The 235,000-nt window shown below is 41.9% G+C and overlaps 9 protein-coding genes, 3 long non-coding RNA genes, 5 other non-coding genes and 1 gene segment (V, D, J or C); 6 read left to right on the top strand and 12 right to left on the bottom strand.

Moving 5' to 3' along the window:
* LOC117442474 (uncharacterized) overlaps nucleotides 1-1,273 on the bottom strand; it is a 1,918-nt gene extending 645 nt beyond the window's left edge. Inside the window, exons 1-4 of the long non-coding RNA XR_004551523.2 lie at nucleotides 1,072-1,273; nucleotides 587-672; nucleotides 211-254; nucleotides 1-76 (exon numbers count right to left, since the gene is read on the bottom strand). The exon at nucleotides 1-76 is cut by the window's left edge and continues 2 nt beyond it. This is a non-coding gene — a long non-coding RNA (uncharacterized lncRNA). The remainder of the gene's footprint in view (nucleotides 77-210; nucleotides 255-586; nucleotides 673-1,071) is intronic.
* A 30,437-nt stretch (nucleotides 1,274-31,710) lies between these two features.
* On the bottom strand, nucleotides 31,711-35,869 carry LOC117442466 (zinc finger and SCAN domain-containing protein 31-like). Its single transcript, XM_034078471.2, has 2 exons — nucleotides 35,585-35,869; nucleotides 31,711-35,466 (listed from the first exon to the last, which is right to left on the bottom strand). The coding sequence occupies exons 1-2, from the start codon at nucleotides 35,754-35,756 to the stop codon at nucleotides 34,769-34,771; spliced, it is 870 nt and encodes a 289-aa protein (XP_033934362.1). The 5' UTR covers nucleotides 35,757-35,869; the 3' UTR covers nucleotides 31,711-34,768.
* Nucleotides 35,870-43,035: 7,166 nt separating this feature from the next.
* On the bottom strand, nucleotides 43,036-44,635 carry LOC139433422 (uncharacterized). Of its 2 annotated transcripts, none has more exons than XR_011642895.1 (4): nucleotides 44,310-44,635; nucleotides 43,588-43,666; nucleotides 43,429-43,540; nucleotides 43,036-43,140 (listed from the first exon to the last, which is right to left on the bottom strand). It is a non-coding gene; the product is annotated as an uncharacterized lncRNA (long non-coding RNA). The 2 variants fall into 2 exon arrangements; XR_011642896.1 differs by having other exon boundaries at nucleotides 43,429-43,537.
* Nucleotides 44,636-47,547: 2,912 nt separating this feature from the next.
* Nucleotides 47,548-54,693, bottom strand: LOC117442467 (zinc finger protein with KRAB and SCAN domains 1-like). Of its 2 annotated transcripts, XM_071202431.1 has the most exons (4): nucleotides 54,408-54,693; nucleotides 54,023-54,289; nucleotides 48,122-48,277; nucleotides 47,548-47,893 (listed from the first exon to the last, which is right to left on the bottom strand). In XM_071202431.1, the coding sequence occupies exons 1-4, from the start codon at nucleotides 54,586-54,588 to the stop codon at nucleotides 47,715-47,717; spliced, it is 783 nt and encodes a 260-aa protein (XP_071058532.1). In that variant the 5' UTR covers nucleotides 54,589-54,693; the 3' UTR covers nucleotides 47,548-47,714. The 2 variants fall into 2 exon arrangements, with proteins under 2 accessions (XP_071058532.1, XP_071058531.1); XM_071202430.1 differs by lacking the exons at nucleotides 47,548-47,893; nucleotides 48,122-48,277 and having other exon boundaries at nucleotides 51,991-54,289.
* A 3,581-nt stretch (nucleotides 54,694-58,274) lies between these two features.
* LOC139432840 (uncharacterized) lies at nucleotides 58,275-62,289 on the bottom strand. Its single transcript, XM_034078472.2, has 2 exons — nucleotides 61,291-62,289; nucleotides 58,275-61,172 (listed from the first exon to the last, which is right to left on the bottom strand). Exons 1-2 carry the CDS (start codon nucleotides 61,481-61,483, stop codon nucleotides 60,037-60,039), a joined length of 1,329 nt encoding a protein of 442 aa, XP_033934363.1. The 5' UTR covers nucleotides 61,484-62,289; the 3' UTR covers nucleotides 58,275-60,036.
* A 2,163-nt stretch (nucleotides 62,290-64,452) lies between these two features.
* On the bottom strand, nucleotides 64,453-75,586 carry LOC117442468 (gastrula zinc finger protein XlCGF57.1-like). Its single transcript, XM_034078474.1, has 2 exons — nucleotides 75,308-75,586; nucleotides 64,453-66,237 (listed from the first exon to the last, which is right to left on the bottom strand). The coding sequence occupies exons 1-2, from the start codon at nucleotides 75,477-75,479 to the stop codon at nucleotides 65,084-65,086; spliced, it is 1,326 nt and encodes a 441-aa protein (XP_033934365.1). The 5' UTR covers nucleotides 75,480-75,586; the 3' UTR covers nucleotides 64,453-65,083.
* A 10,579-nt stretch (nucleotides 75,587-86,165) lies between these two features.
* On the top strand, nucleotides 86,166-93,246 carry scoca (short coiled-coil protein a). 3 transcript variants are annotated; one of them, XM_034078476.2, is made up of 4 exons: nucleotides 86,166-86,242; nucleotides 90,726-90,797; nucleotides 90,907-90,987; nucleotides 91,803-93,246. In XM_034078476.2, exons 2-4 carry the CDS (start codon nucleotides 90,779-90,781, stop codon nucleotides 91,943-91,945), a joined length of 243 nt encoding a protein of 80 aa, XP_033934367.1. In that variant the 5' UTR covers nucleotides 86,166-86,242; nucleotides 90,726-90,778; the 3' UTR covers nucleotides 91,946-93,246. The 3 variants fall into 3 exon arrangements, with proteins under 3 accessions (XP_033934367.1, XP_033934366.1, XP_033934368.1); XM_034078475.2 differs by lacking the exon at nucleotides 86,166-86,242 and adding an exon at nucleotides 89,376-89,467; XM_034078477.2 differs by lacking the exon at nucleotides 86,166-86,242 and adding an exon at nucleotides 89,379-89,463.
* A 259-nt stretch (nucleotides 93,247-93,505) lies between these two features.
* On the bottom strand, nucleotides 93,506-132,526 carry clgn (calmegin). Its single transcript, XM_034078480.2, has 15 exons — nucleotides 132,310-132,526; nucleotides 129,899-130,186; nucleotides 129,725-129,798; nucleotides 129,498-129,556; nucleotides 128,192-128,333; nucleotides 127,986-128,067; nucleotides 126,999-127,191; nucleotides 126,700-126,889; nucleotides 125,516-125,629; nucleotides 125,268-125,424; nucleotides 110,393-110,608; nucleotides 98,302-98,418; nucleotides 97,301-97,439; nucleotides 96,876-97,063; nucleotides 93,506-94,708 (listed from the first exon to the last, which is right to left on the bottom strand). The coding sequence occupies exons 2-15, from the start codon at nucleotides 130,184-130,186 to the stop codon at nucleotides 94,637-94,639; spliced, it is 2,031 nt and encodes a 676-aa protein (XP_033934371.1). The 5' UTR covers nucleotides 132,310-132,526; the 3' UTR covers nucleotides 93,506-94,636.
* Nucleotides 132,527-133,247: 721 nt separating this feature from the next.
* Nucleotides 133,248-139,213, top strand: exosc9 (exosome component 9). Its single transcript, XM_034078481.1, has 12 exons — nucleotides 133,248-133,397; nucleotides 134,016-134,110; nucleotides 134,310-134,429; nucleotides 134,627-134,729; nucleotides 134,905-135,042; nucleotides 135,697-135,779; nucleotides 136,361-136,493; nucleotides 136,612-136,700; nucleotides 136,783-136,929; nucleotides 137,018-137,175; nucleotides 138,279-138,357; nucleotides 138,761-139,213. Exons 1-12 carry the CDS (start codon nucleotides 133,332-133,334, stop codon nucleotides 138,822-138,824), a joined length of 1,275 nt encoding a protein of 424 aa, XP_033934372.1. The 5' UTR covers nucleotides 133,248-133,331; the 3' UTR covers nucleotides 138,825-139,213.
* Nucleotides 139,214-144,415: 5,202 nt separating this feature from the next.
* On the top strand, nucleotides 144,416-144,697 carry LOC139433423 (uncharacterized). The gene is made up of 2 exons (XR_011642897.1): nucleotides 144,416-144,477; nucleotides 144,559-144,697. It is a non-coding gene; the product is annotated as an uncharacterized lncRNA (long non-coding RNA).
* A 2,561-nt stretch (nucleotides 144,698-147,258) lies between these two features.
* trnay-gua (transfer RNA tyrosine (anticodon GUA)) lies at nucleotides 147,259-147,346 on the bottom strand. Its single transcript is given in 2 exon segments — nucleotides 147,259-147,294; nucleotides 147,310-147,346. It is a non-coding gene; the product is annotated as a tRNA-Tyr (tRNA).
* A 2,842-nt stretch (nucleotides 147,347-150,188) lies between these two features.
* Nucleotides 150,189-197,580, bottom strand: LOC117442470 (E3 ubiquitin-protein ligase DTX4-like). Of its 2 annotated transcripts, none has more exons than XM_034078478.2 (12): nucleotides 197,240-197,580; nucleotides 195,948-196,174; nucleotides 174,006-174,220; nucleotides 172,378-173,243; nucleotides 154,062-154,123; nucleotides 153,795-153,956; nucleotides 153,567-153,628; nucleotides 152,130-152,296; nucleotides 151,896-152,049; nucleotides 151,720-151,809; nucleotides 150,991-151,089; nucleotides 150,189-150,875 (listed from the first exon to the last, which is right to left on the bottom strand). In XM_034078478.2, the coding sequence occupies exons 1-12, from the start codon at nucleotides 197,269-197,271 to the stop codon at nucleotides 150,744-150,746; spliced, it is 2,268 nt and encodes a 755-aa protein (XP_033934369.1). In that variant the 5' UTR covers nucleotides 197,272-197,580; the 3' UTR covers nucleotides 150,189-150,743. The 2 variants fall into 2 exon arrangements, with proteins under 2 accessions (XP_033934369.1, XP_033934370.1); XM_034078479.2 differs by lacking the exon at nucleotides 197,240-197,580 and adding an exon at nucleotides 196,456-196,948.
* trnay-gua (transfer RNA tyrosine (anticodon GUA)) lies at nucleotides 155,093-155,179 on the bottom strand. Its single transcript is given in 2 exon segments — nucleotides 155,093-155,128; nucleotides 155,143-155,179. It is a non-coding gene; the product is annotated as a tRNA-Tyr (tRNA).
* On the bottom strand, nucleotides 156,676-156,762 carry trnay-gua (transfer RNA tyrosine (anticodon GUA)). The gene is given in 2 exon segments: nucleotides 156,676-156,711; nucleotides 156,726-156,762. It is a non-coding gene; the product is annotated as a tRNA-Tyr (tRNA).
* A 460-nt stretch (nucleotides 197,581-198,040) lies between the features above and the next one.
* LOC139433421 (Ig kappa chain V-II region MOPC 167-like) lies at nucleotides 198,041-209,475 on the bottom strand. The segment is given in 5 exon segments: nucleotides 198,041-198,722; nucleotides 205,221-205,373; nucleotides 205,638-205,832; nucleotides 207,209-207,365; nucleotides 209,398-209,475. Coding segments are annotated over 4 exon segments (450 nt in total).
* On the top strand, nucleotides 198,221-198,293 carry trnat-ugu (transfer RNA threonine (anticodon UGU)). The gene has a single exon. It is a non-coding gene; the product is annotated as a tRNA-Thr (tRNA).
* Nucleotides 198,806-198,878, top strand: trnak-uuu (transfer RNA lysine (anticodon UUU)). The gene has a single exon. It is a non-coding gene; the product is annotated as a tRNA-Lys (tRNA).
* Nucleotides 209,476-209,520: 45 nt separating the features above from the next.
* Nucleotides 209,521-227,333, top strand: LOC117442473 (ribosomal protein S6 kinase beta-2-like). Its single transcript, XM_034078482.2, has 16 exons — nucleotides 209,521-209,706; nucleotides 211,131-211,185; nucleotides 211,997-212,034; nucleotides 212,133-212,247; nucleotides 213,052-213,120; nucleotides 213,250-213,397; nucleotides 213,541-213,598; nucleotides 213,731-213,831; nucleotides 214,375-214,465; nucleotides 214,910-215,000; nucleotides 217,440-217,547; nucleotides 218,095-218,157; nucleotides 218,901-218,978; nucleotides 219,141-219,248; nucleotides 219,898-220,010; nucleotides 224,391-227,333. The coding sequence occupies exons 2-16, from the start codon at nucleotides 211,132-211,134 to the stop codon at nucleotides 224,566-224,568; spliced, it is 1,413 nt and encodes a 470-aa protein (XP_033934373.1). The 5' UTR covers nucleotides 209,521-209,706; nucleotide 211,131; the 3' UTR covers nucleotides 224,569-227,333.
* Nucleotides 227,334-235,000: the final 7,667 nt, after the last annotated feature.

Here is a 235,000-nt window from a genome sequence, read left to right as displayed (position 1 = left end):
GTGATTCCATTGTCAAGGCAGGCCAGCGTTCCAGGGTCTCTCCAACAGGTAGCTCATCATTGATTATCTCATTGCGCTGCAGGGCAAAGGTAGTCTGCATTAACTTTGCAATCAAGGGATGGTTTTTATCTCTCATCTTAACACACACACTAGCATGCACCCCCCGTGCCTCCCCCACGCGCGTTATAGTTTCTCCACTGCAAGGCTTACCAGGTTGAAGACGCCCTTTATCTGCCAGTTGCTTCAGTTTCAGCCTAAAGAGAAAAACAAATTGAAGGTTAGCTGGGTTGCAAAGTTTTCACAAAATGATCAGAGAACAAAAAAGAAAAAAAACTCCCGCCATTTGCGGTTCGAATTTTCCAGAGAACTTTTGCAACACAAACGTTCCACTTTGAGATATAACTTAAAGCAATATAAAATACTGTCTTACAGGTTTAAATCATTTTTCAAGTGAGGCAGATATTAAATCTAGGCTAGCTAACAAGAGCTCAAATCAAACTAACACACCATGCGACACAAAGTGCATTAGATGCAGAAATGAATAACAAATCATTTAAATACTGTGCAAAGGCAAGAGGTAACTTACCAGAGTAGCGCGGTCAAATTCCGGCAGTGAGACTCGAGAGCACGGTGGACAAACTTCTGGAAGTTTGAGTGATTTCATCCGAGGAGCTATAATGGCGGACTCAAATGAACAGCAGTGAGACACGTCGGGGGGCGGAGCACATACGTGATGAAGTTAGAGAGATTCAGTAAAACATTTGAGTAAAATCCCCAATATGACCCAAAGTGGAATAATACTGTATGCACATTATTACAAATCAGTTCATAATCATCAGAAAATTTGCGGTGAAATAACTTTTATAAATCTTTGGGTTAAAACAACCCATATTCTTCAAGAAGCTTGTACTTCTTGGTCTTACAGTGCAGTTAGAAGAGAGTTACCTGCCAGACGTCCACGTAATAAAACAAATATTTAACATTAACACAAACTTTATGTTTACCACAAATATCCTTTTTGATTAAGAAATGAGGTTCCATTCCCAAATTAAACACAATGAACCAACCTACCGAGCAGACTTTCAGTGCGGACGGATTCCTGTAATGGCGGCCACCACAGATATTTTTTACCGGGCAAAAGCACCCACAATGCAATGCGCAACCAGTGTTGCCAGATTCTGTGAGGGACACAAGGTCAAGGAAAAAAAAGCCCAAAAGAAGTGAAGTGGGCCACATGAGCACTTTAAACCTATACAGCAACTATTAGAAAATAGCAGATCACAACGTGCCTCAACGCGATGCATTGTGAGCATGGACTGTTTATATAAATATATAAATATGGTTGTGAGCTTGTAGATCTGCTATTTTCAAATAAAATCTTGGGGGAAACTTATAATAAGCAGACCTGGCAACACTGTTTTCAACGGAAAAAGTAATGTAAAAGTCGATTACAGTACTTAAACAGTAAAATGTTACACCACATTGGCCGTAATTTTACAGATTTTTCTTAGAGTGTATTTCATGGGTAACAGAGCCATGTGCACCATGTATTTAAAGTAATGTTAGCCAGCTTTCAGACACTAATTCGTGGGTAATAAAGGCCTGTACATCTCCCTGTTTGAAAGGGCCATATCTCCCTTAAATTCACAGCAAAGTTACCCATCTTTCACACACTATTTCATGGGTAATAAAGCCATGTGCACACTGTATTTAAAGGGCTGCAGGAACACTTTACCCGCCTTGTAAACACCTTCTCCTGGGTAAAACAATCCATTTATTTCCGCCTGCTTTCCATCAGCACCCGCCAGTCATTTCAAACGGTTTCAAATCGTTTTTTCACTTTTAAAAACAGCTTTCTGCCCTGTAAATGATTTCTAATCATTATTACCGTCATGGAGGAGCTGCAGGGACACTTTACCCGCCTTTTAAACACATTTTCCTGGGTAAACAATCAATTTATTTCCGCCTGCTTTCCATCAGCACCCGCCAGTCATTTCAAACGGTTTCAAATCGTTTTTTCACTTTTAAAAACAGCTTTCTGCCCTGTAAATGATTTCTAATCATTATTACCGTCATGGAGGAGCTGCAGGGACACTTTACCCGCCTTTTAAACACCTTTTCCTGGGTAAACAATCAATTTATTTCCGCCTGCTTTCCATCAGCACCCGCCAGTCATTTCAAACGGTTTCAAATCGTTTTTTTTCACTTTTAAAAAGAGCTTTCTGCCCTGGCAATTATATCTAATCATTATTACCGTCATGGAGGAGCTGCAGGAACACTTTACCCGCCTTCTAAACACTTATTCCTGGCTAAAACAATCAATGTATTTCCGCCAGGGTCACAGCCTGCTGCTGCTGCTGCGGCGGCTGCTGCTGCTGCTGCTGCTGCTGCTGCTGCTCTCCCTCCCTAAATTCACATCAAACTCACCCAGCTTTCACACACTATTTCATGGGTAATAAAGCCATGTGCACACTGTATTTAAAGTAATGTTAGCCAGCTTTCAGACACTAATTCCTGGGGAAGAAAGTCACCCTGGACGGGTCATCAAATGTGATTGAAATGGACAGATTCCTGTACATTTCAATCACTTTTAATGGGAGTCGTGAGGTGTGGATGAAATGGCCATATCTTCCTTAAATTCACATCAAACTCACCCAGCTTTCACACACGATTTCATGGGTAATAAAGCCATGTGCACACTGTATTTAAAGTAATGTTAGCCAGCTTTCAGACACTAATTCCTGGGGAAGAAAGTCACCCTGGACGGGTCATCAAATGTGATTGAAATGGACAGATTCCTGTACATTTCAATCACTTTTAATGGGAGTCGTGAGGTGTGGATGAAATGGCCATATCTTCCTTAAATTCACATCAAAGTCACCCAGCTTTCACACACTATTTCATGGGTAATAAAGCCATGTGCACACTGTATTTAAAGTAATGTTAGCCAGCTTTCAGACACTAATTCCTGGGGAAGAAAGTCACCCTGGACGGGTCATCAAATGTGATTGAAATGGACAGATTCCTGTACATTTCAATCACTTTTAATGGGAGTCGTGAGGTGTGGATGAAATGGCCATATCTTCCTTAAATTCACATCAAACTCACCCAGCTTTCACACACTATTTCATGGGTAATAAAGCCATGTGCACACTGTATTTAAAGTAATGTTAGCCAGCTTTCAGACACTAATTCCTGGGGAAGAAAGTCACCCTGGACGGGTCATCAAATGTGATTGAAATGGACAGATTCCTGTACATTTCAATCACTTTTAATGGGAGTCGTGAGGTGTGGATGAAATGGCCATATCTTCCTTAAATTCACATCAAACTCACCCAGCTTTCACACACTATTTCATGGGTAATAAAGCCATGTGCACACTGTATTTAAAGTAATGTTAGCCAGCTTTCAGACACTAATTCCTGGGGAAGAAAGTCACCCTGGACGGGTCATCAAATGTGATTGAAATGGACAGATTCCTGTACATTTCAATCACTTTTAATGGGAGTCGTGAGGTGTGGATGAAATGGCCATATCTTCCTTAAATTCACATCAAACTCACCCAGCTTTCACACACTATTTCATGGGTAATAAAGCCATGTGCACACTGTATTTAAAGTAATGTTAGCCAGCTTTCAGACACTAATTCCTGGGGAAGAAAGTCACCCTGGACGGGTCATCAAATGTGATTGAAATGGACAGATTCCTGTACATTTCAATCACTTTTAATGGGAGTCGTGAGGTGTGGATGAAATGGCCATATCTTCCTTAAATTCACATCAAACTCACCCAGCTTTCACACACTATTTCATGGGTAATAAAGCCATGTGCACACTGTATTTAAAGTAATGTTAGCCAGCTTTCAGACACTAATTCCTGGGGAAGAAAGTCACCCTGGACGGGTCATCAAATGTGATTGAAATGGACAGATTCCTGTACATTTCAATCACTTTTAATGGGAGTCGGTGTGGATGGCCTGTTGAATCCGATTTTGAGCACTCTTTTCCCCGCATAAACTAGTTTAAATCACCGTTAAACACTTATTCTGTTGATGTCTATATAACCGACTTCCCGCTATGCATTAAGTCGGTTATATGGACCCTGTACACTAGGCATACCGCGGCCGGTAGTAAATGTCCAACCATTGTACCCTCTGGTCCCTAGGGTATGTAAGGTTATCAGAAAAAAAAAAAAACTTGTTTAACTGAACAAGTGTTGCATACGCCAAAGTGTGTCTAAAAGTATCTTAGTAACACAAGAAAAGAGAAAAAAGCATTGATGTTAACAAAAACTGGATTGTTCCACTGAAATAATAAATAAATAATTTCAAAAAAAGTGCATTTAAAAAGAAAATGTATTCAGATCAAGTATTTTGTTAGACTATTGAGTCCAAGATGGTTACATTTAACCCCTAACCCATTTGTATTATATGTTTGTTTTCCTAATAAAGACAGAGTCACCTGAATTAATTTTGTCTCCAGACCTTTTTATTTTTTACATTTTGTAACAATCTTTAAACATTTGTAGAGAACAAACACTGTGGTTAAAATGAGTGTCTTTATGACGTCTCTCACACCGTTGGTATTTTTCACAAAATTCATTTTTAAACACATCATCTTGATACAGAGATAACACATTTTCGTAAGACAACCCCAACGCTCTTTTACATAGGTAGAAAACACAAAATGCTTTTCTTTGAGGGGTCCTTAGTTTTAAATGATCTGGTGAGGAGGGTGTGACTTGTTATGTTGAGTGGGAGGCGGAGTCCTCTGCAAAAGTGAGAGTCTTTTTCACCAGTATAATGTCCATCGATGTCTGACTCTGTTTAAAAAGTTCTTTAAGCTTTGTAGCTTTTCCATCAATAATTTTCAGCCAAGCAGTCAGAGGCACCCGCAAGGATGTCTGAAAAACCCTGCATGTAGAGTTGAAATACTCCAAAACAAAATCATCAGAGGGGTCCTTCCCCAGCGTCACCAAACGGCTTGCGCGGTAATACCATCGCCCCGATGGTCCGCTTTTAGTTTCCCAAACGGTACTTGTCAGGACTCTTCTCACTTCTGGCAGCGGGGGAATATCTCCTTCTTCTTCCTCCACATTGAGGGGCAGCGGTGAAAACTCTTCTTTGATCTCGCATGCATGCTGTCTGCGTTTCTTTGCTTTTCTTTGCCAATATCTTGTACGCCGATGGTTCCACTATGGTTTCTTGATGCACGACTTCTTCCGATACAGTGGTTGCGTGGAGATCTCTGGAAGACACCAGAGTTAACACAGCCCAGTCTGTTGAGGTCAGTGTCGCTTTAACACTACGGGGTCCATACGTTTCTCCATTCTTCAGATTGTAGAAAAGCAGTTCATTCGCCATATAGTTGAATACATAACCCCAAACATCGCCATTTTTCAGAGTCCATTCTTCATGAAGTTCTTCGGCTGGAGACGTCTGAACCCGGCACAGATACTGCATCCGTTTCTTGACTGGCGCTCCGGACGGATGGCGGTAAGTTGTCACAGGCGTCTCGCTGATTAAACCCATATCGAGGCGTCTCTTGGCCATTTTTCTTTTTTTTTTAAAGGTGACTTGGCGAGTGAAATTGACTGGCTTGTTATTTAGTTTGAGCGCATTTCTTTTTTTCATCTATTTCCACCCCCTTACTTTTAAATGATCTGGTGAGGAGGGCGGGGCTTGTTATGTTGCGTGGGAGGCGGAGTCATGCTGAGTGAAGGGTGGGATGATGACGATGAGGAGGAGGAGGAAGAGCTAGGATTGGGAGGATTAAGACGCATTTCTAAGATTCCTAGTTCAAGAGATTTAAGAATGATTGACAGCATACCTTTGACAGATCACCCATTAAAAGAAAGAAAAAGACCCCTCCCAAAGTTCCAATAAGGACGAGTTCGATTCCTTCGGACAAAAGATTTAGATTGAGCGTATTTCCTCACAGAGCCCCTCCTCCATCACACATGAACGAGCACACATGACCAAGAGAGGGCACGAGATCTTCGGCTGTATGCGTCTGAACCCCGCACAGATGCTGCATTCGTTTCTTGACTGGCGCTCCAGACGGATGGCAGTAAGTTGTCACAGGCTGATTAAACCCAATTCGAGGCATCTCTTGGCCATTTTTCTTTTTTAAAAAGGTGACTTGGTAAGTGGAAATGATTGTCTTTTTATTTAGTTTGAGCATATTTCTATCTTCATCTAATTCCACCCCCACTATTTGTTGGCGTCATAGCCACAGGAAGGGGTGGAGAAAAGGGGGAGAGGCCTGGGCTGGGAGGGGGCGGGTAGACAGTCTCACGCATAACTTCAAAGAGACACCTAGATTAACATCAAAGGCTTATAACACACCACTGTGAAATCACACCTGCCTGTTATAAGACCTCACATCAAAGGGCAAACATCAAAGGCTAATTAGATTATACAACTCTGAGGGGACAGGGGCCAGACAGCATAACTTCAATGAGACTGCCTTAATCAACACCTAGATTAACATCAGAGGCTTATATCAAGCCTACCTGCTATAACACCTCACATCAAAGGACTAGATTACAAAGGGGTGTGAGGGGGCAGGGGCCAGGCAACATAACTTCAAAGAGACTGCCTTCATCAACACATCAAAGAATTAGACAACAAAGGCACTACACGGGGGGGCTTTTCACACCTACCTGTGATAACACCCATCAAAGGATCTCGAACAATGGGAGGCGGGACTTTGCATACTTGGGGGCGTGTCCACCTGTCACTTTTCATGCATACTAATGTGATTGAAACAGCATGATTTCTACTACTCTGGTCAAAGGCAAGAGGTCATTAATTTTGTTTTTAAGAGTAACAATTTTATCGTTAAAAAAGCACATAAAATCATTACTACTGAGTGCTATGGGAATAGAAGGCTCAATCGAGCTATGGCTCTCTGTCAGCCTGGCTACAGTGCTGAAAAGAAATCTTGCCTTATTCTTATCCTCATCTACACTGAACAAAAATATAAATGCAACACTTTTGTTTTTGCTCCCATTTTTCATGAGATGAACTCAAAGATCTAAAACATTTTCTATATACACAAAATAACAATTTCTCTCAAATATTGTTCACAAATCTGAACAAATCTGTGATAGTGAGCCCTTCTCCTTTGCCGAGATAATCCATCCCACCTCACAGGTGTGGCATATCAAGATGCTGAGTAGGCAGCATGATTATTGCACAGGTGTGCCTTAAGCTGGCCACAATAAAAGGCCACTCTGAAACGTGCAGTTTTGCTTTATTGGGGGGTCTGGGGGGGTCCGAAAACCAGTCAGTATCTGGTGTGACCACCATTTGCCTCACGCAGCGCAACATATCTCCTTCGCATAGAGTTGATCAGGTTGTTGATTGTGGCCTGTGGAATGTTGGTCCACTCCTCTTCAATGGCTGTGCGAAGTTGCTGGATATTGGCAGGAACTGGAACACGCTGTCGTATACGCCGATCCAGAGCATCCCAAACATGCTCAATGGGTGACATGTCCGGTGAGTATGCTGGCCATGCAAGAACTGGGATGTTTTCAGCCTCCAGGAATTGTGTACAGATCCTTGCAACATGGGGCTGTGCATTATCATGCTGCAACATGAGGTGATGGTCGTGGATGAATGGCACAACAATGGGCCTCAGGATCTCGTCACGGTATCTCTGTGCATTCACAATGCCATCAATAAAATGCACCTGTGTTCGTCGTCCATAACATACGCCTGCCCATACCATAACCCCACCACCACCATGGGCCACTCGATTCACAACATTGATATCAGAAAACCGCTCACCCACATGACGCCACACACACTGTCTGCCATCTGCCCTGAACAGTGAAAACCGGGATTCATCCGTGAAGAGAACACCTCTCCAACGTGCCGGACGCCATCGAATGTGAGCATTTGCCCAATCAAGACGAACCGGAGTCAGGTCGAGACCCAGATGAGGACGACGAGCATGCAGATGAGCTTCCCTGAGACGGTATCTGACAGTTTGTGCAGAAATTCTTTGGTTATGCAAACCGATTGTTGCAGCAGCTGTCCGAGTGGCTGGTCTCAGACGATCTTGGAGGTGAACATGCTGGATGTGGAGGTCCTGGGCTGGTGTGGTTACACGTGGTCTGCGGTTGTGAGGCCGGTTGGATGTACTGCCAAATTCTCTGAAACGCCTTTGGAGACGGCTTATGGTAGAGAAATGAACATTCAATTCACGGGCAACAGCTCTGGCGGACATTCCTGCTGTCAGCATGCCAATTGCACACTCCCTCAAAACTTGCGACATCTGTGGCATTGTGCTGTGTGATAAAACTGAACATTTTAGAGTGGCCTTTTATTGTGGCCAGCTTAAGGCACACCTGTGCAATAATCATGCTGTCTAATCAGCATCTTGATATGCCACACCTGTGAGGTGGGATGGATTATCTTGGCAAAGGAGAAGTGCTCACTATCACACATTTTTTTAGATTTGTGAACAATATTTGAGAGAAATGGTTATTTTGTGTATATAGAAAATGTTTTAGATCTTTGAGTTCATCTCATGAAAAATGGGAGCAAAAACAAAAGTGTTGCATTTATATTTTTGTTCAGTGTATTAATGAAGAGTAGTAGGCTGCTCTCGCTTTACGCAGTGCTTTCTTATATTCATTGAGAGTAATATGCCAAATTAAACGAGATTCTTTAAGTTTAGTGGAACGCCATATCCTTTCAAGTTGTCTCGACTTTTGCTTTATTTTGCGGGTTTCGGCATTATGCCATGGAGCTAATCTATGTTGTTTTATTTTCTTCTTTTTCAAAGGAGCAACAGAGTCTAATTGTATTCGCAGCGCATCTGTAGCACTATCAACAACACGATCAATTTGGGGTGGTGTACATTTTGTATAAGTTTCCTCCCTTACATGCAGACATGCTATCGAGTTAAGTATTGGTGGAATCTCTTCCTTAAATGTGGCTATAGCACTAACAGATAGGTTTCTGCTGCAGGAGCTTTTGACTAATGCTTTGTAGTCACAGTACTTCAAAAGTTACTAAGTGTTTCCGCTCCCTCTCCCAGGAGTTGCCCTTGCTGTGCTATTTTGTACTTCTGCTGACCGTGGCATTGTGCCAAGCTATCATTATCATTTTGAGTTTCCAGCTTTAGCTGTGTTTCCTTGTTTAATTAGTTAGCAGTAGCGTGGCTCAGTTTAACCGTGTCCTGGCGTGCAGCCACTTGGTTGACGCCGGAATAAACCGGGATTAGCCGTGCTGTCTTGTTTGCTATTTTGCTTACATTTTTTTCTTGCTGACGGCAGCGTTTCCGCTCCCTCTCCCAGGAGTTGCCCTTGCTGTGCTATTTTGTACTGTTTCTGACCGCGGCGTTGTGCCGAGCTATTATTAGCATTATTGAGTTTCCAGTTTAGCTGTGTTTCCTCGGTTAACTAGTTAGCAGTAGCGTGGCTCAGCCTAGCTGTGTCCAGTCACACAGCCACTTGGCTGACGCTGGATTAAACTGGGATTATCTATGCTGTTTTTCCTTTAGAGGCCCGTTTCTGGTCTTAGCCTGTGTTTACGTTTAACTTCGTTATTATCCCAACCAGTGAAGGCAGTGTTTTCGCCTGATTGTTAGCAGCAACCGCCCGGCTAAACTGTCCTGTTGAGCTTCTTTATATTATTTTTATTCAGCTAGGTGAAGGCAGTGCTCTCGCTCCCACTCCCTTTGCTGGTAACGTGGGTGTAGTACATTTACATCCCTTGTCGTGTTCGGCAAGTAGGAGCATTGATCTACTCTTCCCATTCAGCAGGTAGCTGGTGAAGGCTGTGTCCTCGCACCCGCTCCCGGTTGCCCTGCATCTGGCCACCTACATAATGGCTCATTCCTGTAGCGCCTGTATAGCTCCTCTTGAGCCTGAGGATGGCCATGACCGCTGCCCCTCTTACCTTGGCATCGAGCATTTGAGGGAGGGTCTCACGCAGAATGCCTGCATGAAGTGTAGCTGTATGCCTTGGGCGCTCAGAGTAGCTAGAGTTGCAGATGTGGAGCGTTTGGCAGCAGCCAACGGACACCTCTCCTCGTCACATCTTCCTCCAGAGCAGTTTAGCCGTTGCCGGCGACGCGAGGGAACGATGGCTATGGGGTCAACCCCCAATAGGAGGTCTAGAAACAGGCTGTCCTCTAAGTTGGATCAGTTAGCTGCCGACATGAGCAAGATGAAGACGCTCCTCTTGGCCTTTCAGCCAGGGACCGGTATTGGGGCTACTAGCTTGCCGCCCGCCCCTCCTTCGGTTGCCGCACCTCCACATGACGATGTCATGTCACTAGCGGCTTCGGCTAACCTCTTCAACAAAGAGTCCTGGATGACCGCCAGAGAATCCTGTCACTCAGAATTATTGTGTGCTCGCGAGAAGATTCTGGGAACCGATCCGCTAATGACGCCAGCTTATGTAGCCGGTGTCACGTGGGTCACAGGCGACTTTGTTGTTATTAGGTACTCGAACTGCGCATGCGTGCGATGGACATATCCAGTGCTAAAGCACCGCCTCTGGCAGTCATCCGGGACTCATTGAACCCTAGTTACAGCCGTAACTATCATTTTAATTCCCACTTCATTTATTTGCCACTCTTTTTTCCTTTCTATGATACTCACATCTATATTAGCCTCTGGGAAAAGCCATGGGGGAACACTGCTAAATGGGCTTGCTTTGGCAAACTTTATGGTCTCCACTCCATATGCCCTCGTTCTCTCCTTACTTGTCCAGCCAAACCGAGAAGGGTCCAGCTGCAGCCGCAGCCAGACGGTGGAGGTTGAACCTGTAGGAAGTTGTAGGAAGTTGTACTTCCAAATATGGTCAGAAGAGAGCGCACCTAACACGTGAGACGCTGACGCAAGGATATTTAATGAGAGATGGAGGTTTACAGAGAACAGACAACAGACAATATGGCGCACCGAGTACAGGTAATTAATGTCTTGTGGATTTAGATATAATTACATTATATGAAGAGTAGTAGTACATATATTTCATTCTCGGTTGTTTGTCGATTTGGCTGTTTTGCGCAGTGTAATTGTGTTCATTTTGCTAATTTGTATTTTAAATATTCAATTTAAAGGAATGGAATACATAAATAATATATATATGTGTACGCTAACTGAGCGAGCATGTCCAGTTAGCATACATGCTAACTGAACGAGCATGTCAAGCTAAGAGCTAAGATATATCTTAGCTTGACAGATGGAACAATGCATGATTTTGTATGTATGTATTAGTTGCTTGCTATACTGTAGACATATGTATAATTAATTATATTATTATTTTAAGTGTTGTTTAAAGTAAACTTATATAAAGTTATTGGGTTGAGCCAAGTAACCCAGGTCGATGCAATCAGGTAATTAGGACAGAGCCTCTGTTTTTAGATGGGGTTTGTGGCCATGCTGTAGGCCTGACATTTAAAATAAATAATCAAACCTTATCTGTTAAGATTAATGTTTTATTTAAAGGTGGGGTAGGTAAGTTTGAGAAACCGGCTCGAGATACACTTTTTGTTATATTGTATGGTGTGGAGGAAACTTCTGTTTAGCAATGCTTTGGGAATCACCGAATCATGAAGGAGACACAGGACGAGCAGGAGTTCTGATGTCAAACACTGATATTTATTAAGAGTAGAATAACGGCCGGAGAGATCACAAAGTGTTATCACACTTGCATGTGGGGCAACCAAGCAATCTCTGAAGACATAAGATAAAATACATGGTCTGTATATCCATAAGGAGGGGCCTAAAAACCCGTCCTATCCTTAAACATTACCAGACATTGGAACAGAGAGCCGATTGTATTGGAAACTCTCATGGGCCAAACTTCCCCCACAGGAAGGCAGAGCGCCTCTTGACCTGTGCAAAAGCACAATAATAAACACATGAAATACAAAAATATAATAGCAGAATACATGTTTCAAAAATAAGACCTTTTATCATTTATCACTCAGTTAATCTCATTCATCAAACACAAATTCAAAATCAGCTTTCATCTCAAAGATTTACTTCAAGGCAATTACTTATTAAAACACAATTAGAATTTAGGATTATAAGAAATCCAATTGAGGTATAAAATCAGAATCATGAGAGATCCAGCTAAAATTCCCAGTTAAGGTATAAATTCACAGTGATGAATCGATCAATCTGTAATCTGTAAAGTTACAGTGTCCTCAATCTTTAACATTACTTTACGTTTACTTCAGTACGCTTATTGAAGAGTAGTAGTACATATATTTCATTCAAATACATTTGTTCAAAATCTGAAAAGGAAGAATCAGACATTTATTGTATTACAACCTGAAAAGGAAAAGTTAGACAAATATTCAAAGACTTTTGTAAAACCTGGAAAGGAAGGTTTAAATATTTAAAACTTGAAACATCATTGTAGGTCTTTCTGTGCATGGATAATACATTGAAGAGTAGTGTTGTTAAACCTGATTGCTGGACAATTAAAGATATTAACATCATCTGTTATAATATTAGAAGTACCTTATTGTTCAATACCTTATAATCTGAAAATATCAATTAATTTATTTTGTGTAGTGTGAAAGTGTAATCTGATCTGAAAAAAATATATTTATCACCACTATTTAACACATGTGTGTTCATCGGAAATATAAGAACTATCATTAATTGTACATCTGTAAACATCTGGTCATTCAATTCAAATGTTATCTTTGTACAAGAGCTGGAAAAACATGTCCTCCTGACTCGTTCTCCTCCTCTCTTTATGACACAGAATGTCTGGTGTTTAAAGGCATCCTGATACTGTAGATTAGCACTGAGGTGCTGATTGGCTCAAAACTCTTCTTCATCAGAGCGCCATATATCAACCCCCCAATTGCTCTGCTTTTGTGGCTCATTCAGTGAGCACTTTATGATCTCCCAGTGAAACAGAGGCTCATATGCCTGTATTCCTTCTGCTATCTGCTTGAGAGCAGAGCCTATTCCAAGTGGCACATCCAGATGCCCCTCCAAGAAACATGGAACCTTGTATTATAGAAACCTCTGAAACCATCGCTCGTCCTGCAGAGTTGTCTGTTTGGGCCCCCCCGAGCAGAAAGATGAAAAAGCATCCCATCCCATCAGAAAGTTGAAAATTAGAATCCTCTCATCTCGAAAGACCTCGTGCCTCCTTGCCCGTGGCTGGGGGTGCTCTCTGCAGCCGGAGAGTGTGATCCTCTCTCTCTGACCCTTGGCCTTCAGAGCTGTCCTAGTTATTGGGTTAACACTTGATAGAGATGTTTTCCTGAGTGCAGACAACTCAAAGTAATGGATTAGCACATTATCATTTAATTACAAAAAGAGGATAGGCCCCTCAGAATTATTTGGGAGCCTTCCTGACACATGCACATGCATAAATGTAAGGTTTGTGTTAGTCATTTAACATGCAAGAATCATATACGCATCAGTCCAAAGCAGAGAAATGTTATTTTAAGTTAAATGTGATCTAGTCCCTGTGGATATAACCCTTTCTCAATGATTCTAAATGTTATATTAATTCACCATTTACCGTTTGATAAAAGATTAGTTTATCAGAAGTACATTTCTTCTTCCATAAAACATAGGTTTGAGAAATGAATGTTCCAATATGAAATCAATTACTCAATATAATTGACTCTCCCCTCCCTTTTCTTACATATGTCACATAATGTAATAACAACGTAGTAGGAGTCTATTTAAAACATGGTATTGTCTATAAGCTATTAATCGAGAAAACTCAGTATCAGTATGCAACTTGCAAATATCTCTTCTCTCTTTCCTATCCCTCTCTTCCCTCTTCTCTCTATTCTCTCTTCCACATCCCTCTCTCTTCCTTATCTCTCTCTCATCCTCATCTCCCATCTCTTTCACATCTCTCTCTATTCTCTCTTACTTCAGTTAGATATGAAATAAAACATACGAGTCCATGTAAGCATGGTAGAGGTCATAATCCATCACTCGAGAAGACTCAGTATCACCTGTGCGCAGCTAACAAAAAACAATTGTGAGAAACATATATTATGCAGGAAATGCACACCGTTGTTGAAAAAACAAAGCATAGCCGATTTGGGAGGAAAAGCTTCAACCCCCTTAACATCTGAGTTACCACTGAAAGCATAGCATGAAAGATAGTGGGCGTCTGAGGGTGTCATTACTGAGAAATGTCAAACACATTCAAAACCTTACATTTGAAAACAGGTTTGCATTCCTCCACTTAAGGTGACGTTATCATTGGAAACAATAACAACGAACTATTTTGATATAGAATCTATAAATTGAATCGTTAGAGCAGAACAGAATGGTTGTATTGTTGCCTGAGTTCCGTGCAGCCTCTAGTTTCACCAAGTGGAAACATGGTCCATATAATGTGAATACATGCAGAAGTAGACAGTAAGAGGCCCCTGACATTAGGCCTATACCAAAAATAGTAGGGGCTTTTCACTCTGCATAGCAGTATGAATAGCCTTAAAAAAAAAGAAAAAAACCCACTCTGCAGTAACGAGAGTCATATTTCTGACCCTTATGCCCTAAGTGAAGCCGTTAGTCTCATCTGACTGACCCAAGGGTAGGTGCTGGTGTGACAGTTCCAAGTGTTCAGAGCAGACGTCAAGCTTTCAGTTCATGGCTCGGTGGGGGGTGGAAGCAGACCCATGTGAGACAGTATCAACGGCTTGTAAAGTTCAGTTTGAGGAATGTCCTTCTCTCTGGGAGCAGGAAATGGTGTCCATTCTCGGACCAGACCATTAATGTCATGTAGAGCAGCCATAGCATCTCTGTGACTGCACTCAGCCGGACTGTAGTAGGGCAGAACTGGGTGACTTTTAGTGAAGCCGTCCGAGGCCATAGACCAAATGGAACCACGTACCAACAAAAGGTACACAGGGTCATCAATGTCTCTCTTTACCATTGGCTTAATCATAAAACAAATTAGTGGGAAAAATGTGGAACACTAATCCATCATGTGAAATGTTGAGTTAATTTAAATAATTACTTATGGGTTGAAATCAAATTATCATTAACATTAGAACTAAAGTCAGTTAAAATTGGACTTGCACGGATCAGAATCTAATCAATACACCATTTTCCCAGCTCTGTAATGAAAAGAAGAAGATGTTTCTACAATAATGTGGAGGGAGAGTCCTCTCCAGTCAGACTGAGGCTGATAACTACAGCTCAGTGAGGTAAAGGACTCTTGAGTGTTTAGATAGTTCACTTTAGTCTAAGTTATCTCAGTGGGTCTCAAACGTTTTGATCACAATTTATGTAAACACATATTTCCAAGGCACTCCTTTATAATTATTGGGATAAAACAGGTTTGAAATCATTCCAATGTATACTATAGGACAGTAAACCAGACATATCGTTTTAAACTGGAGAGATAAAAAAATATGCATAAATAAAATAGTAAAATAAGATATGAATGAACAACAAACATAAAATACGTTACATGTATTTGTTATTGGCTATGGGTTATTGGTTATGCTCACATACTTATTTAATTATTCAAATGTAAACCGATCTTTTTCATATGGGTGTTGATGTACCCCCTAGATCTAGTCTCTAGTAATTCTGCTTAAAGTGCACCAGATTGAAGCATTTTGAACATTTCTTCCTGGTATGCCTGAGAAGGCAGATATGCTTGTTTTTCTCAACAAGAACTTAATCATTTTTTTTACCCTGCCCCTCAAATAATCGGAATTGAGAACCGTTAAGAACCGGAATCGAAAAGTAGAATCGGAATCGTGGAAATTCAAACGATACCCAACCCTAGGTATGGGCAGGGTTGCCAAATTTGGGTACCTGGCTGGAGTGAGATTTTGATATCATGGGTTTAATTACACACATGCGCACGAAGTGACTGCTATCGTGTCAGTCGCGGGACCTTAGCATATATTTAGGATATATATACAATATATACAAATACACAATATTGGACACAGACTATAAAGGGCACACAGTTTCATTCACTAATGAAAGTCATACACATGTTTGTTTCCACTGTTTTATTGTGTGCCTGTTGCGATAAGCAATTAATTGACTTATCGGCTCCCGAGTATTTGTGTTGGGTAATCTATGGTAGGGCTAACCCATACAGTGGTGGGGCTCAAATCAGTATTTGAAATGTAATTACATACACGCTATATCGCCCCCTTGACAGTGAAACGCCACGCGTGAGGTTTAGATTATTTCCCTGTCTCAATCCAAATTGAACTGTATGAAATAAAAAGGCACATTTGTCTTATAGTAAACAAAAAGGGCGACCTGGAGCCAATCCTGCAATTTCCCCACAGGTAAAAGAGTTGACATGCTGAAAACCCAACCCCTTTAGGGGGGTCTGGGGGGATTCTCCACCAGGAGATTTTTTTGAAATACTAACATAAAATACACATTCTCTCTTGAGATGAAAAAATACATCTATTACTACACGACATATTTAAATGAAGCTGAACCTGCTGCTCCTCACAGAGGGAAGAGGCTGTGTGAATTACTTTACATTGTGGATAAGGGTGGATAGCCCCCATTGTTCTGTGTGTCAAAATGAAAGACAGCCCACACACCTATCAATCATCAAACCGTGGGGTCTTATTTCATTATGGGGGGGGGGGGGGTCTGGAACCCGGAGTAATCTGCAGCCGCGAGCTGTTATGTGCCAACATGGCCCGCATGGTGTTCTTCTTTTTTTTTTATATTATAATGAATGCTCGAGTCTTCCTGCCCGTCGGCTCTGCTTTTGGATGTATAATAAGGCTCTGCTTTTCCGCTAAGATTGTATATCTTCAGCAGCTACATTACCTACGGATACGTTCGTTAATAGTAACTGTGTGGTCCGGAGTGACTGTGGCACAGACTGGACCGCTGGTGAACAGCTGTTAGAACGGGGTGTTCAGAGCAGAGCTCCCTGTCGGAGCGGCAGAGCGTGAAGTGAACTGAAAAATGTTTCTTTAGTACTCAGATCTTGTTCTTTAGTAAAAGTAGAAGTACCAGAGTGTAGGAATACTATGTTACAGTAAAAGTACTGCATTCAAAATGTTACTCAAGTAAAAGTATAAAAGTATTCTCATCAAAATATAGTGGAAATAGCGAAAGTAAAGGTAGTCGTTGTGCAGATTGGTCCATTTCAGAATAATATATATGATGTGTTTTATAATGATTGATCATAAGGGTGTTCTCAAAGCTGGTAATAAGGAGTGTATATGCACTTTTTTTTTTTTTTTTTGGTACCTTGAGACATTTCCCTCAGGGCTAGATACAATCTGAATGCAAGTGCAAGATGCTTCTCTTCAGGAGAGAATTTTTTTTTCTCCGTTCCTGATCAAGTCATGGACAACACAAATGTTCTATCACCCTGGTTCCTTATCTCCACACCTGCTCCTAAATCATTTTTGGTTAGATGAACTTCCCCAGCTTTCTCCATATCTCGCATTGTTAGTTTCTGAGAATGGGTCACAACATACTCTTTTGGTTTTTATTTTTATTTTTTTTATTGATATTCTTTGTTCTGGTGTTAAGATAAAAAAAAAAATTGAATCTCCCTCTTTTCTTAACAACTGGAGCTATGTCTATTTTAGATCTGACTTGGTCAAGAGTTGATTTGTTCTGGTGAGAGGAACACTATTTCCCTTAGGCTGGGGTGGGGGTGGGTAGCCTGCTCTGGGAGAGTTCCTTACAATCTCCAGATCTTCCTCTTTGTGCTGAGGCCATAAAACTTTTAATGGGTCGCTCCGTGGTCTGCTCAGATTTTCTTCCCCTCCAGAGGTCACACCTGTCTCTGACCCCGTGTGCTGCGTTTTTCTGCAGCACCTTAGGAGCAGAGAAAGGGGGAGATTTTGTCCAAAAGTGTAAGCTCCTTCATGAGCAAAATAGCACCACATTTAACTCTCCCTGACTTGTCTTTAAAGCGTTCTTTAAAGCCTGAATTGAGTCTTCTGTTGTGTAACGGAAAATCCCATTTCCAAAAAAATCAAGAGCAAATAGTTTAGTTGATTTTGGTAAAGTATTTGAGCTTTAGCTTCGCAAAAAAAACGTCCTCATTTGAGTTTTGAAGATATTGTTGGGATTTGATATATGCTGATAGTTCCCACATAGGTTTTTTTTTCTTAAAGGTACATGCAAAACAACCGGTATTTGTGGGTCATCTGATCACCACCTTGCCTTCTGACAGTTTAATAGTCCTTATCATATTATCACTCTGTGCTTGCATTCGGCCTATTCTTTTTTTTTTGCCAGAGCTACTGCTGTTCCTCCTGCATGTTTTAGCTTCCTATTAGCAGGGTTCACTAACATGGTTTGTTGATCCAGTTTAAGATTTTCCAGATTTGACATTGTTATTTCCAACATTCCTTTTCCCTGAAATCATGTATACTGATCTCTGTCTGTTCGGATTTGGAAACCTCATGATTTATTGTGTGGGCCTGTGAAGGAGAGGCCCAGAGAAAACAACATCTATCTTTGAACTGAAATTACTTATCTTAAAGAGATTGCAACATTATACTCCTTTAAAAATTGCTCAATTTATTTAAAGACATTTATTATGTACACAATAAAAACTCAACACATATATTCATCCTGGCTTAACCAGTGACCTTTACTTATGGGCATAGATATGTCTCATAATTATTTGTGTGAACATAAAAATAATTTGTGTGTAAATATGTGATTTGTAAATGTAAAACAACATCCACAAATGCATTTAAAAGATTTGCAAACTCACAAATACATTTGCAAGTGTAAAACGGATCTGCAAATACGCTAAATATGTTCACAAATAAAAAAAAGATCTGTGAATATCTCTTTAACATTTACAACTTTCGATCAGGCATTTCTGAATCCATTTTGTATTTGTGGACCAAAAATGCGCTTGCGGATCTCAAATCTCTGTTCACGGATCTCAAATCTCTGTTCGCGGATCGTCTTTTTACACACACGGAATTTTGAGACATATTTTCCGCCGGTCTCGGCTAAAATCTACTCGTGTCACTCGGTTATTTTCGGAAACCACGTGATGGCCCGCTGATGACTACATTTCCGCATGATTTCAAAGTAAGAGCATGATGGTTTGTTTAATGCTCTGTTTTTGTATTATAATGAAGAGCGGAACGTTAGATGCATTCTTCATCACCATCACCCTCATCATCATGTTATAGTGATACAGTTAGTTTGTGTTATTGGTTCAATACAGCATATCGAGCACCGTCGTTGATGTTGAAGTGCAGGCTATACGCCACTTCCGGGTCCCGGGGGGAGCAGCTGGCAGCGAAGCAGCCCAGATAAAACTCTTTCTTCATTGTTTGTTGTGTATTCAGTCAAACGGGTCAAAGTTACAAAGCACTTCACATCTTATTAATCGGCCTAATTTTACCTTACCAGTGCAGTAATAAAGTAATCTGTAGAAAAGCACCGTATTTAGGTCAGCCTTCATAGTAAGGCTACATTACATGTGTTATAATATTCATCGTGTCCTTTTTACTGTATATGCATATATTCCTGTCTATTCCTTTCATTTGTATTTAATGTTATTGTGTTTATACTTGTTTCCACACATTTCACAATTTGGGTGGATGAATGAAGTATCTATATATGATATCCATCTATCTATCTATATCTGTCTGTCTATCAATCTGTCTATCTGTCTGCCTATACCTACCTACGTACCTACCTACCAACTAGTTGTTTTGGTTGGAAAGGTTTTGTCATTGTATTGCTCTTTACCAGCACCTGCAGTACAGGACTTTACATTGTAAATATTATATCAATCCATTGGTTTCTAGCATATATCATTTGCAAGTGTTTAAAACAAATGTGGGATACTGATTTCATAAAAAGAAAGACATTCATGATTGTCATATTTTATTATGTAGGATACAGGACTGGAATTATTCTTACTTTTTACTCCACTTCATTTATGCAACAACTTTATTTCATTTTATGATTAGATTGTTTTGCTTGTATCATCCTTTGCAAATACATAGTCACAATGCTGGAAACAGGGCTGTTTCTCTGAGAGACGTAGATAACCACTTATGAGAATATAATGCATTGGTGTATATTAAACTAGCCAACAGTTTAAAAAGCACTACAAAAGTGTTGTCAATATTAACCATAAACATTTACATTAGTGAAATGACACATCAATCAATGTTTATTTTTATTTTATTTTTCACATACACAGCCTTCATAGTAAGGCTACATTAAATGTTATAATATTCATCGTGTCCTTTCCACTGATATATTCCTGTCTATTGCTTTCATTTGTATTTAATGTTATTGTGTTTATACTTGTTTCCACACATTTCACAATTTGGGATGAATGAAGTATCTATATAACCCCTTGCCCTTATTCCTCCGAGCTTAGCACTTTCTACTTTTGTTGTTATTTTGTTTTACTTGCTCGTAAGCGCTTTGAGCACCAGGAAAAGCGCTTTATAAATGTAATGTATTATTATTATTATATATGATATCCATCTATCTATATATCCATATATCTATCTATCTATCTATCTATCCATATATCTATCTATCTATCGATCTATCTATCTGTACCTGCAGAGTACAGGACTTAAATATTGTACATATTATATCAATCCTATAATATTTGTTTCTAACATTTAAAGTGCTTAAAACAAATGTGGGATATTCATTTGAGAAAAGTAATTGACAAAGAAATTAACGATTGTCATATTTTATTATGTAGGATACAGAACTGGACTGTAGTCAAGCAAACTTACTTAATAACACATTCCACATACTTGTTCTTTGCGTCAGTGTTTCAATGTTATATTTTATAACCATATAAATTATTAAAACAATTAAAATACATGCCCTACCGTTGATTGTGCACACTTTTGCCTGAAATTAATCTCCCACTGCCAGGCCCACGCACAGTCAATATAAGTAATTATATTAATGCATAGGAATGTAGTGATACTTCTTTATTCTTCTTTTGTATACAATTATAACGGTACATAACAGCGGAAGAAAAGTATACATATTTTTAAAAACGGTTTTGTTTTTTGTGACAGAGATTACAGATCCCCTACATTGACTGGGAGGCCAGTGGTCATCTGCGTGAGGAACACTCGGGAATAGTTGTTCCTGTCACCCGGAGTCCTCTGAGTGATCAACAGATGGAACACCTTAATGCTAATATTGACCCAATGTTACCATCAGATTCATTTGGAAAGGACATCTACTTGAACACATTACAGTTGGTTCTCTTTACGACTGGAAATTAAGAGCAATGGATCCATGGACTACTAGCAGACAAAGTATTCAGATACTTGACTGAAGTAAAAGTCTTGCCTTTATAGTCTTACTTAAGTAAAGGTATGTAAGTACTAGCCAAATGGACTTACATTTGAAGTACTCATTATGCTTTAAAAGGTTCTCTGTATGTGTTAACACTTTTGATTATATAGCTGCATTAATGTGTATGTGATGTGAAAAATAAAATTAAAATAAACATTGATTGATGTGTCATTTCACTAATGTAAATGTTTATCGTTAATATTGACAAAACTTTTGTAGTGCTTTTTATACTGTTGGCTAGTTTAATATACACCAATGCATTATATTCTCATAAGTGATTATCTACGTTTCTCAGAGAAACAGCCCTGTTTCCAGCATTGTGACTTTGTATTTGCAAAGGATGATACAAGCAAAACAATCTAATCATAAAATGAAATAAAGTTGTTGCATAAATGAAGTGGAGTAAAAAGTAAGAATAATTCCAGTCCTGTATCCTACATAATAAAATATGACAATCATGAATGTCTTTCTTTTTATGAAATCAGTATCCCACATTTGCTTTAAACACTTGCAAATGATATATGCTAGAAACCAATGGATTGATATAATATTTACAATGTAAAGTCCTGTACTGCAGGTGCTGGTAAAGAGCAATACAATGACAAAACCTTTCCAACCAAAACAACTAGTTGGTAGGTAGGTACGTAGGTAGGTATAGGCAGACAGATAGACAGACAGATATAGATAGATGGATATCATATATAGATAGATACTTCATTCATACCAAATTGTGAAATGTGTGGAAACAAGTATAAACACAATAACATTAAATACAAATGAAAGCAATAGACAGGAATATATCAGTGGAAAGGACACGATGAATATTATAACATGTAATGTAGCCTTACTATGAAGGCTGACCTAAATACGGTGCTTTTCTACAGATCACTTTATTACTGCACTGGTAAAGTAAAATTAGGCCGATTAATAAGATGTGAAGTGCTTTGTAACTTTGACCCGCTTGACTGAATACACAACAAACAATGAAGAAAGAGTTTTATCTGGGCTGCTTCGCTGCCAGCTGCTCCCCCGGGACCCGGAAGTGGCGTATGGCCTGCACTTCAACATCAACGAAAGTGCTCGAGATATGCTATATTGAACCAATAACACAAACTAACTGTATCACTATAACATGATGATGAGGGTGATGGTGATGAAGAATGCATCTAACGTTCCGCTGTTCATTATAATACAAAAACAGAGGATTAAACAAACCATCATGCTCTTACTTTGAAATCATGCGGAAATGTAGTCATCAGCGGGCCATCACGTGGTTTCCGAAAATAACCGAGTGACACGAGTAGATTTTAGCCGAGACCGGCGGAAAATATGTCTTAAAATTCCGTGTGTGTAAAAAGACGATCCGCGAACAGAGATTTGAGATCCGCAAGCGCATTTTTGGTCCACAAATACAAAATGGATTCAGAAATGCCTGATCGAAAGTTGTAAATGTTAAAGAGATATTCACAGATCTTTTTTTATTTGTGAACATATTTAGCGTATTTGCAGATCCGTTTTACACTTGCAAATGTATTTGTGAGTTTGCAAATCTTTTAAATGCATTTTTGAATGTTGTTTTACATTTACAAATCACATATTTACACACAAATTATTTTTATGTTCACACAAATAATTATGAGACATATCTATGCCCATATTTACTCTATTGTTCATAAGCTCAGTAGTTTAACAACTACCGGAATTGTAGTAATGTCTGTAGACCAATTGTACTAGAAATAATTTGAAACAGTTTAATAAAGAATGTTAAACTATATTTAAAACTGTAATTGAACTTCAACTTATATCAATTATCCTATTCCAGTGGCCAGTTGGAATAGACAATCAACAAAGTTTCCATTTTGCAGCAACAGCGCAAAAGGTTTCAACCACAATTAGTATTATGTTTGAGTCTAGTTCTGTCTTATCTGCTTTGTTTCGGAATGTGTTCAATACATTACTGTGTTTTATTCATTATTACCATACGATACATAGATTAAGAATAAATGAAACAAATAATACAACATTGACCTATTTGAGCAGACAGATTTTTTTTGCAACCCTGATTTCCTCAGGCCGGTATTTATGACCCGCAGTTATGCCTCTGAGGTTCCCAGGTGTAAGACAGACGCAGGACACAAAAACACTCTTTTGCTATTTATTTTCCTTTTGCAGCACATTTATATTACAATGTATCATTTTTGCTTTACATCCCTACATCATCCATTTTTTCTCAAGTCATTTACTTTTGGTGAGATAACTAAAGTTTAGTTCATTTTACCCTGGCTGTGGACTGATTCATTATTAGTTGTTACAAAGCATACACAAGACGGCGGGTAGACAAACCAATATGGAAACAATTAGACAAACAAACATGAACTCGCAACAAACACCAGCGTGACAGAAAGCTCCTCCAACTTAATTTAATCCGAATTAGAGAGATCTCAGTGGGGGTAGGGAAATATCTGTTTAATATGAGTTTCTTCTTACTCATATATACTTGTACAAGTGCTAAGAACGGAATCTGTTGAAGAGCAATAACGAATTTATTCTCAAATCAACAACCACTATGCTAATTTAGTGGTGCTCTGCTCGTCCCGTCCAGAGAGCAGAGTCTTTTATTTATCCAGTACCCTGTCTTCCAACAACAGCCAAATTCAACAACTCATCAGTTATGAAACACAGCGCTATGTCACATTCTCGCGTACCACCCTTCCCATTTATGATCGTTTTGTTTAGTTCCAAATCGACAAATGGTGTGAGGTGTGTGGCACTCTGTGCTTCTCTTCCTCTTCGCCTGCGGCTCCCTGCAGGGGGGGGGGGGGTGAAATCACACACACACTCCCTGCAGCAGCTGCAGGCGGATCCGAGGCGATGCCTGCTGTTAATTTAACCAGTTGACCGCTCAGACCTCCAGAATTCGGCGATTTGTTTCAATACAAATCTTTACATTGCTTTTAAACAGAAGCTCCACTTTACTGATGCCCTTCTTTAAAGTCTCTCCGAACCCAAATTTGGTCACACCCCCAGATGTAAAGAGTAGAGAAACCAAAAAAATATGCAGCCGCTCAGTTTCACAGGTAATTTTATGATACCGTCAATCACAGATTCTGGTAAGGCAATGTCCAAATATAGATTTGAAATTACACTTACCAGTTCTGAAGATCTGTTGGTATCCTGTCGTGACGCCAATTTGTGGAGGAAACTTCTGTTTAGCAATGCTTTGGGAGTCACCGACTCATGAAGGAGACACAGGACGAGCAGGAGTTCTGATGTCAAACACTGATATTTATTAAGAGTAGAATAACGGCCGGAGAGATCACAAAGTGTTATCACACTTGCATGTGGGGCAACCAAGCAATCTCTGAAGACATAAGATAAAATACATGGTCTGTATATCCATAAGGAGGGGCCTAAAAACCCGCCCTATCCTTAAAGGGATAGTGGAAATTGAACCCCAAATAGTTTCGTTTTAACTTATATACAAGCATAATTACGTACCAAAACAATCACACCCGATTAAAAAAATATAATAATTGCCTTACGCATGTTAGAAGCACTTTATTGCAGCTTCCCCGAACTTTTTTAGAAACGAAATGATCGATTCAGCCAAACCGGAAGTGAGGAAAACTCAGGAAGACGAAACAATAACAAACCATGGCGTCTATGCAGAATGAACGTGGAAGGGCAAATATACCAGACAAAGAAGAAGGATTGTACGAGGTATCCAGTGATGATAGCGAGTCAGAAACATCCTCTCGGCTTTCCTGCGAAAATGTAGTTTTAGGAACTGAATCTGAATCCGGTTCAGTAAGCGACGATGGTGAGAATATTGAGCCAGACGATGGACCATTACGTCCTTATTTGTTCGAGCCCGAGGTGATGGAGTTAGTTCACGGCATGGGCAATGGCGAGGATGACCAGGACCAGGCGCCAGATGATGCACCTCTACGCACAAATAATCTTGACTGGTAGGTCCCTAAGCATAGCTCACACTAGGCGCTATATTATATATTGCAAAAGTTGGCATGCATGCACTGTAGGCCTATGGCTATGCCCGAGGATGACTGCATGTAGGGTACATTTCATAACATACCAGGGTTAGGTTCACATAAATTATCTTGTCACATTTATTATTGTATATGTAACAGCCTTATGGGCATTAATTACATGAATACATTTAAATGAATTGTATACTAGCATGATATACAGCTAGAGCCAATCGGTCTTTTGACGTAGTATGGTCCTAATCCTAGGCTAGCCAGGCTGCCTGTCAAGTGTAGGCTGTACTCACAGTACTGTTAGTCTATCATGTCTATATGATGACTGTAGTGTACACATTCTACACTGTGTACCGGATTATCGGATGACGAGGCCTCCGGTCGCCTAATCGACAGGCAATAAATGGCGTTGTACACAATGGTACAGGCTAATGATGCATTAAATCAGCCAGAAAACATAATAAAATACTCGTGCCTCGTCCAATGTTTGTGCCCGTCTTCCTTTGTTTTCGTCATCACCCGAAGATTCCCGAAGTATTTCGTTTCATTGAGAGGGCGTGGTCGGGAGCAGTAAAATTGAAAATAAAATGAAACTAGGCGCATGAAATAAAAAAAAAATGGTTTATTATGCTTATTTTTAATAAAAATACATAAGTTAAACCCAACATTTGCGGATTTCCACTATCCCTTTAAACATTACCAGACATTGGAACAGAGAGCCGATTGTATTGGAAACTCTCATGGGCCAAACTTCCCCCACAGGAAGGCAGAGCGCCTCTTGACCTGTGCCCTCCTCAAGTTACAGGCAAGAGCATAGCGAACGAAAAACATATCTTTGAAATAACAAATTCTCAGAAAAGCTGAGAATCACTAGACACAAACAGATCGGATTAAAATATTCTCTGACACATGGAATGCTCTTAACATCCCGATAGCAATGAATATCTTAAGTGCTTTGACAAAAAATCCATAACAAAATGTCATCTGTGGAAGCTTCTGTGCACAAACTTATCTCGTGCCCTCATTGGTCATGTGCACGTTCATGTGTGTTGGAGGAGGGGCTCTGTAAGGAAGTGGCAGATTTTTTCCGGTTGTGTATTTTCAAATTCTAGCGCACTCGAGCTGGTTTCTCCAAAATTACCTACCCCACCTTTAAAAGGTTTTTATTTGTTTAAGGAGGGACCCCAGAGCCAAGAGCAGGCCGAGCAGACCGCCTTCTCCCGCCACAGGCAGGATCAAACTCTCGGTCCGGCAGCTTCCCCGGTGATGGGCTCCGTGTAACAAGTCCCCTCAGTCTGTGGGCGAGCCGCGCCGTGCCCAGGTACTCCCCATTCTGCCCTATCTGCACCACTGTGATGCTGCTGTCATCGCTCGCCTCTCCTCCGGTGGTGCCCTCGGCTCCCTCCGCTGCCACACTGCCCAGCACACTGGACATCACTATCCCGTCGGGGGATTATTTTGGGGGTCGCGGGCTGAAAAGTCTCATATACTTAATCCTAGACATAGCACATGGTATATATTGTACGACTTTGTAATTTTTGAATGTTAATATAGCCTATACTGTGCCTTTCACGCAGACAATAAAAATGAATTTTGAAATAACAAATAGGTTTATGTTTCAAGTTTATTTGCATTAAAAACGTGTGTTTAAAACTCTTCTGTTCAAAGTTGATATTTTGTTTCTTAAAAGAATAAATCTTTAAAAACATGCAGTTTGCCATTTTTAAAGTTTGATGGAAGAAATTAAAATATAGGTTACTGATATGGAGCTTTAGGCCTGCAATGCTTTAAAACAAATGTTTAGTTGTTTCAGTTTTGAAGAGTGAATATGGATGTTAAATTCACAAATTAGTATGAATAATCTTAAACAAGAACAGGATCTTGAGCCATGATGCCTGTTTTTAAATTACAGAAACATTCAGAATGCATGACGATTCCTTCAAAAAGGTTTTGTAATAGACCCCTAGTAGTAATAATAAATGTGAATGATTGAGCTCATTAGTGGCCTGACTGGCCCTCCTAATTTGGTCTAAAAAAAAGTCAATGATGATCATTGTGAAGGGGTGTCCAGCCCATATCAATAATATACCAAACTACAGGCTAATGTGAGATTTAGAAATTAGTTTTAAAAATCATGTTTTCATGTTATAGTAGGCCTACCTTACATGAACCTGTTTGAAACCTTAATGACCCCATGATGTGATTATTTATATCTTAAAACCTTTAACAACTACATTTAGATGTTCATAAATATCTACATTTCTGTATAAATACATGTGTAGCAGTTAGACATAGATAATTAATAGATGATCTCATTATTACATATATTTTATATGTACTAAAAAATAAAGTTTACTAAACCCCCTTTTTGTTTTAATGTATTAATTAGACAATGATTTGTGCTTAAAGTCCTATACTGTTGTGTCTCAAACGGATAGACTAGGTTATTCATTAATTTGCCAAATAGTTGCTACAATAACATTTGCAATTTGTTTTTAATCTGCCATGTACGGTATCACTAGGCTTGTTTGAGATGAGCTGCTCGCCTCGAAAGTAGACGAGAATAGCCGATTGCAGCCGGGGGGGGTCTCAAAAAGCTCGTCTGAAGTCGGACAGCTCGGAGTCGGCTTGACTCGGTTTGCAATGGCGGAAATTGCGTTGGCGTTCTTCGTTGCAGATGAAGTGGATGCAATAGAAATCCCACAATTATTATATCACTACAAATGAATGACTCAAGTGTCTGTTCAGTTGAAAACAAATACAAGGGGGGTTGAATCCTACATGTAAAAGACAGAACTACTTCCGTCAGTGGTCTTGACCAGTTTGCATTTATAAAGAATGCACAAATGTATTTAATCGTTAATGTCAGATATGTACTAAGTAAATACATTTGCTCCTGCTCAAGATTAGATTCAACTTTATTGTTATTGCACAGATTACAGGTACTGAGACAACGAAATGCAGTTAGTAGCTTCTAACCAGGTGCAACAAGCAGTGAAGTGAAAAGTAATGTACACAATCTACAGAATAAAATATAGAATGAATTGAATGATGAATAAACAGTGAGGGGTATGAATACACTAGATATACACAGCAGCCTGTGAGCAGTATGAACAGTGTGTATGAATATGCTAAGATATGTAAAGCATGAAAACGGTAAGCAGTGCAAGTATAGTATAAAATATATAGATATTAATGTCACGATGACAAACATTGTGGAACAATGATGAAAAATGTGAACGGAAGTGGCGACGTAAAACTGACACAAAACAACAACAAACTTTTGCGGAGCCAATTGGAGAGTTTCATCACCAGCACGGGGTAAAACCCACCAAGAGCCGCTTTCACACCAAGTACTTTGCCGTACTTAGTGCCCAGCTCTTAGTGCCAGCACTTAGTACCCCCATGGAACTAAGTACAGATCACGTTCACACCGGAAAAAGTTCCCTGGGGGAAGATTACGTAAATGAAGCGAAATTGGTACTTTTTTCTCCCCAGGATAGTACCACCTCTCTAGCAGGGACTGAAAATGGGGGTAAAAGTTCTCGGAACTAAGTACTCTTTTTGGTGTGAACGCAACATTCCAGGCACTAACGGAACAAAACGGGAAAAGTACGGGTAAAAGTACTCCTGTGTGAACGCGCCTAATGAGCGCTCAGCTCGATATACCAGCGAGTCGTTTCCCATCAAGCATTTCGCTTCTGCAGCTCGTGGAGAGAAACTGCTCCGCCTCGCTCTCAAGGCTGCCGGCATCTTTGTCCCGCGAGACTTCAACGTCTCATGTAGTCGAGCCTCCAGAGCAAGTCGGACAAAATGACTAACCATCATGCAACGCACTAGCAAGACGGCGATCGCAATTGCGCAGGTCTGCGTCGGTCTCGCTCATCTCAAACAAGCCTAATGTCTCTCAGCCACCGTAGTGTCGTGTCAGGTGGGCGTGTCGTGTAGGGGGCGTGTCGTGTACCGTCTTGCTGCTGCGGTTGCAGCTGGATACTGTTGGCCAAACCAAGCCCCCAGGAAGTGCGCCGGACTCTGTGCCCAACATTCGTTGTGTCGAAACGGCAGTACTGCAACTCCCGTATCAGTCCGTGACGTCACCCGGCCCAAAACAACTTTTTCCCATTGACTAACATGGGGAAAGAGATGTCTGTAAATCGGTGGATAATTTTTTTGTAACTAAATAAACTACCCAGTATTAACTATTTTATAGCCCTTCTTAGAATCATGAGGTCCTTAAAGTTGTAAAATGCACTAAAAGCCGAATCTAGATTTATTTTCTCTCTCCATCCATTCTAGTTGTAACATCCCGTCATGTCTGCTAAATTGTTCATGTCATGTTAATCAGGTTCATGTTATTGTTTCACGTTTAGTTCATAGCCCAGGTTATATTTATGTTTAGTCAAGTCTTTTTGTTCACCTGTCTAGTCCTGTCATTGCACTTCCTGTTTTATTTTGTACTTACCTCTGGTCTCATTTCAGGTCCCTTTACTTCCTCCCTTTGTGTGTTTTCCCGCCATCGTCAGTGTCTGCCCCGCCCCTGATTGTTTCCGCCTGTTCCCCCTTACCTCATGTATAAATAGTCCTGTCTCCCTTTGTCCTGTGCCAGTTCGTCTTGTGCCTTGTGCCATTTAGAGAGCCAGCTTGTCTCGCCCAGAGATTATTGTATTTTGTGACCATAGTCAAGTTTATTTAGTTTGTAATTTGCTTTGCTATGTTTTGCCTCTTAGGAGTGATGTTTTGTTTGAACTTTATACTTTTACAAAGTAAAGACTATTTTTGAACAAACTTTCTTTTGAGTCGTGCGTTTGAGTCCAAGTGTCTGTAAGGTCCTTAACACTAGTGAGCCGAGAGTGGGAGCTCGGGGGGCGGGCTTAAGGGGTGCATGCTCTGTGAGCGCACATACGGGTTATTCTGCTCTGGCAGCCAGGCATGACAGGTAATCTGTGACGTTTCGCTCTCTCAAAAATTGGGCCATTTTGAGACCCCGCCTCCCACGCTGTATCCAGTTATTATAGAGGCGAAGTCCCGCCCATCTACTTCCGACCCATGGGACCTTATTTCGGAAAAATTATGTATTGAAGTCAATGAGGAGAGAAAACGTATATTTTGATCCCGTTTGAATTGTGCCATGAATTACACATATGATGTTTGTCTTTTCAACTTCATGCAATCTGCACAAATGGTTGACAATGAACATTAAAAAGATCAGGCCGTTCAGGGAGAATCGAAGGAAGGCAGGCAGCTTTTCATGACATTCTTCTGGACGTGTTTCATTGTGGTGATAGTAAGGGTAGTCAATCCCTTTTTTGGCAAGACAGTAGTGACGGCCATGTTGGTGACGTGTGTTGTTGTGCGAGACCAGAGATGTAGTTCATTGAGCAGTTTCACACAAAAAAAGTCTTACTTCACAGTTTTACGGCAAAACATTTTTAAATTGACAAACATCATAATGTGTAATTCGTGGCACAATTCAAAAAAGAAAGATAACTTTTCTCTCGCCATTGACTTAATAATAATAATTCCAAATACATTTTCCCAAATGAGGTCCCATGGAGGTCCACCGGAAAAGGAGGGACTTCGCCTCTCTATTATACATCCATGGGCAAAACCCACACCCCATATATTCCGGTGCATGTTTTCTTCTTCTACTTCTTATTTAATTGGCATTTGTGAGCAACAACTTATTGATTTACCGCCCCCTACTGAGCTGAAGATGCAGGGTTGCTCACCCTGCCTTCGTGTCCACTTGTATTAATGGACATTAATCCACATTTGTGTGTAGGCTTGGTGAGTAACAGATTAAAATGCTACGTAATTACCAGTGGTGTAAAGTAACTAAGTACATTTACACAAGTACTAGAAAAAGCGTTAAAAAAAACTACTTTGACTTAAGTTGAGTATTTTCAAAGTTTGCTACTTTATACTTTTACTCCACTACATTTTGTAGGCGAATGTTGTACTTTCTACTCACTACATTTATTTAGAGTTAGTTACTAGTTGCTTCGAAGATTTAGATAATACAAAATATAAATGTACTAATACATTATTATAGGTTAAGCTTGCCAGCGTGTGTGTATAAAATAATTCAAATAAACCCCACCTTTTCCAAGTGAAAGTTATGAACAAATAAATATATTAATAATGATTATACATTCATTTAAATTATATGGTGCTTATTTGTGCCATTCTGAATGATGAGTACTTTTCCTTCTAAGTACATGTTGATGCTTATACTCGTGTACAATTTTGAATGCAGGACTTTTACAAGTAAATGAGTAATTTCACACTGTGGTATTGTTTCCTTTACTGTAGTAAAGTATCTGAGTAATCCCTACACCCCTGCTAATAACATCATCAAATGTAAAAATATAAACTGTATTCTCATACAGTTGTAGAAAATAAGACGTAATCACATTCCTCGTTCATTTTTTATTTTTTCATACATATGCTTAATAAAAGGCAGGCTTCTCTTAAAGACAAAAAACAATGAGCAGAAGATACCTTTTTTGTTTTCCAGATATCTTTGTTTATTCTTTTCTAAAGTGTAGGATTTCTGTCGTCTTACATACACTTAAAGGTGGGGTAGGTCATTTTGGAGAAACCAGCTCGAGTGCGCTTGAATTTGAAAATACACAGCCGTAAAACATCTGTTACTTCCTTACAGAGCCCCTCCTCCAACACACACGAACGTGCACATGACCAATGAGGGCACCAGATAAGTTTGTGCACAGATGGAAGGCTGACAGGCAGGTAGGCCATCCAGTTATTTTAGGCGGGCCGGCTAAAATGATTGGTCGTGCTTTTTACAGTACTACGGCTTCCAGAGATGACATTTTTTATGGATTTTTTGTCAAAGCACTTAAGATATTCATTGCTATCGAGATGTTAAGAGCATCTGTGTATCTCGAGCCGGTTTCTCAAACTTACCTACCCCACCTTTAAGTTTACTCCATCTTATTGATATTATTTTGTTCTTGTATTTATTGGCATTGCATTTAATAAAGACAATACAAAACAAAAGTAATGGACAGTTATCAGGTCCCATTAGTTGTATTTTGTGATACTGGCATTAGGTTACTTGAATGGTTTAAATAAAAGCCAATTTGTAATTGTAATGGAAGACCTTTTTAAAGTAGTACTCCTAACCCTGCAAGTGACCATTATGTTGAAAAGATTTACCAAGATTTAAATGTAAGTGGCCTGTCTCCTGTGCGGGTTCTCAGGTGTCTCTCAAGTAAGGAATTATAGTTACAATCTTTTCCCCATGTGTTATATTTTTAAGATCTTCAATCATGCTATTTTTAGGCATATATTATGGGTCTCAGATATATAAAACAAATGTAAAAAACATGTCTATGAAGTGTTTTGCACAAAATACCAAACAGATCATGCATTTTAGACATCCCTCATATCCCTCTGTTTCAGCCCCGTTAGAGAAGTGCTGATTCTGGGTCAGTAGCTACTGGCCCCGCCCCCTTTAGAGCACGCAGGCAAGCTGTGAGCTGCAAAGAGATGAGTGGCTGCACTGCTCAGATACAGTTAAATGCTGCCGTCATTAAATGCCATATCATGTTCCAAACCACATCAAGGATTATTTCTGAAACAGTATGGAGCTCAAATGCTTTTTTTCTTGCGGGTGAGTTCCTTTTTTTATTTCCTGCTTTTTTACACATACTCTCTACAGTACACGTTAGCTCTGAGTGTTAGCGATGCTTGCTAATGTAAACAAAGATCATATTACTTATAAAACACGTCACGCATTGTTTCTGACGGCGACGTTTCTGATAGTGCCGTGGGTGTAAAGCCAGCCCACATTTCCGATATTACGTCATATCGGATGCAAATCTAGATCAGCTCCGTTGTACCCCTGTTTTGAGATATTTGGGTACGGAGGAAAAGAGAGGGTTTTGTTTTCTGACACTTTGTGAGTTCCCTTACACACCGAGGACACATATTGATGTATAAATTACATCAAAAAGTGTATTTTGCATGATAGGAGACCTTTAAAGGCTGTTAACCTGTGTGAGTATGACAGTGCAACTCTGACAAATGGGTGTTGTTTGCAGTGTTATATTGAATTTTGTGACGTTGATTCTGTTGTTTTGGCTCTAGTTGACTGTAGCCCTTTCTCAATTGTCACATTTCTGCCCCCTCGCCTCCTCAGTCCTCCGGTAGTGACCTGTAAATCGATTTCAACGCGCCATGACGAAGGACATCTAATTTCTCTAAATGCACATCGAGGATCGAGCATCAAGGAGGCCCTCTGGAGGGGCTATGACCGAGGATACACTGATGTATCCTCTGCGGATGTATTTAAAAGAGGCGTGATGCACGGCTGGACTGATCTCAACCAATGACATCTCTGCAAACTGTCTCTCCCCTGGATATAAGGCTACTTTTTTTGTTTTATTAACTGCTTCAATTGTGACGCGATGTTTACAGTGAGAACAGCTGCTGAGGTCACTGCAGAAGGCAGAGCAGTGTGTCTTGGATCTGCATGTCTGCATGTGGGTCGGTTTTGGCGCAGTGGTTAGCGCGTTGGTCATCAGATCAAGAGGCGTTGGTGAACTCCAGTTCGAATCCCTCCTCGGCCGCCACTGCGTCAGGCCGTTGTGTCCTTGGGCAAGACACTTTACCCGCATTTGCTCCTGTGGGTAATGTCCGCAGTAATGACTCTTATGGCGCGTTTCCACTGCAGCGGGTAGCTCGCTTTAAGCGTGCCAAGCCGCGCGGGGCCCGTTTTTGGTTGCGTTTCCAATCGACCCTTTAAAATGCGTGTTTTCTAAATGGAGCTTGGCTAAGCTAACGTTATATATGCTCCGACCGTCCACACTCACAACAACGGCCTACAGACATAAATAAACCAGCGACTGTATTCGCCATGACACAGGCAGTCTGTGGTTTGTACTTGTTTCACTTTTGTCTAGTTTCTGAACAGATATGAGGAGCTGTGAGCTCTGACGTCTAACGGCTGTGTTGTTTTTCTGGGGCGCTCATTGAAGATGACGTCACGGCTCCGCCTACACTGCGTTACTATAGTAACTGCCCCAGTTCCTAAACTGTAATGGAAGCGCAGCATTAAAGTGAGCCTAATAAGGCCTAACCAAACCGAACGAGGCCTGCAGTGGAAACGCGCCATTACATGTCTAATATGTGTAATGTGTACTTGTAAAGCGCTTTGAGCGCTTTGAGCACTTGTAAAAGCGCTCTAATAAAAAAATGTAATGCATTATTATTATTATGTCTATTTGATCCTGAGTCTTGCTCGCCTTCTTTCTGATCTTGGCTCTCAGCTACATGACTGGTGCACAGCTCCTCCTGCTCCTCTTCAATCAGTGGAGGCTCTGTGCAGCAGGGATTCAACTTTCCCCCTGTGTGTGTTTCTGTGTGGCTTCCCAAGTTACTACTGAATATGACATTTTTACCAGAGATGATGCAAGAATGCGGATCCTCCCCTGTGCGGCTTCTCATGTGGACTCTCAATTATACATCATATCGGACACGTTTCCCACATCTTTTGCAAGAAAACGTCTTCCACCCATGTGGAATTTCATAATATGCCTTTTAAATGTTGATGTTCGACAGAATCGTTTCCCACACGTTTGGCACAGAAATGGCTTCTCCCCCGTGTGAATTCTAATATGCTGTTTCAAGTGACTTTTATGTCTGAAAGCTCTCCCACATGTATTGCAAGGAAATGGCCTGTCACCCGTGTGAAATCTGAGGTGCGTCTTCAGTGACGAGTTATTTTGAAAGTCTTTTCCACATGAGTCACAATTGAAAGGCTGTTTACCTGTGTGCATCTCTGACAAATTAATGTTGTTTCCTTCATAACTGGTATTTCTGTGATATTCATTCTGTGGTCTTGGCTCTGCATGTCCAGTTGATCCTGAGTCTTGCTCGCCTCCTTCCTGATCTTGGCTCTCAGCTACATGAAAGTTGTGAGAGAGGAGCTGGTGCTCACTTGCCTCCTCAGTAGCAGTCAACATGAAGGCATCAGTGTCCTGCTCCAGTCCAAGCTGCTCTCCCTCCGGACTGGTGCACAGCTCCTCCTGCTCCTCTTTAATCTGTGGAGGCTCTGGGTCCTCTTGGTCCAGACTGGAGTTCCTCTCCTGAATACAGAGCTGCTGCTCCTCAGAGAGAACCTGCTCCTCACAGACAGGATGCTGTGGGAGCTCTGGAGGGACAGAGAACAAATAAAATAGGATAATGCTGTACACATAACGGAACTTGAGGACATGCAACGTTGACAATTCCTTTGTTTTCTGCTATTGAAGTGAGTAAGTGTTACACACCTATTCTTTGTATTTGTATATCCGGTTTCAAAACGACATCCAGCAGTCTGCGCTGCCGTCTGATCTCCTCCTCATATTCGACGATGGTTTTCTGAAAAACTCTGAATATTTCTTCAGCAGCAGCAGAGAGTCGCTCGTTAACAAACTCTCTCAAAAACTCAACCGAAGACATTGTTGCCTAAATATAGTGTATTTCCCACAAAACTACTATAACATCGTATCTTAGTTCACTCATTAATCGATAGCGCCGAACCAACTGTAACAGAGCGTGGTTTGTTTACTTCCGGTGCGTGTTTTCTTCTTCTACTTATTTTTGATTGTCATTTGTGAGCAACGAGTTAGTGATGTACTGCCCCGTACTGGGCTGGAGAAGCATAAGTCTATTTCCAGTAAAACATCATTTGAAAAAAGAAAGGAAATGGGTTGCTCACCCTCGCCTTAAAAAATCAAACTAACAAAACGTACACGGACCTTTTTTTAATTAGGTTTTCTCGTTTTCCGTCTTTTGATTCAGACAATAAAAACGGAAAAAGGCTGGTATTTTCGTTTTTTGTCTTTTGGTTCAGACGAAAAATCAAACTAACAAAACGTACACGGACCGTGTACGTTACACGGACCGTGTACGTTTTGTCAGTTAGATTTTTAGTTCTAATTTAAACAAAAAAAAGCAGAAACGGGTCGTTTTTTTGTTTTTCAATTTTGCTCCAAAACGGAAATTCAGCTCGTTTTTTCAAACAAGTATACCACTCAATGTTTCGTTTCCATAAGTGGGTGTGTCTCCAGCGCCTCCTTGCTTCTGATTGGCTAGTGTGCCCTATGCTTGCGCTGTACTCTTCAAAATAAAGGTTCTACGTATTTGCCTTTAGACTGTGTTACAAATATAATAATAATAATAATAATAGATATAATTTGTTAGCTCAAAGACGCTTTACAGATATAGCGAAGATAAAATAAAATAAAGGAACAACAAATAAATATATAGTTAAAGTTAAAGTCAAATAATACAAAAACAATCACACATTAAAAGCCAGATTGAAGAGGTGAGTTTTTGTACGTTTTTTGAAGGTGGTCAGTGCAGTCTCTGATGGGTTGTGGGAGTGAGTTCCAGAGGGAGGGGGCAGCGACGGAGAAGGCTCTGTCCCCCCAGGTCCGGTGATTGATGTGGGTGGGGATGGATAGGAGGTTGGCTTCTGATGAGCGGAGGCAGCGGGAAGGGGTGTGGTGGTGCAGCAGGTCTGTGAGGTAGGGGGGGGGGGGCTGATTGTTGAGGGCTTTGTGAGTAATCAGGAGGACTTTGAAGTTGATTATTTGACGGCCAGTGGAGGTTCTGGAGGACGGGAGTGATGTGGTCTCGGGAGCGGGTGTGGGTGAGGAGGCGGGCAGCAGAGTTCTGGATATGTTGGAGTTTATTGAGGAGGTTGGATGGTATGCCGTAGAGGATGCTATTGCAGTAGTCGAGTCGTGATGTGATGAATGCATGAATCAGGTTTTCAGCAGCAGAGGAGGAGAGTGATGGGCGGAGAAGGGCAATGTTTTTGAGGTGGAAAAAGGCGGTCCTGGTGATGTGATTGATGTGGTGGTTGAATTTGAGCTGACTGTCAAAGATGACTCCGAGGTTGCGGATGTGAGGGGGGGAGATAGAGTGTGGCTGTCAATGGTGAAGTTGAAATTCTGGATGTCTTTGATACGGGATGGGGGGCCGATGATGATGATGTCTGATTTGGCACTGTTCAGTTGGAGATAGTTTGTTTGCATCCATGCTTTTATTTCTGAGAGACAGTTGGTGAGAGTGGAGTGTGTTATGGGGGTGATGGTTTTTGTTGAGATATAAAGTTGGATGTCATCGGCGTAGCAGTGAAATTGAAGGTTGTGGTGACGAATTATTTTGCCAAGGGGGAGCATGTAGAGGATGAAGAGGAGGGGGCCAAGCACCGAACCCTGGGGGACGCCTTGGGACAGAGGAGCAGTGGAGGAGGTGCAGTTGTTGATGTTGATAAACCGATGTCTGTCGGTGAGGTAGGATTTCAGCCAGGAGAGTGCAGTGTCAGTGATGTTGAGTGATGATTCGAGGAGGGACAGCAGGATGGTGTGGTTGATGGTGTCGAATGCTGCGGTGAGGATGCTCAGGTTGCCGGAGTCAGAGGAGAGGAGGAGGTTGTTTGTGATTTTCAGAAGTATATATAAATATACATATATTATTATGTTCATACATGCAGCAAGTACAGAAGACAGTCTGTCCGAATGTCTGTCTTTCTATGCATATGTCTGTCTGTCTCGATGTCTTTCTATCTCAATGTCTGTCTGTCTTTCTGTAACTATATTTTAGAGTTTAAAGCGTAGCCACTTTTACTCCACTACATGTATTTAAAATAGGGCTGTCAAGTTAACGCTTTAATAACGCGTTGTTAACGCAAACAAATGTAACGTCACTAATTATTTTAACGCGATTAACGCATGTGTATTTTTTGTCCTCGGCCGCCCCGTAGTTTCAGAGCGCATCGAGTTTAAAATACCATCTACAAGCTGATGCTGACAGCCCCGCTCCTGCCGTCCGCTTGTGGCCGACCACACTTCCACGTTCACCGGCAGGCACCGACTGGCTATTGGGAGGACCGGGAGGGTGTGTGTATGTGTGGCGCGAGAGAGACCTTACGTGTATTGTTGTTGTTAGCATCTGGTGCTAGCTAGCAGCGCTAACGGATATAAGGAGCTGTTTAAATGAAAACAGAGGAGCGACATTTCGCCGACAACTGTGCCGAGCACTTCACTTTATGCAGGTAGCCAGACAGTGCGACATTCATTGTACGAAAAGTCAGCACACTCAGCACGGATAGTGCGCACAACATGATTGCAGCGTCCAGGCAGCTCCCGTTCGAGCATACCTTGGCCCTTTCTCATTTCTCTAACTCCCCTCCTCGACTCCTATCCTCGAGACTTAGTCCCACCCACAGGAGATGCGAACGGAGGAGTCGAGGAGGGGAGCCGAGGAGAGACGAGGGGAAGCAGCAGGCGGTTAGAGAAATGAGAACTCCTCTCCTCTGAGCGGTCATTTTAAAGAGACGTCCATTAATGATGACAGGAGGCACAGCAGCCTTCTGTCTGATGGACAGATGTGTTCATGAAGACTTATATATTTACTTTTAATTCATTCACAGTGCAGTACAATGACAGGCTACAGATGCGGACACACCAGGCCCATTTCCAGAACAAAATTACTCAGGGTGCATCTGAGATTAGAGAGGGTGCAGTTGTAAAGTGCTATTGGAGTGGACCTAACCTCCTCTAGGGGGGTCCGGGGGCATGCTCCCCCGGGAAGATTTTCTTTTAAATATTGAAGTTAAAAGCATCAATCTGGTGCACGTTGAGAGCAAAATTAAGAGATCTATGGATCTATGTGCTCTTTGCTTGATTCATGCCTTCCCAGTCCCTTATCACGTAGCCTAAGAGCATAGCGGCAGTTGTTGTAGCCAGTTGTGGTGAAGGCATCTGACTTACTTGAACCGAAATGTCTACATGCATAGCAGAAGATGGCATCTTTTTCACATGAATATTCCAGCCAATCTCTGTTTTGAGACCATGAGCTGCAAAATGAGCGCCTTACCCCACTGTACAGGCGAGTTGGGTACTTTTTTAAAAACCTGGGCAGGCTCTGTTTTGCCGAGGTCCTCTGGCACTTGCAGGCCGCTGAGGGGTGGTGGTGTTTGGGGCAACAAAGAGAGCTGCGGCTGCTCCGCCTCCGTGGGCGAGGCGGGCAAAGCCGGCGAGTCGGGCGTTATTGTCCACGACAGTGGCCGCGGGTAACGTAATGTCCCCATGATCTGAACTGTTATTACCTGCAGTAGATGCAGTGTTACTGCTGGCGATAAGGGCTGGTTGTTTTAACCATTTTCTGATGTCCATCATTGAATGCTTGAATTAAAGCTAGGCAAAATGAAATGCTTGCTGATACAATGGGCACTTGTAAATGTCTATAACTATGTATCCTGTAAATATAATGTATAATGTCCTTTATTGTTTTATGTTTCATGTGGAATCTATATGCTGCAGGTCTCCCTTGAAAAAGAGATCTATGATCTCAATGGGACCAATCTGGATAAATAAAGGTTTGAAATGAAATGAAATGAATGCTGTGTAAGCACCTTGCAGATGACGAACGCACTTGACATAATAACGTTACTTACCGTTTAAATTGACCAAATAAATGCAGCAGACAATGTTATTTAACCACAATTACAATTTATTTTATTTCAACTATATTCTTATTATTATTATTACTACTATTATTATTATTTATGTAATATTTTTATTTATTTATGTAATGTTCTTTTTTCACTTTTCATTTTTCAAATGAGGGTGCATAACGACTCAACTGAGGGTGCAATGCACCCTTATGCACCCCCGTAGAACCGGGCCTGGGCCACACACACACACATATATTTATATAAATATATACCAATTCAGAATCAAACAGAGCACTCTCATAATAACGTAACACTATCAGAGACTGGATATATCCCCCCTCTCCCCTCTCTGGTCGCTACATTGAGGAAAATAAATTACGGGCCAAACGTTTTATTTACAAGTATTAAAAGTAAGCAGAGGACACCAAACCAACTGAAACCTGTCTGTCCGCTGCATCTACGCAGTACGCACTGTACAACACACAGGGGCGCCGTAAGGGGGTGAAAAGTTAGGACGATTCTAAGGGCCCGTGACTGACAGGGCCCCAAAAAATGTTAGAACATTAAGAAGAAATGTTTAAGTAACCTTTCATCAATCCTCAATAATTAACATTAATAGAACGTTAAAGAGCTTACGAAATGAAGGACAATACTGTTCTTATTACGATAATATATATACTATTATTAATGGGAAATCATGTCATTCATGACAATATGCCCGCAGTATTTATAAATCGGGGTTTATTACAACTTTCCATGCTCACTTCCGATGTTACACGACCGCTCCGAACAAAACAGCTTTCGCCGGTTAGTGACGTCAAGCACGTCACGAGTAGAACACCTGATGAATAATACACTACCTCTGTGGCTGATGTCGGACTCTGGAGACAGAATCGAGTGACAGACAAGACTCATTTGGCGGAGATCCGATGCGGCAACAGAACACAGACTGGTATACATTTGACTTTAATTCATAGAGATTCTCAATAAATAGTAAATCAATAATAATACATCGTAATGTAGCAGGCAAACTTGGCTCAGGCAACAGAACAGAGACTGGTATATACATTTGACTAAAATTCATAGAGATTCTCAAAAAATAGTAAATAAATAATAATGACTCTGCTGAAATAACCAGTTTAGATACATGTAGCTGGTCAGGCTGTTGTAAATTGACCAGCCAGTATATATATTAGGCTGGAATGGTTGGCTGGAGAGGGGTTTTGGACACTTCAGCTGGCCAGGATGGCTGGTTTATCCATCTATCACCAGCTTATGTTTAATAATAGTGTTAAATATACCCTGCTGGGAGCTTACCAGGATTCCAGGTGACCAGCATACATTAAATACTGGTATGATTATTTAAACAAGAGAACATAAATATATTACAAAGATTCATTGTGTCATGTATTCTGGTATCTACAAAATAAAGACATTGTAGTGTTCATAACAGCATTTTAATATAATAAAGAGCTAGTTAATATAATAAAATACACAGTAACAATACAATAATTATACAAATAACAACCAACCTACACATCAAAATAAATATATTATCTAAAACCGGTGCATTTGATTTAAAATAAAAGTAATACATAGAATTCAATATTTAAATGGTAACAAAAACCGTAACACTATGTATGATAAGAACAAGGCAACAAAGAAAGTGTTTGTTGTTTTTCCTTGTTCATGTCTATAATGTTTCCCGTGGTGTAGCGTGCAGCCTTTCCCAATCTGGCCTGCACTTCTGTCTGTTGAAGCCACTTCTTGAAGCAAACTGAAAAGAAATGTACAGATATAAGTACACTGTAAAAAGAAAACTTAATATTTACGTTAACATTTGGGCTGCTGTGGTTGCCAGAACCGTTAAAGTATAATACATTACAAATTACAGTTGGTTGGCACATAGAGTCTAGACGTTACAGTCAACAATTGCTTATGGTGAATTACAATGGCAAAAACAAATAGAGCTAGTGTACACGGTGCAGCTGTATTATCTGGGAAATAGAAGAATCGGATCAGGATTCGGTATTGGCAGACAATCAATATCAAATGAATCGGATCATTATTAGCATCTGATCACCTTTGTCGACTTGCAGCCTAAATACAAAGATAACTCCACTCCTCTCCTACCACTCTTACCTCTAATAAGCCTTGGTAGAACTAGTGTCCGAGTCATAGGGTCCAGAGGCCTGTACTACGAAGCCGGTTCAACCTAACCTGGATATGTTTGAGTTAGCCGGTTGGCCTAATCCAAAACATACGCGCTCTCGCTAAACGGTACTACGACGCGGGTTATCAAGTGGATCGCTCAAGCCAGCCGTGTCCTATCGAGTTAGGTGCGCGTTCACATGAGAGGGGTGGTATCTGGAGCATTCGACCAATCACAAACATGGAGAAGCGTACTGACAGCGCAGCGTCATACTTCCTGAATGAAAAGTGCACTTTAATATTAGTCAAAAATGAAGAAGTTAAACTTTAAACATCCATGACTTAAACACTTGACCAGGATCAAAGCCACAGAGCTGCACCTGCAAGGTGAATACAGCTGGGAACAGAACACGTGTTTGAATGCGTACATTAACAGGTTTATGATATCACTGCCCCGTCTAAAACACGATCTGACTTCAATTACATTTGACTCGAGTGTTTCCTCAACTTAATGTGTTGCTTAAAATAATGCTTCTGCATCCAGTATGTGACACTGTGAGTGTTGCACGGCCAGATACGGCTCAGCTGACTCAGATCAGGAGATATGTGATACATTATGAAGTGATATGCCGCGGACAGTACTTAATGTACTCTGATCCGGTTACTTATGTTGTGGCCGATATTTAAGTAAGCTTTCTTAACGCTAATGTTATAATAGTCAGATGGCTCTGAAGATGGGAGGTGATATTCTATTAATGTTCACGTTCACACAGTCGGTGATTTTTGCCGGCCGTCTTTCCTGCAACGGCAGCTTTTCTGTGTTTCCTTTCTCCTGTGATATGACTTGATCGCTTTAAACTCCGCACACTGAGCTCTGATTGGTCAGCAGGCGGTGCTTTCACTGAGTTGAGCTCTTAGCCTGCAACCTAACCTGCTCCGGGGCAGTTTAGCCGCACATCATAAGTTACCATGGAGATCTAGCCCGCTAAAAAGAGAACCAGCTTCGTAGGACCGGAAAGCCGGAGTTTTCCCTGAAGTTAGCCGCGAAGAGAACATCCTGCTTCGTAGTACAGGCCTCAGGACTGACTGAAGACATGTGGAACAGAGAACAGGCATGGTTCCATGTACAGGAAACTGGAACTTTGAACAGGTGTTTTCATCTTTTCTGCCTGAAGATTCACAAGTTCTTGATCAGGTGTTTGATGTGGGCTGGCATGATCCTTTCTGCAGCGATAAATAAAGAAAACAAAGACATTTTTTTTAATAATGGTAATGATGGTAACAACAATAATATTAGTATAATTATGTATATAGCACTTACACAATTGCAAAGTGATTCTCACAACAAAAATCAAGAACAAAACAATATCAACAATAAAAAAACAAATTATTACAGGAATGTTGAGACAAATAAATGTTTTTTCAGTCTTTACAATGCACTGTCGGAAATGACCTTCCAAAGGCTAAATTCAAACTCAATACCATAAATAACTGGGTACCAAAGTGCTTTACCTGATAGAACACGCTCCACACGGAGCAGCAACCATCCGGCTCGGCCTTTTGCTGCATATCATCTCCTCCCTCTATCTCTCTCTCTCTGGTGTTAGGTTCCAGTAGATCTCTACTATCCAATAAAACAGAAATTCCCCAAAAAATTGATTAGAATCTCACCTTTTTCCTGGATGTCAGGAAGGCCATGGAGTCGTTCCCTTCAAGTCCGCAACCAGTCATAGGAGTTCAAATGCAAAGCCTGAATGATGACAAGAGCGAGAGACATACATTTTACAATTATATTTTTAATTCATACCAGAGCAGTGTGTACAGGCCCTGTACGACATGCAAAGAACAGATCAAACCCCCTGACAGACTCACACACTTTGGTGATGTCCTCATCTGATAATGTTTCATTTTTTAGCAGCAAAGTAACATTACTCAAAGTATATGTCAGACCCAACTCATCTATTCGTCTGTATAGTTGAGTAGAAAAAAACTGTCCCTACAATTTCAGGTAGATTAACACACATTTGTAAGAAAAGTTTACAATGAAGCACAAAATCCCTCTTTGTATTAAGCGAGCTGCCACAGAAAGTGCAGCTTAACATGCTAACATTTGGTGAGCTACAGTAAAGCTAACTTCATGCTCAACACAAAACCTTTAACGTGCATTACATTGACGATTTTAAACACAACTTAACTTTCTCTACTTGTAAGATACGTTTAGTTAACTTACCCTTAAATAACTACATCACGTTTTTCAGTGGAAACACAAACTGCAGAAAACGTTAGCTGCTAACTGTTGTTAGCTAAGACAGCTAGCTCTTAAGGGAAGTAACATAGCCTCATGGCAAACGTAAGGTTGAGTTAACGTAACGTTGTAAGAAAGCAAAACGAACCTTCGAGAAAGCGTTTACTCTCTCTCCTTAGCGGGCATTGTTGATTGTTCGAAACACGATCTCTCGATGTGCTGCCCCACACATCGTCGGTTTCATCGACCCCGGGTTACCTGGTCTAGCAAACGTCCGCCTCGTACGACGCACTTGTTTTGTCCATATACGCAACATTTGATCATTTTTTGGCCACAAAAACATCCCATAACCAGAAGTTGAGACGGCCCCACATCCCCATACAACATATCGCTTGCCAATTATTCTTGGCGTCTTATTGCTGTGCATCCTTTGTCGTAATATTTGGCCCTTCAATGCATTCAAACGGGACTGAGCTCAGCTGTGTTCCACTCATGACGTCACCGCCCGAAATGGCCGAAGTTGATGTTTCCGGCGCAACGAACGATTGTTACTAACTGACAACTTTTGTATGCTGTTATAATCGTGATTTATTAAAAATAGATCAATAATAAAAAAAATCATATGGCACATTCCACAATACAAATGCAACCTCTATCATATACTAAGCCCACTAACAGGTGCTAAAAGCATTTCGTAAGCTCTTTAAATTGATAATCTACTCAATAAACTTACGATTCATTTCACTTTTTTTCTTCCAAAAGTTAATTATCCAAAGCATCGAACACCCCCCTCTATTTAAATATAATGGTTTGGTCCTGCCTCCAAACGCTGTGCGTGGCCCTTTCTGGCAGCAGAGAGTGAGAGCATGTGAGGAGGTAGTACTTACGTGTGTACAATGTCTCAACGACTAACAAAGTCAGGCTTTCAAAAAGAAAATAAAGGAGAGAAAGACAAGAGAGAGGGACTAAAGGGCAACAGTATGTCACCCAGTTTTTCAAAAGAAAAGGTGGGTGTGGTCTATGGTAGTAGTAGTGGAAATTAGTCTGTTAGCTAAGCATAGTCCATTGTAAATAATAATTGTAATGTTTTGCTGACATTAAGTACTGTTACTATCTTCACAGAAAATGCAGAGGTTTTTCATTTCACTGCTCTTTTAGCTGACATTTAATAAATGCAGGTACATTTTTAGCAGATATTCATACTAAATCAGTTGTCCCTCCCCCTGGTGCCAGGACCAACAGGCCCATCTTTAGGCTCAGCAGCCCTGACCCCCCATTAGGCGTTGCAGTCTTGCCATGCTGTCCATTGAAAGCCAGTTGGCTAGAAAGCTGGACTTCAAGGACTTGATCAGTGACTTTGCCTGTAAGAAGGCTAGGCGCTGGGCTCTTGGTGAGTAAGGCTGAGCCAGGGCTCGTAATAACTGTCAAAGGGCAAGGCTATGGTAATGTTCCATTCAAAAATGTTATTAAAAAGGCATGTACACCATAAAAGATGACTATTGAGGTATATTGTCAGGAATGTTAGTGTTATATCAAATAGTGAATTCTACTGCAGCAGAATGTTGCACGTCTGCACAGTGTTATATTTTCACAGCTCAGTGTCAGTAAATATTGTGCAGTTAGTATTGGACTACAAGATAGATGCAAGCCTGTACAGGTAGAGTTATTTAAAGCATAAACGAGTCAGATGGGTTCTGGAGGTGTGGTTACAGCATTGTGCTTGGTTGGCGTGGCCTGTGCCTGGTGGTGGGGCCCAATGTGATATCTTTTCATGGGGCCCAAAATCCCTGGCGGCGCCCCTGACAACACACACACCTACACACTGTACCACACACACCTACAGCTCCTAAAGCATATAATCAGGCTACAGCCGTTGTGTATTTTATTATGTGAAGCACTAAATGGTTTTAGAAAAATATGGACTCTTTGTTTGTAGATATAACTACAGCAAATACAGAGAGTAATGTAGGCCTGTTATTACTGAGTGATATATATTTTACACACTGCTCTCCTTTCTGCACGGACCTCACAGCTGTTCTCACTGTAAACATCATGTTGCGATGAGAGCAGTTAATAAAATAATACCCAGGGGATGCATGCAGAGCTGTCATTGGCTGAGATAAGTCCGGCCGTGCGTCACGACTCTTTGAAACATCTCTGTTCCCGGAAATGCATCCACGAAGGAGCCGTGGAGGACCCATCAGTGTATCCTCGGTTATAGCTCCTCCAGAGAGCCTCCTCGACGCTCGATCCTCGGTCCTCGAAGTGCATTTAGAGAAATGAGATGTCCTTCAACATGGCGCGCTGAAATTCATTTCCGGGTCACTACCGGAGGACCAAGGAGTCGAGGAGGGGGATTTGATGAAATGAGAAAGGGTCCTTGAGTTGCACATAGCTCCAACGATCCATCACACACACACACACACACACACACACACACACACACACACACACACACACACACACACACACACACACACACACACACACACACACACACACACACACACACACACACACACACACACACACACACACACCACACACACACACACACACACACTTTGTATTGTATTATTGTATGAGAGAGGTTCCAGATTGAATTGAGGCGAATATTTGTAATGTTCAGAGTTTGTTGTGTTTAATATTCATGAGAATATTTGTCATTGTTCAAATGATAATAAACATTTGCATAAAGCATATTTGTCCACTCATATGTTGATCAGAGTATTAAAAACTTGAAAAATATTCCTCTAAGGTGCATTTAGAACCGATAAAAAATGTGCGATTAATTTGCGAATTAATCGCGATTAACTATGGACAATCATGCGATTAATCGCGATTAAATATTTTAATCGACTGACAGCCCTAATTTAAAACCTTTAGTTACTTTACAGATTTGGATTAATTATGTGAATTGTAATCAACACTTAAATCAGACTTTAGTTCCACCTGGAGTAAATTCACAAGCTACCCTGCAGTATACAAAGTCCTTCAAACTAGCTGCACCTTTACCAGCTTTGAGAACACTTTAATTATAAATCATTATAAAACATATCATATATATTATTCTGAAATGGACCAATCTGCACAATGACTACTTTTACTTTAAGTATATTTTGATGCCAATACATGTCTACTTTTACTTGAGTAACATTTTGAACGCAGGACTTTTACTTTTAACAGAGTATTCCCTACACTCTGGTACTTCTACTTTTACTCAAGTACAAGATCTGATTACTTCGACAACCTCTGATTAATGGTTGATTTCCAAATGTTCTGTTGGTGCGTGGATGATAAAATAATAGCGTTTGATTGTTTTGCCTTACGTTTGCAGCTATTTGCCTGTGTTTAGAAACATAAGTAAACATATCATGGACACACAATTCAAACAATTTTCCATTTATTAAACATTGCAGATGAACAATTAACAAGTCATACAGCTAAAGAAAACTACAACAATTATTTTCTGTATGATATCATGGAACATGGAATTTGAACACACACCACTCAACAATAGACTTAACAATAAACGACTGAACTGCTGTCCACTTTAGGGTAGGGCCCTTAAAGCATCCAGTGCTGCAGACAGTCCAGCAACCTGGGTATACACTGGCTCCTGATCCCTGCACTTAAGGCATTGGGGAGATGTTATCCTCCACTCCTCCACACAGAGCCTGCATCCCACGATGCTTCGGCAGCAGGAGGAAAACATGGGTCCAGTCATTGTGTCTTTACAAAGAAAAAAGACATGCTGATAGTTACTGATTGATGTCATGGACTGTATTTCTGAAGCATGCACTCAAACTGAGAAAGATACTGTTATACTGTTATACTGTTCAGAAATAGATTTGAATAGATTAACTTAGAATAATATGAAAATCCGGCACCTATACGTTTTAATTTTTAAATACTGTTTGTTACACTGAGCATTATTCAAAGACAGGATGAAAACAATACCTCTGCAGATCAAACGGCTAAATGCCTGTTTGACTTCTGGCCTTGGTACTACCAAGTCCTGGCTGGCTGCCACTATGTCAGAAATCTTCCTGGTGACTTCTTCCAGGCCTTGGGATGCATCCAGCAGTTCCTCCACCTTGTTGCTCAGTCTGTGGACTTCAGATAGTTTAAGTATTAGCAGTCATTTAAGATCTTTTCTTCATTTTATTAGAGATAAAAGAAAGTTATGTATTCCACATCCATTCATAAGCATTTAAATAGCTATATACATGATAGTTAACCATATAGTAACAGTTGATATGTTAGCATCGATGAGTGGCAGTTGGAGACGGTGTGTTTAGTATGTAACTACACACGTTTTTATCCATCTCTTCACTAATGCTGCTTGATATGCTACATCCTACAACTTCCGGTTCCGGAAGCTACTACCCCCGATATTTGTCCGTGGGGGAACAATACATCAGTGGACTAAAGTTCCGGTTTAATTTGTATATTGATTATTCTCACAATACAAACAAATGTAACGAGCCCTGAAATATGGGTTTTCTTTGAGACGTAGGAGCTGAGTTGAGGCTTAACAATGATGTGACAGAAATACTCACTAATAACTTTGGACATAATTGTGTAAATAATAATGAGATAACTATTCTGGGGTTTTTTGGTTTCAATTAGAACTAAAAAACAAAACGGTTAAAACGTACCTTGGTCCTATTCAGTTTTTGTTTTGTGTTTACAAAGTCAGACTGGACCAACATATGGAAGAAAAATGATGACTGGTTACCTGGCCTCAAAAGGAATCCGAGCATCAGAGGGGCGTGTTAGTCGTGTCCTCAGATAAACTAACCAGCCATATCATGCAGATCGGTATCGTGTAGGTATTATTAAAAAACATCTAGATTTTCCTGTATTGTACATTGCTGTGAACATATTGTGAGAACAATAACATTGTGTTTAATTCCTCAGAGATTAAGGAATTTAAATCCAGTGCCATACAGTGCAGAGTAGACTACATGGGTCACAAATTACACATTGACCAAAACGAGAAACTGGTGATGTATTCTTTCACACACAGTGACGTCACGAGCTACCCACAATGCAACGTGCGCCATATATGTATATATAAATACGCCATTTTCCTGGAGGTGCTAATATCCTGGAGGTGCCAATATAAACAGCTAGCTAAAGTAGCCAGGCAGAGCGCACTAGGTTTTTTTTCTGAATTAACGACCGAAGAAATCGCTGCATGTCTTCGGATTACATCTCTGGACTTGAGCGGTGTGCTCCAGGTCGTTACCAGCGTAAACTAGAGCTGTGTGGGTTGTCGGATTGCCCTTACAGACTGCCTGCAGATGTATGGAAAAACGAACCTTGAAAGTGGCCTTCGTCGATTTTGGCTGCATCTACGTCTAATTTCTGGAAACACCAGGTGAATACCCCACTTGTCACAATAATATTATCATGCCATTGCATATATGTGGTATTTTAGAGTTGACTAGATATTGATTAAGGCAATAGACTATGATATTCTGCTTGCACCTCGCGTGAAATGGCGCATACCGGAAGTACGGTGTCGCACTCGGCCCAATACCCGTATGTGTGTGTGAAAGAATGGGGTGACCCCATAGACTGTATATATAAATGGACGTAGTGTCCGTGACGTCACCCATAGGATTCTGCAGAGTTGCCGTGAAGCCCTTAGTAGGCGGAGTCGGCCACTAACGGCTCGACTGTGACGTCAGAGTCTAATCCCGCCTGCTCCAAATAAGGGCAAAGAGGCGGAGCCGAGGCGGGACCTGCTGCCTCCGAACTAGAAGTAAACGGAGCTAGCTCAGGCTAAGAAGCTAAGCCAACATGAAATACATGCATACCAAGTTACTGCTAACAGTGTAGCTCCCCTATATAAACGTTACATTCATAATCAAATGAGACAATCTGCAAGAGAATTAGCTATATTTTGTTATTCTTAATGCTTGTCATTCACACATTGAGAAAAGACGGACTCCACCGCCCGGACCTAACGGAGCCACAGTGGGCTAGCTCCGGGACGCCGGCTGGAGCTAGCCCCCTGCGGCTCCGTTAGCGCCGGCGGCCACCACTGAGATAATTGGGTCCCCTATTAACATTTGCTCCCGTTTAGCATTATGGGCGTCATAGCCATAGACTATAAAAGTCTTACTTTGCTGAATCATAAACTAAAATGTATATGTATGTATAAAGGGTTACGTCCTGAGCTGGCTAATAAGTAACAAGCTAAGCTACCAAGCACACAAACACCTGCGAACGGGGTTAACATGTATAATATTATCATTTTAGACTTCTTGGAAGTTCTGTTAGTACATTCAAGCACGACATTTTAATTGTCTGGTATTTGTAACAATATTCCCTAAAAGGCACAATCACCACGAACACGGCTAAAGCTAAAGGGTCAAGTACAGTACTATGACTAACTAACGTTGTAGCCTCTCTGGTTGTAGCCTAGCAGAGTGGACAAGTTGCTGTTAGCGGACAGTGAGGCATGTACTTGTCCATCAACGTGACCACGCCCTAATGTATGCAAACACTTTAAGACCTAATATAAATAAAAGGGTCGTGTTAGAAAACAATTCACTCACAGATTCATAATCATAAAGGTGGAATCTAACTATATCGATAATAATATTTATTGCATCCATGGGTAGAAACATATTTTTTTCTGCTGTAAATTTGAGTATTTTAACATGGGGGTCTATGGAAATTGCTGCTTTCTGCAGCCAGTCCCTAGCGGCCCATGTATGAACTGCAGTGTGTGGCACTTCCATCTTGGCTTCCCGGCTGTTCCCCAGAGTTTGCCACTTGGGTGACCCACGTCCTTAGCCGCGTTCACACTGCGGTACTTTTCCCACAAAGGTTCATGTGAACTTAGTTCATGATCGCGTTCACACCAAAAAGAGCCGGTACTAAAAGTAGTTAATGCGAACCTTTTTACCCCCTCGAAAGTCCCTGCTAGAAAGCGATCTGTACTTAGTTCATGCGAACTAAAGAGTTTGCATGAACTAAGTTCGCATGAACCTTTGTGGGAAAAGTACCGCAGTGTGAACGCGGCTTTAGTTCATGCGAACTCTTTAGTTCGCATGAACTAAGTACAGATCACGTTCACACCAGAAAAAGTCCCTGAGGGAGGATTAGGCAAATGAAGCCGCTGACGTCACTTCTTCTTCTTCTGCTTTGGGTTTACTGGCAGGCCGCAAACCACTTCACGGCGTATACTGCCACCCAAAGTCCCCGACCGGAAGTCCCCGGAGTTGGGGAAGGCTTGCTGGGAGTCCCAGAAAGACGAACAAACAAAGACGAACAAAAGACGCCCTTTTTTACTCATGAAATGATCCGTGCATGCTTACATATCTCTCTCTCTCACACACACACACACACACACACACACACACACACACACACACACACACACACACACACACACACACACACACACACACACACACACACACACACACACAATATAACTGGCAAAAATGTAAGAATTTCATGCATCGGCCTACAGTGGGAAAGTGGTTGAATCTGGTGTCGTAGACATTTCAAATATCACTAATTTTCTTCTACATGAAATGCTGACATTACAAAATGCATGGTTTTATACTGCAATGGCAGTGAGATAAAAAAATGTGGTTTGAATGGAAGTCAATTAGGCATTTTTGGCCACGAAGGTGTCCAGAGGTAGTATCTACATTACGTAAAAAATAATAATTCAATCAAATCAACTTTGTTGCTAATCTTTGACATATCCAAGACTCTAATAATCACCAACGTTTTGAGCACGTTAGAAGTTGTTGAAGAGATTCATGAAAAAAACAGGACGACAAAATATTGATGCATGGATTTAATAGCAGTTTTTTGGGCATGTACATTTTTGCCACTAAAGTGTCTAGAGGGTGCAAAATGCATCACGAGAGTATATAAAACATGTAAGAGCAAACAACAATGGATTTAAAAAGAAGACTTCTTGCCAAATGCCATGCCAAAAGCTGTAACACGCTGAAATGATCACTAAATAAAAATTTAAAAAAGTCAGGAAAAATGTACGAAAATGCCTGAGGAGGGCATAAGGGTTAATAGAGACAATCCAAAACAAAATGAATGGACTGTTATCAGGCCACATTAGTTGCATTTTGTGAGACTTGCATTAGGTTACTTGAAAGGTTTAAAAGGTCATTTCTGTTCATGATGACTTATATATTTACTTTTAATTCATTCACAGTTTGGTATAATGAGACAATACCAGGCTACAGATGCGGGGACACACACACACATATATGTATATATTTACAATTTCAGAATCAAACAAGTATGAGCACTCTCATAATAACGTAACACTATCCGAGACTGGATATATCCCACCCCCTCCACCACCCCTCTGGTCGCTAAAATAAATTACGGGGGGAATGTTTTATTTATGTACAAGTATTAAAAGTAAGCAGAGGACACCAAACCAACTGAGACCTGTCTGTCCGCTGCATCTACGCACACACTGTACCACACACACCTACACACTGTACCACACCCACCTACAGCTCCTAAAGCATATAATCAGGCTACAGCGGTTGTGTATTTTATTATGTGAAGCACTAAATGGTTTTAGAAAAATATTGACTCTTTGTTTGTAGATATCTAGTAAACTACAGCAAATAAAGAGAGTAGGCCTGTTATACTGAGTGATGTATATTATACACACTGCTCTGCTTTCTGCACGGACCTCACAGCTGTTCTCTCTGGAAACATCGCGTCGCGACGAAAGCAGTTAATAAAATAATATCCAGGGGCTGCATGCAGAGCTGTCATTGGCTGAGATAAGTCCGGCTGTGCGTCACGACTCTTTTAAACATCTCTGTTGCCGGAAATGCATCCACGGAAGAACCGTGGAGGACCGTGGAGGACCCATCCTCGATTATAGCTCCTCTAGAGAGCCTCCTCGACGCTCGATCCTCCAAGTGCATTTAGAGAAATTAGATGTCCTTCAACATGGCGCGCTGAAATTCATTTACGGGTCACTACTGGAGGACCGAGGAGTTGAGTCTTGCTCGCCTCCTTCCTGATCTTGGCTCTCAGCTACATGAGAGTTGTGAGAGAGGAGCTGGTGCTCACTCTCTCCCACAGTAGCAGTCAACATGAAGGCATCAGTGTCCTGCTCCAGTCCAAGCTGCTCTCCCTCCGGACTGGTGCACAGCTCCTCCTGCTCCTCTTCAATCTGTGGAGGCTCTGTGCTGCAGGGATTCAACTTTTCCCCTGTGTGTGTTCCTGTGTGGCTTCCCAAGTTACTACTGAATATGGTATTTTTACCGGACACGTTTCCCACATGTTTTGCAAGAACATGGCTTCCCCTCATGTGGAATTTCAGATGATTTTTCAAAGCTGATGATCGACAGAAACCTTGTCCACACATTTGACACGAAAATGGCTTCTCCCCTGTGTGAATTCTCACGTGCTCTTTCAAGTGACTATTTTTTTTGAAAGCTTTCCCACACATTTGGCACGCATATGGCTTCTCACCTGTGTGGATTCTAGTATGCGCTATCAAGTTACTATTTTGTCTGAACGTTTTCCCACACATTTGGCATGAATATGGCCTCTCACCTGTGTGGATTCTTGTATGAATGATTAATTCTGATTTATTAGCAAATATTTTCTCACAAGTGTTGCAAGAAAGTGTTTTTTTAATTGTGTGGATTTTCAGATGTTTGTCCAGTGATGATTTTTCCTGGAAATACATTCCACATGTATCACATTTTAAAGACTGTTGAGTATCACTGTGCATCTCTGACAAGTTCTTGTCGTTTACATCTTTACTTTGACTTTTGCCTTTGTGATGTGGTTTTGGCTCTGCATGTCCAGTTGATCCTGAGTCTTGCTCACCTCCTTCCTGATCTTGGCTCTCAGCTACTACATGAGAGTTGTGGAGCTGGTGCTCACTTGCCTCCTCGGTAGCAGTCAACATGTAGGCATCAGTGTCCTGCTCCAGTCCAAGCTGCTCTCCCTCCGGACTGGTGCACAGCTCCTCCTGCTCCTCTTTAATTTGTGGAGGCTCTGGGTCCTCTTGGTCCAGACTGGAGTTCCTCTCCTGAATACAGAGCTGCTGCTCAGAGAGAACCTGCTCCTCACAGACAGGATGCTGTGGGAGCTCTGGAGGGACAGAGAACAAATAAAATAGGATAATGCTGTACACATAATGGAACTTAAGTAAAAGCAATGTTGCGAATGTCTATGTTTTCTGTTAATGCAGTTAGTACGTGTTACCTACCTATCCTGTGTATATTTATTTCCGGTTTCAAAACGACATCCAGCAGTCTGCGCTGCCGTCTGATCTCCTCCTCGTAATTTACGATCGTTTTCTGAAAAACTCCAAATATTTCTTCAGCAGCAGCAGAGAGTCGCTCGTTAACAAACTCTCTCAAAAATTCAACTGAAGACATTGTGGCCATAATAGAAGTGATTGTTTCACCACATGAAAAGAATACAACATTAGTTGACTAATCGATAGCGCTGAGCTAATGATAAAAGCGTTTATTGTTTACTTCCGCTGCATGTTCTTCTTCTTCTACTTCTTATTGAATTGGCATTTGTGAGCAACGATTTAGTGGTTTACCGCCCCCTACTGGGCTGGAGTGTACAGAAGTCAGGATTAATAATACAAATAGAAAAAATAAGTGTCCACTTGTATTCATGGACATGAATCCAAACTAGAGAATGCAATTCCTGAAGAAATTGCTAGTGGGAATGCTTTATGCTGAAAAGCTGACGCTAAACTGCTATACTGAAATGTAATGTGTAAGAAGAAAGTGAAGAATTTAGATTGAACACTGGGGGCTTGAATATGTGAAGAGAGAAGAAAATATAGTAAAAAGGCTTGGAAAAGCAGAATATTTGAACTGCAAACTTTTGAACTAACTTGATTGTGAATGATCTGTCGCCATGCCAACGGCATTTGATGACATCCCATAATACCCTTCGATCGTTGCATCGTTACCAAACCTGTGAAGTTTTGGGCCATTTAGAGTATTTTCACTGGAGTTATGAAAAAAACGTGTTTCATGGAGAGCATTGTGTTGCCATGGCAACGGCATTTGAAGAAATCTCAAAACTGTCCGGTAGATGTCTTCACGGCATGGACTGTTAGCACACATGTGAAGTTTGAGCACTTTTTTAACCTTTTCATAGGAGTTATAGCGACATCGTCTTTTATTTCCATGGAAACGGCATATGATGAAACCCCATAATTGACGTAGAGCTGTTGAGGGCAGGACCATTAACCATTATCTGATGTCTGCTGCTCTGAGCATGTCAGTTGGAGTGACATCATCGTGTTCCATGACACAGGTGTTTATATTTGAGCTAACGACGTCCAGAGATCAAATGTTTCCATGGTGATCAAATAAATGTGGCAAAGGCTCAAATTTGTTGAACAACACATTTGTAACAGGTTTTTTAATTGACAAAAAATAATAACTGGATGCTTAAAGCCGACCCGTGTCCTTCTTGCCAGTCCTCGCGGGAATAGCACCGGCCGGCCTCCGACGGGAGGCTGCCACCCTCGCCCTGGCCAGGAAGGCACAAAAGTATGACTGGCACATCCTGCACAACACCACAATAACACCAGCACCTCCAAGCAGACTCAAGTCCCGCCACCCCTACAACAAAGCAGCTCAAGAGATGCTCAACTCCACCTCTGAGGACATCTCCAGAGATGCATGGTTGGCAGCAGCTTGGAAGCAGGAGTGGGAGTCAGCCGGGCCCTCCCGAATCCACCGTTACATCTGGGACCCAGGAGATGGCGCCATTGGAAGAGACGACCTACCGCGCCGGCAGTGGACCACTCTGAACCGTCTACGAACTGGGGTCGGTCGCTTTAAAACATCGTTGAAGACGTGGGGCTTGGCGGACAGTGCAGCATGCGAGTGCGGTGACCCTGAGCAGACCGCTGTCCATATAATCACCATCTGCCCCTTATATAGACCACCCTCGGAAGCCAGCCTCTTCGACCTATAGGACCAGAGATGCGGGCATGGCTACACGACACCGAGTTGGACCTCTAACGTTACACGAAAGAAGAATAAAGAATTTTGTGCGTAGCATAACAACTAGTTGGAATGCTGTATCAGCATTCCCACTAAATGAGTGTGTAGGCTTGGTGAGTAACAGATTCAAATGTAACGTAATTACCAGTGGTGTAAAGTAACTAAGTACATTTACACAAGTTGAAAAAGTAAAAAAACGAGGAATTTGTAATTAAGTTGAGTGTTGGAGCTATATATCTCTTTATATTATTTAATAGTTTAACATTTATTTTCTTGCTGTTTTATAGTGTTTATTGTAAATGTATTCTTAGTTAGTCTCATAAATGAAAGTAGTTTCTATGCTTTTATTTTGAAGGCATGTTTTGGGCACTGGGTGATTAGAGCACCTGGTGTAATTGTATATATTTGAGACAGGTGGAGGTGGGAGCCAGAGCACTAGTAGGCAAACGTTTTTTTTTTTACCAGGGTGTTTCAAGCTACACAAGGGAAAGCCATAGGAAAGGCTTAAGGAACGAGATATAGGAAACCTGTTCATTGTATTTTGTTATAGGAATAAAATGCACAACGGAGAATCTTGTCTGGACCTGGATCATTGCCCTGCGTAAGATCCGCTAACTAGTGCCTCAGCGGCTGTTAAGTTAACTATCTGTTTTAGTTCTATATGATTTTGGCCGCTACATTGAGTATTTTCAAAGTTTGCTACTTTTACTGCACTACATTTTGTAGACAAATGTTGTACTTTCTACTCACTACATTTAATTACAGATGTAGTTAGTTACTTCGCAGATTTAAATTAAAATGCAAAATAAGAATTCACCAATACATTTCTATATGTTAAGCTAGTGGGTGTGTATAAAATAATTATAATAAAAGACACCTTTACCAAGGTCAAGTTATGAACACATTAATACATACATTATTATACAATCATTTAAATGTGGTGACTGTGTGCCTTTCTGAATGAGTAGGCTACTTATCCTTCTGGTACCTAAAGTATATTTTGATGCCAATACTTTTGTGCTTTTAAGTAAGTACAATTTTTGAATGCAGGACTTTTACAATTAACTGAGCAATTTGACACTGTCTTATTGTTACCTATACTGTTGTAAAGTATCTGAGTAATCCCTCCAACCCTGGTAATAACATCATCAAATGTAAAAATATAAACTGTATTCTCATACAGTTGCAGAAATAAGACGTAATCACATTCCTCGTTCATTTTTTATTTTTGTATACATATGCTTAATATAAGGCAGGTTTCTATGGGCTCAGAACAGTCTCATAATACACACATGCACACAGAAGGATTCACACTTGTATTTCATGATCCGCAAAAGGATTCACACTTGTATTTCCGGATCCACACTTGTGTTTTTCAATGCACACACAAATGTGTTCCGTTTCATATACATGTAAATAAAATTCAATTACAGAAAAAAGTCTTACATATGTATTTTTGATCCACACATTTGTTTTCCGTTTAAATCCCCTGAACCTGCAAACACAAACCGCTTTCTGTGCACGGATCGCTATGCATTCGTGTGTGTGTTTTTTTAGACTCCCCTCAGCCGATTCGTACTTGTAATTTTTTCTATCTATAGCCAATCAGATGTCTCCTCAATTCTAAGCCAATCACATGAGTGCGCCCCCACGAGGGTGGATTTCTTGCGTTCATGACGTAGCGCTTCATGTACGCATTTTGCGCAGTCCGGAGCTGACAGGTCCATGGAGCCTGCCTGCAGGCGCTAATATCAGGACACCTCCACTCTCAGTACAGCGCCACTTTCCGAACAGGAAATGCACGTAAATACAAGCCTTTATATTATTAAGGCACCGCGCCACTTTCCGAACCATTGATGAATGCTTGTGTACACAAAAACGGCAGGCAAAACCGTTTTAAATGTGTGTTTCCTGTGTGGCGAATACAGCTGCTTTATTTATGTCTGGATGAAGTTGTGAGTGTGGAGGGAGCAGCTACAGGTTAGCTAAGCCCAGTGCTTCTCAAAGTGTGGTCCGTGGACCACTGGTGGTCCGTGAGCGCCCCCTAGTGGTCCGTGAGTATATCGGTAAAATTTCACATTTGAAATAAATAAATACATTTCAGTTTTCCGCACTCTCGCAGGAATATCTCCGCAATGGAGCGAGGCTAAGTTTAACTTTCGATTGCATGATATAGCCCAGCACAACATATTCGTCACACATGTTGCCACTTGTTTGTACCATTTTCAGACGATTTGTAATCTGTTCTAGAAAAACGATGTGTCTTTTGATATTTGTGGAGTCAGGTGGTCCACGAGTGTTTTTTTATTGGTTAAGTGGTCCTTGGTATGAAAAAGTTTGAGAAACACTGGCTTAACCTAATCGATCAGTGCACTACGAACCCAGTGCTAGACAGTGAACTGTCAACGGGGGGAGCCCCGCCGGTCATTATCGGCTCTTAATAGTTTGATCGGTGCTCTCTAGACTCTATAAAGGCCGATCAGGAGAGCTGGATCTGATCGATATGGACATAAACGCGAGTGAAGTGTAACCGGACGCGAGAGAGAGATCAGATCAGCTGCTGAGTCTGATGGAGACACGCAGCTCTGCATAATCACCTGATGCTCCGCCCTCTGTTTAGCGAGCTGACCGGACAGTGCAAGCGCTACGTCATGAACGCAAGAAATCATACCCTCGTGGGGGCGTGCTCATGTGATTGGCTTAGAATGAAGGAGACATCTGATTGGCTATAGATAGAAAAAATTACAAGTACGAATCGGGTGAGCGTCAGGGGAGTCTCAAAAAACCCACACACGAATGCACAGCGATCCGTGCACAGAAAGCTGTTTGTGTTTGCAGGTTCAGAGGTTTTAAACGGAAAACAAATATGTGAGGATCAAAAATACATATGTAAAACTTTTTTCTGTAATTGAATTTTATTTACATCAGTGTTTCTCAAACATTTTCATACCAAGGACCACTTAACCAATAAAAAAACACTCGTGGACCACCTGACTCCACAAATATAAAAAAACACATCGTTTTTCTAGAACAGATTACAAATCGTCTGAAAATGGTACAAACAAGTGGCAACATGTGTGACGAAGATGTTGTGTTGGGATATATCATGCAATCGAAAGTGAAACTGAACCTCAATCCATTGCGGAGATATTCCCGCGAGAGTGCGGAAAACTGAAATGTATTTATTTATTTCAAATGTGAAATTTTACCGATATACTCACGGACCTCTAGGGGGCACTCACGGACCACCAGTGGTCCGCGGACCACACTTTGAGAAGCACTGATTTACATGTATATGAAACGGAACACATTTGTGTGTGCATTGAAAAACACAAGTGTGGATCCGGAAATACAAGTGTGAATCCTTCTGTGTGCATGTGTGTATTATGAGACTGTTCTGAGCCCATAGGTTTCTCTTAAAGACAAAACAATGAGCAGAAGATACCTATTTTGTTTTCCACATATCTTTGTTTATTCTTTTCTAAAGTATAGCATTTCTGTCGTCTTACATAAACTTAAGTTTACTCTTATCGATATTATTTTGTTCTTGTATCTATTGACATTGCATTTAATAAAGACAATACAAAACAAAAGTAATGGACAGTTATCAGGTCCCATTAGTTGTATTTTGTGAGACTGGCATTAGGTTACTTGAATGGTTTAAAAGGCCATTTGTAATTGTAATGGAAGACCTTTTTAAAGTAGTGCTCCTAACCCTGCAAGTAACCATTATGTTGAAAAGATTTACCAAGCATTAAATGTAAGTGGCCTGTCTCCTGTGCGGGTTCTCAGGTGTCTCTCAAGTAATGAATTGTAGTTACAATATTTTCTACATTTGTTATATGTTAAAGGCTTTTAACCCGAGTCAGTATAACCATGCAACTCTGACAAATGTGTGTTGTTTACATTATTATATTGAATTTTGTGATATTCATTCTGTGGTCTTGGCTCTGCATGTCCAGTTGATCCTGAGTCTTGCTCGCCTCCTTCCTGATCTTGGCTCTCAGCTACATGAGAGTTGTGAGAGAGGAGCTGGTGCTCACTCTCTCCCACAGTAGCAGTCAACATGAAGGCATCAGTGTCCTGCTCCAGTCCAAGCTGCTCTCCCTCCGGACTGGTGCACAGCTCCTCCTGCTCCTCTTCAATCTGTGGAGGCTCTGTGCTGCAGGGATTCAACTTTTCCCCTGTGTGTGTTCCTGTGTGGCTTCCCAAGTTACTACTGAATATGGTATTTTTACCGGACACATTTCCCACATGTTTTGCAAGAACATGGCTTCCCCTCATGTGGAATTTCAGATGATTTTTCAAAGCTGATGATCGACAGAAACCTTGCCCACACGTCTGACACGAAAATGGCTTCTCCCCTGTGTGAATTCTCACGTGCTCTTTCAAGTGACTATTTTTTTTGAAAGCTTTCCCACACATTTGGCACAAATATGGCCTCTCACCTGTGTGGATTCTTGTATGAATGATTAATTCTGATTTATTAGCAAATATTTTCTCACAAGTGTTGCAAGAAAGTGTTTTTTTTATTGTGTGGATTTTCAGATGTTTGTCCAGTGATGATTTTTCCTGGAAATACATTCCATATGTATCACATTTTAAAGACTGTTGAGTATCACTGTGCATCTCTGACAAGTTCATGTTGTTTACATCTTTACTTTGACTTTTGCCTTTGTGATGTGGTTTTGGCTCTGCATGTCCAGTTGATCCTGAGTCTTGCTCACCTCCTTCCTGATCTTGGCTCTCAGCTACATGAGAGTTGTGGAGCTGGTGCTCACTTTCCTCCTTGGTAGCAGTCAACATGAAGGCATCAGTGTCCTGCTCCAGTCCAAGCTGCTCTCCCTCCGGACTGGTGCACAGCTCCTCCTGCTCCTCTTTAATCTGTGGAGGCTCTGGGTCCTCTTGGTCCAGACTGGAGTTCCTCTCCTGAATACAGAGCTGCTGCTCAGAGAGAACCTGCTCCTCACAGATAGGATGCTGTGGGAGCTCTGGAGGGACAGAGAACAAATAAAATAGGATAATGCTGTACACATAATGGAACTTAAGTAAAAGCAACGTTGCGAATGTCTATGTTTTCTATTAATGCAGTTAGTACGTGTTACCTACCTATCCTGTATATATTTATTTCCGGTTTCAAAACGACATCCAGCAGTCTGCGCTGCCGTCTGATCTCCTCCTCGTAATTTACGATCGTTTTCTGAAAAACTCCAAATATTTCTTCAGCAGCAGCAGAGAGTCGCTCGTTAACAAACCCTCTCAAAAAGTCAACTGAAGACATTGTGGCCATAATAGAAGTCATTGTTTCACCACATGAAAATAATACAACATTAGTTGACTAATCGATAGCGCTGAGCTAACGGTAAAAGCGTTTATTGTTTACTTCCGCTGCATGTTTTCTTCTTCTACTTCTTATTTAATTGGCATTTGTGAGCAACGATTTAGTGGTTTACCGCCCCCTATTGGGCTGGAGTGTACAGAAGTCTACTGTCAGGATTAATAATAAAAAAGAAAATAAGTGGGTTGCTCACCCTCGCCTTCGTGTCCACTTGTATTAATGGACATGAATCCAAATGAGTGTGTATGCTTGGTGAGTAATAGATTAAAATGTAACGTAATTACCAGTGGTGTAAAGTAACTAAGTACATTTACACAAGTACTTAAAAAAGAGTAAAACGAAGAACTTGTTTAAGTTGGGTATTTTCAAAGTTTGCTACTTTATACTTTTACTCCACTACATTTTGCAGGCACATGTTGTACTTTCTACTAACTACATTTATTTACAGATTTAGATTTAAAATACCACCAATTGTTGACAGTTCTGCCGTTCAAGTGTCCATGTCAGACCCAGTGGCGAGCCGTGACTTTTATACCTAGGCCCTCTGACCCCCCTTCCCTCGAAAAAAAGAAGAGATATTACGTCACAGCCATAGACTGTATAAACACACACACGTGAGAGGTTTCTCAATACTCAAATTTCCCCTCCTCGATTCCTATCCTCGACTCCCCTCCTCGAGACTTAAGAGGCTTCTCAATACTCAAATTTCCCCTCCTCGACTCCTCGGTCCTCCGGTAGTGACCCGGAAATGAATTTCAGCGCGCCATTTTGAAGGACGTCTCATTTCTCTAAATGCACACCGAGGACCGAGGATCGAGCGTCGAGGAGGCTCTCTGGAGGAGCTATAACCGAGGATACACTGATGGTTCCTCCACGGCTCCTCCGCGGATGCATTTCCGGGAACGGTGGAGGCGTGACGCACGGCCGGACTTATCTCAGCCAATGACAGCTCTGCATGCATCCCCTGGATATTATTTTAGAAACTGCTCTCATCGCAACGCGATGTTTCCAGAGAGAACAGCTGTGAGGCCCGTGCAGAAAGCAGAGCAGTGTGTAAAATATATATCACTCAGTATAACAGGCCTACTCTCTTTATTTGCTTTAGTTTAGTAGATATCTACAAACAAAGAGTCGATATTTTTCTAAAACCATTTAGTGCTTCACATAATAAAATACACAACCGCTGTAGCCTGATTATATGCTTTAGGAGCTGTAGGTGGGTGTGGTACAGTGTGTAGGTGTGTGTGGTACAGTGTGTAAGTGTGTGTGTGGTAGGCTACAGTGTGTAGGTGCGTGTTGTACAGTGTGTCGGTGCGTGTTGTACAGTGTGTCGGTGTGTGTTGTACAGTGCGCAGATGCGGCGGACAGACAGGTCTCAGTTGGTTTGGTGTCCTCTGCTTACTTTTAATACTTGCAAATACAACTTTTGGCCCGTAATTTCAATTCCCCATTTCAGCGACCAGAGAGAGAGGGGGGGGGGATATATCCAGTCTCTGATTGTGTTACGTTATTATGAGAGTGCTCTCATACTTTAAATTGCATATATCTATATAAATATATTTGTGTGTGTGTTCCCGCATCTGTAGCCTGTTATTGTCTCATTATACCGCACTCTCAATGAATTAAAATAAAATATGTGGGGGAACAATGTTCAGCTGATCTAACAGAGATTATAAAATATGACAAAACACTCGACAGCTGATGCAGCTGTTGCCACGTAATAATGAACGGACGTCGCTTTAATATTACCGCTCAGAGGAGAGGAGTTCTCATTTCTTTAAACGTCTGCTGCTTCCCCTCCTCTCTCCTCGGTTCCCCTCCTCGGTCCTCCGCTCGCATCTCCTGTGGGCGGGACTAAGTCTCGAGGAGGGGAGTCGAGGAGGGGACATTTAAGAATTGAGAAGTCTCTTTAGTCCCGCCCACAGAAGATGCGAGCGGAGGACCGAGGAGGGGAACCGAGGAGAGAGGAGGGGAAGCAGGAGACGTTTAAAGAAATGAGGCCCAAGCCCTGGGTTTGGGCTCTTTTAGACGGCTTTAGGACATTTGACTTGTGAACCTGTTGCTTTTGTATTTTATTGTGTCTTGTAATCCTCTATTTTTGTTAAAACCTTAATAAAACCGGTTTGTACTTTGTACATTTCGACCCAACTCCTGGTCTCTCTCGTGGTCTCTGAAGGTATCTGCTTGTGCTTAGAGTGAGGAAAGAACACCCTTCCTTGGAAAAGGATGACATTAGTTGATCATTTGGATTTGAAATTGTTTAGAGGGGAATAGAAACTCTGCTAAGGTTAAACTGTAGTTTCATATTGGCAACTGTGGTTGATGTTGAAATATGACATATGCTCTGCTGATGTGGTAATATCACTGCTGTGATATTAATGTTTGACTCTGGCTGCTTGATTTTACATTTGCATTATTTTAAGTGGTATAAGGGAATCAACATTGGGGGGGATTGTGGGACCTGAAGCTGCTCTAATTACCAGGGGGTCTCCCAACGACACAGGGTTTCCCCTCCAGGGGCAGTTTAGATACTGCTCTGGGGTTCTACCAGCCCACCAACACCTACTACACTATACACTCCGTTTTGCTATCCTAGCGGTCGGACATCCGTGGCTGGAGTGCCTAAAATAGGGATACGACGGGCAGTTTGGTGTTAGAGGCCACGCTGTAAATGCCCCCCTAAGAAGATTACGTTGACCTTGCGTGTAGATTCTGGGGGTTTAGTCCTAAAAAGATTGGACGGCCGTTCACCGGAGCCTTAGCAGAGTTCGGTATCGGCCTAGATATTAACTTTGGTTGTATCGAAGTTAGATTCCTTATGTTAATGTGACTTATGCATACATTGTCAGCCATACAACTCTATTGATGCACATATCACCCTTTAAACACGTTTAATAAAAAAAGTGTGCTAAAGAAACTCTCACAACTCAATATACCGTGAACCGTTTACTTTATTTGATCATGTGACCACAGTAATCAACAAATCATTCAAAGTTTGACCTTTGGGTTCAATATAGTGTTGGAAGTTCAATATACATTATATACAAGCATGTTAGCAAGTTATGGCATAAGATAACTGTTAGTGCCACCGCCGGAGCCTCACAGTGAGGAAACTGTGGAGTGCATAATTGCGCCGCATTTGCGCATAAGATGAATTGCGCCGTATTTGCGCATAAGATGAGGCCCCCTCCGCAAGATGAGGCCCCATGCAGTCTGCGTGTAGGGAGGGGCGGCCCTGCGGGAGAGCATGAATTGACAGTGGTTACATATCCTTCGAAATATGCCAAACTTGTGTGCAGGCGCCATTGGGGTGCTCCAGTATGTTCACAAGTAGAACTACATCCACGGGTATAACCTCAGTTGCTTCATTGCTGAGGCAGTGTATATGAATAGTGTCAAACTCATTTCAGTTAATCGGCCACACACAGCCCAGCTTGATCTTAAGTGGACCTGACCAGAAGATTACCCTTAAAAAAACACCTCAAAATGTTTTGCTTATTTTCAGTTTAAAGAACATCAAGTACACTACATTCTTAACATTTTCACAATGAATAACCAATCCATTTACAGGTTTTCCCGACTGGCTTCCTCCTGATTCTCTTGAGTCTCTGGAGCCTCTGTGCTGACGTCATACAGCTCTTCCTCCGTGTGCGTTTTCATATGTCTTGTCAGGTTACAGCTAGATCTAAAATCTTTTTGACAGAAGCAGCAAGAAAACTGCTTATCCCCTTTGTGGGTTCTCATGTGGCTCCTCAAGTTACTTTTAGAACTGAAATCTTTGCCGCAGAAGCTGCAAGGATACGGCTTCTCCCCTGTGTGGATTCTCATGTGGTCTGTCAAGTTACTTCTAAGCCTGAAAGCTCTCCCACAGAAGCTGCATGTGTGCGGCTTCTCTCCTGTGTGGATTCTCATGTGTTCTGTCAAGTGACCGTAATAGCGGAAACTTTTGCCACATGTTTGGCAAGAATATGGCGTCTCACCTGTGTGGGTTCTAATATGAATTTTCAATACTGATTTCTGAGTGAATATCTTCCCGCATGTGTTGCAGGGAAATTCGTTCCGCTCACCTGAGTGGATTCTGATATGGTTTTTCAATTCTGATGGTCGACAGAATTGTTTCCCACATGTTTGGCAAGAGTATGGCTTCTCCCCTGTGTGGGTTCTGATGTGGTTTACCAGGTGACTATTACTTTGATAAGCTTTCCCACATTGGTTGCATGAAAATGGCTTCTCACCTGTGTGGATTAACAGGTGTCTCTCCAGCGAGGATCTAAATTTAAAATCTCTTCCACATGTGACGCATATTAAAAGCTGTTTACCTGTGTGAGTATCACTGTGCATCTCTGACAAGTTAGTGTTGTTTACATCGTTACTGGGACTTTTGCTTTCAAAATGTTGATTCTGTGGTCTTGGCTCTGCACTTCTAGTTGATCCTGAGGCTTGCTCGCCTCCTACCTGATCTTGGCTCTCAGCTACATGAGAGTTTTGAGAGAGGAGCTGGTGCTCACTCTCCTCATCAGATGCAGTCAGGATAAAGGCATCGATCTCCTGCTTCACTATGCATCTAAACGGCTCTCCCTCCTGACTGGTGTACAGCTCCTCCTGCTCCTCTTTAATCTTTAAAGGCTCCTGCTCATCAAAGAATTCCTCCTCATCCTCTTCCTCCTCCTCGTCATCGTCCTCCTCCTCCTCCTTACAGACGTGTTGCTCTGGGAGATCTGAAGGGACAGAAAACCAGAGGAATAAATACTACTGCAGACATAAGGAGACTTTAGTAGGCTACATGTAACGTTGTAGGGGAGACTGGGGACAATTGAATCACTTTTTGCATGTCTCTTAGTTTATCAGAGACTATTCGACTAGACCAGTGCTTCTCAAAGTGTGGTCCGTGAGCGCCCCCTAGTGGTCCGTGAGTATATTGGTAACATTTCACATTTGAAATAAATAAATACATTTAAGTTCTCCGCACTCTCGCGGGAACATCTCCGCAATGGAGCGAGCGTAAGTTTCACTTTTGATTGCATGATATAGCCCAGCACAACACCTTCATCACACATGTTGCCACTTGTTTGTATCATTTTCAGGCGATTTATAATCTGTTCTATTATATTTGTGGAGTTAGGTAGTCCGCGAGTGTTTTTTTATTGGTTAAGTGGTCCTTGGTATGAAAAAGTTTGAGAAACACTGGACTAGACCAACACATTTTTTATATAATAAACTAGGGCTGTGTAATTAATCGTATTTTAATCGCGATTACGATTATGGCGTGCGACGATTATGAAAACAACATAATTGACAAAATACGATTATTTAGCTGGGTGCGCTTTCGCCCCTCCCTAAAAGCCCACTCGGCCACGTGAGAGTGACATGTGTTGTGAGTGTTCAGCGCGAGCGAAGATGTCAGAACAAGAGCAGCAACTCGTTAAAAAGAAGGGTACAACTATTTCCACTATTTGGAAGTACTTTGGCTTTCAGGAGTCCGACGTGGAGCAAAACAAAGTACAGTGCAGGATTTGTTACCAGGTTGTGTTGGCACCACACGCCAACACAACCAATCTCTTTAATCATCTGAAATACAACCACAAAGTGCAATACGACCAGGCAATAATACAACAAAAAGCAGATGCCCGCTCGACTTCATCCACCACATCATCACAGTCATCGATTCAGGACGTATTGTACAGAGCAACGGCCTAGGCGACGAGCTCGCAGAGACACAGAGATGTTACAGGTGCCATTACATTTCACATCGCTAAAGATATGTGCCCAGTTAGCACTGGTAGCAAACAGTCCAACTTGTCAACACATTGGACAAGCGTTACGTAATGCCGCCTCGGTATTATTTCAGCAGGTCTGCGCTGCCTGCGCTATATGACAAATGCCGTGAGGATGTTGAGAGAGATGTGGCTTCAGCTGACTACTTTGCGACCACAACGGACCTATGGTCTAGCCCAGGGGTGCCCAACCAGTCGATCGATCGCAGGGAGATTCCCAGTCGATCGCGAGATGTGTCTAAAAATAGAACAACAATATTCTGTTTTATCGTTAATGTCCTATAACATAATCTTCCTGTGCCAGAATAATGCACTTGAACGCATCAAAGCTTTGTGATTGGCCGGCGTCACCCCATGTGTCGGGGCGTGGCTGGTGGGCAGTGGGCACTAGTGCGCTGACGTTGTCCGTGTCAACAGGAGTGACAGTCCGCACACACACAAGACCGCAATTATGACAGAAGCAAAAAAGCCCAAAATATATAATTTTCACTTCGAGTGGGAGGATGATTATTTTTGTATCTATTCCAATTCAAAGTCCATCTGTCTCATCTGCAATGCGAGCGTGGCTTTATCGAAGCAGGGTAATTTAGGAGCGGCATTTCAAAACAGTGCACAAACGCTACGAGACGGAATTCCCTCCTAATTCTGCCCTACGCTCCCAAAAGGGGAGGGGCCTGAAAGGACAGCTAAATGCACAGCAGTCCATTTTCACCAGGCCCAACATCAAGAGCAAGGCTGCTACCATAGCATCTTATCGTGTCAGTCACGTTCTTGCGAAACACATGAAGTCTTTCAAAGACGGCGAAGTTGTGAAAGAAGCATTCCTGGAGGCTTCCGAGGCGCTTTTGGGGACAGTAAAAATAACAGAAGTATTTCAACAGGTTTTTGATATAATAAAAACTCAAGTTAGATACCGTTATTAATCAGCTGTAAGTTTTAGTTTGTTTGAACTTATTCATTATAATTATTGTACAAAATGGTATAAGAATGCAAACTTAAATTGATTATAGTTATTATTATCAATTCAGGTTAAGAAACTAGTGTTGCTTGCATCCTATTTTAAAGGCATTTCTTTTTATACTCTAATAAAATGCAACAAAAAAAGGGTTTGATTCTATTAATTTTGTCTTTTTTATTGCGCTTTGGCAGCAGATTCCTGTGTAGCTTCAGATCTGAGTTGTCTTATTAGTAAGCCTAATTTATACTTTTGTAGCAACACTATTTTTATATAATGGCAAAGAAAGGGTTCAGAGTCTTTTCTGTTTTTCCTGCGTCATATGTGGCAGCACTGCCACAAGTTCCTCTTCAGAGAGGGTCTTCAGTCCAGGTGGCAATATTGTCACCTGCCTGCGCTCATCTCTGAAACCAGACCATGTAAACAGGCTGGTGTTTCTTGCAAAAAATCTTTAAGAGATGACACGAGCAGCCCTACGAGCATTTGCCATGGTGACCAAACATCTTTTATTTGAACTTAAATTGTAGTTCAACATTTATTTCCTGTTACTTCTGGACCATGACGGTTGGCCAGCCTTCAACGTTTAACTGAGTGGTTGAATATGTTTTACCAAAATGTTGGCTATATGTTAAGGAGTTTTCAGTATGTTGTGACAGTGCACTGCAACATATTTGATTTAATTTATTTTGGTCTAATTTATTTTTATTTATCATATTAATATATGTTTAGTATGGTTTTGGAAGTGCGCTCCAACATATTTGTTGATCTTGTTTATTGGTAAAACATTATTTGTTTTAAAGTTCAATAATGAATAATCGTCAAAATAAATTGTGATATCAATTATTGACCCAAATAATCGTGATTATGATTTTTGCCATAATCGCACAGCCCTATAATAAACATACATATCATATACGATATGTCCTAATTACCCACATAATTTAAAGATGAATACATATGACAGATTGTTAACAATATACATTTCAAAGGTAAAAGGTTGAATATTGCAACACACATCACGGAAGGTCGCAAGTCGCAACATTTAAACAATACTCTTATTTCACTATTTAACTTTCCGTTTTTGTCACAATGAGCATAGTATTCTTAAAATATGTAATTTTTGTATTCATACAATAATAAGATAGTATTATTTATAGTCCAAAACGGCAACTGATATAAAACTGATTTTTGGCTCACTCTGCAAAATATGAACTGCGTCTTTTTGGGTGAACTATCCTCATTATTTACCTCAAAATCACTTTTGCATGTTCAAATAAGCAATATAACTTTGTATTTGGGTTAAACATCCTTTAAATCACCCCAAAATAACTTTAAAAAAATGCTGCTGGATGGTCTATCACAGGGGTGGGGAACCTTTTTCCTCTCAAGGGCCATTTCAATTTCTTCGAAATCCTCCGAGGGCCGTACAAATTATTGACCTCTGCTTAAAAATACTAAAATCACAGCTCATTCATTTCGCCTTTCTTTCATGCTGTGCAAAAAAAAAGCAACCTCTTAATCCAGATATCTTGCCATGACTCGCATATGCATTAGGGCGGTACGATTTTGGGAGAAAAAAAAAAAAATCTAATTGCGATTTTTCTGACAAATATTTTTGCGATATTTGTTTTTAACCCTTTAACTGCCAGACCAAGAAAAAATTATTTGTTTGCATTTTTTTTATCAAATGGGCCACAAATAACCACAATTATTTATTTGTTGACTGACCACACAGTTTTTATGGCCTTTTATGGTAAAAGGGCATTTTCAACAATCATCATATACAGTACAGTATGTGTATGCATCAAACTCAAATAAAACAAACTCTAGATTTCTTTGATTATTTGCGTGTGTTTAATTTATAAACACACACCTCGAGGGCCATACCAAATGGTCTCGCGGTCCATATACGGCCCGGAGGCTCCCCACCTCTATCACAACATGGCTCATTAACTATGGACAAAAACGTGTTGCAGTAGTCAGCCATGACATAAAACCATGTGCTAGTTACACACACATATTTGAACATATGTTTTTGGTTGCATTTCCACTAGGCGTAGTTCTGGCTAGCGCAGGCATGGGCAAACTAAGGGCCGCGGGCCATATCCGGCCAGTTGTGCTTTTGAATCCGGCCCGCCGAATATTGGTACAAAGTTGTCCAAATTATAGTAAAGACCGCATTATTTTTGTCTTTTTCCTGCAATACCCGGCATTTCAGTTGATCCCACAAGATGGCGCACTCTAGACACAATTTACCTTTGCTGGAGTCTGGTCCATTCTCTCAGCTGGCCCCACTCGGCAGCAATAACAGTTCATGGTGAGTACGGCGAATACAAGTTGTAACAAGCAGTAGCGCTGAGCAAAGTGCCGTATCCAGGATTTCCTAAATACCGAGGTCCAATCATGCTAGGGGGGTTCGGGGGTATACCCCCCGAGATTTTGGGGATTTTCGTGATCTAGTTAGGTGCTTTTTAAGTCCTGTGGGGGGTCACACATTGGATAATATATTAATTTCAAACCAAGTCAGTGGGCTGCAGCATACATTATTTTTGAAAGTGTAATACATAAGAATCAGTTGATTGTTACTATTAATGATCTGGACATGCAGAAGAGGCTAAAATAATCACAAAACATTGTCAACATTCATTTTCCATGTCTCTCTTCCATCTTCTTTAGTCTCTCTGTCTTCTTCCTGTTCATTACTCTCTCTGTCCTCCAGTCTTTCTCTTTGTTTAATCTCTCCCTCGTTGTTCACTTTTTGCTCCTCCTCACTTGTCGCTCCTGCCAGTGAATTAAAAGCAATTCAGCCATTTAGTTCATTTCACTTGTTTGTTTGCATTTTTTTTTTCTAAATCTGTTTTGTTTGATTCTCAAAAGAGAACAAAGATGTAAGCAAATTGTGTTTTATACAATTGTATGTTATTATGACATCATAACTGCAATAGATGTATGTTGTTTTAAAAATGATCCCTATTGTCTATATTATAAATGAAGACTATTGTTATATAGATAGATAGATGGGGATATTAAGCCTACATTCTTTTGCGTGACTGTATCTTAGTGATGCAAACACAGGTATGGTGAAAAAAGAGAGAAATATTCGAAGGAGAAAAAAAACAGCGTAATATACCATCTGACAAAGGCCTGTGCTATAATGCTTCAATTAACGAGCTATTCTTTATAATATACTCAGATCAATAGGAGACAGAGATGTTAAGTTAAAAATCAAGGGTTTTTATTATTATTTACAGCAGGGGTGGGGACCTTTTTCCTTTCAATTTTTACAACATCCTCCGAGGGACGTACACATTATTAAACTCAACCTCTGCTTAAAAAAAACTATAATCACAGCCCATTAATTTGGCCTTTCTTTCATGCTGTGCAAAGAAAAAGCAACCTCTTAATCCAGATATCTCATCATGCATGCACGTGCACGGTTGTGGCATGACCACCAAAACAGAAAGATATGGACACAAGATGTGTGCAAATGTATTTAGTATCCTATCCATGTGAACATGATTTAAGTGGGGGGGGACCTAACCTCCTCTAGGGGGGTCCGGGGGCATGCTCCCCTGGGAAGATTTTTTTTTTAAATTTATTTATATTGAAGTTAAAAGCATCAATCTGGTGCACTTTGAGAGCAAAATGAAGAGATCTATGGATACATCTCTCAACACCCATATGAAACAGAACTGTAAGCAGATTTTTCTTTTTGGATATTTTACAAATCACTCCCCTTTTAAACTCTATTCTTGTTATTTTTAACAATTTAATTTGTTACCGTCATATAGTATGTTATACCTGTTTTTCATTTAGTCTCTAATGTCTCAATAACTATAATGATCATATCAAGGTGTGCCTTAACCTCAGTGAGCTGAGGTTATGTGAGCCTCTCAGGAGAGTCTCTTCCACCTGAATGTAGAAAAGCTCTTTAAATTCGTTAGCATAGTTAGCTAACCAGATGCTAATGACAACAGATCGCCACTGTGCTTACAACTAAAGACACAGCCACGCAAACACTGCGGTATGTGTACGGCTCCTTATGGGTACTGCAATATTTGAAGAGCTGGAGCGGCATTCCGGTGCTCTCCATCAGCACTCTAGTCAACACTCCTTTCAGACTATACACATTACGCTCGTGTTGTGTTAAAGGAACCTGTCCTTGGCCAGGAAAAACAGGCACTCGCTTGTTTAATTTAACAGAGCACTTATATACTAATAAAGGACTATATATATATATACTAATAATATATACTATATATATACTAATATATACTAATAAAAGGACTGGCTTATTATTGGCCAGTTGAGTAGCACTTGAAATGTTTGGCTCTATGAAACCTGATGTACTTATATGATTCTGTTTTCTTCAAGGTTGTGTCTTCCTGGTCGAATGTACTTATTGTAAGTCGCTTTGGATAAAAGCGTCAGCAAAATGCAATGTAATGTTAATTATTTTTGCGATCTAGATTTCTTCTTTTTCGAAGTGAGAAGTTGTCCGTCAGTTGGACGGACTCCCCCCCACCCCACATTACACAAGTCACCCAAATCAGCGTTAAAAAAGCGGGAGGCGCCGAAAAGTGACTAATTTGCATCACTGGTACCTGCAGTTCCTCCCTGACTTCCATCACTTTCTCTCTCTCTCTTTGTCTCTGCCTGTCCTGTCTCTTCCTTACCAAAGCTGAGCTTCGACTGATGTAGTCTTTTCATTATAGCACAGTCAGTGTAAAAAGAAAACAATGTTATGTCTTCAATGTTTTACTAAAATTGAAATGAAAGAAAAGCATTACAACGTTTGTTAAAAGGTAATCCTTCTGACATGGGATGAATGTTATTAACTTATTATTAGCTCTCTAGCTAGTTTATTCACGCAATTTAAACAAAAGTATAGCCGATAGCTGCAATATAAGTTAGTGTGCATGTTGTCGGACGTCCACTGACTAACGTAGAGCGTTCACACAGGATCTGCAGGTCATATGATATCCTGATGAACAGAAACACAAGCATCCTGCTGGACTCAGATCTCTATACTTCATCACTCCTTCGCTGCTCCGATACAAGTCCGAGCTGCGGTGGTTTGTTGATACATATGGTCTTCTTCTGTTTATTTAATCGAGGCTACGTAGTTATGCAGCGCCCCCATCGTCAGTAAATGGAAGCACTACAAAGAACCCTGTTTAGTGCAGTTATTTCACAAGATTTGTTATATACACAGCTCGGAAAAAATGACCGATGTCCGGATCTCGGTGACCTCAATGGTGGATACGGCCCTGATAACAAGTAGTCAAGATAGTCTGATTAGCTAACATCACCTGTAGAATGCCAGAGAAACTTTCATAACAGCGTTGTGATGCCAAACAGCTTTCAGACTAAAACACATTCACTTATGGGGATGGGGGATATTTATCAGCTGCTTGTGACAGTCAGACAATGAAAACTTTACAGCGGCCGCTGCCGCGAGTTAACGGGAGAATAAACTCCGGTAGACGAGCAGCACTGCAGCAGGCAGTAATGCAGCTGAACCATATTAATAAACAATGCACCATGGCACTCTGGAGAAAGGTATATGATTGGAGAAGTAGTTCTTTAATTTAATCTGGCTTCGTATATATTAAAAACTACCCGACGCAGTACTCTATTGATGTTGTTGTGAGCGGTGTTGTGGAGAAAATCAGCGACGTAAAACGATGTGTGGGTCATAAGAAGGGGGGGGGGGGGAGTCTCCCTCCGCAGCCGGTTGGCGTAGTTTTGGCACAAGTCCGTTGTACAGATCGACGTTAACAGCAGCCCTGTCTGTGCACACGGAGACCGACTCTGTCGTCCGGTGATCTAACCGCCTTCTGGAAAAGCTTCACAAGTACGTCGGTACGCAAATGCGCTTTGTGACACAAGTGACGGTACGCATTTCAGATTACGCACATAACCTGCGTACCAGTTATGTGCGCCCCTGTACTACAGCAAAAGTATTCTCCGCCGGGACTTCCTGCAACAACACCACGCCGTTATCAAAGATGTTCTATTGAGAAGACGATCACTACGTGACAAAAGTTTTCAAAACCGTGGCTACTGAAATCAATCTTACTAACTGCTGTCTGTGCAATTTACTCCGCGCGAGTTGGCAGACTTTATTTTGCTTACTTTAACATCATTTTTCATGGTGGGGCTAAGCCATTTCTTGGTATGGGTGTAGCCTACCCCAGTCATACCCTGGCGCTGCCACTGGTAGCACGTATGGGGCGGGCCATTCTGCACATGCGTTAAATATTTTAACGCAATTAATTCAAAAAATGTATTACCGCCGTTAACGCGATAATTCTGACAGCACTGATATATATATATATATATCCTATATATATGCTAAGGTCCCGCTACTGACACGAAAGCAGTCATTTAGTGCGCATATGTGTAATTAAACCCATGATATCAAAATCTCACTCCAGCCAGGTACCCAAAGTTGGCAACCCTGCGTATACTTGAAATAGGGGCTCAGCAGCAGGTATACTCGACATTGAGAAACGGCCACTGAGTACATTTACTCCGTAAGTAAGTAAGAATTTCAATGTTTTGCTACTTAGTACTTCTACTCCACTACAATTCAGAGGTAAATAGTGTACTTTTACTCCACTGCATTTATTTTGTACCTTTAGTTACTTACTTTACAGATTTGGATTCAATGTGTGAAATATAATCAACATTTAAATAAGACTTTAGTTACACCTGGAGTAAATTCACAAACTACCCTGCATAAGGAGCACTTTAAGTATATTTTGATGCAAATACTATTGTACTTTTACACTAAATAAAAAGAAAATACTTTTACACCTGCAAAACCTATCTTTTCAATAATTGCAAAAGCACATGCACAATGTATCTGCTGAGCATCTACAGCATGAGGTCATCCGAGACTAGCATGTTTCTGATTGGATGAATAAGGCGAGTTGCAGCCATCCCCAGTCTCCCTGTCCACAGCCACAAGAACATTTTAGTACCTGATACATTATATATGAAAACACAGATTCATATATAATTCACATGTCTCTGTTTGATATTGATAATCACCTATCGTGTGTATCTTTATTTCCTGTGTCCGAACGACTTCCACCAGTCTGCTCTGACGATCGATCTCTTCTTTGTACTCGGCGATAGTTTTCTGAAAAACTCCAACTATTTCTTCAGCAGCAGCAGCTAGTCGCTGGTTGACATATGTCCTAAAACACTCAACTGAATACATCGTTGCCTAAATATAAGTTAACAATTATCCACGAAACCACTACAACGTCGTACCAGGCGTCGCGCCCTCGGAAATACCGCTCAGAGCTCAGCTAATGATGTTAGCATTGCTCCTTGTACTTCCGGTTTGATCGCGGGTGGCAACCATGCAACCATAGGGGCAACCAGCGTTTGGGGTGCGTTGCCGCCACCTACTGGACTGGAGTGTTACTTTCCTAATGTGACCAAACAATGCAAGAGGGCACATTTTCTAATTTATTGTAATGTAGTTATCTATTCTTGTCGATTGTCAGGAAAAACCAACACAAACACTCAAAAAACAAGCACTACATTATTTCTATAACTTTGGTTGATCTTAATAACACTTAACAGGCTGAATACTTTGTCTGATAATCTTACCAGATTCCCACAGGCATGCTGACTTTCATCAGCTAACCCTGAATCTAACACTCTTCTCTTGTCGTAAAATAAGATATACTTTACTGATCCCAAATTAAGATGTTCTTTCGTTACAGTAGCATAAAAAGCAAGGCATTGCACATATTTAGTATGAACAATTATAACATATAAACATTTCAAAAATAGCAATTAAACAGAACTAAAAAATATACAGGTTGACACTGAAAGTGAAGATACACATCTGTAAACTATCTAACAAATAGAAAACTATTGAAGGGCCAATTTACAGCTAACACAATACAAAAGTAGGATACTTTTTACATTAAAGGTGGGGTAGGTAAGTTTCAGAAACCCGCTCGAGATACACTTTTTGTTATATTCCATGGAATGCTCTTAACATCCGATAGCAATGAATATCTTAAGTGCTTTGACAAAAAATCCATAAAAAAATGTCATCTGTAGAAGCCGTAATACTAGGCTCGCCTCGAAAGTAGACGAGAGTAGCCGATCGCAGCCGGGGGAGGTGTCAAAAAGCTCGTCTTAAGTCGGACAGCTCGGACTCGGAGTCGGCTTGACTGGCTGGGTTTGCAATGGCGGAAATTCCATTTTACCCACTGTAGACAAAGGTGATCTCCATTGCTTTATATAGGTTTGTTAATTCAGTCATGATGATGAACCACACCAGTGACTGGGTTCCATCATTAGAAATGCTCCTCCCTCTTAATGTTTGCAAAACTGATAGGTGGACAGGCTACAAATGATCAGTCCCTTCAGATCCGCACACATAGCTTAATGAGCATGAATTGAACAGACCTGCTGCTGTGTTAATTCTTTAGCTGCCACTTTAAGCTTTATGATGTGTACAACATGGATGTAATTTGATTTAATCTTGCCATTTTAAATGATGTATTCAATAAATAAGGTTAAACCAAATCATTACATTACAATAGATTTTATTTTAATGATTTGGTTTAACTTAAAGAGAAACATTATTTTTATTGCACATATTAGAGGTACTGAGACAACGAAATGCAGTTTAGCTTCTAACCAGGTGCAACAAGCAGTGAAGTGGAAAGTAATGTACACAATCTACAGAATAACATATAGAATGAATTGAATGATGAATAAACAGTGGGGTATGAATACACTAGATATCAGCCTGTGAGCAGTATGAACAGTGTGTATGAATATGCTAAGATATATAAAGTATGAAAACGGTAAGCAGTATAGTATAAAATATATAGATATTAATTTCATGATGATAAACATTGTGGAACAATGATAAAAAATGGGAATGGATGTGGTGACGTAAAACTGACACAAAACAACAACAAACTTTTGCCAGCCAATTGGAGAGTTTCATCAGCAGCACGTGGTAAACACCACCAATAAGCGCTCAGCTCGAGATACCAGCGAGCCGTTTCCCATCAAGCATTTCGCTTCCGCAGCTCGTGGAGAGCAACTGCGCCAACTCGGCTCGCCTCGCTCTCAAGGCTGCGGGCGTCTTTGTCCCGCGAGATTTCAAAGTCTCATGTGGGTGAGCCTCCAGAGCAAGTCGGACAAAATGACTAACCATCATGCAACGCACTAGCAAGACGTTGATTGCAACTGCGCAGGTCTGCGCAGGTCTTGCTTGTCTCAAACAAGCCTACTGTAAAAAGTACAACCAATCCGTTTAGCCGGCCCAGCTAAACGGATTGGATGGCCTACCTGCCTGTCAGCCTTCCATCGGGGCACAAACTTATCTCGTGCCCTCATTGGTCATGTGCGCGTTCGTGTGTGTTGGAGGAGGGGCTCTATAAGGAAGTGGCAGATTTTCTCCGGTTGTGTATTTTCAAATTCTAGCGATCTCGAGCCGGTTTCTCAAACTTACCTACCCCACCTTTAAGTGTGCAAGGAATGGCATATTAAAATACATCAAAATGTAGAGTGAGAAGTTATAAGTCCAGTTAACAAAAGAGAAACTATGGAGCAGTGCGTTCTCTGCCCGCCAGAGGTGATTTATACTGTGTGATTTCTGTTGGCAGGAATGTTTCCCTGTATCTGTCCTTGTGTTGGAGAAGGAGCTCCGCTGTCTATCCAGCTACAGGTGGAGAGGATGGGTGGGGTATCCATGATCAACATCAGCCTGTTCCGTGTTCTCCACCACAGCTTCAAACGTGTCCTATTTGACCCCGATGACAGAGCCAGCTTTCTTAATGAGTTATTATCAGTCTGCTGGTGTCACCGGCTCTGATATCTGACATCTTGCTGCACACGTTGAAGGATCTCAGCTTCCTCAGAAAAATAGAGCCGGCTCATCCCCTTCTCGTAGCCTATAGCACGACGCTGAAGTTGGCTTCCGATTCAGAGCATCCGATTCGGCAGTTAAGGGGAACGTTAAGGCCCTGACACACAAACCCGATTTTGGGAGTCAGAGGCCGTCAGAGGCTGTCGGGCATTCGCGGCGCCGTAGTCAGGTTGGTGTGTCCCGCACCGTCGACCGTGACACGCCTTATTTGGACTGCCAGACCCGATGCATGGCCGATTCAACATGTTGAATCGGCCATGCATCGGGTCTGGCAGTCGGACCAAATAATCACTCTGATTGGCTGTTCAGCTAGCAAATCAGTGCATGAGAAGCGAAGCGGAAGTGAGGGACGTAAACAAACGATTTAAGAAGGCACACACAGACTGCTATTCATTTTCATCTCATCATGGCGATCTGGAATGATGCAAACGAAGACCTGCTCATCACCTTGATCCAGGAGAGGCCAGCTCTGTATGATATTACGGAGAAAAGATACTCTTCTTCTTCTCTGTCTTCCGGTTGTTGCCTCTTTTGAATGACGAATACACACTACCGCCGCCTGCTGGTAAGGAGAGTTATTGCCACTCACGCACTGAAGTCGGTGCGGTGTGTTCCCGTGCGACACATGGCCAAAACGCAGGAGAACACGGCCAGGCAACAGCCGACTTCAGCGTCGGCTAGTCCTCTGGTGACTGCTTGGTGTGTCAGGGCCTTTAAGGGACATTTAATTTACAGCGCTGAGCGAACAATCCTCCGTGATTGAACCTCTTAAATCGCTGCATAGCCGATTTATTTGGACTGGATTATCCCAGAGAGTCTAAAGAGTATTTATAACCCAGTTTGAGATTTGTGAAACCTTAATTCTATTTGTGAAAATACAAAAAAGGGAGATTTCAGTGCTTTTTTCGCATCCTGACCACATTAGACCAGGTCCTGATCTAAAACCACTATACCTAGACTCATCAAATCTGGACTGGATTATCCCAGATGGTCTAAAGATTCTTTATAACACAGTTTCAGACCCCCTTAGGTCACAGGCTCCTCCAACAGTGCTACGCAATAAAACAGATACACAGAAAAAATAGTGAAATAGTGCAATAAGAGTCTATATACAAGTGATTGGAATATGATATATTAGATAAATAATTTCTAAGTAGCAGCCAGATGAATGTTATTTCTAAGTTCAGGTGTTTAATAGTCTTCTGGCCTGTGGGATGAAGCTGTCTCTGTGTCTGGTGGTTTTAGTCCGAATGCTGTGGTACCGCCTGCCAGACTGCAGCAGACAGAACCGTTTGTGGCTGGGGTCCACTACATTTATTTTAGTTACTTTACAGATTTGGATTAATGATGTGAAATATAAACAACCCTTAAATCAGACTTTAGTTACACCTGAATGAAATTCAGTGAAGGTGATTGTCAAGTGCCAACAATCAGGAGAGATATTTGATAGTTGGTGCTTGAGAAGACTAAATATTTATCTGCAGATCCGTTTAAAGCATATTCATTACTCGTTATTCTCTAATAGTTCATTAAAGACTGTATATAATTGCTATTTTGCACATCCCTTTCAAGATTTCCTAAGGTTTATTGACATATCATATACACAACAGTGTAGTTATGCAATGAATGAACAACTTGGGTCACAGGTTCATCAACAGTGCATTACAAGACATCTATCAATGTGTGTATACTTCCACCATTACACTGTCGTATTCTGCACATTTCTTTAAATAAAGCCTTATTAGTTAGCACATCCTCCTATCAGGCACTACACTGTTTTACTCTAGATATCATTTGAGTATCTTCTTGATATTTTCTATTCTATATTTATATAATTGACCTTCTACTTTCCCACTATTTTGTATGTACTCTTAATATTTGAATGTTTTCATAAAATATAACACATTCAAAAGTGCGTTACAAAAATGAAAGACATTAAGAAAAAGGCATTTTAAACAGTCATTAAAAAGCAACACAATCTTCCTGCATTGCAATTACTCTAAACGTGTAATAACGTGCTTTAACCAGTAGTTGGTTTGGGTCAAGTTTACAGTGTTAACAAAATAAAATATACTGCTGTTTCCGGTTTAGTTTATGACGAATATTATTTTGTTATTGTTTTAATATTTGTAACATAAAGGGGTGGAAAAAACCCATAGCAACCAAAAAAAGATGGTCTTAACATGACCCAGTCGTCTAGTAGTTAATAAAAAACAATAATATCAAAACAAAATATTACTACTAACTTTATTGTGAAATTAAAACAGAACGGTAAAAGAATAGTTTCCGGTGTATTCTGATGCCCGATCTCTGTAGATAAATAAAGAACTAAGACAGATGTGTAATATTTAATGCAGCCAAACCATTTATTACAATGCATTCATGTGATGACTATCAAAGAGTAAAGCAAGCACTGCTGAATAAAGTATGATTTTCTCTTTTACGAAACGTTTTTTTTCATATGGAATGCAGTTGGAGGTCAACCAATCAAAGAACTTGAGGACTGATCACGGGGTTCATGGTGTAGTCCCAAACGATAGCTGAGGATTCTGGGTAGTGTAGTGTCTTCTGCCGTCCAAAAACTCCGAAAAAATATTTGTTTCTCCGAATTGAAGGGGGAAAATACAAAAGCATTGCACACAATTCAAACCAATCAATGTTGTGTAATTAAGGACAATTTGGTGTTTTTTAGTCGATGAGTAGTGCAGATATCACTGTAAAATCAATCGACAGTAAGGAGAATAGGCTACTTACTTCCGGGTGTAAAATTCTCCGTTCTCCAATGGGAATGGACGCTCGTAATACAAGACATGATCATTATCTTTTAAATAACGTTAACTAAAGGGAACAATCTATTTGACACAGCTGAAGCTCTGGCCTTCCTTAAAAACAAACTAATTTAATAAAATTAACAGTTGCATTACACACAATGCACGTTGTAGAAATGCGTGTGTGCACCACGACAAAGGAGCCTCATTCACTTTACATTGGGGTTGTTTGCGTGGTACCGACACGCAAATGTAACAAAGTTCGTGACTCCACCACGCATTGTGGTGTTAAGGAGTCGTGGTGGAGTCACGCATTCTGGTGAGATCAGGTTGCAAATGTTACATTTGTCTCAGTGGTCTTCACAGTGTGTACAGAATATCAGTATGACAATACGACACCCTCTGTCCTTAGACCCTCACATCGTACAAGGAAAAACTTCAGAAGAAAACCCAGTTTAAAGGGAAAAATGGGAGAAACCTCAGGGAGAGCAACAGAGGAGGGATCCCTCTCCCAGGATGGATAGACGTGCAATAGATGCCGTGTGTACATTGAAAAGATAATACATTTGCAACATAGGTAGTCCAAATGTTTGGAAATGCATGTGTGTATAATAGGAAGATGAATCCACGAGGATATCCATCCAGGACCGATGATCCAGGACCACAGCCACGACTCGCGATCCAAGGCTCGCGATCCAGGACACAGGACCGCAGGATCATCCATGACTCCGGATCCCGGCGTATATAGACACCAAAAAGAAAGACATTTGGGGAAGCTGGGTTAATCGGAACATGAGAGTACACAGGTATAGACAGAGAGAAGGAAGAAGTAAGATGTCCCCGACAAACTAAGCCTATATCAGCAAAACTAGGGGCTGAATCTAATCAGCCCTAACTATAAGCTTTATCAAAAAGGAAGGTCTTAAGCGCACTCTTAAAAACGGATAGGGTGTCTGCCGCCCGAACACAAACTGGAAGCTGATTCCACAAATGTGGAGCTTGATAAGAAAAGGCTCTGGCTCCCATTGTACTTTTAGAGATTCCAGGAACAACCAACAACCCTGCATTCTTGGAACGCAATGCCCTAGTAGGACAGTAGGGTATAATGAGTTATTTAAGGTAAGATGGCGCCTGCTCATTAAGGGCTTTGTAGGCGAGAAGAAGAATTTTAAATTCTATCCTGTGTTCTATAGGGAGCCAGTGTAAGGCAGCCAGAACAGGAGTAATGTGGTCCCTTTTCCTAACTCTGGTTAGTACACGAGCTGCAGCATTTTGAATCAGCTGAAGCGACTTGACTGACTTCTTGGTACTCCCTGATAATAAAGAGTTAGAATAATCCAGCCTAGAAGTAACAAATGCATGGACTAGTTTCTCTGCATCGTTTTGAGGCAAGATATGCCTGATTTTTGCAATGTTACGTAGATGGAAGTAGGCGGTCCTTGAAATTGATTTTATGTAGGCGTTAAAGGATAAATCCTGATCAAATATAACACCAAGATTCCTTACAGTCTCACTGGAGGCCAAATTAATGCCATCCATAGTTAGTATATCTTTAGATAATTTGTTTCGTAGATTCTTCGGGCCAAGTACAATAACTTCAGTTTTGGTCGTGTTTAACATCAAAAAGTTTAAGGTCATCCACGTTTTTAAGTCCTTAAGGCAGTCTTGAATTTTATTTAGATGATTAATTTCATCAGGCTTGATTGATAAATATAGTTGAGTATCATCTGCATAACAATGAAAGTTTACAGAATGATTCCTTATAATATTGCCTAACGGAAGCATATATAATGTGAACAAAATAGGTCCGAGCACTGAGCCCTGTGGCACTCCATGGCTAACTTTGGTTTGCGTGGAAGATTCATCGTTAACACGTACAAACTGAGAGCGTTCAGATAGATAGGACCTAAACCAGCCTAAAGCCGTTCCCTGTATGCCAACTAAGTGCTCTAGTCTTTGCAATAGGATATCATGGTCGATAGTATCAAATGCAGCACTGAGATCGAGCAAAACAAGAATCGCCACTGTGCTTACAACTAAAGACACAGCCACGCAAACACTGCGGCATGTGTACGGCTCCTTATGGGTATTGCAATATTTTAAGGGCTGGAGTGGCGTTCCGGTGCTCTCTGTCAGCACTCCTTTCAGACGAGACATATACCACGTGAAGACACGTTACGCTCGTGTTGTGTTCAAGGAACCTGTAATTGGCCAGGAAAAACAGGTACTCGCTTGTTTAATTATTTTTGCGGTCTAGATTTCTTCTTCTTTTTTGAAGTGAGAAGTTGTCCACGGACTCCCCCCCCCCCCCACCCCCACCCCCAAAACGAAAACTCTTCGGTTCTCCACGAATTACACAAGTCACCCATATCAGCGTTAAAAAAGCGGGAGGAGACGAAAAATCCCCTATTAATGTATTGATTATAGCTCCGGGTCCGTATAGGTCGGCGTCTGGGTCCGGACCCGGACCGCGGTCCGCCTGTTGCCGACCCCTGGTATAGGGCATACACACGGAGCCGTTGGACCCCCCAGAGCGTTGCGTATGCCATTCTATCCACCTTGGGACCCGTTATCGTTTCCGCAGTCGTTTAGTGCCGTATTCGGTCGTCCTCGTGTGGCCGAACGGTCTATATGACACTAAACAGTAACGCAAACGACCGTTTTTGTCCTCGTGTGGCCGGGGCCTAAGAGGTTCAAACACGGAGGATTGTTCGCTCAGCGCTGTAAATTAACTGTCCCTTAACTTTCCCCTTAACTGCCGAATCGGATGCTCTGAATCGGAAGCCAACTTCAGCGTCGTTTCTATAGCATCAATATTTCAACCCGATATCACGGCAAGACGTGAACATGTGATGATTTACCATGCTGGGAGACGTGAAGATGTCACGATTTCGTCCCTTCAAATGTGACAGTTACACGGTATTGTTAACCCATGTTAACCATTGGAGAAATAACCGGAAATGCCATGCAAATGCTACCCCGACGGTCGGTTGTTATTGTCAATATTAATATAATAATGATTTATTTTTTAATAGTCACACTCGATTACGCCAATTTTCTTGTTGCCCCAGCTGGTCGACACCTCTTTTAGCAGAAACAAAGGCTACATTAATGTATTAAATCGATGTTAATCCATGCGTGTGGATGTGGAATTAACGGACGTGACGTTGTGCGATTGAGTTGCCAGGCAACAGCTTCGGTTCATGTTAATTTACAAACTCTTCAACTACAACCGTCGTTATATTTAAAAACATGTTAGAAGGCCTTCACGAAATACTTTAATGCAAATTAAAATGTAAATGTGAAGGAATGTGTGTATAACAAAATACATCGGTGATAAATGAAACCGGAAACTGAGTAGGCAAGATCCTCAGCTCAATGATTGGATGGTTTAGCCGCAATGCATGCTGGGATTTGGGGTTTATGTGATGTGAAATCTGAAAATGTCTTTTTAAAAACAAAATAAAACTTTATTCCGAGTGTGCTTGCTTTTCTTTTTGAAAGTCATCACATAACAGCATTGTAATACACGGTTCGGCTGCATTAAATATTACATATCTGCCGTAGTTATCTATTTATAAAGCCCTGCTGAGAAGACTTCTAGACAAACAGGAAGAACTGCCGCCAAAACTGAAAACGTGACGTAGATCATAAATATATAAGCAATTAAACAACATCTTACATTTCTTTTCACACAATACGTCTCCTTGCAGTATCAACACTAATTTGGCTGACTTTTATATTTGATCCAATTGGTAGATAGGCTGTATTTACACCATAACGGTGCAGAGCTGATAGAAAGGGACACCTGGTGGTTAAAGCACGTTATTGAATTTCATTATTTTATTATTAGATATTAATAGGATCCCTATAAAGTATATTCATTACTCGTTATTCTCTACTAATAGTTAATTAAAGACTGCGTTGTCACAACAGACTGTATATAATGACTAGTTTCCACACCCCTTTCAAGATTTCAAGATTTTCTAAGCTAAGGTTTATTGACTTATTATACACAACTACGGTGTAGTTATGCAATGAATGAAAAACTTGGGTCGCAGGTTCCTCAACAGTGCATTACAAGACATCTATCAATATTGTGTGTATACCTCCACCATTAAACTGTCATTCTGCACATTTCTTATACTATCTACATACATCTTATAAGAGTATAATACATATGTATAATATCAGTTTAATAATAAACAAATAATAAACAAATAAGTGCTTAAACATAGTTAACATTGCAGGAAAGCAATATATTAGACGTTAAGTACTTCAGGCTTAATATGTATCTGTAGATACAAATGTCACTGTGTGTGCTGTGTGCTCTGCATGTGTGACCATTAAAGAGGGTTTCATCCCTCCATATTCTTCTTCTATACCCCCAAAGCTTTTTCTTATTCAAAAGAAGACCTTAACCTAAAGTACTCTTTAATGTTTGAATTAAGCCTTATTAGTTTGTCTGTTTTGCACATCCTCCTATTAATATCTAATAATAAATAATAAAATTCAATAACGTGCTTTAACTACCAGGTGTCCCTTTCTATCAGCTCTGCACCGTTATGGTGTAAATACAGCCTATCTACCAATTGGATCAAATATAAAAGTCAGCCGAATTAGTGTTGATACTGCAAGGAGACGTATTGTGTGAAAAGAAATGTAAGATGTTGTTTAATTGCTTATATATTTATGATCCACGTCACATTTTCAGTTTTGGCGGCAGTTCTTCCTGCTTGTCTAGAAGTCTTCTCAGCAGGGCTCTATACATAGAGAACTACGGCAGATATGTAATACTTAATGCAGCCGAACCATGTATTACAATGCTGTTATGTGATGACTTTCAAAGAGAAAAGCAAGCACACTCGGAATAAAGTTTTATTTTGTTTTTAAAAAACGTTTTCAGATTTCACATCACATAAACCCCAAATCCCAGCATGGGATGCACTAAACCATCCAATCATCGAGCTGAGGATCTTGCCTGTCAGTTTCCGGTTTCATTTATCACCGATGTATTTTGTTATACACACATTCCTTCACATTTACATTTTAATTTGCATTAATGTATTTCGTGAGGCCTTCCAACATGTTTTTAAATATAACTACGGTTGTAGTTGAAGAGTTTGTAAATTAACATGAACCGAAGCTGTTGCCTGGCAACTCAATCGCACAACGTCACGTCCGTTAATTCCACACCAGATCTACACGCATGGATTAACATCGATTTACTACATTAATGTAGCCTTTGTTTCTGCTAAAAGAGGTGTCAACCAGCTGGGGTAACAAGAAAATTGGCGTAATCAAGAGGTGACTATTAAAAAATAAATCATTATTATATTAATATTGACAATAACAACCGACCGTCGGGGTAGCATTTGCTTGGCATTTCCGGTTATTTCTCCAATGGTTAACATGGGTTAACAATACCGTGTAACTGTCACGTTTGAAGGGATGACATCGTGACATCTTCACGTCTCCCAGCATGGTAAATCGTCACCTGTTCACGTCTTGCCGTGATATCGGGTTGCAATATTTGCCTTCCAGTTCATTAAGTGCAGTGTTAATTTTGGCAGCTATTTTTGATTTAGTCTCTTTAGAGACGAAAATGGTTATTAGTTTTAGTCACATTTTAGTCCTTTTTATCCTTCATAGTTTTAGTCTAGTTTTAGTCGACGAAAACTCAAAACGTTTTAGTCAGTTTTAGTCGATGAAGAATCTTTACATTTCAGTCAACTTTTAGTCAAAATGTTTTCTCTCTTTAAAGTTATAAATAAAATATATATAATTTAGGGCTGTCAAACGATTACAATTTTTAATCAGATTAATCACAGTTTAAAAATTATTTAATTACCATTCGAACTATGTCCAAAATATGCCATTTCTTTATGTATATTGTTGTGGGAATGGAAAGATAAATGAAAGAAGGCGGATATATCCATTTAAAATACAGTATGTATGTTTATTATAAAAAATGTCTGTGTGTCAAAATGAAAGATAGCCCACACACCTATCAATCATCAAACCGTGGGGTCTTAATTCATTACGTGTTGATTTCTATCAACGGGGGAGTACTTCAGGAAAGTCGACAGGGGGGGCTAGTGGAGTACTTCGTGACCACAGAGTGTGAACGTTGTGATCAGCTGTTTTAGCGCAGTTCTCCAGTGAAGGGGGGGGGGTCTCCCTCCGCAGCCGGTTGGCATAGTTTTGGCACAATTCCGTTGTACAGACCGACGTTAACAGCAGCCCTGTCTGTGCACACTGCACACGGAGACCGACTCTGTCGTCCGGTGATCTAACCGCCTTCTGGAAAAGCTTCACAAGTACGTCGGTACGCAAATGCGCTTTGTGACACAAGTGCTGGTACGCATTTCAGATTACGCACATAACCTGCGTACCAGTTATGTGCACCCCTGTACTACAGCAAAAGTATTCTCCGTCGGGACTTCCTGCAACAACACCACGCCGTTATCTTGATTCTGATTGGCCAGAAGACATTATCAAAGATGTTCTTTTGAGAAGACGATCACTACGTGACAAAAGTTTTCAAAACCGTTTCTGGTCTTCGGTATTTCCAGCCAAGTGGCTACTGAAATCAATCTTACTAACTGCTGTCTGTGCAATTTACTCCGCGCGAGTTGGCGGACTTTATTTTGCTTACTTTAACATCATTTTTCATGGTGGGGCTAAGCCATTTCTTGGTATGGGTGTAGCCTACCCCAGCCATACCCTGGCACTGCCACTGGTGGGATGTATGGGGCAGGCCATTCTGCACATGCGTTAAATATTTTAATGCAATTAATTCAAAAAATTAATTACCGCCTTTAACGCGATAATTTTGACAGCATTAATATAATTATGTTATCATATTGTACTATACCTTCCGAGTAAATCGCCAGAAAAGCCGACACATCCTCATCTCCACCGCTCCCATGTTTTCTTTTGTGTTGCCATAAGTTAGTCTCTCTCCGTTTGTGCGCTGGGCTAATGCTAGTAATAATGCTAATGTGAGGGAAATAAAATGGCAGCCTCACAAAACCTTTTGGGAGTTTTACGGGGCGTGGTTTGTAATCCGCCCAGCCAATCAGAAATGGGAACCTTTTTCTCTCATGAAAGTACCTGCTCTCTAGCAGGGACTGAAAACGGGGTGAAAAGGTTCTCATTAACTAAATTCTAGTTCTGGATTTTTTTAGTGTGAATAGGCGCTTTTCCCACAAAGGTTCATCAGAACATAGTTCATGAGAACTCTTTAGTTCTCATTAACTAAGTACAGATTGCGTAATTTGCGTTCACACCGGAATAAATCCCTGGGGGAGGATTAGGCAAATTAAGCCGCTGACATCACTTTTTCTTCTTCTGCTTTGGGGTTTACTGGCAGGTCGCAAACAACTTCACGGTGTATACTGCCACCCGAAGTCCCCGGCCGGAAGTCCCCGGAGTTGGGGACTGGCTTCAGTAGAAGCTGCTGGGACTCCCACAAAATACAATAAGATAAATGTTGCAGAGAATGTTGCAAATGCACGTCTTTATACATGTAAATAGAACAAGATAAACAAAAACAGAATATAAAATAAAAGACTTTATAGTGGATATCTACTCTTCCTATAAGCGGACTATGCAGATGCATAGAGAATACAAATTAACCGTCTTTATTTGTAGACAGCCAAGCCCCCTCCTGTGTTCGGTGAAGCATTATATGCTTACAAATCTAATGTAGGATATACACACAACTAAACTGCAATGATAGCAAAGCTGTGGCTTGTGTTTTTGGGGTAATAAAGTCCAAATCATCGTTGGGCTGTCACCCAATGAGTGACATCTGAGGAAGATGAAAAATGTAAATTATACATTGTTGAGAAAATGCAGCATCTCTTGTATTTATTGACGTAGAGAAGCCTTATTGTTTACCTTTTTAATATCATTTTTTGTAAGTTTAAATTGCTTGGTTTTCGTGAAATTAGCCTGTTTTCTCCACAGATCATCTTAAAGGCTTTGGAATACCCCATTGTAGTTAAAAAACTATAAAAATTATGGCCCCCAAACAGCATCTTGCCTATAGGGCCCCAAAAAGCTAGAAACGGTCCTGAGTCCTTATTGTTTATAAATACATTTGTGAGCTGCAAACAGATGAAGCTATTGAGTTATGAAGGCATTTTAAATACCAATGTTATTATCATAGTATGACTTAATCCTTTCCAGAACACTACAATAAAATCAAACCCATTCGATTATTATTTACTACAGTCTGATAATGACTGCTCTGTCTGTGTGTGTGTGTGTGTGTGTGTGTGTGTGTGTGTGTGTGTGTGTGTGTGTGTGTGTGTGTGTGTGTGTGTGTGTGTGTGTGTGTGTGTGTGTGTGTGTGTGCGTGCGTGTGTGTGTGTATGCAGTAGTGCTCTCCCTGCTGGTCGGTGTGCTCACGCACAGTGACGTCGCCATCATTCTCATTAGCAATAGCATCCCCATCCTTCCCACAGAGCCGCTGGTCTGTTTACAGGTCACTCCGCTAAACGGAGAAGACATTTCTGTCTGTAGGTGAGTCCAAACCAATGACTGCATAATATAAAGGTCCGAACATCGGTACTTACTCTTTTCATTTGGGTAACAGAACATTTTTTTCGATGAAAGGCAGCCTTGTAATCTACATCTGAAGCTAAAGCCAGCAGTAGCTAGTCTGTATTGTTAACAGTTAGCAGCGCTCCGTATGATGACCAGTAATATTTATATATCAAATAGTCACTTCTAAATTTGAGCTTGTTTTTGTTGCCTACTGTGAGACACTCATCTTGCGTTTGTTGTTGAAGTGGTAGCCCCATTGCTAGTTAGCCTACATAGCTAATGTGTAAGCGTCCATTATCGGACACTCCTGGCGGGTTGCTTTACTTTCCCCCATTTTCAAAATGTTGCTCAGAGTCACATTGAGCCACCCCACAGTGGTATATTAGACTTTAAAATGTTTTCGGGCGATTATATGGAGCTGGCCTAATCTATGTCCGCCGACATCGCGCATGTTTGTCCAGACAAGCTAACTAAGCACTAGCAGTTCTCCGCAGAGATTGAGCAGCTATACCGCTCATTTGATGTTATTGGTTGCCGGTTCATTTACTATAAGATAGTTTGGACACAATTACCCAATGTCAAAGAATGTTTGGCTTCAAGCGGGCCTTACAGTGGTTCTTTTGCGGGTTATCAGTAGTCAGCATCACCACATCATCTCACACCCTGCCCCTGGGTGCGGTGTCAGCTCCGCCCAGCTGCCATCATCGTCCCCGGCAGAAAAACATGCCTGAGCCTCTCACACACAGTAAACATAGCATCGATCATAACAAGCAGCCTATAGCATCATTTTTATTTCTATTGCAGTTGCGACCAAATTGAAGGAAATAATCATTATTGCATCTATTTTCAAAAATGAATAATCACTATTAAAATGGTGGTTTGTGTGTGTGCTTTTCTTGTACAAACTTTAATACATTTAAAAGTTTCAATTTGTAGGCCGTAACATCTCTGCAGCACCACAATACTTAGTTGGAATAGTATTTGCCTTTTTAAAAAATAATATTACTCAGGTCAAAATTGTGATTCCGACAAATTCAGATAAAACACCCAGCCGTTTACGACATGGTTTAAGCATATTGAGTCCGGGAAACCCTGAATCTCCGGCACTTGGTTTTATTTATATGGATAGAGTAGTATATAATGGCATGCATCTCTTCCTGCTTTTGATATATTCACCATGCTATCTAATGATCTACCTTATGGAGCTCACAGTGTTCTTCTATCTCTTTTACAGTGGACAGTGGATCTGCAGCCCTGCATACTAAACAGGAGAACGAGCTTTTCATCATGAACTGCGATATAGATGGTACGTCGGCTTACATGCAACTTTGTAAAAAACTATACATGTCCCATCACGTTTTAATGATGAGACAATGCGTTTTAAGTTTATGTGGAAAGCATGTTTCTATTTGCAGGAGACATGGAGAACCAGGTGGAGATGGAGGAGAAGACGAGGTTAATTAATCAAGTTTTGGAACTTCAGCACACTCTCGAAGGTAACACACACACTTGGATATAGTACTGTGCACTTAACTGCACCTGTCCCTCAATCTCCTTTCCCCATTCACATGCATATGATTTTGATGGAGGATATATTTGACTTAAACTTAACCTCTTTTTAATGTGAATGGTATCCACAAATGTAGGCAGAATTTGTGGACACATTACATTAGTTTCAGGCCCAACTACACCAGAAGAGTCTGCTCACACATTCTTCTGTGTCTGATGTTTTTGTTACTCGCCATCAATGTTATATCTGCAAATTCATGTTATCCACACAGCAGAAATAAACAGAGAGAACACAGCTAGACATTTGTGGAAGAAAGGCGCTGGCAGTGCGCTGAACAGAGTCCCCTAACGGAGTTTCTTTTTTATTGTTTCTATGACAGCAATATCTTGACATCCGTGGTTGTATGACAGATAAGCATCACCCCATTTTAATTTTGTTAACAATGTTTTGGTCTTTGTTATGACGGTTTCCGTCTCACAGACACGGCCAAAAACAAGCTTTGCCTTAAAGGTCAGGGACATTTCTGGCGCTTTTCTAGATATTGGAAATATTTTCATCTCGAAGCAGCTGCCTTTGATGTTCATTGTAATGAATGGAGAAAAAAACGCTCAGGCTGCCTTGACATGACAAGCGGTAAAACGGCTCTGTGTAAGTGTAGCCTAATCTCATTTTGCAACTGTGCCCCGATACTGGATTTGTTAAATACTCGAATTTCAACGTATTAAAAGGAAGCATCGCATTTCCGAACTACTCGATACAGCCCTGGTTTTAGCTTCCATTTCTTCCTTTTTTTTGTACCAGACCTGTCAGCGCGGGTGGACGCAGTCAAGGAGGAGAACCTGAAGTTAAAGTCTGAGAACCAGGTGCTGGGTCAGTACATCGAGAACCTCATGTCTGCCTCCAGCGTGTTCCAGACCACCGACACCAAGAGCAAGCGGAAGTGAGGAAAAGAAAGGGACCCGCCATCCAGGCATGGAGAGGGATTTGTTTTTCTCAGCAGACCTGGGCGTTTCTTCTGTAATCGCTACTTTCCAGAGTGAATTGGATAATCATAAATATGAACTTTCCCTTCCTGCTGACAAATCTAACGTTAGTCTTGCCCAGGTCTGATTTGCAGCAGTTTCCTCTCCACACTACAGACAAGGTAGACATCACCCTTTAATCAGCAACACTAAAACAGAACGATGTAAATAAAGTGGTTGAGGGTCATTTGTACCTTGAGTCTCTTCTTAACGTTCTCTGTCGAAGTCGTATCTGTAAAATAATTCTTAGCTCTGCTTCACCTGCTTGGTTTTTCATAAATATTTCAAATACTGCTCCTCATTTCAACACTGGTTTATTTAAATTATTTATTTTTCAGCGCAAGTCCCGGATGCAAGCATGACTATTACTCTGTTAAAAAAAGCTGGCAAACTGGACAGTATTAGGGAGGATATAAGATGTAACTGGATCGCATGTAGGAGTTATTTTAAAATGCATCTAATGATGTCATTAAACCAATAATCCCTAAATAACGAAGTGTACAAATAACTTTTTGACAATGTGGATAGTAGATAACAATGCAAATAAAAATCAGAGAATCTAAAAGAGGTGTAAACAGTTTTTAGTTGCAAGTGTATGCAATATTTTAATCACGATACATGATTTCCATTCTGTACTTACAAGTATTTGTGACCCTTTGCAGTTTATCATGTCATGTGGTGTTGTAAATTGTAATGTAAGCGTGATAAAGGAAATTATCGGGTCATAAATGGTTTCATTTGTGTTCTTACTCTGTGGGAGGAGGGGACTAAATAGGCCAGATGACACAAGGAGGAGGAGACAGGCAGGAAGGGAGCAGTTGAGTGGCCTTGAGTGCTATTGATCCACTCAGCCTGGAATACACCGGCTGCTAGAGGAGGGGTATGACTGTAAAATGTGCTGATGTGCTCAGAGTACAGTAGAGGAGGGTGTGTCCTCAAACTCCTGCTAGCTCAGAGACAAAGGGGATGAGGGTGGAAGAAGTAATCTGAAGAATTGTTCCTCTTACGAAAAAAAGGCTAATATCTGGAAACCAGTTATCCATGTTCAAATGTGGAAGTCTTAACAATATAGGATGCTATAAACACTGTATATGCTTGTAATTTATTAAGGTTATTTTGATAACAGTTGTACAGTCTTTCATTTATTTGCTGGCATGTTTTTTCCCCACATAACCACCTTTGCCTTTTAGACATTTGTTTAATAAAAACCTAATATCACTCTTTTCTCTGGGTCTTTTTTCACCTGTACAGCTTTATATAGGAAATTAGGTGCTTTTTTGTATTTTGTGCTGCTAATGTTTACATGCAGAAACTCCCTCTGGAGGAAACCTTTTTTCTAGATTTGAGCCTTTGCAGACCATTTACATGCACACACCTATTCAACTCACAACAGGAAAGGGAAAACGCATAATAGGGCCTCTTTAAAATCGTCTTCAAAAATCAAGAGAAAATACATCTGAATTGATCAAATAAAATATGCCCTTTTTCATCATTTGTATTCAATATTTTTATTTCCAAGAGCAATGTACAATTTGCAAACAAATGTAAACGGGGATATCTGCCAGAATGTGGCAAGAACATGAACTACAAAAGCTCGAGACAATAATATAAAACAAAAATAAATTAGCATCAATGTTTCTCCCAGGCAACAATCTGGGGTGTGAACTGATATTCTGCGAAAGCACTGCTGTGTACTGACAGATTGAGACGTGTTTTCACAGGGTTAATATATCCAGCTGTTTGATGTAGAAGCAGTCTTATTGACAACTGATGGCCAAGGCATTCAGTGTTTTGTTTTTCTAATCAGGTAAAGCATTTCAAACAGGCCTAGGTTCAGAATAACCACACCAGTGGCGTATCATATTCAAGAAAACTGCCTTAAATCGCTGGAAACACTGCATTATTAAAACTGAATTCATACCAGCATAAAACATACAGATAGGACCAGCTGTGATAATCCTCCATTGATAAATTATAAAAGTAAATGATGCTCCTTACAAACTAGCTAAAATCTAAAACAGAACGTGGAGTTTTATTGAGGTTAACTTTTAAACCTAAACTGTGTCTCTCCCCCCTCCGGACTGTCAAAACCCGAACAATATCAAAACACGAAGGAACTTTATTCTCAAATTCAAGGAAATGAAAAATAACTAACTCGTGAGATGTAGCCCTGTGTAATGGAAGGAACAAGTGTAATGGAAGGAACAAGTGGAGTGGACAGCTTTTTTTGGGGGGGGGATTTTTTTAGGCTAGCAATGGCTTAGAGAAGAGAAGATGGAAAAAAGGAAAGCTCAGGAAAGAAGAGGAACAACATCTAGAACGAGCGGAATCTCCAAAGGATTCTTCTCATAGTTCGATAAGCAGGCAGGAGGGGGGAGTCGAAACAAGACAGGGGCGGATGCAGGATGTGGTTTGGGAGACATTGCCCTGTGAGCGGGCAGCTGGAGGGGGGGGGGGCTGCAGGCTACCAGGTGGTGTGGAGGAAACGCATGCTGCTCCACTCAGAGGAGGCGGAGCAGCAGCAGCAGCAGCAGCAGCAAAGACGGTCTTTCAACCTCCTCCACTTTGGGGGGGAGAAAGGAGATGGTGTAGACGTGGGGGGGGTTCACCTCTTCAGTCTTTCCGTACCCTCCTCTTCCTTACGGCTTGTTTGTGGCTCTCCTCAGTGACGTCTCCTCCCTCCTTCTGAAGCAGAGCACAATTGGTATTAAATTAAGAGAGAAATTAAAGGTGAATTTTATGCATGACATATAAGAACCCACTCTCGCTATTGCCACATGACCAATATGTTAATGAAAGTGGAGCGTTATCTGGACACGTCATCAGGGGATTTCAAACCTTTTTACATTATACTTCGCTGACGCATTCAATCCAGAGTGACTCAACAATAAGTGCCATCAGCCATGACAGTCTAGTTGCCAGCTCATAGAGTTCTATTGTGAACCGTTTATGTTGAGTACCCCAATGTTTTATGTTAGAAATGTACAGTACGGGTCCCCAGCACTTAGGCATTTCCGATTTGCTAATTTGCATATGTTGGGCAATTTGCACTATTAGCATGAGATGAATTGATTAGCAAATGCAAACAATAGCAAAAAAGAGTGATTTTGGGGGTTATGGAGGATGTGAAATCACTTTGACATTTTCAGGATAAAATAATTGGCTAACAGAAAGTGAATTGATTAATTTTGAGTTACATTTGAACGTTTTAGGGGACTCATAACTGCCATCACTCCAACATTTTCCAAATCGGCCAATCAATCTTTTTAGCTAGTGTCTGTATATGCTAATTGATGCAACTTATGCTAATTGGGAACATTGCTCAACATATCAAGTTAGCATCCGGCAGTTTCTATATGCTGGGGACCCGTACTGTACATTTCTAACAGAAGACTTTGGGGTACTCAACATCACAGGGTTCACACCTGTGGGTTTTTAGTTACTACATTATTTCTTTCTGTGTTTTAATGACCACAGGTGTAGTTCAAAGAGGTGTAGCTGTCAGCTGTCCTGATATCAATGGGGAGATCGTTCCACCATTTAGGCGCCAGGATGATGAACAGGCGTGTTTTAAATGAGGTAGAATGAAATGCATGTTCTTCCAATGAAAATGAAAACAAGAGGAGCCTGACTGTGCCCATTTCTCACTAGGACAAGGACACAGTGCCAGAGACAGAAAGTAGTCTAAACAGAATACTCCTGTACAGTGTGATGTCTGCTGGCTAACCTTGAGTGTGAGAACTTAAATCAATATATTAAAGTGTGGCATTTATGGGTCCATGAAGTGATTTGCATCCAACATTGTAGCAACTTTATAAAACACTGTATTCAGGGTCTTGCAGTGATGATTTTAAGCCCAAGTTAGTGTAGCAAGGGTTCCTTGACCAAAAGCATTATTTTCTATGCAGAATATCGCAGGAAAAAAGATCTGTGGCTAACACATGTTTATATATACTTACACATATTGTTCGGCTGGATCATTTCCACATATTAACAACACTTTGTGATTTCTTAAGCGTTAAAAACATTAGGCTTTAGAGGAACTACATCACGGTGGCACATCACCACTGCTTAGCAAAATGTGGCTAACCACAAACATGTTCAAAGACCAATGACTTCAGAAGAAGGAACTGGAAGTTTTGATATTAATATATTATTTTGAACAATGTCAAGGTTTTAGGTCTCATTCTGGTAAGAGCCATTTAGGCACATTATTTGATTTGAATTATGGTTTTGTGAGCAAATTGAATATTCTTTAATTTAAATGAGCTGAGTAACTATGAATTATTACTATACTGTTTTTGTAACGTGTTATCTTGCTTATGGACAGCTCTAGTTTATGTTTTGTTATTATTTATAGAAAGCAACCGTAGGAGCGTGCTCAGGTATAAATGACGCTGCCAGCATGACACAGCAGAAAGTCTAGAGAGGAAGTTGGAAAAAGTTTTTGACCGCACACATCCGTATGACTGAGGGATTTTGTTTATTTGTTTAAATACCGTGCAAAGGTTGCACGTTGGCAGTGTGCCGCCAGCTGATCCATTGAACCTCTCAATAAAGCACCTGAATGGAACGAGCAAGGTATCTGATTTCTTGAACATACGCGAGTCAATACTCAAATTCGCCTCTTAGACTAAGTGGCCTTTGAACATTAATTTTTTTTGGACAATTGGCCACTATATCTAGTGATATCAATTTTAACGAGGTGTTCCCATATGATATCTAGTAAAATGTAAATATCACGTCAGTATTGATACAGAAATGCCTTTAAAGCAACTTGTATTGTTCTGTCATGCAGGGGAAAGCCATGCGTCCTGCTCTGCAGGAAAGAATAACTCAGGATGACACCAACCTCCTTTTCTAATGTTCTCTCAGGAGCTTTGCTCTCCTCTTCTTCCTCCTCCTCCTCCTCTTCTTCTTCTTCTTCCTCCTCTTCATCATCATCATCTCCTAGATTGTCGCCTCCTGCATCGACTTCATCTTCATCCTCCTCCTCCTCCTCCTCCTCCTCCTCTTCCTCGTCCTCAGCCTCTTCGGTTGCTTTTGAGAGAGTAACAAGATGACAGTAAGAACACAGAAATACGACTGTAGAACAGGGCAGTAAAAGAAGGACGCTGTGTGACATCCTGTGTGTGACGAGGACGTCCTGTGTGTGACGAGTGACGTCCTGTGTGTGACGTCCTGTGTGTGACGTCCTGTGTGTGACTGACGTCCTGTGTGTGACGAGGACCTGTATGTGAAGTCCTGTGTGTGACGTCTTGTGTGTGACCCTCTAACCTGCAGCTCCTTCTGTTCCCTCGGCTGCTTTGTCTTCATCGGCAGCTGTATCCTCCTCTTCGTCCTCCTCCTCCTCTTCTTCCTCTATATCGGCTCGGGGAGGATCCACCTTCTTGTACACGTATTCGTCGTCTGATTTCTGTGACGCGAACAGGAGATGGTATCACAGTCGGGGTTAAGGTAAGTCTAATTCTATAGCACATTTCAGACAGAAAAGGCAATCCAACATGATTTCATAAGCATGAACACACAGGAACAAAATTATTAACAAAACAAGAAAATAAAAGATAGAAGGTAGTTAAAAAAAACATAAAATACAGTTGTTGCTGCAAGAAGGCTAACAAAATATTGTTAAAGATTGGCCCCATTATGCTTTTTGGGTTTTGCCTTTCCTGTAGGGTGTTCTATAGGTTGTTGTGCATGTCAATGGTCTGCAAAGGATAAAATCCCTGTGTTCCCTCCAGAGGGAGTTTCTCTTAAAGCATGTAAACATGTCACAGTAGAGGCGTAAAGTACAAATATGATACCTTAAAATGATCTTAAATTTGTCCTCTTTAAATATTCTCTGGAAAAGCATTGGTAAATAAAAAGGTTTTTGGCCTTGATTTAAAAAAACAAAAACCCCAAGGTTGGGACAGACCTCAGGTCTTCTGGAAGTTATTAAGGATCTGCAGAGCAAAAGAGCTAAAATCTGCTTCTACGTGTTTTGTTCTGACCGAGGGAACGAATAGTCCAAGAGCTCCGTTTAGCTTGTAACAAAGCAGCATGTCAGACATGTATTCCCAAACCATTGGGCGCTTTGTATCTGAACAATAGAATGTTGAAGTTATTTATTTGGGATGATGGAAGCCAGAGCAGAGCTCTGAGAAAGAGGGTGATGTGTTGTCCTATTTTTGTTGAAGACAGGTCTCGGGAGGCAGCGTTCTGTTGGATGGTGTGTTTGTGTGCAGGATCAGAAACATGCCCTTCATACATGTTCAGCACCAGGTTCCTCACTGTACCTTTGGCCAGCAGAAGAGCACAGCCAGTCCTATCGGCAGGCCGACAGTCAGGATGTAGATCACCCAGAGCCACGGCCGCTCCTCTGCTGCGATCGTCAGCTGAGCGAAGATCCCCGGCTGAAGGGCGAGGGAGGACAAGAGATCAGAGAGAAAGTAGTGAGCCTATGACAGAAACTGACAGGCCTGTGCTAAAGTATATGCACAGAGAAGGGCTGCACAATTAAAGACATTTTTCTCTCAACCTTGATTTTTGGTTCGTACAATTAAATGAACATGAGCAGCGAGAAAAACATATTATTTTTGCTGTGTTAACGTATATCTACACCCAATTTGTTAATGATTAGTTTGGTTTACAAGAGCACAACATACTCCAACTCTAGCATTTCACTCTCGAAGTACATCAGATTGGTTCATTAGTTTCTTCATCCTCCTCCTCCTCCTTCTGCTGTGTGCTTGGATCTTTTGTGCAACAACCCTGTGAAAATCCCTCAACCAATAGGAGGCCAGGTGAAGTGTCGTCTCCTTGCGGGCGCGTTCACTTTACTTATTAGAGCGTCCCGTAAGGGCGGTTACTCTTTGGTTTATAAACTCCCGCCCTCCACGGCTTTATTATTACATATACTTCACTTGTTCCATTTACAACGTTTGGGGGGAAAAAAGCACAGTTAATATATATATATATATATATATATATATATATATATATATATATATATATATATATATATATACAGTGGGGCAAAAAAGTATTTAGTCAGCCACCAATTGTGCAAGTTCTCTCACTTAAAAAGATGAGAGGCCTGTAATTTTCATCCCAGGTACACTTCAACTATAAGAGACAGAATGGGGGGAAAGACTCCAGGAAAACACATTGTAGGATTTTTAATGAATTAATTGGTAAATTCCTCGGTAAAAGAATGTTTTGGTCACCTACAAACAAACAAGATTTCTGGCTCTCACAGACCTGTAACTTCTTCTTTAAGAGCCTCCTCTGTCCTCCACTTGTTAACTGTATTAATGGCACCTGTTTGAACTCGTTATCAGTATAAAAGACACCTGTCCACAACCTCAAACAGTCACACTCCAAACTCCACTATGGCCAAGACCAAAGAGCTGTTAAAGGACACCAGAAACAAAATTGTAGACCTGCACCAGGTTGGGAAGACTGAATCTGCAATAGGTAAGCAGCTTGGTGTGAAGAAATCAACTGTGGGAGCAATTATTAGAAAATAAAAGACATGTAAGACCACTGATAATCTCCCTCGATCTGGGGCTCCACGCAAGATCTCACCCCGTGGGGTCAAAATGATCACAAGAACGGTGAGCAAAAATCCCAGAACCACACGGGGGGACCGAGTCCATGACCTGCAGAGAGCTGGGACCAAAGTAACAAAGGCTACCATCAGTAACACACTACGCCGCCAGGGACTCAAACCTGCAGTGCCAGACGTGTCCCCCTGCTTAAGCCAGTACATGTCGAGGCCCGTCTGAAGTTTGCTTGAGAGCATTTAGATGATCCAGAAGAGGATTGGGAGAATGTCATATGGTCAGATGAAACCAAAATAGAACTTCTTGGTAAAAACTCAACTAGACGTGTTTGGAGGAGAAAGAATGCTGAGTTGCATCCAAAGAACACGATACCTACTGTGAAACATGGGGGTGGAAACATCATGCTTTGGGGCTGTTTTTCTGCAAAGGGACCAGGACGACTGATCCGTGTAAAGGAAAGAATGAATGGGGCCATGTATCGTGATATTTTGAGTGACAACCTCCTTCCATCAGCAAGGGCATTGAAGATGAAACGTGGCTGGGTCTTTCAGCATGACAATGATCCCAAACACACCGCCCGGGCAACGAAGGAGTGGCTTCGTAAGAAGCATTTCAAGGTCCTGGAGTGGCCTAGCCAGTCTCCAGATCTCAACCCCATAGAAAATCTTTGGAGGGAGTTGTTGAAAGTCCGTGTTGCCCAGCAACAGCCCCAAAACATCACTGCTCTAGAGGAGATCTGCATGGAGGAATGGGCCAAAATACCAGCAACAGTGTGTGAAAACCTTGTGAAGACTTACAGAAAACGTTTGACCTCTGTCATTGCCAACAAAGGGTATATAACAAAGTATTGAGATGAACTTTTGTTATTGACCAAATACTTATTTTCCACCATAATTTGCAAATACATTCTTTAAAAATCAGACAATGTGGTTTTCTGGATTTTTTTTCTCATTCTGTCTCTCATAGTTGAGGTATACCTAGGATGAAAATTACAGGCCTCTCATCTTTTTAAGTGGGAGAATTTGCACAATTGGTGGATGACTAAATACTTTTTTGCCCCACTGTATATATAAAAGCCAAGATCAGGAATTTAAGGAAGAAATAATTAGTGATTTTTAAAGCCCCTCAATATGAATAAACTGACGAAGCATCTAAGTTAGTAGAGCCTATCAGAGAGGAGGAAATTAAGGAAACCATTACTAACCTTAAAAACAACAAATCACCGGGAGTAGATGGTTTGCAGGTTAATATTAAAGAGCCTTCATAAATGATCTTTCCCCTATATTATGTAGAGTATATAATTATGTATTAAACACAAGAGACCCCCCAAAATCGTGGTCAGAAGCTATCCTCACAGTCCTGCATAAAGAGGGAAAGGACCCCATACAGTGCACTAGTTATCGCCCCATAAGTCTTTTATGCGTTGATTACAAAATACTAACTTCAATCTTAGCAACCAGAGTACAATGGATTATTTTGCTTTATAAGGATCCTAAATCAATAATAAGAGTAAATGGGCATTGTTCAGATTTTTTTAAAGTAGAGAGGGGGGTGATGTAGGGCGACTCAATGTCACCTCTTCTTTTCACACTCAATATTGATCCCTTAGCGGAGGCTATACGCCAAAATAAACAGATTCAAGGAATAGCGGACGAGGGAGGGTCAATACATAACATTTCTTTATTTGCAGATGACATTTTACTCTTTATAAAACACCCCCAACTTCTATTCCAGCTCTTGTCTAAATATGGGGCAATTTCGGGATACAAAATTAATCCAATTAAATCAGAGGCAATGATGATAACAGGGAGTTGGCCCACACAATTACACAAGGATGTTTGTTACCGCTGGTCCAAGCAGGGGTTTAGATATCTAGGGATTATCTTTACTCACCACCCTATGCATTTATTTGAGGCTAACTATAATACATTAATAAAGCAAATAAAGAATTACATGATATGTTGGGAAATTCTCCCCCTCTCGTTATTCGGAAGGGTAGAGACTGTAAGAATGAAGCTACTTCCTCGATTACTCTTCCTATTTCAATCCCTCCCCGTGGGAATTCCAGCCTCCATTTTCAACATGTTAAATAGACCTATCTCTAAGTTTATTTGACAGAATAAGAGACCCAGAGTAAGACTCAAAACTCTTTTTCTACCAAAAGATAAGGGAGGCTTAGGCCTACCAAATTTAAAATATTATTATTGGGCTGCTGAGTTAATGGCAATAGTGGCCTGGATTAGAAAGGACGAGGAAACAGCATGGGCACAGATTGAGCAGAGTGCAACTAAGGGTGTTTTGTTATCAGTTTTGCCTTATATTGAGATAAAATCCGTCAATAAAGTTAAGATTGAGAACGAATGGATAAAGCATACCCTAAAGTTGTGGACGGCAGTTCATTTTTTTTTTGCCATGCCAATTTTAGGCAATATAGAGTTTCCTCCATATGTAAGGGATGGAGGATTTAAAAGATGGGCCGATAAAGGTCTTATCACAATTAACCAAATGTTTGATAGAACAGATGTCAAATCCTTCTCCTAACTTCAAGAACAATATGGGCTCCCGTCAGATGATTTGTATAGGTACTTCCAGATAAGACGCTATATTACAAGCCACAAGGAAAGAGAAGCAGTCAGAAAAAATCCAAACATTATAGAAAAATATTTTATTAGTATTGCAGAAAAATGCTTGAAACCTGTCTCACTTATTTAAGTGGCTTATGGCAGACGACTCCCAAAATACCTGGAATGTTAGAGATAAATGGGAATTAGAACTAAACATTATAATCAAGCAGGGTTTCCCACAGACTATAATTGGGCGGGCCGCCCAGGTATATTAACGGCCGCCCAAGTATATTTCGCGACCCATTTATTTATTTATTTTTTATTATTATTTTTATTCGTCCGTGACTACGACGCCATCTGCGATCGATTAACTTGTGGAAAATGATCCCTTGCTCTACGCCTCCTGTACCCAGTCCCGGACTGGCCATCGGGAGGACCGGGGGATTTCCCGATGGCCTGGCCTGTTAAGTGGCCTGCCTCACACAGGGTGACTGGCTGTTTACATGATACTAACAAAGAACTGCTAACAGAGCACTTATATACTAATAAACGACTGGCTTATCTACAGCCAGTTGAGTAGCACTTGAAATGTTTGGCTCTATGAAACCTGATGTACTTATATGACTCCGTTTCTTCAAGTTTGTGTCTTCCTGGTCGAATGGACTTATTGTGAGTCGCTTTGGATAAAAGCGTCAGCTAAATGTAATGTAATGTGGCCTGCCGACATGGCCACTGTCATACAGATCATAAATCAAAGCCCTTGGCTGAAGTCGAATAGTCCATTTAGCTTAGGAACCTTCCTAAAGGAGTGAAATGACCCGGAAGTCCCTCAGTGGCAGCCATGATAAGTGCCGTTCGAATTATCTAGAATGATGCGAATGATAGGAAAGGAGGTTTCAAACTTCCTTTATAACCTCCTTTAGCTTAGGAACCACTTGACCTCCCTAACCGACAGGAGAAGCGCAAATGCTGCCCCACAATGCCTTGCAGACGCAGCATTTGCCGTCACTCAACAGTCGGCCGTTCACGGAAACAACCGATTATGACCGAGAAATTATATCATGAAAGTTACGGTGCTTATTAAGCATTTTAAAAACGTAGGTGGCAACTTGCCAAAGTGCTTTGTTTTGAACGTTCATCAGTATTATAATCAAAAATAGAAATATGAACGTTAGTTTTTACTGAAATTATCAAATAAAGTCAACATTTCACAGTCTTTACTGAGCTGTGTGGGGTTTGTTCGACTTTTAAAAGATGTTTGAATGGTGATATACACAGTGATAGATGTTAAGGACTAACGTTCATAATAAATACATTTGTATTGATTTTAAGATCTTTTCATAGTTCATACAATCTTTGGGATCATTAGTATTAATGTGGACCGGAGGGAGAGGGTGACGAGCAGAAGTTTCACTTTCCTTTTTTATTTCAATTCCAACTTTGGTCATGAAGAATATGTTTCTCTGTTGTCCACGTGCATAAAGCAAAGCAGCAGCATCAGAGCACGGTGCAGAGTCACCAGATGAGTTTACAGTAGTCCCTCGTTCTTATTAAACATCCATGTTGTAGTCCGCTGTATAGAAAACTGTAGTTTCCATAGTTCCCCCACAGCAGCAGACGCACATTCAGGACGTCCGCTGGCGCATCATAAACACGTCGGATAGTGAAAGTGCAGTCGGATTCTCTAAAGTACCGCAGTCTCTTCTCCTAAATCCTTTTGAATTCTCCTGTCCACTATCCCTTAACGTTTCACTCAGAGGTCAAGGAATAGACGATAGGGTTAGAATTTAGGAGCTGATTTTTAAACTATCCGACTGCAGCCCTTGATTGGTCTCTGTGTGTCATTCAAGCTCGGGATAGCCTCAGCTCAGGTGAGGTAAAGGACTGAGTGTTTAGATTGTTAACTTAGTCTAAGTTCTCAGTGGGTCTCAAACGGTTTGGTCACCATTTATTAGTGGTGCACGATAATTATCGGTCCGATATTAGGAATTATGACGTCATCCTGATAAAAGTATTAATAGCCCCGATAATATACAATATATTTTTTGGGTAAAAAAAAAGAAGAAAATCCTGCGGTGTGGGTGGATTGGGATGAGGGGCGCTTGTTTTTTCCTCGGCTCCTCCCGTTTTGCCAGTACTGTTGTATTAGTGGTTTAGGAAGTGGGGAATTTTTCACAAATCCAGCACTCCCTAACTCATGCCTGGCTGTGACGTAAATGGTGTGCGGCCGTGAAGCCAGGACAGTAAACAAACATGTCGTCGGTAGTATGGGACTATTTCAAAGTTTCATAGTTAGATAGTTCGCTTGCTATTTGTATTAACAAATGCAATGCAGAAGTTCCACGAGGAGGGAAAAAGGCAACGAGCTATAATACTTCCAACCTGATTAGTCACCTGAAACATCGCCATGGCTACGATGGTGTGTTAAAAGCGTACGAAGACGCCTGCGCTGCTAAACTAGTGGCGAATCCAAAGCCAGCTGCAAAGGCACCGGGGCTTTTACCTATCGACGAGGCTTTTGAAAAAGGCAAGAAGTTTGCCAGAGACGACCCCAGGGTTAGTTTTGTTCATAGTAGTAATGCTCATGTCATTTGCTCACTACTAGTCTTTTTTTTACCACCAGGTGTGGAAAAACTACAGGTACATTTAATATATATATATATATATATATATATTAGTGCTGTCAAAATTATCGCGTTAACGGCGGTAATTAATTTTTTGAATTAATTGCGTTAAAATATTTAACGCATTTAACGCATGTGCAGAATGGCCCGCCCCATACGTGCCACCAGTGGCAGCGCCAGGGTATGGCTGTGGTAGGCTACACCCATACCAAGAAATGGCTTAGCCCCACCATGAAAAATGATGTTAAAGTAAGCAAAATAAAGTCTGCCAACTCGCGGAGTAAATTGCACAGACAGCAGTTAGTAAGATTGATTTCAGTAGCCACGGTTTTGAAAACTTTTGTCACGTAGTGATCGTCTTCTCAATAGAACATCTTTGATAACAGCGTGGTGTTGTTGCAGGAAGTCCCGACGCAGAATACTTTTGCTGTAGTACAGGGCAGAGCCATATAATAGTAATAATATGGTACAGGGGTGCACATAACTGGTACGCAGGTTATGTGCGTCATCTGAAATGCGTACCGTCACTTGTGTCACAAAGCGCATTTGCGTACCGACGTACTTGTGAAGCTTTTCCAGAAGGCGGTTAGATCACCGGACGACAGAGTCGGTCTCCGTGTGCACAGACAGGGCTGCTGTTAACGTCGGTCTGTACAACGGAACTGTGTCAAAACTACGCCAACCGGCTGCGGAGGGAGACTCCCCTCTTCACTGGAGAACTGCGCTAAAACAGCTGATCACAACGTTCACACTCTGTGGTCACGATTCACGAAGTACTCCACTAGCCCCCCCCTCTGTCGACTTTCCTGAAGTACTCCCCCGTTGATAGAAATCAACACGTAATGAATTAAGACCCCACGGTTTGATGATTGATAGGTGTGTGGGTTGTCTTTCATTTTGACATGCAGAAAAATGTTATAATAAACATACATACTGTATGTTAAATGGATATATCCGCCTGCTTTCATTTATCTTTCCATTCCCAACAATATACATAAATAAATGGCATATTTTGGACATAGTTCGAATGGTGATTAATCATGATTAATTAATTTTTAAGCTGTGATTAATCTGATTAAAATTTGTAATCGTTTGACAGCCCTAATATATATATATATATATATATATTATTATTATCGGTATCGGTCTTGAGAAGCAGGAAGTTATCAGTATCGGTTTCAAAAAACCAATATCGTGCATCCTTACCATTTATGTAAACACATATTTCCATTTGAGAGGGTAGTGATTAGTAAAATATGCATGAATAAAAAAATAAAAAGTTAACTAGGTGAAAAAAGGTAAGATACACTTTTAAAACTTGTTGAGCTAAAACTGGTCTTTGCCGCTGCCTCAAAGAGAAGCAGGGGGAGAGGAGGGGGAGAGGAGAGGCTGATTCAGGAGCACGGACACACTCACAACTATAAATGAACCAAAAATAAATAAACAAGTTTCAGTGTTTTTTCATATTGGAAATGGTATGTTATTGGTTATGGCCATGATTTTATGATTATTGAAATGTATACAGTTCTGTTTCATATAGGTGTTTCCATAGATCTAGTCTCTTTATTTCCCCCTCAAAGTGCACCAGATTGATGTATTTCACTCCAAACCCCCCCCCCCACTTAAAATCACATTGATAGGTTCCTAAATACATTTACCATTTTTTTTAAAAATAGTAACCCATGTCCATATGTTTATTTGTGGGTAGTAGATGCACAGGGCAATCTATTATTATTATTATTATTATTATTATCACCTGTTCGCTCTGCCATCGCGTAAAGGGTCTGCTAACAAGCGACCAACAGAAAGGTTAATGTTGTTGCACGTCACCCCGCTATACCTACAGACACTTAAGATTCAGACCAGAGGTACATATTACAGATAGTGTTATTAATTGCCAAAAGATTATAACTGAACTGGAAAAAAGCAAAACCTCCGACAATCATTCAGTGGATGCACAGACTTAAACAAATCTACACAATGGAAAAAAATGACGGCGAGCCTGCAGATAAAAATGGACTGTTTTACCCAAAGATGGAACTGGAAAAAACTGGAAAACTGGAAAAGATATCTGATGTATCGCTGCTGGTTGAAGAGGGTTGTGAATACTATGGAAAATGTCCCTGTGTAACTGATCCTGCTGTGCCAAAGATGTCAGTCCCTGTGTAAAATGCTTTCATTAGTATTCATGTGATTTTACTTTATTTATTTCCCAGTTTGTATTTATTTATGTTATTTACTTAATTATTTCAATTTGTACTGGATTTGCTTTATTTAATTCCTTACTATACTTTGCTTTATCATGTAACCATCTGTCATTTGAATGAAAATGACCTATGTCAGGATGTGTCTCGTCTTGTTTTGTTAAAATGAAAATAAACAGTTAAAAAAAAAAATTGTATCTTTCCCTATTCCTAAACAATGAAATAAGAAAAAAAGAAACACATTTTGTTGTCTAGCAACAGTGTTCACGTAACATACAACACTTGAAAGCCAATTATTATCATAGATTTGCCCAGGGGCCGACTGGGACTAAAATTCAGCCCTATGGTGCTGGCCGTCAGCGAACCGAGCCGGCCGTCAGCGAACCGAGCCGTCCTTCAGCGAACCGAGCCGGCCGTCAGCGAACCGAGCCGGCCGTCAGCGAACCGAGCCGGCCGTCAGCGAACCGAGCCGGCCGTCAACGGCCCTTGACGACCGGCCGTTCTGTGATTCTCCAGATGGCCAGTCCGCCCCTGGATGTGCCGCAAATATGACTACCAAATGAGTTTGAAGGAAGTAACATTAACGTTAATAGTACCATTAAAATAAAAAAATGTACTTGGGGTCCTTGACTTTGCTCCATGTTGGACAGCGATCCTCCAGACCAGGGGTGCCCAACCAGTCGATCGCCAGATGTGTCAAAAAATAGAACAACAATATTCAGTTTTATCGTTAATGTCCTATAACATAATCTTCCCGTGCCAGAATAATGCACTTGAACGCACCAAAGCTTTGTGATTGGCCGGCGTGACCATGTGTGGGGGCGTGGCTGGTGGGCAGTGCACTAGTTCGCTAACATTGTCCGTGTCAACAGGAGTGACAGTCCGCACACACAAAACCTCAATTATGGCAGAAGCAAAAAAGCCCAAAATATATAATTGTCACTCCGAGTGGGAGGATGATCATTTTTGTATCTATTCCAATTCAAAGTCCATCTGTCTCATCTGCAATGCGAGCGTGGCTTTATCGAAGAAGGGTCATTTAGGAGCGGCATTTCAAAACAGTGCACAAACGCTACGAGACGGAATTCCCTCCTAATTCTGCCCCACGCTCCCAAAAGGGGAGGGGCCTGAAAGGACAGCTAAATGCACAGCAGTCCATTTTCACCAGGCCCAACATCAAGAGCAAGGCTGCTACCATAGCATCTTATCGTGTCAGTCACGTTCTTGCGAAACACATGAAGTCTTTCAAAGACGGCGAAGTTGTGAAAGAAGCATTCCTGGAGGCTGCCGGCGCGCTTTTGGGGACAGTAAAAACAGTAGCATTTCAACAGGTTTTTGATATAATAAAAACTCAAGTTAGATACCGTTATTAATCAGCTGTAAGTTTTAATTTGTTTGAACTTATTCATTATAATTATTGTACAAAATGGTATAAGAATGCAAACTTAAATTGATTATAGTCTATTATCAATTCAGGTTAAGAAACTAGTGTTGCTTGCATCCTATTTTAAAAAAGGCATTTCTTTTTATACTCGACTAAAATGCAACAAAAAAGGGGTTTGATTCTATTAATTTTGTCTTTTTTATTGCGCTTTGGCAGCAGATTCCTGTGTAGCTTCAGATCTGAGTTGTCTTGTTAGTAAGCCTAATTTATACTTTTGTAGCAACACTATTTTTATATAATGGCAAAGAAAGGGTTCAGAGTCTTTTCTTTTTTCCCTGTGTCATATGTGGCAGCACTGTTCAATGTTTCTTGAAAACATTACCCACTGTAGTATGTGACGTGTGAATAAACTCCAACTCTGTATCAACAACACTGTTGTGTAACTTCAGTTAAATACTTGTATGTGTGTAGATTAGAAAGAGGTAAGATAAAGGATCTGCAGTATTTTATGGAGTATTAAAGGTCAGTTTTATACAAGTAGTGTGTATTTACCTGGTAGTAGGCTGTCAGTAATGGCTACGCCTCTCTATTTGGACTGGTAGATCTCGGCAGACTGGCAACTTTAAAAGTAGCTCTCGGTTCAAAAAAGGTTGGGCACCCCTGCTCCAGACTGTTTTTCTGCTCCAGCACACAGCCTCCTGTCGGTGTGCTACGGCTACTATTAACGTAGCTATTATAGTAAGGTGCTGGTATATATAAAAATAATCGGCTGTCAGTCGATTAAAATAGTTAATCGCGATTAATCACACATTTTGTATCTGTTCTAAATGTACCTTTGAGGAATATTTTTCAAGTTTTTAATACTCTTATCAACATATGAGTGGACAAATATGCTTTATGCAAATGTTTATCATCATTTGAACAATGACAAATTCTCATGAATATTAAACACAACAATCTCTGAACATTACAAATATTCGCCTCAATTCAACCTGGAACCTAATACTGTGTGTGTGTGTGTGTGTGTGTGTGTGTGTTGGATCGTTGGAGCTATGTGCAACTCAAGGCATATGCTCGAACGGGAGCTGCCTGGACGCTGCGATCATGTTGCGCGCACTATCCGTGTTGAGTGTGCTGACTTTTCGTACAATGTCCCACTGTCTGGCTACCTGCATAAAGTCAAGTGCTCGGCGCAGTTGTCGGCGAAATGTCACTCCTGTTTTCATTGAAACAGCTCCTTATATCCATTAGCGCAGCTAGCTAGCACCAGATTCTAACAACAACAATACACGTTAGGTCTCTCCCGGTGGCCAGTCAGGGCCTGCCGGTGAGCGTGGAAGTGTGGTCTGCAGCAAGCGGGCAGCAGGAGCGGGACTGTCAGCATCAGCTTGTAGATGGTATTTTAAACTCGATGCGCTCTGAAACTACGGGGTGGCCGAGGACAAAAAATGCACATTGCGTTAAAATAATTAGTGGCGTTAATTTTTTTTTGTTATTAAACGCGTTAACTTGACAGCCCTAATATATATCTATATAAGTATATGTAATAAAGCCGTGGAGGGTGGGAGTTTATAAACCACAGAGTAACCGCCCTTACGGGACGCTCTAATAAGTAAAGCGAGCGCACCAGCAAGGATACCTGGCCTCCTATTGGTTGAGGGATTTTGACAGGATTGTTGCACAAAAAATCCAAGCGCACAGCATAAATCTGAGAGCAGACATTTGACGAGCGCACAGAAACAGCCTTAGTGCGAGGAGAAGGTTTTAAGCTGGAACACAGGAAATCTGTGCAAGCAGCAATATATCTGAGTGCAAGCGTACAGTTTGAGCAGAAGCAGAGCAAATCTAAGCGCAAGCAGGCACTATTTGAGTGCGAGGACAGGGTTTGAGGGAAAGAAATACAAAATCTGAACGTGAAATCAATAAATTATGCTCTTAAATTTAAAGACCACGCTCTTGAATAAAGATAGAGAATAACCCCCATAAAAGTGACAATGTAAACGTTTGATCAGCTGTTCCTGTCTCCCTTTTAAGCATCACACTGACCTCGTTGGCGCTGGCCACCAGCTTCTTCAGCCCCCAGCTGTCCGAGGCCCAGCGGTCGGCCACTTCCTTGTGAGAGGTGATGATGAAGTTGTCGAAGTAGATATCTGAGGTCATGGACCACAGCTCCAGGCCCACGGCTTTGAAAGGCGTCATCCTGAACGGCTGCAGGTCCTCGAAATAGTCCGGGTTATCGATCTTACGCGGCTTCCAGACTCCCTTGAGAGAAGACAAAGGAGGCAGAGGAAACAGTTAGTATGGTTTCAGCTGCAGTTGAACATCCAGCATCTCCAACAGGAAGGGTTTATAGGTGTGGCATTACAGGGAGCAGGGGTGGGAGATTTGATGAGTAAAAAGCCAGGGTTTTTATAGGCCCATTTTATTTAGCTAATTAAGATCTGACAGCAGGGAGACGGCTGAAGAGACAGCATATTTTACATCTAAATGTGTGAATTAAAAGGGTTATTACAAACAAACCAGAGTATGTGTGGTGTTCAAACCGTGAAAACCCTAACCAAGACTCTTTTTAAGGGTTTGTTTTTGTTTCTCATGTTTTACCATAAGTTTAATATGCAGTTAAGGCTTAGTCCTAGTTTTTTGAAAGGGAACAACTTCAATTTAATTTAGAATAGGGCTTCAAAGCGAATCGTGATATGGACATTCAAATCGGAGAAAGCTAAATATCAAATCATTGAAAATATCTGAAAACATTTTTTGGACTGCAAAAAAACGATGCAGTCCTTGGTTCAACCTAGATTTAGCTGAACTGCTTCACCTCAAGAACTCCACCTGGCGCAGGGCTCGTCACTCAAAATCCCACGACGATTGGCTATCATTCAGGAAAATTAGAAATAAGTCTATACAGGCCATCCGGAAAGCCAAGGTTGATTACTTCCATAATCAATTTAACCTCTGTGGATCCAATCCAAGGACATTCTGGAAAACAGTGAAAGAGGTGGGGAATAAACCCCCATCCTCTCATCTGCCTAACGGCTCGTCCACACGGCGGTGTGCGTTGAAGCTTCAATGCTTCTTCCCATTCACTTTTGAAGGTGCCGAACTGCATTGTGGTTCCGTCGCTTCGCTTTGCTCGCTTCAAAAGTTGAGAGAAGTTAAACTTTTGAAGCTTCGACGTAAGCGTCAGCCAATCAAATCATATGCCAGTACAAGCTCTAGCCAATCAAACCGCGTGATTGTGTGTCCGGGGCGGGAGATTCACGTGATTGGTTGTTGGTCGAGTTTCAGACACGCCCGCTGGCAAGCTTCAACGCACGCTGCCGTGTGGACGCTGTGTATCTCCCTCGTTAATGAGGATACAGTAGTCACCGGTAATAAGCGCATAGCAGACCACTTTAACCAGCACTTTGTTAAATGTGGGAACCTATTTGACTCTATAGCGCCTCCTAAGCCCCCCACCAACACTCTGCCACCCAGCCCCTCCAGCGCAGCCCCATGTCACAGCTTCTGCCTGCAGGAAGTTAGTGAGAACGATGTGCTGGAGGTCCTTAGTAAGCTTGACCCCAAGAAACCTGCAGGTCTTGATGGGCTAGACCCCTTCTTTTTTAAAGTTGCTATGTAACTGTAACCTGAGAACCACTGAAGCTACAACAGTGCAACTTTTAAAGGAAACCCCCCCCATTTAAGAAACAGTTCTTGTTGAGAAAAAGCAGCATATCTGCCTTCTCAGGCATACCGGGAAGAAATGTTTGAACATTTTAAAGTAAAATGCTTCAATCTGGTGCACTTTAAGCAGAATTACTAGAGACTAGATCTAGGGGGTACAACTCTAAAGACCCATATGAAAAAGATCGGTTTACATTTTAATTAGGGCTCCCAGGTTAACGCGCTAACGCAAAAAAAAATTAACGCCACTAATTATTTTAACACGATTAACGCATTTGTATTTTGTAAAATACCATCTCCAAGCTGATGCTGACAGCCCCGCTGATGCTGACAGCCCCGCTCCTGCCGCCCGCTTGTGGCAGACAGACCACACTTCCACGCTCACCGACTGGCTATTGGGAGGACCGGGAGGGTGTGTGTGGCCTGAGCAAGCGAGAGAGACCTTACGTGCATTGTTCTTAGCATCTGGTGCTAACCACACACACACACACACACACACACACACACACACACACACACACACACACACGTAATGTTCAGAGGTTGTCGTTTAATATTCATGAGAATATTTGTCATTGTTCAAACGATAATAAACATTAGCATAAAGCATATTTGTCCTCTCATATGTTGATAAGAGTATTACAAACTTGAAAAATATTCCTCTAAGGTACATTTAGAACAGATCAAAATGTGCGATTAACTATGGACAATAATGCGATTAATTTAATAATTAATTGTTAAATAATTATGTGAGCATAACCAATAACCCATAGCCAATAACAAATACATGCAACGTATTTTATTTTTGTTGTTCATTCATATCTTATTTTACCATTTTATTTATGCATATTTTTTTATCTCTCCAGTTTACAACGATATGTCTGGTTTACTGTCCTATAGTATACATTGGAATGATTTCAAACCTGTTTTATCCCAATAATTAAAGGAGTGCCTTGGAAATATGTGTTTACATAAATTGTGATCAAAACGTTAGAGACCCACTGAGATAACTTAGACTAAAGTGAACTATCTAAACACTCAAGAGTCCTTTACCTCACTGAGCTGTAGTTATCAGCCTCAGTCTGACTGGAGAGGACTCTCCCTCCACATCATTGTAGAAACATCTTCTTCTAATATCCGTTAGAGCAGCTAGCACCAGATGCTAATAACAACAGCGCTGGTACAGGTGCACCATCCCTTTCTTCCTCGCTCACTCGCACTTTGGCTGTGAGCTGCGGGTGCCAGATAAGCCAACATCCCCCATTTTCATCACTTACAGCGCCCATCGTACAGGGCAAATGAAAAGTGTAACCGGGATGAAAAGGGTGTTACATTTACTTAATTATGAATGTTGTTACATCAAGGCCGAAAATTAGGATGAGCCCCAACGGTCAAAACATTTTTTTTCCCTCCCAGAACTGTCAGCGCAGCGCCTCCACAGATCTGGCGCCCGAGCCTAGGCGAACATCTATAACGCCAGTGCGACGGGCCGGCCCTGGTCTCAGGTTACGCTGTAGGAAGTGTAGGTACAACGCTACATTTCCGAGAGGGGTCTGCCTGCAGACCTCCACTCTCAGGACAGTTCCGGTGCAGACCTCCACTCTCAGGACACCTCCACTGTCAGTACAGGAAGTGCACGCTAAGAATTCCAAAAATAAAATCACCACTATCAGTACAGTGCCACTTTCCAAACAGGAAATGCACGCAAATACAAAATAAAATCGGATCGTGACACTTATTATGTATATACAGTGTTGGGAAAGTTCACTTTCTACATGAACTAGTTCAGTTCACACATTTTAAAATGAACTAGTTCAGTTCATAGTTCATAATTCAAAATGTTGAACTAAAGTTCATGGTTTCAAAAATGAACTAATTTATAGTTCATAGTTCTTTTTTTAATACGTTGCTGCGAGCTATTATTTGTCTCCTGTACGATGTTAATGGGCCATTTCAATGTTTACAATATCCTCAGAGGGCCGTACAAGTTATTGACCTCTGCTTAAAAAAACTAAAATCACAGCTCATTCATTTCATTCTGTGCAAAGAAAAAGCAACCTCTTCATCCAGATATCTCACCATGACTCGCGTATGCATGCACGTGCAGGGTGTGGCGTGACCACCAAAACAGAAAGATAATGTATGGACACAAGATGTGTGCAAATGTATTTAGTTTCCTATCCATGTGAACATGATTTAAGTGGGGGGGACCTAACCTCCTCTAGGGGGGGTCCAGGGGGCATGCTCCCCTGGGAAGATGTGTTGCACTTTGAGAGCAACATTAGGAGATCTATGGACACATCTCTCAACACCCAAACACAACTGTAAGCAGATTTTCTTTTAATTTATGGATATTTGACAAATCAATACCCTTTCAAACTGTATTCTTCTTTATTAATAACTGTCATATAGTATGTTATACCTGTTTACTTTATTCTCTTATTTTTTTTATAACTATAATGATCATATAAAGATGTGCCTTTACCTCACTGGTTGTAGACAAAGCTTCTTATATTCGTTAGCATAGCTAGCTAACCAGATGCTAATGATAACAACACAGTTATTGACTGTATGACAGATGAGCAGATCGCCACTGGGCTTTCAACTAAAGACACAGACACGTAGAAACTGCGGCATGTGTATGGACTTATCGGTACTGCAATTTCTGAAGTGTTGGAGTGACGTTCTGGTGCTCTCCGTCAGAACTGCAACCCTGTCAGTCGAGACATATACCACGTGATGACACGTTAGGCTCGTGTTGTGTTCAAGGACCCTGACCTTGGCCAGGAAAAACAGGCACTCGCTTGTTTAATTTTTTTGCGGTCTAGATTTCTTTAATTTTTTTATTTTTTGCGTGTGTTTATAAATTACCTCGAGGGCCGTACCAAATTGTCTCGCGGGCCGTATACGGCCGGAGGCCGGAGGTTCCCCACCCTTGCCGTAGAGTCTCACTCTGAGCGAGTGCTGCTGCAGCTGCTCTCGGCTTCGTCCATACTAATTCATTCAATGCTCGCCGGTTCCGCGGTTCCACATTGTTTGTTGTGAGGAGTCTGATATATTTAGTATATTTATATTTTAGTGCGACAGCCAGGGGTGACAGGCGCGTACGCATCACAGGCAGCTTGCTGTTGCCAGATTGGGTGGTTTTCCGCATTATTTTGAAGCCTGTTTACGGTGTGTTTTAACTGGGTTTTCGGCTGAAAGGCATATGAAATCTGGCACACTTTTGAACGCCGTTATAATAAAGTGCTGAGAATGAACGCACTTTTGAACGCCGTTATACAGCGCTGAGAATGAACGCGTTTTCAATTACGTTCATCTAGCGGAAATACAGTACGTTCAGTTCACGTTCGCCCAAAATATGAACGCGTTCATGAACGATCGTTCATTGAACGCGTTCAGGTACATCACTGTGTATATATCTATAGATATATACGGACACCTTGTATTGTAGTTACTATCAGTACAGCCGCAGCGCCACTTTCCGAACAGGAATTGCACGCAAATACAAAATAAAATAGTACTGACACTTATTATATAAATAAAGTATATATTGTGGTGACCACCTATTTAACCACTGGGTCATAATTCAAACCTGGAACTACAGTTGCGGTTATTGTTCCCACACGGACATGTTATGGGTTACCTATAAATAGGTGTGCCCTCTTGGCTCTGTCTCTTGTCGACCCGGGCTGCGACCCGACAACATGTCCTTTGCAGCTTGTGATTAAAGTTCCCTTTTTGTACCTTCGATGCACCGCCTCTGACTCCATATCTCTCGGCACTACACTGGTGACCCTGACAAGTCTCGAGAAGTTTCCGGGACAGACCCGAACACGGCAAAAGGAACTCATGTTTCTTTCTCGAAATGCCGGGGATTTTTGGAATCGTCCGTGGCTGCCACCGGCACGCGGACTGAGGCTCGGTGCGCGCCCCGCAGAAGAGCTGGGGACGTTGCTCGCCATTCCCGCATCAGCCTTCCATCCAACAGGGGGTCGATGCACGACCTGCTGGGTCGACCAGCAACTCGATTGCTACCTCGTGGGCTAGTTTCTTCGGGGCGTGCGGCTGCACGTCCTGGCTGCGCTAGCTGACGACGACTAGCGGCTAACCACGAGGGGCTAATAACGGCTAGCAGCTACCGACGACAGCTAACAGCTAACAACGGCTAACAGCTAACGACAACTAGCAGTGGCAGCTAACGGCCAACAACGACAGCTAACAGCTAACAACGGCTAACAGCTAACGACAGCTAACGACAGCTAACAGCGGCAGCTAACGGCTAGCAACTAACGACGTGTTGACATCTGACTGTTAACAATTTTTTTTCCGGTGCCGGAGAGGAGGTTCGACCAGCCGGTTGACCTCATGTGGACACTCATTTTTTTCACCACCTCGACGGCGGTTCCAGACGCCACTCACGGTATCATCGACGCCTGGGTGGTGCACTCCTGGACCCCCTCTCGCCTCGACAGTTCCGGACGTCGCCCATGCTCCATCGGCCCATGGGTGGCGCGCTCCGGGACCCTGTCTGGCCTCTCCTGCTTCCCGGTGATGCCTCAGCACCTGCTGAGGACTTCATGCCCGCCGCCATGGCACGTCTGCCTGCGGCCGGGTTGTGCTCCTTCCTCCCGGGGGGACTGCTCCTCTCTTCCGGGGATACCTCGACGCCTGCCGAGGACTTCATGCCCGCCGCCGTTGTGCGTCTGCCTGCGGCCGGGTTGCCCTCTCTGTCGCGGATACCTCGACGCCTGCCGAGGACTTCATGCCCGCCGCCGTTGTGCGTCTGCCTGCGGCCGGGTTGCCCTCTCTTCCGGGGATACCTCGACGCCTGCCGAGGACTTCATGCCCGCCGCCGTTGTGCGTCTGCCTGCGGCCGGGTTGCCCTCTCTGTCGGGGATACCTCGACGCCTGCCGAGGACTTCATGCCCGCCGCCGTTGTGCGTCTGCCTGCGGCCGGGTTGCCCTCTTTCCTGCTGGGTTCTCTGCAACACCTAGTGCGGCCCCCTTACAACGGCCCGCCCTCGGTGTGGGTGCCCTCGCCCTCGTTAGGGCCCCTGCCCTCTCCTGCGGCCCCCTTTCGTGGCCCGTTCCATGGCCCGGTCCTCACCTGCGGCCCCACCCTCCTCGGCCCTTGTGGTGCTTCCTCCACGGACGTGGGGATATTTTTTTTTTTGCCATGTTTGAATTCTGGGGGGGGCTTGTGTGGTGACCACCTGTTTAACCACTGGGTCATAATTCAAACCTGGAACTACAGTTGCGGTTATTGTTCCCACACGGACATGTTATGGGTTACCTATAAATAGGTGTGCCCTCTTGGCTCTGTCTCTTGTCGACCCGGGCTGCGACCCGACAACATGTCCTTTGCAGCTTGTGATTAAAGTTCCCTTTTTGTACCTCCGATGCACCGCCTCTGACTCCATATCTCTCGGCACTACACTGGTGACCCTGACAAGTCTCGAGAAGTTTCCGGGACAGACCCGAACACGGCAAAAGGAACTCATGTTTCTTTCTCGAAATGCCGGGGATTTTTGGAATCGTCCGTGGCTGCCACCGGCACGCGGACTGAGGCTCGGTGCGTGCCCCGCAGAAGAGCTGGGGACGTTGCTCGCCATTCCCGCATCAGCCTTCCATCCAACAGGGGGTCGATGCACGACCTGCTGGGTCGACCAGCAACTCGATTGCTACCTCGTGGGCTTGTTTCTTCGGGCGTGCGGCTGCACGTCCTGGCTGCGCTAGCTGACGACGACTAGCGGCTAACCACGAGGGGCTAATAACGGCTAGCAGCTACCGACGACAGCTAACAGCTAACAACTAACGACAACTAGCAGTGGCAGCTAACGGCTAACAACGACAGCTAACAGCTAACGACAGCTAACAGCGGCAGCTAACGGCTAGCAACTAACGACGTGTTGACATCTGACTGTTAACAATTTTTTTTCCGGTGCCGGAGAGGAGGTTCGACCAGCCGGTTGACCTCATGTGGACACTCATTTTTTTCACCACCTCGACGGCGGTTCCAGACGCCACTCACGGTATCATCGACGCCTGGGTGGTGCACTCCTGGACCCCCTCTCGCCTCGACAGTTCCGGACGTCGCCCATGCTCCATCGGCCCATGGGTGGCGCGCTCCGGGACCCTGTCTGGCCTCTCCTGCTTCCCGGTGATGCCTCAGCACCTGCTGAGGACTTCATGCCCGCCGCCGCGGCACGTCTGCCTGCGGCACGTCTGCCTGCGGCCGGGTTGTGCTCCTTCCTCCCGGGGGGACTGCTCCTCTCTTCCGGGGATACCTCGACGCCTGCCGAGGACTTCATGCCCGCCGCCGTTGTGCGTCTGCCTGCGGCCGGGTTGCCCTCTCTTCCGGGGATACCTCGACGCCTGCCGAGGACTTCATGCCCGCCGCCGTTGTGCGTCTGCCTGCGGCCGGGTTGCCCTCTCTTTCGGGGATACCTCGACGCCTGCCGAGGACTTCATGCCCGCCGCCGTTGTGCGTCTGCCTGCGGCCGGGTTGCCCTCTTTCCTGCTGGGTTCTCTGCAACACCTAGTGCGGCCCCCTTACGACGGCCCGCCCTCGGTGTGGGGATATATTTTTTTTTGCCATGTTTGAATTCTGGGGGGGCTTGTGTGGTGACCACCTATTTAACCACTGGGTCATAATTCAAACCTGGAACTACAGTTGCGGTTATTGTTCCCACACGGACATGTTATGGGTTACCTATAAATAGGTGTGCCCTCTTGGCTCTGTCTCTTGTCGACCCGGGCTGCGACCCGACAACATGTCCTTTGCAGCTTGTGATTAAAGTTCCCTTTTTGTACCTTCGATGCACCGCCTCTGACTCCATATCTCTCGGCACTACAATATAGATAAAATAGGGACACCTTGTATTGTTTACTCTCAGTACAGCACCACTTTCCGAACATGAAATGCACGCTAATACAACATAAAATAGCACTGACACTTATTATCTATATAGATATATCTATATATAAATACGACATCTTGTATTTTTGTTACACCCGCTAGACAACAGTGGAAGGTTCGAGAAACAACCGTGTTTGCCGGGTGCACCACGGCGGAGGTGGGGAGAACCTCCACCCCGCTGCGGGACCCGTGGGACCCCTGGACTGTGCGTCTTGGTCACGCTTCATATCGGCCGGCGCGGAGGCCCTCCGACAGTGGGTCGTGTTTGCCATTCGATCAGTGAGAGGAGAAAAATGCAACTGCAGAGGCTTCTGAGGCCTGCCGTCATCCAGACTCTGCACACACACACACAAATCATGAAGTGCACGTATGCAAAAACACCCTTTGACACAGTGACAGCACAGGATCTAAGCAACCGATATATGCCTGCTAGTGTTGATGAGATAAACAACTAGTCAAAATCCGTTAATACATGGATGAGTGTGTGTGTGTGGGGGGCTGGACACAGGCCGTGGGGGAACACCCGAGACCGGGCAATGTCCCCGGTAGAAACCGGGTGAAATAGCCAAAAAAATAATAAAACCGGGGAAAAGTGAAAAAAAGTGTCCGAAAATAGGCACTCGAGAGGAGGGCAGAGTCCCCTGTCAACTCCCGTTACATTCCTCCATGGTGTCATTTGAGCGAAAAACTTTTACGAGAACCAGGCTGGGGGGGTCAAAAGGGCTTGACCAAGGCCGACCCAAAATGCACGGTGGTCGGACTCATCACCTCCGCGATGAGTCTCCATTGTGATTTGAAAACTTCCATCAAACGAGTCCTTCGGTGGGCGGGAAAAAAACGCGTCAGAATCGTCACTTCCTGTACTGACAGTGGAGGTGTCCTGAGAGTGGAGGTCTGCACCGGAACTGTCCTGAGAGTGGAGGTCTGCAGGCAGGCTCCCATGACATTTCCCGCCCCGCCGCAGTCATACAGTAGGCTACGGAGAGCGGCGAGAAACATTTCCTCAGGCATCGAAAAGCGGAACCGAAATTCACATTTCTAAATGATGCCGTTGGAATCGGTTCCGAACCGGAACCGGAACCGGAACCGGTTCTCGGTACCCAAGCCTACCGGTGACTTTCTTTTATTTGAAGATTGTTTTTTGCCCGGCGCTTGACCGGTTACTGCTGGCATTAAAAACATTTTGGCGAATGGTGAGGTGGCGCGATAGTTTATAGTAGGGGTCTCCAACCTTTCTCCACCTGAGAGCTACTTTGAACAATTGAAAGAGCTACTTGCATCGCATCGCTTACATTTATTCCCATAGCACTCATCAGTTGAATTAAGCTACTTGTGTGAAATTGCAATACCTAAAGCTTATCTAAAATCTTAACATCAAGGTCCAAGAAAACGACAATTGCTCACATATTAATATGGACAACATAGTAAGTACATCACTGAAGATTCACATAAATGTCCAAGAGAAAAATACAATGTTTTCACTTCTTATTATGTCCCACGTAGTAATACATCACCTTAATCACCACCTTGCAAGCATCTTATGGCACGTGTGTAAAATAAATGCATTCACTCTTTTTTACAGTTAGTGAGATGACTGGCGCTGCATGGAGTCCACCATAGAGGTGTATGCTGGAGTGTACCCACTTAGGTTCACTATAATAGAGTCATTTACATGTTCATCAGTTGGTCTTGTTCTGTATTTAGATTTCATGCCAAAAAAGCTGCTTCACAAAGGGATGTAGAGCCAAATAAAGCAGACATTTTCAGTGCTGCTTGGTGAATGTTCTTATAGTTTTCTGGGTCTACAAGGCTCCAGAAATGTTGTGAGTTTTGCTGAGCCTTCAGTTGAACATTATTTTGGAGATTTATAACCTCCATCTCCACAGGATTGACACTGAACAGTGCAGCCATCTTTTCTTCTTCTTCGTGTTCACATTAAATTATAAACCATAATAAATCAATTGTATAGGTCTAGCCTCCCTATATCTGTGTGTGACATTTTTCCATCCTCAAAAACAAAAACTAATACAGCTGCAGTCTAGCTGCAGCTTCAAGCAACGGTCTTCTGTTAAAAAAAGGACACTGAATGTCCTGAATGTGGCATCACACACAGGACTTAAGTCTGAACAAAGCAGACAACAGGAGTAGGTATTATAAACAGCATTATAAAAAAAAAATAGTGCATGTGGGTGCACACTTATATTCTCTGTCTTACTGTTACATGAATCTATGAGATGAAGTTAGCTTCATCATCTCAATCAGTGATTAAGTGAATAATAAAGTTTCTATCAGATCACTATCAGCCTGTCACTCTTATTAGCAGTTATTTTTCAGGAGGGGGCGGGGTTTGGAGGAACGGAGAGGAGACGGTGATTGCTGAAGCTTTCCTCTTGCCTTCACACACGTATTTATCAACTGAAAATAGCAAGAGGACATTCATACTCTGCAATCCAAGACTTCATTAAATCCACCAAAAACCTGACATTACGATAACAAGTGTTTTTCAAAAACACAAATCCCTCCCTGTCAGTGGCGTAGCCAGGAATTATTGTGTGGGTGGGCCTGGAGAAATGTAGGTGGGCCAGGGGGAGACATATTAAGCGTGGGGTCTGAGCTGAAACTTCATTAATGATTTTTTAATGCACTAATAGATCATAAGCATAAATTAGCAGTGAAAACAAAAAACATAGGCACGGCGGCCTCAGAATGTGTGTAAAACTGACATCCACATAGGGATGGGTATCGTTAAGGCTTTAACGGTACTACTACTTTTATCGATAGCGCTTATGCTTATGCTCCAGGTTCAGTACCAACCACATCATAAAGTACGCGGACGATACAACAGTGGTTGGTCATCAGGGACAACAACGAACAGGCCTACAGGGAGGAGGTGAAACATCTGACAGACTGGTGTAACACCAACAACCTGATCCTGAATAATCGATAAAACAAAAGAGATTATTGTCGACTTCAGGAACAAAAAGCACTGTCACCCACAACTCCACATCAACGGCACAGCAGTGAAGACTACAGCCAGCACCAAGTTCCTGGGGCTGCATATCACAAGCAGTCTGACCTGGTCCACTCACACTACATCACTATTTAAGAAGGCACAGCAGCACCTACACTTCCTGCACAGCTCCCCCCTCCCATCCTCACCACGTTCTACAGAGGAACCATAGAGAGCGTGCTGACCAGCGGCATCTCCATCTGGTCGAGAGACTGCAACGCTAAAGACTGGAAGTCTCTGCAGAGAGTGGTCAGGACAGCAGAGAAGATCATCGGAGTTTCTCTCCCTCCCATCAGAGACACCGCTCAGAAACGCTGCCTGACAAAAGCCCAGAACATTTTTAAAGACCCCACTCATCTTCACCATGCTCTGTTCTCCCTGCTGCCCTCCGGCAAGAGGTTCCGCAGCATTAAGAGCAAAACAGCCAGATTCTGCAATAGCTTTTTCCCCCAAGCCATCAGACTGCTGAACAGCAAGTAGACCAGTAACATAAAGATTACATTACGCTGTGTAAAGGGCACATATTTGTTATATAGTATGTCTATTTTATTTATATGTATAGTAAGTCTTTATATTTTAAACGCACACTTTATCTTTAATTTTATCAGCACCACGTCACTATTATTTATTTATATGTACAATTTTAGCAAGTTTTTATATTGTCCTGTTCCTGCAGCCAGTACAACAACATTTAGTTTTAATAGTACACTCCGTGTCTTGTTGAAATGACAATAAAGTATGTCTGTCTTATCGATCCGGTCCTTTAACATTACTTTTATCGGTTATTTTGGAGAAAAAAAATAAGGTAAACTAACTAAACAAATTGTGAACAAAACTAACATTGCTTTTTATTTAAATTAAATACATAATATTTCACATCAAAAGAAACAACAATGTTTTAATAAATCGTATTAAATAATGTGATGACAGAACTGTAAACAGAATAGCTGAAACTTTAACAAAATAAATAACTCAGTTACCTCTAATCATAACCCATGTTTGTATAATGTAGTTAACTCGGTGTGTTGCTGCTAGCATACATAACACCTGACGTGGAAAAGTTACTCGTGGATGGAGCTACAGAGCTGCTAGAAAGACAGTCCAACCCGGTGCATTCCTCCGTCTGGATGTGGAGCACTTTTGCTAAATGTTTAGACACATTGCTCGTGTTACCGCCCTTACATGCTAAACTCTTATTCCACTTTTGGTAACGAGTATTGTCCCCATCGACACGGCTATAGTTTAACCAACCTCGGAGCGCGTTCTCTCCGCCATCTCCTCCGTGTGTGTGTGTTGCTGCATGTAGCAGCTGCGTGTGTGTGTAAACTGCCCAGAAATAATACTTACATTCACTCACGGAAAAAGTTACTTTTTACTATAAAAACTCACGGTAAAAAAATGCACTCCCTATTCCATTGTCATGAAGGTGGAATCTAACTATATCCAGAATACGTTTTATTGGATCCAGGCTAGAAACATGTTTATTTCTGCTGTAAAGTTGGGCATTTTAACATGGGGGTCTATGGGAATTGCTCCTTTTTGCACCCATCCCCTGTCGGCCACTAGATGAACTGCAGTTTGTGGCACTTCCTTTTGGGCTTCCCGGTTCTGCGCTATGAAGAGCTGATTGGCTGTGGGTGGGCCAGACGTGCATGTGGGTGGGCCCAGGCCCACCCGGGCCCACCCACAGCTACGCCGCTGCTCCCTGTGTGTCTCTGAGCCGCAGCGACGCGGACTGATTTAGAGCGGGTCATTCTGCCGTTGGTCCTGACTAGTGCTGTGTACCGGTACGCCGAACCGGTACTGGACTTGTAAAAAGTTTCGGTTCAAGTCCGGAACGTCGGGAACCGGTACTTGGACTCGCAAAAAACCTAGCACTTACGTATATTCTGGTGTCTGTTGTTATTTAAACATGCCCTGATAAACGTTATTCAGCGTCAATAAATGAGTGCTAATCCCAGTGTGCTCAGTGTACAACATCACATGTCATTTCACCTTCGATTCACGGTTTGAAAACGTAGCATTTCGCCACATGCTAATGCTAACCGGAAGTGAATAATTTTCAGAATAAAAGTATTAAGTTAAGTGTGAACTTCCGTTTTTTTCAGAATAAAACTGATTTAAATAGTGTATTTAATTCAAAAGTACGCCATATCAACATTGATTTGAATTTCTAACAGTATGTATGTACATTACTATGTATGTAGTATGTACTGTATCATGTACACATGTAGAGTTGTGGAAAATACATGGTGTACAGACAGTACAGTACACTCCGACTGTATAGTCACTACAGTGTATACTGTATAGTAGGTGTGTAACAGTGTGATGCGTATAGTCTACTCGATGACACTCTACCTTTCAGCAACGTTTTAGTGATTTAGGCTCAGTCAGCTCAGGGACGTTTGGTTACTTTAGTTTGGTAAATTAAATACATGTTTGAACTTTGTAGTAGTTCACTGTAGTTGCTGTCATAAGTGATTTGTAGACTAAGTGGCAAAAAGTGTTTTTTTTACATTTGTACTTTGTAGAGAAATGTAGACACAAGTTGGAAGGGAGCACAATAAACCTGACGAATTTGAGTTGATTATGAGTTTATTTTCAATTGATAATTAGCTCACAATAAGTTCACTTTAGTTACTCACACAACTTGACACAAGCCATGGGTTCAGGTCCGGACTTATAAGTCCGGACCTGAACGTGAGTCCAGGTACGCAGCACTAGTCCTGACTGGTGCTGCTGGATAAAGCAGACTGCTCCATGTGTGGTGTCGCTGTGCCTCTGTCACATCTGCTCCTTGATCTCTGCGTCACGGACCAATTTTATATTTGTGTGACAGAAACAATTCTAAAATAAAAACACTTTATTGTCCGGCCGCGGCCGAAAAATCAAGAAGCAACGTTACTACGCTATAATCGATAATTGAGCGGCGAGCTACTGAAAAGCTGCCCGTGTTGGAGACCCCTGGTCTATAGTGAAGGAGCGCGCTCCCGCTCACGGGAGCCTGCTCGCTCTGCGCTCCGCAGCAAACAGCTGTTTGCTTTTCACCCAACAATGACAACCGACTCACGAAACGCTATGTTGCAGCGTTAATAAACGAAACAATTTAACAAAATTGCTAGTCAAAATACCAATACCACAGGACCATTCTTTTTAAAAAAGCAATATTTTTAGTGGCCCGAGCGGGCAAGTGGAAAGTACGTTATATACTGGCCCGGGGTGTCTAAATAGTGCTTCCGGGCCAGCGGGCCATTTATAATGTCGAGCCCTGGGATAAACGATAGGAGCTGATTTTTGGACTATTCTACAGCAACCCTAGTTACCTGATAGTTGGGATTGTCCACCAGAGGGGCCTTCCACTTTCCTTTGTACTGAGGGTTGTTGATCGTGGGGCGCTTCCACTCCCCGCAGCCGGGGGCCGTCTCGCAGGCCGGGTTGGGAATCTGTGGTGCTTCCCACTGCCCGTCCATCTCCTCGTCCCTGCACACAGAGAGGAGAGCTCCATCATTCCCTCACTGGAACATCATTGAAGAACTTGTTATGGGTGTGTTTGGTGAATCAGTTCACTTACCAGTCATCTGGTTTTTCTGCGATAGGGTCGGGGACAAACTCTGGTTCGTCCTCCAGCCAGCCCTCTGGCATCAAGGCTTCAGGGTCCTCAATCTTAGCAGGAGCTTCTTCATCCCTGAGACACACACACAGCCATGTGTGTTACTAATGACTAGGTAATAATAATAAATTCAAATTTGTAAAGCACCTTTCATTGCCAACAGCAATCCCAAGGTGCTACAGGAGGCATAATAAAAACAAACAAAAGTTTAATCAAAAGCTTTTTTAAAAAGAAAGGTTTTTAGGCCTTTCTTGAAGGAGTCAGTGGTCTGTGGAAACCTCAGGTGGTCTGAATGTTAGGGTCCCTGAAGCCCTAACATTCAACCCTCTGAACCGTTGTTTTTTTTGCTCCTTCACATTTAAATCAGTTGTTATCATTGCAGTAAAACAGCACAATCTTTGCTAGAAATACAAGTGTGTAAAATAACACAGCTATGAAGCGATAAATAATTATTAAACTGAAAAAAAGCTGAAAAGTTTACTTTTTTTTTATAATACATTTTACAACAATTCTATATAAACAAGTGGTTTCCAAGTCCCCCGAAGTGATGCCAATTAAAAAATAAAACACATATGCTACTATTTACATTTTTACAACCTTAACTTAAAACCTCTTTTGTCATTCCTGTCTGCTCTGTGTAAACGGAGGAGCGCAGAATAACATATTTTTCACAAGATCTGGTTTATTTTGAAATTGAAATTGAGACATAAGGTAAGATAATTAAGATCGAAGCTGTGGTAGAGAGGAGGACACTTAAACTGTTATCATGGATAACCCCATCCCCCCCTCTCCACCTGCAGCTGGACAGACAGCGGAGCTCCTTCTCCAACAGACTGCTGCAGATCGGTACAGGAAATAATTCCTGCCTAAGGCAATAACCCTGAACAACAACTCACCTCTGGCGGACAGAACTCACAGCCTTTTAGTTTGTTTAGGTTCTCCCTTTCTATAATCATGAACAATCTCAAGGGAGAAAACTCCCTCCAGAGGGAACTCTTGGATTTCAGCCTTTGCAGACCATACACAAAAACCTATACAACACACTACAGGAAAGGGAAAACCATAATAGTGTCCCTTTAAATATAGCAAATTTGTAATCTGTACCATTTACTGCTGCAGTAGTAGTACTACAGGGTTGTACTAACCAGTCTTCTGGTTTGACGGCCTCAGGATCAGGCATCTTGGCCCTCTCGTCCCAGTCCTCGGGCTTGGAGTCAGATGGGTCATCGATCTCTTTGGTGGGGTTGACCGGAGGAATGACGTCGTGCAGCAGGCTGCCGCGGCTCACGCTGGACTGGTCGATTAATATCTCGTAACTGTTGTCTGGGTTCAGGACTGAAAACGGGAAGAAAATGCTAAATGAATGTGTGAGCAAAATGACACATTTTATAAAAGCACAGAGAGGTATATAGATATATATTCTCCTTTGGAACTGTCTCTGTACCCAAAGTATAGAGGTGAGTCTTCTTGTCAGTGTAGAACTTCTTGAGGTCCACGTCGGCCCTCTTGGCGTGCTTCTCCTCCGTGTCTTTGTTCAGAGGGTTGAGGTGGCGGAAGATGAAGTGCAGCTTGTAGTCCTCACCACACTTGTCGGGTCCAAACATGAGGCTGTAGGCGGTATGGTCTTGGAACTGCTCCTACGGTGCAGAATTAAAAGGGTAAATAGAGTTATTGTATTTAGTTCAAATCTGGACAGTCTTTACCAAGTTATATTACAAGACAGAGTAGGAATGCTGCTAAGGTTTTGGTTTCCGTTTCAACCAATACTAAGAAAGATAACTTAAGTCTTTATTAATACACTTTATTTATGCTGTTGTGTTTAATTGTTTAGTAAAAATATGACTTAACAGGCAAGGCAACAACCTTTAATTCCTGCGACAGAAATGGCACAGATTTCTTTAATCATCATCTGTGACATGGGTTTTTTTTTTTACAAGAAAAAGACGAGGCTTGCATTTAACATTTTTCGAGACTAAATATTCTAAACAGGGTTTTTTGTTCTTGTTCTTTTGCTCCGCTGCATATCAGGATTAATAATAATAAAAAGTTTGCTTAATATAATTATTAGAAAATACTTTTTTTGTACTTTGAAAATCAGAATACCTTAATTAGTCCCACAGAGGGGACATTTCCATTTATACCGCAAAGTAAAAAGGCAACATTTTAAATAAAAGGCATGCATAAAATATAATACAGTATTTAAAATAATAAATAAGTGTAGCTTGTAGGAGTAGTGTGATAACAAATAACAGTAGTGAAATTAAAAGTATATAAAGATGCTGCTCAAACTTAAGTCAACCACAATCTGACTATAACAAAAAAAACAGGATTAGATGACTAAATATGACAAAAACCAACAAGTACATTTTCAGCTGCAAAAAAACCTTAGGCGTTACGAATGGAGCAAGGTAGAAATAAAGCATGAACCAACCAGATTGAGATCACCGGTGTCAGAGAGCAGTTTGATGTATGCGCCACCACAGTCAATGCCATCCTGGAAATTCACCTCATACCTGGAAACAGAACACAACAAAGCAATTTAACTAATACTTGATTTTAGTCTTTCACTTATACATCCATCATGGAAAGGTCCTCTTGGTTAAAGAAACATTTTAGTGTTTGTCTTATTGAACTCACTGTACGACCAGAGTATCGTCCTGGAAGACAAAGGGTTTGTTCAGCATGGAGGAGATGGCGTGGTGTTTGGCCCGGGACTTGAGCACCAGACCTTTGTCTCCTGGAATCTTGTTCTCCTTCAGCTGCTCCACAGCCCACTTCCCTACAGCCGGAGAGGAGACAACTTTTTATTGCGTTGTTCATAGTGAGGTTCCAAAAGACTCTGCTTGAGAAAGCTATGTGTAGCTAACAGAATATAGCCGTCGTATGGCATCAATGGCATATCCAAGTGGTATCACAACAAATAGGGTTAGTCCCTAAAAATGTACTAACATGTGAAAAGTCCAATGGCCATGTTAGTTAAAAAAAAAAATAGGGCGATATTATTCAAAAGAAAAAAAATACGGATTTCACAAGATTATTATTCCTGGAGTGGAGGATTTATTAAAAAATATACTTTATAAATCGGATTTTCAAATAATAAATACTCCTAACTTTAGAAAATTGTCATCATATTGTCATAAGCATCCAGACTTTTAATACACATTATCGTGAATTTGGTCTATATAGAAACTACACCACAAGAAATGGATGATGGCTATCTCCATGTTCCATACTGTTAAACTCTGAAGATGTTTCTTGACAAAAATACACAGTTTTCAGAGTTTTTTTTCTTGTGAATTAAGTGATTTTCATCATATAATATTTCAGGGTTTTTTTCTCGAATGTATCACTTTGAATGGCTTTAAAATCTCAGTTGTTTATAGTCTCTGATAAATTACAATTTATAATCTCAAATACAGAGTTTTTTTGTTAAATACAACAGTGGCCCGCAGGTGCAAATGCGTGACAATGGCCCAATACTTTTCCATAAGGAGAAATGTTCTAAAAGTTAAAAAAATGGACAGTTGGCAAACTTTATAAACCCTGAATGCAACAAACACTCCGCTGTTTGCGTCACTTTCTAGTGTCCCCGTTTCTGTTGTGTTGTGAGCTTCTTGCAGCGGTTTTTTTATTTGCAGCATTTTGCGTAAGGGCTGTGCATGTTTCATGAAGCTGGTGATGTTTCTTCATCTGCATGCGTTTTTAGATTTGTTTTTGAAAGTGCAGTGCATTCTCCTAATGAAATAGCTTTGGACCATTGTTGCACATTTGCACCTGTAGAATACCATCACTAATTATTATTTTCCCAACCTACAATGGCCCAATAGTGGGTTATATTAACCCTAATACGTGTTAATATAGAAACAGAAAGTCGTGCCTCTTTAAAAACTCTCCTACGCACACATGTATATTTTTTAAAAAGGGCACACAAAAACCAACAAACCGTCATATTTGGCGATGTCATCCTCCGCATCCCCCTTAACGGTCTTTGACTGCTGCCATCTGTGGAGATCACGTCACAAAACGCTTAGCTTCCACACACACACAATGCTATCACTGATTGGGTACATTTATCCTGGTCGCTCACTACCGTTGGAGGCTCATGTGTCCTAGCAGCATTCATTAAACATTTACGCTGTATCTTTAGCAGGTATTGTGGACGGACTGTACCTGTCCAGGGATCCATCATCAAACGTCTCTGCAAAGTAGACTTCTCCAGTGGGAACAGGAGTCTTGTAAGTTACCTGTGGCACAATATTGTAAATTAGAAGTTGTTATACGGAGATCTTTAACATACTTTAATTTCCCATCTGACCTTTACTTAACCGATGACCCATTACTGACCTGGAAGGAGACATTAGCATCCACTCCAACCTTCCCACTGGCTGTTCCGTCTGTCTTATCAGCTTGATCTTCATCCATCACTGTCGCCTCATCGTCCTCCTCCATCTCCATCTCCTCTTCCTCGTCCTCTCCTTCCAGCAGAACATTCAATTCCTCATTGTCCAACCCCATATCTTCATCGATGTCCGTAACATCAAGCTCCAACTGCTTCTCCTGGGCTGCCGCAGCTGCCCCAGCAAGGGAGAATAGGAGCAGCAGGCCCCATATCCAACCCCTGTCCAGCTTCATCTGTAGGGGGAGGGTAGAGAGAGGGGGAGGTGAAAGCAGAAGGGTAAGTAGAGTGTGAGATAAGGCCGCCAGAGAGGAACACAGTGTGGTATGAGAGGATAAGGGAAAGGGAGGAGAAGAAGAGGCAGGTGTGAGATGTTATTTATGGAGAGTGACGGGGTGTGTGCATCAATGATATAAATAGCGAATGCATAAAAGGATAGAAGGAAAAACACAATGAGATTGAGGTCACATTAGTACACACTGGAGGCCTGTTTCCTCAGATTAGACTTGTCTTGTGTTGTGTTTTCTCTCCAACAACTCATGAAGATAGGTGTCCTAAGGGAAGCGATACAATTACACAACCAACCAATTTGAATTCATTGTCCATATTATTTCCCAAACATCAGTGTTTCCCATACATTGATTCATTTGTGGCGGGCCGCCACAATTAAATATCGTCCTCCACAAATACATCTCATAAAAAAAATTATATAATTGTTTGCGGTGCAAATAGAATCAAATTCTGTGGGGAACACTCAACATCTTTAATTCTCCTGATTTGTAAATATATTAGATAACAATATTCGTGTGTATCCCAATATGCCTTTAGAACTAACCTTGCTGAATACTAGTACAATTCATACATCCGTTACACCAAACAGCAGCTTCAATGACCTATTGATCCAGTCACACCTGCGCACTCTTCTTGTTCGCAGAGTCATTTAAACACATCAGTGTAGACAGCACAGCAGCGCGCCTCCCTTCATTCCTAAATTGCTTTATTTCCCATACTGCTGTTCTTCTATTTGCGATCATCAGAGCGCATGAAGATCAAAATGACAAACATATAGGAGGAGATGATGAACAGAAAACACAATTAAGAGCTATCTTTTCTTGAAAAGCAATAAAATGTTGCCGATTATTCGCATCTTATAAGGCAAACAACGCAACAGAGACATTTCTTGAGAGAAATCATGGCCACACCCCATGAAGGAGGGGTGGAACATATTTTCTAATGTGAAAATATTCAAAAGATATATATATATATATATAAAAAAACAACAGGAGTATCTCTCGCACACAAACAACATATTTCCTGCTTTAAATCAAAGTGTAGTATTTGTCATATACTGTATAAGGTCTCAATTTAGTTGTGACCCGCCCAAGTCTAAAAAGGTATCTCTAAACAGGTTGCACTTTGTGCCAAGTCATCTTAAACCAAATAATCTTTCTCTTTTAAAAAAGCAATGAGTGGATGGTCCAGATTTACAGATGGAAGGAAACAAGCCATGCAGGGAACCAGGAAGCAGACAAACAAGCAACACCATCCACTATTTAGATACACAGCTAAGCATTTCATTTCAAAACCATTTTTTGACATATCCAAGGCAACACCAATAAAGCAGCAGACAGTCATAATGTTTATGTTAATTAAATGATAACATATGCAGTTACACAGATAAAACGGTACTACCATACACCTGACAGACATGCAATGCATCATAGTATACGACATAGCTTTAGAACATCATACCAAATTGAAAAACAAGGATTAGTAATATGCCATACACGTAACTGGCTTAATAGCTGTCTGCATGTCAGTAACCAAAGGCCACATCTATTTCTATTCTAAGCTTCAGTTCTCTTATTTAACAGTCATAGTCCAATGACACATTACCAGCCTTTGCCTCACGTTTAAGAGAGCCAACAAGGGCTTTCATTATTTTTTGTTAAATATGTAAGAGAAGATTATGTCCCTGAACGACAGGGAAAAGGTCATGGGACAGGGTTGTGGAGCTAACATGGCTGCCACCGAACACGGCGATATCCAAACTCTTTTTAGATGAACGGCTCTGGCTGCAGCACCTGCTCCGCTAGCTATGCTAACGGAAAAGCAAATGTAAGCATAACATAAGCTTAGATAGTAAAGTAATGGGCTTATACAAACGGAGGCCTGTAATTAAACATGCCATGGTGTTAAAAAAACAAAAAGGGCAAATAATATAAAGTAAAGGGTAGCGGAAAATGTCTTGCTACACTGCAGAAATGACTGGAGAGCAACGGTTAGCATGCTACATTGGCAGTGGTGGTGTCGCACAGGGGGAGGGATGGAGAGAATGAATGAGCACACACAAACAAACCTTGCGCCTTCTTGTTAATTGCAGTCCCGATAAAAGCTTTTTCTCTTCTTGGGAAAACAGAGGAGGTATGCTCTCCGTTTGGCCCGCTGAGAAAATCACCGAGGCCCGCCGTGTGTGGTTTGAGAAAGCCCGGTTTTCGGCTGGGGAAGATGGTATCTAGATGACAGTTTGGCCCAGATAACGGTGCGAGGTTGACGAGTGCATGAGCGAGTCGGAACGACGCATGCGCATATATTGCAGATGGGGGAGCGTGAGTGGTGCCTTCACGTGCCGCCGAGAGTTGTAATAAATACAATTGGCCAAGAAAAGACCGATGAAGTGTAACCGGGTGTAACTAATGTGAATGTGGAATAATTTTGGTTTAATTTAGCTATTCTTCTGCAAGATTGAAAATATTACATCAGCTATTGAAATTATTACAACAATGAATGAATGTAAGTATTTTTGATATTATCACATTTATTTAACCAATGTGCACGACGTTCAGGTCAAAATGGCAAATACTAAAATACTCACAAGACCACCATGGCAACAGGATCAATTATGGCAGAAACAAGTAATTAAGATACGCATTAATATTTTAAAATATAATAATATTTTAAAAGTCAGCATTAATTCAAGCAAATTACTTGCCGTAATATTTTCCTTTATTTAAAGTCCCAAACGACGAGTTTACAAGAAGCACTTTAAGCCATCATGAATGTCTCTGCAGTTGCATTTCAAAGTAAAAGCATACTATTTACATATACAATATTGTTCTTAAAATGTTCCATGGGTATAATGCCAATGAATACCTGGGCCTTTACAATAGTTAAGCACAAATAGTCAAGCATAATTTACGATTCACAATCAGTGTTAACAAGTAAATAAAAGAAACATATTAACCCCCAATTTTACTGTGGCATGTACTATGAACTTCCGGGGTAGAGTTCAGAAAATATAGATGGTGGCCACATGCGTGTGGCTGGGAAATTGTGAAGTAAATAAGTGAAATAAAACTGCAACTACTCAACACCTGCAACATGAAGGACACACCGCTGTCTAACTGTGAGCGGGATTTCCTGCTCAAAGCCATCGAGGAGAAAAAGGTGAGCTGGTGGCTGAACATTGCGCAGTGATTTACAAAACTAACACCGAAAATGATGAACTACAAAAGGGAAAAAAATACAGATCCACTATAAAAAGCCTTTAATCTAAAAAAACATATTTTAATCTTCATCAGGGTAATTGTTTAATTCATATGTTATTATTGTTGTAATTATCGATGCATTGTTGTTGTTTATTACTGTTGCAGCCAGGAAAGGAGAAGATACTTTCTTTATACATTGGTTATATTTACTAGTGACGTTTTATTCATAGAACATCTTTGGATATACTGCCTAGTAGCTTGTGGAATTAAAGAAGGGATCGAATAAGTTTATCTTAACCTATAATAAATGATTTGTTGCTTATACATTTGTATTATTAGCCTCTGAATTGTAGGTGAGTATAATTATAAAGTAGTAAGAAATGGAAAGACTCAAGCAAAGTACCTTCCAATTGTATTGAACAGTACTTATTTAAAGTACTAACTAAGTAAATGTACTTAGTTACTTTCCACTATTGGTCTCCAGTTTTGGCAATCTAAAGGTTTCAGTGAGTTGTTCCTGTATATCTGCTTTGAGGGAAATGGTGTCCCATATTACGCCTCTGTCCTCTCCCTGCAGCGCCTGGATGGACGACAGACCTACGACTACAGAAAGATGAAGATCACGTTTGGGACTGACTATGGGTGCTGCTTTGTGGATCTCGGAAAAACCAGGTTAAACTTTGGCCTGTTATGTGTACTGTGATTGTATACCTAGTCACGCCTATAGGGTGACACATGTTTGTCTTCAATACTGTGATGTACTGAACACTTCCCAAGCAATTCACCCACATTCACATGGATTTTTATATTTATTTACTCAGTAAATGGAGTTATCCTAACACTTGGAATATCAATGTTCTTCCCTCTTTAGGGTCATGGCACAGGTGTCGGGTGAGCTGGTGGCTCCTAAAGAGAATCGACCAAACGAGGGAATCATGTTCTTCAACATCGAGCTGTCACCCATGGCCTCACCAGCATTTGAACAAGGCAGGTAAGAAAAGACAAAAATATATTACTTTTATATATATCAGACTATACCAGACACTTCCTGTGAGATTCTATTTGACACTAGGGAGTTGACATATTATTATATATTATACAAAGACTGTCTCTGAAATATGCTTAATTTTAGTCCAACTTGTTTGTGAAGAAAGTGTAAATCGTCTGTGGGCTTTTCTCTGTCTCCAGACAGTCAGAGTTGTCAGTGAAGCTTAACAGACAGCTGGAGAGATGCTTGAGGAACTCCAAGTGCATTGATACCGAGTCCCTGTGTGTTGTGTCTGGAGAAAAGGTAAAACACACACACACACACACACACACACACACACACACACACACACACACACACACACACACACACACACACACACACACACACACACACACACACACACACACACACAGGTAGAGGGAAAGAAAATCACCTTATTCATTGACATAATGATGATGGCGATGTGTGTGTTCAGGTGTGGCAGATCAGAGTGGACGTTCACATGTTGAATCACGACGGGAACCTGATGGACGCGGCCAGCATCGCTGCCATCACCGCTCTGTGCCACTTCAAGCGTCCTGACGTCAGCATCCAGGGAGATGAAGTCACTGTGGTGAGTCAGCAAAAAACAGCAGGTGGTGACTCAGCATTTCTGAATCTGCAGGGACAAATCCGGCTTTGTTATTTGAATTTCTTTAATGATACTCACTGCAGATATAGAGTGGGAACTTTCCTGCTCTACTTAAAATCACCACCGGTCAATCATTAATACTGTTTTAATTCAGTAGCACCAGGTATTTTTATTGTCAAAACCAAAATATTTAATCTTACCTTACCTTTGTTTCCATGACTAAAAAAATGTGAAAAAGCTCCAACGTCTATCTGTGATGATATCAACATGAAATATTGACGAGAAATAGAGTAAAAAAAGAACGTTGCAAAGTCATAAACAGTTTTTTCTAAATGCAGCAGGGATATTGTGGCTAAACTGAATCAACAGAAAAGTTCAATATAATCTAATGTCTAAAGAGACTGTAATGTCAACAGTAATACATTGACTAAAACAAAAGTACTAACGGTTTTCTTTGATCAAGATGAGACTGAAATGGACAGAATTTTAGTCAAAAACTTTACAAACAGGATGAGGTTGACAAAATAAGAACATTTTACATAGGACAAAGGCTAAAATGAACACCTGGCATTTCCAAACAGTCTTAACTAGCTTTGTGTAGGTTGTAATTCTGCATTTCTTCCTGTGCTCCCTCAGTACAGTCCAGAAGAGAGGGAACCCATTCCTCTGAGTATCTACCACATGCCCATCAGCGTCAGCTTCTCCTTCTTCCAACAAGGGTAAGGCACCGAATATGAATTCAGGACAGAATACACTTATTGATCAAGTACCAACGTTCTGTGATCTTCATTTGAGGGGCGCCCTATTAAGGTCAATTGCATGCTCGATATAGTTAGCCTAGCCCCATTGATGTATATTAGGTGGACAAAATAATAGAATCACCGGTCAGTGTTACAATATCTCTAAGATCCCCATTCATCAATTCCTGCTCAAATCAAGCTTAAGGAAACACAACCTTTCTGAACTTCAGTTCATTTAAATGTCACTGCCAGACTCCTCACTAATTCTAAAAATAAAAAGTGCACATTGCATTTGCATTGGCTAAAGTTATGGGTTTTTTAAATGTTTGTATTTGCTCTTACTGAATGAACGTCATTCCTATTTATAAAACACTATTATTTTGTTGGTTGATTTTGACTGTTTATCAGACGGCATTAGTTTACAATTCACAAAGAAGTGAGTGTGTAGAACAAAAAACAATAATAATAATTATGAATGCAAACGTCTCACCAGTCCTTGAAGAACTTCATCCTTCCTCATGCCGAGCGTTCTTCTTCTCTACTTCCTGTTTGCTGTGCAGAACCTACCTGCTGGTGGACCCCTGTGAACGGGAGGAGCGGGTGATGGACGGCCTGCTGATGATCGCCATGAACAAACACAGAGAAATCTGCTCCATCCAGTCCAGCGGGGGCATCATGCTGCTTAAAGAGCAGGTGAGGAGACACCACTCCACAGCTGTCTTTTAGTTTTGCATCAGTCACCGTAGAGCTTCATATTTCCCATGAGAAAAATCCAAAACTTTAATATCAAATTATTTCGACTGTGTTTAAGGTTATGAGATGCAGTAAAATAGCCAGCGTAAAGGTGTCTGAAATCACTGAACTCATCAGCAAAGCCCTGGAGAACGACAAGAGAGCAAGGTGAGCATCACTTCATTGTTAAACAGTATTTCAACTTCTGCTGTTAAAATACATAAACACTCTATAATTTCACATTTCACAGAAAAGCAGGCGGGAGGTGTGGTTTTGCGGAGTCAATGCCACAGGAGCGAATCACAGCTCTGAAAACGGACGAGACCTCGGTAGAGATGACTGATGCGTCAGAAAGAGCCAATGACATCGTCGAGAATGCCGAGGTCCCGCCTCAAACGTATCCTTTAACAGTATCTACAAAGAAAATGTGTCTTTGTACCTTTGCATTATTATATCCACTGCGGCTCCTTAACCAAACATATCAGGGTGCCTTCCCCAGTGGTGCCTGCGCCAGGGGTGGGGCAGGTGGGGCAGGGCCTGCAGAACACCTGGGGACTGGAAGAGGAGGAGGAGGATGGTGATGAAGAGGAGGAAGAACAAAAAATGGAAGAGGAACAGGATGAAAAGGAAGACAGTCGAGAAGGTTATTACACATGCATGCAAATTAGTCGCTTTTCGGCGCCTCCCGCTTTTTTAACGCTGATTTGGGTGACTTATGTAATTCGTGGAGAGCCAAAGAGTTTTCGTTTTTGGGGGGGGGTCCGACTCACGGACTGACGGACAACTTCTCACTTCAAAAATGTTTTAAGAAATCTAGACCGCAAAATAATTAAACAAGCAAGTGCCTGATTTTCCTGGCCAAGGACAGGTTCCTTGAGCACAACACGAGCGTAACGTTGCATCACGTGGTATATGTCTCGTCTGACAGGGGTGCAGTGCTCACGGAGAGCACCGGAACGCCGCTCCGGCACTTCAAATATTGCAGTACCCATAAGGAGCCGTACACATGCCGCAGTTTTTGCGTGGCTGTGTCTTTAGTTGTAAGCCCAGTGGCGATGTGTTGTTATTAGCATCTGATTAGCTAGCTATGCTAACGAATATAAAGAGCTTTTCTACAACCAGGTGGAAGAGAGCTCTGTCCTGACAGACTGAGAGGCTCAAATAACCTCAGCTCAGTGAGGTTAAGGCACACCTTGATATGATCATTATAGTTATAAAAAAACAGGTTTAGAATACTATATGATAGTAACAAAAAAGTTGTTAAAAATAACAAGAATACAGTTTGAAAGGAGTGATTTGTAAAATATCCATAAAGAAAAATCTGTTTACAGTTCTGTTTCATAGGGGTGTTGAGATGTATCCATAGATCTCTTAATTTTGCTCTCAAAGTGCACCAGATTGATGCTTTTAACTTCAACATTTAAAAAAAAAAAAAAAAAAATCCCGGGGGTTCCCCACCCCTGCTGTAAATAATAATAAAAACCCTTGATTTATAAGTTAACATCTCTGTCTCCTATTGATCTGAGTATATTATAAAGAATAGCCAGTTAATTGAAGCATTATAGCACAGGCCTTTGTCAGATGGTTTCCTTTCTGCTTCGAATAGTTCTCTCTTTTTTCACCATACGTGTGTTTGCATCCCTGATTACAGTTTTTGTTTTATCGTAATGTCAAGTTATATCGCTACAATTTCTGTTTTTGAATAGACAACAACTTCAATAATTGGTACTTTGTTTTCAATTACAGGAGATGTGGTTGAGATATCTGACAGTGAAGAGGAGGAAGTGGTCATACTTCATCCAGAAACACAGGACAAATCTTCGAAGTAGGTGCACCAGTTTTATTTTCTAAATATAGGAATTTAGTTAAAGGGCCCTATTATGCTAATTTCATAATTAAAAAGCCAGCTCTGGTCTGATTGGTCAGCTGCTTGGGGTGTCCCGCCCCTTAGACTGTCACGTACAATGTGTTGGATTGCTAGATAATAGAAGCGCAAGTGTTACGTAGAGATGTCACAAAGTTACAGAAGTAAACAGAGGACTATAATGGAGGTGTTTCAGACCGGGGGGGACTTTGGGATTTTCGTATTGCAGACCATTTACTTGCTCAAAAACATATATAACACGCTACAGGAAAGGAAAACCTGAAAAGGCATAAAAGGGCCCCTTTAACAACTTAAGAAGGGTTGCCTAAATGGTTTAAAATGTACATCTTTTTTTTGCTCTCAGAAATGCAGCATCCAGTTCCAACCAGAAGGGGGCAGAAACGTCAAAACAAAGACAGAAAAAATGAAAGCAAGAACTCCTTGAACTGTATATAAGGCTGCACCATGTCTTCATAAGGAAGACTGAGGTCCTGGATAAGTAATTATAATGGCTGTGAATTGGGATCAAATAGATGCTACAGAAACACTTTGATTCGGTGATAGTTAAGTTCTTGTTTGTAGCCCTTTGAATGGATATAAAAAAACGTACTGCGCTTGTATAGAACATGTTTTACATTTTTTTTTATTCAATACAAATATGTAAAAGGTCTTTGATTATATTGAATTCAGAAAATTCCTCTCACCACAGTTTGATGTTAAGCAACCATTTACATTTGCATACTGATGGATTTTGTGAGAAAAAAAGACAACTGTGTTGTTCATTGTGAAACTAAATAAAAATGGAAATACATAAATATTTATTTTCCGTCAGTTATTTTAGTTTCAATATAACACATTTAACTGAAAATACTGTAAGTATGCTGATATGCATTTGTATGTGTTCATGGTGGGAAAAAAAGGTAGATGTGGCTAACATAATCCTCAGAGTACAGTATTAAACAATGTTAGATTACCGTTTTTTCTGTAAAATGCAATAGAGAACGTATACAAGTAAAGTTTTCTTCTAATTTGGACCAGTTCAAAAGAAAACACAGGTTCCACAGGAATTCAGAGTCCAGAGTGCTAACCATTACACCATGGAACTGCGTCCTCTCGTGGCTGTTTGACTTATTCAAATACTGTACAAAATATGAAATGGTATTGGTGAATGTTTGATGATGGGTTGTTTGCAACTGGTTTATATGATACATATGCACTTGTATTGCTGCTGAAATAAACCTACCTCATTAACATACAGAGATATACATATTCACATTCAGCGTCAACTTTGGAGCATCAGGGGACTGTACCAGAAATGCATGTTCTCTTCTAAAGGCCCTTAAGGTCCTTAAAGGTAGGGTGGTAAGCAGTGGTGTTTCTATATGTACAAAAGTGGTGGGGCACAAACAACTTAGATGTCTATATATAAGCTTCTGCAGTGAGGTTCATGGCTGGTGACGCACTGGCACTGACTCTTCAGGTTTACAAATATTATATTTTGACCTAAATCAAAATATAATATTATTTTCAAAAGCTTTTTTTGTCTGAATGATGTGAGATGACGTATGGTGGGGATGGCAGCACTATGCCCCTAGGGTCATTATTTTTTTGCCACACACATTAAATAGGAAAATATTCTGAGCATGCGCAGTGTAGTTTTTACAGTCACCATTGACTTAGACAGTAAGAGGGAGGGGCAGGATCGGGTTTTGTCCCACATGGCTCTAAACAGCTCAATAGGCACACAATGTAGAGACTAATTAGAAGAACACAGACTAAAACAGCAATTTACAGACGAATCAGATGATTAAACATGATCTTAAAATATATTTAATATATTTTTTAATGCATTTTTTTTTAAAACATTATTTGTAATACTTTCTGCTGACACTAGGTGGGGCTGTGCCTAATGACCAGTCGCCACTGGTGGTAAGAATGGAGAAACCAGCTCGAGTGCGCTACAATTTGAAAGTATGCAGCCGAAAAAAAAAATCTGCCCCTTCCTTCAGACTTTCTTACAGAGTCCCATATGGCGTTATATTTGTGCCTCTATCCTGAGCACGCAATGAAATATGTTGAGTATAGAAAATGCTGTTGAGCGCGCACTTGAACATTTTTGAGCACAGAGAAATATATTTTCTCTCATTAAACTCCTGCTCCGTGCGCAAGCAGACCACTGCACGTGCTCTCTCTCCCCCGCTCGCTCGACCTCTCCAGCCTGTGCGCGCGCTCAACTTTGCCTGCGCTCGCTCAAGTTGTCACAGCGTTACAAATGTGCCACAAAACCAACCAATCGGAGAACTCGAGAAGGTCAATTCTGATTGGCTGGTCGTCTCCAATCATATCTTCTATCTGAGATGAGAGAGGGATTTTCGGTTGCCATCAGGCTGTTGACGTTCTTATTACACATCTATCGTTGACATTTACAGGACATAACAGACTCGAATGAAGAGAATAGTACGCCACAGTGTCAGGTGAGTTATACATTTCTAGTTTTCTGATATCACGTTATTGTTTGCAATGCCTGAGTTTGCTAGCCGGCAACATAGCTATAGGGGTAGTTTAAGCAAACCGCTAACAAACCGTAGCCTACATGTACATGAACCCTTCTGAGGTATTGATTACTTGCTGTAAGCATTAGAGGTGGCAGAATGACAAAACATGTTTCTCTCTCTATCACAATTTTGGGTTGACCAGAACCTGGACCAACTTCTGTTTCCTGTTCTACAATGGGTATAGAGCTTGTGTTAATTTTCAACCGGACAGATGAGGCTAGGATACCGAATAAAGTTAGCAACACACGTTAACCATGAACAGCCTATTAATCCGTTCTCTTCATGTTATTTCTTCCAACGTTGTGGAATTAGAGAAAAGGGGCTTCTTAACGTGCTTTTATCCGGGGTGGAGGGAGTTACATATTAGTTAAATATAACATAGGGGCGTGTGATTGTAGTGGGTGGAGAAATGTGGATATCCATTTTGGAGTTCAAGCTAGTATAATCAGGGCCGCCCCTCCCTACAGGCCAATCACGCAGGCTGCATGGGGCCCCGCCTTTCGCAGGGGGCCCCGCCCAGAGGGCCTCAGCTGCTGTGCGCAGTTCTCCGCGCAGTTCTCCGCTCAGTTCTCCGCGCACCCCCCGCGTTCTCCGCGCACCCCCCGCGAGAGTGTTTCTGCCGGAGAGAGGGGAGGCCGTCCCAAAGCTTGCTGCTGTATTTACTCTTTCCATCTGACAGGAGGGAGCCTCGTTGATCTGCGAGTGTGGCTACAGACGGAGTTCACTCCGTCACGGAGGGGTAGGGTCGATGGAGTGGTTTGGGATTGGGCCTGATGCCCCTTTCACACCAGCGCCTTTTCAGCTCCGGCTCGGAGCTAGAGCCTGAAAAGCGCCGGGTTTTCCAGTTCACACCGGAGCTGCGCTGGTTCTTAGCTCCGGAATCCGCTTCATTTCCAGCTCCAAAAAATTGTCGGTCCAGAGGCAAGAGCTTTGGAGCTAAGAGGTGACGTCGCTTACGTCTCTCTTACGTCAAGGCGTGCAGGAAACTAAACCCACCTCCCATGGGTCGACTGTTATGCCTGCCTACAAGCAGTAGTGCCTATAAACACACTTTATAAAGTCAGGCAACACTAACCAGGGGGGTATACTGCGAAGCAGGATTTTCGCTTAGCCGGCTAAATTCAGGGAAAACTCCGGCTTTCCGGTCATCCGAAGCTGGTTCTCTTTTTAGCAGGCTAGATCTCCATGGTAATATATGCTAAGCAGCTAACCTGGTCGGGACCAGGTTAGGGTGCAGGCTAAGAGCTCAACTCAGTGAAAGCACCGCCTGCTGACCAATCAGAGCTCAGTGTGCGGAGTTTAAAGCGATCAAGTCATATTACAGGAGAAAGGAAATACAGAAAAACTGCCGTCGCAGGAAAGACGGCCGGCAAAAATCACCGACTGTGTGAACGTGAACATTAATAGAATATCACCTCCATCTTCAGAGCAATCTGACTATTATAACATTAGCGTTAAGAAAGCTTACTTAAATATCTGCCACGACATAAGTAACCGGATCAGAGTAACATTAAGTACAGTCCGCGGCATATCACTTCATATATCTCCTTATCTGAGTCAGCTGAGCCGTATCTGGCCGTGCAACACTCACAGTGTCACATACTGTATGCAGAAGCATTATTTTAAGCAACACATTAAGTTGATGAAACACTCGAGACAAATGTAATTGAAGTCGGATCGTGTTTTAGACGGGGCAGTGATATCATAAACCTGTTAATGTACGCATTCAAACACGTGTTCTGTTCCCAGCTGTATTCACCTTGCAGGTGCAGCTCTGGGGCTTTGATCCTGGATAAAGTGTTTAAGTCATGGATGTTTAAAGTTTAACTTCTTCATTTTTGACTAGTATTAAAGTTCACTTTTCATTCAGGAAGTATGACGCTGTGCTGTCAGTGCGCTTCTCCATGTTTGTGATTGGTCGAATGCTCCAAATACCACCCCTTTCATGTGAACGCGCACCTAACTAGATAGGACACGGCTGGCTTGAGCGATCCACTTGATAACCAGCGTCGTAGTACAGTTTAGCGAGAGCGCGTATGTTTTGGATTAGGCCAACCGGCTAACTCAAACATATCCAGGTTAGGTTGAACCAGGTTCGTAGCATAGGCCCCAGGCTTCGTGTGATTCTGTTTATTTGTGCCTTACTTTGACCATCCGTTCGCTGTTATCGATCATTGTGGAGAGAGGCAGACGTGTTGTTTTGTATTATTGCAGCTATCGGATGCAAGTAGTCAGTTTAGCTTCGGTTGCTATGCTAACATCACCCGTTTTATACCAGAGAAACTTTCATAACAGCGTTGTGATACCAAACAGTGTCAATTCAGACTGACACACATTCACTTAGGCTAAGGGAACTGGGGATATGCATCAGCTGCTTGTGTGAGTCAGACAGTGAATACTTTAGAGCGGCCGCTGCAGTGTGAGCTAACCGGGAGCTAACGGGAGAATAAACTCAGTGGAAGAGCAGCCCTGCAGCGGTCGGTAAATGCTGCAGAAACACATTAATAAACAATGAACCACGGCACTCTGGAGAAAAGTATAAGGTTGGAGAAGTCGTTATTCAATTTATTCTGGCTTCGTGTGATTAAAAGCAACACGATCATCGACCCGACGCAGTTGTTGTTGTGAGCTGCCGTTGGGGAGCAAATCAGCGATGTAAACGGTGACGTCATGACGCAGCTCTGGGGCGCCAGTGGGCGGTGTGAACAGAGCGGGAGCTGAAAAGGGAAACCGGAGCTGAACCAGAAAAGCTCCCGCTCGGAGCTAGAAACTGAAAAGCGCTGGTGTGAAAGCCGCATCAGAGTGAGAGGTTACAAGGGGAACAGTGTCTGTAACCCGACACCGTTGCAATGAATCGACATCTGACCAATCACGGCTTTGTTACGGCCACTAGTGCAGGTGAAGAGATGTCGGTGAAAAGACAGTTTCAGTCCGGCGCAAGCAAGAGGGAAAAAAAAAAACATGAAGAAACTAGAGCATCACTCGAAGGTGGGTTATTGTATGAGTCAAATGTACAACTTGCGAATGTTGTATAAGTCAAATTGCCAATTGCCATATTAAAACATCAGCTGCAATTCACGACATGAAGGAGGCAGTCTCTGCATAGGCTAATGGAGATGCAGTTATTTCCAGCATTCTTTATTTACCATTCATTCATGTATGTTATGCCTTGTATCTGCTAATGTACAGGAGGAAGAGTGATCAACTGTCTGTCTAAAAAACATGGAGCATTTGGGGCCCCAAGTTGGCCAGGGGCGGCCCTGAGTATAATATAGTTAACGAACGTTACACAATAATAAGGAAGAGAGCTATTTGTGTGATACATCGCTATTGATATGGATTTAGAGTGGATATTTGAGACTTCCAAACAGTAAACAAAAACATAACTTATGGGTGAGTGTTTTTAGCAGAGCCATATTGTCCTTGTGATTCTGTTGATTATTACCTCTCTGTATTATGTTGCAGCTCAGCTGATTTTGGATTGATGGCAAAGGGAGAGGGACTTAAGTGAGAGTGAAAACACAAGGTAAGTTTCAAATAGATCAGCAATTTCCCATCCTCTGGTTGCTAGATGTATCTAACCCTTTCTCCTGTCTCCCTCTTTCAGCACAATAACCCCAGGGGGATTCAATGGAGCCTGAAGACCTGCAATGAGACCCTCACCCTGCACCTGAGTCTCAACTCCCAGAGCTTTGCAAGCCTCTCCCTGTTCCTTATTTTTATTAAACAGACGTTAAGCTTCCCAATGGTGTGGTCTTCGTTTTGTGAAAAATATGATTACCTCACATATGTTGTTGCTGTTGTTGTCTTTTGTGATAGTTAAATTGCTCCTGCTGACTTGAGCCAGACATTCTTTCCTCCTCTCTGTGTCAGTGGGGAAGCTTTACAGGTGTACTCCTTTCTCTGAGCGATTGGAGAGAACCCAGAATTGACCTTCTCGAGTTCTCCGATTGGTTGGTTTTGTGGCACATTTGTAACTCTGTGACAACTTGAGCGAGCGCAGGCAAAGCTGAGCGCGCACAGGCTGGAGAGGTCGAGCGAGCGGGGGAGAGAGAGCGCGTGCAGTGGTCTGCTTGCACACGGAGCAGGAGTTTTATGAGAGAAAATATATTTCTCTGTGCTCAAAAATGTTCAAGTGCGCGCTCAATCGCATTTTCTATGCTCAACATGTTTCATTGCGCGCTCAGGATATAGAGGCACAAATATAACGCCATAAGCAAGAGGGCTGTCTCTCTCATTTTATGCGCGTGTAAAAGCACATTTTCCGCTCGTGAGTAGCTTGTTTTACGCGCTAGAATATGGACCCAAATCTGACTCCATACTAGGGGTACTCTGAATACCTCTGATGCGCCTCGCGACTTGTCCACTCTATGCTTGTCCACTGTCAACCAAAAGCGTGAGGGGGGCGGGTTCGGGGAGAAGCCGTGCCGTGATTGGCTATGTCCATTGTGATGCCGTGACGTGAGTGGCTCTGTCCATTGTGATGCCGTGACGTGAGTGGCTCTGTCCATTGTGATGCCGTGACGTGATTGGCTCCGTCCATTGTGAACTCGCGTTGTGATTGGTTTAGGTCCAATCTACAATGGACAGCGAGTATCATGATTGGGTGAGAGATTGGAGCTTGAGCAGCCGGTCCTGCGCCAACTACAAATCAAATCACACCTCATAACCGGCTCTGCTCATACCCATAGATATATATAAACACTAGATGGCTCACACGCGCTGCTGGCCAATGGAGACCGACGTTGCCACTTGGCCGCCATCTTGCTACAGGCAGTGCTCTCATTCATAACATTATGGTTTACTATTTAAATAACCATAGCTTGCTCAATTTTCAACCGATTTTCAAACGGTTTGGTTTTTTATAAACATCAAAGATGTAGTTATGATACTGCATACTTATAATCATGGACTTTCATATGAAAATAACATTAATCAGATAAAGCAATAGCTATACACACACACAAGGTATTTATATTAAATATTTGCCGGTGTATATATTTCCATTTATTTTATTATATTGTCAATATTTAAAATAAATTATAAATAAATTATAAAATTAAAATACATTTATATTTTATATATAAAATCGGTCTCATGTTACCACTCTGTAAACCAAGAGTTGTTAATTGAGCAATGCCTTAGCTTGAAGAACAGGGACACAACTAATGACAATAGCATATGTTGGTATATTATTTAGATATTCACACCTTTATCAGAAGAACCAAACCAAACCAGAACCTTTGAAATATGTTATTGAAAAAAGACTATAATAATAATAATATAAACTGTACCATATGTCCTTCTGTAGTCCATTTGTGGTTTGTCTTGACTCACCCCGGCTGATATATCACAAAATCCACTGTTTAAATTGTTCCCTATATTGCCCCTATGCCCCTGTAAGGTGTCCTTGGGTGTTATGAAAGGCGGCCCCCCAACACAAATGTATTATTATTATTAAGAAGAACTTGGTGTGGTGTGGAGGGGATGTAGGAAGCAGGAGCAGGTGGGGAGAGATGGGGCTTCAAGGTTCAAGGTTATTTGTTTTAAATGTGTCTTGCACACAATAAAATAAAATACAGTATACCACAAAACCAATAAGACACACAGTGACACATGGCACACTAACAATCAATCATCGTCCAGCCTCAGCTTTGGTATTCTTTCACAACCATGTTATGGGTTTATTAGACTGAGCAAACATAAACATATGTGGTGATCCCACGGGTTCTTGTTTGCAGACAGCGGCGATTGGAGCATCCGTAGGCTGCACAAAAGTCCGGCATAGTCAGGTACTTCTGTAAACACAAAGCCAGCAAATTCCTGTATCATAATGCAAGATGTTTTTAACAAGCCAAACCACTTGGAAGAAATCATGTGTAACTTAAGTTATGTTGAAAAGAACGAGCAGTTCTGCCTCTCCCACTGGTGTAAAGTTGCTGGGTGAACTTTGTAATACTAGGTCTCACTGACAGCCTCTTGTTATTAGCCAGCTAATAAATACAACCACATACACAAAGAAAAGCTGCAATTTCAACATGTCCAAGCATCCTGTATCATAGCCATGCTAATAATGTTTATAATAAACCAAACCGTTTGGAAATCAGTCAAGATTTCAGCGAGTTAAGAGTATTTTTGTGCAGATCACTCACCTTACAACAGCTACCATAACGCGAATCAGAGTAACTGTTGACTGTAGCAAGATGGCGGCCAGTCAGCTACGCTGGAAAATCTCCCATGAGCCATCTAGTGTTTATATATATCTATGCTCATACCTACCGGCGCACTTCCTGGGAAAAGACGAAACTCCTTCGAGCCGGAATTGAACCAGCGACCTAAGGATCTCTGCATTTAGCACCTACAGTCCTCCGCTCTACCAACTGAGCTATCGAAGGGGATGCACCAATGGCTAACACATAGCTTTATAAAAAGTACAATTTTAGTTCAAATGTTCAGTCTATGGCTAATTAACATGATAAAAACACAAATAAGTATCATTAATTATTTATATTTTGTGCACCTCAGCAGATAATTTGCAATTTGTACACTTTGCTGTTAGCTCTCTCCAAACCAGCACCCATAATCACCTTATTATGATCAAAGGCCCTTGTCTGTTTGGAGGATGTGTTTCCCTTAGTAGGGATGAGAGGAGGTTAAGGGAAATAAATCCACATTTAAAGGAGGGACAAAGGATAAAAAACAATGGTGAGTTATCTGTTGGCTACATTGCTAGCGTGGTTTTAGACATTGCACACAATGTCAGGGACATGACCAAATCATGGCCAAATCAGACTCAATTCATTACGTCAAGTGAAATAGTAATAAACATTTTTTTGTAATTATTTCTTTATTGTTTAGAAATTAATAACATTATTTTTAACTACAAAATGACAATTACAATTCAACAATGGAGTTACTTACTGATTATACAAATGTTTTTACAAGTCAATGTGCAGTGTTTGGGCCAACAAAGCAAGACAACTGCAACAGCTCAGGAGGAAATTTCGATTTTATTGTATTTTACAATGTTTAAAATAATCATCTTTTACGACTTGTACCATTCTGCAGCTTAAAGAGTGGTGAATTTAAGACTAACACCAATGTGTCCATCAACACATCTGCTACTAAAGTTCAGAGCAGATAAAGTTAACAAGACAGATGATATGTAAAAAATAAAAGCATTCTTTACCTCACAGAAGAGCACATGTGTAAGGGTTTGACTTGCTCCTACAATTCATTACATTTCACACTCAAACAAAAGTCTACCATCACATTCCTTTTCCAAGGAAAAGATGACACAGATCAGCTTAATTTCTGTACACAATGACAAAAAAAAACCATCGTATTTAACAATACCGTCTCTGTAAACCAATTGTAACAAATACAAAAAGGGCATAATTAATATGACATGAACATACAATATAAAAAAGGCAATTTAATCTATAATAGTGGCAAGGAAAATGCAAAACAAGTGTACCTACTTTTCAAAATAAAATTACCTAACAAAGAAGGAAGGGGGAACCATCATCATCTGAGAAAATGAATGACGGAGTACCAAAATAAAACCCTAAACTGGGAGCATGTGGGTAGTATACACAGTACACAGGTTATCTTTCACACTCACACACACATTTCTTGTAACATTGTGATAAGGGGTCCTTTATAGACCCAACTCAAAGACCGGGCCGTGTGACATCAGTCAGGAAGGGTTGAGGTAAGAAGAGGATTCTTTTACTTTTTTTAAATTTAAAATATATTATTCTGATCTCGAACTGCAGCCAACAAGTCACATATTAAATATCCCATACTCTGTATTGCTTACAATTAGCTTATTTCTTTACTTTTTGGGATGCCAGCCAATCAGAAGCAAGCCCATTTGGGAAGTTTCCTGTTGTTGTTGTTAAATAGTTTTGGGCAATTGCAATTAAACATCTACAGTCATTATCTATTGATGATACCTAACTGGGGAATTCACATTTAAATGAATACTGGATATTTAATAGATGCCTAGTTGATCTTCATTCATAAGAATTGATGTGATTGATTGGCGTTTATAATCCAAGTGTTACGGTGGCCGACAGGTGAAAACCCGTTCCCCAACACATTTTCATTAGGAGAACTCGCCGCAGTTTCATAAACAAATCAAATAACACAAATGTGCAAAAACCCATGCAGATAAAGAATGACCTGACAACACATGCGCATAAAAAAAACCATTCACCAACTTGCCGAAACAAGGGCAGCGTTTACTGAAAGCGCTGCATTAGCAAAGCGCTGCAAATAAATAACGCTGCAAGAAGCTCAAAACACAACTTAACCAGAGTACACTAAAAGGGGTGCGCTTCTGTACTGTCTGTTGTTGGAACGTTTCCTAAAATGTACAGTAAGCTTCATCGACTTATTTTAACAATGCGATCGCATGATTCCTTCTGATATTATGGCAAACACGGTGAATGTTTCTTAAATACTTGGTATGTGTTGTCAAGTTGGTACATTTGTTTCTGAATTTGAATGTATTTTGACACATTTGTCATGTATTTGTATAGTTTCTGAAGCTGCAGTGTTTCCCCTAATGGAACTGTTTTGGCACCTTGTAGCGTGTTTGCACTCGTCGGCCAATAGCTTTTCCCCCCTCTGTAAGTCATGACTTCAGGTCTACCTCTCCATCTTCTCCACCCCACCTGCCCAATCTGAGGATTTCCTGGCTGTGAACAAGCCGAAGATTACTTTATTTTTGAGAAGATGGGTGAACTAGATCTAATCAAAAATCCTCAGCATTTTTGTCAACGCTCAAATTGGTTTTATCTTCAGGTTGTTATTCACATCCTCAGCTTTTCTCACAGCATTTACATCCACTGTGCACCATCACAAGGGACAGAAATAAAGATACATAAGTAAATACTGGTACCTGTGTATGTACGGTTAACTTTCACCACAAGGGCTCGATAAGTAAGATTCCAAACAGACCGGGCCTGTGTTTGGTCTTTAGTCATTTCACACGCAATCATAAACACATATAAAAACCCATCAAGTCAACGTAGGAGGTAAAGTATGGAATGACGTTAAATGAGGATTATAGGTAACAATGATAAAATGTAACAGGTGGATAACTCATTTTAACAGTTTTATCTTGCAGTTGTAGTTTCTCAGCACCGCCACAGGGGGGAGCAGCAGCACTGAGCCACTGACAGGCAGGTGGTGTGAACAAAAGCGAGCACCATCTGTCTTTCCTCCTCCTCCTCCTCCTCCTCCTCCTCCTCCTCCACCGCTCTCTGTTACCTCTTAATGATAGCCTAGCTAAGTACCATACAAGTTGATTTTACACTACTCCTATCCTACGCTACATTCTTACATCATCTTCGTGTCTTTCTGCTTCATCTTTCCCTCCTCCTGTCCCCTCCCCCGCTGCTCTGACTTCTTCCTTTGTCCGTTCTCTCCCAGCAGTTTTCATCAAAACTGCGCTCTCTTTTTACTTTCTTTTCCTGGTTCTGCTTTCCCTCAGTAAATGTAACTTGTTTGTGTCCTAAGTGTTAGTACTGATTCATTCTCAGACATTTAGTAGTACCTAGCTGGCTAGTATGAGTACCCATGAGTGCTATCATTTTGTTCCTTTAGCTTCTTTCTCCTTTAAAAAAAAAAATCTGCTGCAGCTTTTTACTCCCCCCCACTGCTGTTTATGTGCTTGTTCGAAAAGTGTGTAGACAGACTTGTACCGATAAGCGAACCCAGACTCAATCACCATCTTGAAAAGTGGTTCCCTTCTTCATTGCTCTCACACGTTTCATGGTCCTCTCACTTCTCCATCAGTCCATCGTCCTCTGTGATGCCCTGAGCTCGCAGCTCTTCCAGGACGTTGTTCAGGTGTCCGGGGTCCGGGAAGCCGTGGCCCGTCAGGTTGGAGCCAAACTCTGTCTTATGGTGGACCTGGAAGAGAGGGCAAAGTCATATTTTCTTTTTTCCAGTGACATACAAACAAGAAACAAGGTACGTACATCACAAACTTCGGCCTTTCAAATACATTGTAATATTGTTTTAATACCTCGTTCCAGATGACGGTGTCAGACTCTCCGGTGGTGCTTGAAGTTCCAATGGAGAAGATCAACCTGCGGTCCCACGCTACCAGGAGCAGCTTCAGTACCTGAACAAAGGTTCGGTTACAGGTAAGGAAAACACGTTTTAAAAAGGGCCCTATATGCGCTTCTTTCAGGTTTACATTTGTACTTTGTGCCTCTACTGTACAAATGATTCTGGTCTGGTAAATACTGTTTTCATGCACTGGTGCTCTCATACTACATAACACAGGGAAAACCCCATAAAAGGGCCTCTTTAAAGCATTTCCACAGTGGGAAAAAGAACATTCTTACAGCAAAAGGGCAGATACAAAGGCAAAAATAAAGTTAGAAGACTAACATTTTAAATAAAGAGGACGTTATTAAAAGATTAAATCATCAAATGGTAAGAAATAAGTTGCAGCATTATAAAGAAAGTAATTGAACAAGTGAAAGTACTGAAGTAACAGCCAGTAATAACACAAATAAATTGTAAAATGAATAACAAATTAATATTGCACAAACATTGATTATCTCTTTAGAAATAGTGTGGAAGTCTGAGGTAGACAATAGCAGTCAGTTATAACAAATCATAAGTCAAAAAGAACACAACAGAGGTGTTACAGTCTGTACTGTGTGGTGGTCTACCATGGACAACGGCATCAAATAGATGTGTGTAAAGAATGGATTCAAATAGTTGGACGGTGTATTGTGCTCACCTTGCGTCCTTTCTCGCTGTCGGGGAGGTAGCAGTGTCGGGGGAAGCCTCTGGCAGTGAAGGGCTTCCCTGCGTTCGGATGCTCTGGTCCCTGGGAGGAGAGGACTGATGTTAGCAGGCTGATCAAACTAACTGAACCACCTGACGTGGGAGTAAGAGCAATACATCTGTGAGTACCTGAAGGCCTGGCGGTATGTTGTAGATGATGCGGATGCTTTTGCAGTCAGGATGCCCCGGCAGGGAGTGAGGGATGACGTGGTACTCCATCTTTCCCGCCGGTTGGTTGCCTGTCTTCACACCGTAGATGGTTTTACAGGTGGGACACTGAAGGCTGTCAAGAGAGGAGTGAATTGATGAGCTCATTTGCAAAGCAGTTTGAGAGACAATGAGGAGGAATATTCTGTAACCTACCTGCCGTCTTTGTTGCCGTTATTATACATGGCCACCAAACACTGGAAATGGTACTGGTGTCCACACTGTGCTAACCGCCCGACTGACTCCGCCCGAGACACAGGGGTCACCCCTGGACCCTTATAACCAGACGGACCCCCCAGCGGCTCCATACAGATGGTACAGTCCTAGGAGAGAAGATAGAGAAGACCCTTTTTTTTAGGGAAGGCACGCTTTTTATATACAGCAATTCAAAGTGCTTTACAAATATAAAAAACGTCAAAAGCATAGTGCAACAGAAACAAGTTATAAAAATCAGTCAATAAAAAGCCAAACAAATTAAATTGAAATAGCTAAAATAGAATTAGCCGGGTTTAAATAGAATAAAAAAGCCTATTGTGTAGTGTAAGATATGAATAGTTTTTTCATTCAATCAAAAGCAGCGGCAAAAAGAAAAGTATACTGTTTAAAAAGAAACCAACATTATGCTTGTTATGAGATACACAAAAACTAGGGCTGCATCATTTGAAAAAAACAACTTAGGCCGATATTGCAACTGCAATGTGATTCATGATATCGGAGGGGTTGATCATTTTTCAATTACTATTTTCATTATATAAAAATATATTAAATGGTGGGATTTTCTTTTTTTTGTGACCAACTTTTTATTGTTTTCTAGTTGCCATCATAGACGGACATATATATATATATATATATATATATATATATACAGATACAAATAATGTAAACGATAGTATCAAAAAAGGAGAAAAACTAAGAAAACAGAGAGGGAGTGGTGGGATTTCCTCAAAGAGGATCTGTACGGTGGCCGACAGATGCTAATACATTACAACGGCCAAATACATTCCATTAGAAACTCTTTTAGAAACATTGCAAATGTACCAAACATATGGAAATGAAGAAACATCTTCACCAACTTGACAACACAAGCGCAGGATTTAGAAAACATTCACCAACTTGACGAAACATGAACAGTGTTTATCAAAAGCTACATAAACAAAACGCTGCAAATAAAAAAAGCTGCAAAAAGCTCATAACACAACAGAAACAGGGAAACTAGCTGACAAAGCTAGGACCGGAGCACTTTTAGTAAACACTGAGCATGTGTTGTCAACATGGTGAAGATGTTTTGCTTGTTTTTTTGGCTCATTTGTGTTTTTATATTTGAATTGTTTCTGTAGCTACAGCGCGTTTCCCCTCATGGAAATGTTTTAGGTCGCGTTTGCACCTGTCAGTCACCGTAGCTCTGTACCTAAGAAATATATTTTGTCTGTAGAACACGATTTGCAGGCCAGGATATCCCCACAACAATTCATTTAAAATGGTATTTTTAAACATATGTAGCCTTTAATAAAGTTGTACGTCCTGCTATTTGAATATTGCATTAGCAGATATTGATATTGATGAACTATGCATTCTAATAAATACTGTTCATACCTCCTCTGGTGGACTTTTTACTTTCTGCAGGTACTTCTTTACCACCTCCTCTGGAGTTTTACCTGCACACAAGAAGAAAAGAGGCTTACAGTCAAGAAAAGGTCCAGATGGTTAACATGTTGAGCTGTTGGTGAATCATTTCTTAAACTCTCACAATATATAAAAGCTGATGCATTTAGGGAGGTTTAACTATGTTTATGTAGAATTTCAGTAACTGCTTTTGCTTACCCTTGCGAGCCTGCTTCTTGGTGGTCTTTCTGCAGCAGTGGCCGAAGCCTGGCACGGGTTTGATGTCGCTCTTGCTGACAGGTGGGGGGTGCAGCACCAGTTTTGGGGGTCTGGTCAGACACACAGGCAGAGCGGCAGCACTCATCAGGATACCTGTGATCCCTGAAAGAGAACATGAGTGTGGTTAGAACAGAAAAAATAAGACAAATATCTTTGACTCTTTGTAAATCTGAAGCAGCCCGAGTATACTGTGCGTTTGAGATTTACCGGCCAGTGCAGGGTGGACCGGGCTGGATCCATTGAGGTTCTTCACTGGGACGGTGGGCACACTGCAAGAGAAGACACAAACTGCTTGAGTATTTCAGAGTCAGATCATACCTTAAAAGACAAAACACAGTTGGAGGTTACCCTACACTGTAGAAGATACTCACTTCGAAAAATGGATGACTGTCATTCTAGCACTAAATGGTTGCAACCATAAATAACGACAATCAATTCAAATGAGCTTAATCATTTAACATTTTCAAAAAGGAAAAAAGATTGATGACACCTAAAGACACAATAAGAGTGTTTTCGTCCTCTCTGCCTCTGTATTGCCTCGTTCTCAGGGTAAATCTACGCACAACTGTCGGTGTATTTATGAGAGCTAATCCACAGACAGCCAATAGCTGGAGATTATCTGAATCATCATCATCGTCACAATCGTCATCATCCTCCTCACCCTTTTACCTACTGTAGCTACACAATTCCCTATAAATTATCTCACTGAGAGGCTAAACTTGGCTCTTCACTGTGACTCGTGTCTAAGCAGCCAGTACTGAAGTTAAAAGATGATTAATAATAAAACGATTAAAAAACCAATAACTAAAGCGGGACCAAACGGGCTCCAGGATATGTCGGAACCCAGCTCACCCTGTCTTTCCACAAAACCCGACATATGACAGGTGCATTAAATACAATAAACCACACCCATGTGACATTAAGCAGAAGTGATAACCAATTACAAAAGTAAACCAATAATGATTATGATAATAATAGACGACAGCTTAATAATCATTTTGGCTCCCACACCTACAAGTGACAAACCCACCTGTCACACACAGATACTGTTTCAACAGTTGTATAAAATGTTGGTCAAGTAAAACATTTCTGGTAATTTAAAGATTCTGTTATTCTGCAAATACAAAAAAACAATGTAACTGTCATAAATAGAGGAGCTGTGATTCAAGAAGGAAATCAAACAAATAGAACATAATGTTAATATATATATAAAAATAGTTTATTTTAAAAACAGTACCTCCTTCGAGCCGGATTTGAACCAGCGACCTAAGGATATCGGCGTTGACCACTACAGTCCTCCGCTCTACCAACTGAGCTATCGAAGGGGATAAATGGGAATTTCTGCATGTGTATCGAAACACAGTCCTAACACTAACAGTGTGATGGGCAGCAGGACGATGATCTGTTGTTTCCTGTCGTTGGTTTAGCTTTAACAGGCTTTCTGTTAACTAAGCTGCTTTCACTTAACCCCACTCAGTGACACATGACGTTGCAGGAGTGAATGACTCACTAATGTGCTGTTCACACGAGAACGCAAACGGTTGTATCCGCTACTTTTCTCTTTCGTATAGCCCGTTCGTTCACACGAGGCCGTAACGGAAACAGACCCCGCAAACGATAACGTGTCCCAAGGTGCATAGATCTGCAACCGGAACGCTCTGGGGGGCCAAACGGCTCCGTGTGTAAGCCTCTATACGATCATTTCCTGATAACGATGAAGCCATAGGCCCACCTCTCCCCACCTCTGCTGCTCACTGCTGTAGCATGGTCAGTAGCTACTGACAGTAGCTACTGACCATGCTACAGATGTTAGTGCAAACTCTACAGCTCCTCTACCACAACCATCAGCAACAAGTGGACATGGAGAACTACATGAACTACATGTTGCTAAATCCACCACGGGGAATAAACAGAAGGGCAACCATGGCAACCATGCTCGGGGATCTTCTTCGCTGCTTTTGGTGTATTTTGTGGCGAAAGTACAGCGCCACTTACATATGTACTACAGCGTCTCCAGTGCTCCTAAGCGGTCTCGTGTGAAGGGAATACTTTTTTGATATCGTATTCGGTTTGTTTGCGTTTCGTATGTGTGTAAATGGGGTCTCATGTGTGTATTTGTGTGTGAGTCTGCACCAATGTGGAAGAAGTGTGAGGTTTTATCTCACTTGCTTCTGAGAGATAAGCAGAACAGAAAATGTGTAGTAGAAGAACAGTAAACATACAAGTCAGGGCTCAACAACAGAAAACATGGATGCAATGTGGTATCAATACAAATTCATAGATGTAGCTTCCAAAACACACAGGTGCTGCACATGAGTAGTGCAGTCATGTTGTATTTAGTAGGCCGATCCTGAGGTTAGCGTCAACATGGGGGACCCTGATGTAAACAAGACGAAAGTCTTTCTCTGGTCTGCATCCCCTTAACAATTGTGTGTATTGAGCTGTACTGTATTGTACCCATTCGGCAATCTGTTAATACAATGTTCAATCAATCAATCAACATGGCTCCCCTGACAAAAAAGCAATGGGATTTTAGAATATTGCAAAAAATAAGAGCTGCGGCAAACACACGTTTATGATTTTTAGACATTTTGTTCAGTGGGATAATCTCCACATATTATCACCACTTTATGATTTTTGAATTGTAAATGCTATTGGCAGAGGTAAAAAGCTAACATTAGGCTGTTAACAAACTACTTCTCAGTCACGTGACTACAAATCAACAATGCTAAGCTAAAAGCGGCTACCTTTCAACAAAGCTGAGATTCAAGTTGGAAAACAAACCAATGGTAATAATATAGGATTGAATTAAAACAGCACCTCCTTCGAGCCGGAATTGAACCAGCGACCTAAGGATTTCAGCTTTAGCCACTACAGTCCTCCGCTCTACCAACTGAGCTATCGAAGGTCTCCTTGCAGCTCCGCTATAAATAGAGTGTGTGCTGATGACGGATGGGAAACACCTATATTAGATCCTATTGGGATCCATTCAATGAGCGATGATGACAGTGATCTCACACACACACACACACACACACACACACACACACACACACACACACACACACACACACACACACACACACACACACACACACACACACACACACACACACACACACACACACACACACACACACACACACACACACACGTCACCAGATCTATTAATATTTAATAGGCTGCTGGTGATTAACACACTTTCAAGCTGCACCACTGATAACACACACATAATACACACAGCTCCTTTGTTTGCACTGACGACCGGTTATCACACTGGGGGGGGGGGGATTTTTCTGCGTACAGTTGGCTACAAGTTGCAGCAATTCCCAGATTTGAACATAGTGCTGGTTATGTACCAAAATAAAAATGGTCTAAATAATGTCAGTGTTCTATTCATTAAAATTCAATATATTCCTCCATTATTTTGAATAAGAAGAAGCAGTGGGGGAGGAACAACCAGAAAGTGATGACAAACCAGAACACAGAGAAGAAGATAAAGAAGAAAAACAAAAGAGGCGAAGAAGGGACATTCTTAAACGTCATCATTATAGAGATACTTTGGAAAGGAATTATAGTCATAATTTTGATATTGTGATGACACTTATATCGACATGTTTATTTGTATATGTCACTTTTAATCCTCCATGAAAAATGACTCACTAGAGGAGAAAGTGCTTGGGCAGGAAGCCAGGCAGCACAGAGGGAACATTAAAACTGTCATAGAAGAAGAAAATAAACACAAGACCCACGAAAGAGGAAGTTCTATTTCGTCCCTACTGACCGCCAGAGGCGGTGCTTTAGCACTGGATATGTCCATCGCGCGCATGCGCAGCTCGAGTACCAATAACAACAAAGTCACCTGTGACCCACGTGACACCGGCTATATCCGCCGGTATTGTCAGAGGATCTGTTCCTTTTCATCTTCTCGCTGCGCGAGGGTACCGTGGCTACGTTTTCGTAGCCTACAGCGTTCAGGTTTGAGCGTTTGATCGGAGGGATTTCTCTGCAAACAGCTGGCCGCGTGAAGCTTCGCGACTGACAGTCGGGGCTACGGGTCGTTAGACGCGTCCTCCAGGAGCTGCGCCGGCTGTGCAGAGCCGCGACAGACAGGTTTGTGTCAGCTTGTTGCTAGTGATGGCTGTGTTTCCACACCCGCTCCCAGCCAAGTTGTCCTGATTACCGTCTGATTGTTTGTGGCTTAGACTTTCTGGTGACGACAGTGTTCCCGCTTCCTCTCCCATAAAGTTGCCCTTATGCTCTTCTGAAAGTTCTGCTTGTGGCGTTGTGCCCGAGCTATCATTAGCATTTGAGTCCCAGCTTTGGCTGCGTCCCTCATTCGATTTAGTATGGAAAGCCAAGAGTGTCATACTTTAAACCCGTTTTTCGTTTAGATGCAGAAAGTAAGGTAAGTACTTTCTATTTCCTAGAAGCTATTATCTGGTCTTAACATTCGTGTTCTGACTTGGTCGCTTGGTTGTTAGCAGCAGCCGCTTGGCTAACACCTTGCTGTTGAGCTTAACTATTAACTCAGGGCAGTGCTCCCGCTCCCTGTAGCATAGGGTTTGATTGCAGTAGCGCTAGTTCGTTGTATTACTGCTCCTAGTACTAGACTCCTAGCACTAGGATGATCTGCAGAGAACATCTTCACGGCGGGTGCTGTGTGCTCGGCATGTGCGGTTACTACTGTAACCAGACACGGTTCTATGCGGGCTGTTCTCTTTCTTAGAAGCTAATTATCTGGTCTTAACATTGTGTTCTGACTTGGTTGCTTGATTGTTAGCAGCAGCCGCTTGGCTAACACCTTGCATGTACGGTTAAGCTTCATTATTTAACTCAGCCGGTGAGGGCAGTGCTCTCGCTGCTGCTCCCGGTAAACGCATGGTGTGGTTGCAGTAGCGCTATATCGTGGTATTTACTGCTCCTAGTACTAGACTCCTAGCACTAGGACGATATGCAGAGAACAATCTTCACTGTGTGCCGTGTGCTCTGCATGTATGGCCATTAAGGAGGATTTCATCCTCCCAATATTATATTGTCTAGTGGGCAGCCGTTGGCTGACACTTTTAGGCACCGGCCACAGTTACTATGGTAACTAAGGTTCTAAGCCGGAAGTACTGGCCATAATTACTACTGTAACTACGGTTCCAAGCTGTGTAAGTACTGGCCATAGTTAATACTGTAACTACGGGGTTAAGCCGTAAGTACTGGCCATAGTTACTACTGTAACTACGGTTCCAAGCTGTGTAAGTACTGGCCATAGTTAATACTGTAACTACGGGGTTAAGCCGTAAGTACTGGCCATAGTTACTACTGTAACTACGGTTCCAAGCCGTGCACGTACTGGCCATAGGCAATACCGTAACTACGGCTCTATGCCGTGTAAGTACTGGCCATAGTTACTACTGTAACTACGGTTCTAAACCATGCAAGTACTGGCCAGAGTTACTACTGTAACTACGGCTCTATGCCGTGTAAGTACTGGCCATAGTTACTACTGTAACTACGGTTCTAAACCATGCAAGTACTGGCCAGAGTTACTACTGTAACTACGGCTCTATGCTGTGTAAGTATCCAAGCCGTGCAAGTACTGGCCAGAGTTACGACTGTAACTACGGTCCTAAGCCGTGTAAGTACTGGCCATAGTTACTACTGTAACTACGGTTAGATGCCGTGTGAGCCCTGGCCATGGTTACTGCTGTAACTACGGCTCTGTGCTATTCTATTCTTTAGAAGCTAGTTATCGGGTCTTAAACATGTGTGTTATTTGACTTGATCTCGCTTGATCGTTAGCAGCAGCCGCTCGGCTAACGTCTTGCGTATACTGTTAGCTTCTTTATTTTACCCAGCTAGGTGAAGGCAGTGCTCTCGCTCCCGCTCCCTCTACCGGTAATGCGGATGTAGCTACATCCCTTTTTCTGTTCGGCGAGTAGTAGCACCGCTCTACTCTTCCCGTTCAGCAGGTAGCCGGTGAAGGCTGTGTTCCCGCACCCGCTCCCGGTTACACTGCATCTGGCGTTCGACTCTAACTTAACCAGTGAAGGCAGTTCTCGCCCCCACTCCTGGTAGACGCCAAACGGCCTCGTTTTTCCGTTAAGCAGGTAGCCGGTGAAGGCTGTGTTCCCGCACCCGCTCCCGGTTACACTGCATCTGGCATTCGTCTCTAACTCAACCAGTGAAGGCAGTTCTCGCCCCCGCTCCTGGTAGACGCCAAACCGCCTTGTTTTTTCTGTTAAGCAGGTAGCTGGTGAAGGCTGTGTTCCCGCACCCGCTCCCGGTTACGCTGCATCTGGCATTCGTCTCTAACTCGACCAGTGAAGGCAGTTCTCGCCCCCACTCCTGGTAGACGCCAAACGGCCTCGTTTTTCCGTTAAGCAGGTAGCCGGTGAAGGCTGTGTTCCCGCACCCGCTCCCGGTTACACTGCATCTGGCATTCGTCTCTAACTCAACCAGTGAAGGCAGTTCTCGCCCCCGCTCCTGGTAGACGCCAAACCGCCTTGTTTTTTCTGTTAAGCAGGTAGCTGGTGAAGGCTGTGTTCCCGCACCCGCTCCCGGTTACGCTGCATCTGGCATTCGTCTCTAACTCGACCAGTGAAGGCAGTGTTCTCGCCCCCGCTCCTGGTAGACGCGGAACTGCCTTGTTTCTCCGTTAAGCAGGTAGCCGGTGAAGGCTGTGTTCCCGCACCCGCTCCCGGTTACACTGCATCTGGCATTCGTCTCTAACTCAACCAGTGAAGGCAGTTCTCGCCCCCGCTCCTGGTAGACGCCAAACTGCCTTGTTTTTCTGTTAAGCAGGTAGCTGGTGAAGGCTGTGTTCCCGCACCCGCTCCCGGTTACACTGCATCTGGCATTCGTCTCTAACTCAACCAGTGAAGGCAGTTCTCGCCCCCGCTCCTGGTAGACGCCAAACTGCCTTGTTTTTCTGTTCAGCAGGTAGCTGGTGAAGGCTGTGTTCCCGCACCCGCTCCCGGTTACACTGCATCTGGCATTCGTCTCTAACTCAACCAGTGAAGGCAGTTCTTGCCCCCGCTCCTGGTAGATGCCAAACTGCCTTGTTTTTTCTGTTAAGCAGGTAGCTGGTGAAGGCTGTGTTCCCGCACCCGCTCCCGGTTACGCTGCATCTGGCATTCGTCTCTAACTCAACCAGTGAAGGCAGTGTTCTCGCCCCCGCTCCTGGTAGACGCTAAACTGCCTTGTTTATTCTGTTAAGCAGGTAGCTGGTGAAGGTTGTGTTCCCGCACCCGCTCCCGGTTACGCTGCATCTGGCATTCGTCTTAATTTAACCAGTGAAGGCAGTGTTCTCGCCCCCGCTCCTGGTAGACGCTAAACTGCCTGGTTCCGTTAAGCAGGTAGCTGGTGAAGGCTGTGTTCCCGCACCCGCTCCCGGTTACGCTGCATCTGGCACTCGCCTCTAGCTCAGCCAGTGATTCATGTAGCGCCTGTAGGGTTTCTCTTGAGCCCGAGGACGGCCACGACCGCTGCCCCTCCTGCCTCGGCCGCTTCTGGCGGTCAGTGGGGACGAAATTCGAGCATCTGAGGGAGGTTCTCACGGTAAACGCCTGCATGAGCTGTAGCTGCATGCCTTGGGTGCTCAGAGTGGCTCGAATCACTGAGGTGGAACGTCTGGCAGCAGCCAACAGACACCTCTCCTTGTCACGTACTCCTCCAGATCAATTCGGCCGTTCCCGGCGACTTGAGGGAGCGATGGCTTTGTGTGCTCCCCCCCAATAGAAGGACTAGAAATAGGTTGTCCTCTAAAGTGGATCGGCTAGCTGCCGATAGGGGCATGATGAAGTCGCCTCTTGGCCCTTCAGCCTGGGCCCGGTGTAGGGGCTGCTAGCGCCCCTCCTTCGGTTGGCACCCCTCCTTCGGCTGACGCACCTCCTCCGGTTGACGGAGAGTCCTCCGTCGCGTACCAGTCGAGCCAGGGGAGCTGTTTAGATCAGCTGCCCTGGAGGCACTGGAGTGTGCCGCCCAAGCTAGGCAGACCAGGCAGCAGCACTCGGGTCCTCGCAGACCTGTGCCCACTCCCAGCAGGCCCAGGGGCCGCTCTAGCAGCCGCACTCAGCCGCTGGATTACAGGGGTGGTCTGCAGAGGTCTTAGCGGCCCACTCAACCGCCTCCCAATGACTTTCGTGCCCCATGTCGCCCGCCTTCCAGGCGGCCTCGTGCCCCAGAGCCTTACCGGAACCCCCCCAAGAGGCTCCAGGGTCCGGGGGGCTGGGCTCTGAAATCCCGGGGGTGGTCGGCGGCTGCTTTCCCAGCAGCAGCTCAGTTTCTGGGCAGTCTGTACTTCCGTCCCTTGGGTGGTTTTCACCTTAACCCAGGGGTACGGACCGCAGCTCCGGCCCCTAGCCTTTGGCTGGGTCTAATTGACAGTCGTCAGCGATCCGGCAGGGGCCCTACCTCTGGGCCAAGAGTTGTCCGTCCTTTTGTCCAAGGACGCAATCAACCCAGTAAGACCCTCTGCTTAGCCAGGGGGTTCTACTCGGCATACTTTCTCGTGAGCAAGAAAGTCGGCGGATTTCGCCCGATCTTGGACCTCAGAGGAATCAACAGATTCCTGAAGGTGCTGCCATTCTATATGCTGACTACTGCATACGCACAGGTGGAGTGGTTCCCAACCGAGGGATGCCTACTTCCACGTGGGCCGGGCAAGAGGGTGCCTTATATTCAGTTCCTCCGGCCCTTGGGCAGACTGGCAGCTGCCTCGGCCGCTGGGCCCTTAGGCCCGCTGTCGTTGCGCCCCATGCAGATGTGGCTGAACAGCCTTCACTTGGACGCCAAGTGGCACAGGCACAGTGAAGTCAGGGTGTCGCAGCATTGCTCCACTCTCCGTCACGCTGGAGGGGCAAGGCCTATCTCTGGTAGGCGTGCCCATGGGCGCCATCCCATCCCGCCAGGAGACCATCACCATAGGTGCATGTCTCTCAGGGTGGGGTGCAGTGCGGCAGGGCAGGACCGTTCAGGGTCAGTGGTCTGCCCAGCAGAGTGCGCGCCGGGTCAACGTGCTAGAGCTTCGGGCCGTGCAGCTTGCACTCACGCACTTTCTACCCCAACTGGGGGGCAAGAATGTGCGTGTTCCTTGGGGACAGCATGTACATTGTTGCTTAGACAACAGTCCCTTCTAGATAGTGGACGTTCTCACTCCACTCTGAATTTATGTGGCTGCGATTCTGCCCAACATGTTCGGGTCGACGGCGCCACGGCGGGGTGCCACAGGTCGGTGTCCCTCTTTATGAGAGGGGCTTTACGGCAGCGTCCCCCTTGCACCCCGAGGGCTCCGGCTTGGGACCTGCCCTTGCTGCCGGATGCCCTATCACCTCCTCCCTTCAAGCCCCTGGCCCAGGTGGGGCTTAGGTGGCTGCCCACAAAGGCAGCATTTCTGCTTGCCATAGCCTCAGGGAAGCGAGTCGGGGAGTTGCATGTCCTCTCCATAAACAATACATGCCCGAGGTGGGACTCTCATGCGTTGCCCTTTGGGCAAATGTGGCATTCCCGCCCGGGGTCCTTCCACAAACTCACTTCAATCAGCCTGCCCAGCTGGCACGCTTTGACATTCAGGAGTACGGCACATCGAAGTTGCTGTGCCCGGGGGGTGCCCAAAGAGCGTATATCAAGGCTACTGCCTGTATACGGCAGGAGGAGCAACTCTTGAGTTTGCCCTGGCGGCACTAAAGGAGGTTAGGCCCTCTAACCAGTGGCTTCCCCACTGGGTTGTCGATACCATCTCTCAGGCTTACGGGGCCAGTGGCCGCCCCCTGCCACCAGGCTGAGATGCCACTCTACAAGGAGCATCTCAACATATTGGGCTGCCCTGAGAGGGGTGCCCCTGGAGACCATCTGCGCCGCGGCGTCGTGGGCGTCTTCTGGCACATTCTCCAGTTGTCATCAGGTCAATGTCGCCACTCCCCATTCTTTGGGCGTGGTCCTTTTGCCGAGCTCCGCTGCTTCCAGTGGTGAGCAAGGGCTTGGATTCTTCATGACATTGTTGGTATAGGTCATCCAGTGCTAAAGCACCGCCTCTGGCGGTCAGTAGGGACGAAATAGAACGATAGTTACGGCTGTAACTACGGTTCTATGAGTCCCGGATGACCGCCAGAGTTCCCTGTCACTCAGAATTCTTGTGTGCTCGCGAGAAGATTCGGGGAACAGATCCTCTGACAATACCGGCGGATATAGCCGGTGTCACGTGGGTCACAGGTGACTTTGTTGTTATTGGTACTCGAGCTGCGCATGCGCGCGATGGACATATCCAGTGCTAAAGCACCGCCTCTGGCGGTCTGGCCGCTTCCCACAGGAACACAAACACTTGCTCAGCTTTGTCTCACACACTCCCTCCGTCCCCTTTGCTACTGCTGTCCCCTCGGGACCCAGATGGACCTCAGCTGGCCTGATTCAGACACCAGACAATAAAACACACACACACACATTGTCTCACACACATTCTTATGGACACACAAACTCTGTAACTCAAACACTAATTTTGATATTCCTCTGCTTTTGTGAACAATTATTTTACGTGACAGGAAGTGCTAGATGGGGTGACTGCGTGATGTTTTTTAAAGATCATATTACATTTGAAATTCTATTTTGTATTATTTATTATTGAGTAAACAAGGTGGATCCTATGATCTACTTATATTTACTTAAGTATTTATCTGACACATTAACAGCCTACTTTATCTGACACAATATATTTTGATTTAGCTTATTGCTACGAATACGGCCCTGATTCAAAACTTTAATATTGATAAGATTTAATTATTTATATAATATTAAGAGATGTTTAACTCATTGAAAGCATTCTCTGAAAATAATAATAATTGTTGGTATCCAAAAACGTATATAGTATATAGCTAACAAATAACGGATATTAAATTAGAATTCATTTACAATAATTGTCACATCTCAGCTTTTGTTCCAATCTTTCATCAAAGATATGAACTTCATTTCTTATTCTCATCGTTTTTTTTAAGAAAAGTGATGTAAAAAAAAAGTTATCTGCTAGAGGAGAGACGAATCCCTCTTACAGTTTTTTGAGACGACAAAACAATTTTTTGTTGTGCAGAAATTTTACAAAGTAATGCTTTTTTTTTTACCTCGTAAACATTTTTTTTGGAAGAGAAAGAAAATCTGGCGAGTCCGACCCAATGGAAGGCTTTGCTAATGCTAAATGATGAATACCTATACATTTATTTTTTATGAGGTTGGCGATAGATTTCAAAAACATTTTTTTTAATATATTTTTCAATATATCAAATGTTTCTTTTTTGTAGAGACACGTAATATACAATACACATTTGTTAGTAGCTTGAGCTTTCCAATCATACTGTACATTCTTTGTATTTCTCCTTCATTCAAGGACTTTACCAGAAAAAAGCCACAGCATGGGGGGCCGGGGGCCTACAGGGTACGTCTGCTGACCGTGTCACAGCAAAGACCTTAAAGTTTTGTTCCTGCTGTCCAATCAAAATATAACATCTTAACAGCATAAGGACCACTGCTAGCTGAAAGGCCAAATACCTCATGCACATTAGCCAATATATAACAATACTCAGAAGATACATTTGTTTGCTCTTGGAATGATTATTTAATTATTCTCGTTCCTTCAGGAATATTAGTTTTTCTCAAGGTTTCACTGTTCATTTCCCTTGAATGTGTAAATAGATACCACTTTTCTCTATGTGTTTTGCTACAGCTCCCTCTATGGGTCACACATGATTAATATAGACCTGTTGATTCGGTGAACAGGTGCCAGCACACTCTCACTGCTCCTCTGCTCTCCTCTCACACAATATACAGTCGGACTTTATGGAGTTCTCTCTTTCCCCCACCTCTTCCTGCCTAATTTCCTTCAACTCTGTATGCTGTCTGTGTTACTCTCTCCCCTCAAAGCACCGCCGACTCATTCCCTCCCTTTGTCTCATTCCCATAATCCCCCTCAAGAGAGAGAGTGAGAACACACTCTCCGCTGCATCTCCCGTTAGGATGGTCAATATTTACTGTGTGCGATAGGGAAGGACAATGTGTGTGTGCACATTAGTGAAATGCCTTCACAGCCGGGCAACACTCCATGTTGTGTGTGTGTGTGATGTGTAACCTCCCTCTCTAATGTTGGCCTGATTTCTTGCAACACAGTGTGATCAATCTTTGACAGTTTGCTGACACGTTTCTTTGTCTTGTACCCCCCCAAACCATTCCCACAAGCCCTTGTCTTGGTGCATGTCTGAGTCTGAGACTGTCCACACACACAACCTCAGACACACACATAAATGTATCAACACACCCCTCCTCTTGTCTGAATTATGATTGTCTGAGGATAGAAACAATGCTGACCGACTAATACAATATATATTTAAAAAAAAAAAAAGGTATTACGCAACTTCCACCCACCCCAAAATAATAATAATAAACACCCTTAAAAACTCTACGAGGGGCTTCTTAGCAAGGCGTTTTTACTAACTTCAGTTATGTTTAGATGGCACAACTTTACAGGCTGCAATAAGGAAGCAGAGCTAGAGAGATAAAACACCAAGAGCTCATGAAAATAAAAAAAGTCAGAAATGCAAAGTTGGAAAATAATATGGAAAGGGGGTTGAGCAGACAGAGGGGGAAGGAGACCAGAAAACTCGCAGAGGCTCAGCATTGTGCTGCTAATGTGGCCCAGGCATGGGTAATCCAACAAAGGTTACTGTGGAGACCAACAATGAGGCTCTGAGGGGCCCAGACTGCTCAGACGCGACGGGAGAGGAGGGAGGAGAGGAACCAGGGTAGGAGGAGAGTGGGCAGGGACATACAACAGGGATAGGGAGGGGGGTTCTACCAAAACAAATCTACATCTAAACCATCCAACCTTGCTTTTGCCAAGAGAAGAGAAAAAAGCACCTGTTGTTTAAATGACGAATGGGAAAGCTTACAGGAAGTTGTGTGTAACCATGGAAAGTTATATCACTATGAAATCTCTTTTTTCTTTCCGGTTGCAGCACCGAATAATCTGTGTTAAGTAGATGAGTAACTGAAAGCTGATTAAAAGCGGCCACTGTGGGTCAATGAAGAACGGAACAACAGCACTCGCTCAGAGCTTTGAGGTGGAAGTGTCATTAGTTTTGCAGAAATGTTGTTGAGAGATCCTCAAAACTTCATATGGATGCTTGTCTCAAATTAAAGACTGGGCTCTGGTTTCAGACAGAGGGTGAAAGGACGTGCTGCAGCACGAGCAGTATGAGAAAAATACTTTTTGAACATTAACACATGTAAACATGTCACAGTAGAGCAGGGGTAGCCAAGACGGTGCCCACGGGCACTTAGTCGCCCGCAGGGGCAACGAGAGTCGCCCGCGGGGCATGTTCTAAAAATAGCTCTCCAAGCAAATCCAAAATGTATAAAATACACAAAACAAAAAAGGAAATGTAATTAAAAGAATCTAACCTATGCATAAACGAAACCTAAATCATAGCGAACTCTATCTACAACTCTATATCTATCTAACACCCCTCCTCCACCCACCCCCACAATGAATATCGACTATCACGTTCTTGCTTGATTTGCGGGACCAGCGTTGCAGTCGGGAAGAAAAGCAATGTGGCACCTCACCACTGATTATCCTTCTGGCAGAATCTACACAACACATCAGCCCCATTGAACAGCCTATCGTGCCAATCCAATCCAATCCACTTTATTTATATAGCACAGTTTAAAAACAGAGGGTTTGCCAAAGTGCTTCACAATGAACATAACATTATAATAAAATATAATATTACACGAATAGATAAAAAGCACACATAAGAATAAATACAAGGCACATAAAGGCTATGGACAGACAGTAAAAGCATACAAATAGGTATGACATAGTTCATACTGACTGGTAAGCGAGGGAAAAGAGGTGGGTCTTTAGGCGGGACTTAAAAGCTTCAAGAGTGGGCGACAATTTTACATAAGGGGGCAGGTTGTTTCAGAGCCTGGGGGCTACCGATGAGAACGCTCAGTCTCCCCTGGTCTTTTTCTTTGTTTTTGGGACTACAAGCAGCAGCTGATCAGCCGACCTCAAAGCCCTTGAGGGGGTGTACACCTGTAAGAGGTCGGAGATGTACTCTGGGGCCAGCCCATTAAGAGATTTAAAAACAAACAATAAAATCTTAAAATGGACTCTAAAATGGACAGGAAGCCAGTGGAGGGAAGCCAGAACTGGTGTGATGTGGTCAAACTTGCGGGTTCCTGTAAGCAGCCACGCCGCAGCGTTTTGTCCAAGCTGCAGGCGGGCCAGCAAAGTCTTATTTAGGCCGGCATAAAGTGCATTACAATAATCTAAACGAGTTGAAACAAAGGCATGAATTACACGCTCAAAGTTTAAAAAGGATAAAACCGGTTTAATTTTGGACAGGAGCCTCAAGTGATAAAAACTGGATTTAACCACAGAGTTTATCTGTTTATCTAATTTAAAAGCACTGTCGATTTTGACACCCAGATTTGTGACCATGGGTTTTGCATACTGTTGCAGGGAACCCAGGTCAATGGAAGGGACATCACCATTTGGTCCAAACACAATTACCTCCGTTTTGCTCTCATTTATATTTAAAAAGTTTAGCGCAATCCAGGCCTTTATGTCATTAAGACAGTCAACCAGGGGCATCAGAGAGCTAGTGTTTTTTCTTAGGGAAAGATATAATTGGGAGTCGTCTGCATAAAGGTGGTAGGAGACGCCATATTTTCTAAAAATCAGTCCAAGGGGGAGAAGGTATAAGGAAAATAAAATGGGCCCCAAAATAGAACCTTGGGGAACTCCACAGGATAAGGGGGCAGAAGAGGATGTAAAGTCACCAAGCCTAACAGAGAAAGATCTCTGGGATAGATAGGACCTGAACCCAGGGCTCGACATTAACGACTGCCCGATGGCCCGGGGCCATCTAGTATTTAGCTCGGGCAATGAAGCCTCACCTGCTGGTTGCCCGATCGGACAATCTATTATGCCAGTATCCTGCAGCTCGCGGATCCATTAATGAGTGACCCGACAGTAAAACTAAACATATCTATAACTAGTTTAGGTAGTTTGAGAGGTAATTAAAATAGCTACGTGTGATATTCTAACCTGAAGTGTGTGTTTTGTCCGCTCACCGCTGCATGTGATCATGCAGAGCTGCGTGCCGACCTATATATACAGTCTATGGTGCCGACTCGTCAGCAGCAGCTGATCTCTCTCTCCCGTCAGATTAGACTTCACTTGCGTTTATGTCCATATCGATCAGATCCAGCTAGTTCTAGCTAATGATATGACTACCTGCTTATTAAAAATACACCTAAACAATAAGTGTCGCTATGCAACTGGGTGAGGCCACAAAGTATAGCGCAGCATTATGCATTTGTTTACATGCCCACCGGAACTCCGAGGCATTACCAACAGATCAACGCACAATCAACCCATACAGGACATCTCTTTCTCCACATTAAGTGTTAGACATTATAATTGACTATTTTTGTCTGTCACATACTCTTCTTGTCTGTCACATAAGTGGCGCAACTGAAGCGGTATTGCGTTAAAGGGAAATCATTTTGACCGAAGAGATTAACGGCTAACGGGAACTCTGATGTCGCCATTTTGTGTGCTTCTCGGATGCGCTCGGCTCCTCTCGACTGCTGCTCGGGTCTGTTCGGTCAGCTTCCGGGTGAGGAGGCATTCGTTCGACCAACTTACAATAGATAACATTACAACATTTTTTAACAGGGGCCATAATAGTGTAAATAATGTTTGTTTTGGCAGTTATAACTGAATGTAATGTTTGCTACTTTTTTACATCTGGGAAGGCATTTGCCTTCATCAGATGGAAAGTGTCTTGACCAACAACTTAAGTATTTCTTATAGCTATGTAGGGCATGCAAGCGAGCAAACACAAACAAGAACAAACAAACAAGTGAAATGAAGAATACAATTGAAATTGGGCTCAGGGCCATCTGTAAATTAGCTTAGATGTCCCACAGGGCCATCTCCCAAAATCCTTAATGTCATGCACTGCCTGAACCACTCTAAGGCAGCGCCCCTGATACCCACACAGTGCTCTAGACGAGAGATAAGGATGGAGTGGTCAATCGTATCAAAGGCAGCTGTGAGGTCTAAGAGCATAAGGATGGCACAGTCACCAGAGTCTGTAGTGACCAGGAGGTCATTGAACACTCTTAGAAGGGCAGACTCAGTACTGTGAAGCGCTTTAAAACCGGATTGAAAAATATCGAAAATATTGTGTGCATGTATAAAAGACTGCAGCTGTAAGAGTACGGTTTTCTCCAATATTTTTGAAATAAAAGGAAGCTTCGAGATGGCTCTGTAATTTGAGAAGTGTCCAGATCAGTTTTCTTTATCAGGGGTGCCACAACCGCTTGTTTGAAATAAACTGGCACAGAACCGGACTCTAGGCTGCTATTTATAATGTTATGGACATTAGGGCCAATAGTGTCCCATACCTCTTTAAAAAGTCGAGGAGGGACTGGGTCTGTGGGACAAGATGAGGGTTTTAATTTAGCAACAATGTCACTGAGAGATGACAACGACACAGGTCCAAACTGCTGGAAGACAGCAGTGCATGTGAAGTCAATGGAGGGGTCAAAAGAGGGTGGTGAGATACTGGCTCTAATAGTGGAGATCTTGTCTATAAAATAGCAGAGGAATTTTTCACACATCTCAGTTGAAGCATCAATACAAGTGGATAAAGGAGAGTTTAACATAGCATCGATGATTTTAAAGAGAACACGAGGTTTGTTTAAATTACTAGAAATAATATCAGAAAAGTAACTAATCTTTTCAGCTTTTACAGTGCTCTGATACTTTCTCCAACTCTCTTTCAAAATGTCACGAGTTACATGAAGCTTGTCCTTCTTCCACCTGCGCTCAGCCTGCCGGCACTCACGCCTGGCAGCACGAGTGACGTCATTGAGCCAGGGTTCAGATTTAACTTTGGGGCGCATGAGTTTCAGGGGAGCAACAATGTCAAGAGCTCCAGTGCAGGAAGAGAGAAAGGCTGAGGTTAATAGCTCAGTGTCCATGGAGTCAGCGGACATAGTATCAGACTGTGTTAATTGAACAAAGGCAGGGGAGAAACTAGCAGCAGTGGAAGGTTTCATCATACGACCGTGACGGACAGGAGCGCATGATTTAAGACTATGACAGGGCAGAATAAAATCAAATAGCACAGGCAGGTGATCCGATAAAGCTGCCTCACACACATTGACATTTGAAATGGGCAGACCATGGGATAAGATTAGGTCTAATGTGTGCCCATGCTCTTGCGTGGGGCCAGAGACATGTTGTATGAAGTCAAAAGCATATAAAACATGTGCCAGCCTATACAACACATGAGGGGCAGAGTTTTACTCTGTGTGTGTTGCAACTTGCTTATATATTTATTGCACTCGACGCACACATACGCATGGCGTAATTTCCACCTGGGACAGGGGGGACATGGCCCCCGCTCTTTTCGAAATTCCGTTTGTCCCCCCACTTTACAAATATGTTTATTATTGTTTTTTAACGCAAGCCGTCATCGCCACGGAGGAGCACACAGCTTCTGTGAGCGAGCGTGACAGAGGGAGAGAGAGAGAGCGAGAGAGCTAGGGAGGGAGGGAGAGAGAGCGAGAGAGCTAGGGAGGGAGGGAGAGAGCTAGGGAGAGCACACCTTTATCTATTTAATATACATAAAGTAAGAAATCATTCCAGTGTGTACTATAGGACAGAAAAAAAAAAAAACAGTTTAAAAGGGGAGTGATTAGTAAAATATGCATAAATAAAAAGAAAGAATGCTAACTAAGTAACATAAGATAAGAATAAACCAGTTTAAATGATTTGTTATTGGTTGTGATCATATTCTAAAGATGTTTGGATTATTGAAAAGTATACAGCTCCCTTTCATCTGAGTGTTGAGAGCTGTATCCATAAATTCACCAGAACGTATGGATACACCAGAGTGCACCAGATTGATGCATTTCACGTCAACATTTTAAAAAACATGTTCTTTTAGTAAACACTGAAAACGGGTTCCACAGACCCAAACAGCACACAAAGGTTAAAGGTAAGCATATAATAATGTTAAAATATGCTAAATATATACACTGCAAAAAACAAACAAAAAAGAGGAGTAAAAGTAGCCCCCGACTTGTTTTATTAGGGTTAGGGTTAGGGTTAACCCTAACCCTAACGCATTTTTTGCGTGTTGGAACATGCATTTCTTATACATGTCTGAACAGACTCAGAGCATTTGGAAATTAAAGTAGCCCTGCTGGATGTGTATTAATAACAATAACAACAACATTCTGTTAAACCAGTTTGCATCTTGTTCCAACGAAAGAAGTGCCATGAAATGTTGGTCTACATTTGAACTGTTGCTGACTCTGAATATTAAACCTCTATTCTGATCCTGTAGCTCCTTCTGATGTTAATTGTGGAACTTCATACCCCACATGCTTAGACCATGTATATACTGTAAGTTGAAAAGACTCTAGTCAGTATTTTTGTTATGGGTGTGTTTGATTTACTCACCCTGAAGCTATGAGCGCTCTGGACTGGGCCATGGCTATCCTCTGCAACGCTGGTCTACTCAGCCCCGCTAAGCTAGATCTCTGTGGCAACGGGGCATGGCACATTGTTGCCGCCGCCGACAGTGGGTGCTGCGGCTTCATCGGCATCGGCGACGGTGATGGCACAGGAGAAGGTGGCGTGGTCACACTGTTGGCGGGGGTAACTAATGTGGCGGTTGGCACTGGTTCGTTGGCTGAAGATGAGGAGTGCTTGGGCGGAATGGACGGAGGGGCCGCATTGGGTTTGGAGGATGGAGGCTGAGGGGGCGGGAGGGATGGGGGGGGCGGCCTGTTGGAAGAAGAGCTGACCACCAGGGTGGAGGTTCCGGCGGTGAGGGCGGCCAGGGACTGAGCGAAGAGCTGGGCGTTCCTTCTTGGCGAGGAGATGTTTCTGGAGATGGCGAGGCCGTGCGGCAGTGTCTGGTAGTAGTTGGAGTTGCCGTTGGAGTTCAGCTGCTGTCCTCGCCCTAGGGTGGCTGATTTAGACGGACTCAGGGGTTTTGAGGAGATGGGTGGTAGGTTTCTGGCCCGTTGCATGGTTAGTGAGCGTCTACCTAGAGTCTGTATCCCTGGCCCTCCTGTATTGGTCTTCACACTAAGGACCAGCATGCATTGCTGGCAGGAACAAGGCTGGCCCAGTCCAGGAACCGGTAGGCCACCATTGGGATAGATAGAGCTTCCAGTCCCTGTGCTGGCCCCCGACACCCCAACACCCAGCAGGGCTCCTCCTCCTCCCCCTTTAGGTATTGGGACAGGACCAGACACCAGAGGGTAGGCTATGTCTGCTCGTCTCTGAAGTCTCCGACACCTCTGGCTCTGTCGGTTTACCTGCAGGAAAACAGAACAAAACATTAATTTCATGACATTTCTAATTTGAACTACCTATTATTATTACACACCTTAGTTGAATAGTTAATTCTGATTGGTCAATTTGGACATTTAATAGTCTGCTCTTTTTCAATAGCAGACTGTTGCTAAGGATGGTCTGATCAATGGACCATGTGAATTCAAATCAATCCACAGTAACCTGAACCTGGCCAATGTGCTTTTATATTTTTGGAGAGCACAACACTTTGGATTTATGATGGCTGAACTGTCAAATCCACAGTGCACATTTTCAGGTTCATTTTTGTATTTTATGCCTCCACTGAGACATGTTTCCATGCTTTAATGTTAAATAATGCTTTGTAAAGACAGTAAAAATAGAAGAAGAACAAGGAAACAGCCCAAAATGGTAAAGACACAGAGCGCTGAAAGATGGAGAAATCAACAGAACAGAAGACAGACAGGAAGTAACATGAACACAGTAAGGGCTCTGGAATTGTTTAAAGACTGGTTATTGGAAAAGATACTGTGCACAGACTTGGACGGTTACAGAAAATGTTGATCAGTGATCCTCATTTGAAGTTACGTTGCTTGAGGGCAAGAGTTCTGCGCTTAGCGTCTGGATCCTGGTCTTGCTCGCTGCACATTATCCATAACTGTATGAGGGTCCTGCAGTCTGTAGCTAAATATCCTAAAGGCAAGGAATGACTTGTATGGAAGAAGTTGATTTAGTCATTAATGTCCTTGTTATGAACTTAAACACACCTGCGTCATGTTCTGAAAATCAATGACGTAGCAGAAGCCAAGTGGAGTCAGGTCGAAACAGGGCTGCTGCCGGCTGTGGGCGTTCTCGATGGCAATGGCCACCTCCATGTCGTAGGCCGTCCACGAACCTGCATCGTTCTCCCACTCCCACTGCCAGCCCTGACCTGGGGCCGAGGCTGGGTCATAAAAGCTCCTCCGCACCGGACGGATGGTTCCTGATAAAGAAAGATATCAATAAAAAAAATGTGCATTAGTTATTAAAGTCATCCCGTTTCTTTCAGCTTTTTCAAAAGTAACCAAGAGACTGACTGTAAACTGATTTAGGTGCAAAGCAAAGCTAGTAAAATAGGGATGTAGTAAAACCTTTATTTGACAAAAGCTTGGTAGGATCTTCGCAAAATAAAAAATGACACACGAAACAATTGTATATGGTAATAGTATACAGTAATATCAAATTAAAATAGAAAGAAATGATTTATCATCAGCCTGTGTCAAAATAAAAAATGACACACGAAACAATTGTATATGGTAATAGTATACAGTAATATCAAATTAAAATAGAAAAAAATTATTTATCTTAAACTCCCAGGAAAACCATGGGATGAAGTGAGATAAGATGGGCCCAAAATAGTCCTGCCTTGGTCTGTATTGTGGACATGAACTCGAGGACATCACATGGGTTAAGAGCTACTTCCTGTACAAGCCTTTGGACATTTGAATGACATCACATGCAGTAGTGACCTGAAGTTCAGAGAAACAACATGCACACTGACAATTTGTGGATATATGTCTGTAATACATGCCTGTACAATCACTCAATGGGTTACATGTCGTCTTATTGTTAATTTCAAGGTTCTATGTAATAGTTAAAAATTGACCTAAAATGTTACAGTAAATCAACAAATTGAACATTTGGGATCTAGATAAAATGTCTGAGGGTGCTGTTGTATATATGTTTCAAAGAATGTCAAAATGTACATATCATTTACTATTCAATTGTTAAGTGAATCATTAGGCTAGGGCGCCAGATCTGGGGGGCGCTGCGCTGGTAGGTCCGGGAGGGAAAAAACATTTTTGACTGTTGGCGCTCATCCTAATTTTTGGCCTTGATGTAACAACATTCATAATTAAGTAAATGTAATACCCTTTTCACCCCGGTTACACTTTTCATTTGCCCTGTACGATGGGCGCTGTAAGTGATGAAAGTGGGGGATGTTGGCTTATCAGGCGCCCGCAGCTCACAGCCAAAGTGCGAGCGTGGGAGCGAGAGAGGTCGCACCGGTACCGGCGCTGTTGTTATTAGAATTAGGGATGCCAGCGATTATTCGATTATTCGCTACAGTCTCCATAATCGAATATTATCTTTAAAAATCGATTTTATTTATACATATTTTTTATTATTATTTATGGTTTTTTTTTTTTCTGGCTTAGTTTCAACCAAAATATATATAAATTAGGGCTGTCAAACGATTACAATTTTTAATCAGATTAATCACAGCTTAAAAATTAATTAATCATGATTAATCACCATTCGAACTATGTCCAAAATATGCCATTTATTTATGTATATTGTTGTGGGAATGGAAAGATAAATGAAAGAAGGCGGATATCCATTTAACATTTATAACATTTTTCTGTGTGTCAAAATGAAAGACAGCCCACACACCTATCAATCATCAAACCGTGGGGTCTTAATTCATTACGTGTTGATTTCTATCAACGGGGGAGTACTTCAGGAAAGTCGACGGGGGGGCTAGTGGAGTACTTCGTGACCACAGAGTGTGAACGTTGTGATCAGCTGTTTTAGCGCAGTTCTCCAGTGAAGAGGGGAGTCTCCCTCCGCAGCCGGTTGGCGTAGTTTTGGCACAATTCCGTTGTATAGACCGACGTTAACAGCAGCCCTGTCTGTGCACACGGAGACCGACTCTGTCGTCCGGTGATCTAACCGCCTTCTGGAAAAGCTTCACAAGTACGTCGGTACGCAAATGCGCTTTGTGACACAAGTGACGGTACGCATTTCAGATTACGCACATAACCTGCGTACCAGTTATGTACTACAGCAAAAGTATGCTCCGTCGGGACTTCCTGCAACAACACCACGCCGTTATCAAAGATGTTCTATTGAGAAGACGATCACTACGTGACAAAAGTTTTCAAAACAGTGGCTTATGAAATCAATCTTACTAACTGCTGTCTGTGCAATTTACTCCGCGCGAGTTGGCAGACTTTATTTTGCTTACTTTAGCATCATTGTTCATGGTGGGGCTAAGCCATTTCTTGGTATGGGTGTAGCCTACCCCAGCCATACCCTGGCGCTGCCACTGGTGGGACGTATGGGGCGGGCCATTCTGCACATGCGTTAAATGCGTTAAATATTTTAACGCAATTAATTCAAAAAATTAATTACCGCCGTTAACGCGATAATTTTGACAGCACTAATATAAATATATATATGCTAATAATAGTAATAGTATTAATAATTGTAAATGGTCATTGGTCACACCACCAGTTTGTTTTACTGTAAACTTGGAGGAAGCCTGCGTGCAGAGCAGACTGCTGCTGCAGCACGCTACACACCGACCCCACCCCCCCTCTCCCTCACACGTGCGACTAAAGATGAACAAAGCGGCAGGTAAAAAGAGTTCCTCGTGGAACTACTTCGAACTTACAAGTCCAAAGGAAGTTAAATGCAAGCTCTGCGAAAAGACGTTGGTCTATCACAGCTCAACCTCAACAATGCGTTCGCATTTGAGTGCGAAGCACGCCAAAGAGGTTACAGAGAAAGACGCAGCACAGCCGGCCATTACCAACTTCACTTCAAGGCCACGTCGTTGTGATGACATGCTTGTTTGTTGTTTGTACTGTTAAACATGTTACAGTAAAGAAAACAACGGAATTCCGAATAATCGATTATTATTCGCCAGGGCTGCCGAATAATCGATTTTGATCATGGTCAGTTTCTGGCAACCCTAATTAGAATCTGGTGCTATCTGCGCTAACAGATATAAGAAGTAGATGTTTCTACAACCAGGGTGGAGGAGAGCTCTCCTGTCAGACTGAGAGGCTCAGTGAGGTAAAGGACTCTGAGTGTTTAGATAGTTCACTTTAGTCTAAGTTATCTCAGTGGGTCTCAAACAAATATGTAAACAAATTATGTAAACACATATTTCCAATAGTGCTGCACGATTCTTGCTCAAATGTGAATCACGATTTTCCTCCATAAGAATTGAGATCACGATTCTCACACGATTCTCATCGTTTCAATGAAAATATTTATTGCACTCTTACTCTTAGACGTCACGTGAGTACAATGAATTTAAACAGACAACATTTGTTTCTCTTGTAACAAAAACATAACTTTGTCTTCAGTCTGTAGTTGCTGAATACTGAACAGTATTTTTTAACTTCTTTTTCCCCCCACAAAATCAAACGTTTTATGGTCATGAATCACCAGTATCCTGGATGGCTTGATTCTAGGCTTAAAATAATTTATATAAATATTTTTGGAAATCTCTCAGGGAAAATGTATGGGGTCTGGAAAGATGGAATAAAAATAATGGCCAATTCATTTAAGCCGGAGTATAAATATATACCCAAATGGCGGGGGGTACTATAATATTTAGACTATACATTACAATTTAAAATAGTGGTAATTAGTTAAATGAAATAAGAATATTTTTTTTAAATACATAAACATGTTCAGTACAATATTGACAGTTAACTCTACACTCTCAGACTTAAATGAACAGAGGACTTTACTGTGGAATAGATTGTACTCAGCTCACCTATAGCCAGATGTAGCCTGTGGCCAAAACACTGGAGCCTTGTCCATTTGTTTATGTCGGATGCTTTTATGATGTTTGATCCACTATCTGTAGTGATGCACACCATCCTTTTCAGATCCAAGCTCCAGGATTGGAGACTTTCCATTAGTCCCACTGCAATTTCGTCGCCCGTGTGGTCCACGGGGAAGAAAGCTGTCTGTAGGCACCGACTTTTCATGGTGAAATCACTGGTGATGAAATGCACCGTCAGGCTCATATATGGTTCCATGGTACGACTGGACTACAGGTCAGTTGTTGTCGCAAAGTGCTGGACATCTTTCAGTTCTGTCTCGACTGTGGTTCGAGTCTTGTAGTACATGGCAGGCAATGCAGTAGGTGAAAAGTAGTTGCGGGAAGGCACTGAGTACCGCTTATCCAGCGTCTTCATCAAGTTCTTGAACCCTTCATTTTGAACTGTATTTATTGATGCCATATCCTTAGCCAAGTAAAAGGTGATGGCCTTCGTTATCTCTTTGTGCCTTCGTGAGCTGTGTGAATATGGTGTTCCATTGAATAACGTTTGGCTTATGGATGTTTGCGTCGTTGTCTGGGGGTTTGATTTTTTTTCGGGTTGTCCTTCTTTGCTAAAGCATACTGTATTTTATGGTGACGTTGCAGGTGATTTAATAGGTTTGTGGTGTTACCTGACGTCGTTGCGACGATGCGAGAACAATGCTTACAGTGGACGACTTTTTGTAAGTCATCATCAGGATCAAATCCCAAAAAGTTCCACACACTGGATGAATGTGGTCCTTTTTTCGGCACAAGCACAACTTCCCTCTCACTCTCGCCAGAGTCGCCACCGGGATTTTCGTCGGTGTTGTTGTCATTGTCCTCGACCACCTCGTCACTCATTTCTGTTTTTCTTGTACTACTAGTCGCTCTCGTCACTCTTTGCTAATCAGTGCTAATGCTAACGCTTCTGTAAACATACTGCCGGCTCCTGCCTTTATATATACAGTGAGTCTATGCTCCTGCCCTCACGTGCTGCAGTCAGTGAGTGTTGCCAGGTATACTTATTATAAGCCACATTGGGCTTATCTTTCTGTAAAGTTGCTTGGTAGTAACTAAGTAATAATGGTTGTTGCGGTTGTGAGCTTGTAGATAGGTTATTTTCAAATAGCCGACCCGACATATATAGGTTTAAAGTGCTCATGTTCTTTTGCGCTTGTTTTCATAGACCTGGTTGCTTATTCCTTCCGCAAAAACTGGCAACACTAGTGGCTGCAGCGTTAACACTGCATGAGAGGAGGAGAGACAGACAGAACACTACCATTTGCATGCGATCATGGTACTTTAATGTTAAATGTATAGAGTATATTTGCTTTACATCGTTTAAGTATGATTGACATTGCAAGTTGGTATTATTCAGAAGCAAAAAAAAATCAGTATGACGTCATAGGATCGCCGTAATTTAGAAATGAGATCGCATAGGTGTCTGAATCGAGATCACGATTTTTTTTTCCGATTAATCGTGCAGCACTAATTTCCAAGGCACTCCTTTTTAATTATTAGGATAAATAAAAACAGGTTTGAAATCATTCCAATGTATACTATAGGATAGTAAACCAAAAATATCGTTTAAAGTTGGAGAGATACAAAAATATGTATAAATAAATAAATGTTAAGGTAAAATAAGATATAAATGAACAACACAAATAAAATAAGTTACATGTATTTGTTATTGGCTATGGTAGGTTATTGGTTATGTTCACATACTTATTTGATTATTAAAATGTAAACCGATCTTTTTCATATGGGTGTTTAGAGTTGTACCCCCTAGATCAGGTTTCTAGTAATTGTGTGCTCACTCAAAGTGCACCAGATTGAAGCATTTTACTTTAAAATGTTCAAAAATATCTTCCCGGGGGGGGGGGGGGGGCATAACCCCAGACCCCCCTAGAGGATGTGACGTCCACCCTCCAATTCAGACATGTTCATTTGAAGCCATTTTGACGTATATTACCTACGTCAATACGTTTCTGTTTTTGTAGTGTATTTGTCTTTTGTAGAGATTTTTCATTTATTCTTTATATATAAAATCTCGCCTAGGGCAGCAAATTGGCTAGAACCGGCCCTGGTACACTTTCTTGTGCTGGCAGACACATAGTAACAATTTGGCGGGGCGCACTTCGCACGTGCACACACTAACACATTGCACGCGCTCACATTATGCTGGGCCCACGTGCCTTAGCACCGCTGCTATGACTCCATCCTAGGGGAACCACTGTATATTAACTTAAACTACAATTCACTAGGTGATATTTCTCCCAAAAAGAGGTCAATATTACATTACATGTTACTTGTTAGACACTTTTATCCAAAGCGACTTACATACTCAGAACTGCGGGCAATCCCCACAGGAGCAATTTGGGGTGAAGTGTCTCAGGGACACAACGACATGCTGACTGCAGTGGGGTTTGAACCTGTGCTCCCCTGACCCGAACACCAACGCATTATTCCACAACCCAATATCAGATCCACTTTTATGTCCAATTATGGTATTATATTGGAACAAGTATACAACTTCATACATACATTCCAATACCAATGTGATGACATAGAGATCAGACTTTTAGAAACAAAGTATAAAAAGACACAAAATGATGCAACAAAAAATAGCCAGAGCCATAATGTGGCTTTTCTAACTAGATGCATTTTAATAAAATGCTTTGATGAGTGAGTAAACATATCCGCCAAGATAATATCACAAAGTGATGGGGGAAGGCAGCCTTGTGATACTGATTCCTGCAGGGCAAGGAATTCTAAGAAGCATTCTGTCTACTTTCCCTTTGTTATCTCAAATTCATACATACTGTTTTTACCATCAGTCCAATATTACTAAAAAAAAATCAAAGCACATATAAAAAAAGTATACAAATAAATAACCAGAGGACAACAGTGTTTGTCTCCAAGTGGGGCAGAAGGGTGGAAGGAGGGTCCCTAAACCCTCCTTCCACCCTTCCAAACCTAAACCAACCAATCAGACACCTAAGTCTCCAGGGGTAACAGTCTATTCAGTCAATGCCAGGACAAGGAGAGAGAGTGTGTTTGAGAGTGAGCGAGAGACTAGCACAAAGAGGGGATATTGGCAGAGTGGCATCAGCACACTGACATCAAAAGGAATGGGTTGAATGAATGGGGGGGGGCTGTGATTGTCTGATGTGGACAGTAAGACTGAGAGAGTGAATCAAACTGAGATGAACCCCACTGTATTGTTTGTTGTGTATGAATATTCTGGTATAGTTCATAGCTACTCGAATCCCTAAAAAGAAGATGTCTATGTTACAGTAAGACAGATATGTGGCACCAAGACGTATGCGAGACAAATATTTTTTTGCGGAAGTCTATGACACCCGCCTCCTGTGTGGTTCTGTGTTGTATGAATCCAGCGCAGCGAGGAGCACTTGACCTGCTGATTAGCATGTGAAATGTTATTTCTCTCTCCAGTCCATTCACAGCGAGACAAACAGCAGACCGAGAACAAGCTGCGCTGCTGTCTGTGTTTCTGACATGGGCAGAGGAGGCAGCTCCACACATAGCTGAGAGCATGGCCGAGACGTAAACCAAGTAGATGTTTTAATGGTTTAAACAGGGTGCTAGTATGCAAAAACCTCATCACTAGAAATGGAAAGTAAAATAAATTAAACTTGGACAACAGAGAAAATAAAGAATTAAATTGTTTTAGTATTATTCATAATCAAAAGCTACTTACTTCGATTAATTCTGCTTTGTGATTTCGCATTTTTATTGTGCCATTTCCAGTGTGTCTAAAACATGGACTTGCTGTGGTAACAAGTCCATTCTAACCACATGCTATTTGAACCTCTGCATTATGCTAATACAAATGCATAATGCAAGTAAGAGACATTAAGGGATCTAACTTTTTTCCCATTCTTACTGTCCAGGACACTATCGTGAATGACGTATATGTTACTTCTCTGACATTATATTATGTCAACACTAACTGTTATCCAGCGCAAAGTTGCATTCATTTGAGCATGCTTACAAAGCTAAATGATGAGCTCCCATTAAGAGTTTTGCTCCGAGATATTAGTATGGGGTAGGGATGCACGATATTGTTTTTTTTAAACCGATACCGATAACTTCCTGCTTCTCAAGACCGATAATAATATAATATATATATATATTAAATGTACCTGTAGTTTTTGCACAACGTTTTTTGTAAAAAAAAGACTAGTAGTGAGCAAATGACATGAGCATTACTACTATGGACAAAACAAAGCCAAGAACAGTTTTGACTCTTCAAAGTGACCATATTTATTTTCCCAAATAAACGTCTTGCCTTTTTCAAAAGCCTCGTCGATAGGTAAAAGCCCCGGTGCCTTTGCAGCTGGCTTTGGATTCGCCACTAGTTTAGCAGCGCAGGCGTCTTCGTACGCTTTTAACACACCATCCTAAACTAGGCCCCATTTCAGCACAGGAGACCGGGTGTGTGTCTGTTTAATCATATTATGTAAATGCACATATGCTTGGGTGTGCCAAATATCAGCAAATAAATCAGAAACAGATTTACTGGTCAAGTTTAGGTACATACCCGAACAGATACAAGCAGATGTTATTGGCTCTTACAGCTGTGGGAGTGTTTGCTACACACAAATAATTTGCAGGATTATATCCATGTGCACAGAAATGCAGCAAAGTGTTAACACTGCTGCTCTCTCACAGTACCACACCTCTTCTGTCAGCACAGGATCAACCAATGCTGCTGTGTTCACATGTCACTCACAGCTGGAATCAAGTGCTGCGTGTCTGGGTGTGGCCAGTGGCCACACTGCATTTATGCACGGCTCAGACTGTGCGTTTCAAATATGAACCAATGGTCCATACACGATCTATGAAAATAATATAGCTTGAAATGTCATTTCAACCAAGACCATACAAACTTGAGTTGAATGGACTGAACACATTGTTGTAATGGTGGAGAGATACAAGCAAAAGTAAACACGTGAAATATTTGTGAATATTTAAAAGCACCAGTGAGAGAAATTAAAATGAGTGAAATCTAGGAGAGGGAGGACAAAGAGAACGAAGGTAGGTGGAGAGAGACTGGCCATCTGGTCCTCATTGTTCTCATCTCACTACCACTGACCCCTCCCTGCACGCACGTACGCATGCACACACACGCGCGCGCGCGCACACACACACACACACACACACACACAACACACACACACACACACACACACACACACACACACACACACACACACACACACACACACACACACACACACACACACACTTTGTGCTCCTCACACTTATCAAGAATTCAACAGCAGTGACTCTGTGGGGAAATGTTGCATCCAAGATGATACAGCACTTCCTCTTCCTCATCACACGACCATATGTATGGCTGCAATTCACACAGGGGATTGTACACACCTATGTAATAATTGATTGAATGAGGCTGTACACACTATCATGTATCATCAACCTTTACTCACACTCGACGACAATTGTCCTCAAAGCCTCTGCTTATCCCACCAGTGTGTTTTTGATATAATAAAGGGACTCCAATGACATAAAACTTTGACTAAGAAATATAAAACAGCCAGTCAAAAAATTGTTTCACAGTGGTCATTGTTACTTATCTTTTGGTCCAGAAGTAATACATTGGTTTAGTGCTAAATATTAAACTAAATATGATGCATGTATTTTAAAAACCAGTGCATATTCTAGGGCTGAACAATTTCTTTAGATATTGGAGGGATTGATCATTTTCTCCTTATTTAAACAAAATAATATGATTAAAATGATCATGGTTAGATTATTCAGGACAATCTGTAAGACACATATATATTTTATTTAATTATTAGAATACAAATTTACATCTATGCAGCACCCAGTGTTTCCCACACATAGACTATACTTGGGAGGGCCGCCCAGGTATATTAAAGGGAAATGGAAACACTTTTCAAACTGCTTTCCATGCGACAATATTACCATTAGGAAATGTATTTATCTAGTCTATTTCCAATATAAACGATCGAGATACGCAAATTTACTTTTTGAAATATGTGCCTAATGACCATGGGCGCTTCCATTGCTCCGGGACTTTCCCAGTGACGTCACTGATTGGGTACGGCTTCCTGGGCCAAAGCTCAATAACAAACAACATGGCGTGCAATGCACCAGTAGTTTACATTACAAGAAAACGGTCGTCGTCAGGAGTTTATTGTATTGCCCCAGGCTGCACAAATGGATTTTATACAAAGAAGGAAGAAGTACATTTCCATAGGCTGCCACTAAAGGATGAGAAGCTGCTCAAAGTCCAGTCTGGATGCCTGGTTCAATACAAAACATTGGATTTGAAGCCAGGATCTGTTCCCACAATATTCGATTTCTCAACGTATGCAGTCGGGAACACCGACCGTCCCAGGACGTCGGCCGCGCAAGACAATGACAGTGTCAACAAACGTGAAGTTCGAGCCACCAAACGAGTTGCTTCAGCTGCCGAGAGAGAGGTAAATATTGCAGCACTACCAGATTACTAGCTCACACATGTATTTACTGACACAGTGTGACCTTATTAATTAACGCAATAGCGTCCAAACGAAATGGTAGCTATTATGACGTACAATAGAGAATTGGGGGTGTTCTATAGCTCAACTAATTAAACTGGCATACACACGCTCATCTGTCGAAAACAGCCCTAAAAAGGCTAGTATTGCTATTGATGGATGGTATTGCAGGACCCAGAGCGCACGGAGCACAGAGCGGACAGCAGATAACGGAATTGCAGTTGTATTGCTTATAGATTATCAGAACATTTCAAAGGGGACACAGCCCCATTGGATATTAACCTATGGATTAACTACATCATCGTTTTTATCGTTGTAATGCCATTGAAGACCAGTTTAGACCAGACAATGAGGAAGGTAAGCCGTTAGCCTGGCGTATGTTAGTACCTAGCGCCACTTGTTTTGATGTACGTTTTTGTGGATAACCTCGCGAGTTTGTATCTTTCAGTGTTGAGGTGGGCACCGTTAGATTCTGTGTCTCCTTGCGATCATAAACGATGTGTTGGAGGTGCGGCTAGGATAAGTAATAAGGGAGCTAGGAGTGATTTTCGGTGCAGTAATAGGTTAGCATTTTCGCTCGGGGCTAATTCAGAGGCTCACTGTTAGCATTGTGTTTTTTTAATTTTTTTATTCCGGATCGTATGCCACTCTATTCGACCGAATCGGTTCATAAGCATAGGCCATGGGATGCCTGGTAACTGTAGATGCTTCCACATCAATGTCATCTCCCGACGAATAGTCAAATTCATCGTTCAAAACGTCGATCTCATTGCAAAATTCCTCCATCGCTGCCATATCTGCTACGTTGTGTTGACTTCAGGTGGAGCGAAAACACAGCCAGTGACGTCACCATTTGGGACTCCCCTAATGGCGGCGGCCTGGTCCCGGAATTCCCCACCCGGCCGGCGGATAATTAATTTTCTTTTGGCGAGTAATATCATATACAATAAACATTACGATCAATATCCATTGTAAAATGAATAAACTACCGGAATATTATAACTGTAATTGGTGTTTCCTTTCCCCTTTAACGGCCGCCCAAGTATATTTCGCGACCCATTTAGGGTTTAAAAAAATATATATAATTATTATTTTTCGTCCTTGACCACGACGCCATCTGCGATCGATTAACTTGTGGACAATGATCCCTCGCTCTACGCCTCCTGTACCCATCGGGAGGACCGGGGGGTTTCCCGATGGCCTGGCCTCTTAAGTGGCCTGCCTCACACAGGGTGACTGGCTGTCTACATGATGTGGCCTGCCGACATGGCAACTGTCATACAGATCATAAATCAAAGCCCTTAGGCGCATTCACACTGCGGTACTTTTCCCACAAAGGTTCATGCGAACTCTTTAGTTCGCATGAACGAAGTACAGATCGCATTCACACCAGAAAAAGTCCCTGGGGGTGGATTAGGCAAATGAAGCCGCTGACGTCACTTCTTCTTCTTCTGCTTTGGGCTTACTGGCAGGCCGCAAACCACTTCACGGCGTATACTGCCGCCCAAAGTCCCCGGCCGGAAGTCCCCGGAGTTGGGGACTGGCTTCAGTAGAAGCTGCTGGGACTCCCAGCAGCTTCTACTGAAGCCTTCCGAGTAAATCGCCAGAACGCCGACACCTCCTCATCTCCACCGCTCCCATGTTTTATTTTGTGTTGCCATAAGTTGGTCTCTCTGAGTTTCTGCGCTGGGCTAATGCTAATAATGCTAATGCAAGGATAATAAAATGGCGGCTTCACAACACTTTTTGGGAGTTTTACGGGGCGTGGTTTGCAATCCGCCCAGCCAATCAGAAATATAGCTCTTTTCTCACAAAAGAGCCGCTCGAAAGTCCCTGGTGAGGTAAAGGACTTTGAGTGTTTAGATAGTTAACTTAGTCTAAGTTCTCAGTGGGTCTCAAACGGATTGGTCACCATTTATGTAAACACATATTTAATAATAATAATAATAATAATAATAATAATAATGGGTTTCATTTATAAAGCACTTCATATTTGAGGGTGTCAGTGTTTTTTCATATTGGATATGTTATTGGTTATGGCCCTGATTTTATGATTATTGAAATGTATACAGTTCTGTTTCAGGTGTTCCCATAGATCTAGTCTCTTTATTTTCCCCTCAAAGTGCACCAGATTGATGCATTTAACTCCAACATTTAAAAAAAATCGTACCGGGGGAGCTTGCCCCCGGACCCCCCTAGAGGATTTCAGGTCCACCCCCACTTAAAATCACATGGACAGGTTCCTAAATACATTTATCATTAAAAAAAATAAATAAATAGTAACCCATGTCCATATGTTTATTTGTGGGTAGTATATTTCAATTATAGGGCTATCACTATGGGCCCTGCCTGCACCTGTTCACTCTTCCATCGCGTGAAGGGTCTGCTAACAAGCGACCAACAGAACATTTAATGTTAATGTTGTTGCACGTCACCTCAACCCCCCCCCACCCCCCGCCCCCAAGTATATTTCAGATCTGAGGGAAACACTGCAGCACCACAATACCTAATTCTAAATAATATTTACCCATATTTTGTAACAAATATTGCACATTCTGCATTTGGAATATGGCACAAAACCATATTGCGATCCAATTTAATTGTGCAATACTAGCGTGTAAACATAAAAAGAAAGTTGGAGTCCGGTCAGCGACTAAAAAGCATCCACATTTTTTTACACTAAATAGGAAGGTACCACAGGAACACACTAATGTTTTTGTTCAGTTTTTAAAATGTAGCATAAATATACTAGGCTACACATGCATTTTGTTGCGAAACCCTGTGATTCAGCATGACAATAAATGTCCCCTGAATACACACACACACACACACGCACGCGTGCACCGCGCGCACACACACACACACACACACACACACACACACACACACACACACACACACACACACACACACACACACACACACACACACACACACACACACACACACACACACACACACACACACACATTTCCTGTAATTCCCTACCCATCTAACCCTACTAAATCAGCCACAAATTCTTACCAACACTGTGTACCTTGAGAGTGATGAGATGACAAAACTCATAATGTATGGGAGTCTCTATCGAGGTTAAATATCTCAAATTAAAATGAAGGACCTCAGAATCTGAGGGAAATGTAAGCACCAGCAACAAATAATGAGACTGACATTGAGAATTAAAAAAGAAGAACTATAGGGGAAGCTGAATCAAAAGCAGTCAGAGGGACCCCTCAAAGAAGTGAGGATGTGAGTGAAGAGGAAGAGAGAGAGAGAGGAAAGAACGAAGTAGAAGCATGAGAGAATAGAAACACATTGAGACTGAAGCAGAGGATGAGCTAGCAAATGATCTAGAAGGTCAAGCTGGAATGGAGCCAGCAGCATCTTTTTTTATTAACTTCTTTCAGACACTCACATAACTTCCTCCTGTTCATTTCCTTTTTTATAACACTTTCTCACCCTCTCTACTTCCTTGTTTCCCACTATTGTTTTGACTTGATAATTCGGTTGCTGTCACCATTTCTTCTTTTGTGGTGAGATTCAGGTGTTTTCCCAGTTAGTTAAAGTAAAAAAATATTCTTTGACATGAAAATAAATGAACAACTTTGTGGAGTCTACAATATTGTCCTTAAACAAATATTAGTTTTTCTTCATGCTGTGGTTCCACGCCACGACATATCTCTCCTGAATATACAGTATGTATTACTCTCTGTTGTTATGAGCAACGGTGGACCTACAGAATGAGACGTTACTACCGTATATAAGTTAGTGGCTTTGGTTAAAAGCAGCAGCTAAAGGACACGTTATATTAATGTAGTACAACATGTCTGTCTGATACACATTCAAAGTCCTTCTCTCTTTCAATTCTCATTTATTTTTTGGCCCCTCTGCAAGCCCCTCTAAACCCCATCACATGAATCATCAGCCACAGGTAATCCTCTTATTTGTGTATGGTGCTTATACCTGCTCAGTGTTTCACAGTGTGCAGGGTGTCATTAAGGGTTTATTGAGGGTTTAGTGTCTTAAGATTTACTTGTAGTAAAAATGCTGTTGTTGCCAAAACTACAGCAAAATACACTAAGGCAGCAGAGACATAAACATTTACTGGTGTTCGAATGATACGCCCACTACCTGCATGTGAGTGATGTCCCCCAAGAGTCCACACTCAGAGTAACCTGACACGCAGAGTTTCACAACAACTTAAAGCGCGCTGACCCTCCCCACCTCTCTCATCTTACTTTCCCAGGGTTACTTCCTGTCATTTTCTTCTGATTTATGATGTGAAGACACATTGAACAGGCAATATCCAGCCATCAAACCCAAAGGAAATGTAGATCCTTAAGCAAATGTATTTACTTTTGGGGATTTCTGGTTTCAAGAAAGCCCAGTTCCCTAAATATAATAGCATCAATGTTTTCCCTTGCCCCTTTACATTTTTCTTTGAGGTCACTTTAATTTCCCTCCCTCTCTCCTGTCCTTAGCTGCTTCCTACATCTTGATTCCTCAGCTGTCTCATCCTATCTAAATCTTTCCTGATTCCATCTCCCTCCAGTAATATTCTCCCTTGCTGTTTAACTGCTGTCTAACCCTGTTGCCCTCTCCACACGTTGTTGTGCCGACTACTCCCTTCAGCTCCCTCTCTCTGTCTTTGTCTCTACTTTGTCTCACCTTCAAAGAGTCCAGTCCCCTGGGTTTTCGGGTTCAGAGTCAATGTTCAGCCCCGTAAGAGGTGAAAGAGAAAGGTGTGATGAGGAGAAAAGAGAAAGGGATAGTGAGAGATGGGTCAGGTGGGGACATAAAGCAGAAGCTTCAGGACAAAAGAAGAATAGATACTAAGTTCAAGAGTCACAGACCACAAGCAAACATTCCATAAAAACTCTATTGGTTTTGCAATTCCAATCATTTAAGGCCCTGTCACACTGTCCCGAAGTTGACACCCGATGGACACACGAATATGGAATTGTGAATTTCGCACGAAGATGGCCCCGAACCACACACGAAGGCAACATTTACATTACATTTAAGACATACAACTGCAATGAAAGTACCAAAAACAATTATGTTACAGTACTATGTTACTGTACTGATATCTTCAGACTTTGTTCTTTACTTTATCCGTCTTTATATGTAGAAAATATTACGTTTTCTCCGTAATGTTGTTTCCATAGCAACAACAACTTCCTGTCAACTCTCCTTCAAAATAATATATTATATCCTTTTTAGTTTCACAGTAACACAAATTGGGTTATTTACATAATATGTTTACATGATTTTGTTGTGCAATAAAACAACCCGATGGACACACGATAAAGGAAATGTTCAAATTCGGCTGTGATCGTAGCAACATCGGGCCATTCGTGAGGGCATCTTAAGCCATCGTATGACCGCTGGCGGAGTTTCTCAGGCTCCGGCAGCAACTTCGTGAGCGGAGGCAAAATCTTTGGCATGCCAAAAAATTGCCGAAGGACCTTGCGAAGGTTCATTTTCGTGTTGAATTCGTGTGTCAATTTTGCCCTTCGTAAGGCCATCGTGAGGGCATCTTGTTATCCTCGGTGCCATCGGGCATTTGCCCCGATCAGAGTGAGGGCGAATGCACCGATGATAACACGAAGATGACACGATTTGACAAGATGCCCTCACGAGTGCCTTACAAAGTTGCCGCTCATGAAGTTGCTGCCGGAGCCTGAGAAACTCCACCGGCGGTCATACGATGGCTTAAGATGCCCTCACGAATGGCCCGATGTTGCTACGATCAGAGCCGAATTTGAACATTTCCTTTATCGTGTGTCCATCGGGTGTCAATTTCAGGACAGTGTGACAGGGCCTTTAGGCATATAAATCAAATTTGTGAAAATGGCGCAAAACTACATTGACACAATTTATGGAACAAAGGCACAAGGTTAGGGGAACATAGTCCACACTGCTTTGATATATTTTGAGAGGCCTGATTTTAAACAGTTTTGAAGACTTCACGTCAGACTATGGTGTCCAACATTTTCATCACTACTCAAAATAATGTAACAGTTTACATGTTTAGATTTTTTCACTTCTATTTAAGTCATTTGATTTTGGGGATCTGTAAGGACTTGGCTTTGGAATAGCAGGGTTCCCGGTTCAAGTCCCAAATTGAAACAAGTACATAATGTGGACCCGCTATTTTAGAGGTGGACACTACCAACTCACTGTGTGCGAAAAGGATTTCATTAAAATCCTCCAGTTCCAAATCTTGACCATTAAACCTTTTTTACAATACTTTTGCAATGGCTTCTTAAAAAAACTTTCCATTTTCAAATCTGTATTCGTCATTCAATAAGAGAATTCCTCAGACCTAGGACTGGAGATATGCAAGACAATGCTGTTAGGTCGATAGCCAGATAGTCCCATGGGGGTTGGCATCTCATAGAGAATCATGCAAACATGATGTGTATTTCCCATGGTAACATTAGTGTCCCACTAACCTGGTTTCTTGTGTGCATGTAAATGTTAATGTTAGGTTACAAGCCCTCCTGCTCGTCACCACAATCCACCTCCCTCCCCCTGCGTCTCTTGGGAGTCCCACATCCAACCCTTGCCCCCCTTCTACTGTGACCCTAACGCCCCGAGGCATTGTGGGGGTCTGGGAATGTGTCTCCTTCAGCAGGACCAGCTGGAGCGAGAGGAGCAACATGCTGCAGGAGCAGGAGAGAAGCATGCCCTCAGAGTTTGAAAACGCCCCTCAAAGAAACTGATGACAAGTCAGTCTTTGTAATAGCCATGATAAAAAAGGGGGTGGGGTATTTGCTAACAGTGGCATTTTTACTTGTAACATAATTGTTCAAACCTGAGCCTCCCCTTAAAGTAGCTCAAGTCTATTACCAACTCGTGTTTCATATTACACTGGTGAAGTGAAGTCCACAGTAAAATCATGAGATTCTGCCAGTTCCATCATAAGTCACTCAGGTCCTTTATCTTATTGTGTTATCACAATAGAGGCTTATTTAGAATGGTAATAAGCATCTGTTGCTAACAGGATACCCACCGGTTCACAAAAAATTAAGTCAGTAAAACTTGAATTAAGGGCGAGGCAACAATACTTAATAATATATATATATTTTTTTTTTTTCAACAGAACCGATAAGAGTACTGTTAAAGGACCGGATCGATAAGCGGTATCGATAAAAGTAGTAGTACCGTATATTTTTAGACGATATTTGATACTCTGATCTTTTTATTTATTTTCAGTTTGCTTCAAGCAGTGGCTGTACAAGAAAGACGTGGAGGACCAAGAAAAGCTGGCCAGATTGGCAAAGACCGGAAGATACATAACAGAGAAGATAATGGATATTAACAAGAAGAAAAAACAATAGTTTAACACTTTTTTTTACAATTTCTTTGTTGCCGTTTACATTTTGAATTATATTTGTTATTTTTAAATCAAATGCATCCATTTTAGATTATATATTTATTTAGATGTAGGGTTTTTATGTAATATTATTGTATTGTTAATGTATAATTTATTAAATAAAAATACACTTATGAACACTATACAATGTCTTTATTTTGATAGTTACCAGAAGACATTGTATATGTATGTAACATATGCTGGTGATAGATAGATACATCCCTGCTGAAAAAACCAGCATAGACCAGCATGGTGTTGACCAGCATGGTGTTGACCAGCATAGACCAGCATGGTGTTGACCAGCATAGACCAGCATGGTGTTGACCAGCATAGTTGACCAGCAAAACCAGCATATGTTGTATGCTGTTTTTTTCAGCAGAGCATAACAGTCTGCAATGAAACGGTTGTCTCCTCCTGTGCGCTCCACTTCCTACTTGGCACACCGGTAACTTACTGGTGCGAACGAGAAGGTATATCGTGTGCACGAGATGAACCTTTGGGGCTCCGTAGAATTGCATTCGAAGAGTGGAGCTATAAAGCTAAAAAGATCTCTCGAAAGATCTCCCTCTTAATCTACAGGAACTGTGTTTGTTCTCTCTCATTCCAAAACTCTTGTATTTCATTTATAGAAATGCAGAGCAGGAACACGGCATAGCGAGTAGCAAAGATTGGAAAATGGGCTTCCACTTTTTGTAAACAACACACTAAAGCCTTCCAAAAAAACAAATTGCCAACTATTGGTGTCCTTTTGGCTTTAATTGTTTTCCTCACTTCAGTTACAATTCTGGTGTACGGATTCATTGGCCGGGTCCGCTGCCGAAAGAGCCAGAGAGTGCCACGCACCAAAAACAAGAACATTGGATCCCACTTTTCATACATAACACGTTAAAGACCCAGACATACCAAAGGACCTTCAAAGAACTAGTGGCGAAGGAGCCGTCGTCTGTTGCATCTTCTTGACCACTGCCAAGACTACAGCTAATGTCCAACTAGCTTGTTCTGCGCCTGTTTGAGAGGAACACCCCTTCCTTACAGCAGGTGGCAGGGTCTGTACTCGTCGTTCAAAAATATAGAAACCGTAAGACCTATGACTTGCGGTATACAGGCCGTTGTTCTTCATGCACATATTAAAACAAAGCAGCGCTTACTAGACAGTTTTCACACCACTATCGCTGACAACTTCCAGGCGGCCATGGCGTTTTTGAAAATAGTATTTCGACCATCAAATTAGATGAAGATGAAAAATTGGGGGAAAGTACTTTGTGTTCTCTTGATTTACTTCTCTCCCCCAATTGAGTTTCTATCCTTATGCACTAGAGTAGATAAAGAAAACAGTTTGAGCAGTTGTTGGTGTGACAATTGCCATGCCCGGGATTCAGTGCAAAACATGTAGAAATATATGAATTTGTTGTAAGAGTAGCACAGTTTGTTTAAGGCAGGGGTTCTCAAAGTTTTGATGAGTGAGGGCCAATTTAGGTACCCAATATTGGATTGAGGGCCACCCAAGAAAAAAGGGAACACAAAATAATTCCAAAACAAATCCTTTCTTTATTGTACTACTAACCAATTACCGCAACTCGCGAGATGCCTAGTTGCCATGCAACCAGTAGTCTAGCAAACTTTCCACAAGCTGTCATTCATAATTTAGGAATGACAACCCAGGCAGCGCAGTTTTACCATTCTTAAATTCCATTCTAATTCTTACTAGATACAACCATGGAGGATTAAAATATAACGCATGCATTTCAGCGTGTCACATTAACTATCGCGGGCCGCCAGAAACATTTCCGCGGGCCGCCATTGGCCCGCGGACCGCACTTTGAGAACCCCTGGTTTAAGGCAATAGTTTGAGGTGTACTGTTTGCATAGCGAGTATGATCAAGAAAAAAATTGTAAAAAGGCGGACATATCTTCTCTGCTTAAACACATTACATTGCATTTAGCTGACGCTTTTATCCAAAGCGACTTACAATAAGTACATTCGACCAGGAAGACACAACCTTGTCAACACATGTCAATAACTGCAAAAAAGCCCACCCCCAAAACGTTTTTTCCTCAAATAGACCTGTCGAATATCTGCATTAAGGTGATGTTAATTAACTGCAACTGGAATATATAAACATTTCCAGCTATTTTCGAGGGTTTTGTACATTGCAAATAAAAAGGAGCTCAGAACATTTAAATATCTAGTATGAGAATATCAGTTTGGTAAATATCAGTATTTTGATTCATGAGAGGAAAGGGCTCAGAACCCAACATTGACGGTACTTCTTCCCCACTTTATAATTATTTATAACCTTGATCTTACACTTTACTGACCTTGTAACAATGAGTAACCCCCAAACCTAACAACCCCCCACTTTGCCTCCGAGTTCTGCACTGCTTCTCAAAACTCTCAGACTTGCACCTCCTGTGTGTATCATAGCCACAATGGAGTACCTCACATCTGTTCGTCAAAACCCAACAATGGTGGAGGAGCGAAAGACAGAAAGAGGGAGAGAGGGAGAGAAAGAGAATACGGACTCCCCAATTATCTCACTCCTTCTGCAACAACCACTCCCGACTTTTCTACAACCCCCTCACTGGACAAACACACAGGAGTTATCTTTCTATCTCTCCCAAGGCCCTTGGGACTTTTCCCCATTGACGAAACGTAACACTTGTACAAAACAGAGGGAGAGGAAGGGGTGAGAGAGGACGAGAACTGGGGGAGGGTGGACAACCAAAGTGAACTCTCTGCTCATCAGGCCTTGACATATTCCATTCTTTCCACGAAACCAAGGTCTCTCTCCAGTTCTTGGTGTCAGGAGGGTGCAGCTGCTGAGTGTGTATGTATGTGTGTGTGTGTGTGTGTGTTTTAGTAGTGATAGTGGGTAAGGGCTAAAGAATGCAGCTAACTCCTTCGTGCAATTGTCATTTGCAGCTGCTCCGCACCATCATATTGTGAATTTCAACCCAACACAGAAAACCACATAAACATATTCAGTTTCTGACAGAAGTTCCATGATACTATAAAGTTTCAGAATGAGCTGAACCAATGCAAGTGTTTAAAGTATAGAGCAAATCAACCGATAAAGAGTTGTAGGTCAGACACCTAATCACTTTGTTTAAGGCCTCAGGTGCTTAAAATCCCAAAAATCCTCTATAACATTTGTTTGGAATCCAAGTTCTAATAGCATTTTGTATTCTGATACTGCTCATATTTACCTTTACTGTGTGACCCTGCTGGCAATTAATGTGTAATTAATCATATAATCCATTTCCAATCGGAGGTTTGACCTACTCTTCATTGTACATTTTACAGTAAATGTTGTAATAGAAAAATATTATACTCACTTACTTACTTTAATAATATCATTGTGTAATTCTTATTTTCTAATGTTTATCAATATTTGCTACTTCTCACACTTCTTATCTAAGCTTGGGAAAATTCCTTTTTAAGAAGATGTGTTGCAGTGTTGTTCGTTACACTCTATTTGCACCAACAGTATGACCTTCCACTCAGGTGAACTGAGAACATCCTGATATGGCCTCCCTAACTTCCAGAATGCTCCTTTGTTATCACCAAGCTTCACCCCTCCCTTTCTCCTCTCTCTGTGTTTAAATATGCAACCCAAACTCTATTCTTCGTCTTTCACTCTGCATACTGTACGCTCTCTTGCAAGAAATAAAATATGACAAAGACAGCTGAATGGTTTGATTCTCTATCCACATTTGATGAATACATTCCCACCACAATGTTGAGTAGGTAAGTACTCTCAACTTTACCAATATGAATAGTATCAACAATGGCTCAATGGTGTGATCCAAATGTAACCATAAAAAGGGTCCCCAACTCCAATCAAAACAGCACTGGTTGTGTTATGGCTTTGTTTATAAAAGTGGGGACAGTTGGCACAGCAGAAAAACAGGCCAAAGTATTTGTTCCTTGCTATAACGCAATATTTACAATTATATGTGTTGATATGTTTATTTAAGTAAAACAAATCAGTAGGCAAACTTCAATCAAAGATAGTGATCATTTTATAAAATATATATGTGACCTTGTATCCTGTATGACCATGATTATGTAGCAGATTTTTTTTGAATAAACACCTGAAGGTGCCACAATGCCTCTAAACCCTGAATAAGACCCCCAGACGTGACACCCATGCACAGTTAACCCTCTCTCTCTAGCTCCCACAACAAGTCTTACCTGTGTCCTGTCTGAACTGGTGCATTGACTGGAGATCTATGATGTACGGTGAGAGCCGGTTGTCCACCTGGCCGAGGACCACGCTTCCTCCGCGGGGGTCGCTGCTCCGGATGGCCGCCTCTATCTGGTGGGAGACGGCGGGGCCGTAGGGCCGCCACCGTCCGTGTTCGTTCAGCCATTCCCACACCACCACGACAGAGGCCAGGAGCATGTTGTTACTGTTGGCCCTGGAGAGGAAATTAAAGATGAAGCACCAAATACACACTTATTTGTTAGCTTCATGCATCGCTAATCACAGCGGAGGGATTTGTTTGCCAAAATGAAGGCTGCCTGCACAGAGCAGAGGCCAAACACACATCAAACAAGACGGAATTTAGACACACTGTCCTTTTAATTGTGATATACATTTTAATAATACCCTTTATTTTCTATCTGTGTCTTTCTCCTCCGTTATAAATGAATACAGGCAGTCTGTACCCCCGAAGCTAAAACAAAGCCAGTTCCTTACATGGAGCCGCGGCTGAGCTAACGCCGGGAGATGCAGAAACATTCTTCTACGTAGATCCGAGCTCCTCGCATGGTCAAGCGACGAAGGAAACCCTGGCCCTTGCCCGACTGTCTTAATTATATGGTGTTGTGTCAGCCGCAATAACTGACAACAAAGCGGCCTAAATAGTGTGTTGTATTCTTGCTAGTCCTTGCTCAAGAAGACACAACGATAGCTTCTCCGTCGAGTCGTGTATTTCCAGCGACGGCCTCAGCAGAAGAACCCGCCTCGGTGTGGGGAAACGCGTTTTGAACAATATCGCTTGTTATTCCTTTTTTAGCTGGAGCTATAGACTATACATCCCGTCAGAACCAGACTCGACAGGGTGAGGATAGCAACAGCTAGTGTGTTTGTCTCCTGTAGTTTGGGGCGTAGCATTCCTAAATGTTGAGAAAGTAGTGGCAACAGCGCAACCTCAGTAATAAGCAACCCGGGTCATATCGGAACAGGTTAGACTGGTCTCGAACACAACACTAGAGGGATGAACTAAAAACACATGTATCTAAAAAAAAAACTGTCCATTGTGCATTTGTCCAGAGTCTAGTTATTATTAAGAATTTCAAACAACTGACCATAAAAAAAGTTTGTCATTTGTAAGGTTTTACTACATCATTAATACAGTGTTGTTAGTCGTGGTGGACACTGCATTTTAACATTTGGTTAGGTAATATGCACCAGTATAGAATATGTCATGTCGTTTAACACTTTTACATCATTTAAAAACAAATCTTAATTAATCCTTCACCTGTTGATGTGAACTTCTTGGTCCACTATCATGGTCCTGGACACTTGAAACAAAATCCAGGTTCTTCACAGACCTATTCATGAATTACATCTGCTCTTTCGTCCTCCTGGCTCCACCATGGCACTTTCTTTCCCCCAGCCGGTCGAACAAAACCAAATCCCCTTTCTTTCGATTAGAACAATTCAAAGTCCAAATAGAGATGGACTAAACTCCCTCCAAATGTGCTAAGGTTAGGGAAATGTAACCTCCACGATGCATTGAAATGAACTCTGCCATGTTTATCCCTTTGCTACCCTTTAGCGTCCATCTTCATCTTCCTGTGGGGAAACTTGTGGCTGCAGAGTGGGGGGACAGCAGGGGGCCCCGGCCTCTCACCACGCCCTGTAGCCCCAACCGTGAGGGTGGCCCACAAGTTGCACAACCAATAGAAACATGGTCTCCCAAAACATTTCATGATCCAGGCAACACTGCCGGTAATGTAATGTATGCTTTGGTTTGACCTATTTCACATTTCACGTTTTGACGTTTGTCAATTTATTTATGAATTGTTACCAGTAACTTATACAATAGTGAAAGCGCAATGGATTAAAGTCATGTTCTGATTATGGTTTTTATACAAAGACAAACAAACAAACAAACAAACAAACAAACAAACAACTTCCTATGGTCCCCTGAAATGACAGGCAGTAATTTCAGAAGGAGATCGCTGAAGACGTATGTATTTTTTAATATGTTGATTTGCTGCCACCTGGTGGACGAATTTGAAACAACACACTTTTCAAGTAGATACATAAGTGCAAATCATGATTTGAATAAATCGTAGGCAGTTTATTAGGGCGGGATTACATTTTGGGTCGAAAATGAATTCCTATAATGTACAGGTATGCAATTTTTTTGAAAACATGTTATATAACAAAATAAATCCATATAGCTTGAAAAATAACTATTTATTTGAAAATGACGTCATGTGTATACGGCAATGGCTCCATAGCTCAGGGGTTAGAGCACTGGTCTTGTAAACCAGGGGTCGCGAGTTCAAATCTCGCTGGGGCCTAATAATCTTTTACATTTTTTTTGATAAACATGATACAGAGAATTTACATACAAACATTTAAATCAATAATTTTTAAGCATTTTACAAACTTCAAATCTGTAAACATCTAATTACAGTGCAAGCAGTAACAAATAATACATATAATTAATACAACATCAACAACAACAATAACTACATGACATAATGTTAATCATCATTATAGCCACTTGTTTACAAATCAGAAAAACACAGTCATATATAACGGGATCACATTGGACGATAGCCAATTGCGGCGCGGGATAACATTGGACAAAAAAAGCATTCACGGCTAGGCCCTATAGGTAACATTGCAAAGAGCCACTCACGGCACGGTTTCTTCGATCACGGCCCACTTATGGAGGACGATGATGAATGACATTAGATGTGGTAAACCGTAGCCAGATTCAGCAGCTAACAAAAAACAAAAATACGAAAAACAATGTAAAATTGTTTCTGATAAGTCAAATACCAATGTTGTTTAGGACACGATTAGAGCCCGGATAGCTCAGTCGGTAGAGCATCAGACTTTTAATCTGAGGGTCCAGGGTTCAAGTCCCTGTTCGGGCGTACAGCCTTTTGTAAATGCTTTAATTAGTTAATTATGCTTTTTATTGTTTGTATTTTATACTACTTCAATATTTAACATTTTGACATTTTGAAACTCGTTTTACAAGTGAGAAAGCAAACTAAAATGCATTAAATCGTGAAACTTTCCCCACTCACTTGGATCAGACTATTAAACATTTAAAAGCAGAGGTGAGATCAAACTTTTACTGCATTATCTGGTGTTTACGATGTTGTCTATGAATGCTGTTGGCAGTGGTTGACGGTGTTCTCCCTGTTAAAGTTTGCTTTCCAGTGGGTGATGCAAACAGCCAGCACCATAACCAGCAGAACAAAACCCACAACCATACAGTGTTGAAAGAAAGACCAAGAGGATCCTTGAGATGAAACTGAAGAAGTGCAGAGAGAAATAAAACAAGCTGTGGTTAAGATCATTTTTACTGGATTTTTACTGTTAACGTTGCATAATGAAATCACACTTCATACTTTTCCTGAAATGTTCTGTTCCTCCACATCAAATATGGTAAATATTAAGGCATTTACTTGCCTATAAAGTACTTCATTTACACACACAGAACCCTAATGGTGCTAATGGGTAAAAAACACTGGTAACCATGTGTTTTTTAGTACAAACAAAGCAACTTTATATATCCCCTGGTTCTATATCGTATAAGGCTTCGCCGCTTCGCCCTCTAAGGCTATCGCTATTGGGTAATCCCCACTGCACGTGTGCAGCACTGACAGACTTATTCCACGCCCACCTATGACGTGGGCCCCACCTCCAGGCTCACTTCCGTATAAATAGGAAGTATGCCCTACTGTACAATCCACTCCTAATTTTCTTCAGCACTCCGTTGCAGAAGCATTGACAGGCAAAACAAATTCTTTTAAGAGCTACTTACTAAAAGAGCAAACATTCCTGGTTCCCGTGGGCCCATCCTCCCTCTCCTCCGGACGGGGGAAACAGGGTGGGGGCCCAGTGTCAACCCGACATATGTGTTACGACCGGAGCTCACGGTGTGAGTTTTGCCGGGGATTAGAGCACGCAAACGCGGCTCTCACTCCCCAGGTGTCGTGCACTCATTGTGTCCGTCTCCCTCTGGCCCACAGGCAGTGGAGAGCGGACGCGAGGATGATTGGCTAGTCCAGGAGTTTTACTATGTGGACCAAGCCCTTTATTTATTGGATCCGAGTGGCGGGCAGCAGTCAGGCGACTCCTTCCCCTCCATTCACGGATCACCATGTGGTTCCCCCGCCCTGTCTCCCTCTCCTCCGGCGGAGGAGACGGGGCGGGGGCCCAGGGTCAGCCCGGTAGCCGAGCCTAGGTTCGGCTGCCGGGCTGACGACGGGTCAACGGGTCCCTCTATCCGCCATCACTGCTCTGCCGTCGATAGGCGGTATTCTCCAGGAACTCCCAGAGATCATCGGAAAGGCAGCCACCTAATGAGATCTCCCCGTTCCCCCGGTTCAGGAGAGCTCTCCTCCGGATGACATAAAGCTGCATAAGCGGCTGCCTCACAGCCTGTCGGTTGTTAGGCAGCAAAGCTTACGGCTCAAACCAGCTGTCTTTAAAACCTGTCGGTTAATTAGACAGCCCGGGTTTGACTATGTCACAGATGTGCCTCCTATACACACCACCGCTCATTCCTCAAGCAGGTTTGAGCGTGAACCTCAATGTCCGTTTTACGAGTTTTCTCCTAAACGGCGACATGAGGAGAGCCGCTGTGTAATACAGCGTGTGGAGGTGCATAAGCCAGCTGTTGGTTACCTGTACGGTTAAACAGACAGCGGGGCTCGCCGTTTGAGCCGGCTGTAACCTGTTGGTTAGCGCGGCAGCGGGGCTCGTGGCACAAGCCAGCTGTAATTAACCAGTCGGTTATTTAACAGCAGGGCTTGACGGTTAAACCTGATGCTCCTAACCTGTCGGTTATAGGCAGCACAGTTTTTCCTCTGTCCCAGATGTGCCTATACTACACACCGTCGTAATGAGCCTAGGGCTGTTATTACGCACTGTGTGAATAGCACTGCACACACCTCCGCTCATTCCCTCAGCGGGTTTGAGCGTGAACGCGCCTCAATGTCCAGTTTACGAGCCTTCTCCGAAACAGAGACAGGATGAGAGCCGGTGTGAGATGCAGCGTGTGGAGGGCCCCTCTTGGGCTGCTTCACGGGCAACGGCGGCGAGGGCTCTGACGTGGCTCGTCACCATGACAACCACAGCACATCCAGAGCAGGTTCGCGCCTTGAGTGACGGCGCGTGGGTTAGATGGACAGAGGGAAGTTAATATGCAGGAAGGCTCCCCGGTTAAGCCAGCTGCCAATAGCCTATTGGTTACTTGGCAGCATGGCTCGCTGCCTAAGCTGGCTGTTTTTTTTAACTTATCGGTTAATAAAACAGCTGGGCTTGCTATTCAAATCCGTCTATCGTAAACTTTTTGGGTTTAGGCAGCATGGATTTTTCCTCTGTCTCAGACACCTCCTACCCACGGTCGTAATAAGCCCACGGAGGGCCATTATTACGCATTGGGTGGACAGCACTGCACACACCTCCGCTCATCCCTTAGTGGTGTTGAGCGTGAATGCGCAGTTTACGAGTATTCTCCTAAACGACGACATATTGAGAGCCTGGGTGGAATGCAGCGTGTGGAGGGCTCTGGCGTGGTTTGTTACCAACCACAGCACATCCAGAGAATGTACACCCGGCACTATCAGAGTACTGTATGGTACTCAGGTTGGCGGCGAGTGTGTCTGATGGACAGATGGATGAGCAGGCGGATGGGCAGAGGGTAGTCTCTGCAATTCGCCTCTCCCCCCGCAGTTCTACGGGATACAGGGAACCCTGTCATCCCAGGAACAGTGTCTCGCGCTCCGTGCAGAGCGGCAGGAACTCTGGTTAAAGAAAGCCTTTTCCCGGGGTTCCTCAAAGGGAAGAAAATCAGGGGTTTTTACTCCCGCTATTTTCTGGTCCCGAAGGAGACGGGGCGGGGGGAATGAGATCCATCCTCGATCTGTCAGTGTCCAACAAGGGAATGGCCTTTTCCCATGCTGACGATCAAACAGGTGCTGGAGTGTGTTCACCAGGGAGATGCACATCCATAATCCTGAAGGATGCTTACCTCCACGTAACCATCATCCCGAAACACAGCAAATTCCTGCGTTTCTCATTCCTGGCTCCACACACTTTTTTCAAAGTGGGTGGAGACGGCTGGAGCAGCTACTCAGAGTGGGGATGAGGGTTATTTTTGCCTGGACGACCAGCTATGGCTGGCTCGCTACAGGGAGGAAGCGGTTTTCAGACGATACAGCTCGTATCTCATCTGTCAAGCCTGGGTTTCATTATCAACTGGAAGAAGAGCTGTCCTCTTCCCTCCCAGACATTTAACTGGGAGTGGAATTGAACTCAGCCCGCATGAGAGCGCGACTCTCATAGCAGAGAATGGAGAAAGCGACAGCTCTCCTCCGGTGCAGCTGTTAACCTGTCGGTTAGCAGGCAGCACGGTTTTTCCTCTGTCCCAGATGTGCCTACTACACACGGTCGTAATGAGACCAGGGCTGTTATTACGCACTGTGTGAATAGCACTGCACACACCTCCGCTCATTCCTCAGCAGGTTTGAGCGTGAACGCGCCTCAATGTCCAGTTTACGAGCCTTCTCATAAATAGAGACAGGATGAGAGCCGGTGTGAGATGCAGCGTGTGGAGGCCCCCTCGCAGCCTTTTCGGACCGGGCCCCTCTTGGGTTGCTTCACGGGCAACGGTGGCGAGGGCTCTGACGTGGCTCGTCACCATGACAACCACAGCACATCCAGAGCAGGTCGCGCGCTCTCAGAGTATTACTCAGAGTGGCGAGGCGCGTGTTCGATGGACAGATGGATAATAATAAGCAGCAAGGCTCACCGGTTAAGCCGGCTGCCCCTGACCTGTTGGTTTTAGGCATCATGGCTCGCTGCATAAACCGGCTGTCTTTAAAAACCTATTGGTTTTTAAGCAGCTCGGACAGCTCTCCTCCGGCGCGTCACACCCCGCGGGGCGGTGACGGCCCTCTCCGTGATGCAGCTGTTAGGCAGGATATCAGCTGGTCACGTGGCTCCTTCCCAGTGAGGAGACTCCAGAGGTGGTCTATTTGCCTGCGTATCGACCCTGTGCGTCAGAGGAGACGCATGGTGTACATTCCTCCTTCCGTGGGTTTGGATTGAACCCACTGAAAAAATCTCCACGTCAGTGGGGGTGCCCCTGAGCAGAGTGACGTCACACACCACAGTGTTCACAGACGCATCTCTCGCAGGCTCAGGAACGTGCATGTCGCAGGCAGTGGGGGGACAGTGGCCGGGTCACATGTCTCTCCATTTAAACGTGCTGGAATTACTCTCCGTATGGAAAGTGCTCCAGCACTTCGTCCCGTTGCTGAACAATCAACATGTGTTGATTCGAACAGACAACAAAGCAGCGGTGGCCTACATAAATCGCCAGGGAGGTGTTCGATCAGCGCAGCTGCTGAACACACATCCTACACAGCCAAATGGACAATGTTCCGTTTGGTCTGTAGGAAAAATCCTGGACCGTGTTGGGCCCCCTGCCTCGTGCTGTCGTTCCTCCAGCTGTTGCTGGACAGGAATTTGACCTATAGCACGGTCGAAACATATGCTGCAGCCATTTCATCTTACCACATAGATTGGTGTCAGCACGGTGTGTAGTCACCCTCTGACAAAACGTTTTCTACGGGGAGCACAGAGACTCAGACCTGTGTCACGCGCTTTGGCGCCTCAATGGGTTTTGGCTTTAGTGTTACGCGCACTGAGTAAAGCTCCATTTGAACCACTAGATCAGGTTCCCCTGAAGTTCTTGTCAGCCAAAGTAGCTCTGCTCTTGGCTCTGACATCAGCTGAAAGGGTGAGTGATTTGTCTGCTCTCTCTGTGGCTCCGTCATGTCTCCGGATCCAAGGAGATGGCAGCTTAGCTGTTTTGCGCCCTAACCCGGTTTTTATGCCAAAGGGGATCACAAGCTCTTTTAGATCGAGAGTGATAACCTTGGAGGGCTTATTTCCTCCTCCTCACACATCAGAGGAGGAAGCCACATCTCATCTCCTCTGTCCCGTGCTCGCGCTGGCATGCTATGTTGCACGCACGGCTGCTTTACGCAAATCCCAGCATCTGTTTGTGCATTACAGAGAGCGCTCATTAGGGCAGCCTCTATCTGCACAGCGCCTTTCACACTGGCTGTGTGAGGCTGTGTCGCAGGCGTATGTTTTCTCTGGGTTGGATCCCCGGGAAAACATTAAAGCGCTCAGCACCAGGAGAATATCAACTTCTACGGCGTTGCACCGAGGAATGACAGTGGAAGACATTTGCATTGCTGCATCTTGGTCTTCACCCTGTTCTTTTATTCGTTTGTATTTGAGGGATGTCTCCCATTCCTCTCTGACACATTCAGTACTGAATAGCCTGCCAGAATGAGTAATGTCAGGGTTTTTCAATTGCATGCCCTCTCTCCTGCCTGTCGGCACTTAGAGAGCGGCCTTTTGTTCCCTTCTCTTGATCGTTTTTAACAAGTGAGACTCGATCTCTACTTTTTATAAACGACAAGTAGCCCGAGTAAGCCTACCTTCGTTCCCTGATGGAGAAATATTCATTTTTTAATGCTATATTCCCTGGGAATGTGATGCTCCATTTACGCACAGCAAAATGAACATGGGTTGAGTAGGTGTGTTTTGTGCTTCTGGTAACGGACGGAACCAGTGGGGCGTAGACTACATCCTGCTTCGCCCTTAACCCAATAGCGATAGCCTTAGAGGGCGAAGCCTTATACGATATAGAACTGGGGTTGCGTACTGTAACCCAGTTTCTATGAGTATAGGCACAGTCTTCTCAGGTTCGGGTCCCACTGGTTCCGTGAATAGCTGAAGAAAAGCTGTTGGAGTGGATTGTAGGGCCTACTTCCTATTTATACGGAAGTGAGCCTGGAGGTGGGGCCCACGTCATAGGTGGGCGTGGAATAAGTCTGTCAGTGCTGCACACGTGCAGTGGGGATTACCCAATAGCGATAGCCTTAGAGGGCGAAGCCTATACTCATAGAAGCTGGGTTACATTACGTAACCCCAGCTGCATGTTTATTTACTGTGTTAGACTTAAGTTGTCTGGCAGGAAGAGATTGAACGGTCAGCTCTGACACAACATATCTCCCATTTGCATTATTATTATTAATTTATGTTTATTATTTATCAAGGTGACATATCTTTGAGTGAGATGCATGAAGATAAATCTACAGGCTTGAGATACAGCCATTATACTTCAATAAGCAAGTGTGCAACAAGGCCTAGTAAACACAACACAAAATATATTCATCTACCTTTAAGCGTGGTTCCTCTCCCAACTGTTAAAGCTGTCTCCACATTAGCAATACAGTAGTACAGCCCAAGGTCTCCCTCCTCAATATTAGTGATCTTCAGTGCCAGAGATCGGTTCATTATTTCCAATGAGAAGCGAAAGTTAAGCTGAAACCCTGAGCAAAAAGTTGTAGTCGGTTGAGCACATACAGTATCAAACAATACGATATATTGTACATTTCCCCTCTGTGGGACGAATAACAGTATTCTGATTCTGATGTTCTGTATTCCCAGTTTATGTTTTTTTACCCCAGTTTTATTAACACATTTGACACTTAAAGAGTTGTTTACAGTATGACTTCTGCCTCAGTTCAGTTTAGACTTCAGTTGTTTTTATGATTCAATTTTGGTTCAAATCAGCAATTGAGACTGTCTAATACCTTGGACTGGTTGTGCCTCTGTGAGGCTGGCGCTGAGGATCACAGTTGGGGTGGAATCAGGGTTGTTCCTAAGCCAGGTTGTATCATAAATGTAGAATATCTTGCAGTTGAGAGTCACTGTTGAACCGTACTCGACATATTGGACCTCAGCAGCAGGGACAAAGGGCATCCAAATACCAGACATCATGATAAACCCTAGAGTGAATCAAATGGATTATTAACTCAGTTTAAACTTAAAGCAAATGTTTAGACTCAATCTTTTTAAACAGTGTTAATTGACATGCAATCATTTGAGTTTAAACATATTTTTTGAAAAAGTATAGTAGTATAGATATAGTAAAGTAGTGCTGATGCTATAGTCAAATATCTCCCTTTTACTATAAATTAATTGTACCCTTTTGTTTACAGCCTACTAACCCAATTTTCTTAATTTTGACAGACTTCTTTCATTGACAATTGTGAGAACTTCTTTCTCCATAGCCAATCTCTGTTCTGGTGACCAATGCTAATTCCACTGCTTTTCTCTATTCTCCTTTGTGCAGTTGTAGGCCACAACATGCAATTCCACTGTTATGCACTGGTAAGCCTCCAACACAAAAAGGAACTGGTAACTGGAACTGTACATTTAAAAAACATGCGTAGAAGAATACACAATATTGGGTAACTCGATAGGATTGCTTTCACCCACACAAATATGTTCTGCATCCAAATAAAAGTCCGGAATGAAAAATGTTGTATGTGACTTCTTTCAGCGCACATACAGACTTATAAACTAGTTTACTTGAGAGGCCATCCACACCGACTGATATCGGAAGTGGGAATGCATTTTTTTTTTACAGTTGCCAGTACCCCACCTGACAGAGGATAAATGATTTCTGCCCAGCTAACCGGGTAAGAAGTTACCATTACATTATTGGTCGGTGGTTAGCTGGGTTTGTCCAGCACAGAAGAGTGTTTAATGTGCACTAATAACCACACAAATGAGCAATCCAGCTCAGCGGTGCATGGACCGAAAACATATGAAGTAATCATCTGAAAACGACAATAATAGGTCCCCAAAGCAAAGACGCCTACTATGCTACTGTCCATAAAATACATTGCTGTATTCAAACTGAGGTCATCATTTCTTGGTTCTATTATCAACACATCTGATTAAAGATTTCAGTATGGTGCTTGAAGTTTTAGAAATCAACACCTGACCAAGTTAGTATTTTTAAATATTTTCTTAAAATTCACTTGTACATGGAGGCTTTTTGCAGCTTATCTTTCTTTACCCATGATCTACCTCCTTATTATAGTTGATTTGATTCTCATTTTCCCTCAACAAAACAATTACTATCATTCCCTTCTCATCACTTGACACAATTTAAAAGGATGAAGAAGCAATATCAATCAGAAACATCCAGTGCTGCCGCCACATCTGCGTGTTTGTGCCATTGTAATCATTGGTCGTTGTTTCATGTCATTCGGATTCTACCTTGATCTAAAAGTATAACCTTATTCCTTACTTATAAAACTCGGTGACTTTCTGATATCCAAAATTATATTTATATGGTGTTTTTGTTACTCACCAACAACGATCATTGTTATCCAGTCAGATTTCTTCTTCTTGTGTTTCTATTTTTTTTCTTCTGTTTGTTACATTAACAGCACACGGACTTCCTTTTTAGTTGCGTGTCACTGTTTCCACGGAAGGTGGAGTTGTCTGGCTTCAAGGAAAGTGAAAACCTAAAAAGGTAATGAAGCTATATTTACCCTGAGAATAAAACATGTCTCTCTTCTGTGCTCAAAACAACAATGATTAAAATGTGATACATTGTCCTCTTCTGTACTGTGCTTTACATTTTAGTAATTTAATTTACAGCTTAAAAGTCATTATAGAGAAAAAGCAAGCTCTACTTTACCTTTTATCAATATTTTGGCAGAAGGAACTTTTTCACTTTCTATCGCATTGAATTCGATATTTCAAAGTTTGATTGACTTTAAGTCAAATTAATTTGAAATCGGATCTGTTTGGGGGAAGGAGGCTGTCAAACTTAAGGAGGAGGTTCAATTAGCCCAAGGTTCTCTTGAGTCGGGGGCCAAAAAGTATTGTCTGTGTGTCAAACACATATTTTATTCCTTCGTGCCATAGAGCCCCATTGTTGTCTAGATAGAATATAACAAGAACATTTGAATGAGCCACACTGGTTGATATATATCCACACATAGGCCTGCTGTAAATATTAACAAACACTACAATTTGCACTCTTTAAAGTGTACTGATCGACTGCGAACAAATTAACTATCTTCTTCTTTTTAAAAGTGTTTTACTTTTTGTAAACACATTTTTAGAAACTTTACTTTCCCAGCTGTGTTCAAATATTAGTGTCTTCAGTAGAAGTTAGTGTTCTGTTTTTCTGTAGAAGTTAGTGTTCTACAGAAAACACAAATATTTGTGAATTAAAGACAGGGTATTTAATTCACAAACTTTTACATACCCTGAAGTCATTCTTTTGTTGGTTTTGGTCTGTTAATTTAGTTGAACATCAGGAAATACATAGCAGTAGCCTATCATTATTTTTGAATGCATGGGAGGCAAGTAATCTGTTAAAGTTATCAAGTCTTGGCACCCTTTGTTGACTGTGCTTGCTTTTTCAACACAGATAACCATACTTCCATTTGCCAAGTGTGGGTGATAATTAGATATGACTGATAACAGGTAAATAAATAAGGTAAGAAATATAAAAGATATCGGTAATAAGTTGGAGGGTTTTTTCACTTTGAGAGACAAGCATAAGCAGTCACAGGTGGATTTTTTTTTAAATGTACCTTATTAAAAGAATATACATGACCAGAGCAGACTATGCTAACTTAACATAAACCCATAAATACAACCCACAAGACAATGTAGTATTTCAGTTATACTATTTAACAGCTTACACAAACACAGCTAGCAAAAAATATACTATAATATAGAAATACACATAATGTAGTACCCAAGTCCCATTCCCCCTAGAATGGTGTGACAGGTTGTGGTGGTGCATGACCACTTCCTGTATGTAACACCTGTTGCATGTTGCCCATGCCTGACAAGCAAGTCGGTCACCAATGGCTTCCTGCTGCATAACCTTCAACACGTTTAACTCATAAGCAGCCCAGACTTAGCTAGAACAATTGACGGTATACTTAACTTAAAGATGTTCTATGCGTTATGGGGTTTTCCCTTTCATGTAGTGTGTTTTATAGGTTTTTGTGAATGTAAATGGTCTGCAAAGGCTACAATCCCAATGTTCTCAAACTTTGAGTTTGATTTATGGAGATTTGTGTCATCATTTATCTCTTTTCTTATACATACAGTATGTGGACTGTGAGGATGACGTAAGTGCAAGAAGGTTACAGACATGTATTTCAACTTTGTTTGGGATGTAGGTGAAGCCTACCTACCCCTTCCTGTTACCCCTCATGTTAGATTATATAGGCATGGTACATATTTCTCTGGAATATCTGCCTCCACCCCAAAACAATATAATTGTAAAACATTTTTTATTTTATATTATTTGTATTGTTATATTTGCTTTATTTTATTATTATTAACTTATTAACTTATAAATCTATTTAAATGTGTATTTTCATTAGCACTTATTGTGATACTGTAGCAGATGTGGTATCCCCATCATCATCATCATCATCATCATCATCATCATCATCATCATCAATATGACTACCAGATTATATATATATTTCTCGAACAAAATATATAAGCATTACATCATATTACCTTTGTATGGAGTCAGTCCATCTCCTCTCATGAATAGCAGTCATGAGCATTATACTTTGTGTGTTCAGTGTGCATGATGACGTAGAGGTTAAAGTTCCACTCAGTGACAACAACATCTCGCAGCTTCCATGCTGCAACGAGGCGAATAAAGGGAATTTAAACAGCTCTGTGTGTGGTTGCTGGTTAGTTGACTAAAGAGTAAAAAGACCAAAGGAGCTCACGGCTGTTTGTGTGTAGAAATTTCTTTGGGTTTTAACTATCGGACTGCTGACTGCGACAAATAACCACTGGATGAAGGAGCGTTCACAGGTGAAACGATAGTTAGCATTAGCATATATGTTAGCTGTATCCCTGTCAAGCCAGCTGTCAACTTGATGTTAACTCACACTTAATATTGTTAGACTGTTAACCAGTTTGGTAATTTGCCTTAACAAGTAACGACCCCACAAACACTCTCACCTATTGTGGGCTTTCCCTTAGAGTGTAATGAAACGTGTTCAGTCATTTAAGTTATACCCTCATGTTGTTTGTTTGTAAGCTGATTAGCTAGCATGCTAACGATAGAAGTTAAGCTAGCTGTCTTTAAGCAATTGCGTCTTTAATTCGTGTACATTGAAGTTACATCCTATACTTAAAGCCACATCGTTGTGGACACAGAAACACGATTTGTCAAAGTCTGTTTTAACCTGAAAGGAGTGCGTTAGCTGTGTTGTGTTTGCCAATACAACTGTTTGGAAGAGGCTAACTTTAGGTTCTGAATAGTGATGTGTCGCTTTTAAGTAAACGACGGGAGCCGGCTCGCGCCCGCGAACTTGCCATTTTTTGTTGTTGTTAAGTAATACAAGACAGAATGATATGATGATCTCCGTGCTACAGCTGCTCCGTGCATGCATCCAGTGACATGTAATATCCAAGGATTAGAGACTGTTGGATGCTGCTGTTTTGAGCATTGCAATACATTTATTTGTATTATGTTTGTTTATGATTAGAGACTGTTGGATGTTGCTGTTTTGAGCATTGCAATATATTTATTTCCACTATGTTATTTATCCATAGGCTCAGCAAAGATTTGATGTCAGCTGTTGCTATCTTTTTTTCTATAGTTAATACTGAAATAGAGCCCTGCTGTTTTGTCAGGGCCTTTTCTTTAAATATAATTTTAAAATGTCGATACAGTAGCCCCTTTTTTTTTTTACACATTTGATATCTGAAAAAATCATGGTACTTCATCATATTGATCTAGCAATCATGTAAACCTAAATTCTACTTTATATAAAGTAATCAAACTTGATTTTTGCCTTCTGTGGCCTACATGCAGATATCTCAATAGAATATTTTCCTCGTGTAGAGAAACGTTTCTATAGTCTCATGGTATATATTTTCACATCACCCCAAGATTTACAGCAGACCTTTGGTAGTGTTCTTGTCACAGGGTGATTTATTGCCTTGCTTAACAAAACGCTTCAGTATCATAAACCATGCGTTTGGCAAAGTTATTATTTTCTGCAATATTCCCAAATTAATGGAACATTTTCATTGCTTTTTGTGAAGTCACCCTTCTGTTGCTAGGATATTCATAAGAAAAGACGTCATCAGTGCATCCCTCTATTGCTCATTAGATGTGCATGTTTCATAGTTCTATAGAAATATTTAATTGCTTATTGTGATGAAATTAAATGTTCCTTTGGTTGAATGAACAAGAGACTTTTTAACAGTAACATATTTTGTTTTAGGATGGCGGGAGTGTTCGACATAGACTTGGAAACTGAGGACCTCAGTGATGCAGAGGTCTGTATGTGTCTACTTGAAATACACAGCAGAGGTTGCGCTAGACTTTTTCGCTGCCCGTAATTTTTTGACTGACAGGATTGTGACATTTCCGTCAAAATCCATTATAACCCGTCGGCCTGTGCACAACTCTGCTCGTGAACTGTTAGCGCATGCACACTGCACCTCGCGGGAGCTTAGTGTAAAGCTTGTACTCACAGACATTTCAATGATCTGTTCGGAAAAGTTAGGTTTGGAAACTATATAATTTCCTTTTGGGAAGGCATGCATAATAACACGGCATAATAACACCGGAGCCCCGCTGCGGGGAAACTTTGGCGCTGTTCTTTGAGTTTATTCTAATCTGTCAAAATGACGGACGGACGGTTTTCAGATTTTTCCGTCATTCTTTAAAAAAAAAACGTCAGACGGAAATATTCGGTTAACGCGACCTCTGATACACAGTAACAAGAATACTATTAATTTGTCTAATTCCAGGCGGTTTCTACTTTAGAAACATTTTAAACGCATGATACTTCTCTGTACATACAATTTACAGATATTATTAATAGTTCAGATCTGATACATTGATACCTGCTGTGGGTATTGTCCACAGTAATAACTGTTACATGTCTAATATGTGTAATATGTAATGTGAAGCGCTTTGAGCACTTGGGAAAGTGCTCTAACAAAAATGTAATTTATTATTATTGCCACAATCATATTAATTCTAAAATGTGAAATACATCTCTATGTTTAGGATAAATGTGGCTAATATGAAAAACTAAAATATTAACATGTTTAACCTCATTGTCTTGCTGTTCATCTGTAGGATGATGTCTGTGACTTGACTGTAACAGAACCAGAGAAGTAAGTTGAATTAACAATACACAATGTATAAATGGATGCTAATATATTGCACAAGATATATTTTTAACCCTAACTGCCAATGTTCTGTGTCATCCCAGTGTGCAGACGGAGGAGGTGGAGCTGACCAGTGAGAGTGTCAACAGAGACAGTGAGAGAGTGGGACCGGACTGCTTTGAGCTTCTGACCGTACTCGGAAAAGGAGCCTATGGCAAGGTGTGTGTGTGTGTGTGTGTGTGTGTGTGTGTGTGTGTGTGTGTGTGTGTGTTGTGTGTGTGTGTGTGTGTGTGTGTGTGTGTGTGTGTGTGTGTTGTGTGTGTGTGTGTGTGTGTGTGTGTGTGTGTGTGTGTGTGTGTGTGTGTGTGTGTGTGTGGTGTGTGTGTGTGTGTGTGTGTGTGTGTGTGTGTGTGTGTGTGTGTGTGTGTGTGTGTGTGTGTGTGTGTGTGTGTGTGTGTGTGTGTGTGTGTGTGTGTGTGTGTGTGTGTGTGTGTGTGTGTGTGTGTGTGTGTGTGTGTGTGTGTGTGTGTGTGTGTGTGTGTGTGTGTGTGTGTGTGTGTGTGTGTGTGTGTGTGTGTGTGTGTCTTTATATGTAGATATGACTTTTCTCCGTTAATCTCCCCATAGCAACAACAACTTCCTGTCAACAGCGCTAAATCTCCTTCAAAATAAAAGCATGCTCATAAAAAAATTGGAAGCCAAGCCAAATTACACTTAAGACATATACAACTGCAACGAACAAACACAATGCAATATCCTTTTCAATTTTAAAGAACACAAATTGGGTTACATTAACAAATAACTATAAAACAACAATACTGTAGAATAACAAAATAACAAAAAAGCGGTTCACTGCTGATTACTTCCGAATATCCGGAGCCTGAAAAATGGTGTGTGTGTGTGTGTGTGTCTAAACGCACTGAGTAGTGTGTAACTATACACACTACTTCATTTTTGACGTTTCACTAAAATGTCTCCTTGTATTGATGATCCCAATATTAAAACTAAGTGTCTCTTTTTCAGGTTTTCCAGGTGAGGAAGGTTCAAGGTGCTCAGACTGGGAACATATTTGCTATGAAGGTCCTGAAAAAGGTACTTTGTCCCATTCCACATCTCTCCCCTTAAACACAAAACGTAGGACAAACAGTACACAAAGAGGTCACCCTCTTTACATCTCTCCTTATTTTTCATGGCATTGTGCTCACTTGTAAAACAAATTAGGCGAAGATAGTGTGTAATGCAAAAGACACAGCCCATACACGAGCAGAGCGGGAGATCCTGGAGACCGTGAGACACCCGTTCATCGTGGATCTGCTCTACGCCTTCCAGACTGGAGGAAAACTCTACCTCATACTCGAGTGTCTGAGTGGTAAGTGGATGTGGGGGGTAGAAAGCTATGATGGAGTCTAATGTTAGCTCTTATATGACACCTAAAGAGATTCCTTACACCTGCAATAGAATGGAAAGAAAATGATCTAATGCCACTAACCCATCTTTACTGTTTATCATCAGGAGGGGAGCTGTTCATGCAGCTAGAGAAGGAGGGAATCTTCATGGAGGACACTGCTTGGTAAGGAGACATATTCTCGGGGGAATCGCTTGCACACAATCTTGAAAACCAAGTTGCAAATATTCTACTTTCTTTTATTGCTTAAGCATGATACTAATGCGGTGTTTTAAACTAATGTGTGTCTGTGTGTAGTTTCTATCTAGGAGAGATCACATTGGCTCTAGGTCACCTTCACTCTAACGGGATCATTTACCGAGACCTCAAACCTGAAAACATCATGCTTAATCACCAAGGTAACACACACAACTTGGAAATACTTATGATCATGTAAAACATTAACTGTCTATAAAATGCAGGTGGAGGTGCAGATATTTTGGGATTTCTTAATTCATGAGTCATCTGTCATTTTTTTTGGGTACAAACTGAATAACTGAATTTTAAAAGTTCAATAAATAAAATATGACCTTCTAACTGAATTTAAAGCTGAATTATAATGGATAAAGCTTATGTATTAGAAAATACAGACTTAAGTGTTTGCAAGTGGTATTGGTATTTTTTAAGTGGAAAAATAGATTTTAAACCAGATTCTGACCTTCAGGGTCTGAAGTGTGACCTGAAATGTGTATGTCTCTCAAAGAATACCTCTTATATTTGACAAAAATGTACCTTAACACCCTAATTAATGTGTTTTGTTTCTTGTTCCCCATTGCGTCATTGTTGAGAGATACTTTTACGATAGAGTCATGTCCCCATTATTGATAACAAGTAAAAAAGAAAAAAAGGTACCTATTTCTCATGGATAGGTTTACTATAATATGTGTTATTTTCTTTTTTAGGACACATCAAGCTAACTGACTTTGGCCTCTGTAAGGAATCCATTCATGATGGAACCGTCACACACACCTTCTGTGGCACCATAGAGTACATGTGGGTAACACATAAACATGCATCTACAGGTCTCACACACACACACACACACACACACACACACACACACACACACACACACACACACACACACACACACACACACACACACACACACACACACACACACACACACACACACACACACACACTGCCACTCTCTTACTCCCTAGATTTTTAAAATCTTTGTATTCCACTGGATGCTCCTACGATCGCTTCGCCATCTATTAAATGTGTAATGCGCATCATTATCATTTATAGGATAGAAGAGTTTGTTACATCCATACAAACTCAAATGCAACTTAAATTTGTATAATTGTTAATCACTATGTTTTTGAGTCATTCAAACTATTTACCTTGATTCTGCCCATATCACACATATCCTCACATATTTGTAACTCTGATTACTTATTTACTTTCTGTTTGTTCTGTGTATATTTTCAGGGCTCCAGAGATCCTGACCAGGTCGGGTCACAACAGAGCTGTAGACTGGTGGAGTCTCGGAGCCCTGATGTACGATATGATGACCGGATCGGTAAGCTACATCTGTGAGAGAAAATACTCTTTTTACGAAAAATCTGTGTCTGGAGACGGTAATGCGCTGTAATAGTTTAAATAGTTTAAACTCAAATACAAATCTTAAAGGTCCAAAATAAATGTTTCAATAAGACAAAGGTCTGTTTATTACGGTCATTCAAACTTTTAAACAATTGCAACAAGATTCTTAACACAAGGTTGCAAAAACAAAAATAATCTGTATGCAGCAGTTTTCATTGTTATTGTGTCTGCTTGACCCCTCAGAGTCGCAGTGTAAGAGCTGCACAGTTATGAATAAAGGCAGCTGCACCCTCTTTTATTCAGCATTCCCATTATTGCTTTATACATGTCTTGCCCCCTTGAGTGTCCACTGAGGTTCGTCAGGCTCAACACATATTCACCAAACTCCCCCTTTGCCTCATCATAAAAACTCACAAACACCAGCAACTGAGCATTGTCAGTGGTGTCAGTGGACTCACCCACAGCTAAGGAAATGCACTGTGCATTTTTTATTCCATCACAAAGCTGATGAATCAAATCACCAGCCAGTATTTATGTTCTTCTGGTTGCTGTGGAATCTGAGAGGGGGATTTGCTTGATTTGACCTGTTATTTCCTCTTTTTGTTTGCCTTCAACATGGTCTCCATCACTTCAGTCATGCATTCTTTTATACTTCAGTTATTATCCAGTGGAAAGTCCTTACCTACTAACCTAGTTAAATCAAGTGGTTACTTTTTTTTGGCTGGGCAGTGTAGTTTTACACACCGTCTTATTTGACTTTCTCAGGACTTAAAACTGTTTTTTGGGGGCAGACCCCCTCAAAGAAAAAAAAATATTTACACACGTAAGGTCATCATCTTAACAGTTTTGTATGCTCATCCGTGAGCAGAGCATCAAGTTGACATGTCTATTACAGCTGAATGCGGCGATTACCATTTTGTTCAGTAAAACGCCTCACAAACGTATTAAGATCAACAGCTTTAGTGCGTTTTGATTCAATGCTGAGTGCAGCCACACTGACTGTCTCTTCTCTGTCAGTGTAGACTGCAAATACCTCATTCCTTCAGTGCTTGGGTCCGAATGCTTCTCGTTTTGCGCCGTCCTGTTCAAATGAAATCGCCGCCAATCATATGTCCACGCTCGCGCCAGGACCGGGGGAGGGGTTACATGACGTGCATCTTATGCTGCATTCACTTGCACTCGGACATTAGAGACTTTCTCTCATAAATGTCCGATGAGCCACAACTTTTCTTTCAAAACAAAGCTGCCAACTGGGGTGGCAAGGCCTATTTTTAGGGTGTCAGTTGCCACCCCGGTAGGTGAAACTAGGCTACTAGCTACAGTACAGATGGAACTAGATGAGCTGTTAACTTTCGCTCTGAATTTTTTTTTTTTAAACTCTCGCTCTGACTCAGACAGGTTGAAAGAGACGAGACACACATTTTTCCCACCCGCATTCCGCGAAGACCCGCCCTACTGTGCCTCTGATTCGCAGACTGTTGGTGGGGGTAAAAAACGCTGACGGGATGCTGAATGTGATTGGACCAATGTGTTGACAGACACACAGACAGTGGAACAGGACATGCAGAGCGCTGTTTGCAGTCTATGGACATAGCGGATCATTTTGACTCGTTGCGTTGTGGCGATGTCTCGCAGATAACACAGATAATACATATTAAAAGTATAATTTGCTCAGAGTCCAGAGACAGTTGTGGTTCGGTCCGGATCCGGACCGGAGTCCGGACTTTGAGGATGCCTGGTTTAAACCTAAGGCAGGGGTGTCAAACTCAAGTTCATTTTCTGTGGCCCCACAAGAGCTTGCAAAGAATATTATATGTTTATTATATGGTTACATGATGATTTATAGAAGCACGTTGCCCATGAACTACATGTCCCACAATGCATCTCAAATTAGACTTTTTTTCTCAGAATTTTACTTTATTTCTTGTAAATATGCCTTTTTCTCTTTGATTTTGACTTTTTTTCCAGAATTTGGCTTTTCTTTTTAAATCATTTTGGGACATTCTCACTGAAGAGACTTGCAATTATTTTTACTACTTTATTTGTACTACTTTCAGACGTAGTTAATTATGAAGTCTGATGCAGAGGCAATGCAGAGGTAATAATGTCATAATACATTATTTTATATATATATATATATATATATATTTATATATGTATTTTTATATGGTCTTAAATTTACAACCGGCCCTTTGAGTGCAGCCATAATGCTGATGTGGCCCGCGATTAAATTGAGTTTGACACCCCTGGCCTAAGGGTAACTATATTATTTGGAGAAAGAGTAACTGATAGAAAAGAGATATAACTTATTTATTAGTGATCGTTTTTATTGTTGCTGTGATTGCTAATTATAGACTAGAGAAAGCATTTGTTTTGATCTTCTTTAGTGAATACTGTCCCTGTGATTCTCCAACAGCCTCCATTTACAGCTGAAAACAGGAAGAAGACCATGGATAAGATCCTAAAGTGTAAAATCAATCTGCCTCCATACCTGACCATCGATGCCAGGGACCTCATCAAGAAGGTCAGTAAAACACAAAAAGATACAGCATGACAATGAAAATGAAGGATCTGTCCAAGTGTCAGTTGAGTCGACGCGGATGTTGAAATCGCCAACTACAGAAGGAGGGATGGGGCAGAAAACAGGGGGGGCGGAAGATGTAGATTTCCACCACCGCTCTCATGTTGGCCTGGTTTTTCCAGCTATGTTTCTCTGGTCTGGTTGAGTGAAAAATATTACTGTATTTTTTTTGCCAAGATTAAGTGATACTGCGAAAGTCCAGATTATTGTTAGTTACATATTCATTGAACATTTGCCCATTGCTATTTAGAAAAAGGGTATTAAAGAGAGCAATTTTGAGATGTGGTTGAGTTTGAATGGGCTTGGGTGCTTTGACAAGGTTGCACATTTAGATCAGTTAAATTAAACACAAATTATGTCACCTATCTGTTCCTCTATCGTAATTGTTATTTTCCTGGTATGAATTCTGAAAAATAAATGATTGATTATTTCAAAACGTAGGTATTATTGTGCACAAACATCAATCTTTAAAGTGACTTTTTCTTCTCAGTTGTTGAAGAAGAGTGCAGCCCAAAGACTTGGCTCCAGTAAAGAAGACTGTGCCGATATCCAGGTACCTCATTGCAGGAATGTATTCACTCATACTCAATATTGATCACATACATATTGCCAAAATACACCAAATCTATGCGTGAAGGCACCTAAGATATTCTGGAGAGTTGCTGATTTAAAACTCAAAGTATCATTGAGTAAAGGCAAGGCATGAATCACATACACAATATGCTTGTCATAGATGCACCTCCCTGATATCAATAGCCGCTTTCACACCAAGTACTTAGCCGGTACTTGTTTAGTCCCTGGAACTGTCCTAGTATATCGCGTTCTCACCGGAATAAGTCCCTGAGGGCGGATTAGGCAAATGAAGCCTGACGTCACTTCTTCTTCTTCTGCCTTGGGTTCACAAAACTTTTCGGAGTTTTACGGGGCGTGGTTTGCAATTCGCCCAGCCAATCAGAAATGGTTAGTGTGGCACACCCATGAACCATTTATCCTCCTCAGGAAAGTACTACCTCGCTAGCAGGGACTATCTGGGGGTGAAAAGGTTCGCGCGAACTAGAGACTAGTTCCAGATCCTTTTTGGTGTGAAACCAAATTTCCCCCCCCTATCGGCCTAGTTCGGGGAGAAAAGTACTCCGGTGTGAAAGCGCCTAATGATGATTGAAATGCTGCCCAACCAGAGCTTATACACAAATGAGACATTGACTCACAATTCACAGTTCAGGTATTCATCTTCATCTCAGATATATAGGTTGCCCAAGAAAAGATTGATAGGTTTTCCCTTTTGTTCCGCTGCAGAAGCATCTGTTCTTCAGGCATATCAACTGGGATGACCTGCTGAATAAGACCGTCGAGCCGCCTTACAAGCCACAGCTGGTAAGTGATCCATTATGTTTTCAAATAGCTTGTTCAATTAATATTATGCTTGGTATTCAGTGTGACTAGATTAAATGTAGTCATTGTACAATAATCTTATTAAATACATGTATTGTCTATCTAGCTTTGTGGCGACATCTGTTTTCCTGTGTGTCCCTGTAGCAGTCAGACGAGGATGTGAGCCAGTTTGACACGATATTCACCCGACAGACCCCAGTGGACAGTCCTGACGACACAACACTTAGCCACAGTGCAGAGCTCGCCTTTGCTGTGAGATTTATTTTCTTATGGATTCATTAAGAGGGGTGCAGTGATGATTTTTCTTTTTTAGGCCAACCCAGAAGTTAGCTTCTCAAGGGCTCCCTTGACAAAAAGCAATGGGATTGATATGATATTACTTGTTTTGTTTAACAGGATAATCTCCACATAATAATCCCACTTTTTGATTTTTAAAGTACAAATGCAATGGGCAGATGTAAAACGTTAACGTTAGGCTATAAACTTCAATGTTGCATGGCCGCCGAGCTAAAGGTGGTCTCGTGTTGGTGTCATGACATTCAGTAGTCTCATTTAGTCACTTGTTGACAAACTCAGTTTTTACGACGCATAGAACCTTCGGATATTTTTTATATTTTATGTCGTAGAATAAAACTTGAAATTTTCTCAGGCTTGTGTTGACCACAGACCTTATTTTAGGCTTCCTAAGACAAACAGGTAAACAAAAAAAAACTTTACTTTGAGTAGTGGTAAAATGCTCACTCTTTCTCTTGCCCTTTCAATCTTACATTAGTCACTGCCTACTTCAGTGCACGACAGTTCTCCTTTTTTAGTATTTCATTACAAAAAACGCCTGTTTTAATGAGAAATCTAATTACATTGTAGCTTTATCCATCTAATATCAATGATCCTTTCCCATCAGGGTTTCACCTACGTGGCTCCATCTGTCCTAGAGAGTCTAAAAGAAGGCTTCTCATTTGAACCCCGAACGCGCCCTGTACGCAGACACAACAGCAGCCCACGCACACCCATCAGGTAACACACACACACACACACACACACACACACACACACACACACACACACACACACACACACACACACACACACACACACACACACACACACACACACACACACACACACACACACACACACACACACACACACACACACACACATACATTTGATGAGGAGATGGGATGTAGAGAAGGTGTGATGAGGTCTTTGGGTTAACTCTCCTGGCACTGGATATGATGAAAGGAGGTGGATGGGGAGGAGGAGGGTGGCTGCATGACAACCTGAAATCACAGCTGACTGCATGAGAGAGGAGAACCATTTTGGCTGCTGGAGAATGAGGTGAATGTAATAGGTTAACGACAACGCCTGAGATGAGCTGATTATAAGCAGCTGCGGACTGAATGTATACCAGTCTTCCTGAAAGAACTTGCGCTGAGCTTCATTTCAATCAGGAGAGACTTCATTTTGTTTCAAGAACATTTATTGACACATGTCATATGATAAATGTTAAGTCTTTGGCGATTAGACCCCGATCCTGAAATCGTATATCTAAAGGGGGAAATGCAGCCGTGAGCATATAGGGAACCCCCAAAAAGGAGGAAAGTGAATGAAATGTAATGAGATCGGGCCACTTGATGAAGGATCTTAACTTACCAGGTGGCATTCATTTAATCTCAAACCTTTATTTAACCAGGTGGTCCCATTGAGATCATCGATCTCTTTTCCAAGGGAGACATGCAGCAAGTAGGTTACGACATGAAAACATGAACGACAGAAAACAATAAAGGACATCAAGCATCATATTTACAGGGCTACATTTACATACCTATCGACATTGACGAGTACCAACAGTATCGAATAGCATTGCACCTATCCAAGCTTAAAACATGCAGTGGACCAAATTGTTCAGTTTCAATCTTTGAGACTGTTACAAGCAAGAGAAGCTGCGCACGTAAAGCTTTCGAGCCTAAGTCAGTCCTTGCACTTGCACATCTAACAAAATCACATCATGTGATATCAGGCAATAGCTTACCTGCAACTCTCTGTGTGATCAGAGAGCAGATATAAGATGGGAGTTACCCGACGTGGCTTTATAGATGAACATGTGCCAATGACTGAGCCTCCGTACGTAGTGAAGGCAAACCTACCCTGGCAACGGGGTACGGTGATGAGTAAGTGCTTTACAATTAGTAACAAATCTTGGTGCACTGTGATGGCGGCATCTAACTTGTTCAGGTAATGGGCAGGTGCATTCATATAAATCAGATCACCATAGACCAGCACAGCGTGGATTCTGCTGAGACATGATTGATCCTTCGCTCTCTCGTCCGGAGTATAACTATCTTAATACTTGTGATTAGACCCCATGTGACTCGATGATTAAAAGAGGGGAGGAGATGCTAGGAAAGGTGAACCCGTCGAAATAGTAAATGTTGATCATATGATGATACGAGAAATACATTAGTGAGGTGAGCCAGTTGTTTTACCAGAGTGGAGCCTTGTAAATGAACGTAGGACCTTACCTACGTGATGGCAAATACATGTGATGAAAGAATTAATCGAGAGTTAGACAGAGACTTATGCAGTGTGAGGCAGAAAGTATAGAAATAATAAAAATAAGGAGCTTGAACTGCAGCCGGCATGAAGGCTGCTGGACACGGAGATGCAAATCCGGATCATTTTACTGACTCAAGGTTTTCTGAGTTAGTCATTGAAGAGATCCGGATCATGCGAGACCTTTGAGTCATATGAGTCAGCATCGCCAAGCGTAGGATCCTACTGGTGAGACAGGGCTCATAGTATCCAACTTAAAATGTACATGTAGAGCAACTAGTAAGGGCGGCAGTCCACTCTTTGTGTATTTTGTAATTTTGGATTGCATTTCACGAGCATATTAAACCAGTGTTACATTAACCTCCGCTACGCAGACATGATCTAAAGATGTTTATGTCTTAATGCTTGTTAATTGCAGTATTTGCTTCTTAGACTTGACTGAGAAGTCGTCGAATGATCTGTGTACAGAATGCGTTATCACGAACAGCTGACGCTCACTGGGTCTGAAAACCATGACGAGACCACCCGACAAGTTTGCTGTTCCGCCCTGTGTGGAGTAATCCACTCATTCGGTCCGCTCACCGAATCAGTGTCTGTGAGTTCCACTGACTCACTCGTCGCTCAAGTCATTAGTTGGTATCGTTGATTCAGAGTCTGCTATGTTAGCACAGTGAAGGAAGTTACCTGATCCAGTCAGGATTGCGAATCTGAGTCTGCTGTTGACTCGTGTATAATAATAAGAATACATTACATTTATAAAGTGCTTTTCCTGGTGCTCAAAGCGCTTACAAGAAAGTAAAACAAAATAACAACAAAAGTAGAAAGTGCTAAGCTAGGAGGAATAAGGGCAAGGGGTTAGTTGATTAGAAGTTGAAGGCAAGAGTGAAAAGGTGAGTTTTGAGGGATTGTTTGAATGATGTGAGAGTGTTGGCGGATCTGACATGGCTGGGGAGGGAGTTCAAGAGTGTGGGGGAGGCTGTTGCGAAGGCCCTGTCACCCCAGGTCCAGAGCTTTGTCCTGATGGGCTGCAGTAAGTTAGCTTCAGCAGACCTGAGGCGACGGGTGGGGTTGTGTCGTTGGATGAGGTCACAGAGGTAGGGGGGGGGGCAAGGTTGTTGAGGGCTTTGAAAGTGAAAAGTAATATTTTAAATTCAATGCGGTGTTTGATGGGGAGCCAGTGGAGGTCATGGAGGATAGGGGTGATGTGGTCGGAGCGTCGGGTGGAGGTGAGCAAGCGGGCAGCTGAGTTTTGGACATATTGAAGTTTTTTTAGTTTGAATGCAGGTGATCTAAAAAGCTGTTGCAGTAATCCAGTCGGGATGTTATAAAGGCATGGATCAGAGTTTCAGCAGCGGTCTAATGCGGGCGATGTTCTTTAAATGGAAGAATGCATTTTTTGTGACCTGGTTGACCTGAGAGAGGAAAGTGAGGGTGGGGTCGAGGATGATGCCAAGGTTACGGATGTGAGTGGAGGGGTTGACAATGGAGCCATCGATGGTAAGAGAAAAATCTTGGGTTGAGCGGGTAAGTGAGTTTGGGCCAATGATTAAAAGTTCCGATTTGTCACGGTTAAGTTTTATAAAATTGTTTTGTATCCAAATTTTAATGTCAGTGAGGCAGGTGCTGAGCTGGGAGTGTGTGGTTGGAGAAATTGATTTTGTTGAGAGGTAGAGCTGTGTGTCATCAGCATAACAGTGGAACTGGAGTTGGTGTTGACGGAGGATTTGTCCAATTGGGAGGATGTAGATGATGAACAGAAGGGGACCAAGTACAGAACCCTGAGGGACGCCATGATTGACGGGGGCTGTGGGGGATTTGGAGTTGTTAATGGAGATTAATTAATGTCTGTCAGAGAGATAGGATTTAAACCAGGAGAGGGCAGTACCGGTAATGCCAATGGAAGACTGGAATGATCAGTCTGAATCTCTGAATCTGCTACGGTTACAGTCTGCGGAAGTTCACTGATCTGCATCCCCTGAATCGAACAACACTTCTGCAGCTATCCTACTGCTGAAGCTAGGCAGATGACTGGGGTACACTGAAAAATGATTTACATGTTATAGGGAGAGGAGCAAGTGACACAATAATAGTTTAATTTGTGCATCCCGGTGTGGGACTCAAGGACTCGGGTTAGAGAGGGGAGACTCGTCACTCGCAGGTCATACTAGGATCCGGGTTAATAATCCGGATGAATCAGACTCACCCGACTCTACTGGACATTAGCTGAGGAAGAAGTTCCCTGACTTCTATAATGATCATGTTTGCATGAGTGAACTACTGTTTGCTTGTATTGTCTGACGACGCTGGCAGGGTAGACATTGAAAGAGAGTGTAAGAGACGTACTTCCTGAAGTGCTTGGGCAGATTTAATTAATCAGAACTTAGTTCGCTAGTGTAAAACATATGTATTGCCGTGTGAACGAGGGGAAATATATATGTTTAAGATTAGACCCCATCATGCTGTGATGATTTAGGGAAGGAGAGCCTATTAGGAAAGAGAAAACCCCAAAAATGAATGATGAATGATCGATGCAATGAATGATTACGATAATATCCGTGAGGTGTTTACAATAGTGGAGCTGCATGACAACCTGAAATCACAGCTGACTGCAGGAGAGAGGAGAACCATTTTAAAGTTTGGTTGCAGCACAGTGATTGGCTGATGGAGAATGAGGTGAATGTAATAAAGACAACGCCCAAGATGAGCTGATTATAAGCAGCTGCGTACTGAATGTATACCAGTCTTCCTGAAAGAACTTGCGCTGAGCTTCATTTACCTTTCTTTTTGAACAACTTATCTTTCTTATGAGTTCTCGGTCTTTTTCTTTTCCGTTTCTTTCAGTCCTATGAAATGTTCCTCAGCGGGACCTTTCAAGACCAGCATGGACAGGGAGCCGGATGTTTTCCCCCCCACTTCACCTCCAGCAGCTTCAGGTCATGCCTCACTGGAAAACGGAGGGGCCAGTCAGCCGATCCGGACTCCTGCAAGAAACAAGAAGCAGAAGGGACACCGGAGATGAGGAGAAATCTTTCAAACAGCCAGCCTGCGATTCAAATCCTTGGTCAGATTAAACATTTTCATAGTAAATGGGCAGTTTTTTTTGGTGCTGGTTTACTGATTTGTATTTGGTGTGATTCAAGTTAGAGGTTCCTTAAAAAGACAAAATCGAAAGTTTAAATTGTTTTTACTGCTTTTCTCTCGCATTCATTTATGAAACAGATTAGGTATTATGATGGTTTCTGTTCTGTTTGTTATCTAGAGGGAGATTACTTCACATCACTGGATCAACTTGGAATTGTAATGCTTTTACTTTGATTTGTCTCAGGTGGTTACAGTATGGTAATAAGCTATAAAGAGGCCCTATTGTGCTTTTTTGAGTTTCATTTTCCTGTAGTGTTTTATAGGTTTTTGTGCATGATGGTCTGCAAAGGAAAAAATCCCAAAGTTCCCTCCAGAGGGAGTTTCTCTCCCCCCCTGCCTGAAACGCCTCCATTGGACTCTTTTTAGCGTCTGTAACATAATGACATCACTATGAATTATGACGAGATAGGCTGAGGGGCCGGACATCTCTAACTGGTTGACCAATCACAACAGAGCCGGCCAGCTAACCAATCGGAGCAGACTGGGCTCTTGTTTCAGACAGAGGGGGAAAAGAGGTGCTGCAGCACAGGCAGTATGAGAAAACGTTTAAGCCTAAAGACCTTGTTGAACATTAAAGCATGTAAACATGTCATACTAGAGCCACAAAATACAAATATGAACCTCAAAATGAGCATAATATGTCCCCTTTAATTTTCAGCATCCATATGTCTGCACTTATAGTTCACACTGTGGCACTTGTGAAACAATCACATAATATCAATATTTTTAAAAAAGAGGAACAAATGTTTCTTCTTCACCAACTTCACTCGATCTATCATGAGCAGTGAGTGTTAAGTAAATGATTGGTAAAAGTGCTTCATGTACATGCTAGAACAACCACTGTAAAGGCAAGCTTTTACATAAAGCTTTTTCGGTTTAATTAGTACATTAGCCTTTGATTAGTTCACTAGAGTCGAAATGAACTGCGAAAAGGACCTTCAGCCACCGGGTTATCAAGTAAAAATAACCTCACAGGCTTAAAGTAGTTTGATTTGTTCATATGTTTGGGGTGGGATTAGACCATAGAAATCTACTGAATTAAAGGCTGCATCGCACAAGGAAAAAGTATTTACCAATGATCTTAAGTGAGCTTTTCTTTGTGAAAATAAGCTGCCAGTCATCAGTGTTTCTCATTGCACTGAGCTTTCTTAACAGAATCTTCATGACTACTGCCAAAGCTTTGAACACATCCTGTTATATTGTACAAAAATACTATATTCAATTACACTTGACAAGAGGGTTATACTTTATTTAGTAATTTGGGTGAATAAAGAGGTTGTGACCTATACTCTTTTATCAAAATCTGCCCCATTTATAACAATTAAAACATTACCATGTGTTGATATTAACACAAACCTGAATATTATTAGTACAATGTACAGTTAAGGCAGCCTGTTAGAAGCTGTCATCATAGGAAACTAATATAATGTATAAAAAGTATTTTGCATTACTAAACAAACCTATTTTTACATGTAAAAGTATAAGAAAAAACAAAACAAAAACTACAAAGTCAACAGGTTATGAAATCAATGATGCCAAAATCCTCAGTCTCTGGATTGTGATTTTAGTTTTTCTGTTTTTAGTATAATGGCTCATAGTTTGACGTAGTAGATCAAAGCAACCCTGACCCATGTCACTGTCTTGTTACAGGAAAATAAAAACATTTAATCTTACGTGATTCTTTAACCCAATTATTATGGCAACTGAGACAAAATTATCTACAGAAGTGCAATATATCATGTTATATTACATTAAGGAAATAAAGTGAATGTTAAACTCTTTGTTAAACAATCTGTGAACTATACAGCTTTAAAATCATTACCATCTATCCAGTAATGTACGATTTGACATAATGGAGAAGTATTGTTTGTATTAAAGAGGTGGAAAGGTTCTTGTGTTTGAACAACTTACACATTGATGTGAAGGGAGTAACATGCTTATATTTGTTGGCTAAATCATGCATTAGCTATAACATGTTCCCTCTGTATTTTGGTGTTTACTGGAGAATAAAGATTTTTTTTTTCCGGTGTAAAGTATCTCTTGAATAGAATAGAGACCCAAAGTGTTCAATATTACATTAATGAATAATACTTCTTGAAAAAAGAATCATGTGAATACTGTAAATTAAAGTGTTTGTTCTCCAGAAGATAAGACCCAAATGATTTTCATGATCTTCTGATTTCTACTGAATGTACTTGATGGTGGCAAACGTTAGCATGCTAATCTAAGATGATAATCATGATATACATTAAGGCCTACCTTCTTAACATCAGCATATAAGTATTACGTATCGTCCACACGGTTCCGTTGCGTGCTTCCCGTTCATTTTGAATGAGGTGGTCACACTTTGCCAAACTGCATTGTGGTTCCGTTGCTTCACTTTCCCTTAAATTTGAGAAAGGTTCTACTTTTCAAGCGTTGACGGAAGCGCCAGCCAATCAAATCATATGCCAGTACAAGTGCTAGCCAATCAAACTTTGTGCTTGTGTGTCCGGGGCGGGAGATTAATGTGATTGGTTGTTGGTCGCACGCCAGACACGCCCACCGGCAAAAGCTTCAACGCGACGATACGTTACAATTGATATCATGCTAACATGCTGACAAAAAATTACCAACAAATAAATATTTCCTAACTATGAGCTACATTTTTTGCATTTTTCAAGTGAGTAAGATATTTAGTTTCAAAATGTCATAGAAGTTTGTTTTTTCTGTATAATTGATATGATTAATTCATTTTATACTATGTAGGTATGTAATATTGAACACATTGGGTCTCGCTAAAATCTAAATTCCTGTTTTCCTGCTTCTGTTGTGTGCTATCAGTTGTCAAACCTGTTTGTCAAACCTGTTTCCCGCGAAACAGGTTTGACAACTGATATCCTCATATCGTCCTTCATTACCACTATGCAGTCTGTAGGCCTACGGTACATGACTAATGCTAATGTGTCAGAAACTCTCACAGTGCACTGTTTCTATGGTGACATTTTAACTACGGCTACATTATTTGTTATGCAAGATAAAAGCATATGGATATCTGTTTTTATTATTTTTGTCTGTACTCCAAGTCTTCTTGACATTTGCAGTTACTAAAACAGACACAGTGAATTGTATTTATATTATTTTCTGTTTCTCCGTTTATATGCATTAGCGCAACCGGTGATTCAACAATGGGTCCGATGCTTCAATGCCTGGTACACGGACCAAAAGAGGACTTGGGTTACCACCTGGTTAAATGGTCCCACCTCCGCACCAACGCGGGGCTGGTGATGGCAACATTGGGTCCGATGCATCCGATATATGGTGCCCCGACCATGAGAGGGTTTGGGGTGCCCCGGAACCAGGCAGTACCCCAGCAGGAAACACGTTTTATGGTCAAAGGAGGAAAGAGTGATAGAACCGGGGTAAAGCAAAGAAAGTGTCTTGTGAGGCGGCCAGAGAGTCTGTCATCTCTCGGTCCTATCCTCCAGGCAATGCGGTACCAGAACTGGGTCAAATTGACCAAAATGTTAAAAAAATAAGTTTCAATTCATCCATGGATAAGGGCTGAAAATGAAAAAAAGTATCCGAAAATAGTGCATCATGAGCCCGCAAGAGTCCCCTGACAACTCTCCTTACATTCCTCCAGTCAGAAAAAGTCTGAGTTAACTTTTTGGAGAACCATAGAAAGGGGTGAAAATGGAAAAAAGTATCCGAAAATAGTGTCTCATAAGGCGGGTAGAGTCCCCTGACAACTCCCCTTGCATTCCTCCAGAGACCAGTTCAAAAACTTAAAGTTTGGTAAGAACCATGCTGGGGGGTCTCCATGCAACAATTGTATCCGAGCCAGAGCACACATGGAGCGGATGCATTCCTCCATGAACTGACACAGCCGTTTTTTTTCTAAGTGCTCTCAAAAACCGGGTTTCCGATATCGTGCAGATGGTAGCTTGAAAATGATGTACGCATTTTTTTGACAGAGGAGGGGAGGCCCGAAGCACCGAAGGGTTGAGCTTTTTGAGCCCCTCCTCCGTTGGCACTTAGTCGTTTTTTCGAGAATTTTTTTAAACTTAATATTTGATTATTTTAAGATACAATTGACCGTTTTCTTTACTTTTTTCTTCTTTCCACGGGTGGGGGCGCATGGCAGGCCGCCTATGAACTCCCAAATTCGGCCTGGAACCTCCGGGAATTGTGGGCTAAGCTCCATAAACTGACAAAGTCACCCAGAAATGTCACTTTTATAGGCCAAAAATATATACTACAAATACATTTAAATAGTACAAGCTACAATTGTGCTCAGAATTACCCGGAATTTGATTTATATAGCCCCATGATAGTGAATAAAAATCATTTTCATGGAAAAAAGTGTTAAAACGCCTGATTAATATGTTCGTAATGCTGGCAGCAGGATCACTGCTGTTAGCAGGGTCTCACACTCACAGGCACCTATGCAGAGATCAGATTTTCAATTCAGCTTCCTGAACAAAATTGTATTATCTCAAAGATGCCTGGTCCCATTCGTCCAATACAAGTTTTTGCATTATTTTCAAATGCCGGGCTCTTTTTTAGTACAAATGACCAGACAAATTTAAAACTTGGCAATGTAAACGTTTTTGACCAACGATGGTGATATAGTGCAACCCTGTCTCCTAAAAATTACGTTCCCACAGAACTAAACTGCATTCTCAATTACGTTTAGCTAGAAACGTATTTACTCCCACGTTACGTTAGTTATGAACGTATCTCAAATACGTTTATTTTCTACATATCTTCTAGAAACATGTTTTCTCCCAGGTTACGTTCCTTATGAACGTATCTGAAATACATTTATTTTCTACATATCTTTGCCATTTATTGTCTTGCTTATAATAATGATAATAGTCATTTATAAATATCATTTTAGAGCACACCTTTGAAATCGACAATCGGGCTCGATATATGGTTAAATTAAAATCAGTAGGCGAGGCTGTAATTTCGCCAGCTGTTACTCTCATGAGCGAGGCAGAACATAATAGTTTTAACATGACAAAAAGCTGCTGTGTCGTTCATTGCACCTCAAACATTAAAACAAATCCAGAGTTACGTGTTTCTGTACTTCCTCTAAGAAGAAAGGACAGTAACAGAAGAGCTCTGTGGCTTCAGGCTTGATCGCCGTTCAAATGACAGCGTTGGTTTCCCCAAAAGTGGGCGGGGCTGTAAAGTGAAGTAGATTTTACTGTCATCTATTATTCAAAACCATTCTATTTATTCTAACGTATTACATGCCAGTGTTTTATCTTTTTATTTATTTGTTTTTATTTTAAATCGTATAATGTCGGACTTTTTTTGTCGTCTTTGAGGAAAAGAAATGGGGTTTAGAGATTCAAAATACTGAAATCTGTATTTTTTAAAATCTCTTCCTTCTAATTTGTTATTCTTTTCTAAATAACACACTGTTATTTACTCAACAATAGCACACAATTATCCTTGTTTTTATTTATTCGTTTAATTCTATAATCTTGGGCATTTTAGCATGCTTTTTAGCCGTAAATAAAGTCACCAGAAACAGACGGGACATTTCGAGATTTAGGATGGACGAAGACACTACACTACCCATAATCCCCAGCTATCGTTTGGGACTACAGTCCCGTTGACAAACCCCGTGATGTTGCGCCAAGGTTACGCCGAGTGTCAAGCTCTTTGAAATGGAACGAAACCACGGCAGACTATTCAAAACTGGACTCGAACGCCCCACCAGAACTACACATGCTGGCTATTGTGTTTCGCAACATGTTCTCTATGGCACGTCTCTACTGGGAATTGTAGTTTTAAAAGACGTTTTTCCCAAATGTAGAAGTTGACAGTATTAAACTGTGTACAGCCCTGGAGGTTTAGGCGATAGGAAACACATTGGTGTGTACACATTTAAAACATGTAATTACTAAATGGGTGAAAATCGCTTGTATCCATAATGGGCAGCATTAATATATACCCACACGACAGCTCATTGTTACTTTGTTATTCTACTCCACTACAATTCAGAGGTTAACCTGGTATTTTTACTCCACTACATTTAGTTTAGTTACTTTGCAGATTCTGATTAATGATGTGGAATATAAACAACCCTTAAAGCAGACTTTAGTTACACCTGAATACAATTCAGGGAAGGTGATTGTCAAGTGCCAACAATCAGGAGATATGTGATAGTTGGTGCTTGAGAAGACTAAACATTTATCTGCAGATCTTTATAAAGTATATTCATTACTCGTTATTCTCTATTAATAGTTAATTAAAAACTGTATAATGGCTATTTTGCATATCCCTTTCAAGATTTCAAGGTTTTCTAAGGTGTATTGATCTTATACACAACTTGGGTCGCAGGTTCCTCAACAGACATCTATCAATATGTGTGTACTGTATACCTCCACCATTAAACTGTCATATTCTGCACATTTCTTATTCTATCTACATACATAAGAGTATAATTAATGTGTATAATATCAGTTCAAATTAAAACTGCGGTCACAGACATGCACGCAGTTGTGGGCGGGCCTTCGCGTCCGAGCGCCTGTAGGGGAGGGTCGCCGGTCGTCCCGGCGTCAAGCAGATGCGCGCGTGTCCTCCGAAATGAGCCGTTCGTAATTTCTCAAACGTGTGCGTCCCGGACTCCCAGGTCTTCCGGCAGCGACCGGGAAACGTATGTGGGCTCGCCGCCTCGAAGGAAAACACATTTCTGTAAAGGCTCGTCGACGATCGATTATCGCGGAGGCTGTCTGGAGGAGCCTTAACCTGTTAAACCCCGAGCCTGTTTTTCAGGTTTCAGGCTCGAAAATGACATTCCCAGAAAGAATTACCATAACTTCACTTCTAAAAGGTTTATATGAATAATTGTTTTTATCAAAGCAAGGTTACATCTGTGAGTTGGATGTAGAAGTGTCAGAATCAATATAGATTGTTCTGTGTCAGAGTAAATTCAGATGGAACATAGCAAAAAAATGTAAATTCCTGTCTCCCCCTAAAGAAAACCCATTACTTATAGTGAAGACCAACCTTGAATGATGGGTTAGTAGCCTAAAAGCTTTAGGAATCCAAAGTATAACATAATAAGTACCCTGTATCAAGATTTAGGCAAAACAAGTGACATTTGACCTTTTTAGAGAGGTTTATGAAAAGAAAGTCCAGGCGGAATAAGCTTTGGGCACATTTGGCCACATTTGACCTTTTTCAGGTACCAGACTATAAAAATCATTGTATTACATTGAATAATCACTATAGGTATTCATTCCACTCAAAACAACAACAACAAAAATAAATATATATATATTTTTTTATATATTTTTGTATGTGTGAGTGTGTGTACTAGGTGTGTGTAAGTGTAGGTGTGTGTATGTGTAGGTGTGTATGTGTAGGTGTAGTTGTGTGGGTATGTGTAGGTGTGTGTAGCTGTGTGTGGATGTGTGTATGTAACTGTACCAACGCACTATACAATAAACTACACTGTAGGTCATTGTGTGTAAGTGTACTTGCACAATAAAAAAAACGGAAACATAAGTGACATTTGACTCCAACTGGGGCAGATTTATTTCAAACATTTTACCAACACACTATAGGCATGTAAAAACAAACATTTTACCAATGTACTATACAATAAAATCACACTAGGTATATAAAAACAACAAGTAATTTTTTTTAAATAAACACTCGCAAAACGTTATACCTACCTGAACTTTATACCTATCTGAATGTTCCAGTATTTAGGTCGTGCCACTCCCTGAAACAGTTCTTTTTGACAGTGAAGCACAGAGGGACCTGGCACTTCCTCCAGTACACAGGTGTCTTCACCCTTTTGAGTCCAGCATCTAGGCACCTCCTGCAGTTCTTCCTGACCTTGGTGGCATCTTCCCCATAATACTCGGGCATGCATGCGAGTGGTGGAGGAGGGGGTGGTGGAGGAGGGGGTGGTGGAGGAGGGGGTGGTGGAGGTGCAGGGCCTTCAGCAGGGCCTTCAGCAGGGCCTTCAGCAAACTCCAACAATTCTGCAGCAAGCTGCTCCCTGAAAGTCTTCTGGGTGTGAGGCTTTGTCCTGCTGGGGTCACACCCCATCTAACAAATATGGAAAAACAAAGAGATTCGATTAATTCACTGGCTTATACTTATATGATAATATTGGACTATAAATGAATAATATGACACCAAATAAATAAGTAAACACATGTATATATTCATTCACTGGCCATTCATTTAGAAAATGTAACTCCAAAAAGACAAGTAACACTATTTAGCATTTTGGCTAATCATTCCTGTTGGCTAAGCTAACACTAGGCGCATTCACACTGCGGTACTTTTCCCACAAAGGTTCATACGAACTTAGTTCATGCAAACTCTTTAGTTCGCATGAACCAAGTAGAGATCGCGTTCACACCGGAAAAAGTCCCTGGGGGTGGATTAGGCAAATGAAGCCGCTGACGTCACTTCTTCTTCTTCTGCATTGGGTTTACTGGCAGGCCGCAAACCACTTCACGGCGTATACTGCCGCCCAAAGTCCCCGGCCGGAAGTCCCCGGAGTTGGGGACTGGCTTCAGTAGAAGCTGCTGGGAGTCCCAGCAGCTTCTACTGAAGCCTTCCGAGTAAATCGCCAGAACGCCGACACCTCCTCATCTCCACCGCTCCCATGTTTTATTTTGTGTTGCCATAAGTTAGTCTCTCTGCGTTTCTGCGCTGGGCTAATGCTAATAATGCTAATGCGAGGATAATAAAATGGCGGCTTCACAAAACTTTTTGGGAGTTTTACAGGGCGTGGTTTGCAATCCGCCCAGCCAATCAGACATATAGCTCTTTTCTCACAAAAGAGCCGCTCGAAAGTCCCTGCTCTCTAGCAGGGACTTTCGAGGGGGTAAAAAGGTTCGCATGAACTAATTTTAGTACCGGCTCTTTTGGTGTGAACGCGATCATGAACTAAGTTCGCATGAACCTTTGTGGGAAAAGTACCTCAGTGTGAATGCGCCTACTGTGATGCAGTTCCACCAAACACAAAAGTAATATATAAAAAGGATAATATTGGACTATAAATGAATAATATTACACCAAATAAATAAGTAAACACATGTATATATTAATTCACTGGCCATTCATTTAGAAAATGTAACTCCAAAAAGACAAGTAAAACTATTTAGCATTTTGCCTAATAATTCCTGGAGCTTCTTGGCTAAGCTAGCACTGTGACGCAGTTCCACCAAACACATAAGTAATATATAAAAACAGAGAGATTACATACCTTTCCCATGGTGGAAGTTCAACATCCGAGTCACTACTGTCCGGATCCAGGTCTGGCTGGAGGAGATCTTCATCATCTGACGAAGAGTCATCTGGTAGGATCATAGCCCCGCTATCGTCAGCTAGCATCTCTAGCACCTGCTCGCCTCGGTGGTGAAGCTCTCCCTTCTGGCTGCGTAATGCGTAATGGAGCCGGAGCGGGCGTAGTTTATACTACGCAGGATCATATATTTGGAACCCATTGGTCGATTTGGGTGATTGACACCTTTTATGAACCGTTAGAGCCAATAGAATCGAGTGACAGTTAATAAGTCCCACTAAACAATTACGTCAAGTAGAGAGAGGTTTGCGTAAACAGCATGTGAGACAGCATTAGCTCGGGACTGCAAAACTTTATACCTACTCTGCTGCCATGAAAGTAATGATAGATTATCAGGAACAATTCTAAAGTGACTAAGAGACATTGGATTAACCTTAAACAGCGTTTTTATTCCCTTGAACAAGAGCTTTGATCACAAAACAGCAATGGTAAAACATAATTATTGTTATGGTTTTGAAAACTGTTGTTTTTTTTCTTCTCTGTTCTGGCTGATAGCTCAGTGAGTTTGTGTCCTACAGTGATGATACTTATAAAAAAAATAATCTGTGGAGTATCAGCTTTCAGGTGATATGTAGTTTGTGTAGAAAATATTAAGTTTTAAAAATCGTTTTTTGCTAGTTAGCACCGGAAGTAGCATCTGCCCGTTTTAGCTAAGGGCTAATGCTAACGCTTCTTGTGACACTTTTGTTTTGTTTCGGTAAAAATGGTTCTTATCGTCAGTTAGCTGAGATTCTTCTCGTTAATCTGGTATAACACATTGATAGGTTTTTAAATATTAAGATGCCCTGAGACAGTGTCGAGAAAAAAAAACAGGGTCCCCGCCGGCGGGGACCTTCGGGCTTAACAGGTTAACCGTGGCGTGCGGTGCATTGGTTTGTGCAGACGTTCTGCCCTTGACTGTTTGTTTACTCAATAAACGCATCTCCTCTGGATATTAGGCCCTGTATGTTCCATACCAGTAGAGTTTACTTTTTGTTGT

Source organism: Pseudochaenichthys georgianus, unplaced genomic scaffold (genome assembly GCF_902827115.2).
Source record: "Pseudochaenichthys georgianus unplaced genomic scaffold, fPseGeo1.2 scaffold_435_arrow_ctg1, whole genome shotgun sequence".
NCBI lineage: Eukaryota > Metazoa > Chordata > Actinopteri > Perciformes > Channichthyidae > Pseudochaenichthys > Pseudochaenichthys georgianus.
The sequence above is the reverse complement of the archived record's forward strand: the minus strand, read 5'-3'. Positions and strand labels throughout refer to the sequence as shown.

Excerpts from the sequence above, each read along its gene's own strand:
- LOC117442466 (XM_034078471.2), bottom strand. The coding sequence starts at position 35,756 with ATGTCTTCGGTTGAGTTTTTGAGAGAGTTTGTTAACGAGCGACTCTCT. Across the intron at positions 35,467-35,584 it reads TATACAAATACAAAGAATAG|AGCTCCCACAGCATCCTGTC; the intron begins GTGTGTAACACT and ends CTGTCCCTCCAG.
- LOC117442467 (XM_071202430.1), bottom strand. The coding sequence starts at position 54,588 with ATGGCCACAATGTCTTCAGTTGAATTTTTGAGAGAGTTTGTTAACGAG. Across the intron at positions 54,290-54,407 it reads AATAAATATACACAGGATAG|AGCTCCCACAGCATCCTGTC; the intron begins GTAGGTAACACG and ends CTGTCCCTCCAG.
- LOC139432840 (XM_034078472.2), bottom strand. The coding sequence starts at position 61,483 with ATGACTTCTATTATGGCCACAATGTCTTCAGTTGACTTTTTGAGAGGG. Across the intron at positions 61,173-61,290 it reads AATAAATATATACAGGATAG|AGCTCCCACAGCATCCTATC; the intron begins GTAGGTAACACG and ends CTGTCCCTCCAG.
- LOC117442468 (XM_034078474.1), bottom strand. The coding sequence starts at position 75,479 with ATGTATTCAGTTGAGTGTTTTAGGACATATGTCAACCAGCGACTAGCT. Across the intron at positions 66,238-75,307 it reads AATAAAGATACACACGATAG|ATCTCCCAGAGCAACACGTC; the intron begins GTGATTATCAAT and ends CTGTCCCTTCAG.
- scoca (XM_034078476.2), top strand. Across the intron at positions 90,988-91,802 it reads ACTTCAGCACACTCTCGAAG|ACCTGTCAGCGCGGGTGGAC; the intron begins GTAACACACACA and ends TTTTTGTACCAG.
- clgn (XM_034078480.2), bottom strand. The coding sequence starts at position 130,186 with ATGAAGCTGGACAGGGGTTGGATATGGGGCCTGCTGCTCCTATTCTCC. Across the intron at positions 98,419-110,392 it reads TGGTGGCCAGCGCCAACGAG|CCGGGGATCTTCGCTCAGCT; the intron begins GTCAGTGTGATG and ends CTCGCCCTTCAG. Across the intron at positions 97,440-98,301 it reads TGCTCTTCTGCTGGCCAAAG|AAATCAGACGACGAATACGT; the intron begins GTACAGTGAGGA and ends TTCGCGTCACAG.
- exosc9 (XM_034078481.1), top strand. The coding sequence starts at position 133,332 with ATGAAGGACACACCGCTGTCTAACTGTGAGCGGGATTTCCTGCTCAAA. Across the intron at positions 133,398-134,015 it reads AAGCCATCGAGGAGAAAAAG|CGCCTGGATGGACGACAGAC; the intron begins GTGAGCTGGTGG and ends CTCTCCCTGCAG. Across the intron at positions 134,430-134,626 it reads CCAGCATTTGAACAAGGCAG|ACAGTCAGAGTTGTCAGTGA; the intron begins GTAAGAAAAGAC and ends CTCTGTCTCCAG.
- LOC117442470 (XM_034078478.2), bottom strand. The coding sequence starts at position 197,271 with ATGATAGTGGACCAAGAAGTTCACATCAACAG. Across the intron at positions 152,050-152,129 it reads AACGGCAACAAAGACGGCAG|CCTTCAGTGTCCCACCTGTA; the intron begins GTAGGTTACAGA and ends CTCTCTTGACAG. Across the intron at positions 151,810-151,895 it reads ACATACCGCCAGGCCTTCAG|GGACCAGAGCATCCGAACGC; the intron begins GTACTCACAGAT and ends CTCTCCTCCCAG.
- LOC117442473 (XM_034078482.2), top strand. The coding sequence starts at position 211,132 with ATGGCGGGAGTGTTCGACATAGACTTGGAAACTGAGGACCTCAGTGAT. Across the intron at positions 213,398-213,540 it reads CATACTCGAGTGTCTGAGTG|GAGGGGAGCTGTTCATGCAG; the intron begins GTAAGTGGATGT and ends GTTTATCATCAG. Across the intron at positions 219,249-219,897 it reads GTGCAGAGCTCGCCTTTGCT|GGTTTCACCTACGTGGCTCC; the intron begins GTGAGATTTATT and ends CTTTCCCATCAG.